The 288,358-nt window shown below is 35.1% G+C and overlaps 13 protein-coding genes and 1 pseudogene across 16 annotated transcripts; 6 read left to right on the top strand and 8 right to left on the bottom strand.

Annotated features, from left to right (window-relative positions):
• Positions 1-712: 712 nt before the first annotated feature.
• On the bottom strand, positions 713-48,907 carry LOC140757500 (G-protein coupled receptor Mth2). Its single transcript, XM_073093245.1, has 9 exons — positions 48,112-48,907; positions 34,388-34,565; positions 21,412-21,603; positions 11,716-11,794; positions 3,285-3,463; positions 2,720-2,891; positions 2,040-2,225; positions 1,441-1,598; positions 713-1,127 (listed from the first exon to the last, which is right to left on the bottom strand). The coding sequence occupies exons 1-8, from the start codon at positions 48,547-48,549 to the stop codon at positions 1,460-1,462; spliced, it is 1,563 nt and encodes a 520-aa protein (XP_072949346.1). The 5' UTR covers positions 48,550-48,907; the 3' UTR covers positions 713-1,127; positions 1,441-1,459.
• A 4,862-nt stretch (positions 48,908-53,769) lies between these two features.
• On the top strand, positions 53,770-56,048 carry CPH43 (cuticular protein hypothetical 43). Its single transcript, XM_073093247.1, has 3 exons — positions 53,770-53,929; positions 55,275-55,510; positions 55,948-56,048. The coding sequence occupies exon 2, from the start codon at positions 55,281-55,283 to the stop codon at positions 55,503-55,505; it is 225 nt and encodes a 74-aa protein (XP_072949348.1). The 5' UTR covers positions 53,770-53,929; positions 55,275-55,280; the 3' UTR covers positions 55,506-55,510; positions 55,948-56,048.
• Positions 56,049-56,167: 119 nt separating this feature from the next.
• LOC140757503 (ATP-dependent translocase ABCB1-like) lies at positions 56,168-75,403 on the bottom strand (annotated as a pseudogene).
• Positions 75,404-78,555: 3,152 nt separating this feature from the next.
• On the bottom strand, positions 78,556-81,726 carry LOC140757501 (uncharacterized). The gene is made up of 3 exons (XM_073093246.1): positions 81,443-81,726; positions 80,504-80,724; positions 78,556-80,138 (listed from the first exon to the last, which is right to left on the bottom strand). Exons 2-3 carry the CDS (start codon positions 80,714-80,716, stop codon positions 78,708-78,710), a joined length of 1,644 nt encoding a protein of 547 aa, XP_072949347.1. The 5' UTR covers positions 80,717-80,724; positions 81,443-81,726; the 3' UTR covers positions 78,556-78,707.
• A 3,517-nt stretch (positions 81,727-85,243) lies between these two features.
• Positions 85,244-86,708, top strand: LOC140757189 (uncharacterized). Its single transcript, XM_073092727.1, has 3 exons — positions 85,244-85,440; positions 85,989-86,154; positions 86,545-86,708. The coding sequence occupies exons 1-3, from the start codon at positions 85,393-85,395 to the stop codon at positions 86,706-86,708; spliced, it is 378 nt and encodes a 125-aa protein (XP_072948828.1). The 5' UTR covers positions 85,244-85,392.
• A 1,080-nt stretch (positions 86,709-87,788) lies between these two features.
• LOC140757141 (uncharacterized) lies at positions 87,789-90,617 on the bottom strand. Its single transcript, XM_073092677.1, has 3 exons — positions 90,512-90,617; positions 89,909-90,033; positions 87,789-89,536 (listed from the first exon to the last, which is right to left on the bottom strand). The coding sequence occupies exons 1-3, from the start codon at positions 90,615-90,617 to the stop codon at positions 88,436-88,438; spliced, it is 1,332 nt and encodes a 443-aa protein (XP_072948778.1). The 3' UTR covers positions 87,789-88,435.
• A 2,040-nt stretch (positions 90,618-92,657) lies between these two features.
• Positions 92,658-111,673, top strand: LOC140757504 (ATP-dependent translocase ABCB1). The gene is made up of 23 exons (XM_073093248.1): positions 92,658-92,808; positions 95,938-95,992; positions 97,038-97,316; positions 98,441-98,541; positions 99,269-99,440; positions 99,713-99,884; positions 100,500-100,630; positions 101,634-101,858; positions 103,571-103,696; positions 104,161-104,364; positions 104,698-104,868; positions 105,296-105,482; positions 105,582-105,661; positions 106,013-106,171; positions 107,049-107,153; positions 107,291-107,452; positions 107,632-107,835; positions 108,060-108,301; positions 108,731-108,890; positions 109,622-109,816; positions 110,224-110,430; positions 110,856-111,002; positions 111,395-111,673. The coding sequence occupies exons 1-23, from the start codon at positions 92,747-92,749 to the stop codon at positions 111,587-111,589; spliced, it is 3,741 nt and encodes a 1,246-aa protein (XP_072949349.1). The 5' UTR covers positions 92,658-92,746; the 3' UTR covers positions 111,590-111,673.
• Positions 111,674-117,521: 5,848 nt separating this feature from the next.
• LOC140757508 (ATP-dependent translocase ABCB1-like) lies at positions 117,522-142,428 on the top strand. The gene is made up of 24 exons (XM_073093251.1): positions 117,522-117,738; positions 120,399-120,464; positions 125,863-125,926; positions 127,068-127,346; positions 127,684-127,784; positions 128,155-128,326; positions 128,759-128,930; positions 129,382-129,512; positions 129,982-130,206; positions 130,497-130,622; positions 131,054-131,257; positions 131,679-131,849; positions 132,183-132,369; positions 132,705-132,784; positions 133,065-133,223; positions 133,333-133,437; positions 133,565-133,726; positions 134,178-134,381; positions 134,921-135,162; positions 137,857-138,016; positions 138,464-138,658; positions 139,089-139,295; positions 139,965-140,111; positions 141,199-142,428. Exons 1-24 carry the CDS (start codon positions 117,629-117,631, stop codon positions 141,385-141,387), a joined length of 3,858 nt encoding a protein of 1,285 aa, XP_072949352.1. The 5' UTR covers positions 117,522-117,628; the 3' UTR covers positions 141,388-142,428.
• On the bottom strand, positions 142,296-143,694 carry LOC140757507 (methylated-DNA--protein-cysteine methyltransferase). The gene is made up of 2 exons (XM_073093250.1): positions 143,186-143,694; positions 142,296-142,690 (listed from the first exon to the last, which is right to left on the bottom strand). The coding sequence occupies exons 1-2, from the start codon at positions 143,495-143,497 to the stop codon at positions 142,448-142,450; spliced, it is 555 nt and encodes a 184-aa protein (XP_072949351.1). The 5' UTR covers positions 143,498-143,694; the 3' UTR covers positions 142,296-142,447.
• Positions 143,695-143,991: 297 nt separating this feature from the next.
• On the bottom strand, positions 143,992-148,612 carry LOC140757505 (prostaglandin reductase 1-like). The gene is made up of 8 exons (XM_073093249.1): positions 148,449-148,612; positions 148,185-148,365; positions 146,619-146,721; positions 146,298-146,474; positions 146,051-146,169; positions 145,526-145,680; positions 144,771-144,876; positions 143,992-144,289 (listed from the first exon to the last, which is right to left on the bottom strand). Exons 2-8 carry the CDS (start codon positions 148,348-148,350, stop codon positions 144,057-144,059), a joined length of 1,059 nt encoding a protein of 352 aa, XP_072949350.1. The 5' UTR covers positions 148,351-148,365; positions 148,449-148,612; the 3' UTR covers positions 143,992-144,056.
• A 1,237-nt stretch (positions 148,613-149,849) lies between these two features.
• On the top strand, positions 149,850-157,315 carry LOC140757509 (uncharacterized). The gene is made up of 7 exons (XM_073093252.1): positions 149,850-150,190; positions 150,284-150,512; positions 151,084-151,278; positions 151,977-152,042; positions 152,537-152,691; positions 153,091-153,184; positions 153,267-157,315. Exons 1-7 carry the CDS (start codon positions 150,111-150,113, stop codon positions 156,819-156,821), a joined length of 4,374 nt encoding a protein of 1,457 aa, XP_072949353.1. The 5' UTR covers positions 149,850-150,110; the 3' UTR covers positions 156,822-157,315.
• A 1,010-nt stretch (positions 157,316-158,325) lies between these two features.
• On the bottom strand, positions 158,326-177,324 carry LOC140757511 (transmembrane protein 120 homolog). Of its 3 annotated transcripts, XM_073093258.1 has the most exons (9): positions 177,057-177,324; positions 175,046-175,164; positions 172,355-172,519; positions 170,393-170,485; positions 167,831-168,048; positions 165,438-165,661; positions 164,180-164,269; positions 160,550-160,702; positions 158,326-158,568 (listed from the first exon to the last, which is right to left on the bottom strand). In XM_073093258.1, the coding sequence occupies exons 1-9, from the start codon at positions 177,117-177,119 to the stop codon at positions 158,509-158,511; spliced, it is 1,185 nt and encodes a 394-aa protein (XP_072949359.1). In that variant the 5' UTR covers positions 177,120-177,324; the 3' UTR covers positions 158,326-158,508. The 3 variants fall into 3 exon arrangements, with proteins under 3 accessions (XP_072949359.1, XP_072949356.1, XP_072949357.1); XM_073093255.1 differs by lacking the exon at positions 164,180-164,269; XM_073093256.1 differs by lacking the exon at positions 160,550-160,702.
• Positions 177,325-179,790: 2,466 nt separating this feature from the next.
• Positions 179,791-219,625, bottom strand: LOC140757510 (lissencephaly-1 homolog). 2 transcript variants are annotated; one of them, XM_073093253.1, is made up of 10 exons: positions 219,452-219,625; positions 217,015-217,153; positions 192,581-192,734; positions 188,802-188,948; positions 187,807-187,963; positions 186,255-186,432; positions 185,360-185,495; positions 184,748-184,903; positions 183,869-184,064; positions 179,791-182,492 (listed from the first exon to the last, which is right to left on the bottom strand). In XM_073093253.1, exons 2-10 carry the CDS (start codon positions 217,050-217,052, stop codon positions 182,419-182,421), a joined length of 1,236 nt encoding a protein of 411 aa, XP_072949354.1. In that variant the 5' UTR covers positions 217,053-217,153; positions 219,452-219,625; the 3' UTR covers positions 179,791-182,418. The 2 variants fall into 2 exon arrangements, with proteins under 2 accessions (XP_072949354.1, XP_072949355.1); XM_073093254.1 differs by lacking the exon at positions 219,452-219,625 and adding an exon at positions 219,015-219,368.
• An 897-nt stretch (positions 219,626-220,522) lies between these two features.
• Slmap (Sarcolemma associated protein) lies at positions 220,523-245,564 on the top strand. The gene is made up of 13 exons (XM_073093259.1): positions 220,523-221,248; positions 225,692-225,808; positions 232,966-233,106; positions 234,274-234,408; positions 234,984-235,202; positions 235,753-235,902; positions 238,587-238,688; positions 239,270-239,422; positions 240,243-240,339; positions 240,955-241,062; positions 241,685-241,791; positions 242,264-242,500; positions 243,300-245,564. Exons 1-13 carry the CDS (start codon positions 221,057-221,059, stop codon positions 244,014-244,016), a joined length of 2,475 nt encoding a protein of 824 aa, XP_072949360.1. The 5' UTR covers positions 220,523-221,056; the 3' UTR covers positions 244,017-245,564.
• The last annotated feature ends 42,794 nt before the right edge of the window (positions 245,565-288,358 follow it).

The raw sequence follows: 288,358 nt of genomic DNA on the forward strand, positions 1-288,358 counted from the left end.
GCATACAATATTTTTATATAATTTTATTTAAATCTGAATAAAAATATTTACAACAATAATTTAAAGCATGTCATTCACATAAAGCTTTGTTCGATTAAAAAACACACTATACAATCTTAACTTTCTTTTTATCATCATATCTTGCTTAAACACAAACATAGACTACACTATTACTTAACATTATAATCAGAGTATGGCATGTTGTCATTTAAGGCCTTTTCATATCACGCAGGTTTATGTCCGTGTCTCACTCGCATGATGCAGCCCTTTCGTGTCCTGCGTGTGTGTAATTTATATGAGAGAAAATTATTTATGAAATGGAGGATGCAAATGGTATGCATGCGAACATGGTACTGCGGGGAAATACCCGCGTGATGTGATAGCTAACATGCCCTTAGTACACGTTCAAAGTTCGGAATCTATAGCATTTAATACAAATGTTTGCTAGTAAAAATAATCTCAAAATAACTGTCATTTTCTAAGCTTTTAGCTTATGATTTATTTAATAATTCTTTGTTCCTGTTTATATCACTTAATATTTTAGGTGACATGGTTAGGTCGTACGTTTCCTAAGTCGGAATTGTTCAAGCTTAACATTTAGTTTGATATTTGGATATCTTCGGACAACATGTGATTCGAGGCGTTAAACCTATTGATCGCTATGACTTTTCCAATAAGTATACGCTTTCATTTTAATGAACTTTACCGTAGTCACTTATCAGTTTCGCTAAGCTTTAACCTGAAGAACGAACGTATGTCCATTATAAAGTCAGAGTTTCGATATCTTCATCCCACGATGTCACGTGTAGCGCGATTCGCCAAACATATAAGTATAGAAAGTACCTATTAAATTAACTAAGCGACTATCATTCAACTTCAATACAAAACACGATGCACACTAAACATTTTTATTCAATTACATCGTCAATAACAATTCCATTTTCAGAATGCTTTATTTTGAATATATTTTAATTTTTGACTTAAGTATATAAAATTTATTATTTAAACTTAATAATAACCCTTACTTATTTTGTGTAGGCACTTAAAATTAATTAGGTAAATAAAGCTTTCGTGATCAGGCAACCTGACTAGCAATATGGAGATGACGTCCAGACTAGCCTTGTAATCTGAAATAACAAACTTTATATTTAATTATTTGTACGTTTCGACTTTCTATAAATAACATTGTAAATTAATAGACGGTACCTCTGTCACAGTGAATCGCAAAATATTGTTAAAGATATTAAGTTAAGGAATTAGTTTTAGGATATTTATTATAGAAAGCTTTTTCTATACTTTAGAACAGCTTCTGGTCACAGGACCAAAGTAAAAGAATTTGTTCCTCCACTTAGAAAAATAGTCGATTACATCGTATAAAAATTCCACTATCTTCTAACATTTTAATGTTAACTTTTTAACATATAATACTAAAGTAGTAACCTTCTAAGCTATAAGCATATTAGTGCATATCCTTAAGCCGGATCGTGGTCTCATCGGTAGAGACGCGTGTATTCTCGGTGGGTGCGGAGCTGGACTGCGTGGCCCAGCGCCCAAGACTCGTGTCAGTGGCCGCGGGCTTACCACGTATACTTCTCCATCTGAAATAAAGAAATATGCGTTATAAGTAAGTAGATTCTATTTTTTAATTACTTACTGTACTTAAATTAATAAGGGAGAAAAAGTGATTAATCTTACCTCGTTTACATTAATCTTTTGTGCCAAATATTTATTAAATATTTGTGTACTTTATTGCAGTGCTTACTTTAATTAATAAGGATTTCACTTATCCTTACGTCATGTAGAATTCGAATTAAAATCGACGTTATATCTACTGCGCTGCTTCAGGGGCAATAAAAATCTATTATAGATACCAAAATGCATTCACCAACAGATACAGCGCCTTAATAAAAATATTTCTTTTTATTTTTGTAATACTTGATTTTCCCTGTTCAGATAATTTATATATGTATAGGAAATCAGGATCTATTTATAATCATTCCATTATTAAAGCACAATTCCTAAAATCTGCGTTAACTTACTTCTTAGCGGCCAAATTGCGCACTTTATTCTTCCACACAAAGATGAAGAATATGAACAGTCCAAGTACAATATTAGAGATGTCGACCACGACCCAATACCAGTTGGAGCCGCCAACTGCGAAGCTGATAATCTCTATCGTCCAGTTCACGCCCATCACTACAAACAGCTTCAGATATAATCCGTATCTGTAGAACAATAAATCAGTTATAATTGTGTAGCTTAGGCTACGTACCCCTTACCTAGCCTTAGTTAAGCCTAGCGTGCGTAGGCCTTGTTAGCCTAGTAGTAGCCTAGTCTAGTAGTAGCCTTATAAGCCTGTAAGTTAGTGTCTAGGTGTAATATCGGACCGCAGTTTAAGGGTAGCAAAATTGTAAATGAGATGACTTTTTTCATTAAGATATATTTAAGAGAATATTGATTACTACTAACTATATGTGGTCCGGTCCTTGAAAGCTTATTTTTCTTCAATCACTTAACATTTTAGATAGCATTCCTGTTTTACTTATTACTTATTACTATGTTAGTTGGTTACAGATGGTGCCAGTCCATGGGTGCCAATGAATTCAGAGACCGACTAGCATGACTTTGACTTTAATTGCTTAAAAATACTTATAATCTTGACACTTCCTAAAATACCTACTTCAATATATTTGTAAGGTTTTGTATTTCAATATTGTACCTTTGCTTATCCTTCTTTAGTTTGTCACTGCGTGATGACTCCGAGCTTTTCAAGATGGCAGTCTCTTGTCTAATGGAGCGGATCCGATACGCCGTCACCGAAAACAACACCACGTTGCATACCACCAGCACAAGTACCGGAATGAAGAAATAAACCAGCTCACTTGTCCAATCTGTGGATATAAACTTATTTATTAAGACACTTTTCCTGTCGCACATGTTTACACTAGGACGCGCCTTTTTCACTTAGGTACCTATATATGAATGAAGTTGCTATTCGAGTGGGCGTAACATGCGTGACAGGAAAGTAAAGCTGCTTTCCTGTCTTATGGTATTTGCTAGATACAGACGAGCTTCAGTATTACCAATAAAAAATGAAAACATGCAAATTCTTGTCATGCATGTTTTTTTTTAATATTAAATAATTATTTTAAATGGGTTTTTATATTCAAGAGGGGGGTTGTAACGATCTCAATAGTAATTTAGCAAAATTATTCAGATGAGTATAATAAAGAAGTACTTCTATTTGCCTATTTTTACACAATTTATACGCTCTGGAGGCTTACCGTTGAACCAACAGCGCTTGCTTCCGAATCCCGGGGTGATGATATTACTCGGTAAGTCGCTGAATTGCATGGCGATCGTAATCGCAGTCAAAACAACGGGCACTCCCCAAGCATAAGCCCCGTAAGCTGCGAAGCGCTTCTTCTCTCGACGCTTGTGAGAACTTCCGCCTCGGTACCCACTGAACAAGAACAATACAATAATAATATTTGCATACGAAATTGGTATCTCTGTACAATTATACATTATTTAACAAATATATACATGGCTTTACATAAATGAAATATAAACAGAGTTGGCATATGTTATGCAGTTTGCTCCAATGAATTTTGTCCATTAGCGCTACGTACAGCGAAACTATTATACACAAATAAACTGTGCTAATTTGGTTACAATAGCAATTTTATTTTATATAGAAATAGCAAACGGGCATGCAGTCTGTAGGTATTGAGTCACTGCCGTCCGCGGACATCTGTAACCAATTCTATTATAGAACGAAATTGCTAAATTTTATCCCTCGAGGCTATATCGGATCGCCTTATGTATTTTTCGTTTTCAAATAACAATGGAACAATGCGGACACTCCTGTTGCATTATTTCAAAAAATATTTTGCAGACAATACTCTAACGGATGTCATATAAAATAATTTAAATATATAATACGAATTGCCTCGTACAAGTTAATTATATAAAAACAGCTATCTAACATACATATTTATATTATTTATCATATATGCATGAAATGTATTTATATTCGCATACTGATAAACGATTAAGTAACAGTTGGGTAACAACTAAATTGATAATTGTAGTTTCCTGTTATTTATTTCAGGATATAGTGCTATGTATACCTATGGCCTCTTTAATACCTATTTATGGACATTAGGCAAACACGAACCATGCTAGATAAAACTATATTTTTCTGAACAATATTTTCGAAATATTGTACTCCCGTGGCACGGCCCGTGTCTGCGAGACCATGTTACGCTAGAAATACTTTAACAAATAACATGCTTTATGTTTGTATATGTACATTAGCCCTAATAATTATACTTTTAATAACCTAGGATTTCGTGATTGCCTTCGAAGCTTATCACCATAGCTGCTACTTATCATTTGCATCATTCGAGTTCCCACTTATTAATGGTCATAAATTGTTTGTTTGGTTAGTAATAAAACATAGAGTCCGAAAACATAATTACCTAAAAAAGCATTTTTTTTTGACTTAGCGATACTGAAGAAACATACTCTATAGGTACTCAGCTGGAATTTCGAAATAAGATCCGAAACTTGTCAAAGTTTTCTACAGTTAAGACGTAACTTGTACGTTACGTAAGTTTGGAAACAACGTGCACGTTCGACAAAGTTTATTTTTTGTTCAGCTTATTCGGAAACGCATCGCGAAATAATAAAACTAAATAATATTACTTTCTTTTTATTCTATGGTAGAACCCTAATAAGTGTAGAGTTCGACTATAGAACTACTATTATTTTTGCTACTAACAATAGCGCTGTTATCTTCCGACCTGAAACGTAGTGCATACCATACGACCAGTCGGCACGAAAGGTTATAGTAGCTTTAATTCTGGATTTTACGGATAAAACTCTCTTGCCTTGAATTATTTTTGTAATTGTTTATTTGCTGCAGTTGTGCTTTTTTGGGCTACCAATTATTTATTAATTCACTGTTGCTAAGTAAAGTGCGTCTTCTTAATCTTTATACATAAAAATATATGCTCTAGTCTGCTCTTGTACCTTAGCATTTTCCCTATTTTTTTAAATGTCGCATTTAACTACTTGGTCAGTCAGAGACATCACCATTGGCTTAGTTTTGAGCAACTTGTGAAAACACAGGGTATTTTTCCTGTTGCACGGGCTTACGCCTGCACGCATGTCTTGCATCTTATCGTTTTAAATACTTTTCTTGTCATACATGTAAATACTTTTCTTGTCGTAACCACGCGGGACACGAAGAGTCCGCAGCGAATTAGGTGAAGCTTGTGAGTGATACACGCGTGCGGGCGTAGACCTGCGTGACAAGAAAAAAGTCCTTATTTTGGAAAATTATGTATCTACCGAACCATTCATTATTTACATGCGGTTTCATTACTGATAATCTAAAGATATGTATAACATTCTGTACATTAAATAAAATATTAATTACCTTTGAGATTGTTGAGACGTTATACTCCCGATCCTTGTATGCAATAAACATTGAACAATATTGCTATTATCAATAGTTATGTTTCGTAAATTAACATATCTACTATCAACAATCCCATCCAATTCAGGCTAAGTAAAGTTGTTATTTACGACAGCTACGTAAACATGCTTGATAAAAAATAGATTTTACGTCATGCTGCTAACATTCTTAGAACTTGCGCGTACGATTATTACCCATGTGAAGTATCCCTCGAGTTATCGATGACATTTCTAAGAGTTCTTTGTTACATGTATAGGTACTTGGTAGTTATTCTCAAAAATCACTACATTATGACTACTAAAAGTAATAACCCTACTTCGAAGCGTCTCATGTGTGTAATGTGTGATGGACGGCATAAAACATTAATTTTTTAAACATTTAAAATGGCCACCCGAAATGTATACTTAGATGAAATGCATCGACATACGGTCTGTTATTGCCGTATTTTTAATGCCAAAATCGTTTACTTCCTATTCCTTCTGACTTAAGGAGTTAGCCAATGGCGACGCAAAGACTAAATTGTACTCAAATACTTAAATAAGAATTGTAACCCTTTTTATTTTTAGTAGGTTAATTGATGACATTTTATGTATTTGGTTTCGTAGTTTCTATATTATAATATGCATAATTAATATGTAATTATAAACTCATGCACTATCAATGCCTTTTCCTGTCACGTGGAACTACACTAGCTCACATTTACTTCGCACTCGCGACTTAACTCGCTCTTGTCAGACCTGCGTGCGTGTAGCAGGCATAAGAGGTATCTTGCCTATGTAACGATAGAATACAAGCAGCACGCACGCGGACACATTCTACGTGACAGGAAAAGGCCATTTTTCTACACTAAATAATAAGTTAAATAAGAAGGAGTAGGTAAGGTTGAATAAAATTAAAACTACCTACTGACTCGATTTTATACGTAGAGTTAATTAAGGTTACTCATAGAAATTTAATTAACTTACGAGTTAATAAAGTGATAATAAAGTAAGTACGTCAGCGGACATTTAGATATATAGAAGATATAAGTGATAAGAAAAATTAATATGAATTATATTATCTATTTGCTGATAAACAAAACATTGCAACAATATGATTTTGGAGAACTGCATATAAATATAGAAAGAAAAGTCTTTGCAATGTTTTATTCTCAACATATATTTAGTTATATATACGTTTAATGATTATGGTTATTATTATGGGATAGTGTATTAATGGTGCAATTAAATAAATATTATTTTCTAAAACGCTACGTTACGCCTAAATACAAAATATCACTACGTAAAAGTAATGCCTATAAAAATATAGCACGAATTCACACGTAGAAATTTAAAAAATGCTAAGATAAACTAAGAAAATCTCACGCCTATAAGGGTATTTTAGTTTCCGTTACATTTTTTAGGATTTTAATTATATTGAGTTATTGAAAATAGATTGATTTTTTTTATATATTGTTACCCTCAATTCAAGAACCTACATTATCAATAAACAATTTAGTTAAAGTTATCCTAGAAAACAAATTTAAAGTATCATCCAGGCATTTTTCTTGTCACATGGGTCTACGTCTGCGTTCGCATCTCATCCGCACGCGTCAATTAAGTAGCTTCAGTCTCTCCACATCTCACATGCGTGTGACGAGAAATTATTAATGAAATTACAGGATATGAGAGGCATGCATGCGGGCCAAAAACGTACGCTGACTCTAATCCTGCATAATAAGAAATGGCCATGAAATGTTTATTGCCAATTCCGATTCAGTTATGTACGTGTGATCTTATAATTATCTAAACCGTATTGATTGGTGTATTATACTATTATACTTTAATGTTAAGTAGTTTATTTCATATTTTGTTTGTATTTTTGTTGTCGATTTCATGTGTCGTCATGTAGAGTATAGGTTAGTACGACATTAATACAACACGACTGATCAATACCCATTTAAATGTATCTTATTTTGACCCCCACCAAATAATAGGCGTAAAATAGGCAACTATGTATATAAAACAGATACTATCACATGACACACATGCCAGTGTTACAGACAACGACCTGGTAAGGGACCTACAGGTGGCGATTGCAACCAGGGGGAACCGGTCTCACTGTTCTGTAACCCAAGTAAACATTAAAAATAAAAATAATTTAATACTTACATCGCTTTTGTATCTAAAAGTAAATATTGTTTAACATTTTGAAGTAAGGAAAATGACCTTAAAAGTTAAACCCAGACCCAGAACACAATATATACAATTCATTACACCTTTTTTCGTCAATATTATTATTATTATTTTATAATATAGGAGTAGCAGACGAGCATGCAGTCCACCTGATGGTAAGTGGCTACTGCCGCCCATGGACATCTGTAATCAACCCCAGATAGGGTTAGATATTCCTACCAAAGGTCGGCTACAGATACCCTGCTACCCCTGAGGATTAAGCTGGAACGCCTCGGTCCATCTGTCTCCCTTACCACACCCTTCAAACCGGAACACAGCAGCGCCTAGCACTGCTGTTATTAGATAGAAATAGGTGTGGCGGTGGTGCCGCCGTAGTCGAACCACAAAGGGTTCTACCACCTTCAATATCATTACATCTATCATTACAGGTTATCTTAACCTAAGGGGATAGAGTAGCCTATATATAATTACGTTAGATAAACTATAAGTACCTTGTCTTACATATTATTAATTATAACATGAATGTTAGTAGTTACATATAAGATAAGATATAATTAAATTGAAATCGCTCTACGGCAGTGGTTCTTAATCTATTCTTCATAATAGCACATTTTTTGGCTTACTGTGAACCACCAATTAACAAATCATTTCGTCGTTTGAATAAAAAAAGATTCCCTGTTCCTGAAATAAGACTGTCGAAAAAAAACTGATTTTTCGATATGCACAGTAGTATAAATGTACGTATAGTAAGTACCTATTACATTTAAAACTTTTAGTGCCGCTGTCATACACCGTTGTAAACACAACAATAAAATGATTCATATATTTATCTCTATCAATCAATACAATTTTGTGAATCTAGAGTACGTAATTCTCTGGTGGTGTTAAGGAAACCGGAAATAAATTTGTATCTAATCTTACTTCCTAGAATTGTTTGTCATTTTTTTGTTGTGCCTTCGCAAAGTTCTCATTAGTCATTAGGACATTACAATGTTTTGCGTTAGTCATACTAAGATGAGTTGGATTTTCCTAATTTGCATATCTCTTTAATTCTTACTATACAAGGAGTGATTGTATCAAAAACTTTAAGTTACATATGGCGTAATAGCGGTATCTAAAGTAACTATGACTTCTGTAATCAACTCCATAGAGAAAGGTTTCTACCTGAAGCCGAACACAGCTGAAGCGTTTCCAATGCTGAGGAGTAAGGTGATCAAACCATAATATTTAAGTTACCCTTCTACCGAAACGCATAACTGCTTTATGCGAATAGGAATTTTGAAGGTAATGAACCCTTTGTGGTACGACTCCGGCAGCACCTCCGCCACACTTATTTCTGCCTCATAACAGCAGTGTTATGCGCTGCTATGTTCTGGTTTGAAGGGTGTGTAAGGGAGAATTACTTTTCCGACGTGCTCCAGCTTAGTCCTCAGGGGTAGCGGCGGTTCTGTGGCCGACCTCAGGTAGGATTATCTAGTCCTATTTGGGGTTGATTACCATAAGATAAATTGCATGCTCGTCTGCTACTCCAATATTATAAAAAAAGAATTGGTGGTGGTAACTTTCTACCTTGCATTACTCTTTATTTAAATTTAAAAATAGATTACTAATACACATGTCATTACATAATTATGATCGGTGAGAAATAAACTAAACAAGATAAGTAAATGCTTAATACCGACCCAGATTATTTAAAGTTGTTAATACACATTCAAATAGATAAACTGGTGATAATTAAATAGTTCACTATGTAATGAGTTTACGCAAACGTAAACAATGCTACTGTAAGTATTGATTATCCTTGAGGACTAAGGAAGATCGACTCTTTTAAGACTCTCCGTTACCACACCCTTCAACCAGAAAACAGCAGCATTCCATTATTGTAAGGTAGACAAAAATGTGGCGGTGGTGCCCCGAAGTGGAATGAAGAGTTCTACTACGATATGCTGCAACGAGTAACGCTAATAGAAATAGGTGTGGCAATAAAACCGATAGTACAACCACAAACAGTTATACAATCTTTATGGCAACTGATAATCATCGACCAGATCCGTGGCTCCTGTATTTTACTAAAATACGTAATATGACATTACCACAACATAGAAACACGGTTGAATAAGGCCTAGTATGAAATGGTTTCTCCTAGTCCCTTGGGAAATTATGTGTGATTTCAGACTAAACTAATTTCTGTTTTATTTAAGTTTTGGGGCCCGGTCCGGCATGGTATGCGGGGACAGCAAAGTCAGCTTTTTAGTATTATATATAGTATTCGTGTATTTTGTAAAGGAAGACCTTTTAATCTCAAAAAACGTCTTTCTTAAAAGGGAGACCTTTTAAACTCAATTCGCGCCCCGGAACGGCAAGTTTAGGGGGCGGCAAAATTTTTAATAGGAGGATCTTTATTTTTCTTCAACAAATTGCAGGGATCATATGACCTTTGATAGAGCTCAAAATACTAAAATAAAAAGCAAAGACTATCCTATATCCTTTCTACGTATTTTCTGAGCAGAATATTTTAAATCTAAAGAGCGATATTAAAACTTCGCGCTGCTCTAACTTAGTCTTCAAGCTCAGGGTAAACAATGAAATCGTTTAACTTTAAAGAATGTCCAGCTTAGGCAGGTTATAAATGTCTTAAGCAGATACGATTTAATACAAAGGAAAAACTGTCTTTTCCTACTTTACATGAATACATACAGAAACAAAAAAATGAATAGTCACGTAATCGTCATCATGTGTGGTCCAGGGGATTTCAGGGTGGCTCCCTGGCCTGCAAACATCTTGTTTTTTGTAATATTCAAGTAGCCGACGAGGATGCAGGCTACCTCATGGCTTGATGGTATGGTCACAGTCATCTCTAAGCCACTCCATATAGAAGAGGGTCCTGACGCTGATCAGTGATCACATATGCCTGGATACATCCGAGGATTAAGACAGTCGCCTCATATGCAAGTCGGCCAGTATCCACACCCTTTCATCGAAATGCATAAAAATTCACGCTAGAAGTTGATGTGTTCCTGGTACCTCTTCAGTTGAAACATACTAGTTCTCCTATAATTGATAAATTGGTGAATTCATGAATCGATTTGTGTTCTAGATCTGGGTATTTTCAGTCAGCTTTGGGTGTTTACCGCACCGAACGTCGAGCGGTATGGAAGATTATGAATTTATTTATGAAGTAAATAGTAACAGATTTTACTATTATACTCGTCACTACATATTAATAGTAATGTCTACACACGCTATTGAACTTGGTTTATTTAAATACAATTGCCGTAATGGTTTACTTATACTGATAAACAATCTAACACAATTTAACACATAACTCTATCTAATGGGCTTTATCTATTCAAGTGGCCGTTGAATAAATCGAACAGCATTTTTGTTTTAATACGCAAATATTCCTGTTTTTGTCTTTAATATATGTATAATAGCTTTAGACAAGTGCAAAGTATTTATGATACAAAACTAATAGAATCTATCAGTTAAAATTTGTGATAACACAAATAGCAAATATCAGATATTTGCTATTCGTGTTATCACAAATTTTAATGTCGTTAGGGCCTTAAGTATTAAATTTTTTAAACCAGTGTTTTTCAACATATGCATAAAAAGTCGCATGAATATTGTCATGAAGTAGATTGAAAAACGTAGATATTTAACACGCAATAATAGTTACTAGAGATTATTTAATAACCGAAAACCCGTTGAAATATAAAATAAATAAATACCTAATAATAATGTGTTCATAAGTTTAAAATAATGAAAAATCATATTGATGAAATCGATAATTTAGTGTACCTAGACTCGACTAAGTGTAACAACTTAGATCTAGTCTTAAAACTTCTTTTTGCAATATCATAAATTCTTAAGCAAAAAATCTAAAGGAATTTGCATAAAAAATCAATTCCAGTAAATCGCAGAGCGTCAGTCATGTATTGCCAATTTATTTCTTTTACCTGGAACGCTACGCTTTTAAAAATATAACTTCACTAGAAACAATAATAAACGTAGATTTTATTTTTAACCACTCAACATCAATCGGATCATAATTACCTGAACGTCCTCCATATGTCGAAGCACATTACGTTTAGCCAGAAAAAGCTCGTTTGGAACGCGTAGTATACGATGAAAGCTGAAAAAATAAAAATAAACGTGAAAGTACTCGCGTATTCATACACCACATGTTCGATTTATACGAATGTCCAAATAGGTTTTCTGTTTTAACGGGTTTGTTAAAACAGAGATTGTTTCTCCTATAAAGCCGTATGTATATTATTCCGTTATTAATAATCAATCCATCCAATTTTCTTTACCAAAGATCGAAATTTGACAATTTTTAATAGGTAGGTACTCTTTGTCGAATTACATCCTTGTAGCTCCTTGTAGGCAAAATATTGGATTGACTATTAGATATAGATAATAGACAAACAATGGTAAAAGATCGGCGCCATGTCATTTAAAAATTCAATGACATCTATAGAGGTGCACATCGTCCAAATGAACAATTGTGGTGACAAAATCACTTAACAAGAAAATAAGGATAAGGTTCCATTTTACATTTACAAAAATAAGTAATGCAAAATATTTTTAGCATTAAAAAAAACACATATGTACATATAAATATAAATATAAATATAAATATAAATATAAATATAAATATAAATATAAATATAAATATAAATATAAATATAAATATAAATATAAATATAAATATAAATATAAATATAAATATAAATATAAATATAAATATAAATATAAATATAAATATAAATATAAATATAAATATAAATATAAATATAAATATAAATATAAATATAAATATAAATATAAATATAAATATAAATATAAATATAAATATAAATATAAATATAAATATAAATATAAATATAAATATAAATATAAATATAAATATAAATATAAATATATATGAACGTTTATAGTCTTCACAAAATGAGGAAACGACTATGTGCCCCAGCCCCCACCTGATGTTAAGTGGCACTAGTGTCATCAATGCACATATGCTACCGTATATAAATTTGAGATATTCGGGACCGGGATATTTTCAGAAACATTACCTATTTTCCATCGTAGACTTGTTTTCAATTTCCACTTAAGATATTGAATAATTTTAGCTATAGACATTATTTACGTATACATACGATAAAGGTTGAGATATCGATCAAGTGAATCCTATTTCTAGGAATTATTAACGATAGAAATATAACAAGTGAGGTTAAGCTATAAAAATATTTTAATGAAAAAACATAAAAGAAAACCGCGACCTTATTCATCATCTAAATCTAATCCGTTTTCAATCTTGTCTGTCTTTGCGGGTGTACGCTCAAAGAAATCTTTCATCATAATGGTATTGACCCATTTTATACACAAATATGCAGCTATTCCAAAATACTGACAAAATATGAATATTTATTATTTCAACTGTAACGTGTTATATATTTCTATTTATGACGCTTTAGTATAAAATATTTTTAAACGTGTATTATCAAAATTAGTATCTGTTGTACATAATAATAAACGTTGTGTTTTACTAGAGATAAGTCAAATACATGATACTGTATGGTCACATGTATTATTATATGCCTACTATACTGCGTTCTTTCAATATTATAAAAATAAAATAAATTAATGAAATAGTTTAAAGCCTTTCATTCGAAGAATAATTGTGGCCATATATTTAATTGGCCATAACGCTGTATTGTCATTGAAAAAAAATAATAAAAAAATGACGGGGATTATGGCGGGAAACGGCAGATGATAAGTAGGTATGTATGTGGAGGCCTTGGAATTAATTAAAACTAACTAGCTGGATTCAAGTCTTTTACTGGAGAATCCCCTTGCAAACCAATTGCAATTGCAGTATACCAATACATCAGTCGTCATCATCGATCAGGACACGTGATCTTGACGCGAGTTTAATATTTTTTACCCATCACATAAAGTGCACGACGCTGTTAAAGAAGATTTAACTTCAAAAATATTTTCAGAAATACTGAATAAATCGCAAGTTTAACGTAGGTACCTACATAAATTGTGGGAGACATTGTGTCAGTGACGAAGAGAGCTTTAAAGGACAGTTAAATTTCCCAGACATCGTTTTACTTCCTGCTTTTATTCTATTTTAGAAACGAAGTAGAAAGATAAAAATGCTATTATGGATTACTTACTCTCATTTTCTTTATTTTTAACTCAATCTATCTAAACTGTTACGATAATGGATTTTGATAATGTAATTTACTTTTAAAATAATCTTTAAACTCGTTAAGATCAAATGTATATTTTTTGTCCAAAGAAATGTTCGGTGTACTTATAAGTTTTATTATGATTGACGAAAAATTTCGCAAGTAGAGTTAAAAGGTTTTATTTTAGATTGATTTCTAAACAGACTAAGGCCCATTATTGATAATCGATTTATTCAATGTTTTGCCTACGAAAGATTGAAATATTATGATTCCTGTCTACTAGAATTGTCGAATTTCGATCTTTGGTAGACAGATTGTTAGATAGGTTGAGTATTAATAACGGACGAAAAACGACTGTGTTCGTTAATCCAAACGTATTGTCTGCCGCTGTCAGAGAGCGTTACACATTTGTCTGTTTTTACCCGACTACGCTCAAACTGTGGGAGCGACATAGGATACATTACTTGTCTTTATAGTTGATTGTTTTAAGTGTTTGCGGCAAATTTCTTTTGATTTTTTGCTCTCCATTGGATTGCTACAAGTGTTTGCAAATCTATAAAACCGGTCTGAATATAGAAATGAATCGCGTCGCCATAGCAAATTGTAAGACTACACCTGCACGCAACAACTTCAGAGCGGACTAGCAGTTTGGCGCGGGCTACAGTTGATTAAGGGCGTGAAGAGAGAAGTTATGATTTATGTTATGGCTGCTCATGTAACTTGTGACTAGAGTATATTACAAACAATATTTTATTACTGTTGTAATGACTGTGTGCCAAATTAGTCATGGATTGTAAATTAGACATGACCGGGCATATAGCCCGTGTGGGCAGCCTCATTGGTCATTATTCTAGACACAGCACTACAAATGGACACTTATGTTATTGACCTGTCTAGAAGTCAATTAAATCAAGTCAATTACGATTTTACAGCAATGATAGTGCCATTACGTTCATACATATGCAAATATACTTGTAGGTACATACTTAAAGACAATTAAGGTGTGAACTCACGGAACGATTTTACTTCGCGCGCAGTCGCCAAATACGAGTAGCTTTTGCTTCAAATTTAAGGGTCTGATAATGTGGCTCGGAGACAAAATATGTAACTCCTCAACCGATGGGAATAATTGAGTTGTGTTTGAAGATATTTGGTGTAGGTTCTAATGAAATTGCAAAGCCAGTTCATCATTGACTATTTAAGGGTTTGATAATGTGGCTCGGAGACAAAATATGTAACTCCTCAACCGATGGGAATAATTGAGTTGTGTTTGAAGATATTTGGTGTAGGTTCTAATGAAATCACGGAACCGCAGTTTTACGCGATTGCGTAGCCGCAGCGGTTTTGGAAGCGACCGCAAAGTCAGCGAAGCAAGTGTGTCAGTCGGATGGAAAGAGGTCCAGATACCTACGAGTAATCGTAAGTTGCTCACCATTGCAACAGAAACTTCAGGCGACGTGAAATAATATTTCACCATGAAAATAGCAACTATTTTTTACCTAAATTTTCATAGCCCATGTATGTTAAAGTTCCGTATCCTCGCGTGACGGACTGCACGTAATTTGTATGGCAATGCATTATTAATTTACGTTATTCTAAATACAATATGGCTGACGCCCAAAGATATCCTTAATAAGTATAAGTATCCAACTACTATAAAACTTATTTAAAAAGAATTTTATTTTGATACATACATTTGTTTCCTTCCGTAAAGCTCAGCGCTTCCTAGAAGCATTGAAAAACAAAGGCCCATTTATCTATTTCACTCTACGCGGACGCAACACGCCCTAAAAGCTGTTTAATTAATTTAGACTAATATTAGTGATAATTACCTTTTGGGGAATGCGTTTAATTTTCAGTATCAATTAAGGTAATTTCATTTCGAGGGTGTGTGCGGTTGGTATTCGACGGTGATTTAATTTGGTGTAAATCTTTTACCTTGTGATTTAGTAGTCTTCTATTACGTAGTGATTTATTAGTAGAGTCTTGTTTTTTGTAAACAATGAAAATGACAGTAACAAAGTATATATTTTACTTGAACCTCACATTTATTTAACATTTATTTGGTGACCCACGGAGCGGTATTATGGTTACCACAGTCTGATGCGCAGACGGTTCCAGATTCGATCTCTGACCATATATCTGAAGGATGAATTTAGACTTCTGTTCATAGTATTCATGGCATCCACGACGACACACCAGGGAATCTGTAGTGTGGGGCTATGAGTGTAGAAGGCGTCTATGTCAGACTTATTTATCATCAAATTAAATACAGTCCAGGAGCTCCCCTAAGATGCAAAGCAGTCCCAGTAGCCTATTCGGGCTCTTCCAGACATGGTACTTTTAGCATCGGAGATTACCGTTTTGGGCATTGCAACGATGCTGTTTCACTTTTTTGAGGCTTTCTGCGTTCGGGCCGGTATCGAGAATGCGCGTTTTATTAAATACATTAATACTGTATCGCGTTTCTCGTATTCATTTGCTGCTTCGAGCGTCCAACGGTAGCTGCGAACGACGCTTAAATGTGTGAGGTATATATATTTCAATGCTTCTGAAAAGCAGCTAAATAATCGATCTCCGATGCGTATCATGTGCCTTTACTTATCTCAAGGATTTTGATAGGTCCTGCTATTATTGTAGATGAGTAATTGTTATTGTTTACACGACTTATTACAATGATTTTCAATTTTCCACAGTAGGTGCCTACGTTTCACGTTACATGAATCATGGCTGCTATCTTATCTGTTTACACTACGACTCTACATCGTCTCTACGAAATGCATTGTCGCCAGTCGTCTTGTAATATATTTTTTTCTCCAATTATCTAAACACAACCCTCAGGTAATAAGTAGAATGATTCAGCGACTTGTAATAACTATGACAGTTAAATTTACCCTTATGTACCTAACGAGCTTTTGCCCGCGGCTTCGCTCGTGTTACGAAGTAATATTTTCATCCCCTATTTTATCCCCTTGGGGTAGAATTGATCAAAATCCTTTCTTAGCGGATGCTTACGTCATAACATCTACCTGCGTGCCAAATTTCAGCCCGATCCGTCCAGTGGTTTGGGCTGTGCGTTGATAGATCACTATGTCAGTCAGTCACCTTTGAGTTATATATATTTAGATTGTGAAGGTATATCATCGTTTTATGGTTATGAACATTATATACCACTAGTAAAAAGATCGTGAAGCACCCAACTTAAATAAACCAGTAAAGACGAAAACGTTCAGTACCTTTTGGCTCTCTTTTGTCAGTCAATTTTCTTTTTTTAGAGTTCCATACCCAAAGGTTAAAAACGGATTCCATTATATTAGGTATTGAGCCGCTACCTGTCCGTTTGTCATAGGGCTCTCTTGAACCGTAATATTGTGTTTTAATTCCCTAGCAATCTACTTCAAACTGTATAATAGCAATAAATTGTTTCGTAAGTAATCTAATTTTCTGAGAAATGTTAATGGTTTTATTTTTATTTATCAATGCGCAAGCCCGATACAACGCCAATATAAATAGGTAGGTAAGTATATCATCATCAACCCATTACTATCGCACTGCTGGGCACGGGTCTCCTCTCAGAATGAGAAGAATTAGGCCATAGTCTACCGCGCTGGCCAAGTGCGTATTGGTAGACTTCACATACCTTTGAGATTTTTTTTCTATAAATCTCTCAGGTATGCAGGTTTCCTCACGATGTTTTCCTTCACCGTTTAGCAAGTGAAAATTAATTTCTAATACGCACATAACTTTAAAAAATCAGAGGTGCGTGCCTGGGATTTGAACCTCGGACCCCTCGATTGAAAGGCCGAGTTTCTTAACCAATAAGGCTATCACTGCTTTTTAAATTATTATTTACCTTTGTTTAAAGAAAATCAACCCTATACTAAATGGACAGACACACACATACGGATAAACGCGCACATTGCTATTAACAAATTGCTATTAATTTGCTCATCATACAATTAGCTGTATAATTACTGAAATCGATATAAATGCTTTAACGTAATGTGACAATTAATGCATACCGTGCCTCTATAGTTTAAAGCCTGTGGTACCAGTAAAAAGCTATAAATTGAATTTCCTTTATAGGTTTCCGTACCCAAACGGCAAAGCGGAACAATATTACTAAGCCTCCGCTGTCTGTGCTTCTGTCACAGGACTATATCTCTTGAACCGTAATAGATAACCAAAAAGTCTCTACCACCTTTACGTATATGCCCGTTACATTATTCATTTAATACTACATACTCTAGCCATAGACTCTAGCCTAGAACTACGTAATTAATCTAGTATTGTCCTATGTCCACGTTCTATCTTTGAAAATGGTTTACGTAACACGTAAAACAAAAGAATTGGGTTGTCGACACACAGTTTATTCTACTGGCTACGTTCTAAATTCAAGATTCAACTCAGATTATGCGATTATTTGTATGGTGCCTATCTTAGACTAAACATTTCTAAATATAAAATGTGCAGCTTCCTCATCTTATAATAGTTAATTGCAAATCTGGTGGTGGTAAAATGTAGATCTGGCTAATATATATCAGCAATTCTCAGAAATCAACCTATTATTATATTTATCACTTAGGTTCATAGATTATTCACAACTAACAAGAAAATGTACCCAGTTTTGAGAATTGAAATAGTTGCGTAAAAAAGTTTTGCCTCGTCTCCGTGCTAAAATGTTCCTAAAATATTTGAAATAATTATTTATTTATTATGTAAATTACGCAGTATTAGTTATTTATTCGTAAATTTTCTCTAAAAATGTTTTTATTTGTCAAGAATTAAAAAAAAGAACTTACTAATAAGCCGTTTGTGGCTTCATTCAAGTTCAAGACGGCGAAGTATCTTTACTAATCTATGCTTAGGTTATAATTTTGTCAAAAAAGTAAATTTAAATATTAAATCAAAATTATTTTCTAGATTTAGGACTGTGTGTCCGTAATAGGTAGTCCACGTAAAAGTCCTAGTCCGCTCTGAATATAGAAATGATTCGCGTCCCCATAGCTAATTGTTTGACTACACCTGCTCGCAACAACTTCAGAGGGGACTAGCAATTTGACGCGGACTATACCTACCTAGATACTTGAAAATTTCACAGACTGAAAGACAAAAAGTCTAGCAAAAGCTTTGTAACAGTACAATACGTGTTATGTAATAAATATTTAAAGTATATTCTAAAAAGAACCTTATGACGTCATGAGTTATTATAGACTTCATATGAAATACATAAATGCATTAGATGATGAATAATTCACGTAGACAGTGAATAAATAAATAAATTGCGACAATAAATGAAAATACGCAATATAATAAATACATAAAACGAACAGTGACTGTAATTTATATTATAGTTTTGGAAAATAATATTGCTTTTTTACCTGTCGGGGGAGGGTAACTTCCTTCGAGCGTATGTCATAGATAAGTATAGATATCTCACCGCCTTGTAATTGAAGGAAAACATTAAATTGCTTAAACGGCTGACAAATATGTCAGCCATTTAATAGCTGTCATGGAGTAATTTACGCGGAACAATGCCGACATGCGCAGTTAAGTGTTGCAAAAACACGAAATCGAAGAAAAAGTGCGGAGAAATATCGTTTCATTCGTAAATGATCTAAAAACTACATTTTTTAAATATTTTTCAACCCCGAAAATAGATAACAGTGACAATTTCAATTGTCAAAACTGGTTACATTTTCTTGTTAGGAATGAGTAATCTTTACTATTCTATGCATCGATATACCACTAATAAAGACGCGTCATTGATCCTATGGCGTATGTATGTACTCGTTTGTATGTACGATATGTTATGATAGCTTTGTCACGCATATGTGGTGTCGCATATGTGGTGGCAACTGTGGGAATGATCCCACAGTTTAGGCGAATCCATTGGCTATATTTCTATGTAGACCGATTTTTAATTTAACAAAACTCTATTTTATTTTTTACTCCACGTTTCTGTATTCGATTTTTTTAATTTTCAATCTTTCAATATCAATCCTAGATAATCGATGTTTCACGTCCATGCGTATTGAGACAGCTGTTTTATTTTTGACGAGCTTTTGCCCGCGGCTTAGCTCGCCTTACGAAGTAATATTTTCATCCCCTATTTTATACCCTTGGTGGTAGAATTGATCAAAATCCTTTCTTAGCGGATGCCTACGTCATAACATCTACCTGCATGCCAAATTTCAGCCCGATCCGTCCAGTGGTTTGGGCTGTGCGTTGATAGATCACTATGTCAGTCAGTCACCTTTGAGTTATATATATTTAGATTACATAATACAAATAAAATATAAATATAGACTATAAATATATATACGCGTGTAAGATATACACGGGTATAAATTAAACTAGATAAGACACGTATTACCACATTAATTAAGGGCTTTGTTTCATTAACCTTCGGCTATTTCATCTAGCCGGTAGTCAGTAGGTACATTTGAATATTGATTAGGTACGTAGTGAATAACAAACGACTGCATTAAGGCTATTAAGCTATTCTGAACTGCCAAACGGATTAATGTGAGTGCATTAGTGGCACTGTTCTTTTGTCCACTGTGGAGTACCTACCTTTTTTTTTGTTTTCAAGGGAAAACCTCAAAAGGTACCCGACGACGTGGGAGCGACGCCGGGTTATGTGGGATTTTTACCGCACTAAAACCCCCCCGGTGGCCGTCCTCAGCGCTTGATGGAGAACTCCGGGATCTCCAATGGAACATAACAGGAGTCCTCCGAGCGCGATGCCCCGGTCGGGCTGTGCCCTGGGGGGAGCAGTTTACGCTCCTCCTGCATACCTGGTGTTTACGACGGCATCGGACCACACATGCCGCCGTTATTTCCGGGGTTGCCCTCCGGACGGTTCGAGCTCCCACTCTTGCCGCCGGCAACCCCGGAAGTCCCCTTTTAGTCGCCTCTTACGACAGGCACGGGGTACCGTAGCCCTGTTCTAGTCCCGGAACTACAGGGACAACCTAGTACCTACCTAGTGTGTTTTTCGAGCGTATGTATGTGTGTATGTATGTATTGTTCTTTAGTACGCTCTACAGCCCAAACGGCTTGACGAATTTGAACGCTATTATGTTATGAGTGTTGCAGGATCTAAATTTTTGGAGGTGACATATGCTATATTTAAGAAGCTTTCGCTTACTTATTATTGCATAAAGACACATTATTTTTTTTCTCTAAGCTTAGCAAAAATCATTCAGCTACGGTAGATAGTTAAAGTTAATAAAATATCGGCATGAATTGAAAATTGCGTTTTTACGTTTGCATTAATTTGAACACAGTGGAGTTATGTATATCTGCAATTAATCACAGATGCATTGCTACTGACAATTGTTGTTATTCTTTACGTAATTTATTGTTCAGTCATAATATATTAGGCTTTATTTTGTATTTTTATAGGCGAACGGCGGCACTTACAAATTGTCAGTCACAATATTTTTTCTTAACTACTACCAGATCGGAACGCGACCTCAACTGAGAAGATCCGGTAAGAAACTAAGTGGGTTTGCCTTTTTTAAGTAATAAATATTATTCTTACCGATGACGTAGCACCCGGTCATAGCCACGCCAACCCGACCGACGTGCAGCTTGAGGTACGCCAGGAAGGAGTACGCGATGATCAGGCCGAAGCAGTACGCCATCAGACACATGCCGTGCAAGTTCCGTAACTCCGGAATGAAGGCATATACTAGGAACGTCGCTATCAGGAATGGAACGGATAGCATCAGACCTGAAACAAAAAGACTATTGTAGGTACAACTTTTGTATTTAAATTCGTAGTTGAACTAGCAAATCAGTCTACCTGATGTCTCCCTTACCACACCCTTCAAACCAGAACACAGCAGCGCTTAACACTGTTGTTATAAGCAGAAGCAGGTGTGACAAAAGAGGATCTACCACCTTCAAAATCATATATGTAGTAACGTAATGTGGATGGGAGCATAAGGGTTTCATCATCAACCCATTAATGTCCCACTGCTGGGCACGGGTCTCCTCTCATAATGAGAAGTATCAGGCCATAATCCACCGCGCTGGCTAAGTGCGTATTGGTAGATTTCACATACCTTTGAGATTTTTTTTTATAAATCTCTCAGATATGCAGGTTTCTCTCAGATATCCTCACGATGTTTTCCTTCACCGTTTAACAAGTGATAATTAATTTCTAAGGGTTTACCACTTTCAAAATAAACTGCTGTCAAATAGTGTAGTTAGTAAGGTAATTAGGTAGTTAGTTATGATTCGGTTAGCTTAAATTACGCGAATCGATACGTCAACCTCCCGTTATATTGGTGGCGTAGTCACAGTAATAACCCACCCAGTATAACGTCAATAACAGAAGGTACAATACGTTTTGTAAGTTATGACTAGTAATAAACTAGCCTTACAAAAATAAAACCGAAGTAGAAATAATAAAAATGCCCGTTAAACCATTATTACGATAAATCGCAAAAGTTGTGTCCTTGTAGGTGTAGGTCTTCTATTGGGGTTGTAAATTCACAAATTAAAGCATCATCATAACTTTGATTATAACACGTTAACGCGGCGTTCTCCTGCTCATTTTTGTACTGGACTAATCTTAGCAAACCAATGGCGCATACTTTGTGCACGGTGTTCCTTACACAAAGCTTTTTTCCGTAACAACGTACAGCTCGATTATCGATTTCTCGCCGAAATTTTCAAACAAATCGAATAAAAGAGTCCCACACGCGCCGCAAACACCAAACCTCTACAAATATTTGGCTTGATTTGGGAAATAAAACACTCTTTCCATAAGTTTCAATTCGTGACGGTTTGTTGAAGTATGACAAGTGTGTAGACGCGGTATAAATGTAGATAGTCGGTTTGCAGTGCTTATTGCATTGTATATTATCTTTATCTTGCGCATGGCACGACGTGTTTTTTTTATCGAATAGTCGTTTTCGTTGCCAATATTGTAAGACAGATTGTATACATCATGCTGATAGTGTTTTGAATCTGATAAAACAAAAAAACGTGAGTTATCAACAATATTGACGACGACGAACTTGTTTAGCGACGTATGTTTTTATGAAGTACAAATATCGTGTGAATGGTACAACGTGTACTATTCATGCGATAAGAGAAAACGTGTACTTACGCCATGTAAACCCAGCCTAAGACCGCGTGATCAAACAATACATTTTGAAATTGGGTTCGTGTTCTAATTATATCTCGTCAAAGCATGGTCACGCGGTCGCCTATTCTATTTTTCATTTTTTCGACTATAACAACGAACAGTATCTTTTAACGTGGCTTTAACAGTGTTTGTCTAATTTTTCAGGTATCATTATTACCTACATAGGCCTCTATTGTCGGTTTAGGACAACCATACACTCCCTTCTTTCATTAGCTCAAGCTTTTAACACTTATTTCTATCATATAATACTGGTGTTAATCATTAGTATGTTTTGGTTTCCAGGGTGTGTCGTGGGAGAAAGACATAGAGGTCGCATAACCTTTAGGAGTAGCAAGGACGCATTTGAACTATATAATACAAAATCGAAACAAAGTAAACTGTTTTTTGGGTTAAATTGTTTATCCACGGTAAGTATTGTCTTAGTGTAGAAGCAAATATAATTTATTCAAAAAATTCTTAGCCTGTCTAAGTGCCAGATGCCAGGATTTGGGCCGTCATTACGAACGAAGCTTTGAAATTGATTCCATTTCTCAAACTGGGGTAACAGAGATTTCGGATTTTATTCGAAATTTCTCTCCTTCGAATAAATTTAAAAGGTCTGTACGTGGATGTACGCGTATTGTCTTCCAGAAAATACTGTAAGCCATCAAAAACAATGCTTGTAAAAAGATCCAAGTCTCGCCATTCAGTTCTTCTACCGTAAAAAGTTTTGAGATCTATGTAAAACCAAGCCGGTAAATGTATGCAGTCCCTACTTAAGGGACCTTCTGTCTTAAGGTATTATCTCACTATCTAACCTAACAACATCTCATGGGACCATACCAATATTAAAAATCTTTTATGTTCTAAATAAATTAACGTGGCAATCGTACTGCAAGTCACATTGTGTTTTCATCTTATCATATCGCATCACACAGGTAACATTAGTACGATTGCCACGTCGATTTATTTAGAACATAAAAGATTTTTAATATTGGTATGGTCCCATGAGATGTTGTTAGGTTAGATAGTGAGATAATACCTTAAGACAGAAGGTCCCTTAAGTAGGGACTGCATACATTTACCGGCTTGGTTTTACATAGATCTCAAAACTTTTTACGGTAGAAGAACTGAATGGCGAGACTTGGATCTTTTTACAAGCATTGTTTTTGATGGCATCTCATTCCTTTTTGTAGATATTTCTACTCTTTTCCTTTCCGGTACCTTCTACTAGTTGAATCTCAACAACAGATTTTTTAAAGCCAATTAAATTTTTGTAGTTAGTCTTTGTAGTTATGTAAATAATCTTGCCATTCATCATCACTTTCATTCGAACATGACAATAAATTAAATCAAAAAAAGTTACTATTTTGACAACTGAAATTATTCCCATTGTCCTCAGGAAAAAACATCTCTACTGATTGTGATTTATTTATTTATTTATTTATAGTGATTTAACGTGTCTTCGTATTAAATAATCGACATCCCTTACTTTCTTCTGAATATCCGACAAAAATCATTGGTAATCTTTCACTGACTTCGTCGGACTCCGGTTTTTTATATAAACCACAGTATTTACTGCTCTTGCTCAAATTCGGTTCAATTTATAATATACTTCTGACTTCTGAAATGAAATTAAATGAAATGTTTATTTAATAATGATAACATTCGTTTTAAACTTCTCGCATTTACAATAATAGTTCTGTTAGCTGTTTCAACCACAACAATTTGTTTAGGGGTATATAGCATCGCCTTCTGATGTAGAATTCCATTTGTTGATAAGAAAATATTGAAAGCTCTATTACAAAATTTCGTTCATCCATCTGATCTCATACCTACATTTGTTCGACTTGCTAGTTCCCATTTCAACACTTTATATTTTTGAAATTTCGTAAATACTCACTCTTATATTTGAGAAAATAAACATGTGTCATTCGTGAATAATAGTCGATAAATAATAACATGTACCTTGAACCGTTGAGTGAAGTAGCTTCCATGGGACCACATGAATCTGTATGTACGATCTCCAGTATATCGTTCGTTCGCGTTCAGAGGTTTGGAAATGGTTTCTTACTAGTCGTCATATCCGTCGTAATGTTCACATCATCAAGCCCGGTCATAATATTCTTATATTCCGGATTAATATGGGCTAGTCTTCTATGCCAATATTTATTTGACATTGTCAAATATCATATCGGTGATTTGACAAATTGTTTAAATTTATATATACCATGTACGTTGTGGCCAGTTGCGATGATGTTATCCATAGAGTTACTAATAGTGCAACCGTTTTTCAAGAAATTAACAGTAAATCCTTTTTCAATAAGTTTACTCACCGCTAACAAATTCATACTAAAATTATTAGTCTGCATTTGTCTTTTGCATTCAACTGTAGTTATTTTTAGAATTATTATTTGCAGAGTATATTAATAATACATATTTTCAGCTAGACTATATTTTTATTCACTTCTATTTAAAACTTAACTCACCGTACAATATAATTTTATATATAGCTATTATAGATTACAAATAATTTATATTAAAAAGGTTTCTTATAATAGTTTCCACGTTTTTTCCGGGTAGGTATTACCACAAAATAAAAACTAACAGAAGTCAATCTTCATACAAAGTGGGCTGGAGTAACGCACACATAGACACCACTTACCGACTAGTTATCTCGGGGGGACTCGACTCGACTCGTCAGTTCATTTTTACACGCATTTGTAACTGTTTTGTGCAAGCAATGGAGCAAAAAAATACCCTAATTGTGCAATGGACGGTTGTTTAAATTCAACATTAAACTGTGGATTTTCGTTTTTTTTATAGCTATCAATTATCAAGCCACTAGGAGCTGATATTTTTGGTGATCATGGCAAGAATATGTTATAAAGTGGCTATCTAAGCTCGATTTATATAACAGTTTCCTATTTCGAATCACTTGAAATGAATATAACTAAATTTTTGTAATATTGCGTTGAAATGTTAGGTACCTAATATTACGTAAGTTGAAAACATGATTTTTTGTTCGTATATATATTGGTTTGTCTTTAATGCCATTTGGTAGGTTTAGGTCTAAAACGGATAGGGCAAAAGGAATTGTGTAATTAGGGTAATCCTTTTAGAAGTTATTAGGGATTTTCCATTGTGAACATTGTAAATTTTTATATGTAAGCTTATTTTCATAGACATTTATTTATGCGCAATAAGGCCGAAATTTGCCTAAACACTTGTTTCCTTGGAAACAAACTTATTATTATTTTATAATACGGTGACAGTTGCTTTACCTCACGACAGTTATTGTATTTTGTGTATGTTGCCGTTAGATTGTAGAATACGTTAGCATACACATTAACTAGGCAGTCTTAAGATTAGCTAGAAAATATGCAGATTAACTATGTAGTTAAAATTTGAAACATCTTTTCAGACTTGTTCTTAGGACTAAAACACATGCCTTTTTACGACACGACGACGTAGTGTGATACATAGCGACATCGTGCCGCAAAGCGATATTGTTTCGTGAAAATATACAAAGTTTGTCGTAAATTCATGACACGACGACGCATCATAGCATGCATGGGTCGACGTCAAGGGGTAAAAATTGATACAATCTTCGTTTTGTACTTTAGGTAATGGACAAGCTAATCTGCGTTTTAACTGATTTAGGCACATTAGCCGTAACATCTAGTTTTCTTCTTATGACATTTGTCAGAAATTCGGAATGTTTTTGATATTATATAACTTTTTAGGGTTCCATACCCAAAGAGTAAAAACGGAACCCTATTTCTAAGCTGTCCGTTTGTCTGTCTGACATAGAGCTCTATTTCTGGATCCTTAATAGATAGAAACTTAAATTTTTTTACGGCATATTTATAATGGTGGCCGCTTTAACAACAAGTAATAAAAGTAAAAAGAAAAACTTTCAAATAAAGGAGAGTTGCCATACAAAGACCTTCTTTTTCTTTATGAAGAGGAGGAAACCTTCAAAAGGTACTCAACGACGTGGGAGTGACGCCGGGTTATGTGGGACTTTAGCCGCACTAAAATCCTTCGGTGGCCGTCCTCAACGTTTGTCGGAGAACTCCGGGATCTCCGACTGAACGCAACCGAAGTCCTCTAAGCGCGATGCCTCGATCGAGCTCTGCGTTGGGAGAACAGTTTTCGCTCCTCCTAAACTATCCGGTGTTTTTTTTTTTTTTTATAATGTAAGAGTAGCAGACGAGCATGCAGTCCACCTGATGGTAAGTGGCTACTGCCGCCCATGGACATCTGTAATCAACCCCAGATAAGATAAAATATTCCTACCTGAGGTCGGCCACGGATGCGCCGCTACCCCTGAGGACTAAGCTGAAACGCCTCGGAAAAGTCGGTCTCCCTTACCACACCCTTCAACCGGAACACAGCAACTCCTAACACTGCTGTTATTAGGTAGAAATAGGTGTGGCGTTGGTGCCACCGGAGTCGAACCACAAAGGGTTCTATCACCTTCAAACACTTTGTTCACGACGGTATGCGACTACACATACCGCCGTCCTTCCCGCGGACACTTATTGGACGGTTCGAGCTCCCTCTTGCCACTCCCAACTCCGGAAGCCCCCTTTTAGTCGCTTTTTACGACAGGCACGGGATATCGAAGCCCTTTTTTAGTCCAGGAACTACAGGGACAAATATATAAGGACCTGCTATTTTTTGGCGTTTTTCATTTTATCTATTGAACCGTAATAGATGTTACAGTTGAAATGTTCACAATGCATTATATGGCTGCTATAATATCAATTAGTAAAAATAAAAATAAAATAAACAAATGTTTTTGTGGTACGGAACCCTCAGTGTACGAGTTCGATTCGCACTTCACCCATTATTTGAATTGAATTTAAATTGAAGTTGGAATTGAAAACGTCTTTTGTCTCGAGAATAAAAACAATTGACGTCGCCTATAATAGTAGGGGAGCCCAAGACGGGATTTCGAGAGTGACTCGAACGCGGCAGATTAAGATATGGGAGATACCTTACATCCTATAGAGTATCTTAAACTATCCATTTGGGGGGTTCAACCAGGGAAGTCCATCAGACTATTAATAAAAAAATGTATTATCTATAGTAGCTTAATTACATTCTGAAAACAATAAATTTATAATCTGATGATTTGAGGGCGGCGTTAGGGAGTAATAAGGTTGCAAAAAAATCTATACCTGGACATACTCGAGTGCGGTAATTTTTTTAATATAAAGGAAATAATGCTAGAAAATATGCACTATCTGATAGCGCCATTTATTAGCTTGGATCCCTGGAAAGTAATGGTGTATAACAAACTAAAGGAAAAGGCAAATTTTATGGAAAATACATTATTCTTCATACATTCTCATTCTATTTTTTTTTCAAATCGTCAGTATAGAAAACCCCTCCACTAAATCGTCAGATGAAGGGTTATGATAAGTAAAACATCAGTTGGAATTTCCTGTATAATAATCTTATCCTGTATAATAATCTTCGAAGAGTCACTGACAGTCTTTCGAATCGAATCGTCAGTTTTTCGAATGGGCGACTCATCTGAGGTAGCTTCATATCCCCTTTGAAAATCTAATGCGCTGGTTACTTTTTTTTCCATTTTTACCTCTCGTATGACTATCCCAAACCAGCAGATAAACATATTTCCGGCATCAGAGATATATACTCTATCACTAACCTGCCGCGCCTTGAGTATGTCTGACTCTGCTTTTAACATCTTTCGAATCATCTAGACACTATTCCCACGGTGAATCGAAAAATATCACACAACCTTTTCTTCACTCTAACGTGTAATCTACACAATCGTATAGGACCTATCGGCGCTCGAGTTTCTACCCATTTAACATCATCGGCTCCCCTACTACTCTTACATTTCGCGGACAGAAACACAGATTCATTAACGGCAAATGTAACTTTGTCATCCTATATAACTTATATAGGATACAAAGTTATTTAATGTAGTTGGTGTATCTAGATAACTGGACAGAAATTGCAAAATATTTTAGTTTTCCCATGAGTTATATACTAAACACTAATTGTATTCTCAATTTCAACCTTCTATGTCTGCTAGAAGTGCCTTAAAGTTTTGATGATCGGTCAGTCAGTCAGTGAGTGAGTGACAAAATTACGAACTTTGACTACTTGTAATTCTTAAACTACTGGTTCAAATTTAATGAAATTTGAAATATACCGTGTCTACACAATGCTTGCTTGGCTCCTGAAAATTCAAGCTTCTAGCTTCATATGCAACGAAGTTACAGGGGGTCGAAAATGGGCCGAATTGCTTCGAGAAAAGTATGCTACGGCCGTGCCGCTTTTTTTGGCTTTGGCTCGACTTGGCGGAGGCACTGCCGTGCCTCCAGATAAATAAACAAATGAAACTAGGTAACGGTTGTATAGTCCGCGCCAAACCGATAGTCCGCTTCGAATATAGCAACGAGTCGCAATAGCAAATTGCAAATATTATAAAGACAGCGCCGGACCCCCCGGCACCCTCCGCTGCCCGCTCTCGCCCACATAGCTGCATAAGTGTGTGTGTGTGTGTGTGTGAGTATATGCTAACTAAACCTGCATGCAACAACTTCAGAGCGGAATAGCAGGTTGGCGCGGACTGTACAAGCGTAACGGTTTAATATAATTTTATTATATGATCCTCAGGGGAAAAGAGATCCGATAAGCGTAAATATAAAACTTTCACACTCCAAAACATCATAATACATAAGTTCGTAGCATTTATTCCTCCATAAATAAAACAGCTTTGCGCAGTCGTTAGTCATTACCTGACAGTTATGAGCGCTTGGTAAGGTTACAGGAATATATGAAATAAAGATCAAAGTTAAACTTTATTTCGACAGCCTTAGTATCACTTTCGTATATTAAAAAGGCCCTTAGCCCTACTTGTTACACCTGCGCTGGCAGGGAATTCCCAATATACCTGTATTAATGATGAAAAGCCTCCCCGTGTCACCCTCCGACCGCGTATAGCCCTACATGGTTTTTCAATTTATACGCAGTGTTTCTATATACGAATCTATGTGTTTATTTTCAAAATATATCAATTCATGTCAAACATTCTGGTTTGCTATAGATACATTGACAAGATCTTCATACAAAAACAGTAGCGAAAAAGAAAAGTCTATGATAAGAATACAGAGAACACTTCTCACTTCTTCACTTCTGTTTCATATAGACACCATCGCGGATGAATTGACTTTTGACATATACTCGTATTTCAGAACAATTCATTACCATTTGGTAATAAATCGTGGAAGACACTTTTCCTACCCATGTCCTCTTTATTGCTAGTAACTACACTTTACGATACCTATAGTTGAAGATCTTTGCTTCAGGTAGAGTTAATTAGGTACTTTCGTTTGCTTTGTATAAAAAGAAAGATGTTTAGAAAACTTTGATAACATGATTCTGCATACGTGTATAACCAATTTTTGACGAGTTATCACATATTTTCAAATATTAATTAACGTATCTCTAACATTTCCTTTCATTAAAAAAGTTTAAATGCTTATAACTTTAGTAGCTAATCACAATCACTGAAAATAACATGAGCTTATTTTCAGTGAATCCGGCATTACACATAGATTTAATTCCATTTGTCTACTAATCAATAAACACTCCCACAAAATCATGTAACACGAATTCCTAACACGCCAACACGAACGCCGTATATGATTAATGTCTGTTGCGACGGCCAAATTAATTTAATACGTTTTGGACACGTACAAATATGGCAAAATGATTAACCTGTGGAGTTGTCAACATTGTAGTTAATAGATAGGCCTCTAGACTACGCCTAAGATATCATGTATACCAGTGCTTTTCAAAGTTTTTTACGACCCCCTGCGTAAGTAAAAATATTTCGTGACTCCCTTATCTCTCCTTTTTATCCAAGACGTATTACGTAACAAATGCGTAACTCATTTTAATTTATTTTATGATAAATAATATCATGTCAAGTACCACTTAAATACATAAATAATTAAGTGCCAACAAGTGCCCGTTATTTATTATTAAGGAAAAATATGTTTTTGAATGTTTTTTTCCTTTTTCACAGAGGCTTCGCTATCGCCACGACTTCCTTATAGAGGCTTTTGCCAGGGGGTCACGACACACACTTTGGAAAACACTGATGTATACGTCTTTGGAAACTCAATCCTTTATCTAGATTTAGTTCATACCACAAATCATAAGCGTATGTTGGACGGAAGCGAAGATGTAGTATATTCGTAAATTCTCCCACAAGCTCCGCTGTGCATTTTTGTGCGAGTAATAAATAATCTTTAGTCTGCAGTTGCTAAGGCACGCGAAAAATGCAAAAAAGATATCTTGGTAAAATTAATTTTTATACAAAATTTAGGGATATACCTACAGTACCTATGTCAAAAAGAAAAAGTTTGGAAAATCCAAATGTGCACGACTCATAATGCTCATTTAATTATGAAATATAAAAAAAAAAACTTAAGTCGTTCAAAATTAATTGCCGAAAAACCAGCTGTAGTAGGAAGAAGGTACTGCATAAGCGCCCCTGGTGGAATAAATGTACATAATATCTATAGATATACAGTTTTGTAGTTTTCGTTTTTTATTAATTGCAATTAAACGGCACTGAATTAACTAATCATTCGCATTCAGTGACCTACAATCGTCGATTAGAATTAAAAAAAAAATAAATAACTCAAATGATGGATTTTTTCACTAGTTACAGTGTTTTCAGGTTTCACACATGACGGACAGGAAATTTTTTTGACCTATTTTGGTGTTTTTTTCCAATTCTATTGCAGTAAATCAATTTTTAAAAAGTATGGAATTAATCTCCATTAAATTATCTCGACAATAGTATGCAAAATATCTTGATTCCGTGAACTATCAAGGCTATAATAATAAAAATAGCCGCCAAAATGAAGCGAAAAAATTTTTTCGATCGTAAAGCACTCTCTGATGCTTCGCATCATGAGTCGTGCAAAATATATCGGAACTCAACTCCTGGAATGATTGAACCTTAGACCATCCACAAATGTGACTTTGTTTTACAACCTTCAAATCCGAAGAGTTTATTATGATTATAACGAATAAATAAATGTGACGGAGTTTTCTCTACCGTCTACCTACCAAGTGCTGAACCGTTTCAGTGATAACTGTACTACACCAAAAACCAAAAAAAAGTTACGTAAGTATAGTACGTATACGTAGTTCATAATTTTTCCTGTTTAGCTTATAGGAATGTACTATTTATAAGCGCATTGTATCATTACAGTTTTCTGGTATTCGCAGCACACACCGTCATATTTGTTGCAATATGTCAAAAGTGGCTTAAAATAAACCACAGCATTTACGTAAGAATGGAAATAGTCCATACGTTCGTTTCAGCACAATCGCTCAACCTACACTTTGCATAAAGTGTTTAAATATCGATCTCAGAAAAGTCGAAAATCGTATGAATAGAACTGTTTGACAGATAACGTCGTAAGTAGGACAGTATATTTGGTAGCCTAAGGTAAAGTCGCCTATTTTCGCGTTTTTTTTTTCAAAACTATAAAAACATCGGATAACGTACGATACGGAAATCTGTAAGATTATGTTTAGTCTTGAAATAGACTTAAATGAAAAGTTGGTTAACATGTGCACTTAAAAAGCATCAACAAAGTCAGAAGAATTTCCAAATTAATTAAAGCGACAATGTTTTGTTCATTTCGAGACGCTTTCAAAAAGGTTTCCCTCTGAAATTACTGTTTTTTGGTCGCGATTTTATAACCTTACTGTAACTTTTTCACTTTGTAACACTTTGTACACCTTATATGATGTGTTTTCTTACTTTCAGACATTAAATAAATTGATTTGTAATATTAAGAAATAGTAGTACTCTTGAGACAAATATGTTAATCTTTACATGTAAAAGTCGATTTTTCACTATTCTGTTTGATATTCAATTAAAGTAAAACGTAGTAGATGGCCAATACGCTATTAATACGCTTTAAAACTAAAAAAACTTTAATGGGCTATAATGTCAAAGTAGTCTTCGATTCTATATCAATAGATACAACAGACTAGTTAATTCACGAAACGTGTTTTATTATTGTCCAATATTTACGTCCGTTCACGTTAATAGCCTATAAAGTTTTATAGCTTTCCCTAGTTTATTAGGAAGACATGATGTTTACTAACCGTTTAGTGGTAATATGAATAATGGGTGTAACGTTGTTGACCACACTAACGTCACCTTATTGTTATTCCAAAAATACGACGCGTAAATGTAATATGTAGCTTTCATACTGACGTTTATAGTTCGTGTGGACCTATTTAGTGCTTTGTAGCTTTTAGTATTCTTTAGATTAATAAAATTTGGTTAACATAAATGTTAAATTCTGATCTTGAACCGTCAATCCTTACATCCTTATCAACGGGCCGTCTGAGGGCCGGGACGTCTGGGCACACAAGAAATTGGGACCCCGTTGGGAAGCAATAAATAAAAAATATAAACCAAGTTAAGTACTCCGTGCGAAATAAAGTACGTATGCCACTAAATTTAAATTTGTATTTCTCGTAAAAATACAATCGACCATTGCACCGAATCATATTGATGTTCGTCTTTTGAGAATATTTGAATTAGTCTTTCACGAACCCGTTTTTCTAAATTCGTAAAAGTTAGAAATTTATTCCTCTGTACAAAAAACGGGAAGAATAAAACTTTAATGTTGGTCGTAGAAGACGACGAACCTTATTTTATGCGAGATACAGCCACCCCCCACTTTATTTACGTGTACCGATTATTTATTGTATAAATAAAAAAAATTACAACTTTTTACTTTTATGGTGATAAAAATGTTATTGTGTTTGTTATACTAAATTATTTTATAGAACAAGAGAGAGACGCTTCTCTCTCAAAAATCAAATATATTTAAAATCATGAGCTCTTAGTCCTCAGGAGTAATAAAGCATTCATGATATACTCCAGATAAAATTCCCGTTTTGCTCAGACCTGTCGGCGAGTGTACCTATGCTAAATTCCATTACCACAAAAATAAAACTGGAAAAACTGAGGAACACACAGTTGAAAACAGGAGAACTTTTATATCAGAACACCTATTTCTGCCTTATAACAGCAGTATTGTGTTGCCGTGTTTTCGCTCGAGTGTGATACCATGGTGTGATACCCATAGCATGGGTGTGTTGGGTGGGTTTCTTTTTTTCACGAGGGGGAAACATAGAAATAGAAATATTATACGAGGTGATCAAATAAGCCGTCACGGAGAGTAATCCGACCCTATCTGGGTGGCAGCGACCAGCTAAGAACTGGCCAAAAACATGTGGCGAAAAAAAACTGAACTAAAACCATTCTCAAAGTTACAGTCCAGCTTACCTATAGCGTAAGCAATGTACAAGGCAGGGCTGTCATCCGACGCCTCCTCCTCAGGGTAGCACACTCCGGCCACCAGGCGAGGATCCGGGGAGCTGGAGTCCAGCATCATGTCCACGCAGTACCGTGTGGGCGCGTGCCATTGTGGGTGGGTCGCAGCTATCTCATAGAGTGTACCGTTCTGGAACAAAGAAATGTTTTGTGAAGCAAACTTGATATGTTTTGGAAATAAATATGTACATAAACATTTCAAAGATCTCAATGAATATAGGTATAAGGGGCGAAAATAGATCTTTCTATCAGTAGGAATATAAAATACGTACCTACATATATGTAAAGTCGAAAGTAGCTGAATTTTGTTGGGGACGGATGTGTGCAGGATTTAAATACTTACATCATTTCGTTTAACAGTAGGAACTAAAATTCGAATTAAAAAACGGGTAGTTTAAAGTTATGTCAAAATAGACAGCTGACATTTATGACTATGTCCGGGGTATAATTATAAAAGAAAGGATTTTCAAACTCTATTAACAGTCTCTAACTTTAATTATAATGAAGATAAATGCTGCTTAGTATAAAGAATGTTTCATTAAGTTAACTACACAGCTTACATACTAATTTGACCACATTTAACCCACGCAAGGCCATAAAACAACATGCAGGGAAATTAATATGCCCTAGCCGAGACACGAAACCTGTAAATCATAACCGTATCAAAACGATTTTCATTTACAGTAATTTAACTTTAACAATTTTACAGAAGAACATGTTACAATTCAATAGGTTGCATAATATTATAACCTAAGTAACAGTTCAACTTGAAAATGTAGTGTTCGAATAAAAAAATAATTAAAACAACCTTTTCCCACGGACTAAATTGTGAATCTAAACCATTCTCAAGTCCCCTTGAACACACACAACAAATTTCATCAAAATCAGTCCAGTCGTTTAGGAGGAGTTCAGTTCACATACACACGCACATAAGAAATATATATATATATATATATATATATATATATATATATATATATATATAAAGATTATCCTAGCAGTTTTGAGAAGAAACCCTGAGAAGTGCCGATTTCTTGTGTAAGGTTCCCCTTTATTTTTAACATCAGACTTTTTGTATAGGTTGTTATAGCGTCCATTGACAGTCTGACAGGCGACTTATACTATTACTAGTTAAAGTGCCTATTTATAACGGTTCAAAACAATGGAGCCCCGTGACAGAGGCACAAACAGTCAGACGATGGAAACTTAGTAATATAGGCCCGTATTTGGTACCTAAAACCCGTTTAATTTAGTTTGTTTTACTCAAATATTGAGTCCAAAATCGATTAACTATTATTATTTATTTTAACTTAAGTAACTAGTTCCGAACCAACATAACTTAGGAATAAGCAGTTCGCGATTATTCGGATCGACTTAGGAATAAGCAGTACCTTTGCACAAAATTTTATTTATAAGTAAGTCTTTTGTATCAATTATCTATGTGTGCATAAATAAATAAATAAATAACTACATATACGTACCTAACAATTTCACGAGTAAAACAAAAAATCTTACACCAATTCGGCACAGAACAAAGAGCCTTCAATATCTGGATACATCGTAACTGGTCTGAAGTGTTTACCTCCTCGGTTTGTTTAACCAATCTCAAACAAACAATAGCCGTCCAAGAAAATCGTGTTTGTCGACACCAGAAAACCCATGTTTACAAACTTTAATGTGCGCTTACATGTTCGTTTGGAAATAAATAATGAAATAAAATAATAATATTCATTTGTTTATTCTTGAGTGCAACTTCCTGGTCTTGAATGCTTCAGCGAAACGAATGGAAATGTCTTTTTTGCTTAAATACAGTCAAAGTTTTCCAAAATTTATTTAACCTTCGTGCATATTTTTAGGGGGCAAAGCATTTCTCTTTATAGTTTCTGCACATATTGTATTGCAGAGCTAGTCTATGATAGATAATAGTATTCTGTATGTTTTGCTTTCATCCAATTCAGTTCAGATTGTGCAATATTAAGCATATAACTATTTACATATCTACTGATAAGAGGTTTTGGATACATGCAAGTAATAAGGGTAATCTAACAGGAAAACTTAGTATTTTAATCAGATAGATTATGGAGGTTCAGTGTTGTTCAAGCTTATAAGAAAACCGAACAGTAAGCATGCAAATAATGTAGCATTAAAAAATCTTAAATAAATAACTGTGTTTCGCCAAACTATACAATTTTGATTAAGTACTTTTCGGTTGTCCAAATAGAAAGGTATTTATGACATAATCAAGTTGGGATTATTGTCATAAATCAAGAAAATAATACAGTTAACAATGTGCTAGAGAATTTTTCGTGGAAATGGGCAGAAAGTATCGTAAAGTCGAGCTCCGGACAACCACCTGCTGCGAACGTTACGTTAACTAAAGTTTTATGCCATATTTTTTATTTTAATCTTCGTAGCTCTAAGAACAACGAGGCATCTAACTCATGCAATTTATTATAATGTGAATATATTCTTCAGTACTTATATTATAAATTAGTTGTACGAGTATAAGTAATAACGGTCGTGTCATATGGACTAAACTGTCTTACTCTCTTACTCTCATTCTGAGAAGATCTTTGCCCAGATATGATGTGATCAGTGGCGGATTTAAAAAAAATAAGGTGTAGGCTGTACAGTTTTCGCCGCCCCTACTTCAATGTTTTAGTTTCCCGTTGACACGGTTCCCGTTGTTTTTTTTTTTTTGCTCGCCACGCCCGCTCGTGACACGGTTCCCGTTTTTTTTTGCTCGTCACGCCGACACGGTTCCCATTTTTTTTTTGCTCCTCACGCCCGCTCGTGCCATGTTTAAGGCAAGAAAATATAAAACATGCCGCCCCAAAAAATATGCCGCCCTAGGCTGAAGCCTACTCAGCCTATTGGTAAATCCGCCACTGGATGTGATATTAGACTAGGCACTTGCCTAGCAGTGGAATAGTGTAGAAAATAGCTAGTTTGCGTGTCAAATGCGTCTTTTCGATGAAAAGCACGAGCACCGAACCACTATAATATTAATAGCCACGATCAAACTCAGGCTAATGTTAGCGTTTTACAAATCGATAGAAATAAAATCCTGAGAAGTAAATTGTGAAAATAGAATGAGTTTCGATAGGTAATGTATTTGTTTGTGTACGAAAATAACGAATATCGAGGTAGGCACGTCTACATATTTCTTTACTTGCAATAGTCAACGTATGTTTTATTTCAGACTAAGTAAAGTGCTACGACTATGTATATACGTTAGCGAAATAATTCTGTGTGAGTAATATCTTCTAAATATATTTTTATTAGATTTAAATAGCAAAGGAGCAAATAGTTCATCTAATAGTTAGTGGTCTCTGCCGCACTTAGACATGTGACCAACTCCTTATAGAATCTTTTCTACCTAAAGCTTACTACTCCATAGGAATAAGATGGTCCAATACGATAATATTCTAAGACGGCCTACGATCTTTAATAAAAATGCCACCAAGAACAACTCCATGCTAGAAATTGGAGTAATGATGTCCCATCTCCGAACCATACTGCTCTGCCATCTTCCCAGCACTCCACAATTTTAGAGAGAACTCTCAAATTTAACCCGCAAAATTCCCCAACGATGCCCAAAACGTTGCCTATACAAAGACATTATCGGTCCGTATTCGAGAGTTTGCCGATATACTAAAGCTAATTTTAAAAGTTACGTACACGTACGTGTCGTACGTGCTTTCTATGCTATAGAATGTAACAACAGTGTAATGTCAGAGGTCACTACAGCTTTTACGTATTTATTATCATCCCCATATGAAATAGTGTTCTATCGGAAGCCAATCATAGGTATGAGGGGTACATTTGATGGCAATCCTTTAACATTATCACACCCTTCATTTTTATACTACATCTGTAGTAGATGTTGGTAACTAGTCACTGCCGCCTCCGGACGACAGTATTATAGTAAATGGAATAGGGGTTCTAAGTGAAGCCAAGAGACGCGATGCCTTCCTGAGGACTTATGGTTACTTAATGAGTATGTCAATCGACATCCATACCCGTCCACTTCAAAGCAAGAATGGTTCTACGCTAGAAATTGGTGCGGCTGTAACTTTCTAATTGGACTATATTGGTTTTACCACCTTTCTGCTCCTTCCATTAGATCAATAGCTTAATGTACTCTATAAAGCACAGAAGCGCGCATGGAAACCAACTAGTTTTGAAGGTGGTAGAACCCTTTGTGATTCGACTCCGGTGGCACCACCGCCATACCTATTTCTACCTAATAACAGCAGTGTTAAGCGCTGCTGTGTTCCGGTTTGAAGGGTGTGGGAAGGGAGACAGACTTTTCCGAGGCGTTCCAGCTTAGTCCTCAGGGGTAGCGGCGCATCTGTGGCCGACCTCAGGTAGGAATATCTAATCATATCTGGGGTTGGTTACAGATGTCCATGGGCGGCAGTAGCAACTTACCATTAGGTGGACTGCATGCTCGTCTGCTACTCCTATATTATAAAAAAAAAGAAAAAAAACTTCCGCACATCCATCCAATTCCCAACCACGCCTATGTTACTTAACTTTGAAAATTTATGACCTACATAAGCCGCGAGGCTTTCGCACTTCCTTATTTGATTATGTTACGTTAATTAAAACAGTTACTACTAATTAAATTAAATAAATTAGCATACTTTCAAATTATGCTGCCCCATCACCATAGTGTAGTCTTACGAAAGATATATAGTACTACATGATGTTAACATGTCATCATTCTTATTTCGACAATTTGGGGTTAGAGTGTTATACATACATTAAATAATATGTTAAAGTATTATTAAATTGAAATTTTATTTTTTTATAAAGCTGATACTAATATACATAATAGCCTGACTGTGATAACCCTAATTAGTCTAGTTAAAAAGTTTAAAAACATGAGAAATAGAGATAAAGCTCCTAAACATATGAAAACAAACGAGTATCAGTAAAAGTATCTTAAGGATTTTACAGCACATAAAAATGTATTTTTAAAACACAATAAAATTTGCTATATAGGATAGTTTTTCGTTAATAAATAAAAAAACTATTAGAAGTAAAGTAAGTTCAAAAGGTCCGGAAAGAACAGAAAATCTACAATAAGACATCTTAATTCAGAGGAATTATTTATATCTTAAATCGCGTCAAAATATTTCATCATAGATGAAAAACACTACTCAGTACTTTCAATCCATTAAAATATTTTTGTAATCTTTTATAACTTTTAATTCAATACCGCTTACATACGCCTTCCCGTCCTATGATTAGAACACAGCGTTGCTCTATACTGTATTTATTCCATAAATTTCACGAAGTCTGCTCTTCATGTTCAGATCAGTAATAAATCTGTCTATCATCTCTAACAGAAAACAATTTGTAATCATGAAGAGACCGGAAATTGGTTCTTTGAATCTAATTACATAAAACTTTTAAGATTGCATTCACTTAAATGTTATCTAAAATACATTTTGTGTTCAGCGCCATTAATAATAAAAGTAGAAGTAAAACTTCTTAAAATACTTTAATAATTTTAGCAATATCTACTAATCAATATGCTATTCTATTTTTATGATGCTCTCGCACATGGTTCCCGATTGTCGGTGCTTGTTGTTGGCGACTGTCGTTCACTGGCATCGCTTGTTGTCGACGACGGTCACCACCTTTCGTTAGTGAAGGCCTACGACAGTCGTAGACATAAAATATCTTCTTATTTTAGTGCACTATGATAGCCTAGTGGTTTAAAAACTCGGCCTCGATCGAGGGATCCCAGGCACGCTGATTTTTCGAAATTATGTGCGTATTGGAAATTAATAATTAATAAGTCTCAAAGGTACGTGAAGTCTACCAATACGCACTCGGCTAGCGCGGTGGACTATGGCTTAATCCTTCTCATTCTGAGAGGAGACCCGCACCCAGCAGTGGGACAGTAATGGGGTGATGATGATGATTAGTGCACTGTCGCTTGTACGTTCCCTCCTTTGACTTATACTTATTTTCAATTATTCTACTCTCTTTAGAAGTAATCTTATTATTTAACAATCGTTGTTTGTTTTTAGCACATATTTCAGTACCCGTTTAAAGATTTCTGCCTTAGTTCGATAAATATTATTCATGCAAAATACGTTTCATTATCAAATCCCTTTGAAGTTATTTAACCAATCAATTTGGCCGTTTGCCCGGGCTGAATTTGAGCATCATCGGATTTTAATTTCGTCATCAACCCGTTACTGTCCCTCTGCTGGGCACGGGTTTTTCCCAAAGAGGATTTTTATTGACTTCACGGAAGGGTATTTGGTATCACATTGTTTTTTCCCCGAGTTACTTTAGGGGAGTATTTTAGTTTCACAGTGAGTCGATTTAGTGCAACAAAGGACCGTGATTCGGTAGGACCCTATGACGCTGTATAAATAAATATAAATTTTGAGCGTATTTTATATACGAGTAAATATATGCCTTATAAACTTTGTATGGCCACGAGAGAACGAATCGAGTGATCATTTGTCGTCGCACCGCGATTTGATACGATGACACTTTATACGTCTCCATTAATACATTTAATAGAAGTAGACTTAACAAAGCATAATATGACTGAAATAACATATATGACCATAAACTGCTTTATATATGACCCCGTAAATTACCAATTGAGGATGCTTGTGTCGACGTACGTTCGTACGGTGCGCTTCCACATGGCCCGATCAATACAATATACCAATTTGTAACGTATATGTCCATTATTGTACATGGATGGTTTGCACCGGTTCCCTTAGCCGGTTCTTACGACACCTGCTGGAAGATAAGGGGAGGTGGTAGAACCCTTTGTGGTTCGACTCCGGCGGCACCACCGCCACACCTATTTCTACCTAATAACAGCTATGCTAGGCGCTGCTGTGTTCTGTTTTGAAGGGTGTGGTAGGGGAGACAGACTTTTCCGAGGCGTTCCAGCTTAGTCCTCAGGGGTAGCAGCGCATCTGTAGCCGACCTCAGGTAGGAATATCTAATCCTATCTGGGGTTGATTACAGATGTCCATGGGCGGCAGTAGCCACTTACCATCAGGTGGACTGCATGCTCGTCTGCTACTCCTATATTATAAAAAAAAGGTCCTAATGTACGCCAGGACTTCACGGCTCCTCAAAGAGTATTTAGGTCATAGTCCGCTGCACAGGTCAAGATTTATACAACTTTAAGAACTGTATATAAAAAACTCTCAGGCGTGTAGGTAGGTATTCTCAGGTAGTTTTCCTTTAGACAATTGAAGTGACTATTAGTTCCCTTATGCACACCCATTGGAAACAAGAGTGAGAAGCTGAGTCCACCAGTTGCTGATTTTTAATTTGCAATATCTAAAATCTTATATCATACATTTCTTTGACTGTAAAACAAACAAAATAACAAAAGAACCATCGTGCGCGAATTATCTTAGATATTCAAGATAATTCAAATTGATAACCCTTCGCAAACATATGTGTGGTGTAAACAAATTGTAAAACAAGGTTCCCGAAACTAAATCAAATACTACGTTAAATCTGGTCTTGTACGAGTATTAAGTTTTCCGACATGTGGTAACTCTCATGTAGGGTTGCCAACTATAATTACGATGTACTGTGTTTATGTAATACTGTGTTTTAGGCTATTGTGCTACTGTGTAATATACACAAATAATAAAATACGTGGGAATTATATCTTCATCAATAATTCAGATGTTGTGGGGTTCTCCGTCGAAATGACGTTAACATTGGTGATTACCAATATTTGGTAAATGTCGACAAAAAGGTCGTCAGAAAAAATTACCCCTTTACTATAGTAACTATAATGAGCGAAAAAACCAAGGCCTTAAAAAAAATTAACTACAATTTATTTTCTTTTTGCATATTTTTGGCAAAATAAATATAATATTGTTTCTAAACTAAGGTGGCAACCCTACTCCCAAGGAACAAGCCCAGAAGGAACACCAGTTGTAATAATAAACAGAGCATTATACTAAGTGATTATTTAGACCCAATGTACGCATTTGCCGACATTCCAACTGAAACCAACAATTTAGAAACAAATCACGGAGCTGCCTTCATTTATTTTTACGTTAGCAAAACGAACTTACGATTTGTAGACAAGTTTACGTATATTGTAAGGTAAATAATGTGTTACTTCCTAAACATTGAAATGGAATTTGTAAATATTACATTTACTTTGTAAAACATTCTCAAGTGTTATTCATCGTTATCTATAAAATCACTACTTTCCAAAGGATTATTACAAAGTTATGATCATTATTATAATTATGTTTATTTTGGCTTAATAGTCGCAGTTGGTTTATTTTCTTCAATGTAGATACCAGTGTAAGGGTATATTTTCATAACAATACTTTTTAGTTAATTTATGTTAATAGGAGTCTATTTAATTGCTGGTGAGCAACAATCTAGCGGGAAACTATATAAAAAGAAAGAAGGATATCATGTTTTTTAGAGATTAAGATGTCATGGAATGAATTGTCAGAGAAAATAAATAATGGAGCTGTAATGGAATCTTTTATTATATAAAATAGTATTTCAGGAATAATGAGCTTATATCAGTATATATAACAGTTGTCTTTTCCGAATAGAACTTTCATATTTTATAATCACATTGCACTGATTCATGTAGAGACAATTGTTTTTTTTTTTGCAATGTCCTTTATAAAAAAGTGGCAGATAAATTAGTGCGCAAAGAATATAAAGATGCATTATTGTAAAAGAAAACGGTGAAAGGTTCTAAAACGCAATCAAAAACTATCTAACTTTAATTTAAATCGTTGATTTTCATTATTTTTAAATTATCTGTGAAAAAGTTAATCCATAAGGATTGTAAATATTAACTTCATGACTCAAATGTTTTATAGTTTCTACATTTCGATTCTTATAAATATAATTATAGTAGTAGGTAGGTAGTTAATAAATATACAGAATCATATAATCAATTGCCTTGTTGAGGCTAATCATAATGATTGCTTATAGTGCTAGCCTAATGGAACTCTATTCACACTCGAAAGTGCCATGATCGATCAAGTACTTAATAGACTTATCCTATTAATATTTATTTACGTATATATTAGTTTTTTATAATATTGAATCAACAAACGAGCATGCTGTCCACCTGGTGGTAAATGACTACTGCTGCTCATGAAGATCTATCAACCCCAGATTAGAACAGTCCTACCTGAGGTCAGCCAAAGATGCGTTGCTGCACTTGCTACCCCTTTCTTTTGTTTTGAGCTCCCACTCTTGCCACCCGCAACCTCGGAAGCCCCTTTTAGTCGCGTCTTACGACAGGCAGGGGATACTGTAGCCCTATTCTGGTCCCGGTACTACAGGGACAATGACACTTGCTATCCCTGAGGACTCATTTGGAATGTCTCGTATGCCCTTACACACCCTTAAAACACAGCAGCGTTGAATACTGCGGTATTAGGCAAAGAAAAGTGTGGTTGTGGTACATTCGGAGTCGAATCACAAACGTGTTAAGTACTCTCTCTCTTCTATGAGCTGTAACTGCGGTTGGCAAACGATACTAGAGATAATTTTTATTTATATAATCTAACGAGTATCCAGTGTTATTGTACTAAGACGATAATTATGATAATTAAAGACTGTTAATAATACAATAATAATCACTCTTAGCGTCAATTTGTAACTTTAAATAACACATTAGCATGCAAGCTCTACTACGTCGTTACGAGGTGCCAATATGGATCGAGACTAACTAAGAACAATATAATTATGAATGATCTATTAATTATCTTGCAACATTGTGACAAACTATGGATAAGATTTGTATTAGGGCACAAATGAGCAACTTCCAGTCCGCGGGCCAAATGTAGCCTTTTCTTGTCGCGCCCGCACGTATGCCACGTGTATCCTATCGTTTCATACGCAAAACTGTCTATTGCTGATCTGGTGTGTATCACTTGTAATTTACCGTTACATAGACATTTATTTTGTTATGTGAAACTTCATCGAGTTAATTCACAATCATAAATCCTCGTGACAGGAAAAAGGCCCTTAGTATCTAGCCCGCGGTACGTTTTAGGGGCGGCAAGACTTCATAAATCGAAGACTGTAGTTTGTAGCCTTTGAAGTTAGACTTCTGAAGCACCACCGTCACGGCTATTTCTGCTTTATAACAGCAATGTTAAGCGATATAATCTGGTTTATTAAAAATGTTTTTATTTGTTGCATGAAAGTCACATTTGTTCGAGACGAGGCGAGGCGTTCTTAATCCCTATGGCTACCACAGGTGTTATTTCTATGCCCGACTTCAAAAAGAACTCTAGTGGTATTTGGGGTATAGTTTAAACACTACTTTTTAAAGTTAAAATACTTGTACCTATATTATTTGACACCATCAATAGTGCTTGTATCGGTTTATTTATTTTCTAGGCTCGTTTAGTTTGTGAGTCAAAGTAAAGCAAATGCCCTTAGTGTCTATTCACACGTACCACAACCATACCAAACCACAAGACAAAAGTCGACAAACAGTGATTACGTTCTGGTTATATTGAGGTTACTTCAATAGTGGCCGCTATTGTACAAACCTTTAACATACTCTCTAAAAATAATGTAAGTATTAAGGAATTAAGAAAATATAACTCTGTGACGGAGGTAAAGACAACGGAGGCTTAGTATTAGGGTTCCGTTTTTACTCTTTGGGTACGGAACCCTAAAAATGTGTATTTTTTTTTATAATATAGGAGTAGCAGACGAGCATGCAGTCCACCTGATGGTAAGTGGCTACTGCCGCCCATGGACATCTGTAATTAACCCCAGATAGGATTAGATATTCCTGCCTGAGGTCGGCCACAGATGCGCCGCTACCCTTGAGGACTAAGCTGGAACGCTTCGGAAAAGTCTGTCTCCCTTACCACACCCTTCAAACCGGAACACAGCAGTGCCTAACACTGCTGTTATTAGGTAGAAACAGGTGAAACCACAAAGAGTTCTACCACCTTCAATCACAAGTGTCTTTGTTTAGAGTAGTCGGGCTGTCATATACGTTGCTTGTAGTTGAGTTAAAGTTGCCGTCAGTTGTCCACATTGATGGTGGCAAGAAGTCAACATAAAGTAAATCAGTAAAACTAAGCTGTGATAGCGTAGTGTTTGAAACTCTGCCTTTAAGTTGAGGTTGGAATCCTAGGCAAGCAGCTCTTCTTTTCCACAGTTATGTGAGTATTAGAAATTAATTATCCCCAGATACAGAGTGAATGAAATCATCCCCCACCTGATACCCAGTTCTTTAAAAATACCAATTGTGTTTGAAGTCTACCTACTCATATTTGGCTAGTACTATGGACTATAGGTAGTCCCTAAAACCACTCTTTCTCTATCTGAGAGGTGTTACGTCGCGAGCAGTGGAACAATAATAGGTTGACTAAGAATAAAACTGTGCATTTTCACAATAGTTAAATCGCACAATTGCCTTGAGGTATAGGTACGGCGTGGTGTGGTCGTGGTACATGTGAACAGGCCTTTCGGTACACAAGCGGGGTCTTCGGTTACGGTAATGGCCAAATGGAATATTAACTTAGGCTCACAAATGGTATCTGTTGTACATTATGCCGTCACTTTTAAAACATTTTAACGAACTTCCGCCATTAAAAGATTTTATGTCACCATATCCCACTCAAAAATCATTCTGTAATCGCCATACATTTTGAAAAGAAAATGAATATTATTTCACTATAAGTCATTATTGAAAATAGACATGTAAAGATTTGAAATGTGGTCGAATTATCAGGGTTAATTCTGTAGTACCACGACCGCTTCTTTCTCGTATCGAGCACTTCTTGCATTTCGGTTGAAGGGTGTGGGAGCTCGCTGACATAATATGTGAGTTATGTGACGACTAAGTTTTCAGGATTGGTAATGCATCTGTGATCGGATTCAGGTAGAAGCACTGTTCTACCTGAAGTTGATTACAGAAGTCCATGAACGACTATAACATCAGGTGGACAATGCTCGATTACTACTTCAATCTTCTAAGTAAATCTCTATTTTATTCAACTTCTAGATCATTTATCATTTAGAAGAAAAAAGTAATTAAAATACCTTGAAGGTGGTAGAACCCTTTGAGGTTCGACTCCGGCGGCACCACCGCCACACCTATTTCTACCTAATAACAGCAGTGTTAAGCGCTGCTGTGTTCCGGTTTGAAGGGTGTGGTAAGGGAGACAGACTTTTCCGAGGCGTTCCAGCTTAGTCCTCAGGGGTAGCGGCGCATCTCTGGCCGACCTCAGGTAGGAATATCTAATCCTATCTGGGGTTGATTACAGATGTCCATGGGCGGCAGTAGCCACTTACCATCAGGTGGACTGCATGCTCGTCTGCTACGTCGTTTTATAGTATACAAATAAAAAAAAAAAACGAAAAATCTTCTTCAACATGCTTACCTAGACATGCAAAAACTAGGAATTTTTTTCAAGACGATCTCTCGATTGTTTTGACAATTTATCACAAAAGCTTTCCAAACTGTCAATGTTAATGTGTTTGTGAATATGTTCAACAACTGTTAACATAAATTGTTCAGTCATACATACTCATACGTTAGGTATAATGATGTGCCGAGTCGGCCATTTTTGGTATTCGAGTACTTTAGTACTCATATAAAAAAGAATCGAGTCAGTACTCGAGTCCAAAGTATTCACAAAGTACTCGAGTAGTTTGCACAACATACAGTCCAATAGCACGGAAGAGCAAAAAAAAAAAAAAGAGACGCCACTCACTACACAAAATTAAACAAGTTTTTACTTGTACGAGTAGTAGTTGTAGTGTACGAGTATCGTCAGTATTCGAGTATTACTGGTACTCGAGTATGCGAGTTTATGTAAGTACTCGAGTACTGACTCGGCACATCTCTAGTTAGGTATACTTAGCGCATAGCTCTACCGTATTTTGTAAATGTTTACATTTTTGATAATTAATCGTTTCCTCCGAGAATGATAAAGTGCAATACAAAAAGTATAAATGAGTACAAGGTTTATTTAAGTTACATTTTGGGTAGTTACATATTTAATCGTACGTTATAAGAACCTTAAATATGAGTATTAGAAAGGTATATTGATGTATTGATTGTTACAGCTTTTTCGTCAGATATTGGAGTAATACGAAATTTTTCACGAAATTACATCTTTGTAAAACATTTAAGGCGATATTTGCTATATATATTAGGAATTATAATTAATGTAGTTGAATGAATGGTCATGTTCTTACATAGATTAGTAAAGATTACTCACTCCTAACAAGAAAATGTACCCAGTTTTGAGAATTGAAATAGTTGCGTAAAAAAGGTTTGCCACGTCTCCGTGCTAAAATATTCCTAAAATATTTGAAATAATTATTTATTTATTACGTAAATTACGTAATTATTACGTAAATTAGTTATTTATTCGTACATTTTCTCTAAAAATGTTTTTATTTGTCAAGGATTCAAAAAAATAACTTACTAAAATAAGCCATTTGTGGCTTCATTCAATTTCAAGGCGGCGAAGTATCTTTACTAATCTATGTGTTCTTATTAATTTAATGGCAATGCACATGTGATTGGCTACAGAAATCCCTATTCTATAAGGAGTCGATTACTGCTATGAGCGATAGTTCAGTACCACTTACCATTGTAGACTTCAATCTTAAAAAAATATTACAAAAAGATCATTTACCTCCTGGATGTAAATTTCTTCGTATGGAGATATAGAATCCACGACGTACTTCTCACAACTAAGTTTGTGCATATAAAAGAAGTGTTGATGCGCTGTGATGTTCGTTGCATTTCTTCCGTTGTAAACAGCGGGGCTGAATGGATTGACTTCAGGCAAATCCGTTTCAGTACACGATCTATTGTAGAACGCTTCACGAGCATTGCAACACTTCCAAATACATATCCTTCCAATGCACGGACATCCGAAACGTACATTTACCCCATCTTCTTCTACCTCGTACCACTTATCTGAAGAAAACTCTATACCACCGTACAGAACGTTACCGTTCGGTAAAATCACACCACTTGTAATGTTCAAACTTTCAGTCCTCGAACAAGGGGTGCAAGTCGCTTGGGACAGTAAACTGAACAGAAAGTAACTAATCACTAAGAACTTCATCTTGAACTATCAAACACGTACCAAAGTTACTAACGATGCGTACCTACTAACAATAAACTCTTTTTCACTACAAAATTTGGACACAATTATGTGAATCAGACACAATATCGCCTCATCCTGTCCAGGTGATTTTATTACGAAATTTGTCATGGATATAAAAATGAGTGGGTAATGATAAAATATGACTAAATCAATCCATGGCGGAGTAGAGTTTATCGCGAATAAAGTGTTCTTTATCGTCGCACTCGTGAAGTAATTCGATGTATCATATTTAATGTGATAAGAGATAAGAGGGCCGATCGCGATCGCAGAGCGCTGGAGCGTTGGTGGCGTTACGTCGCGCTGAGGCAAGCCTTGTTCCCCGACTGCTCGCCTTCGCTATCCTCTGGCTGGCCACAACGTGCGGTAATCTCAACAGCAACCTCACTGGGTGCGCCGGGACTCATTAACGCTTCTTATCGTACGAAATTACGTGAAGACGCATGCCCAAAACCGTGTAACTATTGTCACAATGTTAATAAGGAGTTAAAATAAGGTGTTAATTTAAGGGCGATATAAAATATTTTAACTAAGGATTAAAAAGGATTTCTGGAGAAGTACATGAACAAACCTAATTATGATAGCCCAGTTTTTAGAAGCAAGGATTCAAATATATTATTTTACCAAAAAAGTATTCTTTCTTCAAAATTAAGAAAAATATCCTTAGAAATCCTAATGGCTTTGACGTAAATGACGGTCTACCACAGTAGCACTACCATGAGTTGGCATAGAAACGCCACTATAGAAATTGTAAATAGAAAACTATTGTCATTTTGCTAGTGAATAACATAACTACTATCGTTACGGTATTTCTTGACAACGTCTGTCAAATTAATGACTCATGGGACCGAATTTGTATGGCAATAGATCATAATGACATTCGCTAGCGATTTGATTTCGATAGGTTTTTTACGTTACGAGTGGCTCACACTACGGAATTAAGTTCTACGAGTAACCACCAGAGGCGCTGTACAATTTTTCATACATTTATTTTACGCAGTCGCTAGCGAGTAATACTTTTGTAAACTCATGGTAGTGCTACTGTACTCGATGCCAATGAAACAGTGTGATAATACCAATAATACCCGGGCGACAGTTTATGTCAACGACCGTTAGCGACGCCCACTGACGTCTGGCGACGACAATCGACGACGGTGGTCGATATAGACTATCGCTCATGTACCTATTACTTCCCTTAGGTGTAGTAACCACACAACTGGGCCTGACGTCACGTAGGATTTCAATCCTATCTGGGTTAATAAGATAAAGTTGGTAATGATTACCAACAGCTTCTACATTTTTTTATAATATAGGAGTAGCAGACGAGCATACAGTTCACCTGATGGTAAGTACTGCCACCCATGGACATCTGTAATCAAACCTATACAGGATTAGATATTCCTACCTGAGGTTGGCCACAGATGCGCTGTTACTCCTGAGAACTAACCTGGAACGCCTCGGAAAAGTATGTCTGCCTTACCACATCCTCAAACCAGAACACAGCAGCGTTACTGCTGTTATGCGGCACCACCGCCAGAGTCGAACCTCAGAGGGTTCTACCACCTTCAATTTAATAAAGAAGTATATTATGAATTTATAGCAAAGTCCTCAGCCGTAAGGTCCCAGCGTAGAATAGGGCTCCACGGGAGGAGCGGGCCCCCGTGGGTGCCGTAAGAGCCGGCTAAGGGAACATATGTTAACCATTCATGCATTATATTAAATATATATACTTTTATCGTATTTCATTTTATTACCAATTGCAAATCAATTTACATACTTATTCATTTTTTTTTTATTATTAGTGTTTTCTTCTTATTATAGGACATTGATCGAGACGTGTCTCATCATAACGTATCAAATTGCGGTGCGGAAGCATGATCTTTTAATTCTTAATAGGGGTTCAGGCATATTAGTGTGGTGCCTAGAACGTTAAAAAGGTTACACCCGTGGACTATACCAATAGTGAATAATGCAGGAATAATTAAATAATGTGGAATTTCATTTTTTAGATTTTATAGTCTGTAGAATTTGTGTGCTTCCATTTTTAATGTTCTTTAATAAATTGAAAACTATAAGGAGTTCAGTAATTTAAAAAGAAAAGTAATTAAAAAGATCCTAGAAGAGAAAATAATTTAGATCAATTATTAAGAGGAAAAATAATTTACATCAATTATTATAAATTTTATGTTATTTATGAAATCGAAGATTGGGAAAAGACATAATTACCAATTGTATAATATTTGGAAGATACAACTTAAAAAAATCTTCTTGTAAATATTTAAATTCATATTTAATGCTAAAAATAAACTATTTAAATAACTTAACTCTTAATAGGTTTTCATTTATTAACGAAATACTGAAGCCCTTTTAATACATTTTATTTCATTTGTTTAAACAATGAAAAATTGGAAGGATAATAAATGTTTTGATGAAAATTGTAATGTGTAGCCTGAAAAATGAAATTCCACATCAACCATCTAAATTCATTCACTGTTGGTGTAATCCACAGTATAAGTTCCTAAGCGCTCCGCTATTTTATGGTATATAAGACATAATATACGGGGTGAACTTTTCAAGTGTGCCTTCAGGGCCAAATCCGAAACTATATAAGAAAATTCTGAAAGAAGTTTGCTATAATCACCTGAATAAAAAAGCTTTAATATACCACGCTTGTGATATCATATAAATAACAGAAAAGTAAACAACATTTATATTTAAAACAATAAAGGATACCTATTCCAAAATATGTTCCAATGTAAAATAAGTAACATTAAAGGCCTTGGTACTGCCATCTAGCGGCAATAAGATTAAACTACAATACGTACATTGCGCATAGAACGATGAGTATAATGGAGTACCAAAAGATTTACAAAGATGGCGCTACTGACTACCAGTATAGTAAATAATGGTAGATACATATTTCAATGTTACAATCTATGGAGAAATCTAATAAATAAAAAAATATATATATACGCGACGAATTCCTTTGAGAAGTCGGTTAAAAATAGATAAATGTATCTTAGGAAGGAATATATCTTAGGAATTCCTGTATCGTGGATGCCATGGACAAATATCAGACACCCAGACGCAGAAACAGAAAAATCAAATTCATCATTCAAATATCTGTCTGGTCGGGAATCGAATCCGGGACCCCTGAGCGTCAGACCGGTATGGTGACCGCTCCACCACGCGAGTCGATCGCGGGAGAAATCTATAATAGAGAGACCATAAAGCGTTAGCATCGGGGATGCCAATTTTTTTCTCGTACAAAAACAGATATAATCCCGTATGTTGCCTTTTAAACCTCGTACGCTCCCGGAAAGGTGAGCCTCAGCCTCAGGTATGGATATAATCCGATCTGGGGTTCATTACAGACGTCCATGGGCGGTAGCAGTCACTTACCAGCAGGTGGATTCGTTTGCAACCCCTATATTATAAAAAAACTAAAAAAAAACTTTTTGTTTAAAAAAATAATTGAAAAGTATTGGTATAATTCTTAATTGTCACTGCCATTCGCAAGATTTCCGCTAATAAAAAAGTTAATGTATGAATAATATTATATTATTATCTAGTTTGGTAGGTAGGTACTAGATAAACTACTCCAATACATGTAGATAAAGTATTGGAGTACTTAACTAGAAACTACTCCAATACATGTAGATAAAGTATTGGAGTACTTTATCTAGTAGCTACCGAATTATTATTACCGGATAGTTTACATGTTGAATTTACGGGATTCTCCCCGTCATTGTAAAGAACATCACTATTATTATACTGCGTCATTAAAGCACAATCTACAGACACCAATCACATTCATAAAAATCTTTGTCTATGATTGCAAAACTCCCTGTTTTGAAATATTGTTGCCAGATAATCATGTTTCATCCAATTGGTAGAAAAATGAAACAATTACATTAATTTATTCATGGATATGAAACTTTAAAATATCAATAAAGGTGGTAGAACGCCTTTATGTCTCCACTCCGGCGGCACCACCGCCACACCTTTTTGTGTCTAATAGCAGCAATGTTAAGCGATGCCGTGTTTTATTTAAAGGGTGTGACCCGTAACACACGTTTTAATAAAGAATAAACCTTTTTAATCTAATTATCACCACGATTAAATATGTGGATGTTTATCACATTTAATAAAACATTTTACTATAAGAATTATGTATGTATATGATATCGATATATACCAGACATTACCCTCCATAATCGGGTATAAACGACGATCGTAAAGTTATTTGTTATATTATGTCCATAGTTTAGAGTTCTGAGTGCATTTATTTTAATTTATTATTATCATTATATGAAATTAGCAGTTTTAGTAGTTCTCAATATGGCAATCTTGACTTCATTCTACCATTTCGATGCGTTTCATTTTACAAATAAGGATGTGACGAACAAAATGAAACTCGATTATACCGATTCTTGTTAATCGACCATGAATAATCGCTATAGGAATTTATTTTCAAGATACGACATATTATTATGATCCATCCTCTCAAAAAATAAATTTCAGATGATATTAAGATACATACGTAAACTTCTAACGTCACACTAAAGAATCGTTTAATTATAAAGGATTATATTTTTAATAATATACGAGCATGCAGACTTCCTCAGACAGCCTATGGACATCTGTAATCAAAACCAAATAAGATAACATTCCTACCTGAGGTCGGGCACAAATTTACTGCTTTTCCTGCGGACTAAACAGGAATGCATCGAAAAAGGATGTTTCTCTTACCACACCCTTCAAACCAGAATACAAAAGCATTTAACACTGCTGTTATTAGGCAGAAATAGGTATGTGGGTGCTGCCGCCTTCAAATTATATAGCTTGACACCTTAAAAAAGTTACTGCTGCGTTGGGAATTATCCCAATATGTGGAGATATGGTTGAGTAGATTATAAGTAGTAGCTAAATACAACACCTACGTACAGGTTATGATAATAACACTGAATGCTTCACGGACAACGCACAAAAACCTTCTGGCGATCAGCTCACCCAAGATTTGACTTACCAATGTTACTCTGAAAGGGCAGAACGGCATCGTCAGAGAATTTACAAGCATAATGCTGCTGACGTGCAATTCGATTAAATAGTATAATTACTTTTATATATTATAACGAATTTAACGTTTACGTTAATACTATTATAGGATGTAACATTGATGTATCGATTTTAACGTGGACGTCACTAGTAACGAGGTGCCAATTCATATAAATAGGAAAATCTGGAGGAACGAGGCTTGTTCTTTCCTCTCGTGCATTCCATAACTTGGGTTGACTTGCACTCCGTATCTACGAAGTTACATACTGCAGATTAATCTTTGGTAAGTACTTAGGTAGTAAACAGTTGTTTTTTATTCTTTAATAATATCTGTGCATACAAAATTTGCAAATGTAGGATAATTTGCCAATATCGGACATCTTTAAAAAAGTATATTTTTCTAGTTTTGCAAAATGCGTAATGGGCAGTGCGTAAATCTATGGCAGTGCGTTATAGCGTCACGGTTTTTGAGACGGTCTCTAATGGTTAAGCGTCGTGGATAAATTTGATTGAATTTCATAATATTAACTTTCAGGTCTTTGTTACAGAACTTATGAATAAATTGTTGTTTAGTCTAATTCTGTTCATATTTTTCAACAAAACTTTTTTATTACGCCGTCGTCGATGATTTCAAAAGGACTTAATTTTTTTAGACCTCTAGGGTTCCTCCTAAATACTACAAATATTTTAGAGCACAGCTTGAAAAATAAAAATACTTTAGGTATTACAATCGCAGCAACCGTTAACCCTTGAAATATATGAAATTACCGTTTAAAAATCTATACTATTGTTGTATAAATATTATAAAATCTGAGCCTTAATTTTTTCACTACGCAAATGAAGTTAATCATAATCGAAAGACAGTCTACCATCCACGACGCTTAAAACCACTGTTTTAACACCTAAATTCACCTTTTTTTAACACCTGTTCTTGTGAGCTGTCCCTGTTTTCTGTTTTAATCCTTTTTTTTCGGTTCATTTAAAATATAGTGCGTAGAAAACATGTTTTTGTCTACAAAAACGCATTTCCTTATTTTGGCCGGACAAATACGTTTTGATGACTTTTCGTCGACTATTTTTTGGTCTACATGAACATTTCAATATATTTTTCTGCAATTTACTATTTTGTTTTGTTTTTACGACGATCACAGATCGGTTTTTTTGGTTCGGAAGTGTTGGCAAGTGCTTAACACAACAGCCGGCGTAGTACTTAATCAAAATGGCTGCCTAGTGCCTACAATAGTCTGCCGTTTAGTTTCTATGGTACAATGCAGTTCTAATGCAATTTAAACACTGTTTTAATTTAATATTTACAATCTGTGCTTGTTTCCGTAAAATTAATACCTGACAAGAACAGAAATGATTGAATTTTATTAATTCCCGAAGCGCTATAACTTAGGGCTTTTCAAAAATTGCGCAGAAACAATGACGCAGAAAGAGTTTTCCATCAAAACCGACGATGCATTGACTGCTCTGGTGTTACAATTACAACTGTCCATAGGCAACGTATGAACTCTATTTCCTATAAGCATAGCCTATATGGCAGCCCGTCTGCCTCATTGTTAGGTTTATACAAAAAGTTTCCTAGTGAATAATCTTGTTTACAACATTTGTATTGTCTATTACAGTGCACAATGGGGATATTGTCAGCGATAGTTGTGAATGCGATCGGAGGTGCCGTGATCTACGGTACCGGTGGGCTGGCAACAGCGTGGGTGGCACCCATGCTCGGGTTCGGCGGCGCCGGCATCGCGGCCGGGAGCACTGCTGCTGCGGCACAGGCTTTCTACGGCAACTTGGCTGCCGGCAGTATTATATCGCAGCTCACCGCCGCTGCTATGGTAGCGCCTACGCCCTAAATGAGGTAAACATGGCTTCACTGCTCAGGGTCCAATAAATTTTAAATACAGTAATACCTTTCGCAGTAATCGACGAATATTTGGCACACTACACGTACATTAGGTAAGCATGCGTACATGCGTGCACTTCAGACAAAATTCTATTCAGATGGTAAACTGACGCCAATTATCCGGCTATTAAGAGAAATTCACAACATGTTAATTTGTACATTATTTTAACAATTTCATCTAAATTTACCTCTTTTTAAAAATACAAAAAAATATTCTTAGTTCATAATACTTACAGGTAAACACTATTTATGAACGTTTGAATAGTAATATTAATGCTATTTATCGTAAGGCTAATATTATTTTAAACAATTTAATAAAGTGATTCAATAAACTTTTAATCACTTTATTAAATAGTTTTATCGTGTATTCATAATATTCTCTTTTGTTCCAGGCACTGAAAATTCACCACTATATTGACGTAAAATTAATATTGGTGAATTAAAAATGTTTATTTTATAATTTTGATGAAATAAAGCAAAACATTAAAATAAATATAGTATATTATTTATTACTCTGTTAACTAATTTAAATGATATATCGATGTATCCAAATATTGAGAAAAATCAAAATAATGAAAAGAATTTTTATGAAGACGTAATTTATTAAGACATGTTTAAAGATACAATTGGAAAGAAGTAAAACAATTATTATTAATTTTTTCCCCTTCTGACAGAATATGGACATATTTCACCAAGTAGGTATTTTATGATACGTATTATTGAAATAGCAATATGTACCTAGTGTATAATCTTGGTACTTGGCTACTGCCGCCAATGAATGAAATGAATATTGAAGAATGATACTAAATGATATTGATAGTAACATGGAGAGGAACCGGGGGGCATCACAGATATATAAATTTATAGCGTGAAGCAGTTCTTGGGTTTCGGTGGACGGCGATAATGGGCATGATGACAGTATTCAAAAATCGGAGAATAAATGATTTAATTAAAAACAATATGTTGAAAGCATTCTCAAAAATAGCCCAGTTTTAATAAAAACTTTAGGATTCATTATATTTTCAATAAAATAAAAGTATAAAATACTGCAGCCGGCCATCTTGTCTAAAACGCTAATCGGGGCGAAATGACGTCATTTTTTTAGGCGTGTCACCGTATTGATATAGAAGCGTGACGTCACTCGCGGACGCCATAACACCGGTGAGCGCTTTAGCGCTTATTTCAAAATTTGTTTTAAAAATGCTAATATTTCCGTTAATACTGAATTTATTGCCGAAATAATACGATTTTTGGAATCAGTAGACATGTACCTACATTATAGAAGGGGAGTTCAAAATTTGTCATCATGCCCATTAATGGACGCCCCTTGACAACATTAGTGTTGCTTTGTATAAAAATTGTAGTATAAGCCTTGTAGTTGCATGAGTTGTTGGTGCGTGCCGCGCTCGGCCACGCGGCCGGCGCTGAGCACGCAGATGCGGTCGGCGTCGCGCACCGAGCTCAGCCGGTGCGCGATCACCACGCACGTGCGCCCCGCCTTCGCCGCGTCCAGCGCCTCTTGCACCACCTGGGGGGTTACTACCATCTCTTAAAACAATTTTATTTTACTCATACATTGAAATTTCGTACCACGACCTCGTTAAAGTAAGATTGTTCTTATAACATTACAATAAGCAGTTTTGTATTATGTCGGTCGAAATATATATATTCTTAATAATAATATATATTCATTCTTTTTTTGCAGGGAATTTAACTTTTTAAACAAAATATGACAAATTCAATTGGTTTTATACAATAGATAAGCGAAAAATAAGTAAGGGTTTAAGTTTGTTCAACTGCGTATGACGGATCACAATGAAGACCGCGTTGCAAATGAGATGACACTAGTTTCGACGTCTCGTTTCCTCTTGGATAGGAATAGACAAATTACTCATTATTTTTCATCACTTGGCTAGAATAAAACAAAACCGTTTTAAGGAGGTCGTTTCTTTGTTTATGTGTGTGTCCATGGCAACCACGACACAGGGAATCCTAGTGTAGGCCTGTGGGTGTAGAAAGCGTTCATATAGTTTACCGCTTTAAACTCTGCTAGCTCAGTGGCCTATAACCTAAACCTCTTTTCATCTAAGAGATTTTTGCTCAGCAGTGGAATAGTATTGGCATAAAGACGATATACAGGTGATTTTTTCAAGTTTTGTTATTTATAATCATTACAATATATTTTTTATATATTATATTTATTATAATACTGCTCCTACAGCTACGTTACTCGCTTTCTGTATTTGCATGCTGTCTTCACTTATAATTGTAATGACACTTACCTCTTTTCTCTGTATTTATGTTGCTTTTATTTGGTATAATACCTTCATTATAATGGTGATTATAAATAAATAAATAAATAAAGTTCGAGCGGAAACTAACCAATCAATTATGAGTTACAAGCTTCAATTATAAGTAGAGTCCGCGTCAAACTTCTAATCCGCTCTGAATATAGAAACAAATCCCATCGCAACAGCAAATTGTAAATATTAGCGGGACGAAGACAGCGCGGGACCCCCCTCCGGCACCCTCCGCTGCCCGCTCTCGCCCGCGGCTACATAGCTGTGTTAGCACAGTATAAGGATATATCCTTATACTGTGGTGTTAGTGTGCCCTTACTGTTGTTACGGAGTATATACTTGTAGTTGGGTTCGACCGTATTGGCTCTCCGACTACACCTGCGCGCATCAACTTCATAGCAGACTAGAAGTTTGGAGCGGACTATATTTTGGTATTGGTTATGGTTTAACCTTTTCATTCTCAGTGTCGAGGGCGCTCGTGGCTTCGTCAAGTAGTAATATCTTGGGTCGTCGCACCAGAGCCCTGGCGATAGCCACCCGTTGCTTCTGACCCCCCGACAGCTGTACTCCCTTCGATCCAATATCGGTATCATAGCCCTGACGTTTAAAAAATCAATTGCAATTGTTGTAACAGATAGATTGTTAATTATGTATATTTTAGACGTTATCCATCGAAAAATAGCGAAAAAACGTTTTTTCTAGAATTAAAACTTAAAGTTTTGCCTCATAATTTATCTCCTTGGCCAATGTCTGACTGAGAAACGTAGATTTCTGATGCTGCCTGTACTTTATATTATAAGTTAACTATATGGAAACCATTATTATAACTACGAAATATGAAGCCTTACCAACCTGTGGTAGAGATACGATAAAGTTATGGATGTTGGCTTGTTTCGACGCTGCGTATATCTCTTCATCAGGAACAGATCGTGAGGTGTCTCCGTAAGCGATATTCTCGTGAATGGACCGGTCAAATAGTACAGGCTCTTGAGAAACTAAGCCAAAACTACACCGAATGGCGTTTAACTTTAGCTGGCCTAATGGTTTCTTATCTAGAGACTGAAAAAAGCTCCTGTAAGCTTATAGATAAATTAGTTAATTTCTTATAGAGATTCGCTTGTTATTAATAAAATTAATTCATCCAATTTGTGCCATTCGAAAAATATCGATTCTATATCTTCTCTGCCTACAAAAATTACCAAATCAAAAATCAAAATTCGACGATTTCTAATAGTCAGCAAATATGAAATTTAGGTTAGTTAAGCAAAACATTGGATATATTGGTTATTAAAAACAGACGTTACCAATATTTCTACTTCAGAATTATTTTTATTTTAACAATATTCCATTAATAAGTACATCCATACATACATACATACATACTTCACTTACATACATACTTCCATGAAATCAAAATAATAGGGAGGAGTCCAGCAAAATCTAATCAAATCTAATTTCCAGAAAATGGAAATAAGTTTTTGAATCGAATAAAATACGTTATTTTTAGAGATAATAGCTATATATTTTATTTAATTTTTGTGTGTAAACAAAAAAAAAATTACACATAAAAGTCTCCTTAACTATTTTATCTCAGTTTATTTATATAAAGATAAATAATAAACTTACAATTACACCAGCTTGGGGGTCATAATATCTTTCTAAGAGTTGTATGATGGTGCTCTTCCCGCACCCACTCTGTCCAACCACTGCTATAGTCTTACCCTGTGGAATCTACAATCGAAAAATAAATAAAAAAACCGACTTCAACTAGAAAAGATCTGGTGATCTTCAAACAGCTGAACAAATTTTCTTCAAAAATAAGTTATTTGCCTTTAAAAAAATTGGCTAAGGCTGAATCGAACTCGCACATAGCGGGTTCCGTGCCACCGAAATTTCATATATTGTTTATATTTAGTTATTGTTATCATAGCAGTCCTAGAAGTGAATGCATTGTGAAAATATTGAAGTAGTAAACGAGCATGTAGTCCACCTTATGGTGTCTATAGTTCGCGTAAAACTGCTTGTCCGCTTTGAATATAGATATGCATCGCGTCGCCATAGTAAATTGTATGACTACACATGCTCGCAACAACTTCAGAGTGGACTAGCAGTTTGGCGCGGACTATAAGTGACTACGACCTCCCATGGATATGAGTAATCAACCCCAGACAGATACCTTGCTACCACTATGTACCTACTAATTTCGAACGCTTCAGATAAGTATGTAACTCTTACCACACACTTCAAAGCAGAAAATTGCAGCGCTTAACACTACTGTTATTAGGCGGAATTAGATGGTTATGCCTCCGAACCTCGAACCTTTTTAAATCTGACGAAAATTATACTACTTAGTATATTTTTTTACCTCCATAGTTAGATCGTCAAGAACTTGAACTGTCGGTCTCGTGGGATAACTGAATTCTACATTTTCCAAACAGGCTTCACCTTTGCACGTCTGCAAATTAATTATAACATTCTTTAAAAAATATAATTTAAAATAAATTTTACTTTTTAATAACGTAAATTAATTTAATGACTGAGACTACGATCAAATTCTTCAACCAGACATGGCATACCGTATTGGCTTTCAGACCACACCTGCGCGCAACAACTTCAGAGCGGACTAGAAGTTTGGCGCGGACTCTAGAGGAGAATTGTTTTTAACTGTCACACGATTTATGTAGGTAAATGAATCCTAATAGTGCAGCTCTGATACTTGGATTACATTTGAATCACTTACAAATCTTGTAGGTTCCTCAGGATCAATAATTGTAGGTCGATTTGCCAGAAAGTGCACGATCCGTGAAGCTGCCTTTATCCCTTTATGAAAGTCTGGGGCAAATGTAAATGCGTTCTGCGCCTGTGTCGATGCCATTTGTAAAGCTTGTGTTGTGCTATTCCGTGAAAATGTTAAACATATTTTGATCATATTGTAAAGTATAAAAAGTATTGTATTAACTAATACTCTATTTCATGCTATTTGACTATAATCGCAGCATTTATAAAGGCCAAAAGTAATTATAGTAGATGTAATTATCGGTGCATAAAAAAATCTTGACTGATGTACAACCTATTTCATAGTATGTCACCTCTACCCCCTCGTGGTTATCAATAATCAATCCACCATGCAGTTATAATTGCTTACTTCTCGAGGTCAGCCACCAGTCTTACTTAACTTTGAGTTGTAATGCCTCGTAGCTATTACTGTCACTCACTTTAAATACCTTTCAAATCATGAAACAGCGCTTAAACTGCCTTTATTCGTTGGAAACACAAATATAGCAGTGGTGCCTCAAGAAAATTTTATTCAAATGTTAAACAAAAAACACGATTCTCACACCAATATGTTCTCAGGGGCGACACCATTAGAGACTATAAGATGTCCACCGTAGGTTAACGCAGCAGCGTTTATGAAATTGAACATTGATCTTGATAGGCCGTTTAAAACGCCGCGGCAATGTGCGTTGTGTGCACATGGCCGCAGAGCTGGTCGCAGTTGATTCATGTATTGTGATACGATCCTCTGTTCTAGGCCTAGAGAGGCCACCGTGCGGACATTACTCACTGCTTCTACTGCGATCTGAACATTTATCAAATTGTTATTAACTTTAAAGCAATTATTAGTAGCTAGGAAGAACATTAATCTAATTAGGCTGGTAAAACGCCGCGGCAATGTGTGTTGTGTGCACATGGCCGCAGAGCTAGTCGCAGTTGATTCATGTATTGTGATACGATCCTCTGTTCTAGGCCTAGAGAGGCCACCGTGCGGACATTACTCACTGCTTCTACTGCGATCTGAACATTTATCAGATTGTTATTAACTTTAAAGCAATTATTAGTAGCTAGGAAGAACATTAATCTAATTAGGCTGGTAAAACGCCGCGGCAATGTGTGTTGTGTGCACATGGCCGCAGAGCTAGTCGCAGTTGATTCATGTATTGTGATACGATCCTCTGTTCTAGGCCTAGAGAGGCCACCGTGCGGACATTACTCACTGCTTCTACTGCGATCTGAACATTTATCAGATTGTTATTGTTATTAACTTTAAAGCAATCATTAGTAGCTAGGGAGAACATTAATCTTGTTAGGCCGTCAAAACGCTGCGGCAATGTGCGTTGTGTGCACATGGCCGCAGAGCTGGTCGCAGTTGATTCATGTATTGTGATACGATCCTCTGTTCTAGGCCTAGAGAGGCCACCGTGCGGACATTACTCACTGCTTCTACTGCGATCTATACATTTATCAGATTGTTATTAAATTTAAAGCAATTATTAGTAGCTAGAGCATTGATCTTCACAGGCCGTTTTAAAACCGCAGCAAAGTGCGTTGTGTGCACATGGCCGTAGAACTTATTGAACGAATTTATAATAACAAATAATAACAAGCAAATCTCTTAGTATTTGTTATACAAAACAAGTAACTTCATACAATATTTGGCGGCACGACAGTACCGCTAAGTAACGCATAACAGTATCGCAAAATATTCGAAATAAAATCAATAACCTTTGTACTATTTTCTATAGCCTTAAAGTACCCGCTAGACTCCTTGTTCGTCGCCTTGCCTTGTTTGTAGACCACCAGTGCAATAAAAGGGACGAAGGCCAGGATTACTATGCCTACCCGCCACTCAAACAGCATACCGAGAAGGAGAGCTAAGCCCACTGACCCCATACTTTGTAGAACTATACCAATTCGCTGGCCCGTTGCCTGAAAGTAGTTATTTTTAATCATCGAGTAAATTATATAGTATATCTACTAAATGAATTCATAATAAGATAATAATCATAGAAATACCAAATAGAATTAATCATATTGTTAAAACAAACAGCTGGTCCACCATTGTACCCTGAGGCCTATGTCTCGAAAAAGTACCTAAGCCTTGCTTACCACACCCTTCAAACGAGAAGACAGTAGCGCTTAAAAGTTAAACCTGCTGTTATTAGGCAGAAATAGGTGTATCGGTGGTGTTGCCGAAGTCGAATCCCAGAGGGTTTTACCACCTTAAAAGTACATCTAAACATAAGATAACTCACTCCTTGCACTTGAGCGGCATCTGCCGACAGTCGAGCGCATAACGCACCCGTGGAGTTCGCGCGTTTTTCGAAAAACGCAGCGTCTTGTTGCAAAATGTGCGTGAACATTCGCAGGCGGAGTCGCTCCGTTAGCCGCGTGCCCGCTACACCGAATGATGTTGTCTGAAAGAGACGACGTTTATAAACTTTATTGATTATTTTTATCTATACTAATATACTAATACTAATATGATAATAAAGAGGAAAACTTTGTTTGTTTGTTTGATTGTAATGAATAGGCTCAAAAACTACTGTACCGATTTTAAAAATTCTTTCACCATTCGAAAGCTACATTATCCACGAGTAACATAGGCTATATTTTAAATGAATTATATTTGATAAATAGATTTTTAGGCGGTACAAAGTTTGCCGGGTCAGCTAGTTTTTAATAGTTATACTAGCTGAGTCGGCAAACTTTGTGTTGCCATATAAATAAAAAAATGTTAAGGGTGAACAACCTTTATCACTTAGGGGTATGAAAAATAGATAGTAGTCGATTCTCGGACCTACTGAATACGCATATAAAATTTAGTGAAAATCGGTAAAGCCGTTTCGGAGTCCTCCTCCGAGAAATTTATGTATAAGATTATTATACTTTTTTAGTAAATGAAAATGTATACAGTACTACTAGTGCATACTACTAGTAATAGACGGACAGAAATATAATTTCCATAAAAAGACGTTATTGATCTCGACTGTGGATTGGATGATCTTAGATTATGGGATCTTATAAGTTAAATAGTGGCTATTTTCAGCTTGAAAAACCTTGATTATCAAGTCATTGAAATCGGTTGAACGGTTTTGAAGGTTGGCGTGTAGGATCATAGTGATACGTTATTTATATATTATGTGATAAAATAGCAATACATAATTATGAGCACTAAATAATTACATTCTAAGATTTCAAAAATGCCCTGATAAGACTTTGAAGTTTCATCATTACTGCTGCATAGGTACTGCTGTCATATCACAACATCTTTTAGAAAAAAATTATACTTATGTCTCCGATCAACAATACCAACTGGTATTCTTGATCGAAGACTTTTATCCTTACTTAAACTTATACTATTTTAATGTTTATATTCATATTCATATTGCACTAGGATTCAACGCTAATAAGGAGAGAAAAAAACATGCCTCTATAAAATTTGATATTCCTAGAAGAAGTCCAATAGTGAGACACATTATCGAAATATTTTGGACTTTATTCATCAGTTGTGTGGTATCTGGATCAGTCATCGACTAAAAAAACAAAAAATAGGAATCATGTCAATATTTTTACTTACCTAACTCAATGTCAAGATGACGCGAAGATAGTTCATCATCATCATCAGCATTATCATTGTAAACGATTTTCATCATCTTTTTAAAAATTGTTCATATCATTTATACATATGTACCTACTTGAATCTCTTGCATTGGTTGGAATGTAATGTCGCATTTTTTTAAATATGACCATAAATATAAAACAAAGTAACATACACGATTTCACAAAAATTAAAAATTGTAATGTTACAAACAGACACTCCTATTTTACTTATATATTGATAAGTAGATACTATGTAGATACACAAATAATCAAACACACAAATATTATTTGTCATCGATATTATTGAATCGAACCAAAATTCACAGAAAATGCAATACATAGAAACATTACGTACCCCAAATAAATCTCCAAAAATAACAATGAACGCTGGCATAGAGAAACCGTTTATAGTGGCCGACACACTGCCCACTGTAATATATCTCCACTCTGGGGCATTCAGACCCAGTACTTGCCGGAACGTCAGCGGTGGCACAGTCGACTTATCTTCTTCTAATTTCTTTAAAATAATTTCATTAAACCCATAAGCAGTAATAGCCTGGTAATTTGGCCTCTGGATCGGGGAGTCCGAGGTTCAAATGCCAGGCACGCACCTCTGATTTTTCGAAGTAATGCGCGTGTTAGAAATTCATTATCAATATTTTAAACGGTAACGGTAAAGAAACCAGAGATCTTTAAAAAGTTCTGAAAGATATGTGAAGTCTACCAATACGCACTTGGCCTGCGTGGTGGACTATGGCCCAATCCTTCTCATTCAGAGAGAAGACCCGTGCCCAGCAGTGGGGCAGTAATGGGTTCACGTCATATTTCATGACGCACATTTCACCAGAATTACCCGAGAAGGCACGCCCATATAAATATATATAACTCAAAGGTGACTGACTGACGTAGTGATCTATCAACGCACAGCCCAAACCACTGGACGGATCGGGCTGAAATTTGGCATGCAGGTAGATATTATGACGTAGGCATCCGCTAAGAAAATAATCGTAACGCGAGCGAAGCCGCGGGCAAAAGCTCGTCTTTCATAATTACTCTGGAATTGGGACACGATAATGAATGATAAATTCAATTTAAAAAATAATTATATTATATTAACCTCTTTATAAACTGTGCTTTCAGTATCTTTGCATTCATACAATTTCGGCTCCTCTTGTATTGGTGTTCTTTCCGCTGTTAACAAATATAATAATAATGCTATGTTCAGACAAATCTATTAGTTTCACAATTTCTAACCTAACTTAACCTAATCCTATAATTTACGTGCGCAGATTTTTTATATCGTTTTCACTAAGCTACTTTTTTATAGTAGGTATGCTTATACCTGCAGACGAGCATGCAGTCCATCTGATCGTAAGTAGCTACTGCCCATGGATAACTGTAATCAACCCCAGATAGGATTATATTCCTACCTGAGGTCAGCCACAGATGTGCCGCAGTGCCGCTACCCCTGAAGACGAAGCTGGGACGCCTCGGAGTATGTCTCCCTTCAAACTAGAAAGCAACAGCGTTTAACACTGCTGTTATTAAGTAGAAATAGGTGTGGCGGTGGTGCCGCCGGAGTCGAACCACAAAGGACTCTACCACCTTCGAAACCACCAACCACCAACTAATGAAACTATCAAAATTACCGATTAATTACTCTGAAAAAAATATATATACAAAACCTACAAAAACTCTTGCTAGCAACAATTAATAATAATAAAAAGCATCACCTTTTATTTCACGCAATTCCGATGGCTCTTGAACCGTGAGCATGTCATAGTAATGTCCCTTTTTCCTTAAAAGTTCCTCATGACTGCCCGACTCGACTATTTCACCCGCTTTCATCACATATATCACATCCACATTACGTATTGTAGACAAACGGTGGGCCACTATGATTGTCGTACGACCTTTTGAGGCCTAAAGTTTTCAAAAATATTTTTTTTGTGAAATGAAAGAATAACGTTCAAACTAAACGTTGTTAACGCGCGTGGCGGAGCGGTCACCATACTGGTCTGACGCGCAACGGGTCCCGAGTTCGATCCCCGGCCAGACAGGTATTTAAATTATGAATTTAGATGCCTGTTTCTGGGTCTGTGTGTTTGTGTATTTGTATCTATATGTGTCCATGGCAGTGATAGCCTCGTGGTTAAGAATCTCGCCCTTCGATCCAGGGGTCCTAGGTTCAAATCCCAGGCACGCACCTCTGATTTTTCAAAGTTACGTGCGTATTAGAAATTAATTATCACTTGCTAAACGGTGAAGGAAAACATCGTGAGGAAACCTGCATTCCTGAGAGATTAATAAAAAAAAAAAGAAATCTCGAAGGTATGTGAAGTCTACCAATACGCACTTGGCCAGCGCGGTGGACTATGGCCTGAACCTTCTCACTCAGAGAGGAGACCTGTGCCCAGCAGTGGGACAGTAATGGGTTGATGATGATGATGATGTGTCCATGGCATCCACGACACGGGGAATCCTAGTGTGGGGCTGTGAGTGTAAAAAGTGTCTTTAGTATCTGACGTTGGATCCGCTCGGGCACAAATTCACTAAATAGCCTTAGCAATGGCGGACTAAGGTCTTCGGAGGCCCGGAGCGGAAAGTTGAATGGAGGCCCCCAGTGAAAAAAGTTGATTTGATGTTACAAAATTACAAATATCATAGACTTATTCGCGGACAAATATGTTTATATGATTCCGGCGATGTTTATTTTCGCTGATTCACATTTCACTAATAGTTTGGATGTGACCTTATTTTTTTTGCTAGTACGCAAATGGGGCCCGGGGCGGACCAATCCTTCCGCCCCCCCCCCCCTCCCTTACTCAGCTAGAAAGTCTAGTTTTAGAATTATTAGTCGTTTTAACTTCAATTAAATAATTTATTACCTTGTCAAGAGCAGTCTTAACTTGACTTTCCGAGAACACATCGAGTGCGCTGGTGGCTTCGTCCAGGAGTAAGATAGTGGGGTTACGAACAAGGGCGCGTGCGATTGCTATACGTTGCTTTTGTCCACCCGAAAATAATTCGCCACGTTGTCCCACTACTGTATCGTAACCCTGAGAAAATTAATCAAAAATAAGTACCTGTAACTTTTATTTTTATGGATACCATTGACATAAGCATTTTGCGTGCATGTGGGTTACAAAACAAGAAAGGTATTTATGAAATGATACGATGTGAATACTATCGTTGTGCTATACTATTCACGTGGACTAGAACCGCACGAGATCCTAAAAAGTGAAATCCCGTGATAGGAAAAAAGCTTAATATACATAAGCTAGTTCTCTACAAAAAAATCTGAAATTCTGAAAAATTCTGAACAAAAGCTAGCGTGCATCCGCCCCACGCGGCACCGTTTAGAGGGGCAGCAAAATTAGGCTTTTCGTATTATATAACATCTAATTTTTTTCACCAACAAATATCACAAAAGTAAATTTTTGTCGTCATGTTCACATTTGAGAGTCTACTTTAATCACAAGCGCTCACAGCTGGCAGTTTCATGATGAAGTCGTGGACATTAGCCTGGCATGCGGCATGTTCTATATCAGCATCGGTGGCACTTTGGCATCCGTAGCGGATGTTCTCACGCACAGTGGCGTTGAACAACACGGGTTCCTGTGACACCAGACCGATCTGCGCTCGCAACCACCGCACCGATAGCTCACGAACGTCGTTACCATCTATGCTCACCTAGTACATTACATGAAGATAAATGTATACAATATCAGAATATATTTACTATAAATAGATGGTGGTAGAACCTTTCATGGTTAGATTCCAGAGGGACACTGCCAGGCACTTCTTTAACCTATATTATACATTTTTTATAACGTTAGTAAGTGTAATTGTTAAGTCGTTTATGCCGATCATGATTTTTTTTATAATATAGGAGTAGCAGACGATCATGCAGTCCACCTGATGGTAAGTGGCTACTGCCGCCCATGGACATATGTAATCAACCCCAGATAGGATTAGATATTCCTACCTGAGGTCGGCCACGGATGCGCCGCTACCCTTGAGGACTAAGCTGGAACGCCTCGGAAAAGCCTGTCTCCCTTACCACACCCTTCAAACCGGAACACAGCAGCGCCTAACAGTGATGTTATTAGCCCTTTACACCCGAGATGATATGAGCGTGAGTTTCACTTTAAAAAAATTCCCACGTGATAGCTTCTTATTTTTCGAAACGCAACCGATGCCGATCGATCGTGAGGAGAGTATCGCACGTGATACCGGCTAAGTGAGCGGGGTGCAGGCGGTCAGTTGTGCTAGGGACTCGTCCAAAGATTTTTTCGACCCGCGCACTGTCACAGGTATATAATTATTTTTGGTATTAAATGTTAAGTATCTATTATTAATAATTGCTAATTTAAAAGCTAAAAGAACACTAAATACGTGGACTTTAGTAGTTTATTCGATTAACTTGCAATTTAGATACAATTAGGTTGCAAATCTCAACTGTTACGATCGTGTGCCTACGGGTGTTGGTGCAGAATAACGTTTGATGAAAATGCTTTTATTGCTATTATCAGTTATGTGTAAGTTTCGTCAATAACAATTTTGTTTGTTTCAATTTTAGGGGTACATTTAAATGACGATCAGATTTTGCCAGTGCGTGGTGAGGAGAAATATATCGGACATAGAAGATGTTCATGAAAGTGAAGAGCTTCAACCAAATAGATTAGAAGAGTTTCAATTTGAAGAATTGTGCCCTGAAACAGATCCAGAAGCACATGCAGACCCTCAAATAGAAACTAACCTAGAATTGGATCTGGAACTTGAGCCTGAACCTCAACCATCTACTTCAAAATCATCCCTAGAAATTTCTCGCCGCCGAGCATCTTCACGTCCAACACATCGAAAAATAGCTTGGAAAAGAATACGTTTTCTGTCTTGAAAAGGTCTATACATCCCTACCAACATCTCCAGTAAAGTTTACAAAGAAATATTTTTATTAATATTTTAATTGTGAGGCTCTTGATATGTAATCAGATGCACACATTTATATTATCTAAGAAGAACCGGTCGAAAACATAATTTAATTGCAATAGATATGGCTAAAGTTTTCTCTATCTGCATTATCATTGGATATATTTCCTAGCCAAGAATACCTACGCCTTGGAGACCTGGATTGAAGACGGAGGCAATAACGGAAGAAAGAAGAATGTTGATTTTCATAGAATTACGTAGTTTAGGTTTCATTGCCAAGACAGATTTTTTATAAAGACCAATGAAAATAAAGACAGTGATGTTAAATATCTCCAAATTGTTTTAATTTTGTAATATTTTTTGATAAAAAACTATATTTTTTTGCAATTTTCACGATCGTGAGTGTGACAGTTCCCACCGGAGACTCACGATCATGCGGGTCGATTTCTGGATTAAGTATAAACTCTGGATTTTTTTTCCTATTTTTTGTGGATCCCTTAAGCTATATAAAAAGCCGTAATAAACGTTTTTAATCGGAAATTGCGAAAAAAAATCTTCGGGTGTAAAGGGTTAGGTAGAAATAGGTGTGGCGGTGGTGCCGCTGGAGTCGAACCACAAAAGGTTCTACCACCTTAAAAATGAATGAATGAATGATCAATGAAATTCTTATGAATGTTCTATCTATGCTAACTCCATAGTCCATATACTTAGATAAGTTCTATCTAAAGGCGATCACAGATGCGTTGCTATTCCTGAAGACTAAGATGGTCGCATCATATTACCACGCTTTTACATAAATGCACTACATATTTACTTTTTACATAAAAGTACTACTTCACAGTAGAATCAGATGTGGCATCAGTCAAACGATATCTACTGACCCTACTACCTATCCAAACTACTAGAAAGCGTCACGAGATCAGTCTTGTTTGAACTTAAATACCTACTTAGAAGAAAATTCGTCAAATAAACAACAATATACGTACACTGCCTTCATCGACATCGTAGTATCTAGATAGTAGGTGTATGATTGTAGATTTGCCGCTGCCTGAGTGTCCCACTAACGCCACCGACTGTCCGCGCTTCACACTTAGACTGACGCCTTTTATTACCTAACAACTAAGTTGATATAAATTTTTCATAATCAAAAACAGACAAAGTATTTTTAACTTATAGGACATTTTTCTTCGAAAGTAGGACACATCCCTTTCACTTAACTACTCTTACTAATAAGATAAGTTACTGCACTTATTGGTCTATGCGGGTATCACAGACCTATATCTAAATTATCTTAATTGGGTACAAATACAGGTCTGTGGCGGGTATAAAGAAAATCATTAAACATTAGGTTAACTTATTTAAGAAGTAGGCATTATCGTTATTAAAGTAATTAAAGCTTTATTGAGTAGGGAAGGATGAGTCCCAAGCAATGGCAGAGCATCAGCTTGCACCGCCGGAACAGTAAATGATTTTACAACTACGTATAGTCTGCGCCAAACTTCAAGTCCGCTCTGAAGTTGTTACTCGCAGGTGTAGTCAGAGACCGAATGCGGTCGAACACAACTACAAGCATATACAGCAAGCAAAATAAAAAAGCAACAGCAAAACAAAATAAAAAAGCAACAGTAACGCAGCTATCCCCGCGAGAACGGGCAGCGGAAGGTGCCGGGGGATCCCGCCCGCGCTGTCTTCGTCCCGCTGATATCTACAATTTGCTGTTACGACGCGACTTACTTCTATATTCAGAGCGGACTAGAAGTTTGAATAAGTGATCGAAAAAAGGCATACAATGTATTAAATTTTTATAGTTCTTCTGAAATATAAAGCTTAGCAGTTCCGACCATTTTTAGAGTACCTTCTTAATAAATACTAACAGCAATTTCAGGTCTTGATGGGTAATGAAACGTAACATTCGTAAGCTCTATACTCCCTTCTATATCTCGCGGTGTATGCCCTCTATTGAGTAGTGGGTTTATTTTCGGCACATTGTCTAAAAGTCTGAAGACTTGGGCACCAGCACCACATGCTTGTCCAAACGGTGTCATGAGAGTCCCTATCATACCAAAACTGCCCATAGCTGTCATGATTCCGAAAAATACCTGCAAAGAATGAATCTACACTAAGATGATATTCCATTAATTTATGAAAGTAGAACACATAATAATAAAGATTTCGTAAGACTCTATGGTAAGATTTGGATTGGATTACTTAAGGATTGGATTTAGTGGCTTGACGTAGAACCAGTGGAGTGAGTGGAAGTTCGTCAGTGGCCCGGGGCGGAATTGAATAGAGGCCCCCCCAGTGTAAAAAGTTGAATTGATTAGCAAAATTACAAATGTGTCATAGTCGTATTTGGCGACGTTTTTTTGTCGCTGATTTATCAGATTTATTGGTTCTGACGTTTTTTGGCTAGTTAACAACTGTTTTTGAGAGCGACTAAGATCGGGGACCCGGGGCGAACCGCCCCTTCCGTTCCCCCCTTAGTCCACTAGAGGGTAAAACCCCTGTTCCTTATGAAATTGGTAACAGATATTTATGATCGGCATGCAGTAACCACTTATGTCTACACAGCTAGGCTAGAATTAGAGCAAAAACAAATTCTATTTTTTGACGAATGATCTGTATGATACAAAACTTACAGAAAACATAACATCAGCATTATAATTCTCTGGCTCATTGACAACGAGGTAAATACCGAAATAAAATGATAGAGCATATGAAGCAAATACACAGAAGAAAAGGCATCCCATTGACAGTCCTGTAAATAATTCTGTAAAAGAAAATACACACTTAATAAAGAAATATGTTTACGTACCTACATCACACATAACCATTTACATTGAGCTCCCGCGTAAATGACGACGGATATTGTCGGGGGGACAACTAAATTTGAAGGTGGTAGAAACCTTTGTGGTTCGACTCCGGCGGCACCACCGCCACACCTATTTCTGCCTAATAACAGCAGTGTTAGGCGCTGCTGTGTTCCGGTTTGAAGGGTGTGGTAAGGGAGACAAACTTTTCCGAGGCGTTTCAGCTTAGTCCTCAGGGGTAGCGGCGTATCTGTGGCGGACCTCAGGTAGGAATATCTAATCCTATCTGGGGTTGATTACAAATGTCCATGGGCGGCAGTAGCCACTTACCATCAGGTGGACTGCATGCTACTCTTATATTATAAAAAAAAAAACCCCTAATTACATCCCATATTTCAAAAGTGCGACTGAGAAAATCTATATAGGTAAATAACTTTATTAAGCAGTTCTAGCGTAAATAGCGAACGAACATACCATCAAATGGGACGACAAGAATTCTATAAAACGTGCTTTAAACGTAAGTAATGCACAGTATTAAAAGAAGTCTTTAATTAAATTGTCGATATCATTTTTTTTTCCAAAATATCTTAAATGTACAGAAACGTAGCCGCTATAAAATCTGTGCTAGTAAATAGTGATATATGAATATAATAAAACAAAGGTAATAATAAAAAAAATAACCTTTTTTGACGGTAATCTTAGTGACTTCGGTTAAATACTTTTTGTATCGCTCTATTTCCTTCTGTTGTCCGTTGAAAGCGTATACGGTTTTTATTGAACCGATTGCCTCTTCGGCCACAGCACTAGCCAATCCCTTTACATGGGACTGTTTTTTATACCATTTGTTAGCTAACTGTAATATTATTGTAATATTACCTATATATTTCCACTCATGGCTTAGCTATTCATGTAGGTAGGTAATAAAATGATGGGTTAATTGCAGTGACGCATAGATGTAATACCTAAATATCATTATAGTAGCGTAACTATACAATTCGACGACCCGCGTGGCGAAGCGGTTACCGGGTATGACGCGCAAAAGGTTCCGGGTTCGGTCCCCGATCAGGCGTTTGTGTATTCGTCTATGTGTGTGTCCATGGCACCCACGATACAGGGAATCCTAGTGTGTGCTGTGAGTGTAGAAAGCGTTTATATGGAACCCGGGGCCCTAAGAAATTTTCGCTCACGAATACGTACTAGATACTTTGGCTTTTTGATTGCCTGACCCTGGAGACTTGTTATTTTTAGCTGATATATTTTTTTGTTCAATTTTGAGTTCGCCTCCTCTCGGGGAGGATGCCTCGTCAGGCCGGGAGCCCGTTTTGAGTCCTGCCACCTGCCACTCACGCCACTGGTAAATTAATTATTTAATAGATTGAATGACAGCCCTACACTAGAATGTCCTATGTAGTGGGTGACATCAGCATACAGAAAAGTACACAAGTAGCCGGAACAATTACATACTAGTAGGTACTCAGAATCATATCGTAGATACAAAGTTAGAGTCGAACCCTTTGTGGTTCGACTCCGGCGGCACCACCGCCACACCTATTTCTGCCTCATAACAGCAGCGTCCTTAGAAATAGGAATATCTATTCCTATCAGGGTTGATTACAGATGTCCATGGGCGGCAGTAGTCACTTACCATTAGGTGGACTGCATGCTCGTCTGCTATTCCTATATTATTATGAAAAAGCAATACGAGTGTATTAGGTATAAAATGTATTTAAAATAAAATTGTGTGTGAGTGAGATTTTTGGATCGAACATGGGCCTTATTGTGTTAAGTATGATTGAAAGATTGATTAAGAATGATTGAACCATTACCATTCCAGTTATACCAACGAGTAATAACGTAAGTGGTGTAGCGATCAAACATAGTAGAGCCAACTTCCAACCCTTGAACAGGGCCATCGTCACCGAGCTCATCCCTATACTTAAATTGTAGACAAGAGTCGAAACTTTGTCACCTATGCCTTCCTCCAATTTCATTATATCCCTGTAGAATAAAAAAATAATAAGCATAGATATACTTACTTACATAAATATAAGTCTAATCTACCTCAAGTAATCTAGTGAATACCTACTCCCCATGAGATATTTATTCATTTGTGTATATTATTTATTTATAGGTACATATTATAAATCGAGAAGGAATATCAGAATCACTCACTTAGAGAAGGTTTAAGTGGTAAAACGAGAAATAAAGTAAATAAAATACTTGACATAGGTGTGAATCAATTTGTAGTAAAAAGGTATTCTAGTAAGAAGTAGGTAGATTTATTAACCGCAATGTTATTAACAATATGTGCAGTTAGATACTGGTTTAACTCTATTACAATAAGGAAAACTATGAAACAAGTAGAATAGAGACACAAACAAAAAAATATTAAAGAAAGAAAGTTATAAAAGGCAGACAGATGAGGCCCCCGACATAGCACCTTCGTCGTGAACCTATCATCGTCCAACTGTTGGGCACGGGTCTCCTCTCAGGGGGACAGGGGCTAATATGAGTGATAAAACCTAGAAATAATTAAAAACAGTAATTACTCAGCCATTTTTGAAGCAAAGTCACCAGTATGATGCAGGTCAAAATAAGCAAAATCTTGGTTAAGTGCAGCTCTTAAATACGTTTCTCTGATTTTAAAAATCTACAAAGAAAAGTTGAATATTAATTAACAAAGAACCTCGAATACTTTGTATAGTCCGCGTAAAACTGCTAGTCCGCTCTGAATATAGAAATGAATCGCGTCGCCATAGTAAATTGTATGACTACACCTGCTCGCAACAACTTCAGAGCGGACTAGCATTTTGGCGGACTATACCATGACTATACCTTACAAAGCAACAAGTATGACAGAACATATTACATAAGTAGGTAGGTAGTGTACCTGATTAATTGCCGTGACATTCATTAAACTTGTTCCAAGATATCCGCCGATAAACAAAATAAGACCTGAAAGAATAAACCTATTTCTGAAACTAATTTACATTTTATTATTCCCGGGCAGATTATAACTCAAACGACAAGAGCGCTCTTTTTTATGCGAACTCTTACAATCGTAGGTACCAGCCAGAATACTAGGACTATATAAATGAGAACTTATTATTATAAAATTAACACTTTATAAAAAAAATCAAAATAATTAATTAACATAATACTATCATAAAATAATTTGAATAGGGATCTAACATACCAATAAGAGAATAGTTTATCCCGAAGTGATTCATTGTTTTCAAGAAATCCTTATCGCTGTTGGCGGTTCGCTTGTTAGACTTTGTATAATCGATCATGGATTGGAAAACGTTTGCAACGAGTGTTATAGCGTAGGGTAGAGTCATGCCTGCTAGAAACGTCGCTGTCACACCGACCGCTATTAAAACTTTGTCCCAATTGGAAGAAAATCTGTACTATAAATTAAAATAAATAAGTTTTTATTATCTCAGGGTGAAATAAAAATAGAGAAACTTCCTGCACTCATATTATACCACTACTGTGGGCACACAGTCCCACACCCCTACACCCCTATAAACACGAAGAAATATAGGTACACATAAAGTCCAGTAAATTAATTATAAAAATATCATTCGAATTTCCATCTAATCAATTATCGAGCGACAAAACTAAACAGTTAAAAAACGTAGAAGTGACACCGATCATGTTTATCGAGTTAATTACTGGGTTCGACTCCCAATTGCAGCAAATGTACACATAATTTTTTTTCTAAATTGTGTCAAGACCTTTACCTTAAAATTTAATTAAAAAGATATAGGACCCTTATCACAGAACATTAAATACCATGCACATACCAAAGAAAAATAAGATATATTGGGAGTACTCTCTGATTGCGTCGATCCTGAAACTAAAATATTCAACATTGAAATAAGAGTTTGTTACAAGAATTATTTTTACCAATTTACTGAGTAGATAATTAAGCGCGTTCCTAATCCATCATTCCTTAATCTACATAACTTATATTTGATATAATAACACTAACAATAACATAATTATACTAGTTTTTGCCCGCGGCTTCGTCCGCGTTTATAGTTTAGAAAAAAAAATTTTAACAAAAAATACAACAGACTTCTATGTCACTACAAAGTAAAAAATAATTCAAATAAATGTTAGTTTAGTACATATTTCTGAAGTCGGCGCTCAATATATAATCATTGGATAACGATGTAAACAGCGTGTCTAATATAACATACTAACATACATAAAACTGAAAATTCGTACCTTCAACTTTGCTAAAGATCAAATGCATAGTTTATGATTCAATCCTCACTAATATCGATTAAAATAATCGATGTTTTGGGGCCAAAAGATCGATTCTCCGATTAATCGATCTTAGATCGCCATCCCTAGTTCCCGTAGGATTTCCGGGATAAAAACTATCCTATGTCCTTTCTCGGGCCTCAGACTATCTTTGTACAAAATTTGATTAAAATCGGTTCAGTGGTTTGGGCGTGAAGAAGACAACCAGACAGAGTTACTTTCGGATTTATAATATTAGTAAGGATAAGGATTATGGAAATCCGTGATACCTGATAATACTATTAATTTAATATTCAACTAACCTTCATTTTTCAAGTTTTTCACCATTGCAATTTATCAACTGATATTATTACAAAGAACGTTCTTAAAATATTTAATTGCGCGTTTTCAAAACAGCTCTGTAGCAATATGCCTTCTTATATTTTTGTAAATTACATAACTTTTATGTAACTCTGTTTACCTACGATAGTTTTACAAGACAACAATTATATCAAGAAGACATTGACATCTTTAATAATTGACAAATCATGGTGAAATTCACAGATATAATGAAAAGACGCAACACACTATTATATGGAGGATGGGACTTTTCTCCTGTCACGCGGTCTGGGCCCGCACGAGTTAATCCACCTCTTGCCGAACTGCGTGCATGTGGCACGCATGACAAGAAAAGCTTTAAGATAGTACCTACCTATATGAGTGGTACGAATGCCAAGTTCGCACGCAAACAAATCCGCGTGATAAAAAAGAATCGCGAAGTATAGTTTCCACATTCACAGGGGTTGCTTAAACTCTTAAACTAATTTTATTTAAAAGATCACTGTACGTATGTATAATGATTATTACATAGGACAGGCATAAATTCTGCCTATACGTTTCTTTTTTTTTATAATATAGGAGTAGCAGACGAGCATGCCGCCCACCTGATGGTAAGCAGCTACTGCCGCCCATGGACATTTGTAATCAACCCCAGATAGGATTAGATATTCCTACCTAAGGTCGGCCACAGATACCCCTACCCTGAGGACTAAGCTGAAACGCCTCGGTCCGTCTGTCTCCCTTACCACACCCTTCAAAAAGGAACACCGCAGCGCCTAACACTGCTGTTATTAGGCGATAGGTAGGTGGCGGTGGTGCCTCGAGAATCGAACCCCTAAGGATTCTATCACTTCATTGCATTTTGTATTAGAAATTCGGATCAATTTTGATACGTATATAAAACAAATATTAAATATGCAAACATTTATTACTATTTACATAAAAACTATTTGTAAATTGTTGTCCTTAAATATCAAAGTAAAAATACATCTCCTGATATAACAATAATTAAATTACTTGAAAACCTATACATATTATATAATTATTATGACTCAACTATTAAAAAAAATTAATCATATCAAAATAATGCAGCTGTTAAATAGTTTTTTTTTTTATTTCATGCTCAATGACAAAGACTTGACAAAAAAAAAACATTTTTTTTATCTTACACTTAACTAAATTGAAGGAGCTTAAACAGTAAGGGCTTAATAATATTGTAACAGATTTTAGAAGAAGGTTTACACGTAAATTATACTATAACTTCCACTATTAACAGAATAATTAGTCAATTGCTTAACACTGAAGAATTCTTCATCAAATTACAGGTAGGCAGGTACATTGTACTGTATCTTACAAGATAGTGTTGTATAATTAAGGCTACATAATTAACTTGTAATTGAATGTCCTTGAAAGTAAATCTTTTTATATGCAAACTTTCTATAGGTACTGGACTATGACTTTGAAGATATTCATAAAAATAAACATAGTGTGTAACAATTACATTTCATAAAATGGTATAATAGATTGATTAATTTATCATATTCTATTGTATAATTTCAGGTTAGATTCCTTTAAATACGTTAGAGAAAAAAATATACATACATATTCCTTACTACTTGTGGGCAATAACTTGAGACTTGATGATGATGACGTCACAACGGAATGTTTGAGAAATTTGAAAAAAATATATAATCAGATGTTTTCTAGAATCTCGGAGATTATCAACAACAGTATAACTATATTTAAATTAAAAAAGGACGATATTACACAATAATTAAACTGAATTACGGTCTAGATGTCGCATACCACGCATATCTCAAGTTATCGTACATGGGTAATATAGACGAGCATACAGTGTACTATCACTATCAAACCAGAACAGCTGAATTTAACACATTTATTATACAGTACAGAAATAAACTTGCTAGGGTTGCGCGCGATGTAAATAAGAAAGTAAAATTTGAGAATTCATTAAGATTCATGATAACAATAATCTGTAACTAATGCTGTAATTAAAGTTATAACAGTTGTATACATTGAATTTATCAAAAACAAATGTAATGGTGTATTTACAAAGAGAACTATTTTAATTAGTAAACCTGTAAGAAAATATATCTACAATAATAAAACCCAGTGTTATCTTCGTCGCCTTCGTTTTGGTGATATATTACTCTCGTTTACAGCAAATTTATTTATAAATAACTCCTCATAAATAAGACTCTTGGAACTGGGACTCAAATATTTTGATATTTCTTGGAACAGCTCCCTTTTATGTGCTTCTTCATCAACCTTACTTGGTGTAGTATTTTTCTTAGAAGTAGAAGCCTTTGCGTAAATATTTTTTAAGTCATTAATTTTTTCGGAATTTTGGTCTATTTTTTCTAGTAATGTATTCTCCATTTTTCTCATTCTAGCTTCTAAAAATGCAATTGTATACTCTTGAGTTGATAGCACAGGCGATTCTTTTGGCAGACTTGGTGTATGTTGATGCTGAACCCTCTTTTTGATTATAGGACTCTCAACCGGAGTTGAGTCCTCACTCGCTTTGTCGGAATTTTCTAACTTATCTAAACATGTTTCTATTATATCTCTTAATTTCATATTGAACTTCCTCTTTTTGTTGATAGCTTCCACTCTTTCCGGAGGTACTCTTGGTTTCAGCAGTGAAACTTTTGTAGGCTTGTAGGTAGCATTAGTTCTTTTGATATTAACTGGATACATAGGTTCTTGCGTATTTTCATCTTTGATTTTTAAGGGCTCAATCTCAATTTCTACAATTTTTTTTGTTTCTTGTACAGGAGATTTTTGTGGACTGATTTCTTTTACAAACAACTCTTTATGTTCAGGAATTTTATTATCATTATTTTCATTTAATCTTGGTGTGTCAACATTTGTTTTAACATTCCTTTTGCTTTTAGGAGCATTTAGTAAGAAATTAGGAGAGACTGGTTCAAATTTTCCAGTAATAGGAACAGGGTTTGTAATTTTTTTCTCTGATATTATAGTTATTTTCGGTTGCTTTTTTACAACTTTTTGTTCACTGGATTGAGTTCTTTCGTTATTTTCTCTGTTATATGTTGAAGTATCTTGTTTTATGTTTAAAGACACATTACTATTTTTGTATTGTGGATTGTTTTTTACTATTGCATTGCGGCTTTTAAGTTTGGAGTTAATATATGGCTGAACAGCAAGCATTGGCTGTGTCAGAGATTTTCTATCAGACTTATCCGATAATGATAATTTAAACACAAAAGAACCGTCTTCATTAATAAGTTTATCTTTACTATTTTCTCCATTAGGCAATACAATGTCTAAGGTACTATTTTCAGGTTTGTATGTGATGTTCGCTTGCTCTGTTTTTTCCATATCCATTACATCAAGATTTGTTAAGAAGTCTCCATATTTCATTGCATAGTTAGCCTTCTTATCACAACCAGTGATATCATCTTCTATATCATCAACTAAGATACAATATACCTTAGATGATACATTATTATTTTCGTACTTAGTTGGATCACAATATGGTCCATCTTCTGTCGGTATAGCATCAAAGGTCAACTTGCCTTTCTGAAATAGAAGATTTTAAAATTATAAGAATTGGCTATGGAGTTATAAGGCACATAAGATTTGCCGACTAACAAGTAAGGCCCCATTTATATGTACAGACATCAGATGTGTTGTATGAAAATCATATTTTCTTATATAATATTTTAAGAGGTGACCCGGGTGTACACTTTTGTATAACTGAACGGCAGTGTTACTACTAATTAAAGATTTCTTACATTAATATACATTTTTTCCATCAATTAGTTTAGTCAGGAGTACCAGGTCATCTGTGATTGACATCGGGTAGAAGTTATTCTAAATGGAGTGAGGCACAGATGTTATAAGGTCAGAGCATTTGTTACTTCAATCATATAAAAAAAGCTTACCGTAAAGTTCATAAAGCATTCATCTTTAAAATGGTGCTGGCAAATGACTCTGTTCTTCAACTGTGATACTTTTAAATCAAGGAAATCTAATCTATGAGCATTTATGAGCCATTGATGACATCTTATTTTCTCAAACACCGGGTAATGAAACATATGAGTCTTCCCGTCCGATTTCACTCTACAATTCCTGTAGGTACACCGACAGCCTCCCATTTTTGATTCTGTAATAAAATAAAACCAAAATTTATTTAAAGATTGTCTACATTTTGCTCACTATTTATAATACATATATGGGTTTCTTCTCTATAAGTAAATGTCTTGCTTTTGTAGGTGACTTTAAAAAGACTATAATCTACTTAATACATAAGAAGTAAAATACGTAATAATTAATCTACTTTGAATAACATTTTTAGATTTTCATCAATTAACATATACCTAACAACTTACAACACATATCTTATGGCAATAAGATCTCATTAGGTTCCATTAATTAGGCAAGCAACATGGAAGTGTACATCAAGTACAAGTAGGCCTGACAGAGCAGTCACTACTTTGATGTGCAGAGGGTTCCCAGATTCGATCCCCGGTCCCCGGTTCGGTTCGATCCCCGGAATTTATATTTCTGTTTGTGGGTCTAGATGTTTATGTATTTGTCTTTGTGAGTGACCATAGCACCCACGACCTAGGGAATCCTGGTGTGGGGTTGTGAGTGTCAAAAGCGTCTATTCACCTCTCAAGTAAACATGAAGTCTATGTGAATTACTTGTAATATAAGGCTTAAAAGTATACGTCAATGGGTCCACCATTTCGTGAGCACAAAGTGTACCTTGCTAACATCATAATTATATCAATATAGTTCCAAAATAAAGTATCTGCACACATAACTTTCGAAGCAGTTTGTTGGATACATTTTGTGTCCACATCATTTATAATACTTACTTTAGACAATATAACCTTGAAATATTTTAATCATACAAATTTTACAGGTGAAACAACGAAACTTTGCAGTATTGTAAACATAATTACGACGACTGATGCATTATTGCATTATTTCCAAATCCATTTATCAATGTTTACGACATTTTCAAATAGTTTTCTACTTTATATCAATTCTAATTTTTAAGAATCTCCACAGTGATTTGTAACAATGTATTTTAATCAAAGCAAGTATTAACAGCCTAAATAAGTTAAAATATAAACACAATTTTAATAGGAAGAAAACAAAAAAGTTATAGCATGACTTTATCACTAGACCTGTAGCAAACCGTATGTATTCGGTACTAAGTAACGGGTGCGCTCTCTGGTACCGAGTAACGAAACGTTACTACTGAATGAATTTCGTTACTCGCACGATTTCGTTCCTCGATTTATATTATAATTATGTGAAATTTTATTTTATTTAATATGACTAATTTCATTAGAACAAACTATTTTTGTTGTTTAAAATATGTTTTTATTTAATAATGTCTAATTTCAGGTTCAAAATAAAAGATTTATTTGTTTAAATGTCAATACAATAAATAACTTTGACTTAGTGTTGGTATTTCATTATGAATTAGAGATTCCATTAATACTACCTATTATAATATTCTAGGTATTTACTCAATAGTTCATCATTTCCAGTTCTACACTACACTGATACACTCGTACCAAATGAACGATACGATTCGTTTCGTTGGGTTATCATACTGAACCTCTGAGGTATCAAAAAGTAACGAGTAACGTAACGATACGAAAGTAACGAGTACTCATTTTTATAGTAACGAATACATACGGGTTTGCTTTTTCTCGTTACTTTTACACCTCTATTTATCACTAATCAACCATAGACAAAGCTGCAGCTGACATAGCTTTGAGCACAGAGTAAGTAGCGTTTTGAGTTGCTCTCATTTATACATAACAAACCATTGTCTATGGCGATATTTTTGTATAATTTAGTTTTGTTGAATATTCTGTATTTGAAAAAAAAAAACACTTTAATTTCATTTATTGATTTATTAAAAATAATCACGGTCGGTACGCTTCCGACCCGCATCCGTACGTTTGCCAAACCATCACAAATTCAAACGTGTGGTTAGAGCATTTGACGTCTTTTGTGTAGATTTGCAAGCGCTTTTAGCATCACTTTTGATCAAGCCAAATGTTTGAAGAGTATTGCAATTTCTGGCATAACATTTCTAAGGGAAGCAGAGAATTGAACCCTCAAATCTTTACCGCCCCCAGCTTGGCTATTGCTGATGACAGAATGGACCACTTACCTTAAATTGAATTGCGTGCTCGTCTGTTACTTCAATTTAATAATATATGTATTTTATGTACCAAATTATAGCTCTATAACTTTGTAGGATATAATTACTAAGCACGAACAACCTTCCTTCAGCGAACAAAATGATTAATAATGCATGTAATAAAATAAAGTGAGTTTAACTTTAGTATCGTTTTAGGGTGTTTTGAAATTAATTCTGAATATTTTAATTTATTTACTGAATATCTTCTTGGCGCACTGGTCACAAAATGTTGCAGGTTCAATTTATGTTTTATGTATCGCAGTAAACAGTTTGTCCTTATTTTCCAACGAGTCACGTATTGCACACGATAGATATAATTACGTATGCTAAATTACATTGGATAAAGAATCCTCATCCATTTTGCTATTGCTATTGGGAATGCATTGCCTGAAAGATGTGACTCTCTATCGAAGTCGACTTTTAACAGTAAACGCGTAGATATGCGTCTTTATGGGGATGTACTCGACAAATTTGAGTAGGCGCTATTTCAGAGCATTCTCAATTTCAGGCACCCGTGGGATTCTAATTTTTAAAAGCTGTAAAATGCATGCTAACTAATAAACATCTAACTAATGTTTAACACTATAACTAATGATATGGATTAAATGCAGCATATCATTGATTAAACAGTGTATGGAATATCATACTGGCGTGAAGTATAAGAGCATTCCGGTACTTGATATCTAATATCGGTAAGGGAGTATGAAGGAGAGTTTTAAATGACTGTTCAGACACACAACGTACTATTACGCAGGAAGACCACAAGATGAAAGATTTGCAAGAACCTGGGAAGTCTTAGTTTATGTCTGTGGCACCACAATATTAGTGGTACCTGCTCATTTGAACCACTAAGCAGTGATAACCTAGTGGTTAAGAAACTCGGCCTCTCGATCGAGGGGTCCGAGGTAACGTGAGAGATTTATAAAAAAAATATCAAAGGGATGTGAAGTCTACCAATACGCACTTAGCCAGCGCGGTGGACTATGGCCTAATCCTTCTGATTATGAGAGGAGACCCGTGCCCAGCTGTGGGATGATGACTCATTTGAACGTGCACCTATATATCGTTTTATGTGTCAAGTAAATTATAAAGCAAACAATAAACATACATATTTGAAACACTCTATATAGCTTTAATTAAGTGAAACACTCGATGGCAATTAGGTATGACGGTTAGTACTTTGTTCACTTTCACCAATAAACAGTGTTTGTCGTATTATGGATTAAAAAAGTTGCAACGGTGATTCCATTAGTTAATTGGAAACGTATTGATTCATATTTTAAAATGAAAATTAGCGGCAATGAAGTGGATTACATGCAAAACAATTTTCGTACACTGGCGCCATTAAATTCGGTTCTCAGGATAGTTGGATTAGGCTGTGACTTAAACTGCAAATCAAATTCGAAGTACTTTTGGAGGATTGTGATAGATGTTTTAAGGATTTCGTTACTAGCAGGCATCGGTTGTTACACTTTGCAATATAAAATAAAGTATTTATACGATGGGATTTCAGCGTCGATTAAGTACACGGATATTGTGCAAATGATCTACGATTTCACTCAGTACGTTATCGACATATACTTTATCCACAAATATGGGACTGTTGTCAGCTACGAATATTTTAAACAGTACATTACGATTGATCAGATTCTCGGTGAGGTAAATTATACCACTATTAGAAGAAACGTTTTAACGATAATGTGTATTTTCGCTTTGCTTTGGTTATCCAGTACAGCATGCGATTACGCAGCATGGATAATAAGCTATGGTTTGCAAGATGCGTCAATTTATTCAGTCGTATATATATTTCTACTGATAAAAATCTTAACAACATTGGATTTAACGTCTCAAATAATGCATATCGAGGCTCGTTTATGTTTGGTCGGTGATTTGGTGCAGACCCGTTGTAATGAAACCGAAGCTTCGTCACCTTTATTTGAAAGAAAAAAATCTAACCAGATACTCAACAGCACAGTGGCAAATAAACAAACACCTTCAAATACTTTAAAGGTATCGTGTGTCGATCACCAGGAGTTTAAGTGGCTTAGTAGGTGTTATTTACTTCTGTCAGAACAAGCCGCATTCGTCAATACATTGTATGGAATACGAGTAAGTGTATTTTTCTTAAATAGGAATTGTAATACATCCACCATATAAATAAATGCTTTATTAGACAAAGCTTCATATCCGTACAAAGTACCTATTTAAAAGCTCGGCAATGAAAGTGAATTCTAGGAATGTACGCAATGTGTATATCACGTTTAATGACTTGGATTTTTTTTTAAAACTACCAAAAAATCAACAAAGTTAAATCCGAAGAAAGGGGGGCAAAAATAACCAATTACTTGACCATTCCATTCAATACACATAGGTAATAACACACCTATTCAGTTACCTCTGCACAATTTACATATCCTAACAGTAAAATACTTAAAATAATTGACTGAAAAGGGAAGTAATGTAGCCTATGTACAATTTTGACAAATCCAGCGACACCCAACACATACATACGCAAAAAAACATTATCGTTTGCAATCGGGTTAATTAGTACGTAACTTTATTTTTCAGATATTGTTGAATAGCTTAAGCCTACTCATCGATATGGTACGATTTACAAATATTGCTGCAAGAATACTTATTGGAACTCAGGTACGTAAAATTGGCATAATAAAAATTTAGAAATCCCCTTATATAGGTAGTTATAATGTAGGTTACGCTTTTACTCTCTACTTTCGAGATTGCGGACAAAGGTCGGGTGGTAGAGCCCTTTGTTGTTCGAAACGCATCTGCGCCCGACGTCATGGAGGACTCTAATCTTATGGGGTTGATCACTGATGTCCATGGGCGGCAAATCCGGCAATAGCATAGAAAAGAAAAGCAAGAGCAATAGCCATTAACCATCTGGTGCATGCAGTTCGTTTCTGAAATTGCCAAGTATAAGCCGAACACCGGTTTCGTACCACCAAAATTTTCATATTCTTTGTACTATTTGTTATTATAGAAGCGATCTTTCCAAGTTTTTGTACTTTTAGTATTTGTTGTTATAGCAGCCACCTATAAATTTCAAGTGGTTCACGAGGTAGAGCTCCGAGACAGACGAACAGACAGCAGAGTCTTAGTAATAGGGTTCCGTTTTAACCTTTGGGTACGGAACCCTAAAAGGGAAAACAAATTATAAGCAAGCTGTTTTTTTGCAGACAACACGGTACTCTTCCGGGTACTTTCCCGTGATATCCAGCATTGTAAGGATGTTGACCTGCGCTGCAGTCCTCGTCAGCCTGGTGTACCACTGTGAACAAGTTTACAGGCAAAGGGACAGGATTTTGGATATTATAGATTACCTGCTCATCTACAAAACTCCGAGTACGTATGTTAAATAACATAGAAATTTGAAAGAATTTGAAAGGGAGAGTATGGTTACGGGTAATCAACCCCAGATACGATCACAATCCTACCTGAGGTCGACCACGGGTGCACCGCTACCCCTGAGGACTAAGTTGAAACGCCTCGGAAAACTATGTCTGCCTTCCTTGCAGCATATAAAAATGCTGTTATTAGACACGAATAGGTGTGGCGGTGGTGCCGTCGGAATCGAACCACTGAGAGTTCTACCACCTTTAAAATGTATGTCCTATTTATTGCAGATATCCATGAACCACAATGACCATTTACTGTCAGAAAGTCTTACGCTACATAAATCATATTAAAAAACACTTTTATCTGGCATTATAAAAATATTTTTTTCATTGACAGGTAAAGATGTGAAGGCAACTGCTTCTGAGCTCCGGGACCTCATTCAAGCCCGGCCCATCAACTTCAACATGGCTAATTTCTTCCGTCTCGACTATTCCTTACTGGTGTCTATTGCCTCCGTAGTTGTAACTTACACTATTATATTACTACAGAGTATTAATTAAAACATTAGGTATTAAGTTAAGATGACAACTACTTCGCAACAATCCGCTACAATTATATATGATGGTGTATATTTTAAACCATGCAGTATGTACCATCCTCCCTTCCGCAAAGGATGCGTGCAGATGCAAAATATTAAAGATATACACCACCATACATACCACCAACACGTGTATCGCTCCAAAATGTAGCATCATTATACATATTTGTAGAGCATTGTTGCGAACTAATTTTAATCTTAACTTAATAGCATGGATTTCCGCAAAGTAACGATTAGGATCCCGAAATAAAATAAGTTAATATAATTTTACTATAAGCTAGTATACTGATAGATAGCTCAAAATACCTAATGTTTTTAATGTATCGCTTAGCATTGAGTTAATACAGTTGCGTCGCTATAGTACTCAATATATTATTATATAGGTTTGCTTTTATTACAAGTTTTATGTAACTTCCCTCGTCAGTTATTATGTGGGCATCAAATCTTGCAGCTCAATTTTATATTTACCTACCTGTTAACCCCAACGTGAAGATAAGATGACAAATCTTTATCCTCTTAGTGACGTCATTAAATCCTATATGGCACATATATTTTTTTATTTACTCCTTTCATTCTACTCCTTAGTTATGCCTTTTATTCACCCCCTATTCACTATGTAAAAGGGTTTTGCTTAGGAGAAAACGAAAATACCTTCTTTTTAAAAGTTGCAATTTATTTTTAACAACATTATTCCAAAATCACTACCAAGCGTAAGTATACTAAATATATAATGTATATAATAGATGAACGGTAATTTCAATGGTTTTAAAGTGGGTCTTTGATAGTCATGCCACGATATGAATCGAGACAATTTTATCTGTCACGAACACAAGTAGTACTCGTGAAAACAATTATAAAATAGAATTTGTATTAATGTACTCTATTATTATAATTGCCATGCCATTAATATAGGTACGAGCTTAATTTAACAACTAATTATTCATTTTTCAATTAAAATCATGTTTCATGTTGTATTTCATTGTTCTATCTCTTCGTTTTTACCAAAATTGATTAAGAATATAAGTGTAATGTAAGTGTGCTGTATTTGTTTACAAGGCGAAATCCTTTAAAAGGTACCCGGTGCCGTGGAATCGACGCAGGGTTATGTGGGATTCTTACCGCACTAAAACCCTCCGGTGGCCGTCCTTGGCGCTGCGTAGAGGGCTCCGGAATTTCCAAAGGACCGCAATCAGAGTCCTCTATGCGCGTTACCCATTTGGGTTCCGCCCAGGTGAGCATAAGCTCGCCACACAGTCTGGTGTATGAGACAGCATGCGGTCACACATACCGCCGTCCTTCCCGGAGTCGCTGGCCGTGCGGTCCTTTTTGCCGGCAGTTACCTCGGAAGCCCCCTTTCAGTCATCTCTTACGATAGCCAGGGGATACAGTAGCCCTACTCTGGATTATAAGCGCGCGTTTTAAGTTAAGATTGACAACGTGCGTGGCAGAGCGGTCAAAACAGTCCGACCCGCAGTGGGTTCCGGGTGCAATCCTCGGCTAGGCATATCTATATGATGATTTATATTTCCGTTTCTAGTCTGAGCGTTTGATTATTTTTATATGTGACCATGGCATCCGCGATGCAGTAGGTAAATCATTATGAAGAGCTAAAAATAATATCTAACTGAAGAAAAGTCCATGATTTATTGTAACATCTACTTTCTATAAATACTTTCTATAATTCTACTTCTATAAATGAGCCAAATCGCTGCCCCGTGGAAGTGTACCCAAGATACTAGCAGCATTACCTCGCTGAATTGACAAACTAATTTGTTGGCCGAGGTAAGCTCCAGCTCTTGGGTCACCGGAGGCCTCAATCAGGCGCGAAGACAATTCTTTATAGAAATGCTTCGCTTCTGGTCCCCACGGTCCCATCGTCTCGACTGCGAAAGGCACAAACATGTAACTCTGTGAGATGTTAGCATATTTGCGCCGCTTCACAGCCTCAGCAGATTCAGCCGCCGCTCCAGCACGCATCGAGGTCGCCTGTATATGAGATGGAGCCATGGTATCAACACATGTGGCATCCCATACCAAGGACCTCCCCTGTTTCCAGGGCACGAGTGTCAATCCATCAGGCCGCTTGCCATCATCACGCACTATACCTTTCGGCTCTAGAGTGGCCGGTACGTTGATGGTGACAAGGGCCCGACGGATGACATCGTTGATGCTCACGTGGCGCGACATACGGCCGGCACTGCGTTGACACGACAGACCGTGATGACCAGACTGACCGACGCCTTCTCCACAGACACAACGATGTGGCTCATTCATTTTTAAGCCAAGACGCAGACACACACATAGGGACAAAGTGGAATTATCCAAAAGAGTCCCTATGTTGCTCGATGGAAGAGCCTGTAGCCAGAAACCTGACTCTCGCTCCGATACTGCTAAAAGACGAGACCGCTCTGTAATACCATCTGTCGAATTCAAAAGTGATTCATGGGTTAACTTACAGAGGGGCTCGTCCCATAATTTTTGGACGTGTAATAATTTGGGATAATTTTGATTTGGGCAGGCCAATACCCAAGCAGATTTGGCTTCACTCATGTACGCAACGTCGTAGGTAATTAGTGATTTTGATAAAATTTTCGAAACTAGGTCTTGTGTACTATGAGTTGAAGACAAAAATGCCGGGAGAGAAACACTAGAAATTTTGCGTACTCCCAAACCTCCGTATCTAATAGGTAAAGAGGCTTGGGTCCAAGCGCGGTCCGAAATTTGACAATTAGATACTGATGATAATGAGTTAAGGATGATGGTATCAATGTCATTTAAAATGTTCGAAAACTTGAAAAAAAGACTACATCTAAGAAAATATATAAATTTAGGGGCAAATAGACAATTACGAATAAGGAATAATGCCATATGAGAATTAATTTTAAATAATCTGTCTGAAACGTTGTGAAAATTTTGAATTTGATTTTGGGCGAATGAAGGAATTGAATCTGCAAAAACAGGTGCACCTAGTAAGTGAAGAGAGTCCTTATCGAGAATTTTAATATTTGGGGCCAAAAAGTTAAACTTATTTATTATCTGTTCCTTTTCTTCTTGAGATATTTCAGAATTTATGTATAATTCACATTTTGAAAAATTTATGTCCAGTCCAATTCCTTTAAATTTATGTATTAAATATTCCAAATCACCTAGAACAGAACTCACTTCACCACCTAGAGTGCCATCATCCAAATACCAGACATTTAATTTAGAATTTAATTGTGATATGATTGGATGAATAGCCAAACTGAAAATGGCCGGCCCAAGGGGGTCACCCTGCTGGCAACCAACTGAAGACGAAATGGAATGATTACGATACATTAATTTTGATGGTGAACTATAACATTGCCAAATATATTTATAAATAAATGGAACATTGTTTTTAATTTCTCTTAGCAGGGTACCCCGTATCAACCGAATTGAATGCATTTTTGACATCAAGCTTCAATAGCACTTCACCTCCTTTGTTTAATAAAAACGTTCGTGTTGCGTGGACTGCAGCCTCACAACCACCTTTGCTTCCAAAGCCTAGTTGTATTGGAGAGCATTTTTCAGTAATAGTACTTCCTATATGCTTACAACAGACTTTGGAAGCACGCCGACGAAACGTACAGCCCACAGCAATAGGCCTTATACCGCCATCTTTTTTTTTTAAGGCACAAATATTTGCGCCATATAATATGGCGGTAATGTCGTTATTTACTTTGCCTTGTAACATGAAATTTATTAATTGTGTAATGTCTTCAAGCAAGACTCTGCCAGCCTCGCCTGTTGCACCACACGTGAGGTCTTTTAAGTGCTGCGGAGTAAAACCATCCAGACCGCCAGCAGAGCCATGCTTGAAGGACATTAATGCAGATAGTACTTCCTTCATATTCACTTGCAGGAAGTTGTCGTCAGGAAGGGGAGGATCTGGGAGATGAAGTGCTAATGGAGCAGTTGGATGTTTGTCTTTTAGAGCCGAAAGGGTATCTGAGGAGTCAGGAGCGATGGTGTCGTTGGAAAAAAGTAAATTTGAAGCACCTTTGATGTCACCGTCATTAATTTTGTTTTCGATTTTCTTGTAAATGTTTCTGAAAGAAAAATTTTGTTTTGAAAAAATGTCTAAAGAAGTAGGGTTTGTGCAATTTGATTTAATAATTTTCGTTAGAGATTTATTTCCATTTTTTTTGCATGTAATTTAAAATATACAAATGTCAAAAGATGCTCCCAGCTTTCGACAGAGTTTTGCGAAATTGCATTACGTATAGCTTTAGAAAGACTTGTGGCAACAGTAATACGAGCACCTCTTGGAATTCGTTTTACTATTGCCACATTATTTTTAAAAAAACTTAGGGTTTCGGAAAATGATTTATTTACAGAAATAGGGCATGAATTGGGAAGAGATGGTTGGAATTGAGAAGTTGAACAATCATTTCGATAAGATACATCTTTATGTATTCTACCGATATGAATGTTAAATCCCTTTGTACCTTTGAAAAATCTTGGCTGGGAACATAAATTGCACTGAACTAAATTTGGATAGACAACATCGCTATGCTGGCTACAGTTGCCTGCGCTTGAGACAGGAACGACGGGCATTAACAGACTGATAAAACTTAAAACTATAGAACATACAAATTATAATCGAAAAATAAAACTAAAAATAAACACTTAAAAATCACTTCACATAACTGAGACACTTGATCTGAAAGTTGACATAGTTTGTTATGATCACCACCACGTTTTTTTAAGGGTTCTCGTTATAGCTTTATTCAGTTTTAGCTTCAGTAAATATCATAAATTCTTTCATTTATTGAATTATAGTGTATTTATTTTAATGAGGATTTCTTGACAACCAAACTTCAAAAATGGCATACAATGTTTTCTAGGCAATGTATTGCAGTGAAATATAGACACAAATTAACGCAAAGCACTTTATATTATATATTAATACATTATTATTGCCTTCTTTATTGTGTCTTAACATTTAAATGGGCAAATAATGTTTAAATTATTAAATTTTCAGCATTATTAAATTTTCAGCAGTTATTAGTAAAGGCAGAACTCCGAAAGTAAGCCGGCAATGCATTGGCAACTCCTCTGGTGTTACAAATGTCCATAGGCGACGTGGACTACTTTCCATCAGGTAGCACGTCTGCTTTATCGTTAGGTTCAAATATATTTGAAAAAAATTTTTTCGTGGTTCGACGTCGAAAGCCAATTTGAAGACCTCATAACAACAGTGCTAAGCGCTGCTGGGTTGCGCTTTGAAGGGTGTGGTAAAGGAGACATACTTATGCGAGGCGTTCTTATTTAGTCCTGTAGCAGTACATCTGTTGCTAACCTCTCAAGGCAGGGATCTAATTCTACCTGGGATTGATTGCAGATATCCATGGGCGGCAGTAGCCACTTAACATTAGGTGGAGTACGTGCTCTTTTGCTACCTCAACATAAAAAGCTCACTACTACTTCTATATTATAAAATACTACTACTCCTTTTATATTATAAAACATCCTTTAGGCAAAACTATTGTGTAGAGACTGGTGTTGTTTGAATCCAGTACCTATAACACCTCTTTAGTTAGTGTAGTATTTTAAATGATAGCCACAAAACTTTCGGAAGACATCTGGACGAACAAGGCTGGCAAATGATCTTGTGTAAACAATATTCACCTGTTTTTAATTTGCTGAAATCCCCGCAATATTGAGCAACATAACATAAATCTTTGTCGTAATGCCTTAGTTACGCATGTCAGTTATATAGGTACATTATTAAGTATATATAATCAGATATATGTATAAATTAATGAAAGCCAGATAAAGAAGCCTATTATAAAACATATCGGTAAAGTATCAGGATACAACACAGGTACGTACATATGTATATCTCCATGATAACTCGTATCAAATCTGATAGTCCATCATTGTCGAGTACAGCGATCGAACGTGTAATGTAAATCGATATCAATGGTGAACACAAAAAAATAATATCCCTATTTGTGACTACTCCAAAGGTGTACAATGAAGAATTCGAAAAAAGGTTTCGATTTACACAAAAACGGACAGAAGCAAGACAAAGATAGGTAAGTGGATTAATCGTTTTATTACCTGCACGTGTATGTTCTAAACCAATAATGTATTATGGCTGTAATTTAAATATTATGTCATTTCAGTTATAAATAAAATTTCACGAATTTTTAATCGTATCGACCATAGCAAAAAATACTCCAAATAAAAAATCAGTCTCGTAATGTTTTAGGCCTAATTTTTATGTAAGGACAATGAATGTATCAGACAAGTCGTGGTAGTCAAAATCAATATTTCTGTAGGTATTAATATTTTATTATTTTGACCGGCTCGTGTCTACGCGACAATGTAAATATAAACGCATTGTTTAAGAGAAAACTTTTCTGTGCTTTTTGTCTGCCACGACACGGTTCTGATAAGGTCTATGTCTGTAAATGGTAGTTGTATTGACATTCAAAAAGTGCTCTGTAAAGAACCTATTTTGAATAAAAAAATGATTTGATTTGATTTGAATGAAAATGGATCCATATACGTACTTACATGCATAATTAATGATTAGGGATTAACAGATTTTTGTGTAGTCGCGTTAAATTTTAAAATCTGTAAACTGTACTGAGCAGACATTGATTTAAAAATAGGTCGTCTAATAATACTAACCTAGTACCAAATGTTCCCGTGACCTTGTGCTGTTAACAGCTCGAAAAATATGCATATTTCGTGATAAAATAAACCGACCAAGTCGAGTTAAACTTACGTGAAGAGGGTTCCGTACATATGTTTTTTTTAATAATTATACCTAAACGATGAGGCAGACGGACTACCTGATGGAAAGCAGTCACTGTCGCCTATGGACATTTGCAACACCAGAAAAGTCGCCAATACATCGCCGGCTTTGGAGGAGAGCTCTTTTGACACCTTTTTTGAAGAGCCCCATGACATAGAGCTCCGGGAATACCACAGAAGGAAGTTCATTCCACATCTTGCACGTCCGTGGCAAGAACGTCCGCGCAAACCGAATCGTGGAGGACCGTCACGAGTCCAGTTGGTGTGGATGGAACTGCATCCTTCGGCAAGTGGTATATAACAATGTAAATTGAAAACATGTTCTCCTATACTTAATGTATGGGAAACAATGTTTACTGAAAATCTATAGCCATACATTCAAATTAGGGACGATCGTCACCTACTAGTTCAATGGATGAAATCTATTTTATATCTAAGTTCGTCTGGTAAAAGGCTTCATGTATTAGGTAATACGGGTACTGGACGAATAACTTATTTATTATTCGTTGGTACAGTAATTGGACAAGTATGTTTTTTTATTATTAGCTGTGTTATTAAATTTAGAATTATTATACATTTCACAGTTATTCTTACGGAACCCTAAAAATAAAAAGTTTGCTTAGATTATATAGTTATTAAAAATACTAATATGACTAAGAGACTTTACAATAAAGCTGCATACCAATGTTCGTCCAATGGGCGTCATTCGGCTAATATACTCGTATATCATAAAAAACTGACCAAGAAAGAGTTGAACTCTCAAAGGGTTTCGTACGTAAAATTGAAAATAACTTTCGAGCTTTTAATAAAAGCCTTAACCTTAAAATTGTATATAACATACGTCTAAACAACAAGTATAAAAACGATACAACATTTACAATGATTACTCGTCAATTGTTTAGCGTTGCCGATTGATTTGCCATCAAACAGTGTCGAAGTGCAAATATTTAGCTCGATAGTTACAAGGAAAGACGGATCCCTTCCCTAATTAAATCAAACGAACTGTTTAAATAAGAATATATTACAAAAACAAGCATATCTAGGTACGTACGATACATACATTTTAGCAAAACATACCACACGTTCCAAGTGTAAATGCACAACATTAGTATAATTACCACCTTTTACGACTATATATTTCTTTAAAGTTATCCTGCAAGTAAAGAACTACATTTTTGTATTCTTTGATTTAAAACTCAGTAGGGACAGTAATAAGAAGGGAGGAGAGAAGGGCCAAAAAGGAGGTTCTCGATTCGAACTACTATTTTAAATGACTATTAGTATTATTTTAAAGTTACTGGTACAACAAAAACAAAATCTGAACCAGCGTATAAATAATTAAAAAAGTTTTTTATATAAACTTATTGAGACCTATTTCGGATTTAGACCAATACTGAATTGTCTTGTTTTATAGCAGTACCTACCTACTTATGTACTTCAAGCCCTAATAACATTTTGATGATAAAATCATGCAATATTAACATTGACTGTACTGAATTAGTATCACCTTCCTGACTGTTATACGAGTAAATATTTCTATAAACGTCGCCCACTAATGGCATGACATACACTTCAGCAAATGGTTTCTTTTAACTAATTAAAGTCCTGTTCGTTTCTATTAGGACAATTGCTAGTTTAATACTTCAATTTATAAACTGGTCATATCTGTAAGTGCATGTACCTATATATACGACTACTATACTTACAATTCACTACATACTTATTAATTATTACTAATCCATTGTTATCCCAATGCTTACCACAGTATAAGCTTATACAAGGTAGGAGCTGTTTGTAATGGGTACTCACGATATGCGTTTTTTTTAATTTCTTTATTGCCGATTATTTGACCCAGTTGCATGGGTCGTAATTACGGCGAAAACCTATGCATATCGTGAGTACCCGTTACATAATAAAATGTCTCAATTCCGCAATAATTTCAGTCTAAAATCATATAGGAGCGGTTTGGTTGCTCACCATTAGAACAGGCAAAAAAATGAATATCCGCGGAAGTTTAGGGGCAATAAATATAAGGAAGTTAATTTTGGATGACATGTTTTATACGTCGGCGCGAATTCGCTTCACGTATGGACATTCGCCATAGTCTAAGAACTCCCTTCCAATAACTAAACAATAGCATGCGCTAAAAATAAATATTAACCCGCTGCCGAGCTACTGGTAGCTTAACTAAGCTCCGGAGATTAACTAAGCTATTGAAAGCTAAGCAAATGGATGAAATGCTACCCTATCGGTGGATTGAAATCCATAGCTCACCTATCTGTACGCCGCCTCTGGTGGAAAGGCGCTCGAATTATGACTACTGGGCAAACACTATTTTCCTTAAAATTGGTTAAAGATAAACAATAATATCAATGTTATCTTAAACGTGACTTTTGTTCCAGCTCCGTCGAAGAAAAGCCCCCTAATGAAGTCCCGAGTGTTTCGTTTTTCACATTAGTAAGTATAGTAATAAGTATATTAGGATAATTGGGGTAAATTCGACGCTGGAGTAAGGTTCGAATTAAATTGTAGAATAAAATAGCCACATTTTTAAAATTGGTGCAATTGTAAGTGCCATAATCATCATCACCAACCCATTACTGTCCCACTACTGGGCACGGGTCTCCTCTCAGAATGAGAAGGATTAAGCCATAGTCAACCGCGCTGGCCAAGTGCGTATTGGTAGACTTCTCATTCCTTTGAAAACATTATTTTTAAGAATTCTCAGGATTACAGGTTTCCACACGATGTTTTTCTTGAAAGTCAATTGGATATAGTTAAACAAAAAGGATCCAATCCATATGAAGTCTATTGTGGATTGGATCCTTTTCGTGTAACCACGTCCAATTGTAATGCCAGACAATAAATCTTGAGTGTTTATTTATTTATTTATTTATTGCAAAATACACACACAACTTACAACATAATATAAGAGATATGTGATGCCCTGAGAGGGCGATTTTTGCGAATACTAGAGAGCAGCATTAATTTATATTAGGTTACATTACATACATTACATTACATTACATTACAGTAGTTTATCATAATAAAATACAAGTAGCATACGAACGTACAGTCCAGCTGATGGTAAGTGTCTACTGTCGCGCGTGGACAACTGTAATCAATCCCAGATAAGATTAGAGTCGGAAATCGATTTCTTTAGTGCATCGTAGTAGCGATTACGGTCATTGTGACTAAAAAGTGCCAGATAAGTCTAATTTCGCTTGTAATTTGCATATTTCTGCCCAATCCACTTGACTTCCTTGGTACGCCTCGGATAAGTATGCCTTCCTTACGACACACTTCAGACCGGAACACAGCAGCGCTTATACTGATTTATTAAGCAGAAATAAAAATAAATGTTGTGTATGTTTCTAATTTTTTAAATACTTACCTCATATTTCGCAATTGCAATTATCAGTCTTATTACAGCGCCGTTTTTATCTCAGCTAACCTTAATGTTGCTTTACAACTTGTTAATACCCAAATCGTTCACTTTCAGTTCAGATTCGCAACCACGAAAGATAAGATCTTCATCTTCTTAGCGGTTATATCCTCTATAATATGTGGAATCACATTACCGTTCAATACCCTGATCTTCGCATCGCTACTGCAAAGTATGGTGGACTATGGAATCGGATTAATTATAGGAATGCCAGATGATGCTGCTTTGTTAAGAGCAGTTGCAGACTTTGCCATGTACAACAGTATTCTCGGAGTGATATTGGTATTCTTCTCCTACACGGCTACGGTTTTGATGAACATGTCTGCATATAATCAGGTAATGTATACGTAATCTTAAATAAATTAAACCAAAGTGCATGACGTGACATGTCACGTGATTAGAAATAATTGTCACTTTTCTAATTTTTAACTTTTCTGAAAAAAAACCTGAGAAGACAAGGTCGCCTATCTTTTCGTATTTCGTAATTATTTCAGGTTGTATTAATCCACAAAATGTAAAATTTTATTATGCAATAACGCCAAAAAATTGTGTTTTGCATATGCAAATGCATATAATCCGATGTCTAGTTATTATCATCTAAGTAGGATGTAGACATTTCATTATCAAGTCACTTACAAGTAATCTAAGTAACCCACTCGACTTTAAGTGAGTTTTATAAGCGCCATCTCATGAGGAATTGTAAAAATAGATTATATACTATTTTTAAAACTCCTCCATTCATTAATGAGAGCATACTAAAAACAAATCTTATCCTATAAAAGCTTTATCACGTATAACATGTACGTGAGATAACCGAATCATAGTGAACACAACTTTGCTTATCAATATCACAAGGACATCACAATTTTGCTAAATACAATGAAACTATGGATTTTCTAATCGGAACTCACTTTTCCGAGGTGTTTTAGCTTAGTTATATTATAAAAAAATGTATTTGTCTTTAACATCTAGTTCTATTTTTAACGGAGATATTTCTAAAGGCTCATTTACACTAAGCTGCCTCCGGCATCATGAAATCGTTTGCCTAAGACCACCCGCTTTCAAGAAACTAAAATATCTCCCTGATTATCTTATACCTATTTAAGCGACAACAGTACTATCCGTGGATTGTTGTCGCTTGTTAAAATAAAAATGAAAATTGGACAGTTAAATTGCACGAACTAATGAATGATGATGTCGCAATTTAGCACATCATTTAACACATGTTTTGTCGTTTGCATTTAACAAACAAATAATAGAACAATAACAAAACATCAAACATAAGTCGTCTACAGCGGTATCCTAGAAGCTTCTAAAGCTAAACTTAATAATTATCTTCCTAAACTTCTTCTTAAACTAAACACGGACATTTCAACAATTATTAGATTATATTTAAAAATTATTTGTTTATAATTTATATACACCATTGATATACACCATTGATATTTTTTTTAAAACAGGTGTACAAAATGCGTCAAGAATATCTGAAAGCAGCGCTGAACCAAGATTTTGAATATTTCGATACGCATCAAACTGGGGACGTGGCAGCCAAAATGGCAGCGTAAGTAGATATATGAATTACCATTTTATATAAAATTGAAGAGTGTGACAAAAGATGTGATAAAATAGTACATTACAATACGAGGACGAAAAATTTTTTTCTGACAAGTGTGAGTTTGCAGGCCGAGCCGCAGGCGAGGACTGCAATCACACGAGTCAGAAAAACATTTTTCGTCCGCGTGTTGTATAAAATTTTATATTACGGGGTCGGAAATGGGGGTTTTGCGCACGCGAAGCGTGCGTAAAACGTCCATTTACGCACGCCGTGATATAAACTAATATTTGAGGTGGGAGCAACGTATTTTTGCCTAAAAATGTCTTTATCGCTTTTGCGGCCTGATTTGAGAGGTGTGGTACAGGAAAGACACAAGTGAATTACATGGTTTTCTTTTATACAACATGGGAGTAGCAGATAAGCATGCAGTCCACCTGATGGTAAGTGCCTACTGCCTACTACCGCATGGACGTCTGTAATTAACCCCATATAGGATTAGATGTCTCCCTTAATGGATTAACGGATAAGTATGTCTCCCTTACCACACCCTTTGAACCAGAACACAGCAGCGTTTAATACTGCTGTTGTTAGGCGGAAATAGGTGTGGCAGTGGTGCCGCCAGAGTCGAACCACAAAGGGTTCTACCACCTTCAAAATGCTTCAAAACCTTCAAAATGAAAAATGCAAATTATGCTCGTTTGCTACTTTACGCTGGAAATATGTGTTCTTTCAGTGATGTTGTTAAAGTAGAAGACGGTATAGGAGAAAAGCTGGCGACATTCGTCTTCTATCAAGCATCATTCGTCAGCGCAGTCACGATGGCGTTGATCAAGGGATGGAAGCTGGCATTGATCTGCTTGGTCTCGTTTCCAGTTACACTATTTCTAGTTGGATTAGCTGGATTTGTAAGTAATAAGATAGTCACAGTATTTATTTATAAATATAACTGTTTCATAGATATGCCTTATAGAATAATATATAATATATATAATATATGAACAAATAAATTTTACTACCGGTGGACATATTTAAATATCTAAAGATAACCAAAATTTACTAATAGTTAGTTCAGAAATGACAACTAGTTTTTATGTTTTCCCAAGAAATTAAAATTAAATCGACATTAAGTTTGTATGTTTATGTGAAAAAGCAATAAATAGAAAAATAATTTTAACAGATAGCTTCTAGGCTGTCGAAGAAAGAGGCTGTTTCCTCAGGGAAAGCTAGCAGCGTGGCCGAGGAGGTTTTAGCAGCCGTCCGAACAGTATACGCCTTCAGCGGACAAAGTAAAGAATTACAAAGATACGAAGGTTTCTTAGCTAAAGCAAGGAACATCAATATTAAAAAAGGTAGGAAACTTTTTGTATTAATGAGCTTGCAATTCACCTGATGGTGGGTCATTACTGCTGCCCTTAGACAACCAACTATATGTGTAATGTACCTGAAGCCGTTCACACGTATGTCTGGGAGACTTAGACGTAAGTCTAGCGATGGGCGATTGTTCTAAATAAACAATCGAATAAATCGACAATCGACGGAATCAACAATCGATTGTCGATTTATTCGTAGTAACAAAAAACAATCGAATAACAATCGACGTACGAATGACGCACGAAACCGGGAGCCGTGTGACGACCGGGCGTGACGAGCAAAAAAAAAACAAGAGCCGTGTCAACGGAACAATCGAACACTTCGAACTATCGAACAATCGACGAACAATCGAACAATCGACCAACAATCGAATAATTTCGATTGTTCGATAGTTATTCGAATACAATCGAACACAATAACAATCGAATAATTCGATTGTTGTTAGTAACAATCGCTACGTAAGTCTACTTACCATCGAAACGCAAAAGCTGTATACCAGAAATTAGTATAGCAGTGGTAACTCCCCAGTTCAACCTTATTGGTTTTACCTTTCAAATAACTAAAATATATATCAAAATGATCTTTAATTTCAGGTTTCTTTAATGGTCTGGCTATGGGCACTTTATTCTTTTGCATCTTTTGTACGTACGCTCTTTCGTTCTGGTTTGGATATCAGCTCATGGTCAACGAACCCGAGAACTACGACGTAGAAACTATGATTGCGGTAAGTAATTTAAATAATAATTTAAATATAAGTAAATCGCAGAACATGCCTGAAAAAAAAGCATGAAATTGTAATACAACACTACTACCGCTACAATTTTGACTTTATAAGTAAAGTAGTGTTGTTCAAGTAAATTTGCAACGCAAGAGAAGACAGCTGATATTCATAGGCATTACATACTGCTAAATAACGTGATATTCCAACGTGAAATATAGAATCCAAAACTACGGTCTTGTAAGCTCTAGCGGCTGAAGGAGAGGGCGGAAGGGGCGGTCTGCCCCGGGCCACCGATCCTGGAGACCTCCAAATACAGTTGCTAAAAAGTCGTCAGAACCAAACAAGCTATTAAATGTATATAGTCCGCGAAAAAGGGTCACCGAATAATTCTATGACACATTTGTCATTTTGTAAAATCAAATTAACTTTTTACACTGAGCCTTTCCTTTCAACTTTCCGCCCCGAGCCTCCAACAACCATAGTCCGCCATTGCTTGTAAGTTTTGAAACAAAACATATTTTATTTTTCTATGGTTGCATGCTTATTTCATATACAAAGTAAATCTCTAAAATTGATGTTTCTTTCCTATATAAACTAGTCATAATTGTATAAATAAGTTACATTTTATCGAAGCTACCGAATAATTTATTTGAAACGACACCTTTAGGTACATAAATTGACGAAGATCTTATCTTTATGAGTTGTGATTTTCATTCGTATAAATCGTGATCTTTTGGATTAACACTTTTTGTTCACGTGATAATTAGATCGTGTACGTTGTATAATGATTGTGTATGTTCTACTTCTATAGTCGTACTTTAAGTAATCATTGACAACTTTTTCCACAAATTTTACTTTCAAGGGAACTTTGCGACTGCGAATTTCGAGTCGAACTCTCGAAGAGTTTTTACCGACGCGGATGTGAAGGCGTGCAAAAAACCGCTCCCATTCCTTTTTTTAAATTGATCTATCCTTATAGATAAATATATAAAACTGTGCATTTCAGGTGTTCTTCGGTGTGTTAATGGGCTCAGCAAACTTCGGAATCTCCTCAACTTTGATGGAAGTGTTCGGTGGTGCGAGCGGCGCGGGCGCACAAATATTTTACCTAATCGACAACGTTCCCACTATCAACCCCTTGCTAAATCTTGGCACCGCACCAAAGTCAATTGACGGGAATATTGAGCTTAAGAATGTTTTCTTCCATTACCCTTCGAGACCCGATGTACCGGTACGTATAGAATTGATCTATCAAATTATATTAGGGTATACACCAGTCGATCCACGAAAGAATGGATTAGTCGACGTCGGACACATTATTATAGACAGCTATACATATGTATATAGTAAGACCGATGCATATATAGTTAGATCGACGTAGTAAGTTGATCGTCGTTTTATCGACCAATGTTCGTCGAGAAGTCTCATCGATCAATCGACATCGATACAGGGCGTCTATCACCGATCAATTTATGTTTGGGCAGCCTAAGGTACTTCGATGTTATTGAATATACATGTATAATATAAATGTTTGTCTGTATGACAGAAAACATAATCGTGTGTACAAATCCAAGATAATTTTTATTTTTAATGGAAATTTAACTGCAATTTAAATTTCTTACTGCTCGATATTTCGGTGACTACATTGGTCAAACACAATCAATTGATGTTAATATTTATCAAGTTTGGTCATGAATGCTAAGAAATATCCGTAATGAATATGCACTGATGAGTCACAAAATATATATCTAATTTTCCTTGTGCTATATTTAAATTTCTGCAAATTCGAACGATCATTGTAGTTTATTATCAGATAAAACAATCATGGACTCATCATGGACTTTGATACCATAGATTGCAATCATCATATACAACAACAGTCGTTAACGGAAATCTAAATGACATAAGAACTTATAGTAGGTAGGTATATAATATAAACACATTTACAAGACACGGATATTCCTTGTCTTGAGTCTAGCGTGACTTCATGTACCAGGAAAGTCACACGAAAGGAAAATAAAACTACCTATGTCCTTGCCTGTCGATTTCTAAGATTCAACTCCCACTGCAACTCCCGTTAAATACCTTCTTGCACAAAAATAGAAACACTTTCATATTTTTTGTGGAAAAACTGGGGGCCTACCACCATTTTTTTAAAAACATCATAGTTCAGGAAAGTTTTATTTCAATATTGCATCAACATTTTTTTCGTACCACGACCTCCTTAAATCAAGACATCGAAACTAGTGTCATCTCTTTCGTACCACGTCTTGATTGTGTTCCGTCATACACAGTTGAACAAACTTAAACCCTTATTCATTTTTCGCTTATTCATTGTATAAAACCAACTGAAATTGTAATATTTTGCTTAATAAGTTATAAAAAAATAATGAATAATTTCGGCCGACATAATAAAAGGTGTGTATTGTAATATTATAAAAACAATCTTAGTTTAACGAGGTCGTGGTACGAAATGTATTATTAAAATAATAATGTTATAAGAGATGGTAGTAACCCCCCGGTCACTTATTTTGAAATCGCCGACAGCATTCATCGTTTTTAACTACCTAGTGGTATATAAATAATTTATATGTAGACTAGCTGACCCGGCAAACGTTGTGTTCCCATATAAATAAAAAAATGTTAAGGGTGAACAACCCTTATCACTTACGGGTTTGAAAAATAGATAGAATATTTGAAACTGCGATGGTAGCGAAGTCTGTCGAATCCAACGTGAAACATTCCAAAATCAACAACTACTTACGAATTAAAAATTAATTAAAAAAAACCTTTTCCCACGGACTAAATTGTGAATCTAAACCATTCTCAAGTCCCCTTGAACACACACAACAAATTTCATCAAAATCAGTCCAGTCGTTTAGGAAGAGTTCAGTGACATACAACGCACATAAGAAATATATATATAAAGATATTAAATTTCAGGTGTTGAAGGGCGTGAGTTTGAGCGTTAAACGTGGGCAATCAGTGGCTCTTGTGGGACACTCCGGTTGCGGCAAGTCCACTATAATACAACTAATATCCAGATACTACGATGTCATCGATGGCAGTGTACGTATTAAGATAAAATCTATTGTAAATGCTTACTTACTGCAATATGTGAACAACCGTGTGAAATCTAAACAGGAAAATTAGTTCGAACGATTGTTCGTTCGACGAACGACTAAAGTTACATCAGACCATGCAATCCACTTCCCCAACCCCATATCGATCAGTGGTTTAATCTAAATTCAACCACAATAATGCGTTGCCACTCCTGAGAACTAAGTTTGCCTTATGTGTAAGTCAGACAGGATCAGTCAAGTCAGCTTCCACCGAGACACAAGATCATGCTTCACGTTGGAAATACATGTACGTATGTGTGTATGTGGTACTTATCTGGTCGAACTATCTAATTCTATCACCTTCTCGTGTCATCCCCTTAACTGCGGAGACTTGGGTCATAAGCCACTACTTTCATGACGCATATGTGTGTATTCCAGTGGCATGGTGGTAATAATTTTGTTTACAAACAGGTGAGCATAGATGGGAACGATGTTCGCGAGCTATCGGTGCGTTGGGTGCGCGCGCAGATCGGGCTGGTGGGACAGGAACCCGTATTGTTCAACGCCACCGTGCGCGATAACATCCGCTACGGACGTGAAGACGCTACCGATGAAGAAATCGAGGCTGCTGCCAGACAAGCTAATGCTCATCAATTCATCACGAAACTGCCATCAGTAAGTTTTTATTGATTATTTTTTCTACTCCCATTATTACTCTGCTGAAAATGAGATGAAAATCCTTTACGTTTTGATGTAACTGTTGTTATATTCCACTTAAAAATGTTTTCATAGCTTAAGAAAATCAATAGGCAAGTACTTAATACCATTAATTTGTAATATGCATTTGTGTCCGTAACCTCTAGATTAGTTAGCTTTTGCTAGATTCACTTCCTTGGTAACAAGTTAAGTTTTTTTTAGAATCCCAAGTTGTAAACAAATACTGTGACATTTAAATAAAAAAATATTTATATTTGTCTTCAAATTCAAATTTGCGTTGCTTACTTACAGAGTTACGATACTCTAGTAGGAGAGCGGGGTACATCACTATCTGGAGGGCAGAAACAGCGCATTGCAATAGCTCGAGCTCTAGTCCGGAACCCCAGTATCCTGCTGTTAGATGAAGCCACCAGCGCTCTCGACACCAACTCCGAAGCTAAAGTGCAAGAAGCTCTCGATAAGGTTAAAAGTCTACCTCCTTATATTACTATCAGTATTATCCAGCTGATTAGATTTTACTCGTATGTTTCCCATTTTACTTTTGTGAGACTAGACAATATTACTTTGCATGCAGCATTTCTTCTTTATTTTCAATCATTTTTTAAATAATTTTATAACAACGTTATAATAAAAAAAGTACAGAAAAATGTGTACAGACACTATGTAGACATAGATACAGGGTGTTCCAGAAATGAACAATAAATTGAAAGCTGGTTATTATCTGATAAGATGTTATAAATAGACACTACTGTTTTTTGTCCTTACTTAATAAACATTCTTGAAATATTTAACTTATCAATGTTTTATTAAGTCTTTATCATTGTTATTTATTGTTTTATCTTAATCGTTGTAATTTTGAAGTTGCATACCTTTCTTCATTGATTTTCAGGCTCAAAAAGGTAGAACAACAATTGTTGTAGCTCACAGGCTATCAACAATACGAAATGTTGACAAAATTTACGTGTTCAAGAGCGGTAAAGTTGTGGAGTGCGGAAACCATGAAGAGTTGATGAGTCAAAAATCGCATTACTACGATATGGTCATGTTGCAATCATCCCCGGACATTACTGAGACAGGTCTGAATTTCATTACTGATTATTTATTTTGAATTATTTAATGTTTATAACAATGTATAATGTTGGTTTATTGAATTTTAAGTGCATTGCTCGTTTTAGATCATCCACAAACGTTGGCTCGAACAGTTTCGATAAAGAGCGAAAAAGACGAAGATGACATTGTATATTCTAATCCAAAAGTAAGTAAAATACTGAATTGAATTGAATACTGAGTTGTACAAAAAAATAGCAAAGGAGCATGCATATAATTAATCCCAGATAAAATTGTAATCCTACGTGACGTCGTTATGCTTTGCTACGTCTGAAGAATTAGTCGGAATACTATGTAGAAATGTCTCTTCGTAAGTACACCTAGAATACTAGAATACAGCGCTGTTTAAAATTACTGTTAATAGCCAAAAATAAATATGGCAACGGTGCCTTCGGAGTCGAACGTAGAAGGGTTCTGCTTCAAGTGCTTTATTTGGATATAATTTTTCCTCCACAATTTTGATTTAATACAAGTGTAATTTATACAACATTTAATACAGGATGAAAAAGACGAGCCAGATGCTGAGGAAGTTTCATTCTGGCGTGTGATACGGCTGAACAAGCCCGAGTGGCGTTCGATCACGGCCGCCAGTCTCTGCTCTGTGGCCAGCGGCTTTGCTATGCCTATCCTGGCTGTCATTTTGGGCGACTTCCTTGGTGTATGATCTATTATTTATTTTAGTATCGTCTGGTACAAAATTTGTAAGAATAACAGTAGAAGATTGTTAAATAAGTGTCCAAACAAGTGATAACAAAACTCTTCCATCTTTTCTATGCTTACATTAAAACTAGAACCTACGATACTATATTTTCCAAAAGAAAATAGAAAAATAATAAATAATTATTTCCAACGTAATCACCATCCAATCTTCTGTTCCCTAAGTCGACAAATTACGCAAATCACAGACCTCTGTTATCTCCCTTTGGCCCGCGTAAAACTGCTAGTCCGCTCGGAATATAGAAATGAATCGCGTTGCCATAGCAAATTATACGACTACACCTGCTCGCAAGAACTTCAGAGCGGTCTAGCAGTTTGGCGCGGACTATACTAAAGTAATACTTGTACCAGCCCTTACATCTTTGAATAAACAGACTATTTATTATCAGCACTCATTCATACTTACATACATACTTTGAGAATTACATAACCTATTAATGCATACAGAGGCATATCAATTGAGGTTTTACACATAGATATATGTATCAAGATATTTATGAGCATTGTTACGGACTCAATTGATTGCTTCGCGTCTTGCTGACTGTCTTAATTAAGAATATCAATTGTGTGACGCGATGAAAAATATTGTTAGTCTAATTAAGTAATCATTTGACGGTCACAGATCATAATGCTGTAGGTCATTTTTGAAACCATTTAATTTTCAAAAACGTACATTTATTCCCGTGAAATATTGGTGACATACTAAAATTAAAACTAAGTAAATAAGTAAACTATCTAAAGCATTTACCGATTTTTGAGTACTGATTTCTGATGTTAAGAGTTGTTTCACAAATTTAAATCCCCATTCAAATTTTCAGGTACTTTCCAATCCGAATGAGGATGAAGTTTTAAGAGAAGTTAGAAAATTCGCACTCATATTCGTAGGAGTTGGTATTTTTTCAGGAATTACCAATTTCGTGGTGGTAAGACAAATTCATCAAAACATTAATTTACTTTATGTTAATTTATATAAATGGAACAATTGAAATAAATTGTTTTGGGGGTAGCATGACTTTGTTTGTACGTAGAGAAAAGATCATACAGTACTTTCTTTTTTTAGGTATCCATGTATGCAGTTGCAGGAGAATATCTTACGGAAAGACTAAGAAAACAAATGTTTGAGAAATTTTTACAGCAAGAAATTGGCTTCTTTGATGATAAAAACAATTCCACAGGGGCTCTCTGCGCCCGGCTTTCTGGCGAAGCTGCTGCGGTACAGGGGGTTAGTTTTATCAACTTTTCTATATTATTTCTGCATTAAAGACAAATTGAAAAAAATCAACGACTTTATATTTAAATCAAATGTCATGTTACTTAGATGAAGTTGAAAGAATGAGGTTTAACAGAAGGAGTAATGAAATGGAATATATTTGTAAAATTTAAATAAATATATTATTTCAGGCAACTGGACAACGAATTGGCACTGTGCTTCAAGCCGTAGGAACGTTTTCATTTGGCTTAGGCCTATCGCTTTACTACGAATGGCGTTTGGGACTGGTAGCCCTCACTTTCGTGCCTCTCGTAGCGGCCATCTTGTTTAAAGAAGGAAGGATTATCAGCGCAGAATCTGCTGGTGCAGCTAAAACAATGGAAGCCAGTTCTAAAGTTAGTAGTTTATGCCAAAGAAATGTGTATTTAAGTTTATTTTAAACTGCAAATCATTTTACGCCAGTCTGCTAAATATTTTTACTCAAAACTGTAAAAGCCCAAATTATTCTTCATCACATCAATACATTTTTGTTTCATTCATACTGTTATCAGCTTACGGATAACTTTCCACAAGTCCCACTTGTATAAGAGATGTGTTACAAGCGTATTGTCATTTTCAGATAGCTGTAGAAGCAGTGGCGAATGTACGAACAGTAGCTTCGTTGGGACGAGAGGAGGCCTTCTGCAGGGAATACGCGACGAGGTTGCTGCCAGCTCTGCATCTGGCGAAGCGGTCTTCGCACTGGCGGGGACTCATCTTCGGCCTGGCGAGGGGACTCTTCAACTTCGTCTACGCGGGGACACTGTACTACGGTGGTCATTTAATGGTGTACCATGCTGTCGACTACGGTATAGTGTTGAAGTAAGGATACTGGCATAGTTTGTTTTAAATGATGTGTTGATAAAGTTTGCTACGTAGCTTCTCCATATGCAAATGTCTCCAAAAGCACGAAAGTGGTAGAAGGTGGTAATTTGAAGGTGGTAGAACCCTTTGTGGTTCAACTCCGGCGGCACCATTTCTGCCTAAGCAGCAGTGTTAAGGTGTGTTCTGGTTTGAAGGGACACGTACTTTTCCGAGTTGTTCCAGCTTAGACGTCAGGACGCATGTGTGGCCGACCTCAGGTAGAAACATCTAATCCTATATGGGGTTGATTACAGATGTCCATGGGCGGCAGTAACCACTTACCATCAAATGGATGCTAGTCTGTTACTTCTATATTATAAAAAAAAAACATACTTCTAATATAAAGCCAAATTCAAAATTAACATACAAAATCCTGACATCGTTTAGGTCTGCTCAAGCGCTTCTCATGGGTTCATCGTCGGCGGCGCAAGCGTTTGCATTTGCGCCTAATTTCCAGAAGGGAATCAAGGCGGCAGGGCGCGTCATTGTGATGCTGAACAGGCAGTCCAAGATCACTGACCCTGAGAAACCGGCAGTTAATGACTTTGTAAGTGCACTCATCATCGTCAGCCTACCAATTGGCCATGGGTATCTTAATGGGCTCCAAAGAAGGTCCCTAGTATTATTTTAGTGATCACTATTTAAATACTTAAGTAAAAAAAAATACTTCAGTTGACCTTTGACTATAGTTAAACCATTACCTACTAATATCTATTATGTACTTGATTTATACATCGATAAATATATCTATTTAGATTAATATCTGACTCTCTTTGATTTAAAACGGCAAGATAAATTAAATGAATATTTTAAATACTTAACTGAAAAAATATTACTTTTACTCAAACATTTCGATAAATAATATTTCGAAAGTTTATGCGTCCCAATAATTTTGTGTATGGGTTATTCGTTCGCTTTGAACAATCAGTAATTTAACGCAAACAATAGTCAAAATTTCAAATCGATAAATTCAAATAATTAGTAAGGATACTTTGCCACCTTGAAATTGAATGAAGCCACAAAAGGCTGATTTGTCAGTTATTTTCTTGAATTATTTTCGAATAAATAACGAATACTACGTAATTACATAATAAATAACTAAGTACTTCAAATATTTTAGGGACATTTTAGCACGAAGACGTGCCAAAACTTTTTTTACGCAACTATGTCAATTCTCAAAACTGGTAAAATTCTCTTGTTAGGAGTGAGTAATCTTTACTAATCTATATCATATAGATACTTAATTTGGGTAATTAATGATTGGTTTAAACGTTTCAGAGAGGCACTGGTGAAGCGAGTTTACAAAACGTCCAATTTAAATATCCAACACGTCCTCTTATAAAGGTGCTCCAAGATTTCGATCTAGAAATAGAAAAAGGTAAAACAATAGCCCTGGTTGGAGCCAGTGGATGTGGAAAGAGCACTGTCATACAACTACTTGAGAGATACTACGACCCTGATGAGGGCATAGTGGTAAGTGCTGTCTGTATTTCGAAAATTTGTAATCGTAAATCGTCTAATCAAGTTGAAAACGATGACAAATGGGTTGCAATCTTTGAGACCTTTGAAACGCTAAGGAACGCAATAAATTTACTATCATATTTTTTTACTAGCGGCATTGTTTTTTCATTATATCATGAACTAGCGAAAGTTTGTCATTGGTTACTTTTTAAAGCTCATTTTAATGTCTAATGCCCGTTATTAAAAATTAATCCGTCTATTTAAAGTTTTGCCTAAAAGACCGAAATTATAATATTAAATATTTTAAAACATCACTTAAAGACAATTTCTTGCTAATGGAAATTGTGAAAGGCGAAAACAACTTCTAGTCAAATCGCATAAATAAATAATCTCTCTACTCTACATATTAACATTTTTAGGCACAGAACGGTATCCCTCTGCCCAAACTGAAGCTAGTGGACGCAAGGCAGACCATAGGATTTGTGCAACAGGAGCCCATCTTATTCGATCGCACTATTGGTGAAAACATTGCGTACGGCGACAATACACGAGCGTCGAACATGGACGAGATAATAAGCGTTGCGAAGCAAGCCAATATACATAATTTTATTGCATCTTTGCCTATGGTAAATAACTAGCTAAGTCTTAATTAAGTTGTTTGAAATAAATTAAGAAAACTTGAATTAACTTGAAATTGAAATTAATTAAATACTAATATTTCACGCCAAATAATGCGGACTGTTTGAGGTAGTGTTCTATGTTCTGTGTTCTGTCAAGGTATTTGATACTATTTCCAGCATATAATAAAGAACACAGAACATTATAAAATAACGTAACATCCCTAAAAAAGCATTGTTACCACAGTAGTAGAAATTCAAAAATAATCATAAACTTTCCATTATATTTGTCCGCTCTAAAGCTCGTCCGTGCGTTCTTCATAAAAACTGAACTAAACTTTTTTGTACTTGGATAGAGAAATATTCTGTTTTATACATATGAGTTAATAAACATAAAGTGTACTACATATGTATATGTGTTTGCAATATTACAGGGCTACGATACAAATATAGGGTCTAAAGGCACACAATTGTCTGGAGGTCAGAAACAAAGGGTGGCGATAGCCCGAGCACTTTTAAGGCGGCCTAAAATGCTGCTGCTTGATGAAGCAACTAGCGCACTGGACTCTGAGAGCGAAAAGGTAATTTTCGATAAAAGAAAAGTAAATAATATTATTATTAGTTACTATTAGAAATTGTGAAAGCTGTTAATGAGTTAATACCTAAATATCAATCACATGAAAAAACTTTTTTATATATATATACGATATAAACGAGCTTTCACTCTTTCTAGTGTGGTGGTAAGTGGTCACCGCCATCTAAAACATCTGTAAACAAAACAAGCGTTCTACTTGACACCAACCACGGTATGTGTTGCCAAATCAGAGAACTAAGACATGTAATCCAGACAAATCGCACAATAGTGCGAATGCCACCGCAATGCAAAAACTACGTCACACTAGAAATAGGAGTGGCGGTGGTATCCCGATCGATTCATACTCATCTTAACACGGTACGAAATACTCTGTTATAGGTGGTGCAAGAGGCGCTGGACGCGGCGAAGGCGGGGCGCACGTGCGTGGTGATCGCGCACCGGCTGAGCTCGGTGCGCGACGCCGACCGCATCTGCGTGCTCAGCGCCGGCCGCGTGGCCGAGCGCGGCACGCACCAACAACTCATGCAGCTACAAGGCATATACTACAACTTGAATAGACGGGGATACGCGTGAACTTTCAAAACAACATAGGAGTGCTATAAGTAAAGTCTTAAAGTAATCAAATAGTGCTATACTATAAATGAAGTCTATCTCTACACGCATGTACGGTCGTCGCAAGCATGAAATCTCTTGTGATACTTAGGTTAAAGTAGATTTTTAATTTAACGAAAGCTTTGCTAGCTTAAGGTTCCAAATTCCCATAAGTACTCGTATATCTTCTTTTCACGAATATCTTTTCAGTTGAAAATGCCCTGAATATTATTTTTGTTTTTTTTCTCAAAATTAAATGTTCTGTTCAAGAGATTTTAAAACGGCAACGACAAAAGTTTTATCTGTTTGTGACATTACAAGACTCTATTAGTTAAATAAATTATGAGTGAAAAACGTGTGGAAAAGCCAATTCTTGCAATCGGCATAAAGTCTCTCACACCGATAATGTGGAGAGTTCTAATTTAGTTGCTTACAAATATATCCTTTAGTTGTAGGTACTAGGTACTTATATTTTTTTACTTAGTGTATGTCACCGCCATGGCTTTAAAATGTGTGATGAGTCAGTTTATCTAAACGGCTACGATTAGAAAAATATACATATTTATGGGGGGCTTTTCCTGCCACGCGTGTATTCCGAGTGAGAATTTGGTTCGCATGTAAAAGACTAATTTATATATATATGTATCTATATTTAATTATTTTGAACTACTTCATTGAACTGATGGCTTGTATATGTTAATAAGTTATTTCATTCGAATAAAAGCAACTAACTCTAATAAACATTTATTGACAATAAATAGTTTCAAAAACAATAATGTGTTGATATCAATGGGGTCGAAATTATAAGACAGAAAGATAAAATCAACGTTCATTTATTCAATTACTTGATGATTGATTCTACCACAGTTTCGCAAAGGTGCCCTTGTATAGAGGAGAAGAAAACTGCGAAAGAAACTCCTCAGCACATCTTTTCGAAATGCATAAGATATTAGCAACATTAATCGTATTTTCTAAATATAGAAACATATTAATAAACATTTCCTAGTATTACAATAATTGTTATAATATTAAACTAATATTAAATATATTAATATGTACTTAACTGTGGTCCTGTAGAAAATCTTTTAACTCAACTCTGGGTCGGTAACCAGCATCACTACAGCAAGAATGAATCCGAACCAATCGGCTCAACCCCTTTTATAGCGGCCTCAAATGGCCGCCATTGGTTATATCCAATTAAACTTACAATAAAATAAAACTTTACTTTTGCTAAGAAAAAAAATATTAACAATCACAATATAAAATAAAAACATAAATTATGACACACTATTCATATTTAAATAAGCTTATTTATAAAATAAAGAATATAAAAAAATCTACCATATAAAAATAAATTTAAAACATTATAATAATAGTTTTCGAAAATGAAATTCATAATATAAAATAAAAACATAAATTATGATACAATATTAATATTAAAATAAGCTTATTTACCAAATAAAGAGTATAAAAAAAAGATCTGCCATAAAAACAAATTTAAAACATTGTGATTATAGTTTCCGGAAAAACGTAATAATGTAACTTCTAAAAATAATAATATAAAAACAAAACTTAAATTTAAACATTATTCATTACACTATTCATAGTACCGTTATTATTGGCAGTAAAATTTTGCATAACCAAACAACGGAACCAACATAAATATATACTTATAAATGTATCTTCAACTATAATTACTTCCATTACCTTCAATATTCATATTTCATCAACTTTTTACCCAATAAATCTAACACATGCGTATCATTCACATTCTATATTTTTTTGGATATTTTTATATATATGTGTGAAACGAAAACACTACAATATATTAATTCACGCATGCGGACCAACCCGCGTGACAGGAAAAATACTACTAACTACTAAGTCAGCTTCTATATAATCACCGCATTTAGATTATCTATTTAGTAGTGATATTTAGCAGAATGTACATTTTTAATATATAATTAATTAGATATAAGCAAACATAAGCTTATTAAATTACTTAGAAATAATAATCATAATCGTTGTATAGGTAATTAATTATACGAAGAAAAGCTAAACTTTAATTAAGTTTTATAACAAGATAGTCGATAGTCCTCCTCCCACATTCCTGACATTTTATCATGCACTTATTAATTATATTATCTTCCCTGCCATATATTTATCACCTTAATCTACTCATCTACGCACGGACAATAAGTACTATAAATAATATTTTTATATTTTTATTTGTGCAGTGTTTAATCTACATTGCATGACTTTGCATATTTGCTTATTTTTACGACAATGTATATGGTACGTTTCCAATATAATAATATGATTTTTTAATAATTATTTTTATCATCCATTATTCGTTTAACGGAAATATTACCATCTTGTCTTTTTCTAAAAAATATGGAAACAATAAATTTAGGTAACGTAATAAAATATAATCAAAATCACCTAAAAATTATTTCTTGTCTATTTTTTTCATTGGCCATTTTATACGCATCAGCGAAGTTTTTCAGAAATTCATGAGGTATCTGTTATAATCTGTAAACTTGCCGTAGCTTGTGTGTGTTAACTAAGCTGTTTGTAAACGGTAAACCGTTTGTTTAGTTTACAACAAGCAGACAAAGATAGTTACTATTATCATTTTTGTTGTTCAACGACACTATCTCAAATGTAGTTACAAAGGAGATAGGTTTTTACGTTGTATTGTGTAAGTATGTAACTTCGTCTATATAGAGAATTAGTCCATGTGTAAAGTTTAAAAAATGTAAATAGGTCGGAGAATCTTAAAAACGAGATTTGATCCGTTACTTATGAACCTAAATAATATTAAAACGAAGATAATGATGATAATTTATCGTCAGTTATTATACTTGTAAAAGACGTAAAAGCATAATTTCAATCGAACTACATTTCTTAAAATAATAAAAGAACATGTAATCAAACAACATTTTTGTTGTTATTTCAAATAATTATGCCCTTGTTGTCTCGTTCTCGATAATGATAGTAATAATAAGTTTCTTGTCGGGATTAATTTAGTAACATTTTCATATATGTACCTATAAGCTCCTACTTTTATTGACTTCACCTGTATGTATGTATGTTTGTGGGTTTGTGTGTAACTCTCCTTTGGACTAAAAGCAAGTGGCTTATTACCGTTAGTACACTCTCATTTCATAAGCTCTTTGTGATGTATTGTTTGTTTTTTGTGCAATATCACAGCACATAAGTAGGTAAAGTCTACATAGAAAAACTTTTGTATGTTTTTATTTTCGTTAAGTTATTAAATTATAATATGTATAAATAATAAGAATAAAATGTATAAATTTATTCAATAAAATGTATAAATTGAAATATGTACTTTTTTCTCTCACACTACATACGTGACTATGTCGGATAAATTACGCTATTTCGTACCTATTTCCTGGGAATAATACCTTGTTTAGAGTATTTAGCGTCTCTATACTTGAGTAAATGTTCCCTGAAAATCAATTTTAAAGCAAATATCAAAAGATTAGCAGGTTCCGTCAAAGGACTTCTGTCTCATTAATGCAATTGCAGTGAGATAATATAACTCAAGGTTAATTTAACACAACAACAAATCTGTTTTAACGAAATGTCCATGCTTATAGCTATACAACCGGCAGCACACGATGCTCGAATCGCGACACCCACAATATACATGCACAGATTAGGTATTCTTCAAAATTATTTACCTGTGGACTTACGTGAAAAAAATACTAATAGAGTGTGCAGAAATATTTTATCAGATGATCTTTATTGTAGGTATTGTTGTATAAAATTAGAACCGAGATTGCGCAGAAAATTGCTTATCATTTCACTCCGAAAGTATATTCAAATAAGGAAATATTACTATTGAAACAATCAGTACCAGGAAATAAATATAAATAATATCTGTAAATTACGTTATATATTTCCACTTTTATGTAGTAGGTAGGTGAACTACTTACCTTTTTTGACAAAATTATAAAAATATGACTACACCACAATTACGCACCCAAGTATTATATAAAAAATATCAAGTACTTCATTTTGGATATTTTTTAACAAATTCTCTTAAAAAAGTTGGGACATCAATGAAATCATGTTCTATAAATATATTATGCGTTTATATTTCTTAGAAGTTTTTCAAATATAGCTTCTACCTGCTTCTACCTGGAACTGGAATAAAAACTATATGGGTACAGATTTGAAACAGTACATAATTATAAATCGTTTGCAAACAATCTCAATGACGTAGCGTTGAACCTACTTAGGTACAAAGAACGAATACATGAGGAAAACGAAAAAATAATTCGCCAAGTACGAGTCGAACTTGGACATGGAGGGTTCCGTACCACCAAATGTTCATTATTTTTTACTTATTTTTATAAAATATTTTAATTGTTCTTATTTATTTGTATTTATTATATAATAGCAGTTATAGTAGTAAACGGATTGTAAAAATTTCAACTGTCTTCCTTGTACGGTTTAACAGTTAGATCGTAAAATGCCGAGAAGAGTGATTTTTCGGCATTTTATACCTTTAATATTCAATTTTCTTTAATTTTTTGTATTTGTTGTTACAGCAGACACCGTTATGCATCATCTGAAAAAAAAATCAAGTGTCTATCTATTACAGTTCCAAAGATAGAGCAGTGTGACAGACGGACAGACAGCGAAGTCTTAGTAATAGGGTTCCGTTTATACCCTTTGGGTACGGAACTCTCCTTCATTACATTACATTATATGAATTAAGTAGGTATACATGCGTTCGTTTGCTATACACAACATTATATGAATTAAGTAGGTATACATACTTGCGTTCACCATTCAGAGAGATATAATGATTCATTGACGCCAGTCACTGCACGCACATGGCGGAAAGGTTATTGCACAACGTTATTCTGACAGCGAAAAATCTTGTTCCTTTTGCACTGTGTACAACTATTTCTTTTTGATTTATATTAATAACATCGTTATATCACGATGTTGATAAAGATGACATATACACAAACATAACAAATATTATGTTTAGTGTTCATATTGCACAACTCATCGGCAATATATTGAAGTTGTAACATTGGGTATTTTTTTTTATCAATGTATTTTTTGTCTATTCAAAAATAATGATATTTTATCAGTAAAATTAAGGTTTTAAGATTTTATGAACTCTACCTATACAAAGTTCGTAAGGTATTTAGCCATTTTTGCATCTTGTTATAAATTGCATCTTATTATATTTTTGTTTAACTTTCAATTTAGACATTAATATTACAGCATGTAAACGAATCCAACACGACATCTCATAATACGTTAAAATTCGTCAAGTCGTTTGAACTGCAGCGCCTGCCAAAGATAGAGATATGCATATGCATGAAAGACAATATAGCCTCTTCAATCGGGGAAGAAAGTTACATTTTGAAGCTAAGGATATGAGCTTAAAGCTTGTTTACAAGTTTGCCTGCTCTGCAATTTGTATAACAATTAACAAAATGAATTATCTATAATTTGGCAGGCTTACTTAAGTAGAGTCAAGATAATAAAAGAAACTTGATAGTTAGCTTTGTAATACACAAGTTCTCGATAAAAACTGGTGTTTAGTAAATAAAAATAAATACGATATATTCTTTCTCCTTTACTTAATGAATAAATTACTGATATGCTACCTGTATAGACACTTTACTCATTTACTATTTAATTCTATTGCAATTATTTCGGACGCAACACTTGCTGTAGACTTGTAAAACCACTGGTTACATAAAAACAATTTCCAAAAACACTCGAGCTTATCATTATTAATATATTCTAAAATCTTATCGTTGTATTCTATTTAATCTCGACAATCCCATTATTGTAAGTTTGATGCAAACATTTAGGTAACCGTCACATCACTCATCAAAGCATCACAGTCTACCTTTAACAAGGAAAGTGAGCGAACGTATCAACTTTAACGCAAACATTGGTCCAAATAATTCGTACTTTGTCAATATAGTTGATACAAATTGTGTTATAACAAAAATAAATACGATGACAAATTCAATCGAAAATTCAGAAGTGTCCAAAAATGTGTACACGCTAAATAACGTGCCGAATGTGAAATACACAAAAAATACGGAAGGAAAGAAATGTGAAGAAAGGTGAGTTAAAAAGAACACAAATAGTATTAAAGTAAGAAGTTCTAAAAGTAATACATTGATAAATGAGAATCTAGTCAGTAAATTATACGTTTTACATACATAAATAGAATAACCTAAAATAAGCATTAAATAAAAAATCGACAATTTAAAATGTACATCTCAAAGTAAATTACCAGTGCATCGATGTGTACTTAAGATCTATCTGTGCCTATCATTAACTATGGTGAATTAAGTAGGTATGCCAGCTGACTTATTTGTGTCAGTAATTTTATTTATAGTCAACGTTTTTGCTACTTTGTAGATCAGTTCTTAGTATTTCTCTCATACAAGGCCACGTTAGAAGGTAAATATAATACAATAGGTGAAATAAACTAATTAAAGCCACTATATACTTAAGTTATCATGTAAATGTTGATAAGAGTATGGTTGAAACGATATAAATTAATAACTCGTAAAAAATAACAAGTTATTGTCGTTATACCTTTACTTAAAAGTCACGTGTAATTCCAGTAATATTCATTATTGCCACGAAGAACGTAAACGACTAAACCGAGGGATTTTCCCGTTACGCAAATTTCGATTTCTCAGTGGAACAACTTAAGCAAAAATTTAGTAGTACGAACTATGACGTCATTAGTGACGTTAAACCACGGTCACAAGAAATACGCCAAGTAGAACGTCGGATGTATATTTTTAGCATTTTATTTTTTCTGTCAGACAGACGCGGTCACTGTAACCAACCTTGAATAGTAAGGCCGCGACCTTAGCATTGAAAAAAGGGAGACACATCGGTCAAATAACTGTACGAATCGCTATGCGATAAAAATAGCCTTTTATAATTAAACCTAAATAAGGCAAATAAAGTACCTTATGGAAAGCAGCCACCGTCGCCTATGGTCATTTGCAACATTAGGGAAGCCATGAATGCAATGCCGGCTTTGAAGAAGAGCTCTTTTTGCACCGTTCTTAAAAAGCTCCAAGAATACCTATAGAAAAAGTTCATTCTAGACGAGTGAAGCATTGCCGTTACTAAGGCTTCTATCTGGATAGAAAACACTGGTAGGCAAAACATTGGGTCGACATTTGACCATTTCTACCAACTATAATTTATCAATTTTCGATCTTTGGTAAACACAGATTGCACATGTGTGAATGATAAAAGCGTCATCTCAGCACTAATGCTGCTAAACTATAGTCGTCGAGATCTGAATATAGCGAGGAACATATATTCCTCAGCTAACGATAGAAAGTTGAAATTTTGGTAAGCCGTTTAGTTCCATGGATCCGCTACTCCTCCAAATAAAAAAGTAGCGTTTCACACACTACAGCTAAATAGCTATGGCAGTGAAGTTATGTCGGTGAAATCACTAGCTCCAATTCTTTATTTTGCCAAATTTTAAATTACGATAATATACATATGTTTTGTATAAAAGTAGATGAAAGTCCAACTGCAAAAATTTAATACAATTATCGCTAGACTATCGACAATTATCGTCTCGGATGAATAAGTAATGCATGTACTGAAAAATTATACATCCGAGGCAGTAAAAGTATTTCCTAAACTGGAACAATTATGAAGAATCAGAATTAATTGTAATCGTTTGAACAGTTTCGGATATATTTAGCGATAAGAAACTAATATGAGTACATATTTTAAATAAAATATATAGGTTCTTTTCAGAATAATTATGAGTATTTAGTTGTAATTGTTAGTAACAATTGTTTAGTAATTCCAAGTGTTACGTCATTCAAATAAATAATCCACTCAGAGATAAATAGGTACTAAATCAATATTGCTAACGAGAACAAAGAACCGTTAATACCTATACTATTGTAGATTTAATAATAACTAAAACCTTAACCTAGTGATGTGACCAATCGTCATTCACAAGTCACCTAGTCTTTAACTTTTTATATTAATTAATTTAAAAAAAAATGTGTCGTGTCAATACTTTATTACTTAATTATTCTTTATTTTACTGATAGAGATAATAATAATAGGTATAATGTAGCAATAATTAATATTGAACGACTAGAACTCATTTAACTGAAACTTTTTTAATCATTTTAATCCTAATATTATTCGAATACTAACAGTTTACCTGTTAGTATTTAAGGTATTTTTACGAAATTTCTATTACGTACAATGTTCTACTGAGAGAATACTGTAACCTTCCTTGAAATACTAAGAACTAGTGATAAAACAGTCATAAAAATCAAATGAATAGGGACGTAAATACCAATAGAATACATGATATATATTGCTGGAAAGTACTACTAGGTAGCAGTATGTTATGATTCGCACTTATATTAATAAAAGGAAAATATAATTAATATAAAGCACGAGACACACATGTGGAGAATGAGATAGTGTTATAGGAGTGATAGTGGCCAGGATGTCGGCCTCTCAATCGCGGGGTCTTAGGTTCTACAGGTACCTCTGATTTCTTTAATTTGTATGCTAATAATAAAGAATCGCGTGGAAAACCACACGTCTGAGAGTTTTTTACACAAGCTCTCAAGGATGTGAGAAGTCTAGCAATTCGTTGGTCAGCACGGTAGGCTATGGCCTAAACGTCTCTCAGTCTGAGAGGAGACTCCTGCCCAACAGGACGGTAATGGGTTAATGACGAGGTATTCAAGATAAAGTATGTTTACAGCGAAAGTCTACTAAGAGTCAACGCAGCGCGAGGATCTACGAATAAATGTTTTCAGCTGTTCCGTAGGTGAGACGAGTAATGCACGGGTTGAGTGGTAAAAATGGTGGCAGGTCGATGGTACAGGACTTTTGGCTTTTGGGCACTGCAAACAGCTCATACGAGAGCTACGCAAGAAAATACTACTTCTCAGCTTTTTTCTTAAAACAGGACATGGTGATAAGGAGCATTACTTCTTTCTTACTATGCACGATTATTGGTTATGGGAAAAATATTAAACAATTTACATCTTAACTAATAACGTACCATAACAAACCCATTCCGTGGTTGTGTCATGGTTATATTTGCTCCAATCAACTTTAGATTAGTATTAATTGTCGGCGTGTGCGTTCTAATACCTAAATGAACCTAAGTGATGAGGACTAACTAACTAAAAATTAAAGTATATAAACGAGATTCTTGTGACTTATTAGAATAACCTTTTTTATATATAATTTAATCAAACGAGTACCAATAGTAATTGGTCTTTTTTATGATAACTAGATGACCCGGTGAACTTCGTACCACCTAATTATGAGTGACTATCTGTACCTCGTGGTTTCACTCGTGTAATTTATGTATTATGTCCATAAACTACTGGTAAATATTAGGAAATGGCCACAGGAGAACAGGATAATAAAAAATACAATTAAATAAAATTCACTCTACCTCTCTGCACTCTGTTATTTTTTTACCGACTTCAAAAAGGAGGTGGTTATCAATTCGGCCGGTATCTTTTTTTTATGTATGTACACGAATTACTCCGCCGTTAGTGAACCGATTTTAATAATTCTTTTTTTATTGTGTTATTTTTTATTGTAGGTTCTAATGAAATTACAAAGTCAGTTCATCATTGACTATTTAAGGGTCTGATAATGTGGCTCGGAGACAAAATATGTAACCCCTCAACCGATGGGAATAATTGAGTCGTGTTTGAAGATATTTGGTGTAGGAGGTTCTAATGAAATTGCAAAGCCAGTTCATCATTGACTATTTAGTTAGGTTAGGTTGGAACACATAAGACAATATAAAACTAAGCGGGCAGGGCGCGGCAGCGCCCTGCGAGCGGGCGGTTCCAATCAATGTAAATTCAGACCTTACCTTAATTCATGATCACGTTTATACAATTTTATATTGTATTAATATAAATGTTATTATGTCATCACTAAAAAGGGTAAAAAAAAATTTAACAAAAAATACAACCGACTTCTATGTCGCTACATAGTAAAAAATAATTCAAATAAATGTTGGTTTAGTACATATTTCTGAAGTCGGCGCTCAATATATTTCGTTCGAATTATTTTTTACTTTGTTTTGATCTAAAAAAACAAACAGTGACTCAGATGCTTCATTATGTCTTATGATAATTTTCTTAGTGCTCCAAATTAACGGATATTAAATTAAAGTTCCATACCCGATTAAACGACCCTAAGGGTTGATTTTCCAAAAACGGTGAAAAATGTGTTCTATTATTTTGAATCAAAAAGCTAAATTCCAATTTTCATAGACTTTGCTTCAAAATCTGCCGACTTCTAAACGAAGTGTCTTCTAAAGCCAAATGCAAATTTTAACAGTCTTTGCTTCCAAATTAACGGATTTTAAAATAAAATTCCAACCCCTACTTAGCCATCTTAAGGGTTGATTTTGCAAATATCGTAAAATAGATATTTAATTACTTTCTATCGAAATCCCAAATACCAATTTTCATATAGATTTGCATCAAAACTGGGGGACTTTAATACAAACTTTCAACTCTTATTTATTCACGGAAACGCGGTCGAACAGGATAAAAAGTATCCTATGTCCGTCTCCTGGTTCTAAGCTACCTCTCCACCAATTTTCAGTCAAATTGGTTCAGCCGTTGTTGAGTTATAAAATGCTTCACGAAAACGCGGTCGAACGGGATAAAAAGTATCCTATGTCCTTTTCCTGCTTCTAAGCTACCTCGCGATTAATTTTCAGTGAAATCGGTTCAGCCGTTCTTGAGTTAATAAATGACTTCACGGAAACGCGGTCGAACGGGATAAAAAGTATCCTATGTCCGTTTCCTGGTTCTAATCTACCTCTTTACCAATTTTCAGCTAAATCGGTTCAACCGTTCTTGAGTTATAAAATGACTTCAAGGAACGCCGTCGAACGGGATAAAAAGTATCCTATGTCCGTCTCCTGGTTCTAAGCTACCTCTCCACCAAATTTCAGCCAACTCGGTTCAGTCATTCTTGAGTTATAAATGGTGTAACTAACACGACTTTCTTTTATATATATAGAAGAAGATATACGAGTAGCATAAAATTTAATCAAACGAGTATATTGGTATTTTTTATAATAATATGCACGAGCAGCAGATGAGCATGCAGACCATCTGATGGTAAGTGGCTACTGCCGCCCATGGACATCTGTAATCAACCCCAGATAGGATTATATTCCTACCTGAAGTCGGCAACAGATGCGCCGCTACCCCTGAGGACTAAGCTGGAACGCCTCGGAAAAATATGTTTATCAATTTACTCACCTGACGATAAAAGGTCAGTGCCTCCCATGAACATCAGTAATCAACTACAAATTGAATTGGACTTTTACTTAAGGTTGATTAAAATAGCACCCTTGACGACTAAATTAGAATGCTTCGTGTAAAGCTCTTCCAGCACACAGCAGCGCTTAGCACTGTAGGTAAGTATAATGCACACACATAAGGCATCCTTATTCATCAGGATAATCAATCAAAGGTATGCTCAGTATGATGATGATGATTTATGTACAAACATTACATCTGGCTATACGAAGACATGTTACAATCGCGTTAATTATGAAATAATTGTTTCTTATGGTGACGGAAAACATCGCGAGTGTATAACATATAAAGGAATTTATTACGCTGTTCCCTAGAATTCGTCAGTATCTCATGATTGTAATGTTTATTGATGTACATATGAATGAACTCCAGTTATTTATAATCATCATCTTCCATTTTTGGCTATCCAAAATCAAAATTTGAAAATTTCCTGTAGTGCTCTCTATTAATATGCAGTCCAACATTTGGCCTCGGAAATATTTGACAACTTCTGCATACTAGAAATTGTTAAATGGTCTTTGGTAGGCTTAATTGAGACACATTGGGCACTATATAATAATGAACGTAAGAATAAAATGTCCAATGTCAATCTTTGTAAGGCAAAACCATAGATACGAGTATATTATCCTACTGACGTAATATATCTTTTTCTTTTTTTTGCTTTTCTTCGCGAGGGGGAAACCTTCAAAAGGTACCCGACGACGTGGAAGCGACGCCGGGTTATATGGGATTTTTACCGCACTAAAACCCCCCCGGTGGCCGTCCTCAACGCTTGTTGAAGAACTCCGGGATCTCCGACGGAACACAACCGGAGCCCTCCAAGCGCTATGCCCCGATCGGGCTCTACCCTGGGGGAGCAGTTTTCGCTCCTCCCACACTATGTAGTGTCTACGACGGTATGCGACCACACATACCGCCGCCCTTCCCGGGGTCGCTTGCTGGACAGTTCGAGCTCCCACTCTTGCCGCCCGCAACCCAGGAAGCCCCCTTTTAGTCGCCTCCTACGACAGGCAGGGGATACCGTAGCCTTATTCTAGTCCCGGAACTACAGGGACAGACGTAATATATCTATGGGCAAAACATTGGAGATATTAATTATCTACACTAATATTATAAAGAGGAAAACTTTGTTTGTTTGTTTGGTTGACTCAAAAACTCATATAGGCTCAAAAACTACTGGACCGATTTTAAAAAATCTTTCACCATTTGAAACCTACATTATCTACGAGTAACATAGGCTATATTTTATATGAAATATATTTGATAAATAAATTTTGAGGCGGTACAAAGTTTGCCGGGTCAGCTAGTTTATTGATAAAGGACGTAAGTCTGATACGATCACAATCTAAGTTATGCTTTTATGCACTCCGCATTTCCTTTGAATTTGTTTTTTTGTTTGTTTTGTGGGCACTTTCGAATTGTGCCAGGCATCTGTCGCATTACAGCTGTTGTCTTTCTGCAGACGGAGTTTATAATTGTGTGAAAATGTATACATAAATACCAAATTTTGTCGCTGTGGTGTAAAACACTAGCGATAATTGTGAATAGACGCTTATAATATTGATCTGTATGGGGTGCGGCCCGTGGCATAGAATCGTGACAATCAAATTGCCTTTAGAAGGTCAATGTATCTATCCACCCGAACTTAGACATCCTATATATCGTCATATACCTATATGGTGGTCACCTATATGGTGGTCGTACTATGAAAAACTTTCAGAAACACTGGTCAAACCAACTAGATCAATAAGGTCGCATCCTACGGGAATTAAATTTAATGCCATTCTTGGAATGCAATGCCATTTCTTTCATATCTTTATTATATTTATATAATGCTTCCTTGCATTCGCTTTAGCTCCAGTTACGGTTGTATCAACTCATTTACAACGTGATAACAGAATCAAGAGATGCATTGAAGACAGTACGTTATGGAGGTGCAATTTGACCTCTGGTTTGTTGAAACTTAATATTTACTGGTAAACTTTAATATTTACTGGTAGTATACTACGAGTAGGAACTCTACCTTATTTTAGAGTACCTAAGATCTTTGAATCTTCCGAAGTTTCTAGTTACTTGATGCAGGTGAATGAATGATGAGGTTGATCTAATCTTTTTTTCATTTATTTGGTCATTTTTTGTATTTGTTATAACATCTTTTGCCTGGACAACATCCATTTATTATGTCAATTTGCGTTACTAACTTATCTATAGATTACCTATTAGATAAAATATATTTGACATGAGCGGTAAAGTAGAGTAAATCTACACTGATTTTAGGTAAATACAAAACTTGTCACATGGGTGATGCATGCAGTTAGCAATGCTAAGCTTATTTATTTTTAATTTATTTATTAAATAAGACTGGTGGTGATAAGGCTGAAAATACTGGTCCTTGAATATTTTCTTCTAACCTTATTAGCTCTTAACTAAAGACGCACGATTCAGATGCTTCTCCGGCACATCACTGGTTTCTGAACAGCAAACAGCACACTTAGTTTAATGCTTCAAATAGCCTTAGCTCTAATAGAGTTACATTGAACATTTAAATTAGTGGAAACGTGTTCTTCCTTAAGCTTAGAACTCACGGGGTGGTTTTCAGCCGGTTTTCAGTCAGTTTGATATTCAGAGCCTTCGCGCGGTTACGACTAAAAACCGCTCCGGTAGTTCTTAGCCTTAGCAAATATGAAAACGACGATTTGTATATAATGTTTCTGTAATTTATTTTTTTGTTTAAGTAATATTTCTTTCTTACTTTCTTCTATCATTTATTTTCTAATGCTTAACTGGTGTGGTACCTATAGGTATGTTTCTAACACTACTTAGTGAGATTGACTTATCTTAACAATAATTTTACAGTTCCAGTTCAACTGAAAAGGAAAAAAAGGATGATGACGTACCCAATGTACCATTCTTCACATTAGTAAGTACCTGTATTACACTATATTTTTATATCTGTAGCAAATTGAATTGCAGTCCATAGACAATAAATAATAGGTATTAATAGGTAGTAATCATAGGATGTCATAGCGAAAAAAATCTAGTTCTATATAAATCTTTATGCCTAAGAACGATAATGTTGCTATATTACCACATACATATTTTGACATGTTTCTTCTCATATTTTTGTAATTATGCGATGTGCGATTGTATGAATTGAAATTGAATACTATTATTATTTGACGAGTATGTAAAGATTTATGAACTTGGCTTATGACAAGCCCCGCGGTTCATTGGTCACCGTACATCAGTAACATGCGGAGGGTTCTGGGTGCAAACCCGAGCAATACGTCAAAGTTTTCAATTTATGTCCTTGTCCAAGTGTTGGCGTACTTGTTGTGTATGTAATTTATCATGGCATCATAAATACAGGTCTTAAATAGAGCTACGTATGTAGAAATAGCAGTAAGAGTCTAGTGGTTAGAAATCCGATCTTTCAATCTTTGTGTACAAGGTTTATTCCCAGGCACCCTCCGTTTTGCCGAATTTACGCTCGTATATACATTAAATATCGCTGTTTTAAAGCTTAAATAAAACATCGTGAGAAAACCAACACACCTGAGAGTTCAAAAAAGCTCGAAAGGTATATGAACAGTACCAATCCGAACTTGACCAGCACGATAGACAGCCTATACCCCTGTGACTCTGAGAGGAGACACGTATCCATTAGTGGAACAATATTGAATTATTGACAATATACAAACTACTTACTCATCATCATCAACCCGTTATTGTCCCACTGCTATTGTCTCCTTTCAGAATGAGAAGGATTAGGCCATAGTCCACCGCGCTGGCCAAGTGTGTATTGGTAGACTTGACATACCTTGAAAAACATTTTTTTTTTAGATTTCGCGGTTCCTCACGATGTTTTCCTTCACCGTTTAAGCAGGTGATAATTAATTTCTAATACGCACATAACTCTGAAAAATCAGAGGTGTGTCTGGGATTTGAACCTCGGATCTCTCGTTCGAGAGGAACAAACTACTTATAGAACTAAAAATTATTTGCAGTACCTATTGAAAGTATCTAAGAAAGAACTTATATCTTTTTTTGTTTTTCTACAGTTCAGATTTGCGTCGATAACAGATAAAATATACATATTTATTGCACTTACGTCATCTTTACTATGTGGGCTCACATCACCAGCTTCGGTGTTATTATTCTCCGCCCTTCTGCAAGCGATGGTGGATTATGGTATATCAGTGAAGGATGGCACACCAAACAATGAAGGCTTCATGCAGGCAGTTCTCAATTTTGTTATATACAACTGCCTTTTAGGTCTAATTACAATTATCCTATCATATCTTGCCACAGCACTTATGAATATATCAGCATTTAAACAGGTGAGCACAAAAACTTACGAATTTAAATATGTACCTTGAAATATTTTAAGGATGTACCCTTCGTAGTATGATTTAGGAGGCACCACCGGTATGCCTATTTTTGTCTAATAACAGCTATGTTAAGCGTTGAAATGTTCAGTTTTAAAGAATGTTGTAAGGGAGACAGACCTATCTTGATATCCTTTGCGTTTCAACTTAGATCTCAGTCCCCTGTGAGACTCAGAAGACAGACTTCTTTATTTTTCGCAAGTAGATCGAAAAGGAACAAAATTTATGACACAAGCTTTAATTAATTAAAAAATTATGGATTGTATTTCTAAATATTTATCCCTTTCAGGTATATCGAATACGACAAGAGTATTTTAAAGCCGCACTAAATCAAGATTTTGCGTATTTCGATACGAATCAAACAGGCGATGTAGCGGCGAAAATGTCGGCGTAAGTATTTTCAGTAAATTACTAATTGCCTAAGCATACAAATATTTTTACATTACATTATAATATACGAACCTTATACATTATACATTGTAATATACGTAAGTAGCTTTACCCACGTTTTTGTAATGGAGTTTACTCCATGCATGGTCCTTTAAATTACCTACCAAGTCTAAGTAGGTACCTATGTCCTATATCTATAATAATTATGAACCAAGTAAAGCTAGAGCACATTACAGAAAATAATAATACAGTAATCTTGTCATCAAACCAGTACATTTTAGTTTTATCGCGAAAAAAGTCAACAACTGTACCGAAGTAATGACATAAATAATCAGAGTGAAATAGTAAAATACTTACATTTTAATTCCAGAGATGTAGTAAAGTTAGAAGATGGCATCGGAGAGAAGTTGGCGACGTTTGTGTATTATCAATCAGCGTTCGTAAGCTCAATCGTGATGGCGCTCATCAGAGGCTGGAAACTGGCGTTGATATGTTTAGTGTCATTTCCCGTCACATTAATATTCGTTGGTCTAGCTGAACTTGTAAGTATACAAATTAGAATCTATATATTATATATTATGTAAATAGTCAAACACTAAACAGTTTACCACTTCGCACTCTTTTTGGTTGTTTGGTAGCTACCGACATACTTCACTTATATCAATAAAAATATGGAATGTAAATATACCTGCAATTCCATATGATGTTCCTTAAATAGTACGTATCTATAAATTACAGATAGGTTTTCTAGGCTATAATTTAACGTATCCTAACTAAAAAATAGAGAAATTAAGTCATTTTTTTTCCTACTGACCTAACGAGTCCTTTAAACCAAAACTCAGCAGTAATTACAACTACCCTCAATTACAAATAATTTGTACCCGTAGTGTATGTATTCATTATTATTCTTTTTATTTATTTTATGTGTGTGATTTGTGTTAATCATCTGGTTTTAAAAATTAAGTACTTTTTAGATAGCGTCAAGTTTAACGAAGAAAGAATCGAAAGCATCCGGCAAAGCCGGTGCCGTGGCCGAAGAAGTTTTATCAGCTATCCGCACCGTATATGCCTTCAGTGGCCAGCAGAAAGAGATACAGAGATATGAAACTCATTTAAACGAGGCTAGAAAGATTAATATCAAAAGAGGTCAGTATTTATATAATTACACAAATACAACTTTTATACAAGTCGCTACATACCTTTTTTATAATATAGGAGTAGCAGACGAGCATACAGTCCACCTGATGGTAAGACTTATCATAAATGTAATCTTATGTTTCGACCTCATTTAAGCCAACTTAATATGGTGAGGTGGTATAAAATCAAAAGACAAAATGTTCTCCACAGTGTGTAAAGTTTACTAATTCGCATTTGGACAGCGCGGCAGACAACTGCTTAAAATAATCTCTTCCTGAAAAGACACCCGTGTCCAGCAGTGACATAGTAATGGGTGAACTTCAAACTATAATTTACTTGATTTACTATCTTTCTTGCAACTAAATTTCCTGTAAATAATATACAAACTTGTGTATTTAATGGACATTTGATTATTTGTATCTAAATGTTTGAATACTAATTTTAATATTTTTTCCCATAGGCTTTTATAATGGCGTGTCGATGGGGTTGCAGTATTTCTTAGGTTTTTGTTCCTACGCTTTATCAATATGGTTTGGCTACAAACTCACTATTTCTGAACCTGAGACTTATAACGTCGATACGTTATTAGCTGTAAGTATTCAGTTCTTTACATTATCTACATCAACATTACGTAGATTCTTCAAATCCACAAGCCATGCTTAAATTGCGGATCTCTTCTTTCTACTGTCTCTACCAGAATTTATCTGCTAGTATGTGATCATTTTGCATGCAAGGCATACAACCCGCATGATATGAAAACGAACCTAAGTCAAAGTCAACGTGTTTATGAAATTTTCTATTTTCGATAAAAATAAACTTCGATTAGATACAACCCGCATGATATGAAAACGAACCTAAGTCAAAGTCAACGTGTTTATGAAATTTTCTATTTTCGATAAAAATAAACTTCGATTAGGTCGTCCCGGCTGAATGCATTTAGTATCCACGATTCGACGATTTATTCGATTGTGATTTCCTAAATGATCCTCAATCGCCGGTGCTATAAGTAGCATATTTGTTAAGGCCCTTAGTATTCATAAAGAATGTTACCTCTTTTTAGGTTTTCTTCGGTGTGATGACAGGATCCGAATACTTTGGAATTTCGTCCACATTGATGGAAGTGTTTGGGATATCCCGTGGTGCAGCTGCACAAATCTTCAATCTTATTGACAATGTTCCTACAATAAATCCCCTGCTAAATGCTGGAACAGTTCCCAAATTTATTGAAGGAAATATTGATCTAGAGAATGTGGTGTTCCACTATCCTTCCAGACCAGATATACCTGTAAGTATATTATTTTATCATAGTAATTATATGAGTAGGTTGTATTATTGATTAAATATTAGAAGCTGCCAGGATCCTCTGTGATACGACTCCGGTGACACCACCGCCTCTATTTCTGTCTAATAACAGCAGTGTTAAGCGTTGCTGTGTTCTGATTTGAAGGGTTTCATAAGAGAGACTTTTCCGAGACATTCCAGCTCAAGGGTCGTGGCGCCTGGACGGAATTTCATATTTTAGATTTATTTCCAGCCTTTGTGTAAATGATATCCAACATTTTTGCCAAATTCCAGGTACTGAACGGCGTCAGTATAAGTGTACAGCGTGGACAATCTGTGGCGCTGGTGGGACACTCCGGCAGTGGGAAGTCTACCATCATACAACTACTATCCAGATACTATGATGTTCTGGAGGGCAGTGTACGTATCTACGTAGAGTTTATCTTAGCAATTGAAAATGCCTTAAATTCACATAATCGATTCACAGTTATAGGCATCGTCAAATTAATAAATTTCTTTAATGTGAAATACTTCACGCTACCATATAATATGTTTCAATCTTAAGGATTATTAAAGCATTTGGAATTTGTTAAATGGTCACTGCCGCCCATGAATATCTGTAATTTTAACTTCATATACAACAGGACTTTCATCCAACACCGATCATAGATACGCTGCCATTTCCGAAAACTAAGATGGTCATCACGTGTGTGGTTTGACCAGCATCTACACTTATCCACCGACACAAAAATTAATGGCGGTGGGACCTTCCCATTTGGAACTTTTCTTGTCCTATCACCTTTTAGGCTCAGTAAAAAAAAATCGTTAGCAAAAAGATCATTCCCTATCAGGTACGAGTAGACGGTCACGACGTTCGAGAGCTATCGGTCCGCTGGTTGCGAGCACAGATAGGGCTGGTGGGGCAGGAGCCGGTGCTGTTCAACACCACGGTGCGACAGAACATCCGCTATGGACGAGAGGACGCAACCGACGCGGAGATTGAAGCGGCTGCGAAACAGGCCAACGCTCACCACTTCATCGTGAAACTACCATTAGTAAGAATGACCTACTCGTACTTTCCTCTTTTTATTTTCGTGAAAAATCCAACAGGAAGACAAATTTCGGTCGGTGTTGATGCCGAAGTCAAATTTAATTAATTTAAATCATTTTGCCGAAGCCAAGACCTTCACAATAATATAGGAATATACTTATATCAAGATAAAGATTTGCATATGATAACTTGTGATCCAAAATCTCATGTAGGTACATGAGATTTTGGATGGTGAAATCAGACAGATAAAAATATATGTAACAATTTGTAAATTGGTCGTGGATTAACTTACTTTACTAATTATTTCAATATTGCTGCTTTCGTACATGCTTTTGTATATCGATATCGTGGATTTCCACAAAATTGCGCCCGACCAAATAAGCGAAAATACATTTTACTTATTAGTAAGATTATATTCCTTACAGGGGTACGAAACTGTTGTAGGCGAGAGGGGTACGTCGATGTCTGGTGGTCAGAAGCAGCGCATAGCGATCGCCCGGGCGTTGGTGCGCAATCCACCGATCTTACTCCTGGACGAGGCGACCAGCGCTCTCGACACCAACTCTGAAGCTAAGGTTCAGCAGGCGATAGATAAGGTACTATTTGCTACTTTGTTATATATTTTAACTTTCTCACACATCAAAACATTAATCTACTATTAAAAATAGAAATATGTTATACTTATTACTATTTAGGTCACTATAAAATATTGTTTGTTAAATAATTAGGTAAAACATTTTGTCAAAGTTGTATAGATGTTCCCATAGGGAGGTAGTTAGTTACCGAATAAATACAGTAACTTGGATATTAACATCCTCAAGATCTCCCAAAATTTTGACGTAGAACTGCGTTGCGAAATTTGCGTTTTTATATATTTTAGTTAGTGACAAGAAAAATGCATAGTCCTAAGTAATATTTTGTATGTTTAGGCACAGGAAGGTCGCACTACAATTGTTGTGGCACACCGTCTGTCGACAATACGAAACGTTGACAAAATTTACGTGTTCAAGAGTGGAACAGTCATAGAGAGTGGGAATCATAAAGAGCTGATGACTGCAAAAGGGCATTATTATGACATGGTAATGATGCAGTCATCTCCGGATACGAATGAATCAGGTAAATTATGAAGTAGTTTATGATACAACATAATTTTAATGTTTAGACATAATAAAATTGAAATGCTTGTCATTTTAATTACTGAAGTTATATCGTTATTTCAATATTACGTTTGGAAACATGTTTGTTCATTTGATTTTCGATTGTCTGTCTATGTATTCAATTATTGTGATTAAGATAGAGCTGTTGTGAAAAACTAAAGTAACCTATGAGGAGCCATATATAATGCTTTTTAACCAGAATATATTTAGAATTAATGGTTCAATACTTACTCAGAGCTTGCACGGAAAGTAAAATTAGGTATAATTTTAATCGGATCTTTCCACTTTATATAGATCAATCAAAAGCACTTAACAGGACGATGTCTATCATAAGCGAACAAGATGAAGATGAGATTCCAAACATCAAACTTGACGTAAGTACTAAGAACAAAAGTGAAATTGCAAATCTTCTGAATATTCTGCCAACTTTTTTACCCCCTGAACACCTCATAAATATTGAGATGAATATATGTTATACTACCCATAAGGCAAGTAGAATCACATCACCTTCTAAATACACATCATAAGCAACATTATTATTCTAGGAATCCATAACTGTTATCGATAATTTATGTAGCATATGCTTCGGACTAATTAATTTAATAGATTAGTTAATAATTATTTTTTGACTAATTTACATTTCTATGATATCAGGAAAAAGAAGAAGACTTAAGTGCAGATGATATATCTTTCTGGCGAGTAATAAGACTGAACTCACCGGAATGGAAATCGATCACCTTGGCCAGTGCAAGTTCCCTCCTAAGTGGGATTGCATTTCCATTGTTTTCAGTCATCCTTGGTGACTTTGTTGGGGTAAGAAATATTTTTTTATAATATAGGTACATAGGTAACATTTCAGAAAACATTTTTAAAGCGTTTTTAGAAAGAATTGCTACATTATATCCAACATTGTTATTTGTAGGTTCTCTCCAACCCTAACGTTGAGGAGGCTTTGGAATATGTCAAAGGTTATGCTTTGATTTATGTAGCAATTGGAACATTCTCAGCAATAACCAACTTTATTGTAGTGAGTATAAATTACTTAATTACTTAAGATTTATTTAAAATACGAATAAAATTCTTACATCTCCGAATTATATGGGAATATATTGAACAAGACTATGTGCATTGCATTGATTCTATAAAATTTTCAGGTCTTCGGCTATGCAATAGCTGGTGAGTGTCTAACTGAAAGGTTAAGGAAATTGATGTTTGAGAAACTGTTACATCAAGAAATAGCTTTCTTTGACGACAAGAAAAACTCTACCGGAGCATTATGTGCCAGGCTCTCCGGCGAAGCAGCTTTAGTCCAAGGGGTAAATACATTTCAGTTTTATGAATATCACTAACTCCACTGTGATCTTCAATCTCACACCGCGTCATAGGATCACATGCGCCCCATTTGGAAAAAAAAGAATGACTTTCGACGTCGAGAGTCACCAAAATACCCCAACCTAAATCTTGCATCGGCCTGGAAGCAGCCCATTAGGCCAGCGCCTAGCTATGATGTCTACATATAGTCCTATGTCTATGTATAGTCCTACAGCAATATTTTGCCGTGTTTTTGAAAGTAAAAATCCGAGCTCGGTATTCGGTCTAAAGTGGGTAAAAGTTCATTTGTTGTCGAACTTATCTATGTCATTGAAATTTATTTGGATTTATAAAAAATCCATCAACTATTTTAATATTCGTCATCAATCCGTCATTCGAAAACCGCATCATTTTTTGCTTCTTCAATCTTACAAAAAAGTCATCATTATCTTTCAGGCTACTGGACAACGTATAGGAACAGTAATACAAGCAATAGGCACTTTCCTATTCGGTTTGGTACTATCCTTGTACTACGAGTGGCGCATAGGCTTAGTGGCTTTGACTTTTGTGCCGCTCATGGTGGGAATTCTGTATAAGGAAGGTAGAATTATCAGTGCTGAATCATTTGGCACAGCGAAAACTATGGAGGAGAGTTCACAAGTAAGTCCTATAAAGTGTTTAAATATTTAAGTATTTAAATAATTTTAAATGTTTTTTTTATTTGATAAGTTTACTAAAACCATGATAAGATAAGAGTATATTCGAACAAACATTTTGGAGAAAAATCTATATAGCAAAATTTTAACTAAATCTATTATGAAAGTTTGATATTTCTTTATATTATGTTACACAGCATACTATTTCCATGGTATAAAGTACAACAAGTACTTAATATAATTAATTTCAAAATATATATACAGTATTGTTATAAATTTACGAACGCTGTCGCGTTAATCATTAATAAACGCCTTAAACGCTTTCTACACTCACAGCCCCACACTAGGATTCCCTGTGTCGTGGGTGCCATGAACACACACATAGATAAATACACAAACACCCAGACCCAGAAACAGAAATCTAAATTCATCATTTAGATATCTGTCTGGCCGGGGATCGAACCCGGGACCCTTCGCGCGTCAGACCGGCATGGTGACCGCTCCGCCACGCGGGTCGTCAAATAATAAATATACCTTCCACAGATAGCCGTCGAAGCCGTAGCAAACATCCGTACAGTCGCCTCACTGGGCAGGGAAGCTACATTTTGCAAGGAATACGCTTCACGGCTACACCCCGCACTGAAACTAGCCAACAAGTCAGCGCACGTGCGAGGCGTGGTGTACGGGCTGGCCAGGGGGCTGTTCAACTTCGTTTACGCCGGCGCCATGTACTACGGGAGCACTTTGATGGTCAGCGATCGTATTCACTATTCTATTGTGATAAAGTAAGTTTTTCTTCTTTTATAATATGGGATTAGCAGACGAGCTTGCAGGCCACCTGATAAAGTGGCTACTGCCGTCCATAGACATCTGTAATCACCCACAGATGGGATCAGATATTCCTACCTGAGGACGGCCACAGATACGCGATGAGGACTATGCTGGAACGCCTCGGAAGAGTATGTCTCCCTTACCACACCCTTCAAACCAGAACACAGCAGCGCTGAACGCTGTTGTTATAAGGCAGAAATGGGTTGTGGCGGCGCTGCCGCCGGAGTTGCACCATAAAACCTTCAATTTTCAACCTTCAAATTTAAGTAGATACTATTACTAGACTTAAGTGCTCATAGCCGTTGTAATATATTGAACCCTTTGTGATTTGACTCTGGGAGCTTACACCATAACTATTTGTGGCGCTGTCGAGATCTGGGTGAACTTAGCCCTCAGTGGAAACTGTAACCTGTAGCTTATCCCAAGAAAGATACTAATTCTATTTGAAGTTTCTAATAGATATTTGTAAGCATCAGATGAACTGTATGCTTATGAAAAAGAACACACTGGGCATTTACGCAATAACAAGCATCATCTCTATTTGAAACCACTATAGAGCATAAAAAGCAGTGATAGCTTAGTGGTTAAGAAACTCAGCCTCTTGATCGAGGGGTCCAAGGTTCAAATCCCAGGCACGCACCTCTGATTGTTGAAAGTTACGTGTTTATTAGAAATTAATTATCTCTTACTTAAACGGTGAAGGAAAACACGGTGAGGAAACCTGCATACCCGAGAAATCTTAAAAAAAGTTTTCAAATGTATGTGAAGTCTAGATACTAATACGCACTTGGCTAGCACGTAGGATTATAGCCTGATCCTTCTCATTCTGAGAGGAGACCCGTGCCCAGCAGTGCGACAATAATTGTTTGATGATGATGATGATAGAGCATATTCCAACAGGTTATAGGTATATAATTAAGCTCAGTGCCATTGGTGTTGCTCCAAAACTACTTCGTCTTTTGGCCGACTATTTACGAGATCGTCAGCAATACGTAAAATTAGGCTTGTACAAGTCTAGACCATATCATACCCGCTCCGGAATAAGCCAAGGTTCTATACTTGGGCCTATTCTCTTTCTTGTCATGATTAATGACTTGCCCTCGGTTTTAACCCATGCCAAATGTCTTCTCTATGCTGACGACCTTAAGCTTTTTCGTACTATTAATTGCGTGTCTGATTGCGAAGCACTTCAACGAGATTTAGACGCCGTAAACGAGTGGAGCTTACTGAATAGGATGGAGTTTAATACATCCAAATGTACCTACCTCAATGAGCTTCGGACGTCTGCGGCGTCCGATCTCGTTTTCCTATCATTTAAATGGAAGTTCTTTACATAAATCTAACTCTACGAAAGACTTAGGTGTTACATTCGACCCAGGACTGACTTTTCACGAGCATATGATCGCAGTGGCCAAGGATTCATTCGCTCGACTCGGCTTCGTCCTCAGGAATGCGAAAGACCTCCGTTCCAACAGAGTTATCAAAATTCTTTATTATGCACTTGTACGCAGCAAAATAGAAACAAGCGCTTGTGTCTGGAACCCACACCAAGCCAAATACATTCTCCTTTTGGAAAAAGTGCAAAAAGCGTTCCTTAGATTTCTCTACAAACGAGAATACGGTTACTACCCGTATCTGTACCCAACTAAATTCCTCTTGGGTCACTTAGGGTTTAATTCTTTAGAGGTCCGTAGAAACCTCAACCAAATTGAAATTATGTGCAACATTTTACATAATGCTGTTGAGGCGCAGGAACTTCACAATCAGCTTTGCCGAATATTTGTCCCAGACAATTATCAACGAAGCCGAAAGCACAAGTTATTTATGGTTCCGCCTTCCCGCACTGTGTCGCGCGCTAAGTCACCTGTTCCGCGCACACTTGCGACATTAAACGCGCTCATGGATCATTATCCGAACTGTGATGTGCTTGCTGATGACTGGAAGCTGATCATGTCTGTATGCTTGGAGTTCTGTGAGTTGTCTGTATGTTAGATCTGTCTAGTTAGTGTAAGTGGCCTCGGCCCTTCTAATTAGATCAATAAAATAAATAAATAAATAAATAAATAATAAATGTAATTAATTTATTATTCCAAATATTTTTCCTCGCTCTTCGTAAATATCACATCATTATTCTAGGAATCCATAAGTGTATATGTCGATAAATGACGCACCGTAATGCCGTATGCGCGTCTCTAACGCACAGCGCAGCCAAGTTTTAGTAACCCACGGGCATAGATTAGTAAAGATTACTCACTCCTAACAAGAAAATGTACCCAGTATTGAGAATTGAAATTGTGGCGTAAAAATTTGCCATGTCTCCGTGCTAAAATGTCCCTAAAATATTTGAAATAATTATTTATTTATTATGTAATTTACGCAGTATTAGTTATTTATTCGTAAGTTTTCTCTTAAAATGATTTTATTTGTCAAGAATTAAAAGAAAGAACTTACTAATAAGCCGTTTGTGGCTTCATTCAATTTCAAGGGGGCGAAGTATCTTTACTAATCTATGCCCACGGGGAGCGACATTAAACTTGAAATTGCACTATAAACGTTACGTACGTATACGTTTATAGTGCAATTTATTATACCCGTGGCAATAAATTAAAGTAGCGTGCAATTAAAATGATTATAAAAACTTATTTCAGATCATCCGAAGCGCTGTTGATGAGTTCAATGTCAGCTGTGCAAGGACTTGCTTTCGCGCCAAATTTCCAAAAGGGCATCAAAGCGGCTGCTCGCATTGTTCTGATGTTATCGAGAAAGTCACAGATCGAAGATCCCGTTCAACCAACAGTCGAGAATTTTGTAAGTATTTAAATACTTATGCATACAATTATGCGCCTCAATCAATGATTTTAGATCTAAATAGATTAGATCTATTCTAAATTAATAATTAAAAAATATTGTAATGAATATTTTTCAAACACTTTGTATTTGCCATTTAACTAATTTCTACAAAATGCCAGAATTCGTGAGTTATGTACCTATCACTTCTGAAGATATGGTTATAATGACATAAAATAAAAATTAAGAAACAAAAAAGACATGTTTCCTTTATGCAAACAAGATGTTTGAAATCGTATGACTACTTAAATTGGGTAAAGTCCGCGCCAAACTGCTCGTTCGATCTAAAGTTATTGCGAGCAGGTGTAGTCATACAATTTGCTATGGCGAAGCGATTCATTTCTATATTCAGAGCGGAATAGCAGTTTTACGCGGACTATACTTTAGTTAATTATACTTATGTTACAGAGAGGAACAGGGGAAGCAAGCTTAGAAAAAGTTAATTTCAAATACCCCACACGGCCGCTCATACGAGTTTTAAAAGACTTGGATCTTAAAATAGAACAAGGCAAGACCATCGCACTGGTGGGGTCCAGTGGCTGTGGGAAGAGCACCGTCATACAACTACTCGAACGATACTACGATCCTGATGAAGGCACAGTTGTAAGCTATATTATTATCACGATTCACATTTGTATCAGACCATTTCAGTCCTAAAGAGTGACAACGATTCGGTAAAAGGGTTCAGGTAAAACCCCTGTTTTGTATGGAGTTGGTTACCCTGTTTTATAAGGAGATGTCCATGAGAAGCAGTGACCACTTACTATCAGGTGGATTGCACGCTCATTAGTAAATAATTTAAACTTCTAAAATTATCTGGTAAGACAGAAATTAATTGATTATGGCCAGAACAAGCTATATACGCTCCTTACGCGAGCCTTCCAAATGGTTGAATCCAAAAAACAAAATATCCGCTTAAGTCTGAATCCAACTGAACTATTTGCCAGTGTGATCTTTAATAGATACTTCCTGACTTGCTAAGCAGGACATTTTGAATAAGTACCACAGATACACGATACCTTATATTTTTTAGGCACAAAATGACATCCCGCTACCGAAACTCCTACTAGCAGACGTCAGGCAGACGATAGGATTTGTACAACAGGAACCCATACTTTTTGACCGCACCATTGGCGAGAACATTGCTTACGGCGACAACTCCCGTGTACCCACCATGGACGAAATCGTCGACGTTGCCAAACAAGCTAACATTCATAAGTTCATTCTCACTCTACCTATGGTGAGTTAAATCTTTACAAAATATAATAAGACCGTAAATCTTACTGATTGATTACAGTACGAAATTACGAATATATCGTATACTAATAATACTAATAAAAGATCCGATAAGATAAGATAAAAGTACTAATAAAAGCATTGAACTAACTTGTACGAAATATTTACGGAAAGCGGAATTTATGAGTTCTTTACAAATCATCATATAAATAAAACACGGCAAACGGCAAAAATATTGTATTTATAAAGTATGCCATTACTTGCAACTTCGAATAGTTAAAATTGAACTTGGCAACTTATTTTTAATGTAACTCCCTCACGTACGTCTATCACGATCAAAAATTCTACTTAAAATAGAATCAATAGATTACGCTGTGTATCTGCATGCTGCTGCATATGCATCGACTATGTGCAGTAGTGTGCATTCATAAATTACAATTGTTAGCAATTTATTCAAATTATTTAATTATAGTATTATTTTAATTAATTAATTTGTGTTATTCAGTCATTGTTAGTCATTGGCTGTATGGCTTATACGATTGTGTGCATTAGCATAAAAAAATAAAGAGAACGCGCTTGGCGCGAAACTTGTACTTTACGCGGGAATAATAAAAGTTGTAAATTGGATCAAGAAAATAGTTTGTGTTATTACAATGAACTTTGTATTTTACAGGGTTACGAGACGAATATCGGTTCGAAAGGCACACAGTTGTCTGGAGGTCAAAAACAGAGAGTAGCCATTGCCAGAGCGTTGATCCGACAACCCCAAATGTTATTACTCGACGAGGCTACGAGTGCCTTGGATACAGAAAGTGAAAGGGTAAAAAATATCACACATTTAAGTTTTTTTATAAACGATAATTACTATATAAATTTGAGATTGTATTTAGATTTGTGAACTGCATATAACACAAAAATGAAGGTCTCGCTCTTTCTTTTACCGCAAAAAGTTGTGAGATCTAATCTAAAACCAAATCGGTTAATTCATTCGGTAGGTACCTACCTACTGGTCCCTGTAGTTCCGGAACCAGAATAGGGCTACGGTATCTCCTGCCTGTCGTAAGAGGCGACTAAAAGGTGCTTCCGGGGTTGCGGGTCGTAAGAGTGGGAGCTCGAACCGCCCGGACAGCGACCCCGGGAAGGTCGGCGGTATGTGTGGTCGCATACCGTTGTACCGTTCTGTGGCGAGCGTCACGCTCACCTGGGAGGAGCCCGATGGGGCAACGCGATAAGAGGACTCCGGTTGCGGTCCTCTGGAGATCCCGGAGTCCTCTACGCAGCACAGAGGACGGCCACCGGGGGGGTTTTAGTGCGGTAAGAATCCCACATAACCCCGTGCCGCTCCCACGGCACAGGGTACCTTTTGAAGGTTTGCCCCTCGTAACCAAAAAAAAAAAAAAGGTACCTACCTACTATAGATACGTATTCTTGTGTCTTTAACGTCAATAATGACTTGGCAATAACGCAATACATTGCTTTATCTTATACAATAATTCAGGATTAATTTAGGGAACATAATATTTTATGTTCAAAAGCAACACCTAATCGGTCAGAACTCGTTCTCTCAATCGAAGGGTCCGAGGTTCGAATCTCTAATATCACAATAGCAAGATGCGCATTATTAATAGCGTAAGAATACATCGTGGCAAGCTCAATGCCTGACGGTGTGTTAAAGTCTGTCAATCTGGTAGTTGGCGAACGCTAGCTTTTTAAAGACTATGGCCTGAACAAGCCTTCCTCTGAAAGGACAACCGTGCCCAGTAGTGGGACAGTAATGAGTCGACTAGAGAAAAAGAAATTTCACGTTCACACCAGTAGCAGTACTACCAGTCAGCCCACTAACATTTAGCGGCTTTCGACAAAATTGGTTTCACTGCGTATTAATATCTAAACTTTTTCCCGCGCAGATAGTTCAAGCAGCACTAGAGACAGCTAAGGCAGGCCGCACGTGCGTGGTTATCGCACACCGACTCAGCACAGTGCGAGACGCTGACCGCATCTGTGTCATCAGCGACGGGCAAGTCGCTGAGAGCGGGACACATCACGAGCTGATGGCTCTAAAAGGACTCTACTACAGCTTGGTTCGACGAGGATGAGTCGTATGAATGACCAAGTCCCTTGGAATAATTTTAAAAAGATTGGATAACTATAACTTGTTTCAGTAAATAATGTCCTCCTAAATAGGTTTCTGACCCGTAATCTACAAACAATCTAAAGAGGTCTAATAGAATAGAATTATTGAGACATGTTATACTTTTTTGTGTAGGTAATGCATACAAGACGAAATACGCGTCCTCTATGCAAGAGCGTGGAATTCGTTATACCGTAAAAACTAAGTAGGAATGCCTCATTACATAATTCAAATCAGAACACATCAATTTGAGCACGATTGTACAACGGAATCAAAAATACAAAATTGATGTATATACCTAGACATGGTAGGGGGAGTCCCAACATGAAATATGTACTTGAGAAAATAGCCCTCATTTCCAAAATTTCAAATATGCTTTAAGTATTTAATGTGACAAAGTCATAGTTAAATTAATGTCAATCAATAAAATTGTACTAGCATTTACAATAAACAATCTGATAAATGTCAACTAATAAAATTGTATTATTAGCATTTACTATAAATGATCTGATAATCTCTAGGAATTTACTATGTTTCCAAAACTTGAATAGCTATTTTTACTGTGATAAGCATTTAAATGTATTAATACATACATACTTAAAGTCTTAAATTATAATATTTGAGATACTCTTCCACCAGTGACTATGTTTAATACTTAAATTTTAATAGTATGTATAAGTGTAAATGATTCATTGTTTAAAAGCTGTCTGCCTTTTCTGCTAAGCAGGTCTAAAATGTTCCTAAACCAATGAAAAATATTTTGTAAAATGATGTACAAAGAGTATTATTATATCTTTACACAAGTATTACTTACATATGTATAGGAAAAACTAAATTAAATTTGATTTGGTTTAGTTACAGTGGAATACAAAGTATTATTTTAATAACATTTATTTTTAAACTTAGTCTATATTTGACAGGCTGTTTAGGCAATGTGATTAGATTGCCTCAGAGAATGTACAATTCCAAAACAAACACTTATAAAGTACTTAAAGTATTGACGAAAGTTTGTTTTATTTCAACTGTTATGATGAGTGATCCTTTTCATGTTTCAGCAACCAATCTTTGCGATCGATTCCACAACTAAAACCTCCTTTGGAACCAGATGCAACTAACCTATGGCAAGGTATAACAATGACATGAGCGTTGGCCCCACAAGCAGCACCCACTGCTCGGGAGTGGCTTGTTGGTCTACCTAGAACCTTTGCCATGTCACCATAGGTCTGTGTAGATGCATATGGCATGTTCAATAACCCATTCCAAACTTCCTGAGAAACAAGATTTTTTTAATAAAAGATGAGTAAATAATACTTATTTATATTATCTGATTATACCAGAGTAATATATTTAAATCCATGTATTTCTCGCTGCGTACCATCACTGAAGAATGGTCTAGAACTAGTTTGGTTTGATTGTGGAAGTACAACCATCACATCTACTTCTAGTGAGAAAGTATTTATGCTCCAGTGGAAAAGTGTGGATGTAGGCTGACTTACATATGAAGACACCTTCATAGTCCACAAGAGAGGCAACACATTCTATGTGGAGTTAGTTACAGATGTCCATGAGCACCACTGACCTCTTCCCATCAGGTGGACAACATGCTCGTTTATGACTTTACTCTTATAAAGGCAAGAAAATCCATGTGCGGGTAAGATATATAAGAGAAAACCAAAAGTCACTACTTTTGTCAGATTAAAAGAAATTTAATTCAAAGCACACAAAAAAACTGTTTTTTTAACATGTTTCATTATTAAACTTACCTTTTGAAAATCTGAACCAAACATTTTGATTGGAACGGTAAACTTTTTTAAATTTCCCTCTAAATAGTCCTTAAGCTCCGATTCAAAGTTTTGAAGTAACTTGTTTGTATCTTCAACGAAAGTACAACTTAGTTGTTCCGATATAGTCTGAATATATTTCTCCATATTTTTTGAATCTTCAAATGATACCATATATATAAAATCCTCATCAGCGGCAGCTACAAGTTTGCCCAAAGTCGTATCTATTGTAGTAACGTACACTTCAACCGATGATTTCTTGGAATATTTCTTTAGTATGCTTGAGAGCACCATTTTTAAGCGATGAGTAATAATTAGAGGCAATATGTCTGTGATACATATATAATACACACGTTTAAAGTTATTCTAATGGAAATTATAACGCAAATTGTTCTCAGTGTACTTAGCAAAACAAATTCAAATCAAAGTTTCGATTTCAAACATTCGCAAAACAAAGATTTGACATAGACAAGCATTTGTTTTGACATGACACTTTTGACATCACTACTGTAATCTATGCTTCTAGTGATTGAAATCAATCAGTAAAATGATAAAATCGATATTATGGATAGTGGAATATTACTGAAAATTAAGAACCCTACGTATTTATTAAGTACGTATTACGTAACAAGTATATAAATTGACATATGATTATGATTTTATCACATATTTAGTACTCATACCTTTGATTTTGGCGATCCGTAAATAGTAACATATATGTAGTTAAATGAACATAAAAACATTTGCCTGATACTTATTTATTATTTGAAATAATCACAAATATCAAGTCATATAAATTATACTCTTTATTCATAATTTAATATATTTATTTACATCGTTTATGTACATACATTTATTTCACCTTTACAACTGCCTTTCCAGTATTCTCTCCTCTTAACATTCCCACTAGAGCATCTACCATATTTTCAAAGCCGTGGTACACTTTTTCTCTGTATTTAAGCTTTCCCTCCTGCAACCATTTCAAATTCATTTCGATTCCTTCATCCCATCGATCGTACCAACGACCTACCAAAAATCCTTCTACTTTTAACTCCTTGAACACTAACGCGGGTTGCACAATTGTTGCTAAAAATAAAAAAAAATATATTTAACTTAGTATCTAAATTATATACCATAATTGTTACTCGCACATAAGATTATGATCGCGAAACAATATCATTAAAGTATAAAATTACGTACACAATTAGATTGTATTGTATAATTAAATTGTATAAAATTACATATTTAATAGTTTCAAAAAAAGTAGGATCGTTAATTAAGTAGGTACTTGTCAAATTCACATATTTATATTTAGATAATATCAAGTCATTATATTCCTAAACAATAAAGAATAATTACTTACATTAGGTATGTGACGGGGTATAATGTTATATGAAAAAATTAACAATGGCAACAATTCAATTCAAAACGATTTCTTAATAATTAATGAAGAAATTAACAATGGCATATGCACAGTTTTTTGTGAAGAATTAAACACATTCTTCACAACAAAAAACTGTGCATAATTTCTCACGTCAAACAATTGAACAAAAGTAAAGCCGATTACCTTTTGGCAAAGCAGGATCATTGTAGGAGGATATTGATCCACACACAGCAACCCTTCCATACTTGTTCATATAACTCATTATTGTAGAACTTATTTCACCACCCACCTAGAATTAATGATAATCATAATTAATAATGACAATCTATTCACATTTTCTAATTAACTAAAACTTGTTTCCGCAAGAAACAAAAAAGCTGTAATGAAAATCGCAAGCAAGAAATTATCAAGGCAAACGCAATAATTATATCAAATTGTCGTGTTTGCCTTGACCCCCGTTATTTTTTACTTTTGGGTTCATCCTGATTATAATTATAATTAATTAATAAGTGTACAATGTAACATACGTAAGACGCGTATACATTAAACTATTAGGTACCTCCATAGGCCCGCATTGCAACAATTCTAGGGCCTCAGTTATAAGGAAAGGCCAGAGCCTAGCAATGGAAAATAAGGGTTGCAGGTATAATGCACTGGCGGACTATTGGCAGGGGTAGTCCGCCCAGGGCTCGGGACCTGGGGGGCCTCCAAATGTCTAGAAGTTCCCTTGTAGACATTTGTAAAAGCGTGTAAAATTAGATGAACTTCTTCGACTGCGGACCTAATTGAACTTTCCGCACCGGGCCACTCTCAACATTTCCGCCTGGGCCTCCGACGACTTAAATCCGCCTCTGCCATAATATTATGTCTACACTTCTATACTATGCTATATGCTACGTCCAAAATTCATGTAAACTAAAGATAAACATGACACGTACATTATCGAAGTAACAATCTACGCGGTCAGGGGCACCTTGCTTGAGTGCTGCTCGAATGTCAGCCGTTTTGTAGTTGAATGCACGGTCAAAACCAAGTTCTTTTTCTAAATAGTCGCATTTTTCTTGTGAACCAGCAAAGCCAATGACACGACAACCTACAAGATTGAAAATTTATATTAAGTATGTATAAAATGTATAAATAACATACGATTGTGACTTTATCCGGAACTGAACACTGTCGCCTGGACAGGAAGAAATGTTATGCATGTCAGCGACAATTACGTCGCTACTCCTGAAAACCTAGTTAGAATGCTTCGTGTTAGGTTACCTATGGCTGAAGAAGAATATAACTCGTGTTTATGACATAGTTTTGGTAGTGAAGCCACCGCAGTCTCCTTTTCTCGTTTCTACGCCTAGTACGCCTAATTTCGTCATATTTTATTAAATATTTTAAAAAAGTGTGAACTATATAGGTATATTTGCTTCAATATTTATGTTTAGTAAACATTTTTTTAACAAATTTACCCAATATCTTGGCAATTTGTCCCACGTGAGATCCCACAGCTCCGGCTGCGCCCGTAATCACAACAGTTTCGCCTTCTTTTGGCTTACATATCTCTTTCAAACCAAAATAAGCCGTATTGCTGCAAATTAACATCATTATTACGTCGATAAAGTTCTTATAAGGCAGTAAAAGCATTTTAAATAATTAAAAATATTATTGTAGAAAAATCATTTTTGATGATATTATTAAAAAACTATTCTATCATACCCGGGCATTCCAAGTACTCCTAGCGCAAGGGAATTAGGATAAGGCATATCCGGTAATATAATGAGTGGTAGATTGGGATCCCTTTTTTTCGTATTTACGATTGTATGCGTTCTCCATCCAAAAGATCCAGTCACATACCTACCTACTGGGTACTTTTCGTTGCGACTGGCTATAATCCTGAAAATATACATGAAAATATATCAATGAACATCATGAAATAGGATAAACAAAGCAATTATGTCAATATAATGGTCATTCATCATTTCCATGACTCCCCAAAAAAAGTATAACTTCAAGGTAAACGATCCCAACAATACATACTTGGCTACTTGTCCACCAATCATGTCGGTGGGTAGTTTATACCCAATCATATAGGCTCGCATATATGGATCGACGCTCAGATATTCTGCCTCAGTCAAAATCTCTGCAAACAACTAAGATTTAACAATTTATCACCAACATAAGATAGTCTACGCTCCTAGGTTACTATACTCTTCTCCACCAAGCGCCGACGACGGCCACCGGGAGGGTTTTAGTGCGGTACAAATCCCACATAACCCGGCGTCGCTCCCACGTCGTCGGGCACCTTTTGAAGGTTTCCCCCTCGTAAATATATAAAAAAAAGGTTACTATACTCTTTGCTAAGCTCCAACATAAGATGTAAAAACTTAAAACGTTGGTGACACAAAAATAAAAACAAAAAAATGATTATGGACACCCATGGACACATTATATTCGAATAAAGGCTTGTACGTAGAAAGATAATTTAAATTTATAAAATTACCAGCTGACCCGGCAAACTTTGTACCGCCTCAAAATCTATTTATCAAATATATTTCATATAAAATATAGCCTATGTTACTCGTGGATAATGTAGCTTTCAAATGGTGAAAAAAAATTTAAAATCGGTCCAGTAGTTTTTGAGTCTATTCATTACAATCTAACAAACAAACAAAGTTTTCCTCTTTATAATATTATTAGTATATTAGTATAGATATATAATTGTCGGTCGTGCCAGCACTAGTGCGGTTACACGGAGGTCGTAATTACATACTTATTATCGAAAAAATCTGATAATTAATTATTTAACAGGTGTCATTGAATTGTTTTTTATATTTGTTTTAAATATGAACGCCTTTCTGTACCAATTAATATTAACTTAAATGACCTTTGGTCATTTTCTTACATTATTGTTACGTAGTAACTGGAGCATAAAACTTATATCCTATTATCTTCAAATGGTTTGATAAAAAATTTACGATATTTTAGATAATACTAAAACATCTAAGACATCGATATATTATTTTATCAATGATTTAGATTTATAGGTCGGTAAATATATTTAAAATTTAACTTGGCCTTAACTAGAAAACCGTTAGTATTTAAATTTAGTACACACGTTGTAAGGGATTTAGAAAAGGACATAGGGTTTTGTTTATACTGTTTATTTATTTAAATTAATTGACAGTAGTCAAATGACAAGCGAATTTAAAGTAAATAATGCGTAGTTTTAACTTTATTATGAAAATCGATAGCATTAGTGACTAGTGACCGACTAAATTGCAAATAACATAACATTATTATGCTGTTAAAACAACATGGACATTATTGTACAAATAAATAAAATTGAAGTATCTACTTATAACACTAAAATAGCAGCTTTTTACTTAATGCATTTGAAAGTAGCGGTACCTACACTTTGCCTTACTTTTGGAAAACAGTCAGGGGGGAAAATATAAATAAATAGCGGTACTTACATTTTGGAAAATAGTCAGGGTGCAAAATAATAAAACCCCTTAAATTCACACTTTTATATAAAGGTGAAACAGCCATATACTTTAAATAATCTAGGCAATGCTAATACCAAAATAATAATATTATAAGTACCTCCATCCTTCAATTCAGGTAATTCTTCTTCCACAATCTTAAAATCGGTTTTCTTTGGTTCGCCTTGAAAGTACTTTGTAAGTACATATTTTTGCGCCTGAACTTTGCCTGTAATCCCGGAATACAAGCGCTTTGTAACCCAAAGTGCAGAATATAACTTCGTCATATTTTTCTCGAATTACTGAAAAAAAAAAAGCTACATTTAAAATAAATAAAATAAATTTATGAACAAAAAACATGTCCAAAACCAAAGAAACCACTTACAACTTGTATGAGAAGATACAACTATGTAGGTCTAGCTCCAATGTATGTAAATGTTTTTTTATTATAAACGCCGATCTTGTCTTTCTCTGCATATACTATACTCACGACTTGTTAAGTACTCAAATATACTTGAAATGAGAAAATAAATTTAATTTATCTCTCACACTATACCTATATCCTATACCAGTGATAAAACTTTATTTATTTGATTTGGTTTGGCTACATGATACCCTTTTATTGTAGTCTGTGCAGTACACGTTACTGATAACTGATACTGGGGTTACACAGACTTAAGCCCGTGTGACTGCGCAAGCGCCGATAATACCAGATGCATGTTTTTTACTCTGTGGTTTGATAATAAAAGGTTTCTTATACTCTATACTTCTTGGCCGCCTTAAAATATAATTATTATGGATTATATTTAAAAATCGGCACATAAATAACTTCAAATCTAATAAATATAATGTCATCGCTTACATGATATACTTAAGTTCATGTTAAAAATATACACGAGTCAAGCGGAACGAAACCCGAAAATTCACGTACGTATATGTTAGTAGATACAGTTCGGGCGAACTTTGCCCGAAATCGAAATTCCCGTCGGTTACTACCTAATTGCACAATAAACATTTTGGGTACTTGGCATGGGGCAAGAAAAGAGTTATTTAAGATCGCCAGGCTATAATCTTCTATGTTTGTTTACACAACGAAATTATAATAAGAAGATTCTTACTTACGATTTCGTATGGCGTATTTTGAAGTTCATACGAGTATCGTACAAATCAGCTTGAATCGTTTTTAGTGCGAGATTTCTCATTCGAGTTTAGTTATTATGCAAATCTAATTCAAGGAACAGCGTGTTAGATGCTGCCAAACCATTTCTTCTCGCTGTCCATTTTTTAACCCAATACTTTTTCTTCTTTGTCCTTTTAATTACAAGAATGAAATAAACGAAAAAATAAGATAAATTAAAATTAAAACACCCACGCGCATTGTACACATGATAGCAATTGGCATTAAATCTCGTAATACGATTATTGCTTTGAAATTCTGGTTACACGAACGCAATAAAATATTCCATGCAAGGCAATTATCGCGCAAGGCAACGAGCGACCATAGCGAATGTTTAGACGAAAAACATGTTTTTACATTACTTCTATAATCGTATATTCGAGACGAGAAACTCTCTCCGTCTAAATGGGGCTTTATACTTTTGTATTACGTAGACATTATGCTTTCCTATATAGGTTACTATTATACTCTTTGATTATGCTACTTACATATTGAAATTAAGGCCGGCGGCTAAAAACGCAGTGTATGATTCTAAATAAACATTTTGTGATAGGTATCTCGTCATTGTTAGCCTTTTTTAATCTGTGTAGTTTAGTATCTCTGTGTGTCTCTGTGTGTCAATTTATTTGCTTGCAAAATGGACGTTTCCATTGTTGTCAGGGTTGACTATAATTTTGTTGAATAAAATTTCAACCAAAAGATAGTTAATTCTAACTAATAATAACATAGAATTTGAAAATTAGCATGTAGGTTAACTATAGAACAATGTGGTGGGATGTTTCCTATCTAAATAAGGCGTCGTAAATACTGTTTGATCAAATAAACCTATCTGCTGTCCCGACGCGGTATTTTGTTTCACTAATCGTAAACATGAATTCGCCGCAGGATTTCACATGTGTGTTTTGTAACGAAGCTTTTGAGGATAAGGAATCATTACAGGAACATTTCCGGTGAGTTTCCTATTGAGGTGCATACTTATCTGCCTGCCTAACTGCTGACTAACATAAAGTTTATATTTCACGCATATTTTTGGTATTGTGTAGGAAACACGGCGATCCGAAGTTCAATAATATAGCGAAGAACAAGAGTCGTTCTCAAAACGAGCAGAGCGGTGGTAGCGAGAAGAGCGAGGATGGTGAAATGGTTGGTTGCGATGTGTGTGATGAAGTGTTCCCGTCGATATCGAAAGCGATCACACACAAGCACAAGGTGCACCCGGATCACGACACCAAGCACTTCTGCCCGTGGTGCGGGAAACTTTTTACTATGAAGGTAAATGCTGATTAACAGACATTCATTATTATTATATTATTCTATCTCACTTTCAGTGTTACATTGGTTCTACCACTCTTATTAGACAATACGATAATTAGCCCTGATGACAAACATTTGTTTGTGTTGGTTTACATTAAATTCTTGTGCTCGACTACAATTAAATTTAGAGTTCCAACAGTTATAGTTTTTGAAGGCCCTAGAACCCTTTGTGGTTCGACTCTGGCGACACCAAGGCCACACCTATTTTTACCTAATAATAGCAGTGTTAAGTGCTGCTGTGTTCCGTTTTGAAAGTGTGGTAAGGGAGACATACTTTTTCGAGACGTTCCAGCTTAGTCCTCAGGGGTAGCGGCGCATCTGTGGCCGACCTCAGGTAGGAATATCTAATCCTATCTGGGGTTGATTATAGATGTCCATGGGCGCCAGTAGCCATTTACCATCAGGTGGATTGCATGCTCATCTGCTACTCCTATATTATAAAAAAAAATGCTCATCTGCTAATCCTATTTCATAAAAAATATATTTGACCCAAATCAAATATTTCATAATATATCTGTCATTGTTACAGCATTTATATAACAAGCATATCCAGTCAAATCACAGCGACACACCTGCAACCGATGATGTCCACTACCACTGTGATTGCTGCGCAGTGGACTTCTTTGTGGTGTCGGCCATGATATACCATAATAAGTTCTTTCACCGCCAGGACACTGAGTTGCCTGCAATAGGCCATTCCAAGAAAGTGAAAACTTATAACCAAGTAAGAGAACTTTTTAAGTGTACAATATACTATATATTGATATAGTTATAATCAAGTCTATAGAATTAGTGACGGCCCGGGTGGCGGAGCGGTCACCATACCAGTCTGACGCGCAGAGGGTCCTGGGTTTGATCCCCGGCCAGACAGAAATCTAAATGATTGATTTAGGTTTCTACTTCTGGGTCTGGGTGTTTGTGTATTTGACTTTGTGTGTGTACATGGCACCCACAATACAGGGAATCCTAGTGTGGGGCTGTGAGTGTAGAAAGCGTTATTATTATTATTATTAGCTCCCCATGCAGAGACTGTGTGCAACTGCATGCAAGTCTATTTTTTCCTCTACTCCTTTATTTGATAAGACAAAAAAGTGCAGTGTCAGAGGAAGCTACCTTCATTATATGATTACTTAGCAGTTTAAGTTAGCATAGAATCACTCAATAGTCTTCAATTAGGCTAGAATGTAATTAATATAAAGTACCTTGGTACACTTGGTACTTTTAGATGTATACAAAAAAAAAAGATTTTATCTTATAAAAAATATCTACTTGCAATATTGTATGACTGAGGTTTATTTTTATTAAAAGATTCATATAATCATTACCAATAACGATATCCTAATAATATTAATGTTATTTCAAATTCAAATTATAGGTTATCATAAATAAAATGTTTCTTTACTTATATATTTTGTTTTGTAGGAGACAATACAGATTTACTACTGCCCTTTTTGTGGAGAGGAGTACAATAACAAAGTGAATTTACATGTAAGTACATAGGCTCGTTATTTAAAATTAATATTTATCCAGTATATAAAATTCAACCATAAAAATTAATGAAAATTTTGACAAAACAAAATTTTCAAAACATATTTTTTTCAAAATTTTCACTAATGATAACCCATAAAACTTATTGAAAATTTGAGGAAACTAAATTTCCAAAAAATTTTTTTTTTTCAAAGTTTCATTAATGATACAAAACTCATCAACAGCAAAAAGCAAAAAATCGGTTGATATACAAAGCAAAATATTTATTTATCTATTAGTAAATACACAGTAGGTTATCAGCTCATTTATAAAATAGCTTTCTGCTCACATCTTAAATTAAACAAAAATGCTTTATTAAATACATTGTCTGAAATTATCCAACCAACCACCCAAAATCAGAAATATGTATTTCAAATAATATTTTAACAAATAATGGCCCAAAATACCACTTACTGTAAATTTGAGCAAAATTTGATTCATATTCTTTTTTGCAGAAACACATGGGTGATGACCACAGCGATGAGAATCAAAGTCCAGAGGAAGTGCTGCGATGCCCACTGTGTGAAGCTGTGTTCTACCACCTGGATGCCTATGAACTGCATCTTAGCTTTCATACTTCTGAGGATGTTTACAGTGATGAAAACGAAATGTAAGACTCCCTTAAATACACACGGCTAGATGAATTTGATCCAGCTCCTTTTAAGTTGCTATATGAAGGAGGGAATTTGTCTATAATAATTAATGTATTAATCATATAAAAATGTCAAATTTCGCACGATTCCCCTCCAGTATAATTGCCTTTCTGCATCATACAAAGCACGAATACTAATAGTGCGTTTATTATTTTTTTGAGTCAGAGACATTGGATATTCTAAGATCAGGCATTTCTATTTGGTTGTTTGATGAGCAAACAGATCTCAAATCACCATCAGGCTCCTATTTAATTTAAGGTTGATTATAAATGTTCATATTGCAGAAAATATTTAACAGAAGGCTTCCTGCATGCAGTATATTAAAAAGTCATCTAAAAATATTTAAACAATTTCAGATCTATGGAAATCAGTGACTTTTCACTTGAAACTGTACCCCCTATTATGGAGAAGGTGGAAGAAGAAACTAAAAATAGTGAAAACGAAGGCATTGTAAGTATACTTTTTTAAGCAATAATAATATAAAATAATAATTCCACTCAATCACACATCTAACTATCAAAACTTATTACAGGACAAATTCCTTCAATTGATTATGGATGAATCTCGCGAAAGTGGTAACACGGACACAAGTGATAGACCTAAATCAAAGAAACATAAGAAGCATAAAAAATCAAAGAAAGCTGCTATAACCTTAGATGAATTCTTGAATATGAACAAGGACGTATTTGGTGATGGGTTGGATGTGCAAGGAATTGAGGAGGTTCCCACTCAACAAGTTCTGAAAAAATGCAAGGGTAAAAAGGACAATGTCAAACCAATTCCCGCTTCTGCTATAGCTAAACTTAAAAAACAGGGTATTACTGTTAAAAGTAACAGTGGTTTAAAGTCGCCTATACTTAAAACCAACAGAAATATAACTGTAAATACTGCGAAGATAGTGCCTAATCGCATTCCTCAAATTGTTCAAGAAAAGTCCAAACCTGTAGCCACGTCTAATGAGTTATTGACAAAATTACTAAATCAAGGCAACAGCCAAATAAAAATAATTAAGAAATCAACAGGAGAGAAATCGATTACAGATGTATTTAGTCAATCAGAGCATCAAGAACCAAATTCATCTAATAATGTAAAACCAAGTGACATTGAAGAAAGTAAGCATGAAGAAATGGCCGAAGATACAGACAATATACAATCTGAAGATAATCCAAATGACAAAGAAATGATCAACAATGACAATACTACAAATAAAACTGATATGGAATATAACGCAGATTGTGAACAAACAGTGAGCAAAGAAAGCAGTGATAATAAAGTATTGGATAATATTTCAAGGAGCGAAAATTCAGAACAAGTAAAGTCTCAAAATAACCTTCCCGATACCATACAACAGTGCAGTGAAAATAAAGCAGATGTGGATATGAGTGATAAAGACGACAGTTTTGAAAATACTGAAGATGCAGAAGCACAAGCAAGTGATGATGAAGATATTTCCCATTCAACACAAGGTATAAGCTCAAATGCACACTACCCGCTAGAAAATGTAAAGAAAACACAAAGCCCTAGTAAATCATTAGATGCACTAAAACATCTTAGTGGTCTTATAACAGTAAAATCCACTTCCAATGTTGAAGATAAGTGCAATAAAACAGAGACTGAGCAGCTAACCGCAGAAGACGATGACGAGGAAATGGGTGTAGATATGGCATCAAATGTTGCTAAAATGATCCCAAAAAATATACAAAATATGATAGTGAAAAAGCCACTTTCTCCCCAAACCAAGCCAGATACTCCTCCTAAACCTATAGATTCGTTCAAAAACTTAAATAGGCAATTAACAATTAAGCCATGTATTTCTCCGAATTCCACTTCAAAGTGCGACGAAGAAAGCGAAGGTGAAGGTGAAGATGAATCTGATAATTATGATTCTCATGGTAATATGCCTGTTCAAAATACAAATAATGATAGAGACAATGGCTACTTCAAAACGCCTATGTCTGTAGCGAAACAATCAAACATACCAGGCAAACCTAATCATCCATTAGACATGAAAAGACCTGTACAAGTAAGAAACTCTCCAAAAGAATTTAGTAAAGAAGAAGACTCGAAAAAAGCATTTAATATGGATATTCTGAAACGACTAACTAATGTTACGGCGAAACCTGTTGTAAAACCAACTAATAATCCCCAGGTGACTACTACTTCAATTCCAACAGCGAATTCCCCTAGGCCATTCGCGTCTAAATTAGAAAAGAATAAGCAAATTGATCAAGATATTGAAATTTTTAACATAGATGACTCTGATAGTGATCAAGAGCTTTCAAATGAAGAACCTTCACCTAAGCAATCAACAAATGTATCAAAAAGTTACGAAACAACGACCACAAAGACAGCAGCTCCAGTAAACGTGTTAAAAAATCTTAGCAAGAACATAACAGTGAAACCAAGTAGTTCACCCAATAAAAATGTTTTAAATATCAAAAAAGAGGTACATGGTGAAAGTTCAAGAATAAATTCAGATAGAAACATAAGAAGTCCAGGTGGCAATGATGGCAAAGTCAATACACAAACAAAACAAATGAATATGACGCTTAACCACACATTGAAAAAATTAGGTAATAACATCTCGATAAAATCTCAATATTCGTCCATGGAATCGCAAAAATATCAGATGCAACAAGACGAAGATGTGGATGATCACTTTGATATGAATGACGAAGAAAGTGACTCAGAAACATCTAACAAGGTAAAGATCACAGAAGTGCAAGAAGAAGACGAGGATTTGCCGAGTGACACTGATATGGAATACAATGAAAATGTAATTGTACAGTCGCCACATGCCTCTAACAGTGAGAATGAGGAAGAAACACACAACAGCCATAGTGATGAAGAAGTTAATGACGACATTGAAAGACAGATTAAAACAACTACGCTACCCACAATGAGTACTGCATCAAAATGTTTAGATAATTTTAAAAGAAACAATAGAGAATTGACAATTAAATCTCTTAGTGACAAAAGCTCTGAATTTCCACAAGTTAGCTCACCTGGTAATAAAAAAGAAGAAGTGACTCGAATCACAAAGAATGTTCCCAAAGACACGTCTAATAAACAATTTCGGGAGGCAGAACGGAATGAAGATAATGAGGCTGTGTCTAAGAATGTTAACCAATCTGCTGCATCTTCTAGCCAAAAAGTTACAAATCAAGTTAATACCGTGAAAACTGTAAAAACGTTTCAATCAGAAACTATCATAGAAGAAATAACAACAACCGTAACAAAAACTATTAGAACAGTGAATCAATCTTCGAAACAAGTTGCTCAAAATGCTAACGTAGCTACCATAGGTCCACCTAGACCTAGATTAAAGGCGCCCATCCAACAAGGAAAACCATTACAAGGCATAACAGTAAGAAATGCTCAAACAGTTGGTACTAAAATTAGAAATGCTTCACCGCGGCCGACAATACCATTACCCGCAAGACCTACAGGACAATTAGTTCCCGTGAGACCACAAAACCAAATAGTTCCGAGACAAGGTACATTCAGGGCTAATGCACCTGGACCCTCAAATATTAGGAAAATGTCCCCCCAATTAAATATCCAAAAACCTGTGATAGGTAAACCACTAAAAATATCGCCTCTAGCTATGAATCAGTCTGTGAAAAGGCCTTCCGAGGACGCGTCGGGGCACTTTAGCTGCTTTAAAAAACCAAAAGATTCTATTATTCCTCAAATGGATACATTTGATGATGACTTTGGCGACGATTCCGCAGTCAATTATTCCTCTGCCTCCAGTAGTAGGTCTGACTTTAGTACTACCGCTACAAAAATTATAAAAGGCAAATCGGTCGTGACAGCGATGCAGGCGCGATCTGAACAGCATTCAGAGCAACATATAACCAAACTTAATAATATGTCGGGGCTCAAAGTAGTCAGAACCAGCGCCAAGCAAGCATCACAAGTTGAAACGAGGAATGACATGAGCGCCGCCAACCGGACGGCAATGGATGCCATTGAAAGGCTACAAAAGCAGGGACTTTTGATTAAGAAACCTCGTGTAGAAACTACAGAAGAAAATGAACCTTACCATTCTGAGAGTGATGATGACGATTACGAAGAAAAATGATTAATAATTGATCTAGAAGCTTCTAACGCTGATTTGGATGCTTCAGACTGAGGCAATTATATAATTGCTCGCTTTAACGTAGACAAGCATGGACTTATTGCATTCTTTATATGTGCACAATACTATCGGTTCAGTGAATTTATAAATTATTTATTTTTGTTATTCTCTGATATTTTGAATATTAGAAGTTTTCTTTACGTTTAAGGATAATTCAGTGTAAATAGTGATTTTGTAAAAGTAAAATAACTTTTGTAAATACTTTATAATTATGTAGAATGTAAAGAACGTAAATTCTCTGTTTGGTCTTCTTGTATTCATTGTTTGATACTGATGATTACAATTGAGTACATCTTAGAATATAACTTTAGTTCAAATATGATGATTAATTTGATTCTTATAAATATATTTAATTAGTAAAATGTAAATACGCAGTCTGTATATTAGAATATGATATTGGTTGAAACAAATATATTAGAAATTTTCTTTTTGAGTGACACAGTGTTATTATTTTAATTATTAATATTGATTGAATTATCGAACTTATGCTTTCTAATAACTCAATTAATTACGTAATTCATAACTTCAATAGAATAAATAAAAAATGTTAATATTGACAAGAATATTATATTTGTGTTTCTTTAAAACTGTGTGTAGTTATGTTACTACTTTATATATTTAGTAAAATGCATGTCTTATATTGCTAAGCGGTCACTGCACATTGTCCCTTCACATATGATATTGACTTATAGGTATGTTAACTATGGACTTAGTTTAAACCCCTTATACATTACTTACATATATATATGCTAGTGAAACTACAAGATACATGTCTGTAGATAAATCAAAACCTACCTTTTTATATAAAATTATAGTAGGCGACGTCCCAGGTTGGGGTCATGACAAAAACTGTCTAGTCCGACTCGCACTTGGTCAGTTTTTTTCGTGGGGAAACCCTGCATGGATTCCCCTCCGCCGCGGGGGTAGCGGAGACAATATGCCGGACTTTACAATAAATACTAAAGTTAGAAACAAATGGTCTAGTTTAAGCAAATTTCCCCTGTGACCCCCCCCCCCCCCCCAACTTATACTGCGATCGCGCCTGAATCATGTTTAGTCATGTTTAGTAAACGAACTACATACTATTTGGTAACTATACATTAATACTTGTCCTTGTGTTGACCTAAAAAATGTTACAAGGTAATGAATGATTAGCGTAACACGATGACTGAAACATGTTCAAAATAAAATGTTTAAGAGCATTTTCGTTACTTTTTTAAGGACCTCTAAGTTACAGATCAAACGAGAAGACCAGTTTAATTATGAAAATCCTTGCCTTTTCTTACTTTTTTGATAATAATAGCATAATATTTGTTCCTGGGTTATTTATTTGATTAAATAACAATTGTGTATAACAATAACTTTGTTGTTTTAATTATCTTTTCATGCGATAAAATCCTGCGCTATAATAACATTATATAGTAACAGAAAATAAAGAAAAAACATATTTTGTTAAGACAGATGTATTTATTTACAGAGTAATAAAATAACACAATAACAATAGTATTTTTAAAAGACCAGAAGATATCAAAATATGCGTTTATTGATTTGATATAAATTGATATTATAATACATTTATTTATTTGCTATCACTCGTTACTCGATCACAATTAGTCATTCATACTTTTCCTTATTCAGACTTCGCCTCCACTTTATTTAGATCCACTTTGTTTTGTCTCCATTTTTGATCCTGTAATCATTGGAAATGAGATTTAAATGATTTAATGTAATGGTTATAAATTTTCACTCCTTAGTTTTAAGGTTTTGAATTAAAGTTATTTGAAAAAAACTAAAAAAATAGACAATAAATTTGTTATTAAAAGTTGAGAGAACAATGAAATGTTCACATTCTTCTAAATTTTGATTGGTAAGTTCTTTAATGGTAATAATTTAATCCAAAAATTTAGGATTGAACTAGAAGTAGGAGAGTATTTTCAAAAATAGAGTAACTACTAAGATACTTATGTTTCTAGAAAGGAAATCTAATATAGGTAAGGGGCCGTTCAAGTATTACGTAAGCAGATTTATTACATTTACCCCCCCCCATCCCCCTTGTCAGCAAAAATAAGAAAAGCTCTTACCCCCTCCCCCATGCTTACGTAAACATTTTTCAATTAATTTATTGTTTTTTTTTTATATTATAATAATGTTATAATTATAATTTTAAAAATGCCTAAACGTATGCATTATTTGCGGGAATGCCCGAAAATGCGTTTCGCTTTCAAGTAAAGGCAATGTGAGGGTTGCTATTCGTGTAAACAAGTAACAAACTACCGATGACGTAATCATCATCTAGACTCCCCTACCCCCCATGTCATTAAAAATAAGCAAAGCAAAGACCCCCCGCCACCCTAAAAGCGCTTACGTAATACTTGAACGACCCCTAAATTCTACGTCTAAAAAAGACATGCAACAAATATACGTCACAAAACGAGAATCAATTCACAAGTTCAACCACAAATAATGGAAGTAAGATTATGTATAGCAGTTCTGTCCGACCTAAGCTTGGGCTACGGTACTAGTCTAGATAAACTAATGAAGTTTAAATAACTAATATTCCAGATAAAATAATTGTTTCACATTACATCGATTTTTTATTATTTATTCACTTTAGGTAATCTGGAACTGAATTTCATATTCTTCGGTTTCAACCAGAAGTCAACCTTCGGTCGGACACTAAAAACAATGGATCTCTGAATACCGATGTTTACCACACTAACACTATTTTCCAATTTATTCAACTTGAAATTACTTGTATTTAATATAAATAGACCTTGTGAAGCGATCTCCTAATCGTTGATTAAGCTTACCTTCTTTTTAAATGCCGGCGTGTAACATGCGTAGATATATAACAAAAGTGCATTTCATTTTCTTGTATCTTTGGAGATCTATGGATGCGTGATTTAAGATTCATGGTGTTTTATATAACAAAATTAAATTTATGGTAAAAATTCTAAACACTAAAGCGATAAAAATATTTGATTAAATCAGAAATAAAATAAGCTATTGACAACATTTAAGTGGGATTTAAGTAAATAAAAAAAAAAAATATTTTTTACATTACTAAAGTAATTTAACAAATGTAGTTAAGCGCCAATCGTGTTTTGAACCTGTTATTTCCATGATCAGTACTAACGAATTATTTTTTCTAGCAATAAACGCGTAGACTGAAATCTTTATACCGTAGGTATGTGTAGCTAAGAAATAATAAGTGTAAATTGAGTTACATAATAATTTAAAGCTAGCGACAGTAAAAATCTAGGTTTGTTCTTATAACTAAAAAGCTTTATTCTGGCAGGTAACATTTTACCACCACCAATAACCATCTCCATTTTGATAGAGTATTGCACTATCAGCGTAAGCCTTCAAGTTGAAATACCATTTCCAGTAGCTTGCAAAACCAAAACCTTTTTATTCTTTCCACACTTCGGAAAAACCATTAATTATTTAAATATCGTTAGACTGTCAATGGTGCCAATAAGCTTCACTGAAAATTATTTTTTTAAATAATTTAGGGATATGGAGATCCATAAAGATTGTAGTTTTGCTTGAAACACGTTTTTTTGCGTACGTCTTTTATATATATATACGTATAACCCATATATATCACATAGTATAACAGTTAAGACAAAGCGAGACGTACAGTATGTATTGTATGCTCAGTGACGTACCAACACTGCGAATTCATTGGACAGCCGGTACGCGATAGCACGCAATTTGTAGCGCAGTTTCAAGCCGCTTTGCGTTTTCTTGCGCATAGTTTTCAGTATTGTGTACATATTGCAGCAGTGCAACGTTAGGAACAAAGCCGCCAGGTAAGGCACCTGTCAATAGTCGCAAATAAATAAAAAAATAAATAAAAGAAAAAAAAACAAAAACATTAAGTCGTAACTGAAAAACATTTATTAATTCAGCGTTACAAATAAAATAAATAATAACAATAGATTATAAAGGCGTTGCACAAAAAGTAAAATGAATATACAAAGCAGTAAGACTAAGTACCACATCAATTTACCGAAAATAACATTTATTTATATGTATATCCGATAATACAGATCTATATTTTCGTTATTTAAAACACTGGCCAATACATATTTCCCAAAGGTTACCATTTGGTTAAAAATAGTAAAATATATTACCCACAACTTTAATTTACAGTACAAAAAATATTTACACGTTTCGTACACCTGTAGAGCTATTAAATACAATGTTTTAACCCACATATTACAATTGTAACTTAATTATGCAAAATAAGAATGTTTCAGCAATGTGTCTACTTAAACGCAAATACAACCTTCCACTAAAACATGTGCATGATTCTTAATAAGAAATGCAAATGATCCATTAAATTATGACTAGTGATTGAAACAGAACTACTCTAAAATTATGACAGTCGGACGGTTTGTGTCTACAACCTACGACTTATCTCTAAATGTCTACTGCTAATACTACAATTGAACTAAATGATGCTAAGATCTGACCCAGTGTGCAGTCGCCTAAGTATACAGGGTGATTTTTTAGCTGATATCAAATTCGGTATCACAACTCCTTTGAGAATTTTTAGCTATTCCTATACGCTCTTATATGTACGACTTGGCTATCAACATTCACTTAAAATTCATCCTGTATAATATGAAAAAAGTGGCGACACTTTAGAATGCCCTACTAATAAACTACAATGAGAGGAAAAACATTTATAATTTACCAAAACACATTAAATATATTAATGTACCAAAACTACAAACATAAATCGCAAATTATGATGTGATGAAGGACATAGAGACATAGAGAATCTGACAGATATTTATAAAATCCATTCAAAATGTATTTTTCATGTGACGAAAATTAAAACTTAAATGTAGTAAGTTTGTGCGCTCTATTACAAAATAAATAGTTAATAATATAAAAAGCACAAATTATATTAAAGTCAAGTTGGAAAATGTGAAATACAATAGTTTGAAAAGGTCCCAAAAGTTCATTCAACAAATTAAAATAAATTTGGCTCGAAACGAACTAAAAATATTATCAACGTCGAGTAGTGAGGTAAATCTTCGAATAGTTCTTAAAAAAAGCACTGTTATAATTTTTTACTTGTTTTATGTTACTCTTCCACCAAAAACATTATTAATAACACCGTTGCACATTCATAACATATTATTAGTAATTTAGATATTCAGTTCAATTTTTTAAAATACTCCCAATAAGTACTATTAAAGTATAATTAATACAAAATATAGTACTAAATTTGTATACCTTCAACAAAAGGTTTTATTAGTTGGTTAATGTGTAATAAAATACTTTTTCTTCTTCACATTTTTGGTAAGAAATTAATAAATTTTATAGTGAAAAATTATATTTCTTATGATAATGTTTTCCATGTTTCCATGTATACTTTAAAACCGTATATTTTATATCAAAAAGCAGACAGATGTTTAATAATACATACCGAAAACAATGCGAAATGCAGATATGCTATTTTATGATATCAATCAATGTCAATATATTCTCATATAATATAAATTGCAAAACAAAACAGACTAATATGTTTAATATTAAAGACATAAAATGTTTAAATCGTTTTGTACAAAGCTTTATTCATAAATAAACTACTTTACAGTTTGTATACGGAGAGAAAATAGTGTCTATTTAGTCTCAATATTTTCACAAACAGATACTTTTAATATTCTCATGGGTCAAAATATACGTTACACCCAAAAACTACATGTTCTATTTGATGAATAAAGTTGAATTTAATAGAGAATATTTGATGTCAAATCAGAGACAGCACTCATATATAAAACTTCGATTGCATATACAGAAATTATTTTGATCTTCGATCACTAATAAGAACTTAGTGATCGAAGTTGATGATACACAATTTTCTACTCGCATACTCACTGTAACTTTGACTACATAAAACAAGGTTGGTCCACAATATAAATTTCCAAAGCATTAAATGCATTCCAGTTTCTTATTACAATACATACAACTATTCCACTTTAATAAGATTTTTTCAATAACATCGCTATGTAACTTTCGAGAATAATTTGTAGGATATTACTTCCTTAGATAATATTGAGCGTATTCTGTTAGGACCGCTTTCCTGTCACGCGGTCTAAGCCAGCGCGCACACATGAACTAACTCGATGTAGTGTCTTCACCACTCACGTGCATAAGGCATGACAGGAAAAAAATCATTTGTATACAAATTGTAGAGTAGGATACGTGCGGTAAGCCTGCGTGACAGGAAAATAAGTGTCGTGTAGATTTACTACAAGACACCTATTTACTAATAGTCTTTAAAAATGTTATAATGCTATTTCGATATCTTATTACAGCGGAAATACTACTTATATTAAGTGATCGGGACGAGCTAGTACCAAGTTAAATAATACATTTCAAATAATTCACATACGTACGAGATTTAAGTCTGAGATTCAGAATTTTTTACAGATCAATAATATCAACGAATCTTTAATTTACCTAGCAAAATTTCTTAATAACATTGAAGTTGCAAACGAGCATGCAGTCCACCTGATGGTAAGTGGTCACTGTACTCACGGACATCTGTAACCGGCCCCATATAAAACGTATTCTACCTGAAGCCGATCAAACATGCATTGCTACTCTTAAGATAAATGGTCGTGTCATATAAGTCAGCCATATTATATGGATACCAGGCGTGAATATGTTGATAACTCGACCTACGCATACAAATATACACATACAAGTGTGAATTTTCGAATTATTCGGGTTCTGTACCTAAAAGGTAAAATCTGAACCCTATTACTAAGCCTTTGCTGTCTGTCCGTTTGTCACAGGGCCCTATCTCTGGAACCGTAAAAGACACTTGAAATTTGCACAGAATATGTATAATGGTGGCCGCTATAACAACAGATACTAAAAATAGGAAATTTTCAAAATAAATTGTTGTCGCCATACAAAAAACCGCTATTTTTAGCGTTTTTCGCTTCATCTATTGAACCTTAATAGACAGAAGTTCAAATTTTCACATTGCAATTACTTCAGTACTATAATAACAAAACATGTATACTAAAAAAAAATATATATGAACATTTTGGTGGTACGGAACCCTCCATGGTCAAGTTCGAGTCGCACTTGGCCAAATATTAACTTATTCACGTCTACGATTTTAGACTATATCGGCAATAAAAAACGCATATCGTGAGTACCCGTTACATAATAAAATTATTCACGACTGCTACGGATATATAAGTTCTAGCTCGTCCCGATATCTATTCGTTAACTCGTATACGCGGTGCCCCTCAGTCGCAAGGTACCTGCTCGTTGAGTTTCTGCGGTATCACCAGGAGTGTGGTCACCGTGTTCCCGATGCCGAGGAGAAAGAACGACATGCTCAGTGCTGGCACCTGTTCCCCATAGTGTCGAACACATTTTATAATTTGGACAGAATTGTTTTTAATAGCACTGTCCGTTACACTTTATTATGAGTGAGAAGATTAACATCTTTATTGCTGTAAATATTTCTTGAGCAGATTTAAGTATTTTAAGGCGTTTAAGGCGGTTTATGCACCAAGCCCCTTGCAATATATGACTATAGGTCATCGTTGAAACATGAATATTATTATTAACATTCAATTTAAGCTTTTACTAGTTAAAGCAATACATTGGTTATAGCCATACACCAAATGAACATAGTATTAAGTTTTAATTTGGCGTATAATGTATAATCCTGTCGATTATAATCTGGCCATGAACCGCCTGAGTGCGCTGAAGAAATGTATAAATTAATTAATGTTTCAATCAAGCACCATTTCATAATTAGCATTGTTCCCAAATCCAATTACGTGTAAATAAAATTAATTATAATTTATGTGACAGAATATATTATTATTCTTATTAATTTGAATATTCTTATTACAGACCTTTTGTGGTTTTTCTATACTTTTTGCATTTGTGTAGAAACTTACTTCTCGCAATGTATGAAATAGTTTTAAATTATTGGTAGAGCAATGTTATATATTAATTTAAGGTAGAAATGGTAATAATTAGAAAGTTCTAATAATTTTGTCAAGCTGCGATCAAGGTGATAAATTATCTTGGTTTAACAGATTTTATACCACAATCTTCAGTTGTCCTCAAAAATTTGTTTAAAGTTAGTTTGTTTAGAAGGGATGACAAGGCAGATGTATGTCCATATAAAATTAGGCTAAGCAACAGCACCACATTTATCATTAGCACCAAAAATAACTCCTACTTACTACAGTACTGTAACATACTGTGCATCTTGCCTCAAGCTGAACCATTTTGGCAAAATTTTAATTACCTAAACTGTTATCAATGTCAGTATTAACTTACAATTTAATCAGTGAGATAAAGGGCAGAATAAAAACATATTTTTGCATTGCTTCGTACATTAAAACAAATTCCACAAGAGTACTTTTCGTTGTAGCCCTTCCTTTTCAAAATTCCATACCACCGCTTGCTTAGTTCAAATATTTTAAACTACTTGTAATTGCCTTTACAAAACATTGCTTTACCAATCGATACATCCACTAACAAAAACATAGTACATACCTGCCACGTGGCCTCGGGGTGGTAGCTGATATGGTAGAGCGTGTACGCAATATACAGCTGGAACATGTAGCCGCCGAAGAGAAAGGGCAGGAGGTAGGACAGGCCGCGCCACATCCACGAGTGGAAGCCCTCGATCGTGATGTCCATGTTGTGCCTCGCTCCTAACGCCTTCAGCCGGTATAACACACCGCTCTGGTATCTGAACTGCATGTATTGGACCACGCCTGGAAGACATTAAGGAAGATGAACTAACCATGATCGCAATAAAGTATTGAGTATTGAAGGTGGTAGAAAGTTTGGTGGTTCGACTTCGGCGGCACCACCGCCACATCTATTTCTGCCTAATAACAGCAATGTTAAGCACTGCTGTGTTCTGATTTGAAGGGTGTGGTAAGGGAGACATACTTTTCCGAGGCGTTCCAGCTTAGTCCTGAGGGGTAGCGGCGCTTTTGTGGTCGACATTAGGCTACTCCCATATCGGTGAAAGAATCTCACAGACGTACTTCCGATTTTCAATGTGTGTGTAGTCATCCGATAATTCATTTGCTTGGCTTTCGCGGTGGATTATTACCTAAATCCAGTGTTAGCAGTGGGACGTTAATGGGTTGACGAGTGCATATTAGACAATAATTATCATATTATCGCGAGCAGTGTGAAGGTGCCACGTTTTTAAACCCAACCACAGTGCCACAAACGTTTAATTTGAAAGCGCTCTTAGACTCAAGTTAATAAGCAGTGATAGTCCAATGGTATGAAATTTGGCCTCCTACACCTGAAGTCCAAAATCCTATCAAGTACGTCTATTTTGTAATTTTTCATTATAAATGTCATTCCCTGTAAACAATAATGAGAATATCGCAGATAATTGGTAAGTAAATCCTATTTCAATTGAAGGCGCTTATCACATAATTATCACATAAAAAATTCTCATTCAATTAAATTACATAAGAAACTTTTTTTGCGAAACCATTGCTAAAAGGTACGAATTCTCACATTAAATTAATAGTCGGGGAGCCCACGATGCTAAATGTTTACAAACTCAAGCATCAATTGGACCTATACGATTGTGTAGATTAGACATTAGAATGAATATAAAGGTTTTCGATTTAGCGGGGGGTTTTCTTATCCTGACGCTTTGAAAAAAAAAATTGTATGAGAATGTATAAAATAATGTATTTTCCTAAAAATTAGCCTTTTCCTTTAGTTTGTGTTACATCATTACTTGCCAGGGATTCATGCTAATAAGTGACACTCTCAGATAGCATAATAATAGATGGTGTTTTTTTTTCAAAATGACTATTTTTTTCACTACTTTGACGTGTGACAATCGGAAGATTATGATGTTTCCCGTTTCTAGCATCATTTCCTTTATATTAAAAAGAAAATTGACCGCACTCGAGCATGTCCAGGGATCGATTTTTCTGATTGTGCAAACCCCCCGACATAAAAAGCTCATTTATGGTTAGGATACTCTACAGGGTGTAAGATATCTCCCATATCTTCGTCTGCCGTGTCGAGACAATCCTGAAATTCCCTCTTAGGCTCCCCAACTATACATGTTTAAATTATTTAACCAATACATGTCAGTATAATTAATGAAAAATAAAAATTAAACGGTTGTCGGTTACAATATTTATTGCAATGAATAAATTACCTGAATTTAATGATAATCGTGCCACCTCAATTAGCATTTATTTTATATTTATAACCTTGATATTTTCGACAAGCCTCGTAAAAAATACTTTTAATTGGGATACTTTTTACAGCAATAAAGGGCTATAAACATTCATATTTCGAAGCAGAAAAGTATTACAAATAATTTTAAGTGGTCGTTATAGCCCATGGTTATTTGAAGTCCTACTCAATTAGTCGAAGATTGACGCATTAGTCGAGCTGCGAAGGTGGAACCCTTCGTAGTTCAACTCTAGAAGCATAACACTGATGAGCACTACAATATTCCGATTTCGAAGTGTTGTACAGGAAAGATACTTATATGAGGCGTTCAACTTAGTCCTTAGGTGTAGCAACTCACCTGACTAAACATCACAGATTCATTCACATTCACAGATGCTTGTGAAGGACATTAATCTTATCTGGGGTTAATTTTATGTCCAGACCGCATGGTCGTTTGCTTCCTTTGTATTACAAAAAAGCATTGCGTCTTCGGAAGATAAAGTCTTATATTATTAGGTCTGCTCTAACACATCCTTTGAACACAGATCCGCGCACCACTACTAAATACACAAGCACCCAGGCCCAGAAACTAAAATTTACTTTCAGCATTAAATATCTATCTGGCCGGAAATCGAACCAGAGGCCAGCGCGTCAGTCCGGGTATAATGACTGCTCCACCACGCGTGTCTTCAAAGAGTACATTTTAAATATTAACTTACTGATGTACGCAATAAACCACATGAAGGTGTGCCTGAACTCGTCCCAGGGCTCGTTCTGGGGCCAGATGAGCAGGATCCCGGAGACCACGGTGGAGATGAAGTGATGCAGCCGCCACCAGCCCTTGATGCGGGAGCCGTTCACCTTCAGGATGCTCTCGCGGATCGTCAGCGTGCAGTAGTACCACACCAGCAGGAATATCAGGATCAACTGTAAGGGCCTGAGAAATAGAACTTTTTTATTAATAAGAAACACTTCTGCTTTAAATTTATAATTTGTGTGCCTATCCTTCATTATAAGAGCTGAGACGGAGCTTACAGGTATTAAAGTTTTAAGACCAGATTAATATAGATTTAAAGTCATTGCATAGTTTTTTAATAAGCTAAAAAATCTTGCAGAACTTGCAGGCTAAAGCATATCTTGCAAAATTGTAATTGCTAGGATGTCCCCGCAATGAGGATATTCACATTGCAGCAAGAAATTGTAAGAATACAAGCCCATATAGTAGTTAGAATCCATTCAAATCTACTGTTAACATAATCTTGGTCATAATACAATTATGAACAAATTATAAGTGTTTTCGATGCAGCACCGACCTTGTGTTCCTAAAAACACCATTCCAGGTTTATTACAATAAGACGAGTAGTTTTCGAGATTATCTCCTACTTATAATACCTACCTCTATAATATAGTTTCAAAGGTCACGCACGTGGGCGCACACGTGATTCATACGAGGAAGATGTGCGCGTCGGTATAGCACCGAATTGTATAATCTTTGCACTTATTTGATCGACTTACAATAATTGCTACCACTTTTTGCCTCCCAAAGATCGAAGTTTGTCAATTTACAATATGTATTTACTTGGAAATTCTCTATTTTTTTTATTGGTAGGCAAGAAATTAAAGGCAGTGATAGCCTAGTGGTTAAGAAACTAGGCCACTCGGTCGAGGGGTCCGAGGTTCAAATCCCAGGCACGCACCTCTGATTTTTCAAAGTTATATGCGTATTATTATCACTTGCTAAACGGTGAAGGAAAACATCGTGAGGAAACCTGCATACCTGAGAGATTTATAAAAAAAAATCTCAAAGGTATGTGAAGTCTACCAATACTCACATGGCCAGCGCGGTGAACTACGGCCTTATCCTTCTCATTATGAAAGGAGACCCGTACCCAGCAGTGGGACAGGTTGATGATGATGAAGGCAAGAAATTTAATCTATTTATTATATTAATAAGGGGGATTAGAGTCCCCAATAAAGTTGATAATCTTGTGGTTTCAGAAACATCTCTCAAACTCAATAAGGTCCTAGGTTCAAATCTGGTACGCAACTCTAATTTTTCAATTATACATGTGTGTTAGAAATTTATTATCACTTACTTAAACGGTCAGGGAAAACGTAGAGAGGAAAATTTAAGGAACTTACGCAATGACTGTTTTTCTGCTAATATTTATATTGATTTTTTTTATCGCTATACAATTATCTTCGTCATCAACCTATTTATTAGCAAACATTATTATCATACAGCAGGGCACAGGTCCTCTGCTTGACAAGGGTCAAGATTATTATTTCCACGTTATTATATAAGTTATGCGTAAAATTTACGTATTTTTAATGCAGTTTTGAGAATAAACAGCAGATAATTACCAACATATTTCTGTAGCATTAAGGAAAACAATAATCATTTACTTTTAAAACGAAGTCACGTAAAATCACAATTCTGCTTTAGATAAGCGACGTTCCTCTACATATTATTTACACACCTTTATAAAATACGACTTTTAACGAAATGGTTGTAAATTTGGAAAAGTTGGTTACAGATCAATTACAGATGGACTGCAGTGACCATATAACAGGTGGACTGTAGTTTCATATGCTCATTCCATGTTATAACAAAAACCAATCTACAAACTTGAAATGCCTGAGCTCACGTTAAAGTTTTGATTATCATACGAAATTATAATAATGATACAAAAACGTAATAGCTAAATAATCAACTTCCCTAACGGGGAAGATTCATATCATTATGTTATTAAACATTGCTCAGCACAGTATCTACACGCACGGCAGTGCTTTGGACAAATTACAGCTGATTCAACCGCACGCACTAGCCCATGTGTATGCTACACGAAACGTTTCAGCCTGTTTATTCCCCTGCCATAACTCAGTTATCCTTCCACAAGGCATACATTAGTACTTAAGGGTATGCGATTTGGTATGAGGTATGTTTTACATAATGGATACCTTTAGCGAAAGGGCATTTTATCCCATGATAAGTATGGTAAAGGTGTGGTAAGGGAGACATACTTTTCCGAGGCGTTCCAGCTTAATCCTCAGGGATACCGGCGCATCTGTGGCCGACCTCAGGCAGGAATATCTAATCCTATCTGGGTTTGATTACAGATAACCATGGATGACAGTAGCCACTTATCACCACGTAGACTGCATTCTCGCAGTCCACCTGTTGACGTCTTACAAACAGTTGTAAAACTAATTCAATCGCAATGTATTTTCCAGATTGAAAAATAAATTAGCATATTTCTAAAGAAATAATAATCAATTACCTGAAATCTATGTAAAGATTTGCGACAGCCAGAACGAACGCTATTGCACTGAGGATCAATTTGAATTTCTCATATTCGTCCTTGTATTTGAACCTGAAATCATTTCCAAATAATATACATTTGCGTCAATTGTTTCAATATAGAGAACCTAGAGTAAGGAAATATTAAAACCCTTTACGTTTCTGTCAATTTAATCTATTTCGTATGTTATTTTATTGATTTACATAACAACTTATTTACACATTACAATGTATATAAAACACGTTTTAATTAAATTTATAAGTACGAAGTAGCTACTCATATATTGCTTATTTTAATAAAGTGAAACTATAAAAACCATCAAAAGATTCGGTAAAGGTGTGCAGTCCGCAGATAACACAAATAAAAGAAGCTAAATTTGATTTATTATTATGCATCTAAAGAACATTATAAACAGTTATATACTTAAATGAATAAAAAAATACCTCAAGAAATGTATTATTTTGTTTTTTTTTTCTATAACTACTCTTGATTGAATAATTTTATCATCCGAACCCCACGTGAAATCAATTACTGACCGTGTCTTAGGGACATTCCAATCTACGCATGTGTATTGAGTACGTCATTGATGGAATATTTTAAAATGTGTTATATATTTAACATCAAAAAGTGTTATGTGAAATCTACATCAATTAACATTAATTTTGGTGAAAGCAGAGCTATGGCAAAACAGTACGATTGAAATTGTAGACTAATTAGAACATATTCTTTTTCCAAAATATGCAACATCACGCACATACGTCGCCGTCGTGGCATAGTGTCATGACGTCAGCAATGTTTTTAAAAATATGGACAGTTGAGAATACAATTTTAGTTGTACGATTTTACGCTTGATATTACCATAACTAACCATGTTATGTACTGTTTAAACAAAGAATTAATTAATTCGGTATTCTTAATTTAGACAATTCATATATTATTAAAACGTAATACACTAATTATATATTTTTATTCATATAATATTATTAAGTATTTTCCTGTGGTTTGCAGGCATACTACATGGGTGGTTCATCAAAAGATGATTAATTATACATGAGCAATAATTACACAAACGTAACTATAGAAAACCGTCATAAAATCGTACCATAATTTTATTTAGAGCGTCGTTACTCAAAAGTTTTCAGCGAATTCATAAATAACTTTATGTCATCTAGCAAACAAGTCTAGCCAATCAGTGCTTAGTATTGCCCATTACCACGGCGCATCTTTCCCGGTTTCTATGCGATTCAAATATGTCATGCATATCAAATTTCGCGCTAATTGTTGAAACATCAAATGACTACAGTAGAAATGTTTACTTTATTTTTTTAAAGGTGTTTTACGGCTTTCGCTTTTTGCCTTTCAGCCTACCTTTATTGTAGAAATGTTTACTTTACGATCCATGGACAATATGTTTTTTTTTAATTTCGCTGTTGAATTGGCTACTATCATGTGAGTGGTCATTGTGCAGGCTACCATATTTAAATTCTCGTCACTTAAGCGGAGCAGCTTAAACCGCTTCCTACCTTTCTATTTTAGCGATAAGTATAGTTAAAGATATTAATATAAATATCGTTTGTACATATTGTCACTGGAAAGGCTAAAACTAAGTCTAACATCAAAGGGGCCTGTGATATACATCCAGTCTTAAGTATTCGTCATCAACCTTCGAGACGTTACCTTAGACGCTTCAACCACTTCTTAATCTTTAACATCCGTAATTAATAAATAATAATCAATCTATTAAATTTTTGCCAACCAGAGATCGAAATTTGACCATTTGTCGCAGGCAGAAATTATCAACAATCTATATTTGGTAGACAAAACATTAAATAGACTGATTATTATCTGATCTGAGATCTGCTTATTATCAGGTGTAAATCTACCAATCGCTCAAGCGATAGAAGTATCAAGGAATTATGTATATGAGTATTTAAAACTTACTTGTCATTTTTATTCAGAATCGAAACGTTGACATTGCCCAGTATGATTTTTAAGTACAAGCTGTTCTGTTTTGGTAGAGTAGCCTCAATTTCGTGGAGCATCGCTTTCCTCTTCATAATTTCCTTCTCGAGGGAACTCACATTTTCGTTCTTCTTTTGATGTAACCTATTAAAACACCTTTATAATTAATATCAGTGAGAGAAAGTGCAAACATTACAATTAAGATTATATTGAAATTGCGATGAAATTGCTAATAGGCGTAGCATCATAAATGGGAGATATGTTCTTTCTTTCTTTTATAGTCATGGAATGCCTGAGCCTGGTAAAGTATCTGAGATTGCTAGTGTATAAATGAATGTAATAATATGATTTATGAACGCAATTTGAAAAGTGATCTATGACATTAGAAATAGTGCTTCGTCATGAATCCATTATCGTATTATTTTAAGAACTATCACACCTGTAAGTTTCCTCACGATGTTTTCTATTACCGTTAAGTAAAGTGACCCTTGGACCCCCGATTGAAAGGCCAAGTTTCAAACCACTTGTACTGCTTATACATAATTTAAGTATAAAAATGGTATGACCATGGCCGCTAGACAATCATACATCTACATCACCGTTAACAACCATGTACCCTAACAAAGGTACAGGTACAAAGTACCAAACAAAGGTACAGAAGTTAAAGGTACTACATACAGGTTTTTAGGAGACGTTTCAATTTAATCACGCTAATACAATACAGATGACATCTATGTGAAGTTGGTTACGTCCCTGGGCGGTAGTGACCACTTAATATCGGATGGATTGCTGGCGCGTTTCCTACAATCTAAAGCAGGAGTTCCCAACCAGTGATCCGCAGAAGCCAAGAATGTGGTCCGCGAACGATTTTAAATTTAGAGGGCGGTGAGCCGTTTAAAAGTAAGTGATGATTTACGTTTAGCTTTGAGTAACTATTGTTACTCAAAGCTAAACGTAAACCTAAACTAAAACCTAGGATAGCCGAACTGGTGAAGAAGATGCAGGCTAAATAATCACATAAACATGAAATTACAAAAGTTTGTCCTATAATATCATTATTTATTTATTATTTTATGACTATTTATTATTTTATGACGTTTTAGTTATTTTCAGTTTGATTATTAGTTCATTTTATGATACCTACATACTGATTACTGGCCCTTGTTACCAAGAATGGCATAAAAATGTTCCACGAGCAAGAAAAGGTTGGGAACCCCTGATCTAGAGTGATTCTAGAGAGCAAGGTACGACATAGCATATTTCATGTTAGACTTGTAATTTCGAAACGATAAAGTATGCATTGTAAATATTATGTAATTGAGTATATAGCATTAATACGCACACATATAAAGTGTATCACATTCAAAAATTGCTTATCTTAAGGTTACTACTGTGCCTATATTTATTATCATACGTAATTGCCCTAACAACACATATTAGCGACCCGTATCAGAATTGAGAAGCCGATAATCCTATAAAATCTCATTCTAATCCTATTTGTACACAACTTACAACTAAACAACTCTATTATAATAAACATATAAATATAAGCTAATCAAATCAAGTGAATGTAAGCACTACGTAAGTTTAGTTTTTGTCTTTTACTTATAGAAATTATTTTTAACAAGTGTCTAGAAAAAGTATCTAAAAATAGGTTTAGGTATGATTATGATTTACCTGTGATGTTGATAAAAAAACAATTAATATTAAACTGTCATTTATGGACATTGAGCTCCTCGTATTATGTTATGTACATTATTACATAACTTATTAAATATTTACTGAACATGAGTTACGCAAACACCATTCGCACTTAGCCGGTTGTATAATCCGAAAAACACTTGTCTAATCTTCAAATTATGGACATAAATAAAAAGTATATTTCTTTGTTAATCTTTATCTAAATGTGATAACGAACAAATCAATAAAAATAACTCCTCCACTCATACATTACATTAGACTTAATACACATTTTGGACTTTTACCTTTAGTGTTGATAAAAATTGAAATTTAGAACGATGACAATATCAATTATGCCAGCGTCTCCTATCTCAATAGTATATAACACATATATTATAATTATCATGAACATTATTCAGTAAACATTGACCCACATTAACTGTATGTGCAATTAGTGACTTTACAAAGATTTGGTTTTTATTTTAAGTATTTTTCAGAAATAGTAGAACTAGTACAATCCGCCCAAAGAGGTACTTTAGCCAGATCGATTTCTAGCGTAAAACAGTTCGTGTTTTTCGGTGTGTAAGGGTGTGTATGCCAGCTAACTCGCATATAAGGCGTATATGACTTGCACATATCTTAGTCTTCAGGAGTGATAACACATCTCTGTCATCTTCAGGTAGACGTCATAATAGAATATGGTGTCTAATAGATGGCAAAGGCAACAAATTAACATCATCCACACTTAAGTTATGTATATAGAATTTTAAAATAATTACAAAATTATAATCAGAGAAAAGCAAATACAACATACCTACTACTTTAATTCCCCTTTTTTCTAACTTGTTCATTCAGCATATAAATATAGCTTGTACATTTAATATCAATGTAATTAATATGTAAATAAAATAATATATATTGCAATGTTTTACTTATACATTATATGGTTAAAGATAATTATGCAGTATAATAATATGAATGATATCTGACCTTTTGAGTGCAGATGTGATAATGGACAGGCGATAGCGCTGATGGTTCAACTCTTTCAAGCATGACGCCTGGAGTTCACCCACTTCGTCTAGTTTCGCTACATACTCCCTGTTGAGTGTCTGAAAATAACAAAAACTGAATCAATTCTTCATTCTGATATCTGTCTAATATGAGGCATATTAAACAAATACATTGACAGCTAAACATTTCAGCTTATCCATTAAGTAAAGTACTGTAGTTGCCCCCATACAAATCTTGATTTGTTTTTTCTCAAGAAATCTTCAAAAGGTAAGTCGCTCCTACGACATGGGGGTTATGTGGGATTTTTACTGCAAAAAATGTCCTCGGTGCTATATAGAGGACTCCGGGATCTTCAAAGGAACGCAACCAGAGTCCTGTCAGCATACTGACCCATTGGACTTTGCCCAGGTAAGATTGACTGACCACACCATCTGGTATATATGACGGTATGCAACCGCCGGTTCGAGCTTCTACTCTTGCCACCCGCATACCCACCCCATATCAACTTACCTATTGTTTAACTAATATTGATTTAAATTAGCAGCATATAATAAATATTTGAAAACCTTTAACACCAACCTATTAAAAATATCTTCAGCAATATCTCAAATTGAAATATATAATTACAAAAATATTGCATAACAATTTCACTGTATGTTTTTAATTACACCACATTTAAATAAAAGTAATGTGTTTTATCACAATTACAAGCAGGAATTGCCTCAAAGTTTCTCCATATAGCATTAAAACTTGAACAATTATAATTAAATGGTGGTAGAACTCACTGTGCTTCCTGTCTAACAGCACCACCAATCTATCCAAAATCAGCAATCTTTAAGCACTGCTGTGTTCTGATTTGAACGGTGTGGTTTAGGGGAGATACTTTTCTTTACTTTCCAGATTAGACCTCAGGCGGTGCATTTATGGCCAGCCTCAGGTAATAATTTCATCTTATCAGGGATTGATTACAAATGTCCATCGGCTGCAATAGCCACTTACCACTATATTATAACAGAAAAATAAAAAAACATGGTTTTGGCAACCACCAAACTACTCATTTGTAAAAAATAGTAGAATCAAACCAAACTTATTTCACCATATTTCTTTCACAATATTCAATGTTTGACTTCTTATTTCTTGAACAGGTTCCTAGATTATTTTCTTTGATGTAAAATAGAGCTTTAGCTTGAATGTTAAGATTATATAACAATTATTTTAAAAAATAAAACAACACTTGAGTGGCAATAAAAAAAATATTTTTTCCTTCGATAATATAATTCAAAAGAACAATGGGATATTCATTGCAAATAGAGGTAATAATAGGTAGATAGATGCAATTGTTTTGGCACAATTAAAATCTATAGTAATTAATTTTATAACAAAAAGGAAGTAATACTTAGGATATTTTTTCATGCATTTATTCATTTATTTATTTTAAATGATCACTACATATTAATTTATTCACATAAGAACAGGAAACCTTAATTAACACTTGTAAAAAACTTTTTATATTAATTTACTTTGGATTTCTAATAAATCAAGGATTATATGAATTAAATAGACTATAAATTGTACACAAAGTGATTTTAATTATGGCCTGATTTTGATGTGCTGCATATAACAATGATAAAAGAATAATGATGATGATAGAAGGAATTTAAAGAATAATATTTTAATTTATATATATTCAACAAGTTAAACAAATGCAAATGCCCAAAACACTAAGATAAAGTACTAGGAATATATGATTATTACGCTGAGTAAAAAAACACGAAATGATTATAATTCATATTGCACGGAATGAAAAACAGCTGTTTTATATTCTTAATTTCAAGTGTAATATGTTACACCCATAGTGTTCGCATAAAATAACTACGACATAACTTGAATATAAACACTGGTGGATGAAGATCGACTAATTATCGCATATTTATAAATCAATTCGTCTATTTAATAAGCAAGCATGAGTCGGTATTGAAAATGAACCCACCTCCAGTTTTTTGTAATCCACCAACAAATCTTCCCATTCCTTTTGACACTCCTCGATGTCCATTTTAACACTTATTACAAACTACTTTTTAAAATTACAAATACTAAATTAGTGCAGGAAATTACAACATTAGAGGCGCAGCATTTACAAATGGCTCAATCACAAAAATGGAACAGCAAACACAGCAACTGCAGAATGAAATGAATGAAATATTGAATTGAATGGCAAATGGCAGCTGTCTTTCCTTGACAGCCGGTCCACCATTGATATTGATAGAAAAGGAATAATACAGACTATATAAAAGACGTAGATGCTTAAATATTTCAACAATTAAAAATAAAAACTAAAATTAATAATTTAAATAAAAACAATTAGATTGTTTTTTACACTTGTTGAATATTATGTACGACTTAAATTGTTTACACTTGGCGTTACCACAAGCTCCATCAACAGCTTTGCTGCGCTTGCAAACCTACGCGAACCAAGTCAAACGTTCTATCTACACATTTCAATTTGATACTGCACCGGTAAAATTCTCACGCGCGCAGCGGCGCTCGCTAGGTCGAGACTGTGGTGTGCTTCGGTGGCAAGAAACGCCACCACCGTGGCGCAGTGTGTAATCACTCTTACAATTTCAGGCTTCAGGATGGTATTTTGAATGACAAATCATGGAGCGGCGGCAGAAGAAAAACATTTCATATAGGTAATTGGTTTAGAACACATATGTAACCACAAATATGAGCTCAAACATTGGTTGTTTTATGTTGTGTACTTGAAAAAATTATATGGCCTGCTTTTAGTATCGGCGATTCCCGTTTAGTAATTGCACTGATGCTACGCCAAGTTTTGGCCACTTCCTGCGTTCGGTATCAGTGTCTATCGTATCAGTACAGTATCACTTTCGACATCGAGAGCTCAAAAGCTGAAAAGCGGATAAATCGTCGATTTCGCATGTTAAAGATAGCATATCTGCTGGGACCCTTACTTTCATAACCAGATTAAATGGAACAAAACGTAGGTCATTGACTTGTAAGATTTGATTATGAACCAGGGCAATATTTCTCGACTCCACCCTTTATCCCAGGATAACCTAGCTATAATAAAAATATAGTAGGTCTAGGCCGCTTAGTTCAATTTTAATTTGGAAATACATTATACCCTGCTACAAGCATCAAACATAATATTATATAGTGTTCAAAATAGATACCTACCGAAATTGTGATGGGTTGATTAACTTGATAAATAATTATGCCTCGAAGCACAGGTCAAAATAAAAACAGTAATATAAGATGTATAAGGATGTATTAAGGGCAAATAATGTTGACAAATAATTATTATTTCTATAATAATTTTTATAGCACTCTGTGACCTAAACCCGCATTTTGGCCACGCATTTCTGTGTCCAAAGTAGTCGATTTTTACACCGTACGAATATTAATACACTACCCTCAAAGTTGAAAAAAATAAACATAGCTATGAACGTTTCATACTTTTAAATGCCATTTAAAAATTAAAAGTGAGTAATGAGTATTTTGCTTAAAGCTATAATTATTTTAATATTTTATTTTGGACGTATTTATAAATGTTTTTGCCATTGTGTACATACTAAGCAATAGCATCACTATAAGACTAACTATTGGGCTTTATCGAATTTTATTGTTTGTTTTGACTGTGTTTGTTTTATTTTCGCTACACACCATAGTAGGAGATATTTAAATTAGGAATCATTATCAAAATTAGCCATAATACTACTCCAGTAGAATCTCGACTAAGCGACCTATTTGTTGTCGTATTTGTGGCATTCGGATTATCGAAAATTTGGATAATTGAATTTATGAAGAAAAGCAATTTAAACCGATTTAGGAAGGTGATGTTTTTCGACTATATGTTTGTTACGTATGTATTTTTCATTATTTGGCAAACTCAAACGACTTCATTAATTTTGATACATGATGTGTCGCTGAATTCGTCTAAATTGTGGCGATAACATAGGTTATATTTTTAGCAATCGGGTTTTTGTTTTTTATAGTAACTATTTTGTTGCGATTTGGCGACTTTCCGGAATTTAAATGCACAAGTCACACAAAATGTGGCTGATCTGTAAGGGTTATTACAAAGTTACTTGTTCACGTTTCACAATCCGAACAATCGCGAATATTTATAACTAAGGTCCGGATAATCGATTTTCTACTGTATCACTAGTATTAGTTATGTATTAGTACATTATGTGATTGCTTATCATATGTTTCTTTAATACGCCTGTATGTAGCCTGAATGGCTTGATAGATTTCGACGTATGTGTGGTGTTAGATTTGTCTTTATCACAAGTGCAGAATAATTACTAAATTTTCTAAATTTCAATGGTTTTGGTTGTGTCACATTTTTATTGCTTTTTTAGTTCATAATTTTTAGTTTCAATCATTTATAAGTTTCAAAATAATTATCATATTTTTTCATATTTCTTCACAAGTATAAGCGGGTTTATGTCACACGAGCTATAAAATAGTATACGATACTTGTGACAAAAGTAGCCTATTATCTGCACGGCGTTTAGCACCCTCGCTGCGCTCGGGCGCTAACTTCACGCCGTGCAAAAATAGGCTACTTTGGCCACGCGTATCGTAATGTACTATAATTGCACAGATGAATGACCACTTTGCTAATAAAAAAATAGCTTGAATCCTAATAGCTGTTGGGGGTTTCATATAAGGTGAGAGCTAAAATAAACAACAAATAAATTACATACTTGCTTTATTTACAGAAAATATTAGACCAAATTCTATTTAATTTTGGTAGTTAATTTTACCTTTATAAATTTAGACAAAATACAGTGGTTAATTAGATATAACAAAATCCTCTTGTGAAATTTGCTGTTAATAGAATTATAGTAAAAGATTGGATCAAGAGGATTTTGCTTAAGCTGATACATATTTCGTTGATAATGAGTAAGCAATTTATACTGACAAAGGTGCAGATACTATTATAACTTGATAATTGTAATACAAACTTCTTATTTATGTAAAACATACTATATAGTTTACAAGCTTCAAATCATAAACAACTGCCGTATTACTAAGTCCCCTCAAGGAGATTATATGTAGTGTATAGATAAATGTGAATACTTCGCCTATATTAAATGCTGTATATATTTTTTAAGTTTGTAAGAAATACTGGTTAGCAAGCTATAGTATAGTAAAAATTTTGTCACCATTTTTGTCTATACATTCATTCTACGCAAGTTCTGATCAACGGTACTTTTACACTAGCGGCATATGAGCGTTTCTTCGTACATACACGCGATAGCTTATAGAATAAAATATTCATTAATTGCCAGTATAAATTTACAGTTAATTAGAAACACATCTTGATTATAGAATAATAGGTAGTAAACTAGTAAATTATGTGCCGAACTATTTTACTTACATTATAGTAACCTGGCTACGATCAGGGCCGGCCCTACCAATGGTGGACGAAGCGAGAGATGTAATTGCACCAATGCATCAAAGACAATAAAGCTATATTTTCTATTTTTCCAAAAGGACACGAATTTCGAAGTTAAAATATAGTTATTGTGGTTTAGCGATTATTTATTGATATGGACTGAAACAAGCCTGTAATTTAAAAACATGACAACTTTTATTCAACATTAATAACATAAATTAAATAATAAGGCTAATTTTAAAGCTTATTATATAGTAAGGTCTCGGCCGGCCCCGGCTACAATAAAAAAATCTACACTGTCTATTACAATTTGGCAATAAGTACTGATTTTGGTAAACATTTTGATACTTAAAGGTATAATCTCCTTGATCACTGTGTTTACGAAACTACATCGATTAAGCAAAAGACCACGCATTACCATACTGTGTAACAAACAGTTTGTATCTCAGAGACGCTACTTCATTTACCTACTCAGATGTAACTACCAAAGTTGATTAGGCAAGAAGTGAAGTATAAGATAGATGAAGCTACACAGAATGATCTTGCAGTGAAAATTCGTCTTGTAATTTTATACATGTATTACGTGCTAGCACTGCAAAGCTTCTAACAATATGACAATACTCGACTACAGCTATCACTAATTTCTAAAAGATACCGGGCAACCAAATTCCTCGATTTCAATAATAAATAACTAGTTTATTAAACAGAACATAGGCTTCGTAAAATTATTTTCGCATCTAGCTACCACAAACAGAATCCATAATTATTTTAAAGTAACTATTATAATTATATCACACACTTCAGTTTACGTAGAACTCTAGTATGATATAAATCAACGCAACTTAAAATCAGATTAGAGTAATTGTAAAACGAACATTGCGTAAAATCACTTAACTAGCAATTTTAAGCGTTTTTTATTATTACTAATCAAAATTCTGTTTGAGACATTGTAACACTGCAAATATAAATAAATAGTAAAAAATTAATATATAACACTCTAACTTATAGTTAAAGTTTTGAATTGACAAAACTTAAAATAAGTCTCATATTAAACTGCTGTTCGTTATAATCAAAAGCGAGCAACTCCGACGTCTCCTCTATCAAACGTTATAGCAACATTAAGTTACAAAATCGTATTCGTGTCTCTGGATATCCATTAATGTTGTTGGCACTCTAGCAAACAAACATAATGAGGATCGTATCGAGCGAGACTAACATTAAAAGCTTCCTTATATACAACATGTTGATGAGTGTCTGATGTGATCCACATAAAAACAATGACTATATCCTGGATGATTGTCATGAATAACCATCAATATCAAATTTGATAAAAACTAAATTATCAATAAACAAATTAAGGTACAAGTTTTTCTAGAGTGGACATGTAAGAATTCATATTAACTATTCATACCAAATAAAGTTATATCTAAACGCTCTTATGAATAAACAATAACTATAAAATAAAACAGAATAATGAAATGTTAAATTATAACACAGCTTTTGCTCCTCACTTCATCGTTTCGATTGGGTACATGACTAATGCTATGCCACTTTTACTCGTGGATATTATTCCAAATTTGTTCTCATCACTGATATTATACCAAATCAGGTTAAAGAAATGTACAGCAAAGTCCATGTACCGTTACCTAAAATGGAATGTGAGTCTAAACGTAATTACTAGCAGATGTAGGAAAACCAAACGTATTGGGACATAGCATCGTCAGAGATACCGCAATGACCACAATGAGCAGACGGAAGAAACAATATCAATAAATTATATCAAATTATCAAAACTATTTTTTCCTTTTCCATATGATTTCTCTATTAAAATCGAAACTTACAATTCTCTCATCGCAGCTATTAAATGTGAAAAATATAAAGATATCATCGGTGAGTTTAAGTTACTAAAATGGCAATGCACTTAGCGACACTCCCAAACTTTGACGGTCTGATCGACGCTGCCCGATATCACATATGGCAAGGTCCTGTGAAAATCTGAAACAGAAAAGTAATCTTATTATATGTGCAATATAAATGCCGAATGTAAGAACATAAAACATATTAACCCATAGTTTTATCAACATCTCTCCATTTATAAAATTAGCTAAGGAAAAAAATGACAGGTATTATATTTTGTATTGTACACTTTTATTAATACAATCTTACTTTCGAATGATGCTTAGGATACTTACAATCTCGAACTAAAGAAGGAGAAAAGGCAATGTAATGAATGAGCTTTAACATATTACTGTAGTTATTCAATAAATCACAATTATTCTAAATACCGTATGTACTAAAGAAATAAAATGTACCTGTATAAAATATATTCTAAGTGAATAATTATTGTAAGTTTGGGTTTAAATAATTTGAATTCTTTTACAAATACACGTATATGATGATGCAAATAGATGCACAATGTATAACTTTCTTAGCGGCCACATAATATTCCACAATTGGGCCAAAAACAAACTTCGTTTTAACAACACATGCAAAACATACAAGTGGCATGGGCCGGCCACATCGTTCGGAGAATCGATAGCTGATGGGGAAGAAAGGTTCTCGAGTGGCGACCACGTTTAGGAGCACGTCGCTCCGACCAGGTGGACATACGACTTAAAGAAGACGGCGGGAACCCGTTGGATTCAAAGGGTACGGTATCGGTAGGAGAAGCGCCAATTAGGGGAAGCCTGTCTCCAGCGGTGGACCTTATAAGGATGGACGATGGATGGATACAGGACATCAACTTTTTTTTTATAATATAGGAAAAGCAGACGAGCATGCAGTTCAGCCTGATGGTAAATGGCTACTACCGCTCATAAACATCTGTAATCAACCCCAGATAGGATTAGATATTTCTGAGGTCGGTTACAGATGCGCCGCTACACCTGGGGACTAAGCTGGAACGCCTCGGAAAAGTATGTCTCCCTTACTATACCCTTCAAAACAAAACACAGTAGCGCTTAACAGGTGTGGCGGTGGTGCCGCCTGAGTCGAACCACAAAGGGTTCTACCACCTTTAAACCATTTTAACATTAAATAAAAACGATGAACGTGCACGTACCGAGACTGGTAGCGAAGTGCTGGCGCGCGTACAGCGTCTTCAGGCAGCGGGTGTGCGCGATGTCCCACACGCGCAGCGTCTAGGTGGTCCATGGGCGGCAGTAACCACTTACCATCAGGTGGACTACATGCTCGTCTGCTACTCATATATTATAAAAAAAAACCAAGAAACAAAACACTCAACATGCACCTACCGAGACTGGTAGTGAAGTGCTGGTGTCTTGTCGTCGGGGGCGGTGAGCAGATAGTGGCCGGCGGGTAAAATACTATTAAAAAAAAACAAAGAAACAAGACGATCAACGTGTACGTACCGAGACTGGTGGCGAAGTGCTGATGCGCGTACAGCGTCTTGAGGCAGCGGGTGTGCGCGATGTCCCACACGCGCAGCGTCTTGTCGTCGGAGGCGGTGAGCAGGTAGCGGCCGGCGGGGTGCCACGCGGCGCCGCGCACCCAGTTGTCGTGGCCGACCAGCGTCGCCACGCACAGGCCCGTGCTCACGTCCCAGATCTGGTTTTATATTTAACGACATTTTAGAGCTTGAATTGACTACCGAAGAGGACTTAGCACGAAAACCGTACCAGTGATTTTGGAGATAAATGCTAACATTGATTTGTACAAACATCCTCGCACCTCAAACGCATATAGGTACCGTCTCCGCAAATAAAAATAAAATTAGGATACATGGTATGCCGCCTAACTGCACTGCTACTTATTTTTGTATCGTCGACGATCATTGAAATTGCTGCCCGAGAGTCAGTTCAGGCTCTTAGTGCCCTTTGAATAAGTAGGTATAACACTGCCGCCCACCTCTATGCTTACGCAAACGTTGGAAGTAGAACTTGTTAAATTTTGCAAAGAAATCAGGTTTCATTTATTCGACCGTTCTATCACCATCTAAACTAATATCGAAAAAATAAGCAAGTTAAAGGGGTTCTTTAAGCGAAAATAAGAAGTGATTTTTTATTCAGACATTATGTTTCTCACAAAATCTAGAGAAATAAGCTGTTCAAAAAATACAAATAAAATTTAATTAAGACGATTAAGACGTGCGACCGTGGGACCTACTACTGATGCACTTATTACTAACGTTCTTGCATTTCAGTGGAACTGTGTGGATGTAGTGCCAACAGACTATGACAACTATCAACGTAACGTGATGTGCTTCAGATGGAAGTAGACCTGTATTTTACCTTAACGGACTTATCCCGCGAGCCGCTGGCGAGGAACGGGCCGGCGTGGTTGGCGCGGCGGTTGTCGGTGCCGGCCGCCTCGTTGATCGCGGCCGCGGCGCTCTCCGGCGCCCACGCCACGCACTCCACCACGTGCTCGTGTTCGCGGAGCTCCATCTAATGGAAAAATAATAATAAAATTAAATACATTTATTAATTAAAATTACTCTGAGACAATGACAACCTATTGAACATAATAGATGAAGGGATTAAAAGGGCTATACTACCTTTTCTCACATTATAAAAGCAAGTGTGTTATTGCCTAGGCCTTTTGCCCTTCACTTACAGAAGCACTTAGTTCTTGGGAGGTACCAATTTATTATCGCCTTCGATGGAATTGAAATCCTATTCAAAGTTTTGCTGGTGGTTGAGATCCTATCTATCTATCACATCTTGGTGGAATGTAAAAAGATGCTTATATGGGTTATGAGTTATTACACTTAATCTTCAGCTAGCTAACTACTAATTTGGAATTGACTAGAGATGACCATCGGCTACATTTAGCACTCACCGCCAAGTGAACTATTGCATTTGCTGCTTTAATTACGTTAAACAAAATAACATCAACATTACCTTGCACTCGTTGGTATCAGCGTTCCATATGCGCACCGTCTGGTCGTTGGAGCACGAGGCGAGCAACGCGCCGTCCGGCGACACTCGCACCATGCGCACCCACTCCCTGTGACCCTTGTATGTCTTCACGCAGTAACTGGAATACACAGGCTTTATACAGTTTACGCATGACTTGATCGTAGTACAGATGAGAATTCAGGTGAATACAGCACACCCTATCCCTATTTATTATGCTATACGGCCCAGTTGAGAAATGTACCCTACATTTTTCAACTGGGCCGCGGACCCAAATCGAAACTATAAGGAATCACGAAAAATGCTAAAAGGAGTACGAGACACAGATTTTAATAAAAACTAAAACTGCAACAAATATTTTTTAAATTCATTTTCCTAGCTGGGAATCGAGAAAGTTCCTTTTGAAAAAAGAACATCCTGTATTATTCCATATACATTATGTTGTATCTTCATTGCGTATTAATTACATAAGCCTTGTTGACCTCCATATTGCAAAACACACTTGTCTAATTATAAAACTAAATATAAATATTTAGATCAGTTATAACTCTCTTTTTCGAGTAGTTGTAAATATGGGAATTGAACTATACTAGTATTTCGGAACCCTTTGTGGTTCGACTTCGGCAACACCACCGCCACACTTGTTTCTCCTTCATAACAGCACTGTTAAACGCTGCTGATTCTGGTTTGAAGGATGTGGCAAGGGAGACATAATTTTCCGAGGCGTTCCTGCTTAGACCTCAGTGGTAGTGGGGCATCTGTGGGCGACCTCAGGTAGGAATATCTAATCCTATCTGGGGTTGATTACAGATGTCATCAGGTGGACTGCATACTCGTCTGCTACTCCTATATTATCATCAAGAGTTAAAATGATTCGTACCCAGTAGCGACCTCCCACGCTTTGATCGTCTTATCCCGGCTCGCCGAGTACACGATGTCGCCGCTCGGCGAGAACGCCACGGACGACACGTTGTGGTCGTGACCGTGCATAGTCTTAACGCACTCGAACGTCTGGTTGAAGTCCCACAGCTTTATCGACATGTCCGCGCTGCATGATACTGGAATACGAATTAATAATTTATGAATTAATATTATTCTAATCAATAATACACGGGGTGTCCTAGAGCACTGCATAGCGAGAGTTCGCGCTCCTGGGGACGGGAGTTAAATATGCAGCTACTGTAAGAATGAGTCAGTGAAAAAAGGTCATTTAGTGTTAATGCGAAGGGGGCGGGGGCTTCGGCCCTCCTAAGCTCCTCACCCTAATAATGCCCCCGTAAAGTCTAGATATGGGAGTGGCAGGTACTTAAGGCTAGTAATTCTTACTATCCTCTTCTGCAAATAGTATTATCTGCCAATAGTACCCGACTACTTTTCAACATGTTACCACAGATGTTTACACCATGATCAATGAAACTGCGGAGAAATATTGGCATTAAGTCAATTTTCGTGATCACCTATTAAAATTTACGAATTCCGTATATATCTCAAAATAATGTTATGCACTGTTTATTTAGATCACATTTTAATAATAGTTTAATTATTTAGTTAATTAGTAATAGTTCCCTTTAAAGAGTTTGATTGAGCGCAGTCCGAATGAAAGCCTTGGTAATCTCAGCTAATCATGGACACATGTAACTGACCCTAACTTGGCAAGTGCTTCCGCGATCGTAAAAAATATTGCGCGTGCCTGACAACATGCATATTGTTAAATAACATAGTGCCTATCTTATCTTTACGCTTACGTTGCTAGTATTAATTATGATACCGGAACGTACGTAATTTACATAAAAAATCCTTGAAATAAATAAAAAAAAAACAATTAAATATAAATTCTAATATACGGTAAACATTCATACAATTTTACATAAATTAAGACTATTTGCGAAGTGTTTTCTAGAGCAAATGCTACTTTTATTTAGCGTAGTAAAAATAGCGTACTATTTACTCTAAATGTATACTTACAGACATAGAATGAGTCACATAAAGACCGTTTCAGACAAGTTAATATCATTAGATAAAATGAGTACATGTACTTAATTATCTTCTATAACATGATCCCGCAGAATATTGTTAGTCCATTGAAATGTTACATTAGGGTTGCAATTGCGCCCTCTCACGAACGCAATTCTATTTTTTGGATGTCAACGGGGATTATTGTAAAGCTAAATCCTAGTTTGTGGTCCTAGAAAATGTATGACTATGTTTAATGGCAAAATATTATAATTTGTATAAGCTAATATGTTTTTGTCTGACACGACACGTTCATTGTCTGTGGGTTAACGCCCGTTATTAATTATCTATCTATCCAATATTCTCCCTATCGACTACCGACCGACCGATCCAATACCACATGTCAAAGGTGAGTAAATACTGGGTATATCTATATTATTATTAATGGGCAATATATCGGGGCTTATTAACTCTCTCACCTAGTAGTTTTCCATGATGGTCGAAGGCAATGTCCTGAACGGAGTCGGTGTGCCCCTTGAGGGTTCGTTCGTACTCGCCGCTCTCGAACTCCCACACCTTGATGGTGGCGTCCTCGCTCGAGGACACCATCAAACTGAACACTGGGTGAAATATTACCTGCAAATCATAATACACATAGGTTTAATAACAACCCAAGTTTGTAAGTTTAAGAGCAACTATGGTTTAGTCGCGTAGTTACCATCATAATATTTATTGCCAATAAGTAGTTCTTGCGTTTCGGTGAGAGGTTATGTATGGTAGTTGACTTACGTATGAGTCTAATTTCGTGCTTAGGAATGGCAATGCATCAGTAAATTACTTCAGATAGAATCCATATAGAACAGCTATACGGAGTCACACAAGTTCACACTTATCTTATTGCATTGCACCTGGTCGTAAGTGGTAACTGCTGTTTATGGACATCTATAAACAACTCCAGATAAGATTAGACCTTAGTGGGTTCGAGGTCGACCATAAATGCGTTGCTACCCCTGAGGACTAAGCTGCTCTTACCACGCGCCCTTCGAACCAAAGAGCAGCGCTTAACCATATCGTTACTAAATAGCATGGCTGTGGCGCCTCCTTTAAACACACATTTACACCACACGTATTGTCCACAAATAACTTTTGTTTTTATAATATAGGAGTAGCAGACGAGCATGCAGTCCGCCTGATTTTAAGTGGCTACTGCCACCCATGGACATCTGTAATCAACCCCGAATAGGATTACATATTCCTGCCTGAGGTCGGCCACAGATGCGCCGTTAGCCTGAGGACTAAGCTGGAACGCCTCGTAAAAGTATGTCTCCCTTACCACGCCCTTCAAAACGGAACACAGCAGCGCCTAACACTGCTGTTATTAGGTAGAAATAGGTGTGGCGGTGGTGCCGCCGGAGTCGAACCACAAAGGGTTCTACCACCTTCAAAATTACAATCAATTTATGGCAACATTAACCTTAGTAATAGTGGCTCTATGGCCGGTGAGGCAGAACTTCTCCGGCGGGCGCGGGATCCACTCGGCGGGCGTGCGCTTGGCTCGCGTCGGCGCTCCCTCTATGAACTCCTTCTGCGCCTCGGAAAGCTTGGATTCCAGTTCCATCACCTGGAATATTAAAGATAAAAGCGCTATGTAGTTATTTTAGTTATTATAATGACATGGGTTGGGTTGACGGGTTTTTTCGTGGGGAAACCCTTCATGGGTTCCTCTCAGCGGCGAGGGCAGTGGAGAGGACATGCCGGACTTCTACCGGCTAAAACCCCACTGTACGCCCTATGTCGGGACCACACGTAAGCTAGTAGAATTCATTCGCAGAGGGGTTTAGGCCTTAGTCCACCGCGCTGGCCAAATGTGAATTGATAGATTTCACGCGCCTTTGAGAACTTTTTTTAAAGATCTCAGGTAGCTTAGTGTTTTTTGTTAACCGTAAAAGCAAGTGACAATTTCAAATATGCACAGAAATTTAAAAACTCAGAGGTGCTAGTCTGTGATTTGAACCAGGGTCATCTCGATTGCGAAGCCGAGTTTCATCAAATAAGCTGTCACGAAAGGAATCAACTACTCATTTTAAGGAATCAACTACTCATTAGCTGCTAAATCATATTAACATACACATCAAACCAAGGCTCATAGTCAGTTTTATTTAAGCATATCTCTTGCATTTTATTTTCCTTATATTTCATATCTCGAACATAAGTAGACGTTTTCATTACGTAGACATAGAAGAGTCGGAAGTTCCCCAGCTCTGCGCCAAGCTGACGCGACCGTTCTAAATTACGTCGTACATTAAGCATTAAAACGTGGAGTGACCCGTATAATAGTTGCAGCGAAATGGCCCAACGTGACCTAGAAACGTCGCAGTTGCGATCGATCGGGCCCAATGCCTAGGCCGGCATGTCTAGAATTCTAGACGATAACTTCACTTGGGTCAAGCCACGTGCTGGTGACACAAATTTCACCAAGACCCATTAACCGTTTAAGGTTTTATTGAAAAATTACGTCACATTCAGAAAAAAAGGAAAGATTGAACATTTCGTATGATAAAATAATAAAGTATTGAATCAGTATAGTTCAGAATATAACTTCTTCTCGTCCTGTGAATACCGTAGTAGGCATCTAAGGAATTAAATATAGTGCAGATCATATGAATCTTCTACGACATTATTAATTATTATCTGCGCCCATTAATATGCAGATCTAGCCTTCGGGACCACATAAGAACCGCCATATGATGGAAGGCTAACACAGCTAACCACAGCTAACAATGATAAATAAAAGTTGATGAATACAATGTATGGATAACCCCATATTTGAAATGGATAAAGTGAATTAAAGTAATGGAAAAAAATAGAATGTCACGTTCAAAATACACCTCTAGTGATTCAGATTAAATCGTACACCTGGTATACAACTAAGATAATTTTATAACGTGTCGAGCGTTTGTGTAGTAACTGCAATTGTGTAATTCGTTCGTAACTTTTAAATGTCGTGATAATTATCAGTATCTGTGATTTGATTTTAAAGGCGACAATGACAGCGTTAGACACGCTTTTTAATACTTATTTAATACTAATAATACCGCTTTAGTTCACATTCACGTTTCGTTGAAATGTTCATCAAGATGAGCTGTTATTTTGTTATCCAATTCTATTTCTTTCAAATCTTTCGATTGCCAATATCATCGATAGAGAAAGTCACTGCCGAATATAAATTTTATCTTGAAACGTTTTGATGAGCTTTTGATATCGTTTATCGAGAGATAAGCGTGATATTACATAACAAGACCTTGACCTAAATGTTCAAGCTTCATATGAGTCATGCCCACTCATAATAACACATTTAACTCTAGTAGTACTTAATTAAGTACTACTAGAGTTAAATGTGTTATTGCACTGCACCACATTCTATTCACTAACTGTACAGCTGGAATATATTTTAGTTAAAAATCTCTAAGTAAGAAGAGTGTCATCAACTCATCATAACCTTCATCAGCCAATTATTAATCCATTGCTGGGCACGAGTCTCGGAATGATAAACATTAGACCTTAAGAAGACCGAGTAAATAAATATGACAAAAGGACTTTTTGGTACTAGATGCATTCAGCCCATCCTATCAATATACTTACTTGTACTTTCAATAATTTAAATTTTAAACATTAGAAATAGGTATAGCAGTGTAACTTCTCGAGTGGCAATATAGTCGTTCTACCGACATTCAAAACTATATCCGGACTATTTTACGGATGGCATGTTATGCAGTCCGAATCGATGGTGATATCTTATATAAAATAACGACAAATTTCAAGTCATGAGGCCTTCAGGCGGTTTAAAAACTTCCGTCCGGTGGGCCATGGCCGAAGCGGACATTATATAAACCCGTATCTTAATCCCCAATCAAGCAAGCATTTGAATTGTCTGATGCAGTATGATCTAGTCCAGTGTTTGCCAAACTATTTAATGGCACGACCCCATAAACGTTAAATCATTTGCGATCTGCTACAATCAGCTGTATATTAATAAGTTATATAGAATAAATCAATCAGTACATCATTTTTATTTATTTGCCTTTTTTTGGCATCAGTTAAATACACAATTAAGTTGCTTACAGATTTCATTTAACATTTTCTCAGAAATATATTTTTTGTCTTAACTGAGGTTTTGCGACCCCGCGCGATCCCCTCATAGTTTTTGCGACTCCCTCAGTTTGAAAAACACTGATCTAGTCGAAATTACGCCAACATTATCCGTCATTGACACTGTTGCCACATCAGCTAAGTAAACGCTTGTATAAACAAACCTAAAGGCAGGCGAATTGAACAAAAAATATTCCAAGTAGTATGAGCAAGACGGCTCTGTAGCCTCTCTCAAAACCTTGTATCACCATGTTTGACGCAAGACAATATTTTTCTTTCCTTTAAACATATTTGGCCATTCGGTTAGAAGAAGAATTGTTATTACGTTACGTATAACCTACAGGGTTACATCAGAGGATGTATAATAATTTGGCAAGTGGATATCGACAAGGACGTAACATTCTTTTACCGGCGCACAAGTAGTTGGTCAATAGAGATCAATAGCTTTTAATAAATTGCGCATGACAGCATTTAAGATAGATACATGATACGAATTGGATTTTTTGTTTAGTATTATCATTCAATAAGTATACGAGAAGACCATTGCGATAACCGATCAGGTAACGAACTTAGAATGTTGATTCAAATATGCAGGGGTCATGACAAGACATGACCAGCGATACTGATAGCGGTATGGATTTCAGCATCTCACTCCGAGGGTCCCAGGTTGGTATCTTGTATGTTTCTAAGTTTTCATTTGATGTTGCTAATTTGAAAGAAACCTTGTGAGATCTTTGTAAAAGTCCGCACTTAGGACATTGAAGTCTAAACCTTTGTCATTAAGTCACATCTGTATACTTCTATTTCGCAAACATGATGTAAGAAGTGACCAATGACACATATTACGAGTACAAATATGTTCTCGGTACAGAAATTGTCATAAATTTTAAGTACAGATCGAGAATTCGTCCTCTTTATTATTTGTTTTTTTTTTTTTGATATAGTTATATCAGGCAAACTAAGTCAAGATTATCCGAAAGAGTAGAGATAGAGTCAGTTTCATGTAAGAAGTTACTGCAGCTTTACGTAATGCAAGGTATGTGAATTTTAGACGACATATAATTGTTCTGTATAAATTTCCTATACTACGAAATGTATCATTACCTTCTTCTGCAACCTAATGACCGAGGTCCACTTCTTCTCGAGGAGCCCGCCGAACTTGCGATCCATCTCGCCGGTCATGTCCGCCTCCTTCTTGAACGCTTCCAGCGCGTCCATGTAGCCATTGCTGCCCAAGTAGTCGGCGATCGCTTTGTTCCTGTGAAACGAATTTTCTTTTATTATTCAGGTTGAAATTAACAATAACAGCATAACATTTATCAAACAATAGAGACGATGATTAATTACTTTATCGTCAAGCTATTACTGTACCACTGCTGGGCACGGATATTTTATAAGAACAAAAAGGATTAAGGATACCTAATCTTACTGATGGAGTAGTTACTCCATCACTCACGCTGGTCAAGTAAAGATTGGTAGAGTTTATAAAACTTCGAGAACTTTAATTATCTGGGACTATTTCTCGTCAACCTCATTAGGTATGTTTTCCGGTACGAAAGCATTCTAAACCAACGATGTTCAATTGAATTTGTAACTATGATTTATGCCAGTTTAGGGACTAAGTATGTAAGTAAGGCCTTTTTTGTATATAGTTAAAAACAAAAAATGAGAATGTAATCAGTACATAGCAACTTGACATAATAAATATGTGGCGACTATATAATACAGTACTTTTAATCAATATTGCAGTGTTACAACAGGGAAAGGCCATTCAGCGTTTGTCATGGTACCACAATAAGACTACGAGTAGTTTAAAAAAAAGCTATAGCTGACTCCGTTACACAACCAAAACGGGTCACTAGCACACGTATTATTTTAATCCAAGAAATAAGTATAATTAAAGTTAATATTTTTCAAAACGATACACGAACTGCTTCTTAAAATATACTCGTACCTATTATGCTGTTTGTAAATGCTTAAACTGATTAAAGGAAACAGATCGTGAAACAGATTATTTATGCTACGTTTTATTTACTGGCCTTGGGGCTGTTATAAATTAAATAATAAATATAAATAAACGATTTCTTAAAACGTGACTAACATAAGCACAAAAACACAATATGCCCATAAAAATCCTCGTTTTATTAAGATATCTGCAACGCTATGAATTAAGAATCCTCTATTGAAGAAAAGGAGAAAGGTCAGAGTTAAAAATATGACCCGTTTGTTCTCAAACTGCTATAAGAGACTTAATATGAGTAGAATCATTAAATTAGTTGGTATTCAAAATATATGGGTTGGCACAACGTCATGACTACGAATCAGTCCCTTAGAAACCATGAAACGAGTAGACAATTTTGTAGGTCAGTGACACCGGTAGCTAACGTAGAACATGTTCCAAATAGATAAGACGTCCTTGTGGCGCGTAATAATAGCGCGTATCCGTAAACTATTCTAGCTTTGGCTTCTATTTCAATTGTAATGATCTTTCAGGAATGCGCCCACGCGTCTCCTTGAGAAATTATAGCTCGTTACAACATTATCCGGCGATAATGTCATCATAACTGCAATGATCGTGAAATCTATTTGCCGTCCTATAACATAGTGCAATTATTTTTCATGTATTTTTTTAAATATTTTAAGTTTTTCTCAATTCTTCCACTGACATATACCCGTTGTTAATAATCAATCTATCAAATGTTTTGCCTTCCAAAGATTGAAATTTGACAATTCGGTTTATGTTAGTCACAACATCGCGGTGCAATCGGGCGACACATCAGCTGATTTGAAGACTCACTTGCCGCCCTTAGTGATAATGAAAACCCTACGTCGATTCATGATTAGGCCAATGCTTTAAATATATTTTTATGGGTATCCAACAAACCATTGTATATATTTTCCATATTGTAACTTTCCTACGGTAAATTTTTAAATATTCAAAATACAAAGAAAGAAACAAAAGTAAAACTTACAAAACAAAAATAGAACTTGAACCAAACGAGCGGAAACGGAACAAAAGCTCATTAACGATGAACAAGTGATTAACCTGTTGCATTTCGGATTACTACGTAGAATCTAATTTATTATTACGTAACGCCAACCTTGTACTAAACCAAAACATTGAAAGGTGATAGAACCAATACAGTTTGACCGGGGATGTACCATCGCCACACCTGTCTAACGTAAATCAGTTGCTGCGTTTTGGAGGAAGGATGTAGATGTAAGCTGACATATTGTGTGAGGCGACTATCTTAGTCCTTAGGATTGGCAACGCACCTATGATCGGCTTCAGGTAGGTGTTAGAACCCATTGTGGTTCGATTCCGGCAGCACCACCGCCAAACTTATTTCTGCCTTATAACATCAGTGTTAAGCGCTGCTGTGTTCTGGTTTCAAGGTTGTGGTAAGGGAAACATACTTCACATTACATTACATTCTGAGGCGTTCCAGCTTAGTTCTCACAGGTCGCGGTACATCAGAGGCCAACCTCTGGTAGGAATATCTAATCCTATCTGTGGTTGATTATAGATGTCCATGGGCGGCAGTAGCCACTTACCATCAGGAAGCTTACACGCTTGTTTACCTTTACAAGGTCTAAACAACATCTATATAAGTACGAACGACAGTAGGTACAAAACATTACAAATGATTAACATGCACAGATTACTTCCCACGCATTACTTTCTAAGAGAAATGTTATGACAGGCTTATTTATTATAATAGCAATAGTGTGCAAAGTGTTATTGTGTTGTTTATTTATGGTGCCGCAGGGGATTACTAACTGAAATTACAATGTAATTACTAGATGTGTAATCATTTGATAACTTTTAAATATAGAACAGTTTGATTGAACAAGTAAATTGAAAATTAATTTCACAAAAAAACATACTTTACACTTTAATATTAATAATATATTTCATCATGAAGACAAGTGAACTGAATACATGTATGCAGTGCACACTTACATAGCTGGAGCATAGCATATGCATGTGCGCATGCATGCAATCATGGATTCAATACAAGTAAGTCGAAAATATGTGCTTTTTGAGTGCAAAAAATATATCCGATACAATATAATTTTTATAAGTATCTCCACGTATAATAATCCCTTGTATTTTTATCAACCTCAATCACATGATATGTCAGATCTAAAATGGTCTCAAAGGGATAAGGGTCACGTTAGGTTATTTATACTCTAGTTATTTTCATATCCGTCATATTGAATTATGGGTTTAATATGCTGAGTATAAAGTCACGTTGATATTAATATCTCATATGAGATGTACTATTATATTGTGAGTTAATTATGTTGGTAAAGTAAATTAGTTTTACGCCACTTGGTAATATTCAATCTCGGGTGTGAGACGTTCTTAACAAGAAATAATATTTCAGTTAAGATATTGTAATAAATACGATGTTAGTACCGTAATTAGTTTCGTAATTCACTGTATAGGAATTCCTAGTGATATACCCATAAGATTACCCATTAAAAATGTGTCGCGAATGTTCCCTATATTTCATTTATTTATACATATAAAATAATATAATATTAGAAAATATTAGTGCAATTAATTAATGTTTATCATTTGTATTTTAACTGAATATATCTTTTATAATTATTATTTTGCATAGAAGATCTAATCAACATTATTTTTATCTCAATTTCTTTCTTTCATCTCAAAAAGCCCACTGCGCTACATAGAAATTGCTTTTTCATATCTGCATTACACAATAAACTTGGAAGTGAACTACATAAAGTAACGTACAAAGGAATCTCGAACATATTATGTACGTGTGTTTTGTAGGCGTCTGTGTTCTTGGAAACCTTGTACCAAAAAACACCGGCCAAATGCAAGTTGGACTCGCGCACAGAAAGTTCCGTACCAACAATAATAATAAGTTAATAACAACAGTACAGCACACACCTCAATCAAAAAGTTTGCAATAATAAATTAGTTTTTTTGTTCATAAACTACTCGTTTACGGTTTTTACTTTAAATGTGCTACAAAACATTGATTGTAGCCAAATTTCAGGAATCAGATAAACATGAGGCACCCTAAAGGTTTATTCTTCTGTGAAATCAAAATAAGTCTTATCTTTTGATCGTGTTGATTTACAAGTCGGATTTTTTAGGATATCATAGAGGACAGAGGTAGACCCAGTATTTCAACTTGGTACATGTAAGCTGCGTTCCTGGGGATAAAACACGAGAGATAGATGGATAACAAAATGGGCCTATAAAGTTTCCTTTTTACTTTTGAGGCACGGAACCCTAATACATGGATCGATAAGACTGTAATTTTAAGAAATTCACGGAAATTTGTGTTACAAACGTAATCCGTTCATACTTGTGGAACTGTATTGCCATATTTGTACGTACTCGTACATAATCTGTTACGCCCTATGGTTTTATGTAATACAGAAAACTTCCATATTCGAAAGTGTATGCGTGTGGTGCCGTTACCTGTTATAGGTGTAGACTTAAAACAGATGTTGTTTTAAACGTTGCTTTTAACATGACTTTATTATACTAAACGTGCCCCGGGAGACTCCGCCCACGCCATGCGTGGGTAGGTTTTCAAACTGAAGCACGTTCTCTAGGTATTTTCGCCTTAATGTGTGTTAAACTTTAATTTACCCTATATAAGTTCGCAATTTTGAACGAGAATTCAGAAAAACTCAGCTAAAAACTTTGCTTTGTGTAACTGAGAAAAATCTAGTATTTTGAGTATAATATGGCTTATTAAATGGGGGCTCATTTGAAAGTTATCGAGAGTAAAAGATTAAGCTTACGATACTTACTTTGAAGATTAAGCATCAGAAAACCATTAATGTAAATCAAGCACGAATTGTCCTTGATAAGTAAAAGGAAATGACATTTAATAATGACTATTTCTATGTTTAGGAGCGTACATACGTCAAGCAATTCACGTTATTGTCATTGTGTAGTAGAAGTTAATCTTTGTTAGGGCTTATGAACGTCTTATCAAGGTTTCGACAGAGTCGAAACTTTCGACAATGACGTTGGATCTTATCAAAGACTGCATCAAGACTTTTTTATAAGATTGAAGTAATCTGATGGTAAGTGGTCACCGCCTCCCATTGACATTTGTACCTTACGCCACATATAATAGAGGTTCTACTTAAAGCCGATGACAGATATACTGCTACTCCTGAGGATGGTCACCTCATAATCTCATGTTAGTTGGCGTTCATTCACAATTCACATCCTCTCACCGAAACGCCAAATCTGATTCTCCGTAGAAACAGGTGTGGCAGTGGTACCTCCCCAGCACATACCATACTGGGTGTACCACACTTATCAATATGGTTCACATATACACCATAATGGAATGAATGTGGAGAGTACAGCTATCAAAACACCCTAAGCATAAAATGTCGTGTTTGCATGTTCATCAAAGAACAATTTGTATTTTGTTGTACCTATCTATGTTTCGCGGCAGGAATTTTTACAATTCTTCGCAGTTGGTGTGTCATACGTACACTATTATCTTACGCTGTGTAACATTACAAAGGGGTAAAGGGCAAAGGAAAGGATATCACGTATGTACTACATGTGGTATGTGAACAATAATAAAATAACTTTATAGCTGTCAACTATTTAACTTGACGACCCGTGTGGCGGAGCGGCCACCATACCGGTCTGACGCGCAAAGGGTCCCGGGTTCGATCCCCGGCCAGACAGAAATCTAAATGATGAATTTAGATTTCTGTTTCTGGGTCTGGGTGTTTGTGTATTTGTCTATGTGTGTGTCCATGGCACCCACGACACAGGGAATCCTAGTGCGGGGCTGTGAGTGTAGAAAGCGTTTAAAGCGTTTAAAAAAAAAGTAATTTGCATCATACTGAATTTACACTCTTATAAATATATGTAATAAATAAATATTTTTAACAACATATTAAATGAGTTGTAGAACAAGAAATCTTTAGGATATAACAGTCGTACTCGCAATATAAAGTCTCATCGAAATATTTGATGAATAGGTTCTATAGATCTACAACAAGTGGCTACACTTGCTAGACACGGAACAAGTTTCACTATCATAGCTCATAGCGACAGACAGATACATAGACATCGACAGACACAGCGAGCAGCTTGTAGTTTCTACTGTAAAGTTCATTTCGCGATTGTTTGTCGTGTCATGTTACGATATCTACACGGTGAAACTAAATCGATTCTAAAGACAATCAATCTCGCCGTTGTCCCCATTGTTCGCGTGGGAGCAATCAAGTTAGGCCTTTTATTTGTGCAAGAGAAAAGATTGCTCGTCGTGGGTGGCGTCAATTACTTAAATCCAAATGTCAAACAAGCAACAAAAAGATTATTTATTTAGCAATGCAATAGCATCGCAATTGTTCGTGATGTCAATTGATCACGATTGTTTATTTGAGATATAATTCAACTTCCGATTAATTCAACGATTGATCGACATAAGTGTCAACTTATGTAATAGGCGAATGCCTTGAAAAACTAATGTTAAAAATTATGAGTAAATGTTTACTTTAGTACTTGGGAGTTTTAACACATCTGTTCAGTAAGAGGGTTCTATCCCTTTTCTATATGAAGTTGGTTACAGCTGTTCATGAACAGCATGACCATTTAGGCATCAGATGGACTGTAACTCGTTTGCAACCTCAATAAACAAAACATTGGCTGGATTGCTTATCAATAAAGGGCGTCAATGAACCGCTATTACTGATCTTGGTTCAAATCCTTGGTCAGTGGAAGAGTTCAGGCGAGTACGAAGCCCGGCGAGCAGCGAAAGTGGTTACCTGCGTAGAGGCGCAGGTCGAACGGGGACCGCTTGAGAAAATAACTTTCACGCTACGTTTCCGTCGTGATAACTCTGATTGAAGGGTAATTACAACAACAACGCATGCATATAAATATCCGTAAAATGTTTTAAACCTGATGTACCAACTACATAATAATATAATTGTATGATACGAAATAATTCTTAAATTATACTTGTTCCTAGACTTATTTTTTTAACATAATATAGGAGTAGCAGCAATTATGAAGTCTATCTGATAAGATAGTAAGTGGCTACTGGCGCCCATAGACATATGTAATCAACCCCAGATAAGATTAGCTTCCTACTTGAGGTTAGGTGCAGATGCATCGCTACTCCTGAGGACGAAGCTGGAATGCCTCAGAAAAGTATGTCTCTCTTACCAGTAAACTACACAATACATATTATTTTAGTAGTCTCTGTAGTAGTGCCTTAGTTGAAAACCTATGTCTCTCCTATAATACCTATAATAGTTATAATACCTATATCTCTTCGGGGTTCGACTGCGAGACAGCAATGTATTAGTAATCACTCAGTATAACTAATCTATTGGGTCAATTACGGAAGTCCATGGACAGCAATGGCAAATACATACAAATTTTGTTACTTCTACTAAATAAAATAAAAAAACTTGTTCTCCAAAACCATAAAGGCGCTTACATTGTCATCCATAATCGGAATTAGCAAGTCAAATTTGTTACGACCGTTGACATAATGTGTTTCGGTGTTAGATTGCCATAACTGAATGCAAATCGGAAGTAACGTTATGATGACATAAAGACGAGTAACAAATGACAATCGAAGTGAAGAATAAAAACGCCAACGCGATTATTACAAAACGCATCGATTTGTGTATAAATTTTGATATTTTTATCGGAAATGTTCCGATTATGTAATAAACAAGGAAGTATACTTAAACGACAGCTAAACATATGTATCCGATTTGTTAATGGAGATTATTGTACATGCATACAAACTCATTTACATAATTAAAACACAAATTTAAATACAGTAATATTAATAACTTCTAAAAATATGACCATTTAGAGATAATTCAATTCTTTAACAAAATATTCTTTGAAAGACAAATATGTATGAGATATGCAAGCTTTTATAAACCTCCATACGGACACAGTAAGATAAATTTAAAGTGACATTAAAGTAGACATCTAAACCAATAAGAGAAATGTCCCATTTAACCATAGATAGGTATAAAATTATAGATATCTCACCGCCTTGTAATTGAAGGAAGGCATTAAATGACATAACAGCTGACAATTCTGTCAGCCGTTTAATGGATGTCATGGTGTAATTAACGTGGAATAATGCCAGAAAAAGTGCGAATAAATATCGTTTCATTCGTAAACGATCTAAAAACTACATTTTTTAAATATTATTCAAACACGAAAATGATTGACAGTGACAATTGTCAAAAGGTTACATTTTCTTGTTAGGAGCGAGTAATCTTTACTAATCTATGCATTTAACTAGAAAACGTTAGTCACGTAACGGGACCGTAGCTCGTAGGAACTAACGAGCACAAACAATAAACTAGACATTTCAAAACGAACTAAAACAACAAGAATTAACATCTGTATGCTCATCACGCAACTCCTTCACGTAGCACGTGATCCGAAAAATATAAATAACCTTTTACAAGTAGGGGTGTCAGTTGGCATTCAACTGGATTGTTCAGACATTTCATATGACGCCAAGATTTTCGTAAAAAGAGGTGTCCCAACTGATACCAAAACTATGGCCATTAAATTGAATAAAAGCCAAGTTAATAATAATTAGGCTGAAGTGTGCTGTAACCATTTGTAAATATTTGGATTTTTATGCTTTTTCAATCAACACTGGGGGATTCAGTGAAAATGAATGCCCAGTACGAGTGCATATAGTAACGTAAGAAGTAGGTGTATATTACTTAGGTATATTCTGAATCATTCCTTAATTTGATAAAAAGGAATTGTAATTATTATAATTTTTATAATAAATCCAGATTTTCTTCTTAATTTTGCCTAAATATTCAAGTCTTCCTATATGGCAGCCCTGTTTACAACAAACAGTTGTTTCAAAAAACCTTAGTTATGCACATGTGGAGTGTGTTGGCCAATGAGAATTGAGTTTTGCAATGACCATAGTTAACCTTATTTTTGCCTTTAAAATATAATTACGCGTTTCTTTTACCGTTCATGGAGTAACCGCACTTATTTTACGTGACATACGCCATCCATACGGAAAGAAAGTCAATATAATAATATATTAGTGCCATTATTAATATTGGCCGAACCGATTATGTAAAGTGGTAAAAATGTGCATCTATTTAAATTACTACATCGCACGTAACAAGTTATAAAACACGTTAGCAAAGAATGTAAAAACAAGTAATTAATTTAAAAAATCAAAAACCCGACTGCACCAAAAAGGCTGAAGTAGAATTTCCAAAAGCAGTGAAATAGGCATTTCATTATTTTTATCCAGAAAGCCAAATACAAAGTTTCATAGTAGGTGTCTGCTTCAAAAACAAAAGATGTTCAAACAATATTATCCTATTTTATTTTATCCTCGTAGTGTTCATTTACGCTATATAAAGAACCAATGTGTAAAATTCCAGCACGCTTAAGTTCAGCGGTTTCCCTTTGCGTTGATCTCTGGCACAACAACTCTCTCATTTAGTCAGACAGTCATCTCGATGTGTATATACGAGTATATATGTACTAGCTGACCCGGCAAACGTTGTGTTGCCATATAAATAAAAAAAATGTTAAGGATGAACAACCCTTATCACTTAGGTGTAAAAAAATAGATAGTGGCCGATTCTCAGACCTACTGAATATGTACGAGTATATAAAATTTGGTGAAAATCGGTGAAGCCGTTTCGGAGGAGTACGGTAACTAACACGAGAATTTTATATATAAGATATATTATATAATGTATGTGTAATCTCCTCTTAATTTCCTTTCATTTGATACCCTACTCGATAGGTTCGGTTAACTTTTTTTTTTAATGTGTTACTATTTCGCGCCAAAAATCCGCCATTATGTTTTTTTTTTACTAACACCTATCTAAGGACACTCGGGTCATTGAGATAAATATAATGATACTTTAACTGTTGAAATTCATCCAGCCGTTTGTTAGATCGGATCAAATAAAGAAAGACAAACATACAAGATACGCGCGAAAAACATAACCCTTCCTTGGCAGTCGGGTAAAAAGATACTTTAATCTGCCACGACGTTGCCATTTTGTTTGTTTTTAATTTAAAAAGTTTAATCAGTTAAAAATGACTTTCGACATCTTCTACATAATTACGAAGAAGAACTTAATCAATTGATGTAAGGCAGTTTCGAAATACAAACGAATGAAAATTTTAATATTGGTACCAACAATGTGTAAAGGTATTCGGTATTTCATTCCATTTTTTACCCATAGATTAGTAAAGATATCTCACCGCTCTGTAATTGAAGGAAGCCACAAATGGCAGACTGTTTTCCCATTACGTCTCCGACTGTTATGGTGTAATTTACGCGGATCAATGCCGACATGTGCAGTTAAGTGAAACGAAATCGAAGAAAAAGCGCGGATAAATATCGTTTTATTCGTAAATGCTCTAAAAACGACATTTTTTAATATTTTTCAAACACGAAAATAGATGACAGTGACAATTTCAATTGTCAAAACTGGTTTCAATTTTTGCTAGGAGTGAGTGATCTTTACTAATCTATGTTTTTACCGATAATAATTATTTTTAATAAATGAATCAACTCCAAATTACGTTCTAAAAATACGTGGCTTACGCAAAACACCGAGCGGTATTAAATATATTTGCCACAGCGTGGGGATGAAGGGGATGTTAGAGGGAGGGCCGCCCACGCGGTATCGATCGCTGGCAGGCGCCGGCTGGCGACGTCAGTACTGCGTCATTGCGATACCCTCCTCAGCTCAGCTATTCACTGACCCCTAAACTATTCAGCCGAGCACTGTACATAAAGTAGTGCTTCTTTGCGCTTATGTATTAAATTGATATGAAAGGGTGCTATTGGAAGCATAAAGGCGCTTTGGATATGCCACATTTTCTTTTCTTGTCGGATCGAAAGAATTTCGCTAGAAATGGAGTAATTTAGATTCCTACGAATTAAATATACTAACATATCTACTGAATTAAGGTAAAAATGCTTCAGATTAGATATAAATTACACTATAATTATTACGTAGATAGCGAAATTAAGGCACAATAGTATACGCGACAACTCTATATCCTATGAGCTAGTTAAAAACATAATTTGGTTTACAAATATTAAATTGGTATTTCAAGAAAGCTTTAATACCAGATTTATATAACCCAAAAATATTTTATGTTGTTGCTCATTTTCGTTTTTTACGTTATTTCACATTAATGAAAACATATTTATCTTATCGAATAAGAAAACTTCATACATGAAAACACTCTGTTGAATTCGTGTATACTGCCACATCTTAGAATTATATTACATAGTAGTACCAAAATTAAGGTGTCTTAATGCAAATGTCAGTAAATAGGTGCTATACGATTCAAGCAGTCAAAGTTGACCAATTTGCAATTATAATGACCACTAACAAAGAAAGTTTAGTATTTAAATTCAGTGTCTGCAAATTAACATTGTTTAGATAATTTGCCTAAGAGAAAAACACTTTAAAGGATACCTATATTTGTTTACTTTTATTATTTTTTTATCTGTGTTAGTATAATTCTTGATATACCAAACTCTTCACATATTGTGCCAAAACATTGGCCTCATTAAGTCTAAATTAGTAGAACCAAAAATATAAAGTATATTATAGTAGCAAACGAAAAAAAAATAACTGGGATAGATATTAATTTTTTGATGCCTGTTAAAAATATGTGTCCTTAAACATATACTTAAATCTCGGTATTAAGTTATTCACTTACATCTGTCCCTCGTGTCCAATTAACCATTTCACTACGGCTTGACTACGCGCAAACGTAAGTAACAAAAGGGCTCATTACAAAGAACAATACGTTACTTGTTAACAATGCTTTTGACAATTTGTTTACCTTCAGTTACATAACTGAATGGACGCACTATAACCATACGCCCCCCTCCTCCCCATGTTTTGTAATTGTTATCGTAAAGCGAAAAAACACATTCTTTTGAATAGACATAAAACAATACATTAAAATTGTGTAACATAGAATAACGCAATTGACTTTTATAATTGTGCTAGAAAGAATTTCACAAAATGGTGGCACGATTTTAACCTATGATAATTATGTACGTCATTAAACTCATTAACCCAAGTTATATTTGGGTTATTGAAGGTTTCATCGAATTAATGCGCATAGGTATTTTTATAAAATTTAATGCCTTAGTGAAATCAAAGGGACATGACAGCGGCATCGTGCGTTTTAAATTGCCAGTTCCTAAGTCATTACCTTGTCTGACATTTGCGTGTTGCATTTATGTGATGCCAGTGTTCCGAGCCAGGTTAGTGTGATTGTACTTACAGGTTTGTAGTTCTTGTAGCGTGTAAACAAAGCGATCAACGTGAACATGTCAGTTGTAAGATACCATCTAGTGTACCATATTTGATGCAATAAATAAATAAATGAAATAAGTAAAAATTAAAATGAAGAAAAGCAGAAACAGAAGAAAATCAGTCGGTATCTTGGGGCACCTAACGAATAGTTATGTCTAGTCTGAAGTGGTGTTTTGAACTCGGACCTGAATACTACGGTATCTATTGATTGTTGCAATAGATGACGAATAAGGACTCTTGATTCCTGTTTATGTTAAAAAGTACAAGCCTATCAGGCATTGTGATTTGCTATATGCGTTAGCTAGATTTATGTTCTTGTAAGTTCTAAATGCTGTGCGTAGATACTACCGATGATTTCTCTATATATGTTTCTTATTTCTGACACTAAGCTATCATTGCAACCATCATATTATAATAGCCTCGAACTTGGCATGAGGTTATTAAAGCTGCCATTCCTTATGTAAAGAGCATTAACTCTGTGCGTGACTGCACTGATATTACTTTCATAAACCGTTGAACAGGGGTTGGAATAAAGTAATTGCTCGTTTCTTCCCTTCCTCGGTGTTCCCTTTCATTTCGGAAAATGCATCAGTATTAATGTTTACTTAATATGTTTTATATTGGCGGTAGGTACTCACACAGAATAAAAATAAGTTTTACCTATAGTCTGATTCATAATTAGGTGTCCAAAATGTAAACAAAGAAATGTCATTGTCAAAATTCGATTACAGGTATTGCAAACCTTAACAAATTAACAAGAAACGAAAAATTCACAAAATTCAACATAAAACAAAAATGTAATAACTGCACACAATTAAAAAAAACGCGCTAAGAAAACTAGAAAAAAATCGAGTTCGATCACGATCACAAAATGAATAATATCAATTATCAAACTTAAAAATGGCGGCACAAAAAATGTTTTGGATGCCGATTGTGTGACCATTATCACAATTTAATTTTCTCTCATAAATCTTGTTTTTTATTATTATTACTGTATGAAATTAAATTGAGTTAATATAAATATTGGAAAATGTGAATTGATTTTAATTTATTTAGATTATTATTTTATTATCGATGTATTAATTTAATATTGTCAAAAATAAGAAACCGCCATTTGACACATATTTTCTTGATAGGTACCTTTGTTTACATTTTGGACACCTAATCATGAATCGGACTATAGTTCAAATGAGAAATACGGTGAAGTAATATTAATTGATACAAAACATATTAATGCACATTAGATCATTATTGGTAATTAACTAATTAGTAATATCGATCGATTAATAACAAAGCAGGAAATATATGTCCTAATTTCCTATTACGATTTTCTTTTTTGTTATTTTCAAAATAAGACAACGTCAATTATAATTAAAGTGAAACGGGACACCCCACTTTCACCCCTCAGTGGGGAAGTTAAATAACAGGTAATTTCATTTAGAAGGGATATTCGAAGGAAGGAAATTATAAAATGCAAAATAATGCATACAGAAATACTTTATGCGTATATTGGTAGCTGATGATCCGCGGGCCGATCCGCGGATATGGCCCGCCTCAGTTTAGGATCCGGCCCCTTTTAGGGGCTGAAATTTTAATGTATGGAAAACTGAAAACCGACCTACTTTATTCGACGACCTATTTTCAGAATGCAGCTCAAAACCACGACCCGCAAATTCTTTGAATCCCTTGAATTCGGTCGGTAACTTTGAAAAGGGTGCTCATATAATTCATTATCATAGAGTTCTGGTTAATACTACTTAGGTATACTCTTATAATCTTTCGATTTAAGTTTATTATGTTTAACATTAAAATATTTTACCAACAATTACTATTATAAAAACAACACTAACGACGTCTTTTAATAATAAATATCACTTCCAATCTTTCTCGTACAGAAAAATAAACAAAACTTGAGTTGCGATGTCGCTTACTTAATAAACTGTAATTTATTTTATTAACATTAAATTCTCATTTCATTTATTACCATAAATAAGCTTCATTATGTTGAAATGATCGCCACAAATAAACTCAAAAAAATATCGTAACAAATAGAGAATTTTCGTCACAATATTTCAATAATAGAAACGCTTTCGCAATCATATTTAAATCAAATTGGAAATAAAATTGTATTATAAACGGTATCTCTTATGAATATTCTATGTTAATTGAAAGGGTAATATTAACAGTGAGGTTTTGCGCAACTCAACGAAAATACAATGTTTAACGTAACCTTGAGTAAATTAAAAATTTGCAAGTATTATATTCGCCGAGTACTCTACCGTTAGAAGTTAGAATAGTAATAGGGTTGTCACCTTTAATATAAAGGTGCTTCTTTAAAAAATGTGAGAACAGTACTTTTGATACGTTATCGTTTATCGCCGACTCGCTATAGCTACGAAACTATGACGACATACGACTCATGAAGCGATTTCAGGATGATCACAGAAGTTGACATGAGTTAACGATGAAAATCATAATATAGTACCCATCTCTCGTAGTATAATATACAGTACAATCGAATGTAAAATATAGTATCATTTGATATATTCTACTACGGGTAGCAACCCTATTTCGTAATGCCTTTACTCGGCAGATTACAGTAAATTTAGATAGCGTAAGGGCACCGTTAGAATGGTATGGTGGATTCAGGAATGCCTTTTATAGCTGGTTGGAGTGTATTTAAGTACCTACATTTCGTTGCATCAACTACCCTAGCATGTTAAAATGCGCGAATAGATGAGATTGTTGCTTCTTAAAGAGAAATATTTTTAAACAATTTTCCTGTAATACATTAGCGAAAACAATCCTTAGATGCGTCGGGTTGTCAAACAATTACTATTCTCCTGCTGGACACGAGTCTTCTCAACATCAGAAGCTGTAGTCCACTGAAGAAATGCAAATTCATAGACTTAACAAACCCTTGAGAACTTTTTGTTAAAATCTCAGGTGTTCAGTTACCATTAAAGCAAGCGATAATTAATTATCAATCCATAGATGAGTCTATAGCATTTGTAGCAGAGGCGGTGGGAAAAAATACTTCAAATATATAGCACATTTGTATAGTAACATCTGTTAATTTGTATATAATAACGTATTTTGATATAATTCTACATGTACGCATGTAGCACTCAAAAATAGGTATATTCAGTTCAATGCGTTCGAGCATCACGCACGCGACTGCATTGCGAAGTCGCGTACCGCCGATCACGTGCTTGCACTCGTCATGAAGGTATTAAATTCTCGATTCCTAATAGACTATTCTATTATGTGGATTCAGATTATTTCATACGCACGTATGTAGACGCTTAGTTATATAAGGTGTGCGGTTATCATCGTAAATTCTTTACTCTACAGGACGCGGGTCTCGTTTAGGAATTTTAATGTATAAGGCTTACTTCACTACGCTAGACAAGAAAGGTTAGTTTTCACACCGAGATAAGGTTCCATTAGCGACTTTTAGTGAAGGATGAAATTATCCTGTAAATCAGTGTTTTACAAAAATGGGTAGCGACCCCCCTTGGTTTAAAAAGAAGAAAAAACATAGTTCAAAAAATACTTTTATTAAGAAAATGTTAATTAAATGTCATTTGTTTGTAGTTACTTAATTACAGTGTTTAACTGGTTCCTAAATAAACAATATGTATGGATTTGACATTGGTAACATAATAAAATACAATTTGGAAACAGTGGAGAGTATGGGGTTGCGAAATATTTTCACATGCTAAGAGAGTCAAATTCATGACTAATATTGAAAAACACTGTTGTAAATGATGCCTACAAAAGCAAAAATGGTAAACAAAAGTACGACTGTTTCGAAAATATACGTAGGCATATCTATACATAAGCTATCTATAAATTCCGCAGTAGGGTGCCAATTGTAAGTACCCCTACGGCAAAGTGCAGGTGTAGTCATCTGTCAGCCTAATGGGAATGTTGAAAACTTGAAACTGAGTACAGCCTGAGGCAACAGACAAGAAAGTACCTACTCCTTGTTGAATCCTGTTTTTAATCAAGTTTTTATAGCACAAATAATGTATTTGCAATTTTAGACGAAAATTCATCTATGAAGTTTGGAGCTTTATTTTTGTTATATAAATAAGGAATTCAATATAATATACTAACTAGCGGACAAAAAATTGGTCATCTACTTAATAGACTGGTGTAGGAGTGTTTGAAAAGTTTAGATTACATTTTTTTATTTATTGACAAATAATTCTTGTATTTAAGTTACGCAGTCATTTTGTTAGCAATGTATGAGAAAAATAAAAAAAGAAGATAGTGGTGGCCTAATTTGTTGCCAGCTTTTTCGTAGCAACAAGATTCAAATCGAAAAGGTCTACATATCGATTTTTTCTCGTGTCCTCGAAACGACAGAGAGCAGCGCATGTGCAGTCAGCCTAATAGGGATGTCGAATGCAGAGTAAAGTGTACGGTATGCGGCAGAATACCTAGCGGGGACCGGTGAAGGCGGCATTCCGCGCGTACCGACGTACGAACCGCGGTCGCTCAACGGGTCTTGGACCTTACAATGGGGTACATGTCTGTTCACTGGATGATGGAAACGCAAAGTATTATGATCCCAGTTTACGATAACCCACAATGCCATATATAGTATCTATACAAGTATCCAAGACGTATTTTCCATTTCTCGCAGCGAAATATTTCTCATTCAAGTCCATAATACAAAAAAATATGATTACGTCATTTAACACGTGCGTATATGAAAGGCGGTGGTGGTTCTGTCTGTAGATAATAATATCTAGATACATTTTTCCTGTTCTGTATTGTTATAAAAACAGATTCCACGGATTTAAAATAACAATTTTCTTTTTTGGTTACAAATACGTCGATTTTTAATTAAGACGGCTGAGGTCACCGTAAACATTGTGACAATAAAGAAACAGGTTGAGGCATCACATCACGGTAACGAACGAATGAGTCATCTTCATTTATAGGATCCCGACATGTTACGATGAAAAAAGCTTTATAATAGAACATCACTTAATTCAACGAAGTAATAAAGATGCGTTCAAACTTATGTTAAAGCCTCTGCTTCCTTTATTGAACGCCTCGGATAAGTTATATAGACTCAGTTCTTCATTTTTCCAAATGATTGTGCCGGAATATCAGAATTTTTGCTTTTACTCTCGTATGTTCGGTGATACGTAAGATCGCAAGCGAAATTATATACAATTATTGGGAAGATTTTAGTTGTAGTACCGAATCAAATCGCATACCTGTAATGTTATAATTAACTTGCAAATGTGGATAATAATAATATACCCGCCGTAAAATCAAAAACAAAGTTTATATTAAGGAAACTTGTGAATCATTTCTTATTAAAAGAAAAAATAAATATAGTTCAAAGAACTAAAAAACACGCTTTTATGATAAAATCAACTAAAAAGTAGAAAAGTATTCTATTTCATTCTTACATACACGCAGGGTAAGATAAGGATGTATGTTGATCTCTTTCTACTGAAAAACGGAGTTACTCACTGACAAACATACAAGTGAAGCTAATATACAGCGTGTAAAAAGTTGAGATTTGAATTCTACATCAGGATGGTCATAGATGCATAGCTACTCCGTGATGACTAAGTTGGCATGTCTTGTGTCTGTCCACACTCTTCAAACCACAGCAAAACACAGCAGAATTTGACATCGGTGTTTTTAGCCTTTTTGAGTTTTTATTTCTTGCTACATGACATATACGTATACCGGAAATACTGGGAAAATCGAGGCCAATTTCACGGAATTTATTGAATCAGTGGATGTAATACTAAATTACAAACGTGGGCGGAAAGTTAGTAAACAAAACACTGATTGTAGATGTAGATATACAGCACATACATACAATTCTTTTCTTAGATACAGATTCTCCTTGACACGATTTGTGATATCGTCGAAACACATCTCAGAGAAAATTGAATACGAATAAAAACCAAAAAATGTGTATTTTGTTACATAAAGATAATACTTAATCTTATACATAAAATTCTCGTGTCACAATGTTAGTTACCATACTCCTCCGAAACTCCGGCTTTACCGATTTTCACGAAATTTTAATGCTTATTCAGTAGGTCTGAGAATCGGCTACTATCTATTTTTCATACCCCTAAGTGATAAGGATTGTTCATCTTTAACATTTTTTTATTATATGGCAACACAACGTTTGCCGGGTCAGCTAGTAATGATATAAGCACCTGTACAGTAGTCACATTTTTCATATGTATAAACACGTCAAGCCGCATTTACAACTGTCATCGGTCGTGTAGAGTTCAATAGGTGTGTGTTTGTGCTAAATATTTAGCGACCGCTTTCTATAACATCTAATACAAAGTTGCATAAGCCAGATTACGATCTTGATCGATTATGGTAATAAACTGTGACGTAATATGCTCTGTATACTTTTTTATCGGTAACACAAGAGTGAGACAACTCGATTCGACCACTCATTCACAGCGAATGGGAGGTCTCGTTACTCGTATGACGGGCATTGTGAGCGATTGTTATCACAAATCTCATTTGAATAATGTTACTGTGGAGTGTAAAACATTTTACAATTATTGTTAGGCGGTACACTTTCACTGTTTTTCGAAACAGGTAAGAGAAAGAGTTATTGCGCGCCAAATTGCTAGTTGCAGCTTACAGGTGTATAATCAATGAAATTTAAATTGATAGGTGACTAATCGTGCACAGCAACAAATCAATCTAGTGTCTAGACAGTATGAATATAGAATGGTACAACAAATGTTGCACATAGCAACCCAGATTAAGATAATCATAATATAAGTGTGCTGTACAAACAGCACACAAACTTAAATTTCAAGATGAAAAGACAATATATATACATTATATACAAAATATCACAAATAAAATACATAAGTAGTTTCTCGATATTAACGATGTGATTTAAAACGATTAATAAACATCAAACTTCGTTTTTAATTAACCTGCATAATTTACAAAATGTAATAAAAACGTATGAACGTTACGAGGCCACTAATAACATTTCTGTAGTGAATAAGATTAGAAAACGACTATTTCTAGCGTCCGCGAACTTTCATGGTAACACAGCGCAATAGACAACAACGCTATTATAATATTTCAGAGATTAATTTTAAAACCGCCGTTTCACCTGTAACGTTATAAAATTTCAACTGCGAAACGGCGATGAGGACACCCGCCGAGGAAAATGTGATCACGTTGAATGATACGCATTAAGGGGAAAATTAAATGGATTCGTTTCATTCAGCTTCCCGATAAAGAGTTTATTGAATATTTCAAAATGATAACAAAAGTTGGAATATTAATCCATAAAAACTCCACGGTTTTTATATGAAAGGAAATGCAACTTCCGAGTAAGTAGTAAAATTATTTTTGTATACAGTTACAAGTAGTATAGATTTAAATACAAAATAATGCATTGGACATTACGACAAGTTACAAATACAAATAACATATTTGCATTTGATTCATCGTTATAAGATGGCATCTGTACTTTATTTATGCACGATAACTATAAAGGAATGTAACGAGAAAACCTGTACACTAAAGTACAAAGTGGTGTTTAAGTTAATGTTCGACCAGAAGCAATCGTAATGATGGCTACCGCAGCCCCATCAGCAATCAACATGAGGAAGTACCCTTGTTGATTGCTGCTCTCTCGAGCAAACATTTACATAGATATTACTAAGATGTTTGAATGTTCATCTTAACAGGAATAGTAATGAAACGAGGGGTATATCTCCATTACGAAGAGTAGTATCGATAGTAATAGTTGGATTTATAAACATATACAATACGAAAAAGCTTTTGATTTTTCAAATCGAATATACAAGTAATTTTTAAAATATTTATACTTTAAGCTGCCACTTGACAAGTTAGCGATTGTATACTTTGTATAATGTATTGCAAACTTTTGTACTGCAAAATTATAGGTACTAAAGCTCCTCTTCCGCTAATTACATTAGGTACTTCAATTCAGTCCGAGATTAATGGAGATAAGTGAATGCGCAAGTTTATCAAACTTATTAGATTAATTGTCAAACGTTAGGATTTCCTTGCCAAATACTAGACCCTTTAGAAAAAATCTAACGTGAAAAGTGATCTACCAGTTTAGAAATTATAGATTTCCCGGCCACTAGCCTATTTAGACCAATGGTCAATACATGGCCTACAAAGAATAAAGATACTACTAATTGCAATAAAAGCAGTGAAAAGATTTCCAACTTTCCTACTCCAAAAGATCCGGATTTTAATTCATCACATTTCTCAAGGAAAAAAAAGGAAAACTTCGTGAGAAAATCTGCACGCCTAAGAGTTCTTAGTAATGTTTTCAAAGGGATGTGATATCTACCAAGCTGTACTTGACCTGTTGGACTTGTATATAACCTGGTAGATTTGTATATAACCAGGTGTAATATTAAAAATGACCAAGGATAAGTTTTAGCGAGTAATTGTCCTAAATTTAAACTGTAATGAAATTGTATTAACGTATCCATTAAGTTTAAATTGACAAGCAAAATATCAATAAAACGAAGGCAATTAAGCCGTTAAATTTAATTACTCCGCAATATAATTAAAAACTTTAGGTATCAATAATTGTATGAATGAATTGTTTTTTACTTACTAGGTAATTACTAGGTTAATACTCTATATAGGTATAGATAAAAAAATGAAAAACAGTTCTTTTTCGGTTAATTTATTATCATTAATCAAATTTAACGGGATATTTTATTTCAAGCATAAATATTTAAACTTAAGCAGCACCGAATAAGCTTTGCAGCATCGCACAATCTTAGAAACTGGGACTATCAAGATACAGCGAAAAATTTTTGTGATCGTTATTTTAATCAACGAAAGCGTTCAATGACCCCGATTCGTAACGTCGCAGATTAAACGGAATGCGGAATGGTCCCGTACCATCGAATTTGGCAAAAGCTGAGAAGATTGCAATCGAAAAAGATGCGTTTTCGGCCAAATACGTTAATGCTGATGCGACTATGGCATGAGCAACAGTTAGTAGACATCATCTTGTAGCCTAAACTACTGAAGAATTGCTGAAGCAGCTGCTGCTCAGGCGGCCAATTTGTCACCAAGAAGTTTGACAGCAGTTTTGGCAGTCGCGTCAACCACTACTTCATCACTAAAGCGGTGGATTACAGTTGTAGCAACTGGTAAGTTGCTCAAGCAACAATAACCAATGAGCGGTCAGTCTAACATTACACGAGTGATGTAACTAATGGCCTTACGTATCAAGGATACTGTCGTTCGGGTGCGCCGCTTTTATTAAGAACATAATCGCATTTCTCTAATAAGCTTACATAACAACATTTGGGCAAGTAAGGACGCACTTGCTTCACAGAGGCGTGCGAAAAGCGGGGTCATATCTTTGTTTAGACATTAAGTGCAGAGAATGGGTCGCGGTTTTCCTTTCACTTCGACCGAGGCGAGTTTGAAGAATATATCGAAGAACGACAGGGCATTACGGGTCACGACACGGCCCACGACACTGCAGTGTGGGAAAAGATAAAACTGCGAGGTTATTGATCATTAATCTCAATACTTAATGTAAACGTACGTTAAATATAAAAACAACTGCTGCACCAGTGGCTATTGTAATAAATCCTTTGATACGATAGCCAGTCTAGACAAAGTTGCATTGACAACTTCTTATAATATTGCTGCATCAATGTTTTTATTGTTACTGCAATAACTTAACAGCTCGTTCTCGTTTCCTTTCCGCTACGTTCATTTTTATCGGATCTCGTAAGAAAGTAGCCTCAGGGTTATCTCGGCCAGTCTAAACCGAATATAGTAAATCCAATTACTTATCGTTCATACAAAAAATACATTACTTATTAATCAAGGCGATGAGGATCTGGCCGAGATACCTCCTGACACAATACGGCTCCGATATCAATTTACTGATAAACAGTTTCTTTGAAAACAGCAATCAGTGCCAATGGTAGATTGGTTGCCCTGTATTGCGCCTCCAATATGAACGTAATGATGATGAGATTTCTAGGTTCATAAAGAAAGTTGTACACCGGTACAGGCGGAGGAAGGCGCCGACAGCGGGGTCAACGACATGACGTTATAAGAACACTGTTACTTTCAAAGGTCGAGCGGCGTACAGGGCGACCAGCTTTAGCCAAATGTCTGTGAAACCGTATCCGCGGAAACCGATTGCGTAAAAATCGAATCCAACTAGGTATTAGTGTCGGCGCTTGTCAAGTACTCGTTCTAGGCCAGGTATAGGCAATCTTTTATAGGACGCAGGCCAAATTTAATGATGTTATTAAAGTCCGCGGTATTGCAAAAAGGCTTATGGATTCAAGCTGCCTTCTTAAAAAGAAACTAGGTCAATGAAAAAAGGTCTTTGCTAGTTCTCTATAACATGTAAACCCAAGGGCGAGTAGAACTTTGGCGCTCAGGATAGGTCGACAAAAATATCTTCCAATCTTCCTTATACGATTTTATTCCAACCCCCAAAATGGACCAGGATCCTAAGCCGAAGTAGCTCTCATCCAGCAGTTGGTTATTCTTCTATGTATGTTTTTAGGTTATGGGAAACGCGAGTAGAGAATACTAGACAGCAACCAGTACGCGGAAGGAAGTCAATCGTTAAAATGCGCTTACAGAAACATAACTGGATTTGTTGAGCAATTAAAATCGTCCAACTTAGGTAACCGACGTGTTCAGCGCTGTGTGTAATTCTTCTTAGCCAAATATTAATTAAAATGTAATCGTAACGACCTTTATTCGCTTAGTGCTTCTGTTTTAACTTTTAGCTACATAACAAAGATATTGATGTACGTATTATATAGTGTATTTATTTATAAATACGTTACGACAACATACCCACTCCTACTTTATCAGACCGGTATTATCAATGATACCGTTACTAGCTTTTATACTTTGATCAAATAGTAATACTGTAACTAAGTAATAGATAATAATGTATAAAATAATTATATTATATGTATTTTGAGGAGTAGGTGTGAAGGTACTATTCATATATTTTTATGATATTATTGGTTATTATAAACTCATTTCAATGTGTCTTTGAATGTGTAAAATAAAATCACAAACGAAACTTTTTTGAACTACACGTTTATACTTCAATTATTAATTGAATACTTCACATTTAAAAATGTATAAAATGCGTCAATATTTATTTCACGTTTTAAACATTGCAACGCGTAGTGATACGAGCTCATTAAGGATTCTTTGTAACTTTCAGCACGTTTAAAAGAACACGTATACCGATTAAATAAAATGTGTGTTACGTAACATATTACGAAAAAAGTGATACACTTTGTATGCCAGCATCCGGACCTAAGGGCATGTTGGTACAGGTGATAAAAACCGGTTAGGATAGTACAACATTCACGCACTTTCATTCGTAATTTTAAAATTGGTTTTAATAAACGTTTAATTGGAGAATGTGTGTTAAGTAATATTATTAAAATGACTTCAGTGCCTAAAAGAAATAATTAGTCAAAAATAATTATTATTTTCACTAAACTGTGTAAGTATTACATAATGGCATTAAAATCGTTATTTTATGCAAAACACTGCAACACACAAAATCTTTAGACTGTAGCCTATATATTACAACAACTGAAAAATCAGCCATATATTGAAATTTCATAACTATCGTTGTAATAGATATGTACTGTGGAATACTCTTTAGTTGGTAAATAAACAAACAATAAATTGTTGCGGAAATGACAAAATATCTCATTAAGTTTCTACTACATAACACAGTAAAGTATCACTGAATTTGTCACCATCATGCAGATGAACAAATAATTCACTCAGTGACGTTTGTACTACTAATAAGTAGTTTGTAGTAGTATAGAATATAAATGAATACTTAATAAGGAACATGTATTGGTTAAGCAGTCCTTATTATTCGAGTATCATACTGCAGATGGGCAAAGCTAATAAAAAAATCTGTTTTTATAAAAACAGGAACTACAAGTTGACAGATTACAAAACAGTTGACTAGAATTTTCATTTCTGATTCTTTTACAAAATTTTCTCACATTCTCATAAGTAACCCTCATAAGTAAGTAGTAAGGCATGGCAATAGTACCTCCAAAGTCAAACCATTCTGGCTCTACTAACTTTAAAATTAACAATAAGTAAACAAATACAGTTGTACTTACAGCTCCTCTCGTTGCCGTTGTGACAACACCATTTTCATTGTGGTCGGGTAACGCTAGCTGCGGGCCCGGTACGTTCGCTGCACTGGAGTCTCACTCGTTCACGCGGGCGACGGCAGAAACGCCGTTGCCATTATCACACCTATACACAAAAGTTTTATATTATGTATCATTATGAAAATTTTATGATACATCTATTACTATTCCATATTTTTTGTGAGCATTTTGCTTGATTTTGTTGTTATTTAAAATTTTGGTAATTATGCAGTTTGGCTACTTTTCCGAAAATCAATGCAATATATTTTTTTTTAGCATGGGTAGCTTCAATTAGTCTCCATTGATGATATTCCGTCGGGGCAGGCTAACATTGCATAATTACCTTTTTTTTCACCCTTTTTAGTGATGACATACTAAAGTCTATATTCATATAATATAAAATTGTATAAAGTGATCATGAATAAAGGTAAGGTCTGGATTGAACCCACCCGCTCGCAGGGCGCTCCCGCGCCCTGCTCGCTTAGTTTTATATTGTCTTATATGTTCCAACCTAACCTAACCAATTCAATAGGAAATGTTAGTCTCCCCCGACGGAATATCATCAATAGTGACTAATTGAAGCCACTCATGCTAAAAAAAATATTATTGCATTGATTTTCGGAAAAGTAACCAAACTGCATAATTACCAAAATTTTTACTCACACTCACATTTTGATTTGTCATATCTGCCTAACTATCAATCAAATATATGGGTTCACAGAAGACATTTATCAAATTCATATGGAATAAGTAATTTCCTTAAACGCTCAATCTAATAATTGATTGATTACAAAACTTTAAGAAAGAACACTTTATTAGCATTGAGTTCTATTAATTTCTTAATAAAATAACATATTTATAAAGTATATCTCATTCATTAAATATGTATATTACTTGTCGTTTCTATTTTAAGTAATTCAACTTTATTTGTGTATTGATTCATCTATTTATTTCAAGTCTTTATTTTGTAAGAAATACTAAAAAAATTCTATCAATAGGTTATTTTTCACTGCATTAAACACTATTTATTTTAAAAATACAATGTTTCATATGTTAGTTTGATATCAAAATTTGCACCTAATTAATGTTGTTGATGTGTTGACAAAACAATTCATTCAGAAATTGTTATTATGGCATGACATTTTTATCACAGGTGAATTAATTTATTTTCTTTTTTATTTAAACACCCATTAACATGTTTTAAAAACATATATTTTTAATTAGGACTTATACCTATTTGTTTTGAATACACCTGCTCATTATTTGGTTATGTACCACCTGTTTAAGAGTGATGTTGTAGTTTAACAGCACTTTATTTTTCCATTTCTGGATCCTTGCAGGTGCTTATTTGAGGGTTTGTAACAAGGCTTGACTATACTATTATACAACTAAAAAGTAATATTTTATTCACACATAATTACACAAAATCTGCAGTGATTACAGGCGTTAATATGACACTCTGCAGTTAAGTATGGGTGAAACAGGCTTCATAGCTTTGGAGTAATTTGGAGCAATAATTATAGAATATGTTTCAAGTAAGAAAAATGTTAGAAAAATATATAATGAATAATTAAGATACTGAGATTTATTTTTTATTGTTTAATTGTAGGATACTATCAAAACACAATAATTTCCTCTTAAACTATTTGTAGTATGTTTTCTATTCATTTACATTAGTATAATAATACATTGTAGTTGCCAATTGCATAGTAAACTATTACACATTGCAATACTGAAATCATAATGGATTTGTGAAAACATACTTAAGAATATGGCAATTATTAAAGTAAATAAAACAAAGTGATGTGCACAGTTGCCTTTCAGTAATTACACAATCAATATCACTTTATCATTAGTAGTCCTGATTTTCAATGTTAAATATTTACGTGCCAGATCTATATGGGAACGTCCCTTGGTAAATACATAAAACATATGCGGAAATAATAAACAACATACATAAGAAGTACCTCTAAAAATATGTCCTCATACAATTCCTGTTTAGAATGTGTTGAGGTGAACACGACGTAAAAATATTTATTAAGACGAAATCCAGTAAACCACAGGTTTCACAAAAAACGTCGATTTGCGCGAAAACTATAAAATATAGCACTGAATATCCATTGAGCAGTAATGACTCAGAACAGAATTCAAATGTCAAATTTCATGCTGTCAATTTGCCACATCAACGAAAAACGTGAATTCTCTAAAAACCATCGCACTAATACGAATTCAATGTTAGTTAAGATATCGAAAGTATAAACTGGGTTTTAGCCAAAATAAGTGAATAACTGAACGGCCATATTGAACAGTAACATTCGAAGAATTATACGAGAAACCGTTCACTTGGACCAACTACTGTCCATTATGCTTATAAGACGCAAAAAATAAAGCTTAATATACTTACAAAACGTAAAATCACTTAAAATTGCACTTTCGTTCCAAATAAATATCACACACTCGATAAACACACTTCACACAAGACCCAAGGCAGAAAACCGTTTTCGTTGCAATGGCTCAAATTCACTCGATAAACTACAATGGATGGCGAGTTTCGATTTTTCTTTTTCTCCTCCTTTTCAAGTTTAAAATTTACAGCACCACCTAGCGTCTAAATTAAAAAACACGTTGTCTATGCACATTTTAGCTTGCAACACTGTCTACAGAAAGAGATAGATTATGGAAAGTTTCTGTTACGGGAAAAAGATAAACGATACAATGATACCATTGGAATAAAAACTATACAGATGAACTTAAGTATTGTCTATTATTTGTTTAAAATAATTTATGCTTTTTACTTTGATTAAATTGTAATAATTTTATTGTATAAAATGTTTAATAATTAAATATGAATATAATTATTAAACATACTAATGTCGTAACTAATAAAGCTTAATGTTTTAATTAAGTTGGACATATGTTTCCACCTTTATTTAGTATTTGGGTTACAATAATGCTAAGTTCACACTAACCTGTTTCTGTTAGTAAAGTAAAACATATTATTCTACTTTGGATTTCACTCAAATTTTTGAAATCCAAAGTAACTTTGTTTTGATTTTTTTTTTCTGAAGAACCCTGTCTGCATCCATAAGTTCATATTGTTTGTTATATTTGTAATAATGGGATCTGCACGATACTATGCATAACATCCATGATAGTCAAAATGTTAGCTTTCAAGATTTTATAAATTCGTAAAGGTAGTGAATGTTCCTTTCAAAGCACTTAATTTTAAACTTTCCTGAAATTTCAGAGTAACTACTGCGCTATTTGAAAGAATTTTATTAAAAATGTATGCCGTCCGATCTGAAGTATTCTGTCGTAATAGATTCGTCAGATTTTGTTTTACCCACCTGTATTTCCCAACTGCTAAGTATATTTTTTATTCTTAAGCCTTATACTGATTTCTGCAGCAACATTTTAAATTATTATTATTTTTTCAGTGTGTATCTAGTCTAATATGCCTTAAACAAACCGTTCACAGCCTCATACTTTTTGGATCGGATTTTTACACTATGAAACACTTTTAAAAACAAATGAACGATAGAGAACGAAGAGACGAACGATACCCAACTCAACAAAACAAATGTCCGATTCGTGCACCCATTTCGTAAGTTCTTCGAACGATTATTTCGATCAACGCCCTTATAATATTATGTTGTAATATAACTGGGCGTTAATGAACCACCGTTTTCCTATATTAAAACTGGCACTAGTATATAAATTATAGAAACCCTATTTCTTCCGAAAACTTACGATTTCCAAATCACTAATCGTCTAGTAACGAAAGGAATCAAGTTTCAATTTGTCAAATTTCATAGTGTTTACACGAGTGCTGCAATACTGATGGTTTTTATGGTGACAAAATAGCGATCTCGTTATCTAAGAGCGGTCGTCCCTCAAGATGGCAGTGAATAGTGCTCACCTTTCACCATAAGTGATCAGACTTCATCACCTATGTGTTCTCGTTTCTGGGGTTACGAGGCACGAATGCTGACTCTAAGGACGGGGTGCGATGGTGATAGCAAAGAGCAAGAAAGTTAAACAGCACCAAATGAACACTATAAAGAGTATGGATTATAACTGGACACCTGGTCCTGATACTCCGAATAACCAGGATGCAGGTGTCCCGAAGGCGGTCTTCATACCTCACGCGAATTCTCTGCCTTTCGACGAAAGACGCGTCACATTGGAGCAACCTGTCAAGGTACCTAATTCAGTTTTATTATAATACTATTTTTATTTCGAATCCTACCTCTCATCTCATTAGAGTAATTACTTTGGCCTTTGACAAACGAATCTTAGTTGTTTTTTGATTGTTCAATTGAATGGTATATTATCACATTGTAGTCAGGAAGTCTTCAATTGCTGCTGTTTGTCCATATATATTTATTGATTTATTCTTTCCATATGTTAAGTAATGAATATTGAAGTCAATTTATGTAGACAGTGCATGTTACATTCATTTGAATATGTAATAGGTTTTAATGCTAACCCAAAATTTGATGCCTATTTAAACTCTGCAATTAGGAAATGCTTATTAAAAATATTCAAGTAGTATACAAGCATGCTCTCCACCTGGTGGTGGAGCCACCTATTCACGGACATCTGTGAGTAACTCCATATGGAACAGAGGTTCCATTTGAAGTCATTCATAGATATGTATACTTCTGAGGACTAGAACGGTAATCTCGCTACCTTCCTACTGAAATACAATACCTGCTTCATTAATAGAAATATTTTTAGAATATTCTTACTGTACATGGAGACCATATTTTATAGTAGATTGGAGATAATTAGATACAATTAGTACTTATATGTTTATGATTAAGTACCTCATAAATATCAATATCTCATATAGCTATGGCCTCAATCATAAGGATCAATAGAATATGATAATTATTTCATGCCTATATGATGTCTTCGTAACTTTGTAATGTAAATATTAATCTCATCTATTTTTTATTGTTATTGGCTTTGCTAACATTTCATGTCTTTTACTATTATAACGTTATGCTCTGGTATCTGCTTTTTCCTTATTTTATTTATTTCTTTCTTCAAAGACTTATGTGATGTGTAGGCTGAAGTAGAGTTTATTATCGTCAAATGTACACATACTGTTTATTAAATATGTGTAGATGTCACTGGGAGGTATGATTCCGACGCATTATTTAATTTGAGTTATCAAAACTCTTAAAGCAACCTCTTTCATGAATATATGAAATTATTACTTAGCAAATAATACTAGTCCAATAATTTTCCATTCATTTTTAAATACAGATTTAAGTTCTAATAATAATTTTCGTATTACATAAAGGAACAAGAATATAACTGTCTAAAATCTAAAATCTGCTATTGAATTGTTGTTAACAAAACATCACATGTTAATTAATTGTGTAAAATTTAACTTTTAACATTGTGAAGTCAATGTCGTAGGATGCCTTAAAAGGCATAACCAATTCTAAGGCAATAGAATATAAAACGCACACTGCCTTTTTATTTTTATACAAAACAATGTGTCTGATGTGGTTAGGCACTTAGTAGTGTCTAGTATAATTAAGATTATTCTCCAGCCCTTTTTATTAGCCCTTTTTATTTAATGTTTTAGAGTGCTTTTATACTGCCTTTTCACAAGAGATGTGTGAGGTATCTAAAATATGGATGTGCGTCGAAACTACAACTAGGTTTGTTTGTTTTTTATTAACTGGTAGTTTGTTCTATAAACATCAAGTAATTGGTGGATCTAACTATTCATAGCTTAGCTACTTTGCACATCTCTGGTAAAAAGGCCTTATCCAGAGTCTGATTCCAACCCTTTCACTTTCAAATATTCTTTATCTAATATATAAAATTCTCGTGTCACAGTTTTCGTTGCCATACTCCTCCGAAACGGCTTGACCGATTTTGATGAAATTTTTTGTGCTTATCCAGTATCTATGAGAATCGGCCAACATCTATTTTTCATACCCCTAAGTAACAAGGGTTGTTCACCCTTAACATTTTTTTATTTATATGGCAACACAACGTTTGTCGGGTCAGCTAGTTTTACTATATAAATATTCTATACTATAGGTATAGCTCTTCATTGTAAATTATTATTTTATTGATTTATTACGTGCCTTAATTAAATTATCATCAGATACTCCAACCTTAAAATGAACACAGAATCTTAAAATGAACATATTGTTATTATAAGTTCATAGCCATATGTCATGTGTTAAATAATATGTTCAATCATTTTACACCTGTTTCTGAAACAAAATACGTATTTTGTACGTCTACTTCATTTTTTGGTACCGATAGATTAAGTGTATAGATAATCTTGATAAAGATATCTGTATTTACTTTGACAGTTAATATTTATCTTCTATTTTGTTGAAATACTAGAGCCGGAGTACTTGTTGTATCTTTAGTATAAGATAAAAGGTCATTCTCTTTGTGGTTTGTACTGACATAATTGAAGGATATTGTTCTTATTATTCTACCTCTCAATTTCAATTCTTTGTTTCTTAAGCAATAATGCATACATACATGTTGATAAAGATTTAGATATATAGAATAATCTGAATGATGATGTTCTGCTAGCTGTAACTCTTGGACTTAATGTAAAGGTCCTGGTTTTTTTATATAGTGCATTTACTTTCTGAATGAAGGCTGTCTTACATATGAGGTAACCATCTTAATCTTCAGGAGAACAGATGTGTTGCCACCACATCTGTTACCAACTTAAATCTCCTTTCTATATATTATAGACTTGGTTACAGATGTCCAGATGAGGCAATAATCATTTACTAACAATCTCCACATACCACATTGATGGAATGCTCATTTGCTACTGTAATCCTATAAAACATATGACATAATACAAATATGACTAAGCTTGATTACAACATGTCCTCTTTGATAAATAAAACAAATCAGAAATAATAATCACAGGGTAATGTTCCTATAAATCTTTTGTATCTATACATTTATTTTTCTCAACACTAGACTTTATACTAGGCAATTGACAAAGTCTCCATGTGTGTAATAAGATCGTTGGATGCAAGGCTGCACACATAAATCGTGATTTGTTTACATTGTGGTTCATTTATTCTTATTTCTCTTTGTTTCTTATCTGTAGTAGGTGCTTAGGGGGTGAATTCTTCAAGGTCTTCACATTAGTTCGATTGGCTGGGAAAAGAATTGTCGTATATGTATTGTTAGTTGCTGAATATTGATACTGAAACTTATTTCTAATAGTTAGCAATCGGAATTATATTTACGTCTTTTTGACCCTTTTTGTGACGTAAGTAGCAAACGAGTATGCACCCATGATCATCCATAATCAACCCAAATCATTCATTGATTCTGTCATAAGTCGGCCACAAATGCGATGCTATATATAAGAAATAAATTAAAAGTTAAAATCTCATTTGTCTGTCTCTTACCACACTCTTTAAATTAATACACAGCAGCACTATTATTATTACGGCGATTATACTAAGTTCCTAAGGGTACAAAGACATGTATATGTTTGTTATTTCGTACCGCATAATTTCACGTACCCCAAGACCGTATAACAACCATCTCAAACTAGATTCTGACCGCTTAAAGAATCCGAAGCCTTGTTTAACTTTTCCAATCGCGTCTTGTTATGCGTTTATGTGTAAGTCAATTAGTATGTACGTCAGGCCCGTCCGTCTGTGGTGGTGTGCATCGGCTGAGTCAGCCGATTCATTACATTTAATTGCCAATTGTGCATTGGCAATTAAATGTAATGAGATTAAATTGTGCTATTCCTAGCTACCCATCTGCTGCGCTCAGCGGAAGTTGATTCTTATCACCGTGGATGCAGGAAACGCTTTTATGTTGAAACTTTGAGATCCTCGCAATTGCATGTGATTAGGGTGTTATCTTGTTCGAAAAATAACGTTGCATGACACGTAACTGAAAAGAAATCGTCCAGTCCAAAGTCCAAACATACTATCGACTACGTTGTTTGTTCCCGTCGTTTACAAATTGTTTACGTGTAATCAAAGGATTTTTAAACAATTGCCATCGTATACATTCGACATGTTGTCCGGATTTTGATATTACGTCGTTGGTACGTGAATATTGTTTCTTACTTACAATTAGCATCTATACGTGAATTAGATTGAATCAAAATTAGTTAAAACGGCCACCTTCAACGCAAACTCAACAATCACTCATTACACTGGCGCGTCCTGTTTAAAACGTCCTTATCGCTAAGCAAGAGCCGTTTATAAAAAATATCCTTGTCTGGTTCAATAAAACAACTTAATGCATACATCCGCTGAACTGCATTGAATATTTACTTCTGTGAACTGCAGGGTTGGAGTTTGCGCAGGCGAACACATGAAACCCCGCATACACTATTAAATTAACGATATCCATGACAATGCAATGTTTTAAACACTAAAGTACTCAGTATAAACCGTAATGGGGCTGCACGTTAAATATAAGAAATCAGCCGTAAACCTGATTAGTCTTCCTGTGACGTAGTTATTGAGTTAAGTCGGAGTGAAATGGGTTTTAACGGTTAGCTATCGCTTCTACATGCCTTTTGGATTTCTGAGTACAACATAGTTATTTAATACTTAGTTTTTAAGTGTTTTCCGCCATAAATAGAGTTATTGTGATATTTCAGATTGGAAGAAATGTGTACCGCGCGACTCCTAGCCCAACGAACACTATTTTCGAATGCAGGGTGCTATCACGACATCACGCGACATTGTATTACGAGAAAGGACATTTCTACCTCGTGGTAAGTCTACATTTTATCTGGTATCGTCTATGGAGATTATAACATTAGTGTGAAGCGAAATTCAGTTTATTTTTATAATATGCTAGTAGCAGACGAGAACACAGTCCACCTGATGGTAAGAGGCCAAATTCAGAGGTCAGCCACAGATGCGCCACTACTCCTCAGGTCTAAGCTAAAACGCCTCGGAAAAATTTGTCTCCCTTATAACACCTTATCAAACCAGAACACAGCAGCGCTTAACACTGCTCTTATTAGGCAGAAATAGATGTGACGGTGGTGCCGCCGGAGTCGAACCACAGAGGGTTCTATCACCTTTAAAATAATATACGTTTCTAAGAAATATTTTCGATCACTATCAAAATTCTATTATATATTCTATTCGAGTAGGTAGTAGGTAATTCGAATTGTTATTTCGTTGATTGGCGACACGCCGAGAGTATTGAACTTACCAAAAAATAGTATCATGTTGGTACTATGATACTATTTTTTAGTTCTCTAACGGCGCCGGTGTTTAAAGACTGGTCGGATTAAGATTGAAAAGAAATAAATCAGTTTATTTATGAGCACACTCGAATGCATTTGATTGCATCTGCGTAGCTCGGTCGTGTCTATCGTTCTGAATCCGCTATAATAAATATGTTGTGCTTTATTATTTTTATTTTGATGTATATGATGTTTTTATATCTAGAATATGATAGAATCCTTTTTAGAAGGTGGTAAAACCCTTCGTAAGAAGGTCGAAGAATGCTTCGTAGTCTAACCTCGTAGACGCTATCGCTACACTTTTTCTCCTTTATAAACACATGCTTATGCGCTGGTGAGGTTAGATGTGAAGGTAGTGAGATGTAAGGTTGCGAAATTTACCTACATGGGGCATTCCAATTGAGTGCCTCCTCTGGGGTCACAACGCATCTGTGGCCGAACTTACGTAGGTTTCTAATCCTGCCTGGGATTGATCATAGATATCCATGGGCGGCAGATGACTTACCATCAGATGCATATAATCAGACTGCATATACTAGTTTGCTACTACATATATAAGAAAATTTACTTATTAAATGCAAAATGCGATTTCTTAGAGCAAATTCACTAACAGTAATCTTCTTACAACACAAAGAATGGACCGTTTATGTGTCATTTGAATTATAATTGAAATCAATTTTAGGTCTATATCTGACTCATACTTCTCAACGACCGTAATTGTAACGCTGAGATAATGGACCACAACTCAGGTCCGCTTGGGGATTTAGTTGACGAAATGTAGCATCCGTTTTGTTATTGGAATCAGATATGTTTATTTTGAAATCTATACATATTGGGTAAAATTGGGTATGTAGTGTACAAGTTACGAATTCTAGTGTAATATACTTTTAGATAAGAGATTTATTAAAATAAAAAAAATCTCAAAGGTATGTGAAGTCTACCAATACGCACTTGGCCAGCGCGGTGGACTATGGCCTAATCCTTCTCATTCTGAGAGGAGACCCGTGCCCAGCAGTGGGACAGTAATGGGTTGATGATGATGATGATGATGATACTTTTAGCATAAGATTGGTGGAATTTACAACACAATAAATACTATATATTTATAATAAGATCCTTGTACATACACGATAGTTGTTTCAATACACGATAGTTGCTAGAAATTGATGTTGTTCGATGTTTTGATGTTAAAGTAGGCTAGTAATCTTAAATTTGGTATCTTAACAATACCAGAAATAGGTAAGTATATCAGTAATTGAAATAACGAAAACGTTACCTACATTGTCTAAATCTTATAAAGTATTGCGCACTCGAGTACCTGTATTAAAGGTATTTAAAAATTAGTCCCTTTCAACTCATTCCAAGAAATGAAGTAGCCCTCTAAATTATTGCAGTTAAATCTATTAGCACCTATAAAGATGACGCCTCCGGTTTTTACCACGCTTTTATTAGCTTGGGTTGTATCTATGTATGTATGTATGCATGTAACGGAATCTTTGAACTCGATTTTTACCCACTTTGAACGGTCCCATTCATTTAAAATTTTGAACAATTATTAAGAACCGATGACAATATATAATTTGTATAATTTTATCCCATTCTGCTCATCCTTGTGCGATTTTAGCGTGGTTTTTTGTTTTTAAACGATAATTATTCATATGTTCCATCGGTATAGGTCAGATGATAATCGCCACGGAAAACCAGATTGGGGTATCAAGGCGGAAATCGCTATACGGAACAATACTATTTGCTTCGTCTCTTACGTTTAAAGAAATAGAAATACGTATGTCCTTAATGATTAATTCATAAGCTACTTTGAGCAGCACTCAAGCTTGAAGTGTAGATTTTACGCTCTCAATTCACTTACCTACATGCACATCGAGATGTTATATAAAAGTGATGTTTGAACCATAAAGATTTGAACTTTTGAAATACTAGAAATAATCGTGTTTCAATATTATTACGTTTAATTTTGTACTTCCAGATGCGATTGTTTATCGGACAGTGTTCCAAATTCCGGATATTATAGTGATCTGTGTGGTCTAGAGCAGTGTTTTCCAAAGTGTGGATTGTGAACCCCTGCGATCACGTAGTCTTTATAAGCGGATCGCTGGGGGTCGTAATAAATACAATAATAAAATGTTAACTAAGAAAATATTAATTTTAGACGTTTCACTACTTAATCAATGTAAAATATGCCTGTTTAAGTTACTTAATTATGTAATTAACGGATGCCTTATTTTATGAATATTTATAAATAGCACTTTTGTATATAAAATTGATATTCATTATAATATTCCATTTTTAGATAGTAAGCGGATCGTATTATGAATAAGATTGAAAAACACTGGTCTAGGATATAGTTCGCATTGACGATATATTAACATTTCCTAACGTCGGAGCCATTCAATGTACTTACAGACATATAGACGCCTTTCAAGGACTTGACATGACCATTGGCCATATACGAGTATAGCACACTAAGGATGCTAATTAGTAAACTCAAAGTGCGACTGCGTATGAACGTGGTGTATACGGGTATCTAGTGTAGACAAATAAATAGTGAGAAATTAATAATTACGTTTTCTGCTTTCGTAATACACTCATGGGGCTTAGTTTGCGTGGTTCAAAAACAGTGACATAGGGGAGGTTGACGAAAAGCACCTGTATGTATTTTGAAAAAAAAAACCTTTTTTTTCACACCTGTGCTAAGGGTAGGTGGATTCAAACCCCCTAAAACCCCTAAGCCCAAACCTCATTTTTTCTTCTGTCGAATTGGTGTTAGACAAACACCTGGCCCAAAACAGAATTATAAATACTTAATTTACCTATCTGTCTGAGCAGGGATCGATCCCGGAACCACAGCGTAACAGACCGCTACTAAACATTATCCGCTTACGTATTCTCACGACTTTCGGTAAATTAGCTCGTGAATATGCAAACTCGACAATTAACGGTCCAAATAGAGTAGGAAAGTAAAACGCGTAATGGATATCTCTTTATATGAGAGTGCTGAATGAATTTCACCCCATCCTACGTATGCCTTTATGAGGAACAATAGACTGGCTTAGATTAGATTCGTTGAGTGGAAACTTGTTGTGTGTGTTAGATTTTTTTATAATATAAGAGTAGTAGACGAGCATGCCAGCCACCTGATGGTAGGTGGGTACTGCCGCCCAGGGACATGTGTACTATAGATAAGATTAGATTCCTACCTAAGGTCGGCCACAGACACGCTACCCCTGAGGACCAAGCTGGAATGTCTCGGAAAAGTATGTCTCCCTTACCACACCCTTTAAACCAGAACAGCGCTTAACACTGCTGTTATTAGGCAGAAATAGGTGTGGCGATGGTGCCGCCGGAGTCGAGCCATAGAGGATTCTATCACCTTTTTGTTTTTTTTTTATATATTTCTTTTGTCTTAAACTGATTTAAGAATGCGGAATGACTATTTATGATATGGAATGTCATCGAAGGCAGAATGCTGTAGATGAATAGTATTACTCTGTTATGGAATGTTTGACGTCAGACTAATACTACCTAATAAATAAATGTTTCGTATTAGTATTCCCAAATTAGGCTTCTCTTTTTGTGGTGGTATGAGTGATGTAACAATTACTATGAGGCTGTCAGACTAACGACGTTCTAACTTAGATACCATGTTGGCAATCCATCCGTGCAGGTGAGATGCATGCTTGTTTGCAATATCAATATTATAAAATCTGTGTGTACTTATCCACGTGATAAGTTATTTTATTAAAAATTAAAAGAGTGCATAAAAAAAGTCTGTACAAAATGATACAACGCCACCCGTCACGTAAAGTAACGTTTCGTATAAGAGTCGTGTACTCGTGAAAATTTTGCGAAATTCTTTAGCCAATTTTATGTGGTCGATTTTTTATTTGTCTTTGGTTTTCTTCAAAATCACTCTTATTTCTTTCAAGCGCCCCACAAGAAGTCGAATTTTAAAAAATCGAAAATGTGACGAATGTCGTAAGTTCGTAACAGATCAAAGTGGGCTGATCATTCTTGTTATGTGCCAGTTACAGATGTGTTATGTGTTATATTCTCAGCCGCCCACGAAATCAAGACCATAACTTCCACTCGTTGCGTCTAATTGTACCTACAATACATTTTGACATATCTATATTTTATCCATAACCCATACACAAGTGGATCTCTTTTCTAACTAGAAAATGTTTGGAAGTAAAAGTCTAGGTTTTATTTAAACTTTTTGCACCTGATGAATTGAATTTGTAACAGAACACACATTTATTTCCATAAGTTTCATTCATAACCATGAATATATTCTTTCTGGTAAACATTGTAAAAATTTGCTGATAATTTAAGGTAAAAATACATACATAGAGAAACAGCTAATGAAATCGGAAGGGCTAGTTTGTAGATAATAGTAAGTTTGTTATTGTCTGGTTTGGATCGTCAACTATTAGATCCAATTAAAAAAATAATACTATACAACAACAGTAATCCACAAATAACTTGATATCAAAATCGGATAGAAAAATACAAGTTGTTGTAACGAAAAAAAAGGTTTGGTCCATAATGTTTAGTAGCCCTTTGTATTTTTGCTACCGGCGCTACTATAGGCTTGTTATAATTGCCTGACTTAACAATGCTTCAATCTTATAATCGGTCGACCAAAGAACAAAGTCCTTAAAGTGTCGGTATTTAGTAGTTATATTTTAATGGGATGCTCTTTTAACTTCTAACAAAACGACGTGTCTTCAAGTGCCTATTGTATTCGAAAAATACGTAATTTGTAAACCAGTTTGCATATTTAGGTGGTTTTCTTGTGATGGATAGATGGAAACGAGTTTCTCATTAGGTACTTATTTCATATTGAGTTAAAATTCAAAGTCGGATATTCAAAATTTAGACAAATGCTTCCTATGGAAATTTAATCATTTTGCGTACGTTTCTCATGATATTTTAAGCCAGTTAAACTTAAAAAGGTCTTTAATTAGTCGTTTGAACACTCGTGAACAGTGAATATTGTGTGGTGTTGTCCCTAAAACCTCTTTTCCCGTTCGTTGGAGGCTACTAAGAAAATCCAGGAGGTGAGCAGCAACTTCTTGCGAATTTATTCATCTATTACGAACTCTAATAGGTTTAGCCAAGCGCGGTGACTACGGTAAAGCCCTCTGAAGAGACGGCTATTTCTAGTAGTGGTCTTCTAAGCGTTAATATCGGTGATACGACACCGATATAGCGTATACAAGCTATACAGTGTACAGGCAGGCTATCAGCTACTAGAACAGAAAATGAAAGTTATTTGGAATAGGATAGCCAAGATTTTCGTATACAACCAGAAGTGATCTTGTATTGTTTTGGCTGGGCTACAATGCTTTTTGGTTACCGATCTTCTTTTATACACATAGGGTACCTATACGCCAACAACTCTACTCACCAATTATCGCTTTTATATTGTCGTTTGCAAATTTTTCATTTGGCTTAATGTATTACGAAAACAATTCTAGGTTGATGTACGCGAAGCCATACAGCGGATAGGAAATCAATTAAAAGGGTAAGCAATCGATGGAAACGAGCGTCGTTCGATATTTCGTGGATCGTTGTAATTTGCGAGTTAAAAGCGGGTTTACACATCCTTTAACGTGTGACGTAACACGATACGACGACAGGCGTCGGTCCACCGGGCTGTGAACGTATTGAGTTATTGTTACGGCTTCGTGCGACGTGTTTATTGGGGTTCCGTGTTGCGATTAGTGAAACGTAACACTATTGTTCCTGCGTTGATCCGATGGACTGTCTATCTGGTCAGCAAAAAGTAATAGGTAACAGAACTCGATTTTATAACCTTAATGACTCAAAAAGCAGTAATAGCCTACTGGTTAAGAAACTTGGTCTCTTGATCGAGGGGTGCGAGGTTCAAATCCCAGGCACGTTCCTCTGATTTTTTAAAGTTGATGTGCGTACTAGAAATCAATTATCATTGGCCTTAATGGTAAGGACAAAATCGTGAGGAAACAGGGTTGATGCTAAGTCAAAAAAAAAAAAAAAAAAGATTACAGATAATGAGTAAAAGTTTCAAGAACATTTAGTCTTTAATGATCTAGATCACCGACATTCTGTAAGATTCTGTCTTGCATACACAAGAAGTTTTTAAATCTTCAGACTCAGTAACACATCGTCGGCTGGATTAGGGCTTTTATCTCATCTGGCGTATCAAGTGGACTTCATATTTTATCTGCTATACAAAATAAAAAGTTCCCTTTTTAATATACTTTTATTAGAAAACATAAGACAGTAAAGCGTATCAGAATGATTTATAATTCAAAATGAGGTCGGGTAATAGTGTTTTTATAACATAAAGTGGCAAACGAGCATGCAGTCTTTCTGGTGGTAAGATGCTATTGCTGTCCGTGGACATCTGTAACAAATTCCATACATAATAGAGATTCTGATATCTGAAGCCGATTACTGGAGCCTTGTAACTCTTAAAATTAAGATGGACGCCTCATATGTCAGTCGGCCGCTATAGTCACTTATATGATCTAATATATATTTTTATTAAGGTATCTCGCTAATTAAACCATATATTGTACGGAACGCACATGCAACAGAACGGGATAGCATTAAACCGGTTCATTGTTTGTTGATGTTTCACGCGATTGTTTGTCTGTTTGTGTTTGCAGGACAATCAGAGCAGCAACGGAACGTTCATCAACAACAACCAGTGCTCGATATCGAAGGAGCAAGAGCCGCACGAGGTGTTCTCCGGGGACGTGGTCCAGTTCGGCATTCCCGTAGTTGAGAATGCTGGCAATTCGGAAAAGGTAAACTTTTTACTTGTATAACAAAGACATTCAATTCCATTAGTGGTATTATATAATTATTGGCGACTCCTCTGGTGTTGCAAATGTCCATAGGCGACGGTGACTGCTTTCCATCAGGTAGCCCGTCTATCTTATCGTTAGGTTAAATATAAAAAAAAAATTAGTAAGACGTTTCAATTAGTATCATCCACGCATATATGTGTGAAGTAGGATGAAAGTTTTTGTATGAAAATATTGAAAATCATAGTTCGGTTCGTAGCCTACATATACATTGGTTGGGTGCATACGTAGACTATGTAATGTATGTAATACTTAGTTTTCTTACGACTACAATACTTAAATAATGTAAGATATAGACATAAAATGGATACATCCTTGTACAGTCATTCCAACTTTAAAACAATAAAATTTCTATTTTAATTATTATTATGTAAATCTGAAATTGATTGTGATGGAATAGAGAGCACAAATAGCTAGAGATTATATATTATTTTATCCATTAAGACTCTTATTACTCGTAGTATTCGTATGTACACAGACAATGCGAGCGTAGTAAATACATACAGTAAATAGTAAAAATCTATTTTATATTGAATATTTCCTCTTAGATAAGATTACTCGCGCGGTGTAGCGGTCACCACATGCGGTCACACTAGAGCAAGCGGCTTCAATACTTTTACGAATTTAGATTTCTGTTCTGTAAACTTTACACTACAAAGTGCGTAATTTTAGTATAAAGTTTTAGTACTAATAGATAACTTTGCAAAAACTATTTGAACATTTAATACGTACAACGAACTTGCGAAACTTCCATCTTGTTTTTCCATCGAAAAGCGCGCCGAATACTACTTGTCTACATGACAGCTAGTGCTGGTCATTAACAGTAGTGATGTGTCTAACAGTACAGAATGCTATTTATTATGTTTTATGTTATGTACATTTTTGTTATTCGACTTCCTAATGACTAACGACTGACTTACATAATAAGGCGACCATTTCAGTCTTCATTAGTGGGAATGCATCTGTGTTAGGGTTTAAGTACCCGTGTTCTATATGAAATTGGTTACATATATCGGCAGCTACCACTTACCATTAGATGGGCTGCATGCTTGATATAAAAAAAATGGGTTTATTTTGGTTTTTCAAAATTTTTTATTATATTTTCAGAATACGTTCCCACCAGTGGTTGCGCTGCTCAAGCTGTTTCACCCCGATGGCAAAGAGGCGAAGCTCTGTTTCAACCCCACTATGACTACCCCGCTGCACCTGAAAGAGTTGTATCAGCTCAACAATTATGTACAGGTGGGTGATTAGAAAACCCGTTGGTTTACTATCCGTCAGATTAAATTTGCATAAGATTACATGTCACAGTACAGTTGCAACGGATTTCGTAAACATGTCTCATTATATAAGCTTAAAGTCGCATTAACTTTAATGAAAGCGTATAAATAATCGTCGTTTGACTGCTATTTTTAATTTTATATTGCATTATATTCTTTGCTATTTTAGACTTAGTAACAAATGACGTTTTTTTTTGAAAAATGAAACTTTTTCACTTTTGCAGTGTCTTGATATCTTGCATAATTTAATGAAACGGCATTATTAAATATTTGGTCCATTTCTTGGGTAGAGGACAAGTAGTTCACTGCTGTACCATTTTTTCCTTTTTGTGATATTTAAATTAAACGTGTTTGACTGCAGAGTCCAAAGTCCAAAATCCTTTACTTGAGTTGATGCTTGTTGTTTTGTTCAACAAATAAGCCATTTTCTTCCAATTTATCCTTTAAGGGCAGCAACACATCTGTAGTTGACTTTAATTAGGAGTCAATCACTTACTGATGTCACATGTTAATAAAAATATCTCTGTTGGTTTGCAGGAGGCGATCCAGCGCGAGGCGTCACTGGAATGGCGGTTAGGCACCCTTCGCGAGAGCGTCGAGCGCGCGCGAGCCGAGGCGCAGGCGGCGTGGGAGCTGTTCGTGGGCGAGCAGCGGCTGCTGATGCGCGTGCACACGCTGGAGAGCGTGCTGGCGGCCGGCGCGCAGCCCGCCGCGCACCACGTGGCGCAGCTGCTCGCCGACAAGCGCAACTACCAGGTGACGCGGCTCGTGTGTGCTCGCGGCCGGCGGGGAGCTGCTCGTGGGCGAGCAGCGGCTGCGACGTTGAAGCTGTTGACCACGCGGCTAATTTCTTTTTATAGTGCAATATTTAGATACTAGCAAACGCTACACACCAGTACACACGCAATCCTTAGATAAGAGTTGAAAAATCTGTATCCCGCCGAAAATAAACGAGCATCACGACGAAAATACCGAATACACCCGAGTAGGTTATTTACAAACTCGTGTCTAGCCGTCTATACTCTGAGTATTCGACTGTTGTACACCCCCTTAATCCCCTTACGTCTTCAGAAGGAACCCCTGTTCTATATTAAGTTCATTACAGATATTCATTGCCAGCAGTAACCACTTATCATGGACTACTTCAATGTTATAAAAATTTTTGCGTATAAATGAATATAAATAAAATAAATTTCAAAGTTCTATTTCCATACCAAATCCTGCAGCTTATCTAAACGTCATGGATTCCGAAAAACAACTATAATAACGATCAAGATCTGACCATCAGTGTTGTGTCCGTTCCCAGGAAGTAGCCCAGGAGAGCCTCCGCACGGCGCACGAGCAGCGGCTGCTGCTGGAGGGCAAGCTGGAGCGCCGCAGCCGCGAGGTGGCCGCGCTCTACAACCACAACCGTGCGCTGCGGCTCGCCGCTAACAACGCGCTCGCTGAGCTGCAGGTGAACTATGGGACTTTTTTTATAATCGTTGCTAACGAGCGTGCCGTCCACTTGTTGGCTACTGCTGCTTAGACATCGTTAATTAACCCCAATATTAGATTTTCGTCCTACCTGAGAATGGCTTCATATGCGTTGTTACCTTTGAACACTAATTTAGGACGTCTCGGAAGTTTATTCAGTTTACCCAATTTTCTTAGCGGAACACAGCAGCGTTCTACTGTTATTATTGGGCAGATTTTGGTATATACCTATATCTGCTCAATAATAACAGTATATGTATACTCTCTCACAATATTGACACTAAAACGTTCAAAGTGAAGGTTGTAGAAATCCTAGTGATTTAACTTTAAAGACGCTCTAAAGGCCCTACCTACTTCTATCTAATAACAGTAGTATTAACCGTTATGTTACTACGTTTTTCGAGCCGCTAATGTGTGGCTGACCTCAGATAGGAATTTTAAATTTTTCCGGGGTTTATTACAGATGTACATATACGGCAGATGCCACTTACCATCTCGTAGACTGCATGCTGGTCTGCTACTTCTCTATTTCTTTATGTGCATATGCATTATTTATAACATATATTTTTTAGGGTAGGACAGATAGAAACCCTATTACAAAGCCTGCTTCATTGTCCTACTTTTAAATGTTGTAAGCTATCCTAGACCTACAGAGGCATAGACAACTTTGTTACAATTAAATAATGCGTGTACTAATACGATTATATTGTATGCCTCAACAACTCAATGTCAAATGGTTTCTGAAACTGTTTCAGATTGCTCAATTATATCGATTCGATATTGCGATAACATTTAAAGTAATTTCTTTTGCTAAATTGAAGCTAACTGAATTAATTTCATAAAGCTTAAAATTAATTCAGTTAGTTTCAGCCAAATAATTGTTAGAAATATAATCTTAAAATTAGTTAATATCTATATCAAATACACATTTAAAGTATTTTACTATAAATACTTGTAAATATTGACATTGACTTGCGCCGCTGCTATTAATAAATCTATTAGTAAATTTATTAATCTAATAAATCTAAAATAATAATAAATCCAGTTTTTGGCCCCTGAAATTCCCCCCTCGGTTAAAATTAGCAATTTCTAGTAGCCAGAAATTGTGAAATTCCGACCTATAAAAACAAAATATTGGATTTTCGTTTGCACATTAAGGTTAAGTTTAACTGTAAAATTATATGTTCTGCACTTATGGTATAATTCGAGGATCGTTAAAATACACTAAAAATAACACTAAACTTCAAGAAAAAGTTTAAAAAGTCTACCAAATATAGATCATAAATGTATGTCGTGTATGAGAATATCTTTATATACGTTACTCTTTGTCTAATAGCCGATTGTCGTCGAGTATATCAGTGATCTAATTGAATGTCATTAGTCAAAGTGGTAAAGCGTAACAATGGTTAATGCCAGCGAGATCCTGTTTAGTTTGAGGCAATGTCAACATGATTGATAATGTATAGGATTGGCAAGGTCGCACGACTTTCTCCGTGTGTTACGTTGATCGCGACTTGTAGTTGACACTATATTGAGGCGTTGTTTGAATATGTTTGATCTTTTACAGTATGTTATTATAAACACTGTAAAAAAAATAAAGTTTAAGTAACTATTCGATTTGGAAATGAATGCTATTTGTCTTAGATCATAAATGTTTCGTTGATGTGAACGTGAAAATTCGTTTTTAAGGCTCTAGACAGACGGACCGCATTTCAACTGCAATCCAACCGCAAATTGCAGTTCAGGTGCAGTTTGAATGTAGTTGACACGACTGCAATAGAACTGCAAACCAAACGCGCAGTCCGATTGCAGTTCAATTGACACGACTGCAATAGAACTGCAATCGGACTGCGCGTTCGATTGACACGACTGCAATTGCAATTTGCAGTTGGATTGCAGTTGAAATGCGGTCCGTCTGTCTATAGCCTAAGAATTTTTTTCTATGTGGAAATATGTATCGCAATAGTTTTTAACAAATGTTGGTATTTAATTATTAAATGTTGTAGATATGCAAAATAACGTTTGAGAGTGTGAATCATAGTCTGTATTGTAGCTGCGTTTATAGTTACTTTTATAGACTCACAAACATCGAATAAAATAACCTTTGCTGCCGGCAATATTTAAACTTTTTTCAGGTAAAAACTAAACTCAATAGAAAATGATAAAAAAACACTTAGTTTTTGGGAAATAATTAAAAATCACTTATGAAAGGAATGTTAGGAAGGAAAGGGTATCTTGAGGAGCAGTGGGGGTGTTGTGTAAATAGAACGGGGGGTAATAGGAGTCCGTAAATATTCCACAAGGTACTGTTACAATAACTAAGGTTATTGTAACAGTACCTTGCGGAGCAGTGGGTTTGATGTGTAAGTTGGACAACGGGTAATATGAGTTCGTCAGTTTGAATATCATCATTAACCCATGACTGTCGCACTGCTGGGCAGGGCTCTCCTCTCAGAATGAGAAGGATTAGGCTATAGTCCACCGCGCTGGCCAAGTGCGTATTGGTAGACTTCATATACCTTTGAGATTATTTTTTAAATCTCTCAGTAAGCAAGTTTCTTCACGATGTTTTCCTTCACCGTTTAAGCAAGTGATAATTATCGAAGTAATGTTAATGTCAGTTCGAATTAAGTTTGTTAACGTATGTTGTTGTTGTTGTTGCAGAAGTTAGCGGCGCGGTGCGAGCGCAAGATGTGTGCGGCGCGGCTGGCCATCGCCGCCGCCGAGGAGCGCGAGCGCGCGCTACGCACACACCTGCCGCTCGCCGTCAGTACACACACACACACACACATATATTTATTTTTATTTTAATAAATCAATGATGGTCATTGATCGTGATATGATTGACTTAAATTATGATGATCATGTTAATTAATACATGATCGATATTTATTAATTTAAATTGTATTTTGTACAGTTTTTTATTTATTAACATGTGTTTAACTTTATATGTTAAACGTTGCAAATGTCCATAGGCGACGGTGACTGCTTTCCATCAGGTAGCCCGTCTGCCTTATCGTTAGGTTACATATAAAAAAAAAACGTGATAAAACTTATATGTCTTATTAGTACCATATTTTGTTGTTTATAATATACAAATATATAATATAATTAATATACAAATACAGTGACCAGTCTATATGTAAAAATTCCTGGTTCGATACCCGCTCAATCAGAATAATGTAATTTTGTATGATTATACTTTTTAAAATGTGCAAATTTAGAGTTTCTCGCGCTGCTATCCATAGCAAAACCACCTTTCAAAACGGTAGTAGTTTGTTGACGTTCAAAACTAATGAACTAATGAACTTTGCATTTGATTTATAACATGTTTTACTCCTCTGCAGTACTCGGTGCAAAACGGCGAGGCGAAGATGTTGGTGGTGAGCACGGACAGCAACAAGCTGTCGGACGCGAAGCGCGCCGGCTCGCTGGAGGACGCGGTGCGCGCGCTGCCCGACTACATCAAGCTGCTGTTGCCGCAGCATCTCCTCAACAAGGTAACGTTGTATTGTATAGTCAAATTGCTGGTCCGCTCTAAATATAAAACGAGTCGCGTCGAATAGCAAATTGTAGACATAAGCGGGAAGTAGACAACGTGGGAACCCCCGGCACCCGTCCGCTGCTCGCTCTCGCCCACGGGTACATAGCTGCGTTAGTATGCCCTTTCGATGCTACGGAATATATGCTTATAGTTGTGCACAACAACTCAGAGCGGACTAGCAGTTTGGCGCGGACTATACCTAAGTTGGAATACTCGTTGTAATCATTGACATGCTGGTAAATTTTATGTGTGATGTGGTTGCATTCGAAGATATTGGAACAAGTCATTTGTTGGAGTAATGTTCTATAATAAAATTGCTTTTTCAGTTATAAGATTGAGGTAGGGGATACGTATATACTTACCATCCAATGACAAGTAGTCACGACTCAACTCCATACAAAAAAGGGATTGAACACAAATGTGTTGCCTCTACCGAAGACTAAGATGATCGCCTTCCATGGACATGCAGAACTGCTTCGCGCAGGGACATCAAGAAATAGTTGTTGCTCGCCGGTGCTAGGTAGCTCACCGGTCGAACGAAACTGTTTCCAAAATGTTGTCTTATCATATATTCAATATTCGAATATCATAATAATCGGAATCCTTAGTAATGGAGGATTAACACGAAACATTTCTTAGATCTTTGTTCTCTTCTTGAATAAAAATAACAGCGTATCATTTTATTCGCATACATTGATCATTTATTCGCTCCGTTTTGTACTACGATTTTCATACTACGCTAACTTAACTAAATAATACACGTTTCATATTTTCAGGTTGGAATAAAAGCCATATCAGCTGAAGGTAAATCGGCTAAGGAGTTCGAATTGATTTTGAAGAAAAATAATGTGTACAATAATACCGAAAACAAAGGTCAGTAATAACTAAATTAATGTCTTAAATTGAAATAGACTGCAATGTCTGTAACTTGAACATCCTTAGTATGTAAGATGAATAATTTCAGTATAGAAAGGGTGCTTTTCCTGTCGTACTTGTTTACACTTGCACGCGCATCCCACATACACGCACACACGAATCAACTCGCTCCTATCTGTTCGCGACCGTATTCGTGTGTGTAAGAAACTACAGGATACTTGTGGCAAGCGTGCGAGCTTAAGCACGCCTGATAAATTCCTATTTTTATAAATAAGGTTAACATAATGGAACTGGTTTCTTTATTTTGCTTTGTAGCATGCAAATTTTCAAGCAGCATTGAGCGCTGTAGGTGGATAACTACACCTGTCAATCTATAATTTTAACTAGTCTACATTATTCGGAATGTGTCGTTATTGTTAACATGAAGCCGTTAACAATATTAAATTACAAATATGTACTGTACTGTAATCATATCTAAATAAGTGCTGACACCAAAACATTTAGTAATCAATTTGAGCTATTTCTCAGGCAACAGATAACCAATGTTATTTCGAAATTATCGTTGTTGTACATTAGCTCACGCCATTTTAAACTTATGTTGGTACATTACAGAGAAGCAACAAACAGAGCAAGACGACGCAAACGAAGGCAGCGGCGAGGACAAGTCCGGGGAACCGGACTCTTGTACCGACGACGAGAAACAATCACGCCGTAATCACGGTACATACATTTATGATTTCTTAGCCTTTACCAGTGGCCTCGCTCGCGGTTAGAGTAGTTTTTCTATCCCGGGAATGGTTTTGGATTAAATGTATGTCCTTTTCTGAACCCTTGCCAACGTATGTACAAAATTTTATGACAAATAGTTATTTAGTTATGGTGTGAAAGCGTAGCAATCAAACCGACAAACACACATATGCATTTATAATACCATACCTATTGCTATCTGATAAAAGCAGCGTTAAGCAATGCAGTGTTCTGGTATGAAGGGTGAGGTAACATACTTCCCAAGGCATTCCAGCTGTCCTCAGGAGTAGCGACACATCTGTGAACGACCTTAGGTAGGAATGTTATCCTATCTGGGGTTTATTACCGATGTCCAGGGGCGGCAGTAGCTACATACATTCAGGTGGACTGCAAGACTGCTACTTATATACATATTATGGTTTAATGACTGGCTGCTAATTCACGAAATAAAATAATATTGAACTTAAAATGTTTAAAGTTGTTAAGCTGCTAAAATTTGGGCTTAAATGTTATTTTATGTAACGAAACAAAAATAACAGCGACATATATAGGTGTGTGTATAATATAATTTCTTCATTATACGGTTTTTGTTCAGAACCAAGTCATGAAGTGGAATCAACCAGTCCGCTGGACGGCGAGCTGCGTCCCGACAATAATGCCAACTCCACGTATACCGACCAGGAGAGTAGAGAAGAATCTCCTGTGAGTATTTATTTACATTGTATGTATTTGTACACCTATTTAAATTGATTTTAGATATATTTGTACTCTTGTTTGCAGTTTTGAAACTACTTTTTATCTTTTTAAATGTAACTATAAAATTTGCGATACTTAACACTAGTAATGTAAGAGTTTACAAGTTTACTTATTCAAAATTGTAATAAGTATTTTTGTAGGTATCATGCTGTCCTAAGAGTTTAGTACATATACATTCATATTAAGAACTCATTTAGGTACATAATATTTATCCATTGCTTAGGTGTCTGAATTTTCTGTTATTGACATTTTTTATTTTTTTAGTAATAAGTTTTTCTTGTAGTATTTTATTTCATTTACGTTTTTAAGTATGACATCAGGTTACTTGGTGTTTATTAAATGTAAAAATAAGAAAAATAACATTAAATAAAATATAACAAAACATGTCTTTTCGAATAACATGTAAATTTGCGATCAGAGCAAAGCGGGCGTGGAGTACGCGAACATCTTGCGCGTGATGGCCGGCCTCAACGACGAGATCAAGGCGTTGCGGGAGCGGCTCGCTGGGGCGTCCGGCGAGAACGATCAGCTACGAGCTGCACGGGACCATCTGCTGGCGGCGGCCGCGGATGCGCGGGACTCCACTGATGTACCAGCGGCACCGCCTGCGCCTGAAGACGCTGCTGCGTACCGCGCGCGGATCGCTGACCTCGAGGTAAGGGCATTGACCCTTTTGTGTCATTTAAATCAAGGCACTTGCTGGAAGGTCCGCGCGACTTTCACCGACACAGCGCCCATACCGGAAAACGCGGTCGCGTACCACACGACTATCGCTGACCACTAGGTAAGGGCCTTTCTACTATTGGGTTGTTGAGCACAAGGCGGGAACGGCTCGCGGGTGCGTCGGGCGAGAACGATCAGCTGCGAGCCGCCCGAGACCATCTGCTGCACCGATGTACCACCGGCACCACTTGCGCCTGAAGACGCTGCAGCGTACGCGCGGATCGCTGACCTCGAGGTAAGGAAATTTTGTGTAATTTAAATCAAGGCACTTGCTGGAAGGTCCGCGCGACTTTTACCGACACACAGTTCGTACCCGAAAACACGGACGCGTACTGCGCGTACCGATGAGCTGGAGGTAACTGATTATTCAGGTACTCTATCGCACTTATCTTTCTTACATATTACCCACGGAACATATGTCTCATTAGATATTTTTTCCGGTATGGACATCATGTGTATTTTTTGTGTTATGTTCAATAAACAAGTTATTTCATTAATTGCCTCATTCTCGATACACAACATATGGGCAAGTTGGTGCTTCATTAGTGCTGTTTGATCTTTCGATCGATAAGTATTGTACCGAGCGCGCGTGACCATTTTAATGCTAATGCATATCAATGTTTTATGAAACTACGGGCATTTTAAGCTTAATATAATCACATCTAATTTGAAACGTGTAGTTAAAATATAGCGTTTATTAGCGTGGATTAAACATGTTGTTTGTATTTCAGGCTCTGCTATCGCAATCCACCGTCGTAGAGGAATCGAATCTCGCAGAAATCCAGCGGTTAGCGTCGAACGCTGCGGACATGCAGGCCGAGCTCGCGTTCCGGCCCACGCGCGCCGACATCGACGACCTCACCAGCCTCGTCGGCTCCCTGCGCAACGACCTGCTCGCCAAGGAGGACCAGATCGAGCGCCTCCGGGCCGCCATCGACCGGGAGCGGCGCGGCTCCGACAAGTGCGTCGAGACCTCGCGCTCCCTCGAGGACCTCCGTCCCCCCGACGAACCGACCCCGGTCGACGATACCCTCGACGCCAAGAGGATTTCCGCCGACATCGACGAAATCTTCCGGCTCGACTACGACGAGGAGGACGACGAGACCGACTCCGCCGCGACCGAGATAAACCGGGACGAGGGCAGCGAGACGGCGGAGACGACCGAGGTGGACGCGGACCCCGGCACGGTCAGCGAGTACGTGCGGCTCGACGACGAGCAGCGGCTGCAGGTGACCATGCAGAACGGCACGCTGCACGCCCTAGAGGAGGAGCTGGTCCGGGCGAAGGAGCGCTGGGCGGAGGGCTGCGCGGAGCGCGCGCGGCTGACGGCGCAGCTGGCCGCCCTGCAACACAAACCGCTGCGCCTCGACATCGGCCACCTGCTGGCCATGGCGCTCCCCGTGCTGATCGCCTGCGTGTACTACGCGCTGCAGCAGTACGTTTCCTGATTCACGGCCACCTGGGACCCGCCCGGGTACGCGTAACGCCGACGCCCGCCCGCGACCGCGTTCCGGCTCGGCTCTCGGTGTGGAACGATTTTCGAGTTCAAACTTTTTGCTCACTACTACTATATTAAAATTTCTTACGGTAACTATTGAATATTTTTGAGCCGGAGGGCGCCCGGGGGCTCCGCCCGGGAATCGCGGTCGCCGGTCGAACGCCGTCGGCGCCGAGGAGGGAGAGTTATTTATGGATTAGAGTAATTTAATATATAAAGAAATAGATATCGGTTTATAGTTCGCCCTCGGTTCAGCTGAAGGCCGTGACGGGAGTGCAGTGTGGCGACGTTGTGTGGCGCGCCGTGGGCCGCGGGGTCGGTGCACGTTGTTATCGGTTGAGTGTATTATACTAGATTGTTTCTGTATAAAGGTGTCGGTGCCGTATCGATAAAGTATAAAATTATTGTTGATATCTGCCATAATAATTAACTGTACATTTTATTGTTAAGGCCTAACGACTGTCCTATGTTGTAATAAATTATTGTTGTACAAGATATATGCAAACTCTGTGTCGCTACATGAGCGGGTTTGCAGACTTCACTTGTTGAATATTTTAGATATTGATACTTCATAGTGTGTTCATGAATATGTATAGGATTGTGTCGCCGATCGCTGGACCGCAGCAAAGCTATCCCATCGTTCTCGCGCCGCTTTCGATGGCTGCACTAAATTTAAGTCTCTTCCAATTCTATTGTTATGACGTTAGATGCGAAGAAGTGTGCCGCCGATGCTGCTTTTAAGAGTGAAGTTTGTTAAAAGGCTATTAAAATGTGGTTTCACATATCAAATGTAAATACTAACAAATTATGGGCATTTACCCATTTCTAAATTAGCTGACAAGTTTTTTCGAATCGTTTGCATTTTTCTAGTCTTTGGAAATGTATGTGTTTGATTGCAGGACATTCGGAGTTCTTGCGGTGATTTAGTTTCAAAGTCTAGTTTTTATACCGTTGTAGAGGTCTTCGTGTGCGCATTAGCGTACCATGGCCCTATAGTTTTTGATATTAACAAGAGAACGTAATTTTATAATTCAAATCATTATTATTCAAGGTAGGCACTTAGCTTCTGTAAAATGTTATGTTTAATGATTTAGCTCTCATATTTGATTTTGAGTTTTGTTTAAAGCGATTTGTTGTAGAGGGCGTTGGTTAACGCGTGGTCCCTGCAGGATGCACGGGCGACCCTTGAGATCGCTTTGCTCTGTGATGTGATGGCCAATAGATAATTTTGTAACAAATTGTGTAACTAACAAATTATTAATTATATCCTTAGAATAAATGTACCTAAACCACGTTGAACCACTGTCTATATAAATATTTATTATTTTATTGTTGCACTGAGTTTTGTTATTTCGATGTTTTATTTTCCGTTTAAACCACCTTACTGTAAATAGATGTACCTTATACTCTCTACGTTTAGTTTCATATGTCGAAGACTTTTATGTTGTATTTAATGGAGTAAATAATAATTATTGGAAATAATATTGATTTGTTTAAATATGTTTTTTTCTTTCATATCGCCAAAAATAAAACCCAACATCACTTTACTTTATTACAATCCAAAAAATAATACATTCGACACATACAATCGGATATGGAATAATTTTATAATCAATCAGTTTGTTATAAAAGGGTAAATTGGGGAAAAAAACAGTATGAAAAAATAATTACGTTTTATAGTTTTTATTTCTCGGATATATAAAGTCAGTAGGTATACAATTCTCATATTTTTTTTATTTGACTTTAACCGTGAAAGTTTTGACCTTAATCTTTTAGACCATTTTTTTATATTAGATATGGTTACTGATCAAATACCCGCATCCTCTGCACCTGGAACATATAAATAAAGTTTAAATTGATTACACATAATAATGATGTATTAATACACAATAATAATAAAACTAGAAATACATGTAATATAAAATATTATCTGCTGCCCCTTGCGGACCAAGATGAGTTATTCCTCTGCATTGCTATTACTTCGGCAAGATAATACAAATACTAATTGTTATGGTGCTATCCACCCCTACTTGAATTACCTTAGAAAACTACGGCTTACCATAGCCTGGTCCATTATTTATAGCGGCGTAGCTAAGCGTCTTGCCCACGGCTTCAGATTGAAACGGGCTTCGCTATTTCGGAAGGGTTGAACTTTGGTTTAAAAACCATAAGGCTTTTGGTTTAAATGGTTGTAGGAGTGACCAAAGGGAATATAAAAATCATATCCAGGGATCTAATAATAGTAAGTATATCCATAGCCACTCAAGCAAATTGAAGTGGGGTGTTTAGAGTGCTCAAATATTAAGAAAAAGGTCTAGGAATAAAAAAGTCGAAAGTAAAGATATTACACAAAAAGCTTATAGTATGCACAGATTAAAAATTAAGATTTTGAAATCATACATACATCATCAATATACCTACTACACCAACCCATTTTCTCATTTCACAATGTTGTTGTCCGGCAAGGGCCAAAGGTCTGAAGGTCTGAGGTTAAAAGTACATGAAGGGTTAAAGCTACAATACACCACGATGACTTGCGTGCGAATCGACAGCAATATAGCAAATGATATTTTCAATACGCTTAAAAGTCTGTTTGGTATTCGAAACTAGGAGTTTATAATCCTGTTCTTGGATCCGGCATACAAAACGGTAGAATTAATCGATCGCGTTTTCGAAAAAAGGATGTAGAGCTTTTGTTACAGAATAAACCACAGAGTTTAAGAAAGATTTTTGGAATAAATATAACACACTCTGGTATGATATAATCTTTTTTTAATAAAGATTTTACTAAGAAAATGAAGCCTTTTCTTAGGGTGCGTTTCCTTCAGAGATACCGAGGTAGCAAAGTTATGGATGTGTGTCAAATTCATCAATAAAATTGTTTCATTTTAATTTGTTTAGCTATATATTAAAGGAGGAATATATATATATATTAAAGGATGTGAGCTAAGTATAGGAGCTAAGGATGCGAGCTAAGGAGTAACTATAGGTAACTAGAGCTACTTTGAAATCTTACAGTTACCTTTATCCTTTTATGCAGTATGTGTAGGGATAAGGGACCTTCCAGGGTCACGTTAGTACATTATTACGTATTTTTATTAAAATATGTACCCTCCGCACGCTTTTTATTAAAATATGTACGCCGAATGCGCTATTCGGTGGTAGTCGTGGGTGTTGTTGCAAAAATTGAGTGTCATGAATGCTAGTGAAATCATTTAAATGAATTAGATTTGATTACACTATATCTTAAATTGTTGTGTTGTGCGTAAAGAGAAAGGGGTAAGTTCATAGAGATTATTTCCTTTTGTTCCATAGGAATCCGTAACAACCTAAATATTTTCGTGTTCATACCTTTTGGCATAAATCTATACCTTTTGGTCTCTAGCTAATAACCTTCGTTCTTTTCATATGGGAGTTTTGCTAAAATATTTATTATTTACATGGTACTTAATCAGTACAATTTTAATGAGCCTTGCCGACTTTCTTAAATAGGGACAAAATTTTATAGTCTCTGAAATATACTACGACACAACCAGTCCCTGAATTAACCACTATTATTGTAATATTATTTTTGTTTTGTTTTTGGAAAAAAAAATATGAATGCTCATCATTCATAGTTTTTTTTTCCATCATTCATTGAGCACTCATAAATTAAAAATATCTATCTATATAAATCTAAATAAATCTGTCTATCTATATAAATTAAAAATATTCTTGGCGGTTGAATTTAGACTACTGGACATTACTTTATATAACGTACTGACCTTTTCAGTATTGCGATTTTATTTTGTTTGTTTGTCTGCGAAAAGTGGCATTTCCGGCTGTCTCTTTCGAATTAATTTGAAATGGAACTTTTGTGAGAATTAAAAAATATTTTATCATTACTATTTCAACCGCTTCGCAAGATGATGGAGAAGAAATTATCTACGTAATAATCAGCATCGACCATTCAGTGTTAATAAGATAAGTATATTTATATCTATTAATGTTATTATTCTTGGCATTTTGACTAAGTTAGATACAATAGATCATTCGTGCATGAGCTGGAATCCGTCGTTAATAGCAATTCGACCTAATTATAATTATTTGCTAAGAGATTTGTCCTTCCTGATCACATTCTTGAGTCATCGGCATGTGCGCATACGGGAAACTGGCACGGGCCACAGAGAGAGGCCATAGTCACTAAAACAAAATACGTGATTAAATTCTTATATGTTTATTCCTACTAAGATAAATATAATATAACACTTATTTATTATATTATATTTTACTTATTATAATATATTGCAATTGCATAACATAATATTGCATTGTTTTCATAATCAATTTAACCGTTAAAATAAGCAATAACACGTCTTATGTGTAAATTGTGCACGCCTATAATTGGCTTACATACATAGACTAGTTGTGAATATACAATGTTATAGTTTTATAAGTTTTGAGAAAGCTGTTGGTGTGGTAAAATAAAATAAATAAATAAATTATTCAATCTCTCTATATCTAATAAAATGTACCTTTTTTATAATATAGGAGTAGCAGACGAGCATACAGTCCACCTGATGGTAAGTGGCTACTGCCGCCCATGGACATCTCTAATCAACCCCAGATAGGATTAGATATTATTCATTATTCAGGTAGAGATAGCTACCTGAGGTCGGCCACAGATGCGCTGCTACCCCTGAGGACTAAGCTGGAACACCTCGGAAAAGTCTGTCTCCCTTATCACACCCTTCAAACCGGAACACAGCAGCGCCTAACACTGCTGTTATTAGGTAGAAATAGGTGTGGCGGTGGTGCCGCCGGAGACGAACCACAAAGGGTCCTACCACCTTCAAAAACTACCTAACACAAATTATAAACACTTTGAATAGAAGTAGTAAAAAGAGCACGAAGAAAGTTCGATCTTTTTTTACAATTAAGTAAATGTTTTGACTTCACAAATAACTGCAAAAATGTCAGCAGCGTTTTTTTTTGGGTTTGAACTTCGGTCTCCTAGTGCGGAAGAACGAAATTATAATTTATCCGTATTCGATGCATTTACATTCAATTATTCAGTTATATCGGAAAAAACTAGTACCTACAACTTAAGCAAATCTACTATTCGTTTCGTTTTCCTTATTAAATATAACTTTAAATATTTACCGACATTACAGCAAAGGTTTCCTTGGAAACCAGTCTGATTACAATTGTTGGAATATAGCAAAAATTCAAGCCTCTTATAATGTATAATATTCAAGTAGGTTGTATATGATAAAGCTGGCAGCTGAAAAACATATATTTTACTTCTTCTGATTTGTCATTCTTGTCAATGATTCGATATAATAAAAAGTATCTTTTTGGAGTGAATTTTATTTTATTATATTTCATAGTTTATTTTCTCGTTCTCCTGTGGCCATTTCCCTACAAAAATGGTTCTTGATTTTAAATCAGAATTTACGATTCTGATTTAAAATATACATTCTGCATTCTCATATGCAGTGCATTATGGTCCAGTCCGTAATTTATGTTCTGAAAGAGAAGATCATTTACATGACAATTTACAGTTATCGGATTTTCATACTAAAGGTTCACGATTTCGTTAGACGTATTTAGAAGTTAAATGTTACTGGTATTAAGAATAACCCGCAACACGCTGTCTATAAAAGATATAATTTTACCAAAACTCCACAAAGTATAATAAAAATGTTTACTCAATTTTACACTACATTGTAATTACCTAATCAGGGTAAAAGTAATAAATGTAGGTATATTAAGAAAAACATTCTCAAAATAAAGTTTTTATTTGCGCTAAAATATAAATTATAATTTTATGCAATTAATAATATATAAATAAATATTTGTTATTATAATATTCAGATACAGGAGAAAAGACTGCTGCTTTTTTGCTCCCCTTGGCTCCAGATTTTAACAGCTTGTTGTGCGCAAGTTTTAATGTAAGTGCATTTAATGTAATTATCTGTGCCAACAAATTATATATATAACGAGATCACCTGTATTGTTGTGGTAGTTATAGCTACTATAGATTTTACACCACAGTGCATTGCTCTTACTACTAATGATGATAGTTGATCTAAATATTACCACTAAACAGCTAAAGCCCAATCAGATAAATCAGTTATTAAAAATAAACATATATTTATATAGACATAAACAGTTAAATTACTTTTTGAAACATATCCATCTTTTGCGCCGGAAGTTGAAAATAGGCCTAAATTTTTTTTACGCAAGATTTATCAGCTCTAAGAAATAGATAAAAAATAAGTATAATTACTATATAATGTTGCTTTTAAATTATTTTTATAACATTAAAGTATGTAATAATGCTGTGACGTTTAAAAGTTATCGTTAAAAGATTATTTGATTATATGTTGTACTTATGTTTACCAATTTTTGCTGGACGTTTAATATGCGGAAAACAAACCGAAATCAAATAGATGAAGTATCTAATCGTACTAATACATATCAATCTATTTCCTGCGCTTTGTGTAAGAGACTCGGGCTTAGAGTCTCTTAACATCTTGCTTTTCTACTACATTGCTATTCAACTTAACCAATTCTATAAAGAACGGTATAGGGTCCGTATATTGACTTGCTAAGTTGATAATAGTCGGCTGAATAAGTAATAATCAGGATTATCCAATACTTACTTAGGTTCCGCGATAAGTCGTGCTTGATTATTACAATGTAAGGTTTTACAGGCGAGCGTTTGTAAACATTGAACGCCGTTTGTGTAATGACGAATCATACAATCTGCCGACGGCATATGCAGGTCCATATTTATTTATTATTAATATACAAAATGATTATTATTTGAATAAAAATTAAATCGTAAATATGATATTAGAATCTACATACATACTTTACTGATTATTTTACATTTGTTTCTATAGTCATGTAAATAATAATTTAAATATTTAATTCACAGTTTTACTCCAATTATAACATAATATAGGGAAATATATTATCCAACTCTACCAATATCAAGTATATTATTGTCTATAACTATAAATAAACAGTCTTTTTTTATCAAATGTGATATAATAATAAATAATTGATAAAATTTATAAGAAATGACTGTTACAATAAATATTATAATTTGAAAAATGCATTAAATAAGTAATTTTGTCTTCCTCGCGTTTCTTTTCATTTTTATCGATATTTTAGTGTACCTACAATTCAAATAAATATTTATATTTGTATTGCTAATGATAAAGCTTATGTTCGCATAATTACAAAAAAAAAATGTTTGCATAAAATATTAATAATACAATATACAACAAATAGTATAAATATATATTTAAAAATCCTGGGACATCCTGAAATTGTTCTTCCAGCTTGAAGTTGTTGTCAGTTAAACATATTATTATGATCATCTTCCTCAGTAGCGTTTCTTCTTAGGAGTGGTATGTGGTCATCGAGTGGTCATCGTCGAAAACACGTATAAGCGATACAAACGGACGAAGATCCCACCGACCCCTGAATGTCGGCCGAACTGGGAAGTTCGTCCGGGCGTAGCACTTGATACTGATCTTCTCTCTTCTTTCTTCAGTTCTTCTTTCAACATACTTCCTTGTTTTTGTTTGACTTAACAACTTAAAATTAATACATGTATTTACTAGCAAAATAATAGGTTTAAAATTATATATTTGACTTCTTACTAAAATCCCAATCGTTGGCTAAATATACCTACTATTAAATTCATGACGGTATGACGTATAGTCATCAAGTGTTGTTTACAAAATTACGAACAAAAATTTTTGCGTTTAGATGATTTTCAAATCACAATTCTTATTTATTTAGAGAAAATGAAGATTTATTAAAAGTTAAGCCACGTAAATAGCTACCTAATAAAAACTTTATGTGGCATGAGGAGATAAGTAAGCCTTTCTCTATATCTTATTATAAGCAGGAGTATAGATATACATATCAATTTAAAAAGCATTATAAACCACTAAATGCCCAAAATATAACATAAAATAAAAGAGAAAGAATGATTTCACCTGTAACTAAGAGCAGATTGCAAATAATTTACGTGTCTTCAGTGCGGAGCCGGAGCGGGTGAAACAGCCAAACAGCGCCTTCCGTCGACCTTCACTCGGTGCGACGCGAGCGAGTGAGCGATTGTCTGAGGAGCGCGGCGCCGGCGTCGGCGGTGAACGAACTCACCTTGACAAATGCACCATTTGGCATTGTTCGCGGGAAAACCGGCGGCCTTGCGCGCACCGCCGCCGCGCGCCGGCCAATCGCGAGCCTTCGCGCCACAGCCTGCGCCCGTTTTGGCGGGAACCACTCGTCTCCGGTCTCGGTGTTGTCCGCCAATGTGCGGCGGCGCGCGTGTCGCTTCGCGCTCTCGCCGCGTCGACGCTAGACTTGACTCTTTCAGTTTTGCTTCGAGACCTCTTGAAACCATTTCGATATACAATTTTCCAGCTCACTGTAAAGACATATAAGGAATAACTGTTATATCACCTAAATATAAAATACATATGAAGTATGTTTAATTTCTATAATAAGTATCAATTAATTGACAGGTAATTAAGCGGATTGTTAATTTGTTATACACACTCCATTTGTTGAAAGTCTACTGCGATAGTGATTTGGAACATTACTAACTATTCTAGTAATATCATGATATACATGGAATTATATTCAGGAAAGAGGAAAATATTAATAAAATGTAGTAAGTACAAATTTCTCTCAGATATTTATTGCATCTAATAATGTGTGCACAATATTCCTGAGAACTTTGAAAAGAGTTCGTAAGATAGTTAATCATCGAGTACAAAAATAAATGTGTAGGTGGTAGCAGTAATTATCCATTTTATTAACAAAATGGCGGATGCAACTTGGGATGTGACGTAAGCGTCGCTTGCGCCGATCGCGCGAGCGCCCCCGCCTCTTGCTTCGTGGAAATCCGATACACCGCAAACTCTATCCTCATTTAAATACACCACTTTTTCAATTAATATTGCTTACGTGATTATTATTCTTCACGACAACGTTTGAACTTCTGTTTAATCATTTCTTACGTGGTTAAGTTTGCGGTTTATGTGCTACTTCTTTTAGTATTATCTATTTTTTTAAGTAGATAAATTCTGTAAGTACGATTCTGATATATTTGTGACATTCGCTTTAATTAAATTTCAATGAATAACTATATAGCGAAATTAAAGTATTAAATACATTTATTAATAAGAATATAAATAGATAGAAGATGCTACTAAATCAAGATATCTTTTCTGATTAATAGGTACAGTCAAACAATAAAGTAAAGAAATGATTGTAAATTTAACAAATTTTAATTTCCTGTAATAAAAATGTTAATTAATGCCAATATTAAACCTTAGAATTGGAATTTTACCCTTTTATGTGCAAATAGTTAATTTCCAATCTTAAACAAATTTCTTATCGTACTTTCACTTTTTATGATATAATAAATACCTGCTTCATTTTAAATAGGCGATAAGCGTGTAAAAATGCGTCGCTGAAGGCCATAGAGGAAATTGTTATCATATTGACAATTTGTAAAATTAAAAGACGAATATTTGGACTTGAATATAGAGAATTTAAGCATAACTAATTCTGCTTATGGTGAAATGCTAATAGATTAAATATTAAAGCTGCATCAAACAGTAATATTTTTTAAATGACTGTTGTTGGCAGTATGCCATACCAGCATATTCTCCAGAACTGGCACCTTCTTTATTGTGTGTTTCGGTCTCTTTATCTCATATGAGGAGGTCAAAATCGACTGAATCAGTTTTTTGTGAGGAAAATAGAGACACATAATGACCATGGAATGATGCTTCTGTAAAATGATTATCAAAAAGATGGCAAAAGATTTTAATTAATCTATCAATAAAATATTGATTCGTTAAGAAAAGATAATTTTTAATCGACAAAAATGAAATGACTTTTCGAACATTTGCCTATCATTAGAACGTAGTATTTTTCTGGATTTTTTCAAAATGAATGGAAACGGCATCACAGATCTGTTGTTATTCTTGAAGGCCTGTATTCGACGAATATTGTGAATTGGAACTGGGCCATTGAGTGAGTCACAAAGCGCTAGGTGAGGTAAGCCGTTGCGTTGTGTTACATGATTAATCAGTGTTGTTCTCTTTAATTATACGGTAAATTTATATACAATTAAATACAGTTACTGTTGCTAGTTATTCTGTTTCCCTAAGATGTTTTTTTCATTCACTAGTTCAATGGAGTTCTAATAAACAACGGTGTTCTGAATTATATATTTTCATGATTCAAAAATTCATGTGAATAGGATTAGAAGTTGCAATATGAATTTGCAACCATAAGTGCATTTAATTTTAAATTAATAGACGGAAATAAATTATTAATTTATTAAAAAGCTGGAAGGTCCAATTCCTCTTTGCAATATGATCCTCTATGTATTATGACGGGGTAGCTATTTTAAAATTATTGCCTCACCGATTTAGCATAATTACTGATCAAAGGTCAATTATCAGTTCCACACTGATATGCAAGTATGTCTAACCGGACCGTATTTTGTTGCAATGACTGTTATTTATCACTCATAAATAATATGTATTCACTTGTACTAATTGGATTAATTATTTTGGTGTAGGCACAACTACACCATTCCGTGGTAACAGAGCGACTGCTTAATAAGAAATTAAAAGTAAGCTACACGCATCGCTGTCGACATTCGTCTCTTTAATAAACGTACTATAATATATCTGTGTCCCTACTGACTCATTAAAACGCCTAAAAATAAAATAGTACCAAAATTACTCATAACATGAAGGCTAACTTTTTTAGCAAAAGTACAGTCATTTTACACAACTGTAACTTAACAAAGAAATATAGTTTTCACTTGTTATTGGTTTAGTTATTATAATAAAGTCCACATGTTCCTAACAGTGTTTGCAATTTATTTTAGGCCTACGAAACGTTTAGGAGTGCTACGACGTAGCATGGCACGCATGGACCGATAAACCGTAACACCGCGTAGACACCATGCGTGTATGTAATCCATGTAAAGTAAAACGGTTTATTGTTATTCAACCATTACCAATGATGATAGCACAACTATTTGAATATATGTCCCGATATCATACTTTGTAAATTTTGTTTTTTTCTGTTTACCATAAAGTTTTGAAGTGGCCATCCACTTCTTTTTTACTTATAAGTTAAGTTTATATATAATGTTATTACACGTGGGGACATATTACATGTGGCAGCCATAAAACAGTGCAATTTTGCTTTTTATGCTGAAGGTACAGACTTCGATTCTGATATTTATTTTAATACATTATGTGACTATAAGAAATTAATTATTCGTTTTTAAACGTCTACACTTCTTCCATAATATTGAAAAGATGTGTGAAGTCCACGTGAACGCGTATTACGTTCAAATAATGTGGTGAAGTTTCAATTTCTCTTTTACATTTCGAGTGGAGACTACTGCCCAGCACTGAGACAGTATTGGGCTTAGATATGTGACATTGAAATTATATTCAAGTTGTGAAATAACTGATATGAAATCATATCCAAACTACAAAAGTTTTATCCCCATTATTTTAACCACAACTTTTATTTCTCAGATTTTCTGCAAAGTTTTTTGTGCTAAAATTGCATTAATCAAATTGCATCTGATACGGATGACGGGTTATCCTAATACGGCGAAGCGGTAATCTTTTGGATCCTACATTCGTTCAACAACTTTAAAATGGAGGGTTATAGACCCTAATTAATGTAATCATCTTTGAACGGTTTATTTATTATGCACTTTTTGACAGAATGATCTCCATTATTTTTTGCTATTATTATAAATTATTTATGTAGTCATATAATTAAAATAATGTAGGTATATGCCATTATCCATTTTCATATTACGACAGGTTAATCATAATATTAACCAAAACCGTTAAGAACATTTATCTCTTTAGTTTGGAATACGTTTTTCTCTTTCAGAAGAAAAAATAATTTTCTGTAGTTATTGACGTGATTAAGTGTTCTATTAATACTAAAATTATACTAATTACTTTTGCGTAAAACTATTTTAAACAAGTATAGACAACACTGTTAAATATATTTTATTTGTCAACTTGCTCTTATTATTTTGTAGCTTTTGACTAGCCTATAATTATTGTGGTCGAATTTTGACCATCAGAGGAAAACTATTAGAATAAAAGCCATATTGGGCACCTGACGGTAGTTATTTATAGGTGAGAAATCAATGTAATAAAAAGTGAAGCTTATAATTGTCAAATTTGTTCTGCCCCATATGATTTTAATGGCCTATTCTATAATAGCGGAGCAGGAAAAAACAATCATTCAACATGCATGACAGTTTAAAAGGAAAATGTATTTCAAATGAAGATCCCACATTAATTGGCAGAGCGGTGTTGTGACTCACATCAAAAAGAGAAGTTGTGTGCATGTTTTTAGAATGTATTTTAATATTTTTATATGATTGAAGTAGCAAGCATGTAGTCCACCTCATAAGTAGTCACTGTCATGGACATGAGTAACTCTATATAGTATGTAGGTTTTATGTAAATTGGTTTTCTATTTTATTTGGTCTTGGATTTCTATTCAAGCAACTAAATACACACATAGATAGTATAGATAGTTATTTTTTAATGAAATGATACATTTCTTCAGTATATTTAATCTGGGGTTATTTTTTGTTATGTTATATTCCTTCATATTTACTTAAGCTACTTTCATTATTATAAAAAATACAGATGTATTGACAAAAGGCATATTAACTTTGTTTTAAATTCCACGATTTATATCTTTTAATAAATGTATCTCTTTTGTTGTCTGCAAATGAACATTAGCAACACAACGTTTTGTACTTAGCGATAACGAAGTATTCTTAACGGAGGTATGAAGATACTAAAGTGAATGTTAAAGTAATGATTGCGGGGCAATAAATACTCGTCCGGCGGCCGTGTAACTTCAGCGCAGGACGTGAGTCAGGTGTCGTTAACCTGCGCGTCATCACAAGTTCAGCCGCCATTATGTTTTACGACACTTTTTATTCCAACTCTACATTCTTCTGGACATTTTGTACTGACACTTTCTCTATGTATGCGTCTGCGCACCTCTTACAAAAATATAATCTTGCTGATTTCATGAAAACGTAATAAAATTACTACCTACCAAGTATTAAACCAGATATATAGGTATTATTTAACCAAAAAATAAATGTACACATGTCCATAACTACGTTATTTAAAAAAATATCCTCATTGTTACTGTGGATTCTCAATTCAGTTTTCTTAGTACAAACATGTTTGTAATAAGTTCCAAACATGAATCTAAGAATAGATTTAATGTTCTAGATTACAACAAACATTTCTGAGAAAACATTTTAAATTCACCACCGAGCTCCACAACTCATTTATAATCAGTAAAATTGAAAGAGTAAACGTTATTAATATTCATATCACGTAGCTATTGCAAATAGGCCAAAAGTTAATTATTAATGCTAGATAGGCAGCCAGGAACATGAGTCAGACCGACCACTGCGCTGGTTCCGTCGCCTTCTTTGAAATATTACGCTCCAATGATATGATAATGTGTCGACAGGGAGTTATATAATTGTCACGTTTGGCTCTTATTTAGGGAAATGAAATAAGATGTTTAGCTTTGAAGTTAGTACTTTTGAAGTACGTAGAAAAAAACAAATCATTTTTTTTGTATGTGTTTAAGTATGTATTTTTGTCAATCAACTCATCACACAATCAACAATCAATATCATATCTTTTAGAGCACTTTATATCATAACAGCTAACTGTTAGAAACTAATTAATACTACTCTATATTTTTTCCGAATATCTATAGCTAAGCAGGAAATAATTAAAAATCGTATTTTTTTACAAATATTTTTTAAAACATAAATATTACAAATGTTAACATTTAATTACATTTTAAGACTGGTTAGAAATTTTACCAAACTATGTAGTTGTATTTTTAATAATATGTTTGCGATACATAAATCATAATTGGTCTGTCTGTTATTAACTATATTCGATTATTAACTATTAAATATACTTTATAAATTATACTATAACTTTTTGCTATTAACCTACACTTTTTCCTCAATCAAAACAGTTCCGTTTAAACCATTGCGGAAACCGAAACCATAGCCACATTTCAATTCCGACATTCCGTTTCTTGGAAGCCTATTCCTCAAATTTGAATGTCTCATTGACCTGCATGGTGTACGTCCTTCCGTTTGTTCAATACCAATTAGCATTCACCGCACGACTAGTGATTGAGTTAAATCATTCTGTATGCTCTCACCATAGCGGTAAGCGGAACAGTAGGGATTGCGTTCTTTCCGAAAAAGTTATTTAAGTCCACTCTAAATACAGTCTGGAAAATATATTTACAAATATATCAAAGATTTGATTGATTTTTCATAACTCAATATTCGATTCATTTTATTGCCTCTCTGGGAATACATCCACAATAATTCTTTAACAGAAAAGGCCAGTCTTATTTATATATTGCCTAGATATTTGACCGACGAAAAATATATTACTACGAAAAGACTAGGATTTTTTATGATATTACAACAGAAAAATCAAATGTATTTTTTATATCTTAGATACAGATCGATGGTTTTGGTCCAGAAAAAAAATAGATTTTCAATCGATTGAATGTGAGATCATCCCTAAAACAGCGTTACTCCGCTAATATTACATGTACGAGTAGAGACGATTTTATTCGGATTTTGATAGTAATTACGTTAAGGAAAATACCTGTATGTATATTATTATGAGTTAAGCTTTAGATACAATTAATGGTTATGTTTAGATATAGATTTATTATATTATTTACCTTGTTATTCTTTTCATTTCTTGTATATACCATTTAAAGTGTCAATCTGTAACAAAAAAATAATTACATGAGATTTCACATATTTTACACACTGCATAATGCATCAACATTTCTAAATTATAATAATTTTAATTATATGTCGTACAACAACATGTGTTTTATCCAGTTCACGTAATCAATACTATCAGCTATAAATAATTTATGTAAAATTTATGATCGAGAATGTCTTTTTGTAGTCCCCCGACTATCTTTCGAGGCTACCCATATCATTTTAGGTTAAAGATTATCTGTGTAGGTTATAGGTACAGATAATAAAGTTGACATTGATACCTGTTAGGGAATCAGATCGAAAGCCTCCATGTTTTTCATTTCGATAATTTATTTTGTTGCAATTTTTTTATTTGTTTTCGTAATACTTAAAATATAATATTACAAACATATACAGACGCAAAATTATCTTGAGTACCTATCTATATTATAATTTAATTAAGTACTTAATTTTAGGAAAATTTATTTATAAATTTATCGTTATCAATAAATCTTGTTAATAAATATAGTTAAAAAAAAACTAAAAAACACGCTTTTATGATAAAATCAACTAAAAATTTCAGCTTTCGGTATTCTATTTCATTCTTTCATTCATGCAGGGTAAGATAAGAATGTATGTTGATCTCTTTCTACTTAAAAACGGAGTGACTCACTGACAAACATACAAGTGAAGCTAATATAAAGCGCGTAAAAATAGATACCTACTTAATACTTAAAAAATTATTACAAAAACATTAAATTCTAAATTAAACACTATTCTTAAATAAATCAGTAAATAAGCCTGCACATACCACGTAATCGAAACATTGCAATAACAGGATTTGGCTATAAGTCACCCTTTTAATGATCACTGGGTATTATTTTATACTTATTTAAATATAGATATTAAATGTACACGCTCAAAAATACTCCAATTACACATATTCACATCAATTATATCACCATCAGTTTCATTGTTTGACGTCGAGACTCCAGAAGGTATAATTTAAAATAATACAACCATATAAAAAGTCACAGGTGTATAGAAATTTGATTATTAGTATATCCACGGCGACAAGCACGCGAGCTGACTTGTTCAACAAGTTTTTTGTCTCATTAATTGATTTAAGGATAGCAACTCGAACATGTTGATATAACTGATATGTAATTTATTTCCAAGTGTTATTAAATAATATTAACTCGTTAAGTATGTACGGGTAATTTTATAGTAAGGGAATAAAGTTTATTTAAAGGGATTTGAACCCAATTGAATTCCCATACGTACAACTACTTACGTAGAATATCTATACAATTTAGTTTGCCTAAATTCTGTTTTCTGGCTGGCCAGGGTTCGATCCTGGTCACGTCTGCATGTCAGACCAGCACGGTGACCGCTCTGCCACGCGGGTCGTCATATTTTTTGCATATTGACGTACTTCGATTGTTTTTATAGCGTCAGTATTTCCACCTGCGCTACGAAGTCGTGGCTCCATTCTCACTATTTGCTGGCTATGTGCCAGGTGCAACATAAAATGCTAGCAGAAAAACGGGCTGTCAACAGACCGACAATAGATTTATGTTATGCGTATATTTAACTCGAGATACATGCCTCATAACAGCAACAACAATGTTAGAATGAAATGTTTTCGATAAAAGATTATTATTTAGATATTGAAATCAATAAGATAGGTTAAGATTATGCAGTGAGTATGACTATGGATATAATAAAGATAACTCTTGACTTCTTATTCGAAGTATACAGAGGGCGTGTTAACATACCATTTACCAGAATTCAATGGAAAGTAACTTCATAAATACTAATCAGTTCTTTGATTTTGTTGGGAATAGGCCACAGGAGAACGAGAAAATAAACTATGAAATTTAATAAAATAAAATTCACTCCAAAAAGATACTTTTTATTATATCGAATCATTGACAGAATGACAAATTAGAAGAAGTAAAAATATATGTTTTTCAGCTGCCAGCTTTATCATATATAACCTACTTGAATATTATACATTATAAGAGGCTTGAGTTTTTGCTATATTCCAACAGCCTCCCTCAAAAATTCAAGTATAAAACAATTTATAAATACGTTCTTTGCAGAACACTTCTTGAATGTCATTACATCTACCACCACTTCACTAGGTGTTTCGTTATGGAGAAGAAGCGGCGAAAGAAACTCCATAACACACATCTTTTTACAATAAATATAAATGTTTTTACAATGGCAAACTTAACCATGGCACATGTGGAGCTGAAGATACTTCAGACCACATCGATTTATCAGTCAAATATACAAAGAAAACTTCAAACAAAACCTTATACTCGTACTCTGCTTTAGCTGATGAGACTGCGACTGTGTCTACATTGTTTTCGTGTGTTTCACGAAATTATGCAGTTTTAATTACTTTGAACAAATAGTTTCTAATACTATGTTTGTGCGTCTCGTCGCGTTCTCAGTTTCTCAGTCAGAGACCACATAAGCAATAATTAACTACTTATAATTACAGCTTTCATTGATTAGGTTTAACTATTTATATCTTTTATATAACATTAAAAGATGTATTAAATATTTACACATTTAAGACAAATATCTGGATGCGTAAGTACATTTACTTTTACATTTCTATACAATACTACTTTAATTTAACTCTACAATGTGCACCATGGCATAAGTTAGTATTTAATACTGAATAATTTATAAGGAAAGTGATTAGGATAAATTGCACTTATAGAATATTTTTAACACATTTTGCACATTAGTAGACTGATTAAGTGATATTGTATTTGCTATTCTTTCAACATCTATATCAAGAAATTATGTTATTTATTTTGTATTTGTAATATAAATTATTTGCATTAAAATGTTTTTGCAAATTTATAATGCTTATTTTGTTGAAATTATTAAACCATATACATACGTGTGGGACTATACATATATCTTATTCTATACATATATATATTCTTATCCGTATTAATTTATCTTATATAGGTATATTTAAACATTTATCTACATGCATCTGCATGAGAATGTACCTTTAAGAGTTTTTAAACCCTATATTTAAGTATAACATGAAGACGTTCAAACCAAAGCCGAGATGTGTGCTTTAAGCCGTTAAAGCTTTTATTTAATTTACTTACTTTATTATCTTTAGGCAACCTTCTTTATCTTTAGCAACCTTTACCTTCTGGTACTACCATATAAATATTCTCTGTATGAAAACCATTATAATATATTTTTCTAATTAAATCAAATGAAATTTACAAAGGTAGTATTTTCGTCCATATGGTGTACATTTAAATCTATCTAAATGTAGTAAATCTGGCTATTGGTGCGAACGTTACATCTTAATCCTGTAAAATTTCTTACTGAAACTGAATTTCTTAGTGAAACTTCGAGCAACTAAACGAGCTTTGTTATTTTTTCTGATTTAAATACTTAGTTCATTATTATTTGTGGTAAATACCCACTTGCAACTAATAATGTTAACTTATTTAGGTCTGTAAACAAAATATCAGATTTGATTGCTCCTTTGTGGCTTAATTTCACTTTGTACTGCTTTTCACCATTTAATAGGCACCTTAAAATACCTTTAAATTATTTAGGTAATTATTGCAAAGTACTTAATAAAAATCAGCTATCAGGATTGTGCATCCGTATATAATAATTCAGGGATTGATCAAGTATTTAATAGTTATTGTTGACGCATTATCATTTAAGGAATGTTGTTGTTAGCTTTCAATTAGTTTCGCCGAATCAGAGTCAGGCTTTCTAAATTTTATATTGATATGCTCAATGTTTGTTGTCATTATTTTCAATATTTAATTCATCAACTACATGATCTGCTTCGCAGCTATGGACATTTCATTACTTTTAATATTTAATAATGTATATCCATTAAAATCTTTACCAACTAGGCTGGATCTAAAATATTTTTATCTTTAATCTTGCTAACTGTGTTACGAACGTAGCAGTAGCACCAAAACATTTTCATATGATCGATTTTGTTTTTACCTTGCCACAATTTACATGGTGTTTTATTTATTTATTATCAGAGCTTTAGTGGGGAATATGTATATTTTTATAAATATAAGTAGGTATATGACTGTTGTAACAGCTTCACCCCAAAAGCTTTATTTAATTTCGTATTTACAACCATTTCGGTTAATATACGATTCATTTGCTCTGTTTCACCATTTTATTGTGTTTTATAAGGTAAATTTTAATGATACATAATTATCTTACCAACAAAAATTCCTTTAGTTCATTATTTCAGAAATATATTCTCGATCATTATCATAATGTAAATGAATAATGTTACTATAGGATACATTTTCACTTTTAGACTTTTAAAATGATACTTATTTCCCATTTAAATACATGTAACATAAAGACAATTTTTGTCATCAAAGGAAGTCGACGTTATCGAATCGCAAACATCACAGTGAATAATAAAAAAAAATGTTTTTTTTTTTTACCATTAGCTGGTCAGTCTTGACTTTCAGAAATTCAAGATCACAGATTACATATAAGTATTCAAGATTGTCACATGACGGTCAATAATAAAATCTTTAAAAATATTCAAATTTCATCAACCCATTTATTGTCCCACTGCTGGGCATGAGTCTCCTATCAGAATGAGAAGGTTTAGGTCATAATCCATCGCGTTAACCAAGTGAGTATTGGTAGACTCACATACCTTTCAGATTTTTTATTATATAAATCTTTCAGGTGTAGAAGATTTCTTCACGATGTTTTCCTTTACCTTTTAAGCAAGTAATAATTAATTTCTAATACACACATAACTTTGAAAAAAAAAAAATTCAGAGGTGATTGCCTGGGATTTGAACCTCGGACCCTTCGTTAGACAGGTCGAGTTTCTTAACCATTAGGCTATCACTGCTATTCAAATTTAATTTCTGTTTATTCAAATGACCGTTTGTGCCATAACTAATACGATTTCTAACTTTGAATTAAGTTTATTTTATACTGTGATCTATCATTTTATGAAAAATAATGATACTATCATCCTTTATACTACATATTAGACATTTACTATTTTTATAAATATGCCCTTCATTTTTTAATAACCGACATACCTTTTATTATTCAATTCGATTTACTAAGAAGCTGCATAGGTACAGCTTAAGTTCCATAGAACTAAAGTTCCACAGAACTTTTGGTGAACAGTATAGAATTTTAAATTCTTTGTTTTTTACCTTTACCAAATCTTTAGCTCCTCCAATTTTAAACGTAGTCTGTCATTTAATACATATTAATCCTTTGTATTTTCAAAGTGATCAGAGTTTTCAAATCTAAAAGAAAAACAAGTGTCAGGGTTAGAATTGGAACAAAAATCAAATAAATTTCATTTTTAAGACATAAAAGCGAAACTGTCCTTATTTTTATTTGCAGTGTCCAATGCATTTACAGTTATATAGCTACTACTGTCTCCATTTTGTTGCAATTAGGCACTTGATATAATGACAGTTAGCATCAGTAATAGCGACGGGTTCAGATCGCAAAAAATATAATTTTTACACCAACAGTTTCCATGATAAAAATTCATATTAGCTTGTGTATCTGCATGATGTAGTAAGTATTCTTGTAGTAGTTTACACATTTTTCTATATTAAAATTTATATTTTTACAAGCGTGTGATATTTGAAGTTCAGTTGTTTCAGGTCTCAATTTTACTTTGAACATTTTGAATGTATTCATTGAATCTAAAAGATGAGACATTGAATTATATGCATTCCGTCGATTCGTTTCATCCTTTGATCCATAATCCGTCGATCCATTTCATCCATTGATCCATTTAATCAAGTTTAGCACCAAGTTAGTGATCATATTACTCAATCATTAAAATAAGTTGTATCAGCGTTTGATATCTGGTCGCAATTCCAAATTAAGTTGTTTCTTACGCAGTCAAAATAATTGTGTAGCCAAAAAATTCTCCATTCGTAATTTTATTTAAGTCATCCATTATTGTTTTCGCCGTAGACGGTATTGGTTTAGACACTTATATATTATTGTTTGCCATCGCCGTTCGCCATCAAACATTTTTCATGTGTCTTTTTCTTCCGCGACTCCATGTTTGAAATATTACATAAATTTTATACTTAGTAGATGACTATATTTTTCAATATTTTACGATAGCGTAGCCTGGGCCCATAACCTGTTGGGAATAGGCCACAGGAGAACGAGAAAATAAACTATGAAATTTAATAAAATAAAATTCACTCCAAAAAGATACTTTTTATTATATCGAATCATTGACAGAATGACAAATTAGAAGAAGTAAAAATATATGTTTTTCAGCTGCCAGCTTTATCATATATAACCTACTTGAATATTATACATTATAAGAGGCTTGAGTTTTTGCTATATTCCAACAGATTTCTTTAAAGAATAATAACTCTAAGGATAATATCACTCCTAATATTTAAGCTTAAAGTCCACTTCTTACTAACTTGGATTCGATTCAACGTCATTTTAAATTCAAGCAAAATTCGCGATATTTTGCAACGCAATTTAATGGATTTAAAAGAAGATCGGACAAATAAAGGTTTTAAGTTCAACGCTGATAGTTATAACGCAAAGTGAATTTGTTTTGACCGATTGCGGTTATGGCTCTCGGATAAAGCCTTGTTAAAAAACAATAATTATTTATATATTAAAAATATTAACGGTCAATATGGGTGGAGGTTAAGCATCTTGTCCAAAAGTAAGTTTATAAAGATAGTGTTATACACAATATAGTATGGATATAATACAGTACCTATATAATCTATATATTTGTTTACTACAGTCATCTAAGTGACGTTAAGCAGAAATACAATACTTACAAAAAGTCTGATTCGTGGAAACATCGCAAACAACATGTATACACGCACCAAAGTGTCAATTCGATCATACGCAGCTCAATGGCGAATGATGTCACCTGAATAATGCGCTGATTCAAGATTTCCCCCTCTGTGGAATCTGTTTGTAACGAATTCACGTCATATTGAATCATTCGTATAACTCAGTAATCATTTTCAAGTGAATAGAAAGACTAAACATTACTAACATTTTAAATATGACAAAACATTGGCCACATTTTTGATTCTAAGATAAAACTTTAATTTAGGTACGCCCGTTTATTGATCAGACATCTACAGACATTTTAATGTATCAGACACGGGTCATGGCAGACAAAATATTTTTTTGTTCAGGTAATACATGTATAAACTTTTTTATATTTATCATAAAACGGTTGCGCAAACACAGGTTTTGCTTTTCAAAAATGTATAAAAAATATTTTTTTGTCTATCACTGCCTGTGTTTGGCAATTTAAATGTCTGCAGTCTGTACTTACATAAATTAATCTTCCTTCGTGTAATTTAATGTAGGTGTATCATATAATAAACTACACAATTTTATTCAGGTATGTACCTACTATTTTAAAAGCAAGAAACATCTAATTTTAAGTACATAATGTTAATTTTCTTTATAGATAGTATCTTTATCGTGAGGTATCACATTTAGCTTACAAATCAGATATAAACTCGCGTTTAATTGTCTATCCTTATTAAACACGTTGTCAAGTTTTTTTTTTTTATATGTTTGAGCTTAACGATAAAGCAGACGTGCTACCTGATGGAAAGTAGTCAACGTCGCCTATGAACATTTGCAACACCAGAGGAGTCGCCAATGCATCGCCGGCTTTGAAGGAGAGCTCTTTTTGCACCTTTTTTGAAGAGCCCCATGTCATAGCGCTCTGGGAATACCTCAGGAGGAAGTTCATTCCACATCTTGCACGTTCGTGGCAAGAATGTCCGTGCAAACCGAACTGTGGAGGACCGCCACGGGTCCAGTTGGTGTGGATGGAACTTCATCCTTCGGCGAGTGGTGCGATGGAGGAATGGTGACGTAGGCATCAGGTCAAATAGTTCCTCGGAGCACTCACCATTGTAAAGCCGGTAGAACACACAGAGGGAACCTATGTCCCTCCGCAAGCTTAAAGGTTCTAACCGATCGGAGGTCCTGGGGTCGTTGACGATTCGGATCGCGCGTTTTTGCACGGAGTCAAGTGGGTTAAGTTGGTATTGGGGCGCCCCTGCCCAGAGATGGGAGCAGTACTCCATGTGAGGTCTCACTTGAGCCTTATACAACAGAAGGAGTTGCCCCGCAGTGAAGTACTGCTTCGCTCTGTTCAGGACGCCCAGCTTTCTTGATGCCAACTTGGCCTTAACGTCCAAATGACCCCGGAACTGCACGTCACACGATATGTCAACTCCCAGGATCCCCACACTTTTATCAATGGTGAGTGGAATACCTTGGAACCGTGGCGCTATGACGAATGGGGTTTTTTTAGCGGTAAACGCGCAGACTTGTGTCTTCGTGGGGTTAAACTCAACAAGGTTAAGTCGACCCCATGTCGAGACCTGCTCCAGAGAGTCTTCGATTTCAGACACAAGTCGGATTCTGCTTTCCTCCACGAGAGTCCGAGAGGTGTTTGCACGGCCTGTATACACAGCATCTCCCGTACTATCATCTGCATAGCAATGAATGCTGCTAGTTTTTTGCAACATGTCATTGATATGCAGAATGAATAGCGTGGGAGAGAGGACAGAGCCCTGGGGCACGCCAGCGTTAACATGCTTCGTGTCTGAGCAGCACCCGTCTACTACGACTTTGATTTGCCGCTCAGACAGAAAACTGGCTACCCATGTGCACAGCCTCTCGGGAAGACCGTAAGATGGAAGCTTCGCGAGAAGGGCCCTGTGCCAGACCCGGTCAAAGGCCTTAGCGATGTCTAGGCTAACTGCCAAAGCCTCACCATTACTCTCAATGGCTTGCGCCCATCGGTGTGTGAGATACACCAAAAGATCACCAGCTGAACGGCCCTTGCGGAAACCGTATTGGTGATCGCTGATCAGCCGGTGATCCTCGAGGTACCTCAGGAGCTGGGTATTAACAATACGCTCCATAACCTTTGAGAGCAGGGAGGTGATCGCTATAGGCCTGTAATTAGCCGGGTCACTGCGGTCACCCTTTTTGGGAATCGGGTGAACGAGGGCTACCTTCCACGAAGACGGTACTTGTCCTGTGGTATAGGAAAGCGAGAATAAGCGCGTTAAGATGGGAGTCAATTCGGGAGCACACGTCTTCAGCACCACCGCGGGGATTTCATCCGGCCCACTCGACTTCTTGACATCAAGGGACAATAGAGCTCGCCTGACAGCTTTCTGCGTAAAGCGTATATTAGGCATAGAACTCTCACACCGCGGGATGGTCGGCGGTGTGGCCCCCATGTCATCGAGAGTCGAGTTTGAGGCAAAGAGAGTGCCCAGAAGATCGGCTTTTCCCTTTGCCGTATGGGCCAGAGAATCATCTGATTTCCGCAGGGGCGGTAGTGAGGAGCGACAGAAATTACCTTCAACAGCTTTGGCTAGCGACCAAAAGGCTCGACTCCCGGAGGGGTAACCAAGTAATCGCTCGCCAATTCTGCCAACGTGCCTAGACTTCGCCTTGGCCATATGCTTCTTTGCTGATCGGGAGGTAGCGTTAAGGGCGGTTCGTAGCTCGGAGGTCTTTGGATCCTTGCATGCGTGCGCTGACGCCCAGGCTTGGTAGGCCTCTTGCTTATGACGTGATGCCTTAGCGCAAGACCCATCAAACCAGGGCTGACTCCGTCCACCGACGGACACGACAGAGTTTGGAATGAAGCATTCCATACCCTGCCGTATTACGTCGGCTACAGAGTCAGCGCACGTGCTAGGATCACCCGAGACGAAGCACAGCTGCCTCCACGGGTACGAGGCCAGGAATTCCCGGAACGCGTCCCAATCTGCTGACCTGTAGTGCCAAACTTGTCGCTTCCCCGGAGGTCGAGCCCCCGTGGGACGCGACAAGGGCACAGAAGAACTTACCAAGCAATGGTCAGAAGATCCAAGGGGAGCCTTGACCATCACTTGGTAGTCCTCGGGACGGTTGGTCAGCAGAAGATCTAGCAAAGACGCAGTATGGGTCTCTATATCAGGTACCCTAGTATGACCGGGTACGACCTGGGTGAGCCCATATGCCAAGGAGAACTCATACGCAGTTCTTCCGGCAAAGTCAGTGGTTCGGGAGCCCAGCCACTCAATGTGGTGGCCATTAAAGTCACCCAGAATCACCAACTCCGCCGAAGGACACTGCTGCAGCATTCTGTCAGTCGCCCACTGGACGTGCTCGAATAATCGAGTTGTCTCTTCATCTCCGCTATAGGACCTATATAGGCACGCGTAGACGCGGGTTTGCCCGTTGTCAAGTATTTGTTATATAATACTGTTCCACTTATACTATGAGTACCAAGTGTTATACGTACACATATTAATCGTTATATTATGTTGTATGTTTTAATAACTTTAGCGCCCCTTTCCTGTCGCGCGGGGTTGCGTGCGTGACGCTCGTACGGATGTAAAGACGCGCGACAGGAAAAGCACTCTTGGAGTCTGCTTAATACAAGAAAATAAGGTAAATTGGGGTATTAAAAGTATGTTGAGGTAGGTAAAACTGTATGAATCAAAATGCAGGCTTATTCATGGTGAGTGAAATTGTGATTTCAATGTGAAACGGCATATTATTTATATGAACAACTTTGGGATAATAGTATTATTTATTATTGATATGTGTGTTCTTGGTTACTCGTTAAAACTGTTCAAACAAATGTTATTAAGTGTATTATTTCCAAAATGTGTCTATCTCTATATTAGTTTATCGTAGAGTGTGTCATCGCGATAATGGCAGTGACGCCACACCGCCGTCAGCTGAGCTGGCTCGCTCACAAAATTGTACCCCGGATTATCAAGATAACTGGGTCTACGTATCATTCATCGGACACATTTATAAAGCATACGTATGCTTCCAAAATAGTACGCCTCCCGGGATTTTTACTCTGTTGCAAAACAAACATCAACATAATACCAAATTGTAATGTTGATGTTATGTTACTGTAATGATACTGGTGTATCCATGGGCGGTCTATTAAAAATAGTATATTTTTGGCTCAGTAAGAACTCTTGTCACACTTTTCAAAAATAAATGGTGCACATATTACTTTTATTATAAAGTAGTAAAGGAGGAAATCATTGAATAAGAATAGGTAATTTATTAAGAAATATATTTTATTTATAACATTTTATTTAAGCAAATAATTTTTAACCATTGTAAGGATAATCATTAGAAATTATTTATTTCTTTGATATTATTTACTATATAGTGAACTAATTGCTTTTTTTTAATTTCGTTTACTTACTAAAGCAAAAAAAGACAAGTTATAATTAACTTTATTCATACTTGGTTAAAATCATTTACACTGAAACAAAAAGTACTTCTGGCCATATTTTGATATGCTGCCTCTTGCCTCCTGGCGTAATCTTATTTATATAGTAATTAACATTTAATTATACAATGTTATTCATAAAGAAGCAATCGACGTAGAAATTATGCAGTCGGATGTAATGATTGGAAAAAAATGAAGATTTAAGTATAACATATAGACTGATCAGGTACTTAAACTGTATAAAATTAATTGCAGATTTTCTACTCTTGTTAGAAGAAACTCCAAAAAAATAATGATGTCCAGTTTTGTTGGGTAGAAGTTAATAATCAAAAAAGTAGATATTCTACCTATCCTTTTGTACATGACCACACGTTAAATTACAACAATGTATTTGGTGAATTACATGTAAATGGTGTTACAACGGTTATCGTGACGTCACGTGGGCTACAGCTGTAGAACTGGTTCCATGCGGCATTCCTGAGGGAACGCCAACACCGCGTGCCAACACTCCTGACTAATTGCTCATATAAAAAATAAACGGCCGCTATATTAAAACAAATTGACGACAAAATAAGTAGTGAGCTTATTTTCATTAAAATGTGTTGAAGATATCGCCCAGGTTCTCTTAACGTATATAAGTATAATTGCATGAAAGCCTATTATGAAAATAGGCTAAACAATATTAAATCTTAAATGTTTATAGGCTGATATTATAGTTCATTTCAATTGACACATTTTATAATATAACGGATATACCCGTTATATTACAAAAGAAACGGGGAGTTTAATTTATTTAGTGCCGATATTTCGGCCAGTTGTAAATGAAACAAGTTATAGTAAGTACCTATCAGTTACATAACCTATCAGTTAAAAATAAATATAATTTTCTTTAACTAATCGTTAGAAAATATATTAAAACTAGCAGTACCCGCGGCTTCTCCCCTTTTGTTCAATCATAATAAAATATTGCCTATAGCACTCCTACAATACTGTACCTAGTGTTCAGTATTCCCGAAGATTCGCCCTTACAAACAAACAAACAATCAAAGTTACAAACTTAACCTCTTTATAATATTAGTACAGATATAGAATATTAAAGATGTACTAAACAGTTTCTAGATACGTTTTCATTCATACCTTTTTAACAAATACTTGATAGTTAGTTTTTAATATATTTTACCAAAAGTAACATGCGGTTTATGATAATAATATGTCATATTTATTAATATTGGATGGGTCTTAAATAAACCTTAAGTTACCCAGTTGAGCATATTATGGTGTAATACTTGCTTGAGAAATGTCTGCATTGTGCACATACTTTCTTAATAAGGAACGAAATATATCTTAATTAAACAGAAATTCTTGTGTGAATTTTAACATTCAAATCCTGAGATTATTTCATAAGATTAAATTATTTATCGGTTGCAACATTGCAAAAGGGCGGTTATGCAAGTGTTACAATGTAGTAAATATACATATTTAAGAATGTATACTAGAGTTAATATAAGCTGCGGTTGGAATAAATATATAATAATTTTACTTTTTTATTACGTCAATTAACATTAGGATTCATGAAATAGAGATTTGGTATTTTGTCTATATTTCCTAAAATAAAATAATTTGATACGTTGCCACATTTTTATTTACCTGCATTTATTTAGATGCAATATTTGCAACATGTGCAATATTTATTTACCACCAACGGTCATATGTATTGATGATAAAATAGTTGGTGACTTACAGTCGGTATATAATTGTAACAGGCAGTTCGGCTCGCTGGCGCCCCGCTCGTGACATTTTCCGATGTAGAGTCAACAGATAATATCATACAAGATTAGCAAACAAAAACCAGATTTATATGCCCTTTTGACAAAACTCAGTTAATTATAAAAGTTATCTATGACATCAATCTTTTAAAATCTTTTTTGTTTCATGTTATCCTTTGTAAAATCCAAATACACAAATTAGTAAAAGATAAAATAAACTTAGTACCATAATATGAAAACTAAGCAATGAGAAGATACATTTAAATGTCCTAAGTATAATTATGCTACGTATATAAATATGCTAGTATATTTTGCTGTATCTATATATATTTTAGTAAAATTTGAGTCTATACATTACGTAATAAAGATTATGTGATACTATGTTATTAAGCATTAGATAATTCTTTATTCACTTTCCTTTAAGTTCATTTGGCTGGCTGGCGACTTGTGGCTAATCCGAAAATACTGTCTAATTGTATTGTATTGTATGTATTGCTACGTGTAATGTAGAGTATTTTATTTACAAGATACATTGTATAGAGTATTAGGTACGTACGTACTTGGCCGGTAAACACTGCATGCAGGTCGAGTTGGCGCCCCTCATGACAGTCCAATGTAGAGTCACTCAATGCTACTATTGGGCTATTATTGTAACAAGTGCGCGCAATACGTATTTGTTTCTGCGACTCTTGCTTCAATGTTGTGATGTAGACAAACATATATTCATTGTCTTTATTTATAGCTCTACAAATGAACATCAATCAAGGTTTATTTTTAAACAGGGAAATCATACTAACTCAGAGCTATTAATACTAAATTAATATTTGCTCGGTGTATGTAAGGTTTTGCGTTTAGGTAAATTAAGGATTTTTGATTAGCATAAATAGGGCTGCCACGTTTTCTTGCCGAATAATTGTATTTCTTACAAAAACATTACCAAGATGTTGTATTAAAAAATAGTACACATTTGTTTTGCCAATCTCTTATATTAGACTTAGACTAAGGCCTTTTATTTATGTACAATCTATTCTATGTTTGTCTGTCAAAGATTAAATTACCTTAAATATGCTTATGAAGCGATTTCAGGGGAGGGTCACGACATCTGAATTACTTATGAAAATGTGATATTTTTCACCCTATAATATATAGCAACTAGCTGACCCGGCAAACTTTGTACCGCCTCAAAATCTATTTATCAAATATATTTCATATAAAATATAGCCTATGCTACTCGTGGATAATGTAGCTTTCGAATGGTGAAAGAATTTTTGAAATCCGTCCAGTAGTTAGTGAGCCTATTCATTACAACCAAACAAACAAAGTTTTCCTCTATATCATATTAGTGTAGATAATATTGTAATATGTATTATATAGTATAATACTCTATTATTCAGGTAACAACCTCACGTATATACTACATACATGTATGTAATTGTATACACGTGTACAGCGCAAGGCCGTCCAAAACGAAGGTGTAAATTTTATATTCTCATTAACGAATTCTTTCCGTCCGTCCGTCACTATTCGTTAACTGATTAGATAGCCCATAAAGCGGAACATACATCCTGTCAAAATTTAAAGACTTGTTAATTCGTTTTAAATTTTAGATAAGTCGCAAATTGATCCTCTTTTTCATTATTTTATCGGTTGATTTTCGACAGGAGATAAGAATGGAACAAATAATTCATACGTAACTTAATGTGTGTTCTTGAACTAGTTGATAACTTTTAGATATAAGTTCATTCTTCAGTAATCATCAAAATATAAGGTTTTGAATAATATCATCATATGTTATCATATTGTTACGCCCGTACTCATGATCAATAAAATTTATCAGTTGTTGTGCACTTTTGCTTAATGTTTGCCTACTTATTGCAAATTCTGACATATTGATTCATGGAAGTTAAAAATTGAATACATTGAATTATTAACTCAAAGCGTGAAACATTTGTTTGATGTAAATTATTGTTTTACTTTGAACAAGATGTTTTGCGTCGATAAAAATAAGTACTTCAAAAACAAATTTTGTAATATATTCTGCACCCGTTTTGTCAGAAGCTCTTGACGCTGCTCGCATTTGTCGCACGCAGGTGATGCAGCCAATTGGCACTGGAGTTTCGCCAATTTTTTCCGGAAAAGCGGTTTGTGTATTTTTTCCACATTCCATTCTAAATATACTAGTGACGGCGGATAGTATGTGACGTGCGTGGTTCGCTGACACGCGCTGACGCCACGCGCCCACGTCAGCACCCACTGAATCACGCGCGCCGCCCGCGTTGATCGAGTTAAAGCTCATTACACTCTTCGTTTGGTCATGAGAATCATCTGCTACACTATCAATCAAATACCATTGTTGCAGATTACAATGTCAGTGTTCGCGAATCTCCAGCGGAAGGGTTATGGACCAGCCAATATAGGTAAATAAGTATGAGTATTAACTCTCTCATTCGCTCCTGGGTATGGTAATAGACTTTTAGAATTCTTTTTTGTGTAATAAATACTTAAAACTTAGATAATCCCCTTGAGAATTTGCCTGGGCAAAGGACCCTAATAATCCCATATTGCAAACGCAGCCGCGGCATATGAGAGACCAGGTGGTTATAAAGTCTCTTTGTATGTACGAACTAAAAGTTAATGATATAATTAATTAAATTCGAACATGTAAGATAATTTATAATTATAGCTCAGTACGCTTCGTTTACGGAAGCGAAATTCGTTTTAAATAAGTAATATAAAAAACATGCAACACAAGGAAAATGGAAAATATATAGAGTAGTAATACATAATATGAGTATAATAAAACATGTACAAGTATTAGTGAACAGGTTTATTCTATCTCATAGTAACAAGGTAACCGAAGATCTCTATTTATATGTTTCTATTTCTATCTTTAACAATATATGACCACTTAACAGAAATTCTTATGTGACGAATTCTACCCACATAGCCTAAGCCAAAATTAACATTTTAAAATGTAACATATTTCAAAACACTAAACAAGATATTTTAGTGTCGTTGTAATGTAAGAGGTATTAGTATGCTACAGTAGAGTCATTTGTAAATTTCGATTAAATTCTAACCAAACACTTACAATTGCAATAAATAAAATAATATTTTTTTGTACCTTTATGTAGTACCTACATATAAGTTTTTTTGTTACCTTTGAAGTGGATTAAACATTGTTTTATTTATGGCTAATTACAGAAGCAAAAGTAGGTAATAAACTTAGTATGTTACAGATTAATCAAAAAAATATTTATATCAATGCATTTGTGGTCGAAATTAAAAAGGACTTGAACTATCCTATAGTTCATTGCAAATGTCTATGGACCGCAGTTATCATAATCATCAGGTTAACATGTTTGCTTACTTCATTAATTTATATAATTAAATTTTTTCATATTCGAAAATCTAAAATGCCTTTTTTAAATAAAAATCTAGTAGATAAATAAGATAATGATCTAGTTAGTTGAGTGTTGCAGATCGGTCAGTCACACCGACGACTTCCGGGTCCCGAAATAAATATGCGTGGTTTTTAAAAACAAACTCAAGGAAATTACTCCTACGTTCACCTACCACTAGTTTCATTAAATGTATTTTCTGTTGATCTGAAAAATCTATTGGATGTGAAAGATCTATTGGATATTAGGGATAACACCAACTCGTATGCCATTTATTTATTTATTTACTCTTTATTGACCATGTTAAAAACAGTGTAGTACAAAAGGCGGATTTAATGCTAAATAGCATTTTCTTCCAGTCAACCTTAGGGATGTGCAGAAAAATTGAAGGCGGTACAACTATACAAAAAAAAAGATAATAAATACGAAATAAAATAAAATGGAAAAAGGGAGAAAGGAGAACATGAAAAAAGAAAGAATATGAGAAAGAAAGAGAAAAAAAAGAAATAATATATAAATAGATGAGAAGTAAATAAAGTAATACATTTTAAAATAAATTACTACGTGAAAATGAAGAAAAATTGTGTATAAAAGTTGTGTACATTTGATAAGGAGCCGAAAAAAATTCCAGGGTGTCTGCTCATTCTTAGCGGAAGCCTTTAATGTGGAATACGGTTACGGTTAGGGTAATTAAAAATGTAAATCATTGACTGTTATTTATCATTTTTATCTTTGGCCTTTTTAGACTTTGGTCGTTTGTTAGAACCGCGGCCTTACATTTTGTTTTTGACCGACTATATGACCAGACCAACATAATCAGAGCTAAAAAACATTTCAATTGATTTAAATTCAAAACGATATGGGACCTGACAACGTAACGGCAGATAAAACAGTTTTCCGTCAGCGCTAAATATCTGAAAGCAAACTACTTACAACGTTATCAGATAAGGCGTCCCTCGACCGAGAAAAGAAAGTTATTAATGTACTGATAACACACGCTATACTTTTCGCATGTCCCATAAAGGTATGTGTTATCTGTGACGTCATTAATATAATTAATTAGTCGTGATAAATAAAATATTAAGATAGACATCCCCTAAATAACTATAGTGGCGATGGGTCACTTGGATTCGTCCTTAGCCCTCTTAACCCAGAGGTATTCATATCCACTTGTCTTCTTTCAATAGTCAACCACTGCCACTACTTAGTAAACTCTATGTTAAAATTATTATGTATGAATAATGGCGATTTTACATTTTCGAATCAAGAACTTTAAACTGGCTGTTTAATTGTGAATTTTTTATTTAAATGATATATTTATATCCCCGGTGCCGTGGGAGCGACACAGGGTTATGTGGGATTTTTACCGCAATAAACCCCCCCGTTGGCCGTCCTCGGCGCTGCGTAGAGGACTCCGGGATCTCCAACGGAACGCAACCGGAGTCCACTTGGCGCGTTGCTCCGTCGGGCTCCGCCCAGGTGAGTTTGAAACTCACCGCACCATCTGTCGTTCACGAAGGTATGCGACCACACATACCGCCTTCCATCCCGGGGTTGCTGGCCGGGCGGTTCGAGCTCCCACTCTTGCCGTCCGCAACCCCAGAAGCCCCCTTTTAGTCGCCTCTTACGACAGGCAGGGGATACCGTAGCCCTATTCGGGTCCCGGAACTACAGGGACAATATTTTGCCTACGGTGGCATATAAAAATTGTCAGTTACAATATTTTTTCTTAAACTATTACCAGATCGAAAATAAACGGAAACTGCTAGAAACTAGAAACGAGAAGATGATGGCGTATATTGTTGCATCATATAGCGATAGTTGGAGAATGACAGAATGCATATCTACTGATAAAGTATTAAAAAGAAAATATGTATTTGTTATGTAACCTTGGCGGTTAGGAATTCCGGTCGTTAAAACAATTTGATAAATAGTTATTATTTATTAAATTATTATCAAATAATACTATTATTAAAATGAAATGTAAGTACTTGTTTTCTGATATTGCAAAAATATCAACATTGTAATATTTTTTTTTCGTAGAGCCAAATAGGGTAAATCTATGTAATGATAATGCTGTTTTTAACGTGAATGAGAACATTGTAGAAAACGTTCAATAATGTAGGTTTACACAATGTTTCAGAAAACAAAAAATAATTTAATATACATAAAAACACAAAACATAATGACACAATTACTTATATGTAGTAAAAGAAATTTATCTGTTATACCAGCCTGTAAAAAGAATTTGCAATGCATAACTTCATACTCTACAATCTGTACATAGAGTCAAGACACTACATTAGCAATGAACTCTCACACTCACATTAAGTAAAGAAAAGGCGGGTGAATAATATAATTAGTGTTATCTATTTAGTTGTAAGGATTGCAATAGGCACGGGTGATGCCATTACCATACTTGCGAGCTTTCTCGGATTAATCCTGCAAAGGAGTCCTACCGAACTAAAGTCGCCATGCACCAAAGGCATTTAATTATATAGTACCAATAGATAGAATATGGATAGGAACATATGATCCACATGTTTGGATTTCATAATTTTTAATAATTGTAGAAAATTTAATCTCCAGTTCTAACTGATGTATAATACTTATATATGATATGAAATTATATAGGAAGTGTTACTTAGGTGATTTTTTATATTTTACTATTTATTACTGTAGTGTGTGTTTTGTGAAGAATCGAATACAGTAACCTGAATGTAAATCATTAGCAAAATTTGAAGAAGTATTATGAAAGTTTACAACTTGAGGATAAAATGAAAATCTAGGGTTTTAACTACCTGTCCTGTATTGTACAGATGTAAACTAGTGATGCAGCGAGAACCGGCTCCGTGAGTCATTCATTGTCGGGGGAAGGAGCCCAGCTCTGCCTCCCACTCGCACGCAAATATTATAGCAATGTACACAGATGCCAGAGATACGTACATGTCCTCTGGTATGCTGTGCACTTATAGGCATTTACGACTTTACTAATAAACCGATGTTTGCCTATAGTTGTTTATAGATGTTTACCGACAGTTGACAAATGTAGGCAGAAATTGTCAAATATCGGTCTTTAGTCAAAATTGGATATATTCTTTATTGATAACGGATGTTACCGAGTAAGTTAGTGTAAAGTTACGAATTTATTTGAGATATTGTTTAAGTAAAGAATTTATTAATGCAAAATGTTATCTTCATGTCAAATCGAATAACCGATTGTTAATAATTATTTTATGGAAGTCGAATTATTTTTAGGGGTTTCTAATAATTTTATAAAAGTTAATAACGCAATAATTAATCCAATTGCATAATTGTGATATTTTTAATTATTTATTGTAGCGACTTCCGCTACTCGTCAAGAGATGGCGCTGCTGAATCACGCTATCGAAGTTTTTTAAATATCTTGCATATATACAAGTTCCGAAATGAGACTGTCGGAGCACGGCCGCTTCAAATTTATAATTCTTAAATTTCTGTGTATAAACTGTAATAAGATGATTAGATGACAAATTAATTATATTAATTTTTTGACTTTCCAATTTATGTATTTAACATAAAATTTGTGCACCGGATCAACCCGTGTACTCTACATTGTGAAATGTCATAGATATTTTCATCATACGCTCGATTTAACAAATAAGTTCATTCATTACTTCATAATAATCCAGAATTTTAATTCTTTTACACAACATTCTAAAAAAACAAGTAATTAATTTGTTCTTATTCGTGAAATCGTTTTTCAACTACAGTGAAACTTGGTTAAGTGGGACCTGGATAAGTGAGAAACCTCCATAACTGGAACTCATGCTGAGGTCCCAACACTTTGGCACTGAATTACCTCTGTTAGTGGGACGAGGTAAACCTCTATATCTGGGATTTGTTCTTTCGATTTATCATCATAGTTACCTCTATAACTGAGACAGCGAGTAAATTTTATATGCATAAACCTCTGTAACTGAGATAACATTGTTAGTTTTCAAAGCAATTTGTGGAGAAAGTAACGCTGTTGATGTTAACAAAAGTAGCCAATGGATTGAAGACCTACCAGTTCTATTACGCAATTATTCTGCTGATGATATTTTTAACGCAGACGAAGCGGGTTTATTTTGTAAGTGTCTACCCGATAAAACTTTTACCTTAAAAGGTGAGTCTTGTCATGGCGAGAAACTTAGTAAAGAGCGCATTACAATACTTCTAGGTGCTAACATGTCAGGAAATGAGACAGATATTTATTTATACCTGTATATCTGAGACACTGGGTAAGTGGAATACCTCTATAAGTGAAACGACATTGCAGGTCCCTTGATGTCTCACTTAACCAGGTTTCACTGTATTTTCGAGGAATGAGGTAGTAAAGAAAATTTTCTTTCATTACCTTCTTTAACGATTTATAATTGGACAATTAAGTAGTTACCGAGTTGCTTCCGCTTTCCTATGATTATTTAATTTCATGGACATTCATAAAACTTATCTACTTTTGATAATTGTAAGTATTGTAACATGTTATGCCTCGGCTTAAATATTTAAAAAAAAATTTTAGAGCTTCCCACATAGTACATAATACAAACGATGATAATAACGATACTAATATTGTTATAAACTAAATTTTACTAACTAATTACTACGAATAAAAACTACTCTTTCGACTAAATTATTTACTTTCTGAAAATTGATCCCTACTCATTAACAATAACTTCATTACAATGTTTGTTACAATAAGTTTTTGCAACGTTTCGATACTTTTCTATAAGTACATAAATTAAAACAAAGTGTAGGTGTATCAACCAGATAAGCTGATTCAACAGTGACCCATCCAGAGGTCGGTTCACTAACATGTCCGCGACAAGTTTCGACTTGACTGAAGCGTGTGGCCGCCGGACCGCGCACGATAACCTCTGCCCGATCGTTTATGCAACTTACTGCTTTTTAATAAACCAATCCTTGCATTGCGCGACTTATTAGCGTTGTTAATAATCTATTTGTACAATTTCTGCCTATTAAAGATTGAAATTAGACAATTTGTAGGAAATTTCAATCTTTGTTAGGTAAAAATTGGATGAATTAATTATTACGAGCGAATCTATTTTAGACACATTTTTTAGGCTAATAGATACTTAATTTATATAGACTTCAAATAGATTTTTATCTTTTTGAACGACAAAGACGAAGGCTCTACATAGTGTCAATTAGTATATTTCAATAACCTGTTAATTCTTTTTTTTTTCACCTTAATGTAGGTGTCTATATTTTTTTCTTTTTTTTTTTAAATTTCGCATCAACCACAAAACTACATATTTTATTATGTTTATTTAACATAATAATGGTTAATACATAAGAAATATAAGTTTTGACTTGTATGGATTTAAAACTTAATATAATGGTATTATTATTTAAGGTAAGTGAAGAGTATATGTAAAAGAAATCCTATAATGGGCTAATTTTTTAATTTCTTCGATATTAAGAATATTTCTACTCATAACAATTAAAATAGAAGACTGATTTGAGGTAGAGGCGCTTCAGCAATTCTTTTTGATACATACTTTTAACTGATTTATCAACGTCAAGGATTATGATCTCAAAATTACATAAGTATAATATTCACTACACGCTAAGTGTAAGAAATACAAATTGAAGAGTTGTCACATAAAAAACTCTCGCCATCTGAAGCTGTCGCGTCGCTAGCACCAAATAAAAGGATTGCTACGAAGTGTGATCGTGCTTGACAACGGCCTTACAAAAACGACGAGCGGACTAAAAACTTGAATCAATCGTTGCCAAGTTTTATATCCTCGCATTCCTACATTTTGTGAGTCACTGTTCTGGAGATAAAGCTTATTATAGGACGATGATGAACGTGGATCTTGTTATGCATAATTACAATTATTCTACTAAGTTTTAATGAACGTTAAAATCCTATTGGTAATATCATATGCCCCTGAATACATTTACAAACAATAGTATTGTTAAATAACTAAAATTAATTGAAATGATTAAATTATTGTTTCCAGTATTTAAATACGTTAGCAGTAATATAATACGTTTAATAATTGTTCATTTTGTGCCGCCACGTGTATTTTTTTGGAATATTTCAGTGTCAAAACAGGTCTTGTTACTTAAGTTAAACATTTATTTCTTCTACACAGAGAGTATTTTTCGATTTTTATTGTTTATTAAAATATTTTTAGATATTTGTTACATATATATTCTCATTAACGTGAAATATGACCTACGAAATGACAAACAATGAAGACATTATTGCAATGTAAGCTGTTTTAGAATAGTTATAATAATAGGAGACGCTAGAGTCAAGTTGTGTATAAATCGCAGATTTGTTGTTTTGCTTTGTTTGAGTTGAAGACAAAACTAATTTATTTATTCGGCACTGTCACTTTACTCGGAATTATTCAGTATAATGTTATCAGAGAGCCGCAAAGTTCAGCGATCGCGGCGCGGGCGGCGGTGCGGGCGCAATCGCGGCCTGACGTCACTCGCATGATAGGTGCTTTATCGTTCACATTTACACGGTCGCTTGTTTCCGAGGAAGTCTTTGTAGTTACTTGCTCGAATATTACTTTAATTATCAACTGAATTTTGTCCGTAATGAGTCTTATATATATGTTGAGTACGTAGATATTTTTCTTTTATATGCTCATCTTTAACGTCATAGGGTAACTGTCTGCGTCACTAGTGTCTACTTTCCACATTTTTCCAAGGTCGTGCTAACGTAATTCATGTATTTTAGGTACACTTTACATGTATTAACGCTGCATCTGTTAGTCAAATTTCGTTCGCGGCGGCGTGGTCACACATGTGACTTTCATCGATGATCGGGCGTCGGTGGCGAGTTGCCGTCACAGTAATCATCCAGTAGAATTATGTATGACGGAAGACGCTTACGTCAGAGGAAGCGCTTCTTTCTAATGATTCTAGGCCGAGAGAGATAAAAAGAGAAGCGGAAATGCCCGTCGGTCTGTCAATGTGGCGACAATGCCGTGCTATTTGCGTTAAACGAGCGATTTATTTCAGTCGGTCGCGGCGTGAATGTCCGCAGCGGAATTTCGGCCGTGAAGAATCCGATTCCGTTAGCTTGGAGCGACTGCGAGAGTGCCGCTGGGCACGGTGGCTGAGCCGGTGGCGGCAACCGGCGTCGCGGCGAAGCGCCGACATGCCTACTTGTTGCCAGGCGAGCGCTGTTGCCGTCTGCCGCCACCCCGCTCTATCGACGTGCCAACACGGCCCTCCTCACAATGCCATTATTTGCACAAAAGGAAAATTCTAGGTGCGATTGACTCATCACGTCGTTTGCCGCTTTTTTTGACCTTTCGCTCGGCTGTCGTGCGCAAAATGAACGCTGAAGAATAAATTTGTACACTTTCCCAAATAATTGTCATTCACGTTCTAGCGTGTCCTCTTACCTTACAAGGTCATCCACATGCGATAAGCGGTGCCACATGACCGGCGCTCCGGCCGGTGCTCACTCACTGCATTGTACACGGCAACATCCAATCGTAAATCACACTGAAACGATAGCGAATAGGACTTCGCGAATGCGCGACACGCCGATGCGCGTGCGCACGTCAACTTTGCTGTCGTGCGCTCACGGAACTGACTGCGCTGGCGCTCCATTTGGGTCACTGTCATTCGGTGGTGGGGCGGACACACGTTCGCCTCTGAAATATTAGCGTCTCGCGAATATGTTTCATCGACGCGGGCGTTTTCCCCTCTAGATGTGCACCAATGCGCTTGCGGCGCTCAATCTTGCCAGCGATTTTTGGCGGTCGACTCTTACATGCGCTTGCACCCTGTAGCCTTCGCGCCACACTTGTAGCACAATTATCGCGATGACTCCTTGATTATTTTAATGTATAGCTTACTACATAAACACATGTCATCGATTTGAAAACAGGCACAGAATAAAACACATTTTCATACGGTGAAAGGCAATTTATAACTGTGAACACAACAATCTTAATACGGACTGTTTTTTTCACGACTGTATAGCAACACACGAGGAAAGAAAAGGCAAACTAATTAGTACCATAGAGCATGCTATGCGCAATTTAATTCAGGGTAAATGATCCCGGTTATATTTTCACATAGAGCAAGATATTTAATTACATATGCCATATAGTTGTCTGTCTATAAAAGTTAATGTGTCTAGACGTAAATTACCTATACCAATGGTCAGAGTCTATCTTTTTATGTTCGTAGCCGCCTAACTAATTAAAGCTTATTAAAATATTACTCATAAAATTTTCTTCCAATTGTCGTAAACAGACTTTACTTGAGAATATTTATAGAAAGGTAAATCAACGCAATATTAAACTGTGACATTTAAATGCAATAACAATACCTATAAATAATATTTCTTAAAAAATATGCTCATCCTAATAGTTCCCTAACTTATACTGAAATGAGAGCCTACTCTATCCAATTGCAGAATTGCCGTTGTAGAATCATCATACTATAGAATTGCAGTTATATAGTGCTCGATTTACATTTTGCCTACTGCCAAAATTAGGAACATTTATATTCGTCATATTTGAACGTAAGTAGCACTTAGAGCTTGATTTTAATGTCTGTTGTTACCCCATATCCTGCAGTACACTTACGAATAATTAAAAAAAATGGAGTTCAATGACTTTGATTTTTTAATAAGTAAAAAAATTATTTCCTAAAAAGTAAAGTAAAAATTCTTAAAAAAAGGACTTCTCTTTTAAAAAAATTCTCATTGATGATAATCTTAGGCCAGTTATTAAAATATTTTGGTATTGTATTTAGTATTTAGTATCATGTTGTTGTCTATATTTTAACTATTAAATAAGACCTACATAATACTTGTAAGTATTGCTGAAATAAAACTTGACTTTTCAAACATAAAAAAATAATGACTGCGGTAGAATAATGTAAATAATATTCGTCGTAGTTTAAAAGCTATTTAAACAGTTACTTATTATTTTTTTTTTTAATATTAATTCACAGATTTATTACATTCTAACAAATGAATATTTTTATGGAATTTACCCTTATATCGTTAAATTTATAAGACTATATAAAATCAACTTCCGTAATTTATTCGTTCCGATCTGTACATTTTCTCCGTTAGTAGTCTATAAAGCATAAAATAAATCTTGACACAGATATTTGACGTTATGTTAATTGATTGATAAATAACCGTGTTTGAATATTATTTTTTAAAAAAGGAACACTTTGAAATTAATTCAATGTAAAAAGGAATTCCATTCGCACTTGACCAGTGTGGTCCTGATTATGACCTGAACCCCTCTTAATTAGAGAGGAGGCGAGCATGGTCTCAGTGGGGCAAAACGGAACTGTACATTTTTGAACATGTCATAATATTTGTAATAAAATAATTTTCACGCTGACTCCTCACATATTAAATAAGACACAGAAAGTAGGGCAGATTATATAGAAATTAAAAATTATACAATGCAATTGTCAACTTTACTGCCACTCTTTTCCTTAGAGTAAGAGTTATCCTATCACGTTAGCACGTACAAATTGGTAGACATCACACACTTTTGAGAACTATTCTTTTTTAAATCACTGACGTGTAAACTTCACGTTATTTACCATGACCCTCAAAGAAAGTAATCATTAATTTTTGACATGCGTATAACATTGAAAATAGTTACAAAGCTTTTAAAGACCTCTATTTTCATTCATAAGGCCGACGCCGCATTGTCTGGGCGCTAGAGTGGCGCGAGAAAGTTCTCGAGGCTCCGGTCGAAGAATGTGATCTAAATAGATTTGGTAATAGGCAGCTACTGTTAGAGACTTCAGCATTAAGCGCCGGTAACTGGTTATGATGGATATATTTTAATAACTAATTGTTGAAATGTTTATTGTTTATTTTACATATTTCAGTAAAATTGCAATATTATAATACTCATTCGAACTATAAATCTATGCACAATATATATAGAAAAAATATAATTTAGACAAAAAAGAAGTAATAAAGAGAATATATGCTTAGGGTAAGGTAACATTTTAGTAATATATGAAAACTGTATTTTGGTAATTTGTGTTTTGTTAGAGTATCGTGTAATTGACCGAATTATAATAAAATGTGTTTTAAAGCTTAATATGATTAGATTTTTGTCCTGTTTAATTCCGTACAATGTAGATAGGGAGGTATAGAATAATAGCACTATTACAGTTTTTATATTTTTCAGTTATGTTAATAGGGTATGATTCGATTGGAAATTTACCATTTAAAGTGGTTATGGTACTAGATCATTAGAAACTACTGACACGATTAATGGTGGCATGTAACAAAAAATGTAGTAATACTTAGGAGAAAAAAAGTTATACTTACAGACAGTAAACTGGAAAGAAATTTGATTGTATTCCTTAATTTTAGAAATCTGTCGTGTGCGTGCGACTAATTAATGAAATACAGAATACATGCTCATGATATTTTAATTAGACCATTAAGATTAACTCCAAACATGAGACGTAAGTAAATACTTGTGTTACATCAATGACCATATATTATAACCCTTTTCATTTTGAAAAAATGCTTGCGGTCAGTAGTAGAAAAGTAACAGTAACAGGTAAAGGTGACAACCACAATAAATCGACCGAGGAGGTACCAAGGCCACACATTTTGTAACGTGAAGCATGTTTAGTCTGGAGTTGGATACAGATGTCCATGGGCGGCAGTAGCCACTTCCCATCAGGTGGACTGCACGCTCGTCTGCTAATCCTATATTATAAAAAAATGGTCCTCAGGTGTGGCAACACTGTAATCGGATTCAAGTACCAGCTCAGTTCAATTCTAAAAAGTTCGAAAAAAGTTGAGGTGGTGTAACGTCCATATGGAACCAGGTGGAGTGGTGTAACAACGTCCATGGGCGGCAGTGATCACTTACCAACAGGTGGAACGTATGCTCATTTAGTATTAAAATGTTTAGATGATTAATTAACTTTTCGCTAACCAAATTCCTCTTTGTATGACATGACCTGTGATTTAGTCTTATCTTATATATAAAATTCTCGTGTCACAATGTTAGTTACTGTACTCCTCTGAAACGGCTTTACCGATTTTCACCAAATTTTATATGCATATTCAGTAGGTCTGAAAATCGGCTACTATCTATTTTTCATACCCTTAAGTGATAAGGGTTGTTCACTCTTAACATTTTTTTATTTATATGGCAACACAACGTTTGCCGGGTCAGCTAGTTTATAAATATAATTTAATAGATAGGTATATTTGTGTATAGTTTTGTATGACAGGAAAACGGGTGGGTTTCATATACATTTCCCGCACATAGACACCTAAATTAATCGGTTGAGTCTACATTCATTATTTTATACGTAATAAGATCCATTTTTTGTAAAATAAATTTTAATTAAAATTCCTTATTCCTTCCCTTCTTACCTCATTAAAGATGTTGGCGTGGATTTATTAACTTTATGACAATTTAGCAATTGCTACTTAACTACTGATTTTTAACCGTCTTCCAAAATTGTTCGGCTGTACCTATGAATTTTATTTTTATGTATGTTCCTTAGTAATAATTATTATCTATCCAATGTTTTGCTTGTTAATGTTCGACGTTTGATAATCCCTGCCTACTTTGGTAGGCAAGTATTGGATAGGTTATTCATTACTAATGGATGTAAGATGATTCAAGTGGTATTTTAGAAAGGTCCCACTTATAAACTACATACTTTTTTCTGTTCGTATAATTTTAAATTATGTTTTTTTTTCAGTTACTTTTAATTTGAACGTGATTTTGCAGTAATTTACGTAGGCTATCTTATATCCTCAAAATATCAAGATTGTCGGTATTAAAATAGAAAAATACAAGAATGCAACAGTTGGCTGAAGCTCGCGTAAAATGAACATAAAGTCCCACATGCAATTAGACATTAATTGGCTTTTATCGACTCTTCATAAGCACTCTACTCCAAGTTAATATTAATTATAATAAGCCAATGCATGGAAGAAAAAGTGTAATTTTCATCCACTTAAGATTTCTCGGTTCTATTAATTAAAGAACTTATCGACTTGTTGGTTTAAGTTAAATGCCGGTAAGAATATTTGTAAAAAGTGTTATCGATTTAAACATCTTCACTTGCCGTGTTATATTGTAATGTGTCTTAAAAAGTAGGGTTTTAACAATCACATTATATCTCCATTTTTTTTAAGAAAAAATATGCATTTTATTTTTAGGGGTGAAAAGTTATTTTTATATAGATTTTGTGTACATATCTTTACATGTAATACTCCTGTCGATTTAGTAATGTCTATGTGAGTGAGTGTCTTGAACAGGCAGACAGAAAAACGAAGAAAAATTGCTGTAAATACAATCGATTACAAACTGCTCTGTACCACTGGTGCGGATCTTCCATCAGAGCTGGCCAGTGCTGATTAGTTAACTTCACACATCATTGAGAACATTTTTAATAAACTCTTAGGCGTGTATGGTTCCTGACTATGTTCCAACATCTCTTACGAGTAAGTGAGTGGTGATGAATTTCTATAACATATGACTTTGAAGAGTCACAGATACGTGTCTTTGAATCGAACTTTGGACTCTTTAGTTAAGAGACCTGGCTTCAAACCAATAAATTATATCTGTTTTGTATTAAGTTAAGATTAAAACTACTTCGCAACAATCCGCTACAGATATGTATGATGGTATATATTTCTTAAAAAGTCGATTAACCGTCGACTTCGACTAAGTCGATTAACCATCATAAAGTCAACTTACCCTGAAGATGCTCCGTTTTGAAGCGGAACACGTGTTGGTGGTGGTATGTATGGTGGTATTGGTGGTGTATATTTTTATTTTATGAATCTACACGCATCCTTTGTGGGAGGGAGGGTGGTACATACTGCATGGTTTAAAAAAATATATACCATCATACATATTTGTAGCGGATTGTTGCGAAGTAGTTTTAATCTTA

This window comes from Epargyreus clarus, unplaced genomic scaffold (assembly GCF_041222505.1).
Source record: "Epargyreus clarus isolate Ecla_fem2 unplaced genomic scaffold, WU_Ecla_fem_2.2 ptg000004l, whole genome shotgun sequence".
NCBI classification, from domain to species: Eukaryota; Metazoa; Arthropoda; class Insecta; order Lepidoptera; family Hesperiidae; genus Epargyreus; species Epargyreus clarus.

What these genes read in the sequence shown, in the direction of transcription:
- CPH43 (XM_073093247.1), top strand. Translation starts at nt 55,281, where the DNA reads ATGGGGATATTGTCAGCGATAGTTGTGAATGCGATCGGAGGTGCCGTG.
- LOC140757511 (XM_073093258.1), bottom strand. Translation starts at nt 177,119, where the DNA reads ATGGACATCGAGGAGTGTCAAAAGGAATGGGAAGATTTGTTGGTGGAT. An exon ending in ATTCTGAATAAAAATGACAA is followed by an intron (nt 170,486 to 172,354) that starts GTAAGTTTTAAA and finishes AAATGATTTCAG; the next exon opens with GTTCAAATACAAGGACGAAT. An exon ending in CCAATGAATTCGCAGTGTTG is followed by an intron (nt 158,569 to 160,549) that starts GTACGTCACTGA and finishes CAATGATTACAG; the next exon opens with GATCAAAAATGGAGACAAAA.
- Slmap (XM_073093259.1), top strand. Translation starts at nt 221,057, where the DNA reads ATGGTGATAGCAAAGAGCAAGAAAGTTAAACAGCACCAAATGAACACT. An exon ending in ATGCTGGCAATTCGGAAAAG is followed by an intron (nt 233,107 to 234,273) that starts GTAAACTTTTTA and finishes TTATATTTTCAG; the next exon opens with AATACGTTCCCACCAGTGGT. An exon ending in CGCGGATCGCTGACCTCGAG is followed by an intron (nt 242,501 to 243,299) that starts GTAAGGGCATTG and finishes TTTGTATTTCAG; the next exon opens with GCTCTGCTATCGCAATCCAC.
- LOC140757500 (XM_073093245.1), bottom strand. Translation starts at nt 48,549, where the DNA reads ATGAAGTTCTTAGTGATTAGTTACTTTCTGTTCAGTTTACTGTCCCAA. An exon ending in GACCGGGTGCTACGTCATCG is followed by an intron (nt 11,795 to 21,411) that starts GTAAGAATAATA and finishes TTATTTTTTCAG; the next exon opens with CTTTCATCGTATACTACGCG. An exon ending in CGCAATTTGGCCGCTAAGAA is followed by an intron (nt 1,599 to 2,039) that starts GTAAGTTAACGC and finishes TCTTTATTTCAG; the next exon opens with ATGGAGAAGTATACGTGGTA.
- LOC140757508 (XM_073093251.1), top strand. Translation starts at nt 117,629, where the DNA reads ATGACAAATTCAATCGAAAATTCAGAAGTGTCCAAAAATGTGTACACG. An exon ending in TTCCAAACATCAAACTTGAC is followed by an intron (nt 132,785 to 133,064) that starts GTAAGTACTAAG and finishes CTATGATATCAG; the next exon opens with GAAAAAGAAGAAGACTTAAG. An exon ending in AAGCAGCTTTAGTCCAAGGG is followed by an intron (nt 133,727 to 134,177) that starts GTAAATACATTT and finishes ATTATCTTTCAG; the next exon opens with GCTACTGGACAACGTATAGG.
- LOC140757507 (XM_073093250.1), bottom strand. Translation starts at nt 143,497, where the DNA reads ATGGTGCTCTCAAGCATACTAAAGAAATATTCCAAGAAATCATCGGTT. An exon ending in TTGGTTCAGATTTTCAAAAG is followed by an intron (nt 142,691 to 143,185) that starts GTAAGTTTAATA and finishes CTTGTTTCTCAG; the next exon opens with GAAGTTTGGAATGGGTTATT.
- LOC140757504 (XM_073093248.1), top strand. Translation starts at nt 92,747, where the DNA reads ATGAAGAATTCGAAAAAAGGTTTCGATTTACACAAAAACGGACAGAAG. An exon ending in GTGTTTCGTTTTTCACATTA is followed by an intron (nt 95,993 to 97,037) that starts GTAAGTATAGTA and finishes GTTCACTTTCAG; the next exon opens with TTCAGATTCGCAACCACGAA. An exon ending in ACATGTCTGCATATAATCAG is followed by an intron (nt 97,317 to 98,440) that starts GTAATGTATACG and finishes TTTTTAAAACAG; the next exon opens with GTGTACAAAATGCGTCAAGA.
- LOC140757510 (XM_073093253.1), bottom strand. Translation starts at nt 217,052, where the DNA reads ATGAAAATGGTGTTGTCACAACGGCAACGAGAGGAGCT. An exon ending in CAACGGCAACGAGAGGAGCT is followed by an intron (nt 192,735 to 217,014) that starts GTAAGTACAACT and finishes TTCGTTTCACAG; the next exon opens with GAACAAAGCGATCGCCGACT. An exon ending in GCGTGGGAGGTCGCTACTGG is followed by an intron (nt 185,496 to 186,254) that starts GTACGAATCATT and finishes TGTGTATTCCAG; the next exon opens with TTACTGCGTGAAGACATACA.
- LOC140757189 (XM_073092727.1), top strand. Translation starts at nt 85,393, where the DNA reads ATGGTACGATTTACAAATATTGCTGCAAGAATACTTATTGGAACTCAG. An exon ending in GAATACTTATTGGAACTCAG is followed by an intron (nt 85,441 to 85,988) that starts GTACGTAAAATT and finishes GTTTTTTTGCAG; the next exon opens with ACAACACGGTACTCTTCCGG. An exon ending in GCTCATCTACAAAACTCCGA is followed by an intron (nt 86,155 to 86,544) that starts GTACGTATGTTA and finishes TTTCATTGACAG; the next exon opens with GTAAAGATGTGAAGGCAACT.
- LOC140757501 (XM_073093246.1), bottom strand. Translation starts at nt 80,716, where the DNA reads ATGGGAGGCTGTCGGTGTACCTACAGGAATTGTAGAGTGAAATCGGAC. An exon ending in AATGCTTTATGAACTTTACG is followed by an intron (nt 80,139 to 80,503) that starts GTAAGCTTTTTT and finishes CTTCTATTTCAG; the next exon opens with AAAGGCAAGTTGACCTTTGA.
- LOC140757509 (XM_073093252.1), top strand. Translation starts at nt 150,111, where the DNA reads ATGAATTCGCCGCAGGATTTCACATGTGTGTTTTGTAACGAAGCTTTT. An exon ending in ATAACAAAGTGAATTTACAT is followed by an intron (nt 152,043 to 152,536) that starts GTAAGTACATAG and finishes TCTTTTTTGCAG; the next exon opens with AAACACATGGGTGATGACCA. An exon ending in TACAGTGATGAAAACGAAAT is followed by an intron (nt 152,692 to 153,090) that starts GTAAGACTCCCT and finishes AAACAATTTCAG; the next exon opens with ATCTATGGAAATCAGTGACT.
- LOC140757505 (XM_073093249.1), bottom strand. Translation starts at nt 148,350, where the DNA reads ATGACGAAGTTATATTCTGCACTTTGGGTTACAAAGCGCTTGTATTCC. An exon ending in GGAGTACTTGGAATGCCCGG is followed by an intron (nt 146,170 to 146,297) that starts GTATGATAGAAT and finishes GTTAATTTGCAG; the next exon opens with CAATACGGCTTATTTTGGTT. An exon ending in ACAAATTGCCAAGATATTGG is followed by an intron (nt 145,681 to 146,050) that starts GTAAATTTGTTA and finishes TCAATCTTGTAG; the next exon opens with GTTGTCGTGTCATTGGCTTT.
- LOC140757141 (XM_073092677.1), bottom strand. Translation starts at nt 90,617, where the DNA reads ATGAAGGAAGTACTATCTGCATTAATGTCCTTCAAGCATGGCTCTGCT. An exon ending in CCTCACGTGTGGTGCAACAG is followed by an intron (nt 90,034 to 90,511) that starts GCGAGGCTGGCA and finishes TTTCGTCTTCAG; the next exon opens with TTGGTTGCCAGCAGGGTGAC. An exon ending in ATGGCACTCTAGGTGGTGAA is followed by an intron (nt 89,537 to 89,908) that starts GTGAGTTCTGTT and finishes CTTTTTTTCAAG; the next exon opens with TTTTCGAACATTTTAAATGA.